Consider the following 288,358-nt stretch of genomic DNA (forward strand, 5'->3'; position numbering starts at 1 on the left):
GCTCTTACGTATACGTACGACATGTGTAGCATTTCAGCAGAAAGACATATTCTCCGACATCAAAGTGTCCAGAAATACAGAGAAACCACACTAGCAGCACTTTTTAACCATGGAATATTAGATTTGTGTAAATAAAGTCATTGCCCATTTGTTTGTCTGCTAATTGTCATATAATCACGCAAATGATACAGGCAATGAAAATAGCGCTGTTTAAAATATAGTATGTACTTATGCATGTCTTCCGCATGACTATGCTTTCATTATAAATACACTAACATTTCTAAGGTCCACTGTGCCATTAGTAGGTATGTACAAATATACAATACGTGTCTATCATTATCTCCGATAGATCCAAATTAATGTCCAATTGTTCTTGAAATAATTCAGGCAATTATTTCCTCTTAAACAATACAGTTATACAAAAACTTGTTCTGTAATCAAATGCTGACAGAAAAGTCTAACATTATGATGTACAAGAGCAACCTTTCCCGGGGCGCAACCACATTCTGTTAGCACATGAATTATATGACCAAGGTAAGTGCTTACGACTTTAGTAACTTGAACAATAAAATGGGCCCTATCGCTAAGGTGACTATATCTTAGACTAGCTGAAAAACGACGTACAATGTCCTATGTAAAACGTATAGCTGGTGAGACCAAATATCTCGTATATAAAATATTCCTCAGGCTACCTTGCCTGAATAATTCTTGTACAATTAATTCGTAAATGATTTTAATTAGGAGCGAGATAATTTCAGGGATCAGGAAAAATTATTCAATGTTTCAATCCTCAACCTTCAATACAACCTTAAACTTCTTTAGGCTGGATATACTATACTTGACTGGTCTTCGTGTCGAAAAGTTTATGAACAACAACCTACGAGTCCTATCGCATAGATGCTCAGCTTATATTTTCTTACTAAAAACTGCAACTTAAGCATAAAGCAAGGTCCACTTATAGCATTCAACTACCATATAGGTATAAATGGGCAGTAATGGAAAATGCAACAGTTATAATGACTATTATTATCATTATTATGTACAGAGCCATTGAATATATTATTGTATAAAAACAGGTGTTTATCAAATTATTCAGTTTCAGTTTGTATCTATTATTGCACAATCTTCTTTGACATGGACTTCCCTTATCTTTTACGTTTATTACCCCTCTTTTCTTTATCTTGTGCACCGTTATCGTATAGTCAAGTTTTACAGTATAACGTATATACTGAACATGTTGGCTTGCTATATTCTAAGTCGATGAGTCGTCTGTTATGACAAGAATAATTATTTTGTATCGCGAAACTAGGAATATGTCTATGAACGTTTAATCAAATAATATTTATCAAAGTTTTTATATTTGTCTCACCGAATTTCTGACATTAGCCATACCTGCTGTTTTTATATCTATTTTGTTCAAACCTCTTTTAAAATTACGATCTAACATGCATTAGAATGCTTATCAGTATGAAATTTGAGATGCCGAAACAAACATAACCGTTAACTTGAATGGTAGCCTAAAGACAAAAACTTTAATTAACGCATGTTTTGTATAATAATATAATGCATGTTTGTTTTTACACGACAATAAATAAAATGTTAATTTCCTACTGTCAGGATATGAGTTATATGACACAGGGAAATGAAACTGAAACTGAAACTGTTTTATTTGATTAAACGCCTATTTTAACGCAAAACATATTCAATGGCATTTTACATATACTAAAAATACGACAAAAATTAAGATATTTTAAATGACATATGACATAAATGAGCATAAATATCATTGTGAATAAACTATTTGGTAAGCATTAAAAAAAGATCAGACATCAGATAAGATTAATAAAATATTAGAATATTAAGATACAGTAAGACAGCTGTTTGTTATTAAGTAAGAACAAGAGCCATGTCAGACATGGCTAATCCCCCCACCGGGCATATCATAATTGAAGGATGTGGTCCGCATCAGGGGTTTTAAGATGTGGAAGAAAGAATAAGTCAGTAGTGAGGTGGTTTACTGCTAAATTTTATTAATTTTCATGAAGAGTATAGCTATGATGTTTTTCTATATGGCTACTGTAAAAAGAAGGAATGGAAAGCTAACAGGGAACAAGAGTGCCAGAATGTCACAATATATGCCCGTCAAAGCAAATTTCTTTACTCCAGCAGCTGTATTTGCAAATGGAATGTTAATTTTGTGGTTGTTTAGTAATCATTGTAAGTCTTTTGTTTTTTAAAGTCCACAAAAAAACTCCTTACTAGGTAGAGATACCTTACATATAATAAAATTAATAAAATACACCTAAAACTGGAGAGTAACATCTATGCTGTACCACAGAAAAGTGGTCTTGTTTTTTCCCTAGGGTCAATTATAAAAATGTTACAATATAAGTTATTTATAGTAACAACTAAGGGGAGTTAATCTTAAAAAAAAAAAAAAAAATTGCAAGTCCACAAAAAATCTTTATCAGGAAGAGACTGGTCAAAATACACCTCAAAATTGGATTTAGCATGTTTGTTGTACTACAGAAAAGTGGTCTCGATTTTTCCCTACGACTAGTAATGAAAAAGTTACAATAAAAGCTATTTAAAGTAACAACAAAGGGAAGTAATTCTAAAGAAGGGAACTGCGCATGACACTTCGTCTCATGATGGTGTATAATTGTGCCAAGTTACATCAAAATCCCTCCATGCATGAAGAAGAAATGCTTCGAACAAAGTCATTCTTGTATCTGACCTTTGGCCTCTAAGTGTGACCTTGACCTTAGGCCTAGTGACCTGGATCTTGCGCACGACACTCCGTCTCGTGGTGGTGAACATTTGTGCCAAGTTATATCAAAATCCCTCAATGCATGAAGAAGAAATGCTCCGGACAAGGTTTTTATTCTTGTATCCTTGGACCTCTAAGTGTGACCTTGACCTTAGACCTAGGGACCTGGTTCTTGCGTAGGACACTCCGCCTCGTGGTGGTAAACATTTGTGCCAAGATATATCAAAATCCCTCCATGCATGAAGAAGATATGCTCCGGACAAATTTTTTTAAGAAAATATGATAAAGGGGAATAACTCAAAAAATAGGCAAGGTAAGTTATTTGTTCTTGCCACACTGACTTCCTCCAATGTGTTCTTCAGTGTTGAGTTTTGAAGAAAAAAATCCCTCCAGTACTTTGGGGTTATGCTCCGGACAAATTGTTTTAAGAAAATATGATAAAGGGGAATAACTCAAAAAATAGGCAAGGTAGAGTTATTGTTCTTGCACACTGCACTTCCTCCCAATGTGTTCTATCAGTGTATGAAGTTTGAAGAAAATCCCTCCAGTACTTTTGGAGTTATGCTCCGGACAAAACTTTTTAAGAAAATAAGATAAAGCGGAATAACTCAAAATATAGGCAAGGTAGAGTTATTGTTCTTGCACACTGCACTTTCTCCCAATGTGTTCTATCAGTGTATGAAGTTTGAAGAAAATCCCTCAAGTACTTTTGGAGTTATGCTCCGGACAAAGATCGTTGCGGACGCACGGACGGACGGACGGACGGACGCACGGACGGAGAGCATTTCTAATATCCCCTTCACCTTTGGTGGGGGGATAAATAAGCGGGTTGTTGCGACATATCCAGAAGTCATTACAAACAACTGTATTTTGTTTTTGTTATAATATAGCTCATATTCGAATGTATTTACACAATAAAATCATCAAGTTCAGGTTACTTCAATCTCTTAAAAAATACAGTCACAGTCTCTAAAAGAGTGCAAAGTAATTTCCAAAATAATGAGTTTTCAACTTCTTTTTGAAAACATCTATTGTGACTGAGTTCCTTATTTCTAGAGGCAATTCATTCTAGAGTTTAGGTCCAACAGTACCAAAACTTCTGTCGCTGAACGTTATGCGCTTGTTGAAAACAACAACGAAACACCCAGTAACGGAATTTAAAGAACGCAAGTTCCTTGTCTGTGTTTGTTTTATGAGTTCAGAAAGATATTCTGGAGAGTTTCCAACTGAAGAATTATACATGTAGATGAGCATTTTGAATGTGATTCTGGCTTTGATTGGTAGCCAGTGAAGGTCACACAGCGCTTGCTTGGAACTGTCATATTTTCTTCGATTTAGGACAAGTTTTGCACACATGTTCTGAATTCGTTGCATTTTTTTTACTTCGCTTTAAGCAATACCATACAATGACATTACAATAATCTAAATGGGATATCACCAATGACAGGACAAGGGTTTCGGTAGCCTCTTTGGTAAAATATTCCGGATACATTTTATTCTGAAGAAGTTGAGCATTGCTGTTCTACACTTTCGTGCCTACGCCTTTAATATCTTAAACAATAAAATGGGTCCAATCGCTAGAAAATCAAGGAAGAATATCCGACAGGGAAAGCCACGTTCAAAAAACGCAGCCTCCCCAAAGACACACACGAACAACTCTAGCACACAACACACAAAAATACAGGAACACTGTGGGGTACCGCCTTGGAACGGTCAGTGGCAAAACCACCACTGGGGTGACTATGTCTTAAACTATTTGACAAACGAAATACAAAAACGTAGAGCTGGTGAGACAAAATATCTCATATATAGAATTTATCTCTGGCTATCTTGCCTAAATGATTCGTGTACCAATGATTCGTAAATGATTTCAATTATGAGCTAGATAATTTCAGGGATCAGGCTTATCACTAAATGTTTCAAACTAACAATCTTCAATTTATAATAACTCCTATAGGCTTGAGACTCTTTACTTGACTGGTCATTTTGTTGATGTTCCCTTCAGACAATGTCTTTGAATCAACAACATACGAGTCCTATCGCATAGATGCTCAGCCTCTGTCGTCTTAATTGAAGTTACAACTCTATATGATTGCCCTGACTCCTGGGTGCTCAGCGCCTATATGCTATCACAAGTAACATTCAACTACCATATACTTTTTAGGTATATCCTCGATGCCTTGGCTGTACGTCGCCAATAATGCTGAACCGTCTATAAGCTGGAACTCTCCTACTATCTCAGTAGATTGCAAAATTCAGGGTCTCCGCCTTAGCTTTCCGATGCTTAGCTTATATTTGCTATCGTCTATAGCATTCAACCACCCGTAGGGAAAAACTCCTATGCGCTGGCCCTTTAGATTGAAACCTTCTTGAAATTCCGCACCTCTTCATTAGTCTATGAACTTCAAACGTCTTTTTTTTTAATATTTTATCCGCCCTGACAGTGTAGTTGCAATAACTTCCTTATCAAGGTACTGGGATAAATTATTAATTGAATCCTAGATGTGTCTTCTTCTATCGCTGGATACCGAATGCCCTCTCTGTCATCCATCTACCTATTTATACCTCAGCAGACGTGATATTTATAGAGCTTGTTTCTAATTGGTCCAAATTTATACATAATATTTTACAACGAATACTTGCTCTGACAAATATCTGGTTTCATTTAACTGTTGTACATGACATAGTGTGTGATGCTGGGATCAAGTTATCAACATAATGAACCCAAATTAGCCCAAACTGACCCAAATCCTTTTATTAACAGCAATTCAACAATAATTATAGCAATGATAGCATTAAAAAGGAGTCAAGCACTATCTGTGCTTATGTGTTACGTTATCAATATATCAAATATACAAATTATTTTGACAAATAGTCCCCCTTCTCAAGAAAATACTTTTATGTTTTTCATAAACATGAAGAATAATTGTAAACAAATCTCTTTTGCTTTTTACTATTTCTTGATTTTTTTTCTTTTGTTAAAATCAGTCACATCGTATTCAGTTTCATATAATCAATTATTGTCTCATTTAATAATCATCACATCCATTTTCTGTACCTTTAACAGACTCCATTTTGAATTTGTACCACTGCAAAAACGATGCCTATCTCATAATTCTTGAGCTTTCTACTTTACATTTCTGTATGTAACTCAATGGGGTATGATAATCTGCAGGATGAATGCACTGCCGTACAAATTCTTTTGAACTTTCTCAACTCCAAAAAATATTGATAAACATTTTTTCAATTACTGAATAGTTCCTCTCTATCTTCGGGGCAATTTCTTACTGGCATAAGCTATAGGAAATTGTCCATGTTCAGACTTCTGGAGAAGTGCTGCTCCAACCCCAGTGTTTGAAACATCACACTGTAACATAAAAGGTCGTGAAAAGTCTGGTAACCGTAAAATAGGTGCTTGTGTAAGCAAAGTTTTCAAAGTATGAAAAGCTTTGACATGTTGTTCTTCCCATATTATAGTATTAGGTTTCCCTTTTTTTGATTAAGTCGGTCAGTGGTGCTGCAACTTCGGAGTACGAGATGCTATGAAACTTCTATGATAACCGGTTAGGCTAAGGAAACTCCGTACTTAGCTCTTAATCTTAGGTTCTTCTGCATTCTTTATGCGCTCTTATTTATCATCTTCCATCTCCAGCAGATCATTTCCGACCTTATGCCCAGTGAATGAAATATTATTATACCCTATGAGACACGTTGATGGTTTCAGTGTAAGCTTTGAATCTCTACTCCACCTAAAAATATCTCGTAACATTGAAACATGTGTGTCCCACGTTATGGTGTGACTTAAAATATCGTCCACGTATTTGTCAGCATATTTGCATCCTGTCAATACTTTTCGCATCATCCTAAATGTAGCACCAGAATGTATTATACCAAATAGCATTTTCCGGAACTGGAAACTTCCCTCAGGTGTGTGAAGGCTGTCAGGTGCCTAGACTGCTTCTCGACAGGAATCTGCCAGTAACCTTTGCTGAGGTCTAATTTTGTGAAAGATTTATCCCCATGAAGTTTTGACCGAATATCTTATAATATACAAAATCTGTTTGTATTATCTATCTTTTTTACCATAACGATAGGGAGTTGTATGCAGAGGTGGCAGGCTCGATAATATCAGCCTTTAACATGTGTTGAACCGCTTGGTTAAGCTCATTTCGTTTTACATATGGTATGGGGTATTATCTGAATTACAGTTTTGAGATGTTTAGTCCGACCTTATGCTCTGTGAGATTGGTAGTCTCAGAACTTTCTGTGAAAACGTCTTGATATTGTTTCACAAGAGATTTTATTTATTTGACTGATTTGGTTTCCAGATAACTAAGGATAGATTTTTACATCTTTATATATTTGTAACCTATCTACTCTAATAGGATCAAACACATGTTCGTCATCAACCACCCCACACTCTGTACTCTCATCGGCTTCGATCACTGCAATACTTCCGGCAAAAATATCTTGTCGTCTTTCTTCATACTTTTTGAGTAGATTGATATGGTAAAGCACTTTTTTGTCACCGACCTTTACTTTATAATCCATTTTATTGACCACATCAACTACTTCGTAAGGTCCTTTCCACTGAAGCATCAACTTATTATAGTAAGTTGGCAGAAGTAACAGCACTATGTCCCCGACCTTAGAATTTCTGTTTCTGGCACTCTTGTCGTAATGGTGTTTGTACATTTCTTGTGCTGCATTAGGACTTTCTCTAGCTACCTTACATGTTTTCTCCAGCTGATTCCGTAGGTTACATACATATTCATATGTGTTTCTTGTTTCTGGTGTTTCAGGTTCAGTCCAAATTTCTTTAAGTACTTGCGTAGGTCCTCTGTCCTGCCATAGAGTAGTTCAAAAGGTGAGAATCCGGTACTCGCCTGTGGAACGTCTCGATATGCAAACAATACGGCTGACAAATATCTATCCCTTTCTTTTGTTTTTTCTTGACACATCTTTTTCAACATACTCTTTAAAATAGCATTCATACGCTCACAAAAACCACTGCACTATGGGTTATACGGAGTTGTGAACATTTCTTCACCTTGGCACAAAAAGTCATGTAACTAACATATTTTGCGAAAATCACTTTTTGGCATTTTTAGGTTATAAATATGAATTTTCATTATCCGTAAAAGTTTTGAAGCTGTATTGAACAAGACGACACGAAACTGCATTTCAAATGTTTTGGCACAAAAACGCGGTTAGTGAACTTACTAGAGCTTCTGCACTTATTAACACAAATTAACTATAAACTAGAGCTGCCTTTGAGAAAAGCGAATGTATCCAACAACTGCCTAATCGTCTAAATAGCAAGCCAGTCTTTATATACTGCTTACTCACTGCAATTCAAGGACCAGAACACCAAAATGCCTGGACCGATTTGGCTCATTATCGAACTTGTCCGTCTTATGGTCAAACACATTTTGTTCCTATTTGGTGAAGATTGCGTGAGAAATGTTCGACTTAGAGAGCGGACAAGAGCAAAAAGGCCGATTTTTCGGTAATTTCAGGACCGTAACTCCAAAATGCCTACACCGATTTGGTTAGTTATCGAACTTGGCCAAGGTCTTCTGGTCAAACATATTTTGTTCAAGTTTGGTGAAGATCGGATGAGAAATGTTTGACTTAGAGTGCAGGCAAGAGTAATTCAAGGATCGTAACTCAAAAATGCCTGGACTGATTTGGCTAGTTATCGAAATAAGATGAGGTCTTATAGTCAAATATATTTTGTTCAAATTTGGTGAAGATTGGATGAGAAATATATGACTAAAAGAGCGAACAAGAGACAATGCCGATTTGTGGTAATTCAAGGGCCGTAACTACAATATGTCAGGACCGATCTGGCTAGTTATCGAACTTGATCGAGGTCTTATTGTCAAACATATTTCGTTCAATTTTGGTGAAGATCGGATGAGAAATGTTTGACTTAGAATGTGGACAAGCTTTGTGACAGACAAACACACACACACACAGACAGTGTGTGGTGGGAGACATGATTATTTGGTGCAAAAAGTATTGTAACTGCACTTACCATACTTTTTGCGTCAAAGTATTTTTGAAAAATAATATTATTAAATAATAAAAGTTTTATGGTAGAAGCTTACACCAGAATCTGTTTATTTGAATGCAAGTTTTTTTTAATTCTTCATTTCAATTATATAATAAATACTCATTGATAATGTCAATGATAACATCAAACCGACATTGCATATTTCTATCATACTTTTTATTCTATGTGTACAGATTTTTAACTGTAAAAGAGGCTTTCATCAAACACAACAGAATGAAAACTTAAAATCATATGTATCTGTACTTTTTCTGATTATTTAGATAAAATACTCAGATTTAGACTGATCTGAACAAAAACTTTTTTTCTAGGTGAAATATTTCAACAAATGTTGTTTCTTTCGCTTCTGCCTGGTGGCCTTTGTTGTTAAATAAGATTTCGTATATATATATTTACAAAATAGATATAAACTGTCAGTATATCGAGGATGTTTGTTTGTTTCAGTGTAAGATCGTAAAATATTTCACTGAATGAACACCATGTGCAATTTGATAACTTTCATGAGTGAACATGTAAATTATGACATTCACAAATGAAATATATATCTATTTTACAGGTAAAACAAACACATTTTCTTTTCTATGATTTTCAATGGTTTTAACCAACTTAACACATTCTAAACAATGATGTATGTTGTTTTGATGTGTCATGATATCATTCTATGTTGGAAAGCTGTCAAAAAGTTCTATGAAGTTTTCAAGTTTCCTTTACATTTTGTTACGGTTCATGTCTGGTCTATCAGAAGCCCCTTTTATATTTCCTATTACTAAGTTGCAGATCAAAGTTGTCAAAACCATGGTTTCAACTTCTCCTGTAAAATATGGTGTATCAACCTGTATCCTTGCTGAGGGAACTATCCTTGTACGTCTATCAATTGCAACCATAAGATACTTCTTATCTAACATTTGATTCTCTGATACGAAATCTTTCCTGACAGCCGCCAGTCACACCCTGTAACTCTTAAAACCTGAACTTCTTTATCACCTATATATCCTTTCTTCAATACTAAGTTCCTCTCACCTGTTGTTGAATCAATGGTACAGGTGCTTGCTATGACCGAAACGGATTGTCCATCTCCTAACTTAAGCCATCCATCTTCGATGTTGTCTTTTACCTTTTTATCATCTAATGCTACATCTATACATGAAGCTGACATTTTCCTGTCATCAGACTGTCTGTCATTACGCTCATGATCTTTCTTTCTCCAGTCTGTAGGTGTATCTTGCGTTCCATGCCTATCTTTTTGTCTCTCCTTGTAGGATCCCCTGCTGGCCAAAGTAGAACCGCTTTTATTTTCTTCTTATTTTGGACCAGTGCTATATGACCCTCTTTATTACATAAGTAATATACAGGCTTTTTAAAAGATGGTCTTTCCCTTTTTGAGGCTGATCATAAGGTCTTTCAGCATTTCAAACGTATTGTCAACTTCTGCCATCTCTGTCCATCGAAATACCTGTCCAGCCTTGCCATATACTGACAAGAGTGCCATGATGGCCCTATATCGCTCATCTGAGTTAAGTTGTTTGCTTGAACAAACTTCTTTGCTAAAGCTTCAGAAACAAGAAAGTAGTCATATTCATGATCACTGAAGGTCAGTTCAAGATTAGTGTGCAAAACATCATTTCATCCAAATTTCAAGGCTGTATCTTAAAAAAGAAGAAAGTAGGTCAGTAGGTCACATTCATAGTCACTGAAAGTCAGTTTTCAGATCGGTGTGCAAAACTATACATGTCATCCAAATTTCAAGGCTGTATCTTAAAAAACAAGAAATTGGGTTAGTATGTCAAGGTCACAGTCGGATGGCCCTTATTACTTGGGGTCATCAGATAATTATAATTAAACAGTCTAGGATATATGATCTGATAATTTTTGAAGTATTTTACCTATATAACTCATATATCAAGTGACCCCTGGGGCGGGGCTTCTTTTCACCCCAGGGGCATAATTCGAACAAACCTATTAGAGATCAACTAGGCAATGATTCATACAAAATATCAAAGGCATAGGCCTTAAACTTTTAGACTTTTCAGACTTTTTTCAGATTTTTTAAGTTTTTCCTATATATGTCTATGTAAAATTTGGGACCCCTAGAGCAGGGCCTCTTTCACCCCAGGGGCATAATTTGAACAATTTTCGTAGTAGCCCACTAGGCAATGCAACATACCAAATATCAAAAGCATAGACCTTGCAGTTTCAGGCAAGACAATTTTTAAAGTTTCTTCTTATGTATGTCTATGTAAAACTAGGGAACCCCGTGGCAGAGCCTCTTTTTACCCCAGGGGAATAATTTGAACAATCTTGTTATGACAATGCTACATCAAATATCAAAAGCCTAAGTCTTCTGGTTTCAGACAACAATATTTTTAAAGTTCTTTCCTATTTAAGTCTATATAAAACATGTGACCCCCGGGGCGGGGCCATATTTCATCCTAGGAGGATCATTTGAACAATCTTGGCACGGGCCCACTATATGATTCTACTTATTAAATATCAAAGCCCTAGGCCTTATGTTTTTGGGCAAGAAGATTTTCAATTTTTTCCCTATATAAGTCTATATAAACCATGTGACCCCCGTGCGGGGCCATATTTGACCCTAAGGGATAATTTGAACAATCTTTGTAGAGGCTCATTAGATGATGCTACATACTAAATATCAAAACACTAGGCCTTAAGGCTTTTTGACAAGAAGATTTCCAGTTTTTCCCTAAATAAGACTATATAAACCATGTGACCCATAGGGGGGGAGCATATTTGACCCTAGTGGATAATTTGAATAAACATGGTAGAGACCCACTAGATGATGCTACATAACAAATATCAAAGCTCTAGGCCTTATGGTTTTGGACAAGAAGATTTTTAAAGTTTTTCCTTTCGGTTGCCATGGCAATCAGAGTTATGTTCGCAATTCAATTCTTTAAACAATTTTAAGAAGATCACCCAAGGATCATCCCTGTGAAGTTTCATCAAAATTGGCCTGATGGGTTAGGAGGAGATATTGTTTAAAGGAAAGTGTGGACGGACACCGGACGGAGGGGAGCCGGACGGTGAGCGATCACAATAGCTCACTCTAAGCCTTTGGCTCAGGTGAGTTAAAAACAGTTTCACCACGCTCTGGCCTGCATTCCCTGAACTTCAGACTAAAACCTTTCTCTGTTAACTGATAACGTTTCAGCACGGCTTTCTTCTATGCAGGATAATCATTGGCTTGGTCTGGAGGCATGCTTGTATATACGTCCAGGCCTTTTTCTGTGAGTAATGAGCTAAGGCTCACAGCCCAAGTCTTCTTTCCATCCCTGGCTTTTTGCAAATCGTCCGTATCGTTCAAGATATGCATCCATATCATCTTTACTTTCCTCGAATTTCGGTAGCCTTGGTCGCAATGTTTTACTGCTCAAGTGCTCAGCCCTTTATCAACACCGAAGGCTCCAGCCTCAGCTTTTATTTTAAGGATGCCCTCTCTGTCATCCATCTACCTATTTATACTTCAGCAGACGTGCTATTTATAGAACTTGTTTCTGACTGGTCCAAATTTATACATACAATTTTACAACGAGTACTTGCTCTGACAATTATCTGGTTCCATTTAACTGTTGTATTTGACATAGTGTGTGATGCTGGGGTCCAGTTATCATCATAATGAACCCAAATTAGCCAAACAATGGCCCAAATTATTAACAGCAATTCAATGATACTTATAGCAATGATAGCATTTAAAAGGAGTCAAACACTATCTGTGCTTATGTGTTTTACTTTATCACTATATCAAATATACAAATTATTCTGACACACACTGTTTGTAAGGAAAAGATGTAACTTGCTAATTCCTTAGTAAATCCTTTTTCAATCAGTCATCTTCAACTAAAGAAAATATTTGTATTGTCTTTTGTATTATAGCATGGCAGACATTAGTTTCTGTCAAAAACCGTTGGCAATTTCATATTAATGCTAGAAAAGAACATTTAATTGCATTGTTCCAGTAAAAAACAAAACTAGTTTTTGATTTCAGTATCTTTACATTCAGGTACGATAGACATGTCTTAAATACTGTAATGTTCTATGGTTTTAATACAAAATTAAACACATAGTCAATAAATCTTTTTAACGGCTCTTCATTAGCCATATGTTGTGTAGAACTTTGGCTCTTTTCTAAACCATCGCTAGGCATGGAATATACTAGTATCGGATGTCTCTCTAACATGTATCTATATAATTGACATGTATAGTGTTACCGAATTTATTTTTACCTTTTTAAAGCCGCTGGGTAAATAACAAGTAAAACTACAAAAATCACGTTGGCTATAATTCATTTGTACATGTTTTTATAAATAGGTAAGATTACCTGAAGTGTATTCAATTTCTTAAGCAACACAATATCTTTGAATGTAATATACAAATAGTATTAGGTGATACATTTGGGACATACCAGTGGGACATACAGGTATGAGAACCAGATGTTGCAATAGCTGCAGACAAGGGTACATTCTTGGTACTGAAATAGGTAATGGTGGTAGCTGGGGTTTAAACCGGTTAACCCTACGACCAGATCGTTGGGATAAAATAACGTGGAGTAATTAATAGTGAAATGTAAAGAATGAGCACTATCAGAAATAACTGGCAGCGAGAAACCATCAATACAGAAGGGTATTAATATTTCCCGAAATAAAATATCACATGACATGTCGTATGACCTTCGCCTTGTCACGAAAACCTTGTATCCCAGGACATCTTAAAGTTACCTGCCATAACTTACCTATAAAAAGACAAGTAACAAGTTATTCGGCAGCAAGTTGTTCACAGCCTGACAGTTGTGAAAAATGACGATTGAAAAATATGATGAACTGCTTCAGGATGATCCTGAAGGCTGACGTATATTTCCACATGCTTTCTTCGCTACAAGCTGGTCTGCATTGTACGTGAACAAAAACCATCAACCTTTCACTCTAAGAAGAAACAACATAAAACCTTCATCAGCTTTTACAATATCCATGCGCTGCAGAATAACTCTTTTACCTGTCTCTCTTTATAAATATTATCTGGACGGGTTTATGCAACCTAAAGAATGGAGACCTAGCGTGGATTCTTTTACATCTGACTTGGCCACTAGGTGTAGGTCGCCATCTCTTTACATCGATACCTTTTCAGCGGGTATTAACACAAATTCTGTTTCTGCAGAGACATATTGCTGAGATTCAGCTTTATTTTATATCGTTGTTGTCATATATACTATTAACGTTATATCGTTGATGTCGTATATACTAGTATTGCTATATTGCTGGTTCCGAATATACTAGTATTGTGATGTCGTTGATGTCGTATATACTAGTACCGCTATATCGTTAATGGCGTATATATTAATATTGTTATATCGTTGATGTCGTATATGCTAGTATCGCTATATCGCTGATGCTGTATAAGCTAGTATCGTTATATCGCTGATGTCGTATATACTAGTGTCGTTATATCGCTGATGTTGTACATACTATAGTATCAGTATCGGTTTACCATTGATTTCGTATATACTAGTATGGTAGTATCGCTGATGTCATAAATACTAGTTTCGTTATATCGGTAATATCAGACCATAGACAGAGATATTCAACCTTATTCAAAGTGTTAACAGATGACAATAATAACAAAAATCAACTCCGACAAGAGGTTCGGAGCAAAATCAAAATTAGAGAAATCATGAAATTTTCAGTTTCACTTCTTATTTCAGCCACCTGGACATTTTATTAAGAGGTAAATATGAGTAGCTTTCATGCATAATCGTACACTTTCAACTTGCCATGACAAAATATAACAGAAAGGTCAAACCTGGAGAAAGATATGTCATAAAATTAAGATACTAGTCAAACTATATTTAAAAATTAGGATCTACTCATTTTAAGTGCTGCAGAATATCCTGTTGACAAGTGTAATAAATATTACAAGCAGAACGAGGAAGTTCCATAAACTTGAGTGTTGGTAAAGTAACAGGATAAACTCACATGTACTCGAAATGGAACTCTTGTAAGAGCTATTTCAAAATGAGATGGAATAAAGTATTAGTCTGGGAGCCAAGGCGAGTAACGCTAAAAAATACAATTTTTGTGCACCTCCTGCTATACAAATTATTTCTAGGTTATTATGTTGAGGGATGTCCAGTGTTTATGAAAAGTGACTTTGGCCAGCTGACCGCTCTCGCGAATCTTAGAAATCCAAGATGGCCGCCAAGCTGGTCGGCAGTTCATATTCTACGGGTACATTTTCAAAACTGAACTGAGAATTATTTAATAAAAATGTCCATTGTCCCTAAAGTATTAATTTAAAACTTATGTGTACGTGACTGTAAAAAAATATAGAAACACGGAGTTTACAATGTCAAGGTCAAGTTTAGGTTAAAGGTCATTTTGTAATAAAAAAAAAAATTAGGATCTACTCATTTTAAGTGCTGCAGAATATCCTGTTGACAAGGGTAATAAATATTACAAGCAGAACGAGGAAGTTCCATAAACTTGAGTGTTGGTAAAGTAACAGGATAAACTCACATGTACTCGAAATGGAACTCGTTGTAAGAGCTCTTTCAAAATGAAATGGAATAAAGTATTAGTCTGGGAGCCAAGGCGAGTAACGCTAAAAAATACAATTTTTGTGCACCTCCTGCTATACAAATTATTTCTAGGTTATTATGTTGGGGGATGTCCAGTGTTTATGAAAAGTGACTTTGGCCAGCTGACCGCTCTTGCGAATCTTAGAAATCCAAGATGGCCGCCAAGCTGGTCGGCAGTTCATGTTCTACGGGTACATTTTCAAAACTGAACTGAGAATTTTTAATAAAAATGACCATTGTCACTAAAGTATTAATTTAAAACTTAAGTGTACGTGACTTTAAAAAATATAGAAACACGGAGTTTACAATGTCAAGGTCAAGGTCAGGTTGAAGGTCATTTTTTAATAAAAAAAAATAGTTTTACACCGCCAATTTTCTTTTATTTTATTTACATTATTGTCAGAATGTAACTTTATCTCGTACTAATATCAAGAGAGATAAATATACTTGCAGCTGTTGAAATCAAAACATGTGGTACCATGGAGAAATAAAGGTGGCCCCAAACAGGCTCTGTATGTCAAACTGAAAAATAAAATGTGAAACGAGATTATTTAACCCATTGATTCCATGCCGAAAGTAGCAAGTCCAGCTGTTTTAAAAGCTCACGTAAGACTTTTATTTTATGTTTGTATTATAATAATAACTATAAACTGTTTACCCTCAACGCTTAGAACGCAAAGATGTGGCGTCGTCAAGCGTAGTGTTTGACGTTCCGCTAGATGACGCTGCATAACGCTTTCTTGACCTTAAACGGCTTTTCATTACTGTTTAATGGGCCTCATAAATCTTGAACCCTGATGTTATTCAAAAACAAATAAACACATAAATTAAAGCTGGCAGAGTAGTTGGTCCATCAAGTCCATCAAAGGACCACCGTTTCCTAATTTAATCGTATCTCCAATTGGTCTCGTGCCTAAGAAAGCCCCAGGGGAGTTCAGGATGATTCACCAACATTCCTACCATCTTGCCGAGTCAATAAATTATTATATAGATTCTAAATTATTCCCGTTTTAGTATACATGTTTCGATGAGCCGGTTGTGCTTGTACAAAAGCATTGGAGACATTGCATTTTGTTTAAAGTTGACATTAAGAGTGCAGTTCGTTTTATACCATCTGACTTTGAGTTACAATGACTTGACTTTCGTGAAAAGATTTATATTGACAAAGCTCATCCTTTTGGAGCATCAATTAGTTGCATCACTTGCCATTCTTAATAAATTGTCGTCAAAGTCAGATGGCAATATGTGTCATGTGAGACTCCTTACATTAAGAGGTTAAAAGCTATACATTCTTATTAGGCAGATCCAATCCCTCGTCAAGTCCAGCTTTTCTCTGGGATATCTTCAGCTTAGAGCCAGGCAGTAATTACAGTTTGGAGTAGCACACAACTCTTTTTCTCAACCTATCAAGTTTAAACGATTTAGACAAACCAATAAGTAAAACGGGATTTGGCGAGCTCCAACCACCCACATAATTCTTTTTATTGCCCATTGTTTTGGAAAAAAAGATCGTCACCGAGGAGCATTTCAACTTATATCTTGGGGTTGAACTATTATCACAAATTATTTGAATTTTAGGACATCTCAGGTATTTTCGTGATCAAGAAAAATTTCCAGAGCTTTCATAGGAAACGTTTTTCTCGGGACAAACGGACACTTATTAATGGCGTTATGTGCTGTTCGTCCGAGTGTCACCTCATATCATTACGAATTTTTCGTATTTCTGCCATTGTTTTACTTGCATTCTTTGGCTTATTCAGAATTAGCGAATAAGTCGCTCCTAAACAGGGTTTGGATGGCCAAATGAAATAAGTGATGTGTCCAACCCTTGAAAAGAATGTCATTTATTAGAACCTTTAAATCGCTTCAAAATAAATCAGCGGAGTAATACGGTTCACTTAAAAACCAAGAGATTATAAGATTCTTTCACTGGTTGTAGGTGCAGATGGGAATATCCGGTCTCGAGGGAAACTGTTTAGGCGGTAATGAGGCGCCCTGTCGTGTTACCGCCTAAACATTTACCCGAGAGCCGGATATTTCCATATGCACCTATAACCAGTGACAGAATCTTGTATACCGATTTCACGAAATTATAGTAAAAAATAAAATCAATCGAACGGATTTCAGTGCAAAGAAGCTTATGTATGATAAATCCCTGAAAGAATGTTCTGAAACTTGGGCCCATAGTTGCTATTTGGGGCAATTTTAATACCTATATAATTATGATATAAAAATGGCCAATATACCATAAGTGCTATTGCGGCAAATTATTAACACAATATATATATTTATGATATAAAACTGGCCAAAAAGTCGTAGCACATAATATATCTTGCAAGTGATAGGCATTGAAAATGAACTGATTTATTCTTGCACAAATTCTGCTATCGAGTCTATATATATATGTGTGTATACATTTCTAAAGATTCATCAATAATTTAATAGTCATACTGTTAAAATGAAATGTAACTTCAGGTTAAATTTAATGCAAAATCTTCATAACTGAAGTTGTAATATCACTTTAAATTTCATGCATAAAAGTACGTACATGCAATAAAAAGCCATACAACGGTGTACTTATACAGAAAAACGGCTTTAGTTCAAGGATTTGTATCATAAAAAATGTCAAAAAGACGAAACAAAGAAAATTAATATCATTAAAGCGATGTGCATAGGATATCATTCTAGCATTTTATTCAGACAAAGAAAAAATACTGCAAGTTTAAAGTGCTTTACTGCAGTACAGGTATAAATTTAATAAACAATTCTACATAGTATTTTACATACATTGTATTGATATTCATTAAGATACGTTTTACACATATGCGGAAAAAGCAGACTTATTTATTTCCGACAAAAATGTGGCAAAAATGTCAAAGAACATAAAGAGATGGGCATAGGAAATGAACTGCTGATCTGCTCATGAACACTTTTAGTATGCATTTCTTCATGTGCATTTCTAAAATATTGTTCTGCCTAATAATTAGGCATACTGTTAAACTAAATGGAAGTTGATGGCCTAATGTTTAACATAATCTCTGAAGCACAGGCTCGAACAAACCGAGTCTGCTGTTGTTTTGCTTAGTTGAATTCTGTGCTTCTAGAGGATCATTTTTACGCAATATGTTTCCACTTAAGTGGATCCCGGGATTGAGTGTTGGGGTGAGGGGGTGGGGGGAGGCTCAATGAGTGTTGCATATTTGAATACCTCTCATGAACAGACTCATTCAAACCGCGTCTGCTTATATTTTACTTGATTGCGTTCAAAGGATCTCCTTACATATATAACATATTATTCGTCTCCTAGACACAACCATCCTTTTTGAATGATATACTTAAACATTTTAAGTGTGATGCAAAATCACGGCTTATTATGAAAAAAAAATGACACCATAAAAGATCTTTATTTCTTAAATGATTAGTGGATTTCCGGTCCGGCAGATGTAAGGACAGAGGTTTTCATCATTTATTCATTATGTATCACATTAATACGTCGCTGATAGGAAACCATCTTCTTGCTATATCATTTGGTTTATGTTCATGCTTCAATGATATGAAAATTAAACGGAATTGGTCTTAAAGTTTTTCCGGACGGGTCGATATTTACCCCAACACCGTGCCAATTTCGTTGTGTTTCTAATCGATGTAGCTCATTGCAGAGTTGGAGCGGTCTTCTGCGCATGCCCGGAAGTGATTATCTAATGTCGCGTACGGCAAAAATTCGCAAATTATTGTATGTTCGCATGCATTTAATGTATAATTTGTATAATATACTGACTAGAGGTTAGGATAAGTATCACCATGGTTACAAAAAAACATTTAAAGTACTTTTAGTTCAAATTGCTTCAATCCGACATATACTGGAGTCTGTAATTTATACCGGCGCTCCAACTCTGCTTTGAGTCACAGCTGTTTCTAAACCCGCACCGTACCTATACTGTAAACTATAGGTTTTTTTCGCAGAAAGGCGGAAACATTTATCGTTCTATGACATCGTTCTATGACATCAAAATGTTTCAGAAACACCTTAAAATCTACTTATTAAGAAATCTGCAGTTTGATCATTTGATATATCTCTAAGTCATTTGCTCAAATACTGAAAGAGTATTTCGTACCAATCTGCGTTGTATAAATGCCTACCACACCCCCACCTCGTTGTAATTTGATTTAAGCGAAATCTAATATGGTGACCTATCAATTTTCTTTTTGTTTTAGATTAGGTAGACATGACCAAAGGTATGTGCAGAGTTTGATTAAATTCTATTATGTGAAACTCGATAAAATAGCAGAAGTACCAACTTAAAATTGACAAAAAATATGCAAAAATAGCCCTTGGGTCTGCTGAACAAGTATTCCTTTCTTTACAAAATCATTTTCTTTTGATTTCTCTAAGCATGTTTCAAATAGATATATTGTTTTCCGTTATAAAAATGCTTAGATATCAAATTTATGCTGATTATTGTACTTTACTGAAATATATTTTAGGATTATAGAAATTTTGAAAAATGTTAAAAATAGCACCATATCTAGGGGCAAATTAAATTGAAACAAAGCTGGTGACCTAGTATTTTTATTTCATTTTTCAATACATCATAATATGATCTTTTAATACAAAACATTTCATCAAAATCTATTATTGAGACAAAAATTACGAAACTGTAGCGAGCATCCTTAAACGCTCTTGATATGAAATATTTGTCACAGCCTCAAAAACTTTGGTGTAGTATCTAAGTGAAATTCTCGACTCGGGCTGTCATCCGAGTGCAAATTTAAATATTTATTCAAGACGAATTTCGACTGACCACTTGGCAGCAGCATCCACTCGACTTCACGCGTAGGGATGTACATATTAAACAACGTTTAAATTGATTCAGATCCACAAGACAATGCATGTGTTAACAGCTCTCAGTCCAGAGACCTCTTGACTTGCAAGTAGGGTTTGCTGGTTCGGTCCAACATCAATTCACCAAGTGTCATATCTGACTTATAACAGACATTTATATTTGGGTGATACATTTAATAACGTCGGTGTAAACTATTACTCTCAGAAAATTGCCATTTTCTGTTTGATCGAATGAAACAGAAGTGGCAACGTGCCTAGCTCTAAGTCACACCACAGTGGAATTTGGTGAATTTGTGCCAAGTATGTTTGAGCATCGGTTAGAAAAGATCAAATATGAGGGTATATTTCGCGGAAGCTCAGATCACCCTAAAACATAGCTATGCCAGTAGAATCATTGTCATGAACACGCAGGTTATGACGACCATATTCCAGGTCATCTTTTACCTGCTTTGCCGTCTAAGAAAATGATTTTCTCAAACAACATACTTTTGTTGTTCTGTTTCTTAACTTATTCCCCTCTTCTCAATTTTGAAGTTTCACAAATACAATAATTTGTTTGTATGTTTAGGACGTGTATCGTGTATAAAAGGGATATATTTAAATGTGATAGTGTGAAAATTTGTAATGTTGTTGTAACTTTCCTCCCCACTAGTAATTATTAAATCAGACGTGAGTGACAAGTGTCTCAGAGGTATTGCCTTTTTCACGGATAGTAATCAACTCACAATGGAATATAACTCACTAAGTACATATTCTATCATCTAACCATATGGTTTTAACATACTGTATAAGTAACTTACGTTTCAGCGCTAATGAAAATGTACACGGAGATAATATGCTATAAAAGTATAAAGAATGAAAATAGAATGATTGTTTTATTGTGTAATTTGAAACAATTTTGCAAATGTCAATGCAAATGTTCTTTCTACAAGATATACAGTGCTTGTATGAACCATTATCATACTTAAAGCGTTCAGGTTTGCACTATCTACGATTCTAAAAACTCATTAAGAAACATGATTTCAAATGTTGTTTTAATTAACCCGTTCTGAAATTGTAACTGACAAGAAATGAATTCCGAGAGATCCATTGATTAACCACAATACAATTATATATTGTTATAATTAGTAACAAAAATGAAAATTGCCGTGTAAAAGTGCCAAACACATTTAGAGAATGCGCCAAACAACATTTCGATGTACAAAATCGTAAACGCACTGTTGATAAAATGACAAAAACGTGCATTTTATGACTGAAAAAAATTGTAATAGTGTAATTTTGCCACATTCATCATTTATTTCAAGGCGTTCGCTACAGTGTCTGTATATGAGATGGACGTAATATTTACCAATAACAGAATTTCTTTAAACTTTGAAATTGAAGGACAGTCGTCTAGGAAAACAAAGACATGCAATCAAAGTCGTAGTCATAGGTCACCAGTGTTGAAAAAGAGTTATCTGTCCTTGAAAACAACGAATAAAGAAAAAAATATAAATGATATGTAAATCATAACATAACTCAGAGTTTTCTTGTAGTTTTTCATGAAATTCAAATCCATGGTATAGGTGAAGTTAGGTACGGACACACTGTATTTACTTCAAAAATAAAAAGTTCTACTCCAGCAAAATGCCGCACAAAGATGTGATTAAAATGATTTTTGAAAACATATGTAAAAACAACACATTTCTCAAAGATGTTCTTATTGCATGGCATACCATTAAGAAGGTTGAATTAAATGACATAAGTGGAAAACAGATAATCTGGAACAACTCTGACATAAGGAATGGGAATAAAACGTTGTATTACAAAGAATGGTATGAAAAAGGAATAAAATATTTAGAACACTTATTTGATTACAGGAAAAAAGATTTTTATTCTATTGAACAATTCAAGTATTTATACAGTCTAGAAGTAATGAATTCCTAAAATATTATCAAATTATCACCAGCATTAAGCCGGATCTAAAAGAATCACTTAAAAAAGAAAACATTATTTACAATACTACAGACAACCTGCTTAATAAAATTCAGGCAGCAAAAGCACCAAACAAATTACTATACACCAAACAATTAAATGTAAAACTTAAACCAGAAATAAAATCAGAAAAGAAATGGGGATCTACTGTTGAAAACAATAACATAAAATGGAATAAAATTTATGGACAAATTTTTAAAGCAACGATAGACACAAAAATTAGAAACTTCCAGTATAAATTTTTAATGCGAATAGTTCCAACAAATAAATACTTGTACAAAATGAAATTGTCTAGAACAAACTTATGTGATTTTTGTAACATGCAAGTGGAAAGTATAGAACATCTATTTTGGGAATGTAATCATGTTCAAATTTTGTGGAATAGACTAAGTAACTTTCTTGCAGAAAAGGGAATATCGTGCCTGTTCAATCTAGAATGTATAAGTTTTGGCACTGTGCAAACGGGGTTAAAAAGCAATACCATAAATTTCATGATTTTTTTTATGAAATATTTTATTTTTCAAATGAAAAATAGACAAAAGGTTCCCGTTTTCAATCAGTTTTTATCCTATTTAAATATCAGAATTTGTCTAGAAAAAAAAATAGCAATAATGCAAAACAAAATTGATTATCATTTAAAGAAATGGTCTTTCTTAAATCTTTAATATGCATCCTTACCACGTACATCACTGAGACACATGAAAAAAAAAACATTTTGAAATAATCTATTTCAAAGGTAATCAAGAGCGCACATGGGTATACTCTATACTTTTTTTTCTCTACTTTTATTTTATACAGTGTTAACTTTCTTCTCAAATTAAGCGTCTTATCATGCAAAGTGGATACATTTATTTATCTTTTTTTGACATACAAAACGATTTTATAAACAAAACTGAAGGGGAAATAATTGCAATTGTTTTATGTATCTCAAAGATATTATTTCTGTTTTATTATTATTTAGTAGGTCTGCAGAATTGTACAAAACAAGTGTAACGTGTTTGTATGATGTATGTCATAAAAGAGAAAAAATAAATTATAAAAAAAAAAATGATTTTTGTCAAAGAAAACTGTACATTTCTAAACGATTTGCATTGATAATTCAAATATTTTATTTGTAAAATATTCAAATGAACAAAACATACACTTCTTATACATATTGTCGATTGCAGTTTGCTGATTTTTATGCAAAGCGTATTTGAAAGACACTTTGAAAATCATTTGTACTGTATTTGTTTACGTCAAGTATCTCCTGTCAGTTCTTGTATTTACTGTCATAGAAAACAAATGTAAAACAATATAATATCGTAAATATGTCATATTTTGGATCAGAAAGTAAAGTAAGTTTAAGTAGCGTTGATTTTACTGAGCTTGCAATAAATAGAATAATCTGCAACACAGTTGTTTTATGTTTCAAATATGATATAGTGAAATATATTTCAGATTAACTCTTCATATACTTAATTTATATTAGACTTAAAGGCGCTCGCGATAGTTTTTCTGGACGGGTCAATATTTATCCCAACACCGTGCCAATCTGGTTGTTTTTAATCGATGTAGCTCATTGTGGTCTTCTGCGCATGCCCTGAAGTTTTATCTAATGTCGCGTACAGCAAAAATGCGTAAATTATTGCATGTTCGCACGCATTTAGTATATAATATTATGATATACTGACTAGAGGTTAGGGTTAGTATCACAATGGTTACAAAATATGTACATTTAAAGTACTTTTAGTTCAAATTGCTACAATCCCGCATTTATACAGCCGTTTCTAATCCCGTACCGTACCCATACCGTACATCCGTATTCGTAAACTATAGGTTTTGTTCAGAGAAAGGCGGAAACTTACATCGTTCTATGACGTCAACATACTTCAGACATCAGTTACTTCAGAAACACGTTTAAATCCGCTTGTTAAGCTCAAACACTGAAACAGTTTCCGTGGCATTTGTCGAGAAGCCATTAACCTGTACTCTTCAAACTTAGTGGGATGATTGGCTAAATGGAGTGGATAACAACTATTGCTTTTAAGATCAATATGTTAAAGGTAAAGGATGCGGCAGCCGAAATGATGAAATGATTTCTTCCTATAGAAATCCAGAAAAACTGATTTAATAAGAATACTTTTTAAATTCGGAAGTTGTCTTTTACATTTTATGATTTTCGTGTCGTTTAGTATTCTGTTCATAGTATCATCATTTTTTAAAATATCCAAGTTACTTTTTAATATCCCTGCTTTTAGGATTAAATGTAGAAATATATGGTACAATATTTCCACTTTTATTATTCTGAACGCTTAATAATGTACTTCTAGATATTTTGTATGGCTTTACTGCGTGCTGTGGGTTTCGTTTTGAGGAGGCTGCGTTTTGGGGGCGTGGCATTCCCTATTTGATATTTGTCTGTTTTTTTAATAATTCCTGTTTTCATAACTTGTAATGGGTATTTCCTTTCTACCAGAACCGCGGCCAATTCTTTCAAACGTGCTTTAAGTATATTTTTGTCTGAAACAATTGTACATATTCTCCTTGCCAAAGAAAATGGAATGTTTTTGTTTTTGTGTGCTTAGGATGGCATGATTTGAAATTTAGATACTGCTTAGAATCAGTTCTTTTGAAATATATATCAGTGATAATTGAAGTTCCATTCTTAATTATCATTATATCTAGAAATGGTAATTTAATTGTGCTCTGTTGCATTATGAATTTTATATCGTTATGTAATGAATTTAAAGTTTTTTTCAAAATAAAGTAAATCTAAAATTGATTTTTCCCAAAATACAAAACAGTCGTCTAAAAATCTTTTCTATTGTTCTTGAACATATTTAGCAAAATTTTCATCTTTTTCTTGTTTAATCGTTTTTATATATTTTTTATGTATATATATATATGAGCGAGACGTTGAAATCAGATGAAAGTAACCTTTTATCTGATTACACTTAAGAAAAGAACTCCGTGCATTGAGAATAGCCATAAGTTTGCTCTGCTATATACAAAGTGGGACATAGAGACAGAAAAATGCAGTGATTTTGTGCAAAACACTTCAAAGAAACGTCTAGAAAGCTCATTGGTATGAACATCTAGTGCCAGTAGAAATATTATTGAAAGCGCCATATTGATAAAATGGCAAAACATTCGTATTGCAAGAACAATACGAAAAAACGGTAGAAATGTATGTTTTCACAAATCAGTTGATGTACCAGCCTAGGCGTGTTGTCTATATAAAACAAACACAGAATAAAGTGTAATACAGTTAGAATGATAATGCACAAAACTGAGCAAAATTTAAAATATAGCAGCAATTTCTTTTACTTATTTTCGTTCGTGATTGTCAACGAAACTTTTTAGGCTGTACAGCAAATGGTTCATTTCAGACACCGTCTACAAACTGGCATCATCATCGACCTTTGCTGGGTAGTTACATGCCTCTTCACGTGAGAAAATATTAATAGTGCTCGAGATAAGGGGCAAGTGACATTATAATCCCTCCGACTCAGGGGTCCCAAATAGTAAATGCACTCAATTCAATGCACATTTATCATACCACTCGTCACACACCATGTTTACTCGCTCTGATTTTAAATCATTTCTACATGATAGCATTTGGAATTGTAAAATATTGTACCAGAGATCAGGATTACACATCATACATATAATTCTTTATTATATACTTATATAAAAAAAAAACGGCTTGTACTTCACAAGTAAATATGAACAGGTAAGATTGTACGTTGCCGGACTACTTTCATTAATATGCATGACCTGACATAGTTCTATAGATAACACACATAAAAACTTTTCAAAGTTCCATTTAAACATCCATAAACATTCGCGAAAAAAAAAGGTTTCGGTCAGTAACAAAACAACAAACAAACAAAATTATTATAACAGTAGATAGATCTTGGATTTTGTATTCGTCTCTCGTGGAGTTTGCAAGGTCGGATTTTGCGCACCTCGTGAGATCCGATCTGGCAAAAATCCACTCGAGCCAAATACAGTGGACACATTGGCCGAAAGGGCTAAGACATTTTCCTACGAAGGTGAAGGCCCCTGGTTCGAATCCTGGCTACTCCCATTGCGGTGTGTCCTTGGGCAAGGCACTTTATCACGATTGCCTCAGTCGACCCAGCTGTAAATGGGTACCAGTAAATTGCTGGGGGTGAGGTATAATTGGTTTTAAATGTTCTTAATATAGGGTCGCGAAAAAGCTCTATAGAGCTTATGTTAATTGTTTCACCAAGCGACATTAAATAAAACATATTTGTATTGCGATGACAAACATTCCGAAAAGTAAGAAAGACATCGGCCTAAAAACTGCTTTCTAATAAAAACAAAACAGAACAGAACGAAACAACACTTTGTTCAAAGGAATACAGACAACAAAAGTAAAAAAGTATTTTGCAAAATTATGATCATGTATTGACGTTGCTTTTACATAGACCTTGCAGATTTGTCACAAGTGTGGCAACTGTAGCTAATAAAATCAACAATGCCTCCTGGAATGTTGGGTCGATTTTGAATTAAATGCACATGATAATTCCTTTTTGGCATAAAAATTGTCACTAGAAATAATTATCATCATCCACCATTTCACGCTAAAGCACAGGTACGAGTTTTTAAATAGTTGCACAGACATATTTCATGGGTGACCTGATGCATTTTTGTTTGTGTGTTTAACGTCGCACCGACCGGACAGTGATGTGGCGACTTTCCAGTTTTGGTGGTGGAGGAAAACACCCAGATGCCCTTCCGTGCATATTTTTTCCCGAGCGAGCACCTGGGTAGAACCACCGATCTTCCATGAGCCATCTTCAATGATGGCTTCCACACATGAAAAATTCAACGCCCAGTGTGAGGCTTGAATCCACATCGGTCAGAGGCAAGTGATTCAAATTCAGCGACCCTAACCACTCGGCCACGGAAGCCCCAACCTGATACAACATTTGTTTAAATCCGTCGTGATTAAGCAAAAATAATTTAGCTGACATCGGCATATTAAGCTTTTCTCTAGGTAGCTTTGTAATAAAAACTCGAAAAATCTCTTCTGATTTAAAGTCATTTGATGTTTCTTGTTATGCTTGTTTAACATGTCAAACTCTGGCGAGCATTACAAAACCATCATGGCCCTCTTGATTTACTACATCTATGTAGTTTTTAAAATATATTTATTATGCTCATAACTATAAATACAACATAGACAGTTTTGATATTTGATGTGGTTACGTACTTGGAGACATTTACAAATAAAGACTAAGTAGAGTGTGAACACCAAGGACGATCGATTTTTCAAGGGAGCAATTTCAACATAATTTGGTTATACTATGTGCGGTAGGAAAAAGATGCCGGTAACTGTAATAAGGTCTGGCATATTATGACACCACTATGCAATTGAAGATATAAATTTGACTTTGTCTGTCCATCCATCCATAGTCGGCAGAGAAACTTTGCGTTAACATATCGCCAAAAGTATTGACTGACCGTCATGAACTTGTAAAGGAATGGTATTCAACATTTGGAGTTGAACGCCGGAAGGTTTAGCTCAGTTGAACACATAGTCCTCAAAATGAGCTGTAGTGGTACCACTTAGTCCGTCGTCTGTCTTAGTCCTCGTCCGTCGTTCACAATTTCACTGTTGACAGTCCAGAGGCTACAATTTCAGCCATATTGTATGAAACTTAGTCAGAATGTTTGTGTTAACAAAATCTCGGCAGAGTTTGAAACTGAGTCTAATGCCTATTAGATATATGTCATGGTGTCATCGTTTGCAAGTTACTTCTATCTTTTTGTAAGGACATGTAAACAAATCAGGAATATAGACTTCAATAAGAAACTTTTAGCATTATGTGTAGTCAATCATTTTGCGTCTAGTAACCATATCGACATACTGAAGGAGCATCGTAACTTTCAGGAAAGTCTGTTCACTAAACAAAATGAAGACGGAAATATGATTTTGGCATCAAAGCAGAAAAAGTAATAATTCCTGATGTAAGCTGAGAAACTGAACCAGCCTGCTGTCAGAAAAAAAGATATGATATGCCCGAAGATCAAAGTAGTGTTGCAAGTCTTTCGGGATCCTTTAGCTTATCGGCGACATATTGAATTACTACTGATGAAAAATCATTATTACTGTGGTGTTTCATGTTCATATTGCTGTTTTATGTGCTAACGATACAACTGTCGCAACTCCAAAATGTTTTTCATCATCGTTAATCTAAGTTTCACTTTGTGACATTGCAACTGACAAGAAATGAATTCCTTGAAAGTCAATGATTGACAGTTAAACAATTTTACACAAATAAATATGTTTAGAATAGTTTGCATTGTAGTGTTCAAATGACAAACACTTAAGAGTCGGCATTAAAACTACTTTGGCATAATCCGTGATATGCCGGTATATCTTCATTGTTTACGCAAACGTTTTGAAATGGAAAATAATTTAGGGCTTTAACATTATTTCAATAGGACAAATAGCTGTCTGGAAAAGGTCTTTATTCACCTTAAGCAAGTTCATATTTTACAATCAATATATCACTTTTTACATTACAACATTCCATTGCGCTTTCAAAGTTGATATATTCCTGTATAAAATATATTTGATTGACCAGTGTAAGATCGAAATATCTTTCACCAAGTGAACAATTTTCAGATGCAATATCTACAACGAATGAAAATTCGCCAACAAAACATTACAAATCATTTCATTTCATTTTGGCGCGCGCACCAACATGCCAAAACGAGATCTTTGTAAATGGCGCACTCGCGAACGCAACTATTTGACGTTTCATTCTGTCGTGTCGTATTTTTCATTACACAGTGTTGTTTATTTGGCGCGCGCGCCAAACAAAAAAAGTTTCCAAATGTTGGCGCGCGAGCCAAAATGACACAACGAATTGTATCATAAAAGCCGAGCGAACGCCAACGCGACATAACAAATGTCTTTAATCAGCCATCTTATTATATTGATGTAGGTTCTTGAAATATCTTCCAATTATTTATAATTCATGTTCTTTCGCGTTCAAGTGTAGCTCCGTTACAGTGAAAATTGTTTGGAACAAGTTACAAATATAATCTATCGTTATGTTTCAATAAGCTTCTGAAACACATGAAATTAATTGAAATGCTTAATTTGGCCGTACCTGGATACAATGTGTGTATTTCTTCGGCTTATATTCAATGTAATGGTAAATGCCACATACTAAGCGGAGAGGCTTTTCCGAATCAAATCTGATTAAAGTATTATTAATTGTACAGTGGAAAAGGACCGGAAAAATTCATAACTTCATACATAGTCAACAGTTTCTAGAAACAAGACTGCATCAAAAACGAGTAACGTTATAATATTAATGATATGTGCACCACCCTTAATTTAAATCTTTATTTTGATTTTGAACACATTTAATTTATTTCAATAATCAAGACACCGCATTCTGTCAATTAATTCAAAACCGCTGAAAAAACAACTATGCATCGCAGTTACCTTTCCCTCATAAAACAACATGCGACACTTTCCGAGAATGATATTCTCAGCATCTGACTGAGATGTTTCATTATTTCGGATAATTATTTTATGAAACAGCTGCTACATTATCAAATTTCAAAAAGGATTAACAAATATGTAACGCTGTATGTGTAATTACATCCTGTTAGAGATTATTTTCCCATCTTGATTATATTTTATGACATTTGAACATACTTTATACTAGTTTTGTCTGCGTTTGTCATTTAAAAATAGTTTAATCATACCTGAACCAAAGTTTATTATTACATAAACTTTCTATTATTACATAAACTTTGGGATGAAAAAGCGTCAAATATAGACTGCAGCCTTCTTCTTGGTGTCATATTATATTATATATTTTAGAGGAACTGCGCAGGTTTTATTTAATTCGAACAATTAGGCAATATTTAAACAATTAAATGCACGTTCAAGAATGGTACATCTAACAAACTATATGCAGATAATTCTGTATAAGACTATCATTACTTTAGAAATAATTCATATCTATAGAAAGTTTTGTAGACTTTTGCTTTTGTGCTTTCTTCGTCATCATCGAAAACAACATTTTGCAAAATGTATGCAGAGCAAACTAACTTTTATAATGTAATAACTAGATCATACATTTCAACTGTCCGATACACGTATTTTCGCTTTAAGTTATCTTTGAATTTAAAGATTACCTTACTCGCAGAAATAATTTCCGTATACCCGAAACACCGACAATTCTCCCGGTCTCAAACTCTATCTGCTAAAATAAACATTTACAAAGGAATCTTATTTATTTGTTATGGATTCTATATAATCAAAATAATTTGGGAAAGCTTTTGTTTCATCCATTCAAATGTGAAAAGGAGAAACATATTTCACTTAGAATATTAGATTTGGTCAAATTAGTTCAGTAAAGTGGATTCGTATTTGCAAGTACTTACAAAATATTTCTGGTTTGCTAATTTCCCTTTTGTTTAGTGTCTGCATGGTTAAGAGTCACACCGGCACAATTTAGGTCCTATGGTGACTTTTCTAGCTTGTTCATGGTGGATGAAAACCCCAGGGTCCCCTCCGTATCTATATTGCATAACATGCGATAGAACAGCCGACCTTTCGTTACCCCACCTGCATGAAGATTTCTACAAATTTCGACCCCACATCGAGTGAGGGGTAAGTGCTTTGAAGTGAATGACTTTAACCACTAGGCCATGGTGGCCCTGGTTTGTTTTCTTATTGCATCATTTCCACTTGCATATAGAAAACTGCAATGCATTAACTTATTTTACATTTTATTTTTACAAGACACTCAAATATTGCGTCAGTAAGTTTATTTGAAAGGCTTCATTAATACCATTCTAACATGACCAATAAACTAAGCTCTCACATCATCAACGTTTTTCATGTTTCTATGCAAGTTTTAATCGTTCCGAATGATGTGATATTAATGTTTATGCCATGCTGTCAGTAGACGACCGAATTACACTGATAGATTATGTTCTTATCAATTCACTAAAATGTTTTAACAAGAACAAGAAACAACTGCTGACTGCAGCAGACAACATGTTTAATTATGACATTACAGCAAAGTAGCATTCTGTCTACTAGTCTCGATGAATCAATAGTTATCACGCCCAGTCTCTTTACATTTTATTGCCTTGTTGTTAATGACAGTCATACTTTTTCACCTGTTAAGAAATTTTGAACAGTAAATACGGGCAATTAATTTAATTAACCCTTTATTTTAGCACAATTAACAATGATTCATTACATTAGGTATAGTCATAACACATACTTGATATACAGTAGGACACAGAGGAAGATTTAGTGCCAAAAGCTTCGAAGCATCTCCAAGAAACCATACTAGTAACAACATTTGATGCCAGTAGAAACATAATCGTAAATGGCATATTGGTAAATTGGCATAGCAAAGACAAGATAAACATATTCAGCAAACGTTTAGTAACAACATCCGCAGGTTATCAAATATTCAACGATAAATCTATTTTATATATCAATACGACACTAGTTATGTTACATAATTATCATGTACCACTTTGATTATTTTTACCTTTTCAAAAACTACATTATATCAGAACTTACCAATGCGGAAGAAGATTATACAATTTCTCTTTTTTTTTAAATTTAGTACACGGTGATCTGACACAAAGCTTTATACGTCAATATTAATATATAACGTTATATAATTAACAAACTAAGAAATGTATATGTTTCGAATTCTTGAACTTCGTTCAGTCGAAAGTATCAATTTTATCACGTTGGTCAGTTGACGAGGTAATTAAAATCTGAAAAAATGAGTGTGACAATCTTTTTATTATTACTATTATTACTGTTATTACAGTTATTGATTTTGAGCATCATTGTTATCAATATTGCAATTGCTGTTATTGTTGTTATTTATTTTAAAAGTATACTAGACCCAAATTTCATTTTAGAAAATATGAATAATTACTACAGATAGTGTAACACAAGATTATCAAGTTTAAATAAATTGGCAGTACTATATATTAGGCTTAAAATAGTACACACGTTATATCTGAACAGCTAATCACAGTATAATTGTCTACTACCACTAAGAAATAGAAGTTCTTTTTATAAATCGACTATAATTTCATGAGGTGTTATAGATTTAGTAATGTTAGATTTATTTGATAAGGATTTTATACATATTAAGTAAATATTCAAGGATAAAACATTTTTGTGAAGGTTAGTTGGGCACTGGATATCTTTATTAAGTAAAAACTTGTATACAGATTTGTTCCACATTAGTATTCAAGCTCTGCCAATTATTAACTAGAGCAAATACAGGAAATGGCAAGCCAGAAGTTCTGTCAGGGAGTACACAGCAAATACCTTTAATCACATGTTATATATGCCAGCAGCATTTAGACAAATGAGTACACATTGATTTTTCTCTCCTGAAAACTGGAATATGATGTACTGGATTTGCGATTAGAAAAGCAAATAGATTTACTAAATTCCTCAATAGAGACAAAAAGCTGGAAATTTTCCTTAAGAGATTATAAAGAGAACTGGGTAGGATAAAAATGTTTTGCTCACTTTTGCAATACCAACCTTGACTGACGTGCTTCTCTCCTACTAGTACAACATAGAATGAAATAAAATATTGTAAGAACGATAAAGCAATAAGATCGAAAACAATGTGTGTTGCTTGTCGAATCAATAAATTCGGCAATTCTGAATCACAACAATTATATGTTTTGTGGAAGATACGTTATCTTCAATAGCGGACAAAGGTGAGTGATATAAATATATTATCAGATAATTCTATTTTTTATAACGGAAAACATGCAACGTTGCAATTTACCCGTATCAATTACAATATTACGTATACGTAATAACCGTTTTACTGATGACTAAAATTCATTTTGAATAAATATCAAAATCACATAGTGATGTGCATGATGATTGGATGGACGTTGGCACCGTTATACAATTCAAAATAATGCTGTTGTTTTTACACAGTCACTTAAAGGTAGTAATGTGTAGCTTAGATTCAGCAATTGTTACATATATTAAAGATATATATATACAATATTTCTTATTCAAGCTGACCAGTTGATGTAACTTTAATACGCAATCCTCTTTGTCCGCTCGCACCAGCTGCTGTGATCTTCTTCCACCATCAAATGACCTATAATTATGACGATGTGACGTTAAATCCAGCTATATGAACGTGTGTTGGGGAAGAGGTGTGTGTGTGCGTGCGTGTGTGTGTGTGTTCGGGTTTAACGTCTTTCTCAACAATTTTTCAGTCATATGAATGACGGTGTCTACTTGTAGCAGTGAGCACAATGTCCAACTTTATAGTGCTGACTCACTTGAATATCACGCCGTAGACACGTGACATGATAACCCACCCAGTCACGTTATACTGACACCGGGCTGACCAGTCCTAGTACTATCCTCTAAATGCTGAGCGCCAAGCGTGTCAAAATAATGATGCCAAAAGTTTAAAACCAAGTCTATTGGTCCTTCAAAGGCGGTTAAATCAGACTTTGGTCAACTAATGAACGTGTTCAAAACCTGATTAAACTGTTCATGGGAGGTTGTGATATGTTCCACATCCTTGAGTTATTGTACGTGTAAATATTTCAAACATTCAGAAAGTATATTACAGGGTAGGTCAATGACTCAAGAAAGATTTCATATTGTGAATCAGTCCGTTGAAAAATCACGGCCTAAGCGATAGTTAGTACCACTAGTCATTTTCACAGTACCCATGTTTTATGGACTTCTAAGAGAAAAAAATGTCTAAAATGCTTGAACATGTCTCTTTTATGAAAGTGAAATAAGTGCACAATTTGACTAACCAATGGTATTCATAAAACTCATTAACCTTTCTATAAAATACCAATTATTTTATAGACGCAGCTGGTAAGGGAAATTTAAATGATTATTATAACCGAAATATTCCACTGTAAAATTATAATGTGTGTTGTTTATACCCAGATCTTGAGTTTTTTATCATTACAATCGCAAGATTTGTGAATCTAATAAGAAAATGATGTAAAATATGAAAAGGTTTTTATTCTATATACCATGGAGTCATCACGTTATGAACTATATCAAACTAGACTTAAATAGAAGCAGGCATGGCAAAATATTAAAGACTATTTTATGAAACACATATTGATAGTTAAATGAGTTCAGGGGCAATGTAGGCTCTTCTTTAAGGCATTTCCTAGTCAAAATATTATATTAAGAAAACAACTTTGTCCAGTCACTTTTAAGCTACATATTCTCAACTTGAAAGTCACGAAGAGTTATCTGCTAGTAGCATAACAAATGAGAAAGCTAAACAGGCGGGCTTGTAAATTTGTGTATCATTTAAACTGATATTGTGCATTGTGTATTAAAAAGAGCGAAAACATTATAGTAGTACAGTTAGACGAAAACAGTTCCATATTACAGATTTGCATGGTATTAAAATGGCTACGGAATGTCACATACTATAATGTTATAAAAAGTTCATATCATGAGAATTAGGACCGATTGTGACCAAGTTAAAAATTCTTAAAGTTTAAGTGTTGTATGGTGAGCATGCTAAAATACACATGGGACACGCGTTTCTATTTTATGTCAATATCAGTTTTAAGTTAGCAAACTAAAACCTTCTCAAACCTGTATTATAAGAGCGTTCTTAAACATAGAATAATTGTAGACACAACGCAAAACATCCTACTTATAGTTGTTGACATATATATTTCCCGTTTTTACTTCAAGAAATAATTCAAGAAAATGTATAATAAAGTGCAAAGGAGAAATAATTTTATGTATGCGTAGTATGTTTTACTCTCGGAGACATGTTTTCTTACTAAGGTTACAGTCATAAACTGTTTGTCTTGGGCCATTTCGATTTGCCCTTGTCCGTACGTTTGTCCGTCCGTCCGAACTTGTGTCATACATATCTCTAAAGGTATTTGAACCAGAATAATAAAATCACACATGATTGTCATTGAGCATGTGATGTTGTGCTTTTGGTGTTTTAATTCGGATTTCACACAGCCAGAGCAGAGTTATGACCCTTGCCTTAACCAAAATATGCATAAAAAGCGCCTAAACGTTTGTGTCACATATATCTAAAACGTAATGGACCTTAGTTTGTGAAACAATATAGGAATATTATTCAGCATGTGAAGTAATGCACGTGGCGTTTTGCTTGAGTTTTATTATTTATAGCTTTTTATTCTGAATCTGACCATGACATGCATCAAAATCAATATTTGAAGGATTTCTGTATTTAGGCCCTTTAAAGAATAAATTATCTTTGATAATACCAAAATTACCAGTGATGACATGGCCTGCATCTGAATAGAAATTTTTGAGTTTTTACAATCACAGTAAGTCTATGTACATCTAGGTCTGAAACAATTTTATTGTAATAGAATATAATATTTCTTACTGTTGTTTTATATTTATAACAGGCAATCGGAACTTCAGAGTTTCTGAAATATTTAGGCACAGAATCAATGACACGTTTATCCCGAAATACACTAGGTAAATCGATGAAATCAATACCTTTATTCATAAAACTTATCTTAAGGAAATGTCTGTCATGGTCAGATCGAATATCAATATGTGGACGGAGAATGTGTTGTGTGTAACTTTGAAAAAGATATGATACAGTGTTAACAGGAGTACTATTCAGCATGTGAAGTGGTGCACATGAGGTTTTGTTTGGGATTTATATCAGCCAGACCAGAGTTATGGCCCTGAATATAGTAAAAAGATATGCATAAAGGACATTCAAGTTTGTATAGCATGTACATGTATCTAGAAAAGTATTTGACTTAGAGTCATATAACATCAGAGGAATTTTATATAGCATGTGAGCATGTGGTGTTTTGTTTGGGTTCTAACTCAGCTAGACCAGAGTTATGATCCTTGACTTTGTGATAAAACACATAGAGTGCTTTAATGCTGTTGCTGCATACATATTAGAAAATATTTCACCTTGATTCGTGAAATCGTGTACAGTGACAGGAAGTAGTAACACAAGCGTCTAGTGTTAGATCTAAATCACCTATGCGGGCAAGCTCTTTGGTGACTGCATTGCTCCGCCTTTTTATGTCTTGTGTCAATACAACTTGTGCCAGTTGTCTTTCCTGCTTTGTTCGGAAATGAAAATACAGTTGTTGCAATTATATGTAGGCATTCTCTCTTGACGGGCAATGATGCGGTTAGGATCAGACTGACGTGATACTTCCCAAGCTTTGTCAAGGTTTTGCAGAAGTCCTGCATTCCGATGTAAGATTTTGTGTCACCATCTGTTGGAAACTAACGTTCAAAGAATCCCTCCAACAAAAGAGCAATGGCGATGTTGACCCTGAATGTAGCATTAAAAAAATAGGTGAGTTGTACATTCAGCACGTTCACCAGGGCAGTCGAATTCAACTATTTAATTTTTAAATGCAGTTCTCTCCATCAGTTTGTTCTCTTTGCCCACTGCAAAAATGTACTTTGTGGTTTTCAAAGTCATAGAAAAAGCTGTCTGGCTATGTTGTATGCTGACTCCGTGCGTGACCTGTTGAACATACAATCCAGCGATATGTCGATCTGGTGATGGTCTGTTCTCAATAAAGAGAAATAACAAAATAAAGTGTATATACGTTTAATGATACGGTCTATTTCAAAATTTATAATTGAATCACAAATATAAAACAGTCATCGGAACCATTATGCATGTTTTCTTAAAGTCTTTTCCTCGGTCATGTTATCCTCGTCCGGTTTCACAATAACTTTTTTGTCTGCGTATGGAGATTACTTTCAACAGGAAACCATTCGTCCATTGTGTGGACAAACATTCCGCCCGGGAAGACCCAATGGTGTATCCCTGATAGCCACAGCAAGGTTGGTATTGATGGCTTGCATTCTTTCATTCTGTAGGGGAGTTTGTCCAGTGTTCGGAGGTCAGCAAGAATCAGTATCATCAGTGTTAACCCTGTACAGATAATATACATGTACAATAATCTCGAGTTTTGTCGGGTTAGAGGTTTGTTAACATTCTCGATTACTCAGATTTTATCTTGCGGCGAAAACTAGTCCCAAATGTATCAATGTGCTAGCATCTTGTCTTTGTGAGTGTTCTATTCTTATTTACTGTAACACATTCAAAATTTAATCGTGACCTTTTACTTTTAGCCTGTTTGCGTTGCGGCAAGTGATTCTGCCTTTGCGGCGGACGTGCAGGCTGATCAGTTCGCTATTCAGTCAGTAAATTTTCAGTAAATATCCCTTCGAATAATAAATGATACTGTCCAAATTGAATGATGGACCAATCAATTTTAGAAATTAAGCTTGCTAAAGGTTAAAGGCGCACTCAAATGAGATTTGTTAGATGGCCACTAGGCTTCATATCGTGCATTTTGTTGTGTATTTATATGAGAGACAAACACTGCATTGTTTTACTTATAGTCTTTAATATATATAACGTATAAACTCAACGAGAAATAATCGTTAACTACTCATTATATTGGTAACATTTTTACAATACACCTGCTGTAGCACTTTAGCTACGCCCTAAAGGTATGGTTTTATGTGCCATTCATGTGTTACATGATATATAACACATGTTACAGTGGTATCTTATCCAGATCTGCAGTGTCACTGATTTTGTCGCTGTTGGTTAAAAGGCTAACGAGGGTAGGGTAGCATTAACCAGTGGTAGTTTCAGGTATAATATATATGCAATAATGAAAAATGCTAGAATTACAACTATAAGCAACCGTAAAATATAACTGCGGTAATAATGGTAGTGAGTACGAAGAAGAAGAATTTTATTTAAAGAGGAATTTACGTGTAATTTACCTTTGGTGCTTGGTACAATGTATGTTTGTTTAACGTATTATCGACAATTTTCCTGTTGCCATAAGCAACATCCTGAATTTTATAAATCTCAAAGCAATTTGTAACAAACTGTTTCAGAGTATGTTGATATAATTAGCAATTATATAATTATCTTGACCAAGCTTATTATATAATCTAGCTGGATTTCGCGTTGAATGTCATTTCTAAACACAGGACACTGGGGTAAGTTTTCAGTTTTTTCCGTCAATTCTTCTCGCTTTACTTATATTTATTCTACTGCGCTTTCAAAACAGTATATTTTCAGATTTTCATCATTGCTATTCAAAACGTCCAGAACGTATTTCATGTGGAACTTGTAATATGCAGTTCGATTACGTGAGTTCTGGCAAATTGTTATTTAACATAAGATATTCGCCATGTTTCCTGTCAACTGAATGCTAAAAAGGCCTTATATCATTAGTGTTAGAACTTATAATATTGTTTTATTGGCTTTTTATAGTCTTCCTTAAAATAAAGTCATTTTAGGGGCACCACTGTCTTAGCAGAAGAACGACAGTAAAACATGTACAGTCAAGTGCACGAGTAGCTTTTAGATTTTTTTAAAAATAATTGCTTTAAGTATGATATTCGCTTAAACCTCTATGTTAATCTTTTCTTTTCAAAAAGACTTAAAAATTGATCTGCAATGACATAGATTTCAAGAAAACGGAAAAGTAATAGACAAAGCCAAATCAAGAAATGTAAGACAAGTAAACATAACTTTGTAAGCCACAAAAAGGTTTATGTACACGGAGAAACATTTACCATTTCGAAGTCATCGTTAAATTAGTTTGCATTTTAATGTTTTCTCTAATATTTAATACTAACATGGAATATTAACATGGAATATCAATGTACATGTGTTTCTTACTTGGTTAGCTAAAATATATTTGCGGAACCGTTTATGACATTTGATGGAAATGACGCAATTGTTCATTTACATTTACAAATTATTCCAAATTTGTATAGCAGGCGGTCGACGTAATAAGGCTAAGCCTTTTTGAGTCGACTAAACGCTTTCAAGCGTTTGACGAGTCCTTGCTATCGCCCGATTTCTCATTCTTAAATGGCCTCACAACACAGCGAAGTGATGTAGTTCCATTAGATTGTCTCTAATTTCAAAGAGTTCATTGATCGAATGAAGTTCATTTATGTCAATCCTATTTGCTATGACCAATATACGATGTAATCTGTCTAATTTATGACTTGTAATTGTGCAATACTCGAATAAAGCCACGTATTTTCTTCCGCGGTAACTCATTAAGCATAAACACGCATAACGATTCTGCGGGATTTGGTAATACATTTGCGCATATGATTATGGTGACGAATTTTATGCCCTTTTGTCACAAAATAGCAAATATAATGTTCACAAATTCAAATAAAAACTGCATATTAACTTATCAGCCAAATTAGCCATTTGTTACCCTATCCGTTTCAAAAAATAATCTTTAAAATCATTGCGCAAATAACAAATTTATTGCGCTGTGCATTTTATGAATTGCGCAGGCTTACCAAGCTTGCGTTAGATCCAGCGAAAGACAAAATATAGTTCCAGAACATACTGCTAGTATTTTATTGCGTGGGTACCTCTGAAAGCATTGGAATGTCTCTTATCAAAGAGATTACCACATCGATGAAATTAAATTATGACAGCTTCATTTTAAATGACCCGAATAAGATATGTGCAGTACGTTTATTTTTCCGCGAGACTTCGCGGATGAATCCTAACTACATTCTGGACACTTGTCGGCGAACACGCGTGACCTGTTTATAACAACGCTTCTACGACTTTGCGTGGGTTGAATTTTGCAATCAGTAAACGGATAAATTATCGGAAGAAGAAGCTCTTACTGGTTTGTTTAATTACTACTGATATTAAAAATGATTTTATTTCTTATTTTTCGAGAAATAAACAAATCGGCGAAACATTAAATTGTATTTTCTTGTAGTTTTTGAAATCGAAAGTAGATCGTCTATGTTTGGCTGCTTTGACGAAACGAAACAACTTTTGTTTTATGAAAAGATTTAAATAAGAGGTAATTGCCAATTGCTGCTAAATATCTTCGTATCATCGCAATTTGTAAATATATTGCTGAAACTGGAGAAAAGTGTAATCGTATCCGGATATGATATTTTGGGTAAATATCGAGCTGTGTTATGAAATTTTAACATTCAAGTAACAGACGTGATAGATATTATTGTAACAGAAATGATTCTAGAATTTATTTTTATAACACCTACATATTATCTATATCAGACTCATATTCTAGTCCTGAGGCATGACCTGAAAGTAAAAAGACGAAGTGACAGTCATACTTTGGATATTGTAATGCTAGAAAAAATCTAGGTAATATTTAGACATTGAAACATAAGATTTTCAGTTAAAATCGCACCAAAGGCTGTATCAAGGGCCTACATATTCAAAAATTTCTTGTGGTGGTACCCCAAACCATACTTCCAGGAGGGGGTATCCTCCCACACCCTTCCCCCATATTGCCACGTTACAGTTTGATACATTTGCCCTTTTACCACCTGCCTCAATGCCCATTTCAAAATCTGACTGCAATTTAAAGCGGAAAGAAACACTCCTCCCCACACCCATACTGCAACCGACCACGTTAAAATGGCTCAAACATTTTTCTGCCCAGTCTGGGCCTGTCTGTCTACATGAATCAAAATGGATAATTGAAAGTGCATGGACTTAGGGATTACCGACATGACTTTTAAGGGGTTAACAGGTCTGAAATAGAATAAATGATAGTTTTAACTCAAAAAGAACTGCATTTATTAAAATCGGTTACACTATATATTGACACTCAACAACGTTTACATACATGTATCTCTAAACGCAAAAGTAAGTATACTTTAAATTGACATCACTTATAATATGATTGAACAATACCTAACATATGACAAGGCTATCGCCAGGCCAATTATAATATCTGTAAAATATCAGTTCTTTCGTCCATCCGTTACAAATTGTATGTGGCAATCCGCGCTGTAAAATTTTAATATATAAATTGTCATATTCAAATTTTATCATGTGCGAATATATACCAGCCGATAATTGCCTCTTTTGGTAATGCTGGAGGCATATGTTTACTGGAAAAATATATATAGTCATGGGCAGTATCTTAGTGTCAGCTGTCAAATTGTAGTTTGTACTTTCAACATTTTTATTTCTGCGAACCACTCTTCAATTTTAGAAAAATATATTGGGTTTAAATACTTGTATAATGTCAATCAAAGTTTTACTAGGCATCGACCGAATGTTTATTTCATTTATTGTAACAAAATCTCTCTTTAGTTGGGGAATAAACTAAAAACAAACTGAAACTGGTAGACTATACTGTCAGTACATCAATCATTAGCCGACTCAGGCCCTTCAGGCCTTTGATTAAAGTTGGTCGCTACGTTTTCTTCTTTGATCGTGTCAAACGACTCCATGATACGCAGTTACTGAAGCCCACTAGCACTGATATATTTGATATTTGTCTTCTGGCCTGTCTCGTCTGGACCTTGAAGACGTTTCCCAATTTACGTTGCTATCTGCAAAGACATTGAGTGCTTGCGTATACGCTGCATAAGGTTTTTGTTTGCATTTGTATACAAACTTCGCGTTTTGTCATTACTGCTCCATACTTGGCACGTGGCTATTCCTAGTCGACCTTTGTCGTTGTTGTAAAAAAATATACGAGCACTATTCATAGCTGTCTACACACTCATTAAGATATAAACATGAAGTGAATGTTTCAGTTATTCACTCTAAAACCCCCAAAATAATTTTATACGCATTGAAATAAAACTTCTGTTTTCCAGGGATAATGTCTCGTCACTTATTGCTGTTGACCTGTATGTTTGCTGGGAGATGTTATGCTGGTAACAGTACATCGGTTTTGTCACGTATACCGGATACAATACAGAGGTTGTGTCCTGGCATTAACATTTGTCCTGAGAACCAGACATATCCAGCACCAGAATACACATTTGTATCAGGATATGTGTCATGCTGTTCTGGTAAGTTAGCAAAGATACAGCTTAACAATTTATTCACAGGAACGTGTTGGTGCAATGTTGTTTAATTTTTAACGAATTATGTTTATGTTTCATACAACGATGTAAATTTAATAACATATAGTTAGGGCAATTATTTGGTTGGATCATGTTAACCGATACCCTTGTCATTTTTACTCTGAACCTGTCCTTTTCATGATATCTTCCTTTTTCGTTATCTGTATTGCCAGGTATCTGACCATGCCCTGTTGTCTTCCTTTCAAAGTCTCTGACCATTCCAAATGTCTTCCTTTCTCGGTTCTGTTCATTTTTTTGTATTCCTCTCTCGGTGTCTGACCACTCCAAGATGTCTGTCATTCTGGTATCCGAGCAGTTTATGTTGACTTCCTGTTTTAGTATCTGACTCCATGTTTTCTTCCTTTCTATGTTTTATCTAGGTACCAGTTCATATTGCCTTCCTTCCTCGCTTTCAGACCATTCCATGTTACTTTCTGTTCTGGGTATGTTGACGATTTAATTTTGCATTCATTTTTTTGGTATTTAACCATTCAGTGTCGCCTTCCTTTCTCTGTAACTGACTGTTTCATGTTACTTTACTTTCGCGAACCATTTCATGTAGTTTTCGTTTCTGGTTTAAAAGATCAATGCTGCATTCTTACAGTTGTGCTGGTTACCTGTTACGGGAAGAGTGGAACAAATCACTCTAAATCATGTTTTAAAATACATTCAGATTCTACCCCTTCTTTCATGAATGAGTATTTTACTCGAGTCAGTTCTATACATAGTCCTAACACTAGGTTTATAAAGGGTCATGCTTCAGTATTCCTAAAGTCAACGGATTTGGTGAAAAGCCATTCTCCTACAATGGTTGTTCTTTTTGAAATAAAAGCCACATGATGTTAAGAATGCTGAAAGCATGCAGCAATTCAAGGTTTTAGTTAAAAAAAGATCCCACTTTCACATAGCTTGTAGTTACATTTGTCATTTTTTATTTATACAGTGATTCCTTTACTGTGACACTAATTTTAAACTGCTGATAATTTGCTCAAGTTACCACCATTACTACAAAGTTGTTGTGTTCAATTTGGAAAGGACAACCATATAGATTATAATCAATCATATCTTGGTCAGTTTTGGTGATAAACAATAAAAATGGTATAAAAATGGAGCTGAGACATTGGCCTTTTATTACCAATATTTTTATGTTAATTAACTAATTTGCATATTCATGAAAATTAATGAGAATTTTACAAAATGACAAACTTTGTGAGAAATAACATTTTCTAATCTTTAAATTCATAATAATGATATCATTGATTTGTTTAAACTTTAAAATATTAATTCTAACATTTTTTCTTATCTTTTGTAAACCAAGAAATCATCTGAAACGTTCATTACACATTCAATGTTCCTTTTTGATTTTGAAACCTATCAGTTTAGTTATACTGCTATCAATTTCTTAATTACGAGGGGCGTTCAATAAGTAATGATACTCCGTGTGTAGTTCCGTTACCGGTGGCTATTTTTGAATGTGGTTTACAACATATTATAGAGCAATTTATTGGGAACAAAAGCCGTATGAATGATAAAAATCGGTAGATTCAAAGTAAAAATATAATCATTTGAGTGAGGTGTACTCAGGTATACTGAACCATAGCAAATCTAATTATAACTTAGGTTTGTTCTGGAAATCCAGGGTCTCAGAATAATCGAATAACTTGTAAAATCACAAAATTCTATCTTTTTGCTACGAGGTACAGCAATTTGTGATGAATTTGAGTTTGTTTTTAACTACTTATTGCGTTTTTCATTTTACAACACAACTAAAACATCTAAACTCGAGGTTGATTCCATCTGGAAGGAGTCTCGAGAGCGATTAATCTTAGTTGTAAGAATTTGTTTTGCATTCGAGAATTAAGAAATTAGTATCAACTTAAAATACAAGAATTTTTTTAATGATGAACATCACACCAGACAAAATTGGAGAGGCTTATTGTACTCAACTTATCATTTTTCGATTACAAATATACATACTCCATTTAATACTGTTATCAATCATTTTATTTTAGTTTTCAAATGTTTATGTAAAGATGATGATTTGTTTAACTGTTTAAACGTAAAATTGAACTACAGTTCTTGTTGTTGAATAGCAGAATCAAGGAATCGCATATTACAATCTCAATATTTCGGACTTAAAATGATCCAGTATACCTGAGTACACCTAGCGCAAATGATTATATTTCTACTTTGAATCTACCGATTTTTAACATGTTTCAAATAAATTGCTCTATATTGTGCTGAAAACCGCATTTAAAGATAACAACTGGTTACGGAACTACACACGGAGTATCATTATTTGTTTAACGCCCTTCGTATGTTGTTCTTTTATTTGATGGTTTCAGCATTGTCGTCAATGACTACGTTTTAAATCAAACATGTATTGTACTTATCCGTTTATATATTATTCCCTGCACACACCCATGGAACATTTGTTTTCCTAATGCATATTTATCATTATTTTGTGTGTTCATAAAATCATTTATGTTAGAAGTAAAGCATTTTGTTTCTTTCTGAAATACATGAATTATAGTGAGATAATATTCACTGTTGAAAAGCAGCAGTGAACAAAAACTAAAAAACAAGATGAAAAACCAGTAGTTTAAGTAATCTTTATTTTTAAATTAATGAATTTGCAAAAAGCTGTCAAAACGTGGTAGAAAACCAAGATATTAGAAAAACATGTCAAGTTGATGGATATAAAATGAAGAAAAAAGTAATTTTGTAACATTTAGAAATATCGTTACATATCCTAAATATCAACTAAAATTGACCCCCATGCGTGATCTAGACTTTGAGATAGGGATAGAGATTTTTGCAAACTATAAAAAATACTCTATGAATGTCCTGACAAATGCGGGTGACACATGCACTAACGTATGTATTTTGACAACCATTTCGAGCTCAACGTAAGCGGGCTAAACGGAAGCTACTGTGACATTGTTTTATTAATTGGTATGTTTTAGTACATGGTAAAATAAAGTTAAAACCTAATCACTTATAAATACTTTTTTCTCAATGAAACATAGATTTTATCTCTATTTATATAGAATGTTCGTGCAGTTCTGATTGCAACGAAAATGGAAACTGTTGCTTTCCGCACAAACCAAAAGATGACGGAAGACTGAAAGTTTCGCACACTTGTTTTTTCCCTGTAACACCTCAACCAACGGAAAAAGATAAACAACGTTACCAGTCTTACAGTATGATATCGTCGATTCCAGAAAAGGATCACGGAGAAAGCACAACCGTACCCAATACATCTTGTGGTGAAGAAAATGTAGCTCCTTGGGGCGGTCTGTATCCTGTTTATTCTGCAGAATACAAACTACTATACAAGAATATGGCATGTGCAGCAGCAAATGGTGTGACTGATGGAATGCTTTGGGATGCCGTACTTAACTGTGACGACTACTTTCACGGAATTAAATTAGACGTTAGCAACTTTATTCTGAGACTAGACTCCAACTATATTCCCGAAGAATGTGAAGTTAATTTCGTATACCGGGGCAACATTGAAGACATTAAATCTCTGAAATGCTATACAGATGTTATTACAACATGTCTCGACTCCCACTTTAAGATCCCTGATGAAGCTTATGCTTCAGAAGAGGGCATAATCGAGATGTGTACAAGCGGACTTGTGTCGCCATTCAAAGCTGGTATGAAAATATTTGCCAACGTGTTTTGCTATATATGTAACAATCATTATTTTCGGAAAGAGACGGAGTGTCCAGACAATGCCTATAATGCAGGAAGAGGACCTAAAAGCCGTGGTCTCTTCGCGCTCATTGATGGCAACTTTATGTCTAAAGGTTGGAAGGAAACCATCAGAGAGACAGGAGAATTTCCAGTAGCGTGCAGCATCAATGATGTATGTTTATCATTTAGTCACTCAATCAGTTTTTAAGTTGATAATAAATAAAAAGCACATAGTACAATATCCGTATGAAATCATGAGTCTGACTTTAAAACTCGCTCTAATCTTGCATTCACATCTTTCCTGTCAGTCAGAAGAACAGTAAATTTTAGCGGTAAAAAAGCGTTAAAAGATTACGGTAGATCTAACTTGAATCTTAAAACATTAAAAGTTGATACTGATGAATCCGGACCCAAGAGACCAAGTTTCGGGATTAAACTAACCCTTATCATGCTGGACATGATTGAGTCTGCCTTTGCGACCAGATATAGGCGTTTTACGCGAAATTTCGGGTGAAACTCAATGTCAGTTTTATGTATTTTGCGTTCATAAATCGCTTGCCCCTGATGTGACGTTGAAATAAACATGACATATTATATATCACTGGAGAGATAATTTTTATATAAACTTGAAAATAAAGGATTTTTGCCGTTTTTTAGTTGTATATTAAAACGATACTCGAAAAACCAGTCAAGTACGTCATTTTGCGCTCTGCTGAAAAAATGACGTTAGTGGCCATGTTTGAAGATTTACAGCAGCAAAATGGAGAATAACAGAAAAATGAAAAGAATACCAATCAATCGGAAATATCGTCAATTTTGATTCGGCAAAATTTCATAACGGTCCGTTGACTTTCGTTAGGTGGCGCATATTACCTTAAATCGCTATTGGTTACCCTGGTGTTTTACCGGATGTTTTGATTGCAATGCGCATGCGCTCTTTACGTGTGGCAAAACGACCGATGTACAATACGTAAACCTACATAAAATCATCATTATTTTACGAATTGTTTTGCCAAAATAAAGAACATTTTGGAACTAATTGTACAGAATGCCTTGGTTAAGGATAGATATGTTATCAATCATATCTTACCGAAGGAGCACCTTTATTCTTATTTTCGTCAGAAAAGAACACGCATTCCCAAGTCTAGATCCACTCACAAAACAAAAATAAATCTTGAAATTTGAGAATGTCCTATTTTCTTTCATTCATCAGCCAAAAGAGTTTTTTTCTTCAAACTTCTAATAGCTGTTGTATATATTTTTCTCCTACTTGAATTACGTCTACTATAAATTCTTAGGGGACGCGGCTCTTTGTCACTGCAGTTGCTGTTTTAAGAAATATACGGGAAATTATTACGTAATTATTATGCAACTGACATGATAAAACATGGGTCACCTTGGTGATCAAGACTATAACATTGGACTTGTTTGTAAATTCGAGGATATCACCTAATTATACCGTATCATAAAATTTACTAAAGCATACAAGATGTCTCTGATATGACTTACTTTCATGCCCTTCGGTCATAAATACCATATTAGTACGCAGTGGGATTAATATATCACTTGGTGGAGCTGTTTAGTAAATCAAAAATAAACATATCTTCCGATATCTAAAAATTCAAATAATATCTATAACAATATCATTTGGAACTTTGATGGACATTTCCTTTAAAAACAATGTTGATGTTGATATAAATTAGAATTGGAATTTATTTAAATACCTAAAATATCTGTAATGTTATATTCCTGATCATTTTCATATTCTTAATTTAATTGAAAATGTACTGTGTTAATAGTCATTAACCTTCAATTAACAGAATAATTATAATAAACAAGAAATCCGAAAAAAAGATAGACCATAGTCTTGCAACAGATAAAGAATTTGTGTGTAGAACACCCCACCCCGCTACCCGCCCCCTCTCTGTTAAGTTTTTGACCGGTGGGGATACCGCCCCCACCACTTTGATATTGTTAACTAAAAACTATAAATTTAAAGAATCAACTGAATTAAAAAAAAAAATTAAATATGACAATTATCTATTTGAATACAGTATGAATCGGTCCCCAATTGGGTATAATTGGATACAAAATCAAAGGAGGAATTGTGTCCGTCTGTGTTACATTTAGCATGGGTACCGTGGGGGACTTTATATGTGTGCGTGTGGGGGTGGGGGCTACATCAGTTTGAATAAATCTGTAACCCCATCGAAAATCATTAGTTTTTGAATTTTTAAAATCCTTACTTCAACTTCTCTTAATTAAACTTTTAATTCTTAAGTTCGACTTTTATTGATATTATCATGTAAGCTAATTGCGACAGGTTGTAAGTTCTGTCAGGTCATGTTAAGAAATGTCCATACAAACGTTAAGCGTTTTAAACTGATAGAAAACATCAATTTCCGATTTTTCTTTAACCTATACTTGTCGAGATGAAAGGTCAGTATCTCATTTTTCTTAAGGCTGTTGTGGATATGAAAAGATTTACATATATTTTCCTTTGTCCTGAATTGGCAATTTATTAAAATACAGACATATTGATCGAATAGATTGAAATGTGATATAACTTTAACGTAGTTTATATTGGCTGTTATGTCTTTTGCCGTACGTAGAGTGCGCATGCGCGAAATTTTACTTCCATTGCTAAAACTGAAACTGTTTTATTTGTTTAAACGCCTATTGTTACTTAAAACATATTCAATGGGGTTTTACAAACATATAAAAAAAAATAACGACTAAAAATTAAGACATTTTAAAGATGTATGAAATAAATGAGCATAAATATCATTGTGAATAAACTACTTAGTAAGTATTAAACAAAAGATCAGGCATCAGATAAGATTAATAAAATATTAGAATATTAAGATACAGTAAGATAGCTGTTTTGTTAGTAAGTAATTAAAAGTGACGTATCCATAAGTTATTACAAACGACTGTATTTTTGTATTTGTGATAGAATTATTCATATTCGAATGTATTGACACAGCAAAAATCATCCAGTTCATGTTACAACAATATCTTAAAAATCACAGTCACAATCTCTAAAAGAGTGCAAAGTAATTTCTAAAATAACGAGTTTTCAACTTCTTTTTGAAAACATTTAATGTGTCTGAGTTCCTTATTTCGGGAGGCAATTCGTTCCAGAGTTTAGGTCCAACAGTACTAAAACTTCTGTCGCTGAACTTTTTGCGCTTGTTGAAAGGAAAAACGAAACACCCAGTAACGGAATTTGAAGAACGCAAGTTCCTTGTCTGAGTTTGTTTTATGAGAATTTCCGACTGAACAATTATACATGTAGGTGAGCATCTTGAAAGTGATTCCGGCTTTGGTGGGTAACCAGTGAAGGTCATAGAGCGCTTGTTTGGAACTGTCATATTTTCTTCGATTCAGGACAAGTTTTCCACACATGTTCTGAATTTGTTGCATTTTGTTTACCTCGCTTTGAGCAATACCATACAAAATGGCATTGCAATAATCTAAATGGGATATCACAAATGACAGCACAAGAGTTTCGGCAGCCTCTTTGGTTAGATATTTCCGGATACATTTTATTCTGATGTAGTTGAGCATTGCTGTTCTACACTTTCGTTTTACATGCTCATTTAGATTCAAGTTTTCATCCAGGTATGCACCTAGATATCGAATAAAGCTCACTGATTTCAATTCATCACCTGCAATTCATATTTTGTCAGCTGCACACTTAGAGAGCTGTTGCCTACTACCAAACATGATGAACTCGGTTTAGGAAGTGTTCATTTTGAGCTTATTTTGAGCTCATTGCTAAGGATCTCGCCAAAAAAAAACAAAGAAAAATATCAAACAGGGAATGCCACGCACCAAAAACGTAGCCTCCTCAAAACGAAACCCCCAGCACGCAGACGCGTGCACCACACACACACACACACACACGCAAACTGCTTATCATAGAGTCCTCCCCCTCTTCCGTCAGACGCAATCAAAGAGGGAAGCGTAGTGTCCAACTGTAAACGGGTTGAACTCTAAACATGCGGTATGTCTCAAAACAGTTGGGTCGTAACCTCTTTTAATAAAACGTTTGATAATCTTTCCAAATACATTTGGAAAATTACCGTGACGCAAGATCTTACGAAGCCTGTATAATAAGTAATGGAGCCTCGCATTCTATTATTTTGTTCAACCCGATTAATCAGTTCAGTATGTTATAGCCTCTATACAGAATACATAGGGAACAAGATTATATAATATGCATGGAACAGGATTTAGTACATTTATATATTTACAATGTAGATCAGAACAAATGGGGAAATTTAAATGTAAAAAGAGATCTTTATATTGTTAGACGTATTTTTTTTTAATTTTAGAAGGAAAGTTGTAGACCAGTCCATTGTCCATCAGGTCAGCAACGTGCTCGATCCGGCGAGTGTACATATCCGCACAAACTTTGGTATAACCAAGACTACACAGTATGCATCAACCTCACAACGGACACGGCCATCAATGTAACAGATGTTTTTAAGATACAACCAGGTTCCAAGAACGAGTACTTGCCTCCACTCATATCGCCGTGGCCTAAGAACTGGTTTATTTTTGCAATATTTACTCATTACGACGTATGGAACAAAGATTACACATGTGCATCTTTCCAATTCATACTTAAGAGAAAATTATCAGCATCAGTACAGCCGCAACATCTCGTGCAAACTGTAAAGATTTTTGCCGCACGAGACTGGTCTCTGCAAAATCGAAATGCATCACTCGTTTTCAAGTCACACATTTCACATTTGTCATACTCGGCTATAGACTTTGTAGAACGTGATGCCGACAGTAAGTTCTTCTTCGGGAATAATTCTAAAACAATTGATAGAATATTATACCTAAGAGGTCGATTTGGACTGAACAAACTTCACATTACAAAACTTTACTTCTGTAACCAGGTCGAACTGAATCCACGTGAAGTTATTCTTAGTCCATACAAGAGTATGCTGTTTAACAAAATTACGAAAAGCCACCTATCGGACGGAGAATTTGCATTTGTATGGAGTAATGCGTACAAAGATGTGTGCGTACGAATATGTATTGAAGACTCGGAAATGTACGAAATGGTCAACCGCTCTGGTGTAGACTGCTTTCCTGAAATCTGTTGTGTTCGACTCATTGCTCTAGTCTTATATTTGTTTGTTGTGTAGTTAACGGATAGTAACATCATGTAAGGCAGGTACCACATTTGCAGATCGTAATGTATTTTCTTGCATAGACTAAAGTAAAGTTAATCTACAATTAAAATGATACTTGAGACTTGGATATTACCTGGTATCATGCGTTTAAAACGGCTTAGATAAAGTAGCCAGGTGTTCTCTAGTCGTTCCTTGACATATCCGCTGTATAACGCTTACTTGCGTAGCAGAGAAAGAGTAAATCTTGTATGACTTAGTGACGTTGTCAGTAAAGTTTTCGACTTGCAGGTGTCCGGGAAGCCCGATACTACACTTGCCTTAAAGCAGTTATTTTCATTTAATTACCTATATATTAAATCAATGATGTCAACAAAATAAGAAAATTGGATTCATTCTTGTGACTTTCGTCTAAGTATGAATAACAATGGACAGCTGAAGTGAGGTATTGCACGGAAGCGGGCAACCAATATCAATCCTTTCTATTCATACTGAATACTAGAAAGATATTAAATTGAAATCCAAAACCACTCATACAGAAAACGTAAAAGATGGTTACGCAAGAAAATCATAACTTTCATAACATTTTCGCGAATAAAATTTTTTCTACAAAATACATTTAATAAAACTTCTCACAGTTGTATCTAAACTTATAGAATATAATGTGGTGAAATAAAATGTATAGGTCCATGTGCTTATTTTTGCGATATTCGACTTGATTTAAGTGAACCACACACTGCACGCCAGTTTTAAGACGCTATTTTTAATTCTAACACAATCCCCAGCAATTGCTATATAAACCTATAGCAAAATCGTATATACATGAATCTACGTTCCATTTCGCCCTACGGTTGTAACAAGTCTGTGAGATTCTACCTCAGATACAAAAAGAACTGATTAACACTGTTTATGTCATACACTCTTTTTAAAACAAGAGTTGACGGAGGACAGCACCGCTCGACCATCTTGTCAATTGAATGAATATAAAAGCCGAAAAAGGGCCGTAATTCTGTAGAAATGCTAAAGAGATTGATAGACCCTGTACAGTATATGTCAGCTTATTACAGTGGACAAGTGGGTGAAGTTTAATTCCATTTCAATTAGTGGGTACTGAGCTACCAGCTTATCAAAAATTGCAAGACTGAAATAGGGGCACAGTTTTGTAAAAATGTAAATTATAGTTATAAACTGCAGTGCATGTCAGATAATCACTCACAATGAACAAGTGTGAAGTTTTAATCCATTCCCGTAAATGGTTACTGATATACCAGCTCGGGTCACATAAAACGTATTAAGATGATAATGTAAATTATCGCAATAATATTTCCAGGAAACTTATGAACATTGCGACAATCATTTCATAAAACTTTGCTTTATCATGATATTTTAAATATTGCGATAGCTACATGTACCAAGCTATCCCGCGACAGAAATATGCCACCATACTTAACAAAAATAGTAATGTTATGATTCAACCAAAATATTTTTCTTTATCGATCTGGATGGAACCATTCATTTGTCTTAAACCCTTTGTGACTTTAGTCAGCTCAACTATTTCAAGCGTTTAATGTACATTGAATTAAGAGTATTGTTATACACTACAATGTCCTACAAAAATATCTGACAGACCATGAAAACTAACGGCAAAATATGACAGTTAGAAGACGACTCATGATCTAAATAAGCTATTACTTCTACCTTCTAAGTTGGATATTGTTTAGAAAAGGTTTTCTATTGCAGTTTTCAACTAATTAATTGTAATTGACACGATAAAAGAACTGACGGTAAACTAACTTATTTTCCCTATCCAATTTACGAAAGAATTCCAATTGTTTCAACCACCTGACACTAATTAAGGCCATTCGCAACGTTGCAGTTAGACAAAACAGAACAAATATTATCAAAAATATATTGAGGATTTATCTACTGAATACGCATGTTGGTAATAAAATTGAAATACCTATTGTGTATAATATCTCAAATTCCTACCGATCTCAGTGATTTTTTTAAAAACAAATTATGAATGTGTTATAATTGTGTTTTTTAATACTTTGTGAACCAAATATTTAACGTTCAAGGGTCAATAATAGAGAGTTTGAGAATTCAACCTTCGCCTTCCCCTGCAACGTCTCTTGCGAAGTTAACGTATGAAGTTGAAGTTCGATTAAAATTCCTTGAGATTTCAAACATTAGAATGAACCTTACTTCTTTTAATCCGTCCATTCAATTTATCCTTAATTATGATCGTTTTTCTCGTGCATTTTGATACCAATTGTCCGAAAGGGCAGGAATTTTACAAGAGGTTTTAAAACTGAAAAAAAAAATGAAAATTAAATAAAAAAACATTTCAATAATTAATATAATCATCGCATGGATATTAAAGCGATTACAAAAAAAAACAACAAAAAAAACAGAAAACAGACAAACAAACAAAAAAATAAATAAATAAATAAAACGATAAAACAATGTGAACAATGTAAAAACTCGTTAGTGTTGCTCCAAACATTTAGGTTTTATATAAAATTATGTCAGTATAGTCAGTATACAATGCACAATTGTAAATCATACATGAGAGGAAAGTAATGATTATTACATACCTAAAATTACTTTCCATTGGGTTTCAATGGACCGCGATCGTGCAATATTTTTTCCATATCAGGACGTTGAACGCTTTCATATCGGACTAGTCCCAATCCATGTCAGATAATCACTCACAATGAACAAGTGTGAAGTTTTAATCCATTCCAGTAAATAGTTACTGATATACCAGCTCGGGTCACATAAAACATATTAAGATGATAATGTAAATTATCGCAATAATATTTCCAGGAAACTTATGAACATTGCGACAATCATTTCATAAAACTTTGCTTTATCATGATATTTTTTAATTTGCGATAGCTACATGTACCAAGCTATCTCACGCCATAAATATGCCACCCTACTTTACAAAAATAGTAATGTTATGATTCAATAAAAACGTTTTTCTTTGTCGATCTGAATGGAACCATTCATATGTCTTAAACCCTTTGTGACTTTAGTCAGCTCAACTGGCGGACTCGGAAGAAAACCTACATCATATATTAAATACTATACATGAATGGTGTAAACGTTGGCGCGTGCTCATAAACACTAACAAGTCGAAGAAGAAGAGGAAGAACCCAACGTACAGACTTCTCTTTTAAAACTGGAGACAATATTCTCAAAACAACTGATCGATATAAATACTTAGGGGTACTTTACCATGAGAAAAATGACTTCTCGAACAATAGCGACATACTAGCTAAAGGGGCCAGTAGAGCACTAGAGGGGGTATCATAGACAAAATACACAACCTGAAAGAATTTGGATTCAAATCGTTTGAAAAACTGTATCAGTCATGCGTTATTCCAGTCCTAGACTACTGTGCCTCTGTCTGGGGAAACAAACAATATCAAGCAATAGATAACGTCCAGCATCGTGCTATGAGATATTTCCTTGGCGTCCACAGATTTACACCTATTCTAGTTATGATAGGAGACACGGGATGGATCCCAAGTTACTACAGACGCTGGATTGCTATGCTAAGATTTTGGAACCGTCTTGTCACAATGGATGATACTAGGCTTACCGCTAAAGTGTTTAACATGGATTACACAAAATGTGCAAACATTTGGTCCAGTGATATTAAGAGCATTATGTTAAAATTAGATATAACTGATTCTTTTACGAATAAAACAGTAGTGGACCTGACATCGATACCCTCAAAAATAAACAGTTACTACGTAAATATTTGGAAGGTGGACATACAGACTGTATCAAAATTAAGGACTTACAGATTATTTAAAATTGATTTCAAGTGTGAAGACTATTTAAGTATGAAACTAAAAAAGAACGAACGGTCACTCGTGGCTCAATTTAGGTCGGGAATATTACCATTACGTGTTGAAACCGGAAGATTTGTCAGCGAGTCACCGGAAAATAGACGTTGTACATTATGTACATCTCAATCAGTGGAAAATGAAAAACACTTTTTACTAGACTGTAGCTTATACGAAGATATAAGAAAAGGGGTATTTGAACATGCGCTCAGGGACACTGTATATACAAACTTAGGAGAATCCGAAAAACTGTCATTTATTGTGAATAATCATGTTAGACTATTAGCCAAATATCTAGTACAAGCATTTGTAAAACGAAGAAACGCAAGTTATACAAACTCAAAACTTTTTTGATATCCTGTAAATATAATGTATATATGATTATGATTAATAATATGTTGCATCTAAACATGGTATAATGACATGATATATCAACATGGGTGACTTATAGGCCCAAGAGGCCGGGTGCCTTATTTATTGCATAAAATACTGTATTATTTATATTACAATGCACAAGTCACGTTAATAAACAATTTACTTACTTACTTACTATTTCAAGCATAAATATGTACATTGAAATAAGAGTAATGTTATACACTACAATGTCCTACAAAAAGTATGACAGTTAGAATACGACTCATGATCTAAATAAGTGATTGCTATTACTTCTACCTTCAAAGTTGGATATTGTTAAAAAAAGGTTTTCTATATTGCAGTTTACAGCTAATTAATTGTAATAGACACGATAAAAGAACTGACGGTAAACTAACTTATTTTCTCTATCCAATTTACGAAAGAATTCCAATTGTTTCAACCACCTGACACTAATTAAGGCCATTCGCAACGTTGCAGTTAGACAAAACAGAACACATATTTTCAAAAATATATTGAGGATTTATCTACTGAATACGCATGTTGGTAATAAAGTTTAAATAGCTATTGTGTATAATATCTCAAATTCCTACCGATCTCAGTGATTTTTAAAAAAAAAAGTTGTGAATGGGTCAGGCACCAGACCAATTGTGAAAATTAGCGTTGTTTTTTCAAAATTATGAATTCCCCACCCCCACCCCCCTTAATTGCGTTTTTTAAATACTTTGCAAACCAATATTTAATGATTAAATATGAATATATTGGAGTAAAAAAAAGATAAGTATCTAAAACTTGCATTCGTATATTTATTCCAAAACAAATGAGAACATCATTTGAATGTTTCATACCTAAACACACTATGAATTAATGTTTTGTAACCAAATGCAAGTTATGAATCAGCGTTCAAGGGTCAGTAATATAGGGTGACAAACGTAATAAATCTTGATCAATCAGACGCTTTTCCTCGCAAAAGTCAATAACAAACTTCTTTAAAGTTTTTCAATGCGTTTTTTTTTTTACATTTTTCTACTATTTTTAGAGATTTTCACACCAATTATGAATGGGTACGACGGACCTAATTTTAAAATAGTGAAAGACCGTTTGCAATTGTGAACAGGTCCGATATTCAGTACTACTTATATAAAGAAAAAAATCGTTGAATCTGTACATCATTGGAACATTGGATATGTATGTTAAAGCATGCCTCGAATAAACATTTGCTACTTTTGCACAACAGAACACAACATTTAAAAATCGATGGTTAGTCATTCGAGAAGGCACCAGTTGTTAGTGTTGTTATTCAATGATACGCCCTAGGGCTTCTCCATTCCCTTATTGTTATCACAGACCTTCTAGTGTGGTTACCTCTTCACAGACGACAGTATTCTCTATCGTCAGATCAGGTCTACTGCTACAAGCCGACCTTGACTCCCGGGCCAAACGGGAACAAAAATGGGGAATGTATTTTCACCCTCAAAGTGCATTATTCTGCGTATGACACCTCTACCAGAGAATTACAAACTGAAATATATCTGGTTCACTATGGAACAGAAAAAAACTGAGGGTGGACCTTCAGTCAGATCTTGCTGAGAAGTGACATGTAGACGGAGTGACGAAGATACCTAACAACACGCTTAGTTTTCTACGATGTAGCCTCTAAAATACCAGCAAAGAGAAGAAGACCAGATTCAACACCTGGGATGACTTCTGTACCATTTCGAATCCACACCACACATTTCCTTGTAATTAAGGTTAAATGCCACAGTTGCCTATATGTATATAGGGCAAAATTTTTCCTATTGGCAGAATGTCTTTAAACTTTGTGTACTGACTGAGAATCTAGTTTAAAACGGAAATATGTATCAAAAATCATAGGTACCCAAGTTTGATCTTGAATTATCTGCCCTTGAAAGTAGATTTTATTTCAGTACTTTCCGACTGTCAAGGGCAGATAATTCATGGCCAAGGCAGGGTTCATATGGTTTGTTTTATTTCATATTTCTGTTTTTGATTTGATTCTCTGTCAGTAAAAAAAGTTTAAGGAAGAAATTCTTTCTGTAAGAAAATTTTTGCCCCATGTCAATATAGAGACTGTTGCAAATGTCCTCAACTATAAACATGACAAAATGATACCACAAAAACCTAGTCTTTCCCATGGACCGAATGCATACTGACTGCAAATGAAGTCTGAAACAGAAATAAAAATTAAATAGCAATTCTCTTGCCTTGATCTTGAATTATCTGCCCTTGAAAATTGGACTTTTTAGTATTTTCAGATTTTCAAGGGCAGATAATTCAAATCAAGCTTGGGTATCTAAAAGTTTTAATACATATTTCCGTTTTAAACTGGATTCTGTCAGTACACAAAGTTTAAAGAACTTCTGCCCGTAGCAAAAGTTTTGCCCTATGTACACACAGGCAACTGTGGCATTTACCTTAACACGTGTTCAGTATACTAATATAATGCCTGTTTGCTTTTACACAACAATAAATAAAACGTTTCCTTTTTCCTGTAGCATACATCGATTGGCTGAATCGTAGATAAAAGAAGTAACTTGCTAATTCCTTAGTAGATTCTAATTCTGTTCCAGTAAAATGAAAAAAAAAAGTCTTTTATTCATGTTTCAATATCTCAGGATTCGGGTACGATAGACATGCCTTACATACTGTAATGTTCTATGGTTTTCATATAAAATTATACACATTGTCAATAAGTATCTTTAATAGTTTTTCATTAGCCATCTTTTCTGTAAAACGTTTACCATCTCTAGGTATGAAATCTATTATAGACTTTAGTATCGGATGTCTCTCCAACATGTATTTATATAATCGACCTACATAATATTATAGTTTTACCGAATGTACCGTTACCTTTTTAGAGCCACTAGGTAAATGATAGGTAAAACTACCAAAATTCACGTTGGTTATAATTTATTTGTACATGTTTTTGTAAATAGGAAAGATTACCTGATGGGTATTCAATTTCTTCAGCAACACATTATCTTTAAATGGAAATATACATTATTATTAGATGATACATTTGGGACATACCAGTGAGATGTTAAAATAGCTGCAGACAAGGGTACACTCTTGGAATGGTACATTTTTGTACTAGAATAGTTAAATGGTGGTAGCTGGGGTTTAAACCGGTAAAATCTATGACCAGATCGTCGAGATAAAATAGCGTGGAGTAATAAATAGCGAAATGGGAAGATCGAGCATATCAGGAATATGGTAGCTGTAACATTTTATGAGAAACCATCAACCACAAGGGCACCAGTATTTACCAAAATAAATGTCGCATGAAACGACGTATGAACTTTGCCTTGTCACTAAGTTCTAGGGCTCGATAGAGTCAGATAGGAAACCTTGTATCCGTGGGGACCTTAAAGTTACCCGCCATAACTTACCTATAAAGAGTCAAGTAACAAGTTGTTCGGTAGCAAGTTGTTCACAGCCTGAATATTGTGAAAGATGACGATTGAGAAATATGGTGAACTGCTTCATGGTAATCTTGGTCAGGATGACGTAAAATTCCTCGTGCTTTCTTCGCTACAAACTGGACCGCGTTGTACGTGCACTTGGCGTTGTATCATGAATAAAAACCAACAATCTTTTTCGCTAAAAAGAAACAACATAAAATCTTCATCATCTTTTACAATATCCAGGTTGTTGTACACCTTGCTGCCGATACTTTCTTTATATATCTTTTATAATTAAAAAGAGCCAAAAATGATATCACTAATTTTTCAGTGGGCTTTAACACAAATTTATGCAAAAGATACAAAGACATATTGCTGAGTATCAGCTTTTTTATATCGTTGTTGTCGTATATACTAGTATCGTTATATTGTTGACGTCGTATATACTAGTATCGTTATATCGTTGTTGTCGTATGTACTAGTATCGTTATATCGTTGATGTCGTATGTACTAGTATCGTTATATCGCTGTTGTCGTATGTACTAGTAACGTTATATCGTTGTTGTCGTATGTACTAGTATCGTCATATCGTTGATGTCGTATGAACTAGTAACGTTATATCGCTGTTGTCGTATGTACTAGTAACGTGATATCGTTGATGTCGTATATGCTAGTATCGTTATATCGGTTATTGTCGTATGGACTAGTAACGTTATATCGTTGATGTCGTATATACTAGTATCGTTATATCGTTGTTGTCGTATGTACTAGTATCGTTATATCGTTGTTGTCGTTTGTACTAGTAACGTTATATCGTTGTTGTCGTATGTCCTAGTATCGTTATATCGTTGTTGTCGTTTGTACTAGTAACGTTATATCGTTGTTGTCGTTTGGACTAGTAACGTTATATCGTTGATGTCGTATGTACTAGTATCGTTATATCGTTGATGTCGTATGTACTAGTAACGTCATATCGTTGATGTCGTATGTACTAGTAACGTTATATCGTTGATGTCGTATGTACTAGTATCGTTATATCGCTGATGTCGTATATACTAGTATCGTTATATCGCTGTTGTCGTATGTACTAGTATCGTTATATCGTTGATGTCGTATGTACTAGTAACGTTATATCGTTGTTGTCGTATGTACTAGTATCGTTATATCGTTGTTGTCGTATATACTAGTATCGTTATATCGCTGTTGTCGTATGTACTAGTAACGTTATATCGTTGTTGTCGTTTGTACTAGTAACGTTATATCGTTGTTGTCGTTTGTACTAGTATCGTTATATCGCTGTTGTCGTATGTACTAGTAACGCTATATCGCTGATGTCGTATATACTAGCATCGTTATATCGTTGATGTCGTATGTACTAGTATCGTTATATCGCTGTTGTCGTATGTACTAGTATCGTTATATCGTTGATGTCGTATGTACTAGTAACGTTAGATCGTTGTTGTCGTATATACTAGTAACGTTATATCGCTGTTGTCGTATGTACTAGTATCGTTATATCGTTGATGTCGTATGTACTAGTAACGTTAGATCGTTGTTGTCGTATATACTAGTAACGTTATATCGTTGTTGTCGTATGTACTAGTAACGTTATATCGCTGTTGTCGTATGTACTAGTATCGTTATATCGTTGATGTCGTATATACTAGTAACGTTAGATCGTTGTTGTCGTATATACTAGTAACGTTATATCGTTGTTGTCGTATGTACTAGTAACGTTATATCGCTGTTGTCGTATATACTAGTAACGTTATATCGTTGTTGTCGTATGTACTAGTAACGTTATATCGTTGTTGTCGTATATACTAGTAACGTTATATCGTTGTTGTCGTATGTACTAGTAACGTTATATCGTTGTTGTCGTATGTACTAGTAACGTTATATCGTTGTTGTCGTATGTACTAGTAACGTTATATCATTGTTGTCGTTTGGACTAGTAACGTTATATCGTTGTTGTCGTATGTACTAGTATCGTTATATCGTTGTTGTCGTATGTACTAGTATCGTTATATCGTTGTTGTCGTATGTACTAGTATCGTTATATCGTTGTTGTCGTATGTACTAGTATCGTTATATCGTTGTTGTCGTATGTACTAGTAACGTTATATCGTTGTTGTCGTATGTACTAGTAACGTTATATCGTTGATGTCGTATGTACTAGTATCGTTATATCGTTGTTGTCGTATATACTAGTATCGTTATATCATTGTGGTCGTATGTACTAGTAACGTTATATCGTTGTTGTCGTATGTACTAGTAACGTTATATCGTTGTTGTCGTATGTACTAGTAACGTTATATCATTGTTGTCGTTTGGACTAGTAACGTTAGATCGTTGTTGTCGTATGTACTAGTATCGTTATATCGTTGATGTCGTATGTACTAGTATCGTTATATCGTTGTTGTCGTATGTACTAGTAACGTTATATCATTGTTGTCGTTTGGACTAGTAACGTTATGTCGTTGTTGTCGTATGTACTAGTATCGTTATATCGTTGTTGTCGTATGTACTAGTATCGTTATATCGTTGTTGTCGTATGTACTAGTAACGTTATATCGTTGTTGTCGTATGTACTAGTAACGTTATATCGTTGATGTCGTATGTACTAGTATCGTTATATCGTTGATGTCGTATGTACTAGTATCGTTATATCCTTGTTGTCGTATATACTAGTATCGTTGTATCGTTGTTGTCGTATGTACTAGTATCGTTATATCGTTGTTGTCGTATGTACTAGTATCGTTATATCGTTGTTGTCGTATGTACTAGTAACGTTATATCGTTGTTGTCGTATGTACTAGTAACGTTATATCGTTGTTGTCGTATGTACTAGTAACGTTATATCTTTGTTGTCGTATGTACTAGTAACGTTATATCATTGTTGTCGTTTGGACTAGTAACGTTATATCGTTGTTGTCGTATGTACTAGTAACGTTATATCGTTGATGTCGTATGTACTAGTATCGTTATATCGTTGTTGTCGTATGTACTAGTAACGTTATATCGTTGTTGTCGTATGTACTAGTAACGTTATATCGTTGTTGTCGTATGTACTAGTAACGTTATATCGTTGTTGTCGTATGTACTAGTAACGTTATATCGTTGATGTCGTATATACTAGTAACGTTATATCGCTGTTGTCGTATGTACTAGTGACGTTATATCGCTGTTGTCGTATGTACTAGTAACGTTATATCGTTGATGTCGTATATACTAGTATCGTTATATCGTTGTTGTCGTTTGTACTAGTAACGTTATATCGTTGTTGTCGTATGTACTAGTAACGTTATATCGTTGTTGTCGTATATACTAGTAACGTCATATCGTTGTTGTCGTATATACTAGTAACGTTATATCGTTGTTGTCGTATGTACTAGTAACGTTATATCGTTGTTGTCGTATATACTAGTAACGTCATATCGTTGTTGTCGTATATACTAGTAACGTCATATCGTTGTTGTCGTATATACTAGTAACGTTATATCGTTGTTGTCGTATGTACTAGTATCGTTATATCGTTGTTGTCGTATATACTAGTAATGTCATATCGTTGTTGTCGTATATACTAGTATCGTTATATCGTTGTTGTCGTATATACTAGTAACGTTATATCATTGTTGTCGTATGTACTAGTAACGTTATATCGTTGTTGTCGTATATACTAATAACGTTATATCGTTGTTGTCGTATGTACTAGTATCGTTATATCGTTGATGTCGTATATACTAGTAACGTTATATCGTTGTTGTCGTATGTACTAGTATCGTTATATCGTTGATGTCGTATATACTAGTAACGTTATATCGCTGTTGTCGTATGTACTAGTATCGTTATATCGCTGATGTCGTATATACTAGTATCGTTATATCGCTGTTGTCGTATATACTAGTAACGTTATATCGTTTATGTCGTATGTACTAGTATCGTTATATCGCTGATGTCGTATGAACTAGTAACGTTATATCGTTGATGTCGTATGTACTAGTAACGTCATATCGCTGTTGTCGTATATACTAGTAACGTTATATCGTTGTTGTCGTATGTACTAGTATCGTTATATCGCTGTTGTCGTATGTACTAGTATCGTTATATCGCTGTTGTCGTATGTACTAGTAACGTTATATCGTTGATGTCGTATGTACTAGTAACGTTATATCGTTGTTGTCGTATGTACTAGTATCGTTATATCGCTGTTGTCGTATGTACTAGTATCGTTATATCGCTGTTGTCGTATGTACTAGTAACGTTATATCGTTGATGTCGTATGTACTAGTAACGTTATATCGTTGTTGTCGTATGTACTAGTATCGTTATATCGTTGTTGTCGTATATACTAGTAACGTTATATCGCTGATGTCGTATATACTAGTAACGTTATATCGCTGATGTCGTATATACTAGTATCGTTATATCGCTGTTGTCGTATGTACTAGTATCGTTATATCGCTGTTGTCGTATATACTAGTAACGTTATATCGCTGATGTCGTATATACTAGTATCGTTATATCGTTGATGTCGTATATACTAGTAACGTTATATCGTTGTTGTCGTATGTACTAGTAACGTTATATCGTTGATGTCGTATATACTAGTATTGTTATATCGTTGATGTCGTATATACTAGTATCGTTATATCGCTGATGTCGTATATACTAGTATCGTTATATCGTTGATGTCGTATATACTAGTATCGTTATATCGCTGATGTCGTGTATACTAGTATCGTTATATCGTTGATGTCGTATATACTAGTATCGTTATATCACTGATGTCGTATATTTCAGTCTCGTTATATCGTTGAGGTCGTATATTCCAGTATCGTTATATCGCTGATGTCGCATATACTAGTATCGTTATAACGCTGATATCGTATATACTAGTATCGTTGATGTCGTATATGCTAATATCATTATCGTATATACTTGTATCGCTATATAGCTGATGTCGTATATTCTTGTATCGTTATATCGCTGATGTCGTATATACTAGTATCTTTATATCACTGATGACGTATATACTAGTATAACTGTAAATACTAGTATCGTTATATCGTTGATGTCGTATGTACTTGTATTGTTATATCGCTGATGTCGTATAAACTAGTATCTTTATATCGTTTATGTCGTATATACAAGTATCGTTATATCGTTGATGTTTCTATATACTAATACCGTTATATCGGTGATGTCGTATATACTAGTATCGTTATATCGCTGATGTCGTATAAACTAGTATCGTGATATCGCTGATGTCATAATAACAAATATTAACTCAAAATTAGAGAAAAATATATGGTGTTGAAAATCATGAAATTTTCAGTTTGACTTCTTTTTTCAGCCACCTGGACATTTTATTAAGAGGCTGATATGAGTAAATTTCATGGATTATCATACACTTTCAACTTGCCGTAAATTATAACAGAAAGGTCAAACCTGTAGTAATAGATATATCATCAATTTAAAACACCAGTCAAACTACATTTGAAAATCAGGGTCTACTCATTTGAAGTGCTTCCATATGTATCCAGCTAATAAGGGTAACAAATATTACAAGCAAAATGAGGAAGATCGATCAAATTGAGTGTTGGTAAAGTAACAGGATAAACTCATATGTACTCGAAATGGAACTCGTTCTAAGTCCGTGCTCTTTCAAGATGAGATGGAATAAAGTATACAGTAAATAAAAAACAATAAAAAGAACAAGAGGAATTGTGAATATTTTATTTCACATTAAACCCTACTTCAGCTCCACTTGAGTTTATTGATACGATTCAAGAAAGGTTTTTCCCCTGGAGGTTATTAACAACGATCCTTTAAGCTCCAAGTAATGTTTTGGTAAGTGGGTCATGAATTGCCTGTATGTGAAAATGATACCATTTTTTCAACTTGAAGTTTTAATTTATCAAACATTATAAATAACATAACGTTTAATTGTATTGAAGTTTTGAAATTCTTTGTTGATATTCTTTTATATTTTATGGTGCAGCTACAGATAGGAAGTTCTTACTGACAGCAGCGAGAATTCCGTTGAGATTTGAATCACATGTCTGTCAGGTAGTATACTTAGATGAAAAATCAAGAAGTAGTGAGATTCTCTGGGGGCGACAATAGGTAGACGCCATATTTAGTTGCTTTGAATGAAAACTAAATTATACCTAAAACAATTCACAGTAGTTTACAAACTACATGATCACGGAATGAAATAGTGTCATGATAAAAAGCTCCAAAAACATTATGAGCACATAAGTTACAATAAAAAAGTGCTACCCTGATCCAAATAAGATATTGTATTCCGGTTTCAGTGCTTCGTTCTGATACATTACTCCATGGTGCAGTGGTTTCAGGCACATTGATACATAACTCTATGGTGCAGTGGTTTAAGGCACTTTGATACATTATTCCACGGTGCAGTGGTTTAAGGCATTTTGATACAATACTCCGTTGTGCAGTGGTTTAAATGATGCAATGGTTTAAGGCACTTCGATACATTACTCCATGGTGCAGTGGTTTAGGGCACATTGATGCATTACTCCATGGTGCAGTGGTTTAAATGGTGCAGTGGTTTAAGGCATTTTGATACATTATTCCATGGTGCAGTAGTTTAAGGCACATTGATACATTACTCCATGGTGCAGTGGTTTAAGGCACTTTGATACATAACTCCATGGTGCAGTGGTTTAAGGCACATTGATGCATTACTCCATGCATGGTGCAATGGTTTAAATGGTGCAGTGGTTTTAGGCACATTGATACATTACTCTATCGTGCAGTGGTTTCCGTTTTGCAGTGGTTTAAGGCATTTTGATACATTATTCCATGGTGCAGTGGTTTATGGCACTTTGATACATTACTCCGTTGTGCAGTGGTTTAAATGATGCAATGGTTTAAGGCACATAGACACATTACTCCATGGTGCAGTGGTTTAAGGCACATCGATACATTACTCCATGGTGCAGTGGGTGGTTTAAGACACATAGATACATTACTCCATGGTGCAGTGGTGGTTTAATTAAGCCATTTTGATACATTATTCCATGGTGCAGTGGTTTAAGGCACATTGATACATTACTCTATGGTGCAGTGGTATAAATGGTGCCGTGGTTTAAGGCACTTGATACATTACTCCATGGTCAGTGGTTTCAGGCACATTGATACATTACTCCGTGGTGCAGTGGTTTTCAAAGGCACTTGATACATTACTCCATGGTGCAGTGGTTTCAGGCACATTGATACGTTACTCTATGGTACAGTGGTTTAAATGGTGCAGTGGTTTCAGGCACTTTGATACATTACTCCATGGTGCAGTGGTTTAATGCAATTTGATACATTATTCCATGGTGCAGTGGTTTAAGGCACTTTGATACATAACTCCGTTGTGCAGTGGTTTAAATGATGCAATGGTGTAAGGCACATAGATACGTTACTCCATGGTGCAGTGTTTTAAGGCACTTTGATACATTACTCCATGGTGCAGTGGTTTAAGGCACTTTGATACATTACTCCATGGTGCAGTGGTTTAAGGCAATTTGATACATTACTCCGTTGTGCAGTGGTTTAAATGATGCAATGGTTTAAGGCGCATAGATACATTACTCCATGGTGCAGTGTTTTAAGGCACATAGATACATTACTCCATTGTGCAGTGGTTTCAGGCACATTGATACGTTACTCCATGATACAGTGGTTTAAATGGTGCAGTGGTTTCAGGCACTTTGATACATTATTCCATGGTGCAGTGGTTTAAGGCACATTGTTTCATTACTCTATGGTGCAGTGGTATAAATGGTGCCGTGGTTTAAGGCACTTGATACATTACTCCATGGTCAGTGGTTTCAGGCACATTGATACATTGATACATTACTCCGTGGTGCAGTGGTTTTCAAAGGCACTTGATACATTACTCCATGGTGCAGTGGTTTCAGGCACATTGATACGTTACTCTATGGTACAGTGGTTTAAATGGTGCAGTGGTTTCAGGCACTTTGATACATTACTCCATGGTGCAGTGGTTTAATGCAATTTGATACATTATTCCATGGTGCAGTGGTTTAAGGCACTTTGATACATAACTCCGTTGTGCAGTGGTTTAAATGATGCAATGGTGTAAGGCACATAGATACGTTACTCCATGGTGCAGTGTTTTAAGGCACTTTGATACATTACTCCATGGTGCAGTGGTTTAAGGCATTTTGATACATTACTCCATGGTACAGTGGTTTAAGGCAATTTGATACATTACTCCGTTGTGCAGTGGTTTAAATGATGCAATGGTTTAAGGCGCATAGATACATTACTCCATGGTGCAGTGTTTAAAGGCACATAGATACATTACTCCATTGTGCAGTGGTTTCAGGCACATTGATACGTTACTCCATGATACAGTGGTTTAAATGGTGCAGTGGTTTCAGGCACTTTGATACATTATTCCATGGTGCAGTGGTTTAAGGCACCTTGTTTCATTACTCCGTGGTGCAGTGGTTTAAGGCACTTTGATACATTACTCCATGGCGCAGTGGTTTCAGGCACATTGATACATTATTCCATGGTGCAGTGGTTTAAATGGTGCAATGGTTTAAGGCATTTTGATACATTATTCAATGGATCAGTGGTTTAAGGCACTTTGATACATTACTCCGTGGTGCAGTGGTTTAAGACACTAAGATACATTACTCCATTGTGCAATGGTTTCAGGCACATTGATACGTTACTCCATGATACAGTGGTTAAAATGGTGCAGTGGTTTCAGGCACTTTGATACATAACTCCATGGTGCAGTGGTTTAAGACATCTTGATACATTACTCCATTGTGCAGTGGTTTCCGTGGTGCAGTGGTTTAAGGCACTTCGATACATTACTCCATGGTGCAGTGGTTAAAGGCACTTTGATACATAACTCCATGGTGCAATGGTTTAAAGCACTTTGATACATTACTCCATGGTGCAGTGGTTTAAGGCACTTTCTTGAATGAAGGGCATCGTTTCAAACCTCAGCGTTGGTGATTTTTGTGACTTTCAGTACCGTTTGATCAAAGTCACCGTATCTAAATCTTGGGGTACTCTAAAACCATTGGTCTATTTGCATGAAATTGGTACTTTTTGGTTAAAATATTGCCTAGGCCTTTCTGTTTTTGAAATATGTAAGAAATATATAGCCTCGACACTTTATAAACTTAGGAACCATCATTCGGCCAAGAACGAGTTTTGCTTATGATTCTTAGAAAATTAGTATTTTTTGATATTTTTTGTGTGATTCAAATTTTCTATAACAATACAAAGCCATAGCTTTGAAACTTTGTGCAAATATATTAGGTGAGTAAAGCAGTTAAAAAGTCATACACCTCCCATGAATGTATTATACTTTAAAAACATTGGTGAAATAGTCTGCAGTTTAAAAACAACTTGTTTTGGTCAAATATGGACTGAGCAAAGTCTAGCAAAGTGTATTCCAGAACGACAGAAGAAACATATGGTTGCTGAGATTTTAGTTTAAGTAGGGGGATAATTCAAGTAACAAAAGGGAGAAAATTCTATCAAATATGAAACTTAGTTCGTACTATAGAAATTATGGAAAGGACGAGTAGAGCCTCATTCAGTTTTGATGTGTTGTTACCGAGGTGCTAACTCACTGAAATTCACTTACATTTTCGTAATATTAAATTAAAAGGGGTATAATTTCAGCAAACTGATAACAAGAGCGATCGAGCCTATAGGGAAGGGACATGCGAAGTTTCATGCAGTTGTGGTCTATAGTAACCGAGAAACTATTTTCAAACTCGCGAAGTGACAAAACGGAACATAATTTCATCCAAGTGATAGTAAGATTTACGTAAACTATGTAAATCACTTTGTATTAACATACCGTGGTGCCGGGTTTGAAATCTTGGATTGACTGCACTTTCCTCAATTATGTGTATAATTTGACCTAGCGACCTGTTAAAGACCGAAGATGATCCACCTTGGAACTTAAACTTAAACATGGGCCGGTGGTCTAGTGGTAACACACTTGACTGTCAATCCAGAGGTCCGGGGTTCGAATCTCGGTCCAGGCACCCGAAATTTCTGGGATGCTCTTGAGTGTCTCCCACCTAACTTAGAGGCATGTACTGGTTCTTCCCAGGAAAGACGGCTTCGCGTGTATCGGTGCTATACCCCGGGCACATTAAAGAGCCAGACTGTCTATTCGCAAAGAGCTAGGCTAAGTTAGCTGGACAGGCCTGTATCTAAAAAGGATTTCTCTCCATCTGTTCTGGGTGCTTTATCTCACTCTGTCCCTCTGGTCAGATTGCTCTGTGTCTGTACTAGTAGAGGATGAATTTCGCACCCTGTGTGGCTGCGTTTGTGCTATGTAAAGCGCCTTTGAATGTGTTTATCATGAAAAGGGCGCTATATAAATCTGGTATAATTATAATAATAATAACTAGCCTTTATAACGAAAACAATTCTGACCAAGTTTAATAAAGATTATGTAGAAAATTGACCTAGCGTTTTCAAGGTTTTTTGTGCTTTTACCTACTGGCCTACTTTTTTCTATCCCAGATGACATAGTTTCAATCTTGGCCCAGATTTCATGAAGACAAACACTCTGACTAGACTTCAAAATAATAGGTAAAAATATGGCCTCTGGCCTAAGCGAGAACATTTGTACCAGTATCAAAATCCCTCGATGGATGACAAATATGGGACGGACTGACGGACCGACGATGCACAAATCCACTGTCTCCAAAACTGGTTTACAGCTTGCTTGACAAGCGTTGGTTATAACTGAAATGATCTTTTAATATATGGTTTAGGACAAAACAATTATATCAACTTTGAAATCCATTGAGAATTTTCAAAGATAAATAGAGAACGGCAATGTGAAGAATATTCGACTTTAATCAAAATTCTGGAAGCCGATATCGGCGATGGAGTTGGTAAAAACTTCGTATATTCAAGTGAAAATCAGGACAAGGAACAGAAACATTTTTCGCCAACACTGACAATATAAATCAGAATCTTTGAGATCTACTCAAAAGTCCACAGACATCCTATTTCTCAATTACCCTAGTCTGACAAGCAATTTCTTCAGTATATAATGTAAAAGAACACAAATATGTAAACACGATCATAAACGTTTAATCTCTGGATTCAAACACAATTAAAAGAGAACTGATGCATACAATGCAGTATAAAAATAGAATGTGTAAAATGTGTTTATATAAGAGAATTTGCAAGATGCAAACTGGCATGAACTGTGACCGATTGTCTGTATAAATTGCTATTTGTAAACGACAGCATTACTGTAAAATGTCTTGATTAAGTTTCTATTTAGATGACAATTATTCCGTGTAGTCTGAATTGTACAAACACTTTGCTTATCTACAAACATTGCTGGATATTAAAAATTACATTATACAATTATAAATATATAATTTAAAAATATCACAAAACATAGATAAGTGAACCCTGAGATTATCACCAGAATTATAAAAAAGTACATTCAAATGTGTCAGTACTACATAATCAAATGGCAATGCTGGTTATACAATTAACGACTTTTAAACGACAAGCGGAACATCTAAAATACTTATTTCATTATTATTAGTTTATTTAACATTGCTCTGTACAATACGGAGATATATTTGGACGAGAATCCAGCTGAAAAAAACATATTGGACGAGCCGCTAGGTGAGTCCAATATGCTTTTCCCAGCTGGGTATGAGTCCAAATATATCCCGTATTGTACAGTTCAATGTTAAATAACCTTTTTATTCTAGATCTATTTTATTTTAGTTTAAATTAAAAATGATTCACTGAATATTGTATTTCTGCCTTCCTCATTTCAATACGCATAATCTAACTCTGCACACAAGGCGCCTACTTCACCCGATTTACATTCGGAACATTTTCACGCGTTTCGGGCTTTATCGTTTAACATGGGACTTTTTGATCCGTCCAAATACAGAAAAAATACAGGTTTTTTGTACGCAGTTGCGTCCAATAAGGTAATATATTGTACGGCCACGTGTTGCAAATGAACGTTCACGATTGGATAGATAAAATAGATATAGAATAATAACATATATTCATCACAATACAAACTGTTAGATGTAGAAATATAAAATGAGCTGTCGAAGGACAGCAACGCTCGACTGTTCAACAGCCTTGTTAATTGAATGAATATAAAAATCGAAGGAGCATAATTTTGTTAAATTGCAAACAGGGTTATGGGACCTGTGTACTTCATATCAGTTCATGACAGTGGATAAAAGTGTGAAGTTTCAATCCCATCCCATTAGTGGGTACTGAGATATCAGCTTACGTATAACGACACAACTGTCAAATAGACTAGTAAATCAATTTAAATCTTTTGCAGTTTATTGTAATCAAGTTCTTGAAACTTAAGATCTGAACAGACAATTACATTGATTTTACTTCCTTTTCATAAACATAAAATGATACTAATTAAAGTTACTTTGTTCGAAGTAAGTAACCGTTGCAAATTACAGAATCACAACATGCAATACAGAATCATTGTACGAATACGCATTTGTTCTTGGGCCTTTTTAAACTACACGCAACATGTATTAAAATCATAGGTACCAAGGCTTGATCTTGAATTATCTGCCCTTGAAAATCTGAAAATACTAAAAGATCCAATTTTCAAGGGCAGATAATTCAACATCATGGAAAGAGAACTGTGCCTTTTAATTTTTATTTTTGTTTCAGACTTCAGTTGCAGTCAGTATACAAGGTTTAAAGAAATTTGGTCCATGAGAAAGACCAGGACTTTGTGGTATCATTTTGTCATGTTCACAGTTAAGAACATTTGCAACAGTCTTTAACTGACATGGGGCAAAAATTTTCATACAGAAAGAATTTCTTCTTTAATTCTTTTTTACTGACAGAGAATCAAATCAAAGACAGAAATATGAAATAAAACAAACCATAGGAACTCGGCCTTGGTCATGAATTATCTGCCCTTGAAAGTCGGAAAATACTGAAAAAAATCTACTTTCAAGGGCAGATAATTCAAGATCAAGTCTGGGTACCTATGATTTTGATACATATTTCCGTAATAAACCTGATTCTCAGTCAGTACACAAAGTTTAAAGAAATTCTGCAAGTAGCATTTTTTTGCCCTATATACATATAGGCAACTGTGGCATTTACCCTTAACTGGGTGGTGTTTGATACTGTCGCTTTACAGCCACCGTTCGTTAAGAATTAAAATCAATGCAATCAGTAGAACTATAATGTAAGAAAAATTTGGAAATTTTGAAAAGAAGAGGTCGTTCATGGTTGTAATTAGCTTTAAAATTTAATTACATTTAATTTTTGAAAATGCTCGCTGTGAAATTTGTAAGACGTGTACAGCACGAGTTACACGAGCATAGGTGAAGAACGTTGCGTTCAAGTCTGCCAAAAAGAATCCATCGTCTTGATTACATAAAAAATAATCAGTGAATATCAAATATTTAAGTATTTGAGCACAAGCTTAAAGAATGAAATAATTGCGATATATGATTTTTTAAAGCCCTTGCGAGTATAAATATGCACATTTTGACTTGAAAGTCCAAAATCACATTTCCGTAGTGTATCCCATATATTAAAAAATGCCATTAATACAAAAATTCCACAACAGTACGACACAAGCTTTTCGGCAATAGGATATGTGCCTATCATGAAAGTTCATTCAGTTCAGCATACTGAACGTCCGTTCCACCCGTTAGCTGAAATCAAGCAAAAAAACGTGCTTAAAACACAACAGAAGTCCAGTGGACAGTCAGTGATGAACAACCTGGCTCACAATTGGAGATATGATAAAACACTTGAATATTTCCAAAATCATGGCACTAATCTAGTAGGTCATCATTGTCATTTGTTCCTACATTCACCAGCTTGTCTGTGATTGGATCTATGACAGCCCCTGCAGTCAGCTGCCGTAACACTAGGCGTTTATACACACCGTTTCTCTCTAACAATTCCTCATGTGTACCCTGTTCTGCTATTTCACCTTTGTCTATGACAACAACCTGAAATGTAAAACTCGTTTTCAAAGGATTATAGATCAGATATCTCATTAAATACTACAATGTTGTCAAAGCTTTACAGATATTTAAAATTGAACGAGTTGCATGTCATGACAATTTAAGCTCAACTAAATTAAAAATTATTCAATACCATACCATGAATAGTATAATCCAAAACAAAATTTATTGATATTTCAACAGCATACATACTTTAGAAGCATTTCTAACTGTAGACAGTCTGTGAGCTATAATAACAACTGTTCGACCCTTCATTGCCCTATCTATAGCTTCTTGTACTAGATGCTCAGACTCTGCGTCTAGTGCACTGGTCGCCTGCAATTTATAAATATTTGTCTCTCTTTGTCTTATATTGTCTATCGTTTTACACATATAATTAATATCTTCAGTTTTGTTAACGAGGATTTAGTTATCAGCTGTAAATCAAAAAGAGTTGCACACTTTGAATCTAAATACTTCACCAAGCTTAAAGTCATAAGCATGGAATAAATATTTTAACATTCTAGAATAGTTCCAGGACATTTTTTGTATGGTTTAACGTCACACCGACACAACTATAGGTCATATGCGAATTTTCTTGCTTTCTGATGGTGGAGGAAGACACCAGGTGCCCCTCCGGACATTATTTCGTCGCGGGCGGGCACCTAGGTAGGACCATCGACCTTCCGTAAGCCTGCTTGGTGGCTTTCTCACATTCTACGCCCCAAAAGGGGATTGATTCCACATTGGTGAGAGAAAAGTGATTTGAAGCACGAGTTACACTGATTGCATGGACCTTAACCACTCGATAACGGAGGCCCAAGTTCCATAAAATTGATCGGAAGTCAAAATTAAAACACCGCTACTATCTAGTTTATTACTTTATACTGTTCTTCAATTATATTCTATATACCTCATCAAGTAGAAGTATTTTTGGATCCATGATTAATGCTCTGGCAATTGCCACTCTTTGTTTCTGACCTCCTGAAAGGCGTATACCGCGCTCACCAACCAGAGTATCATACCCATCTTCAAATGTTGTAATAAACTCATGAGCATTCGCTTCCTTGGCCACAGCCATCACCTGCATAGTTAGTTAAAACTTAAGTATAGCAATCTTAATTGTAAGAGATCAAATATAGCACTTTTCAAACACTTGTATATATTGTACATGAAACAGACTTATGAGCGCACGAATACCAAAGAAAGAAAAGAAAATCAGTAGTACACGTGTGATCTAGATATTACATGTCAAAGTCGTAAGTTCACTAATAAGCATGAACTTTTGAACAAGATATACTTTTATTAAAATTTGTACTTTCTATCATCTGAGCTACTGCGTTACACTGTTAAAAAAAATCTGAAAAGTAGATCCATTGGAAGCACCGAGAACAAGGCAATCAGTGAAAATTGCAGACTCGGTTTGACTGAGTCTGTTCATGAGCAGTAATTGAAAATGCAACACTGCCCACGCCCCCTAGCACCGGCTTATGCAGTATTCAGTCTTCAAATCTGAATGAGTTGAAATCAACAAGCTCACCTCATCAAGAGATGCCTGCTTGCCGTAAGCAATATTCTCTTTTATAGAGCAGGCAAACAAAGTCGGCTCCTGGCTCACCATCGATATCTTCTGCCGAATCCACTCTGGATCAAGTTCACGTAGATCAACACCACCTACAAAAAACACAACGTGCAAAATTGCTTTAAAGTGACTTACAAGTCTTTAATCAAAGTTAATGCTGGAGGACGAGTGATTTCAGTTTAAACTGTAACCGAGACTGTACATATCGCCCTGGAACAGAACTCAACAACCCAACACTCCGTAATCTGATAGATCTGCGCATCCCTGTTGGGATAAGAGTTTTTAGTTGTAGTTAAATACTTTTTTTATATTCTCATCTACTTTTCCTTCCCAAGATGGTCCATCACTGACTTCATGTCATTTCAACCAAATAGTTCGCCCGCTCGCGTAGCTCAGTAGGGACAGCGCCCATCTAGGGATCGCGGGGTCGAGAGTTCGATTGTTGCATGTTCTCTGTGACGATCTGATAAGATATTTTGTCTGAAATCATTCGTCCTCCACCTCTGATTTATGTGGGGAAGTTGGCATATATTTGCGAAGAACAGGTTTGTACTGGTACAGAATCCATGAACACTGTTCAGGTAAACTGCCCTCCGTTACATATCTGCAATACGGTATATAACCCCAAACACATAAACATACTAAATATTTCCACAGATAGCAATAACTAACATTACGACGAAATAATGGATCATTAGTAATGAAATGACATCAACCGAATCATGCCTTAGAAGGCTAAAATTACATCATGGTGAAATGACGTAAACCAAATTGTACCTAGGATGGGCCATAACTGGTATAGAGATAAAATGAGTGAAGTCAAGTTACTCCTTGGATTGGCCAAACTCTGTATACATGTTGTTAAACTCAAACAATTCACAACGACTAGTACGTTAACAAGATTGTACAGTAAATATTATATACCTATGAACAGAATTGAAATCAGTATTTTTCTGAATGTTGCTTAAAACGTATAAAGCATACGATAAATATAATAGATACGCCATACCTAATGATATACATCCCACATCTGGATCATAGAACCGCTCTATAAGATTAACGAGTGTCGATTTACCTCCCCCAGAGGGGCCTACCAGAGCCACCATCTGTCCTGGTTCTACTGTTAGTGTTAAATCCTGAAACAGATCATGGCATCTTACAACGGTATGACCTGTATTCCTGACGTATTACAATGTCAGTCTGACAATTATTTCAGCCTAATTTGTTTTGTGGGGCAGATATTGAATCTAAGAATTACCCCACAATACATAAAAAAAGTTCGGAACAGGTGTTCCTGTGATGCTGCACTGATCTTGAGAATTAAACATTGCTATATAAAACCATAGGTATTCTGTTGTTCTCAAAGGCTTCCGTTTCGCGTTATGTGTATAACTTTCAAGTGGATACATTTAGCATCATTCGTATAAACGTCTGAAAATACTATAAGACCACGAACTCCTGCAAACCTATACACAACTGGGTCAATTACTCCATTCTACTACAACCGTCAGTCATGTTACTATAATCTCTTTTTATTGTTTCTGTTTCCATTTTAGTTTTTTATGCTGCTTTTTCGGTCTTTATAATAACATCTGTAGTACTGACACACTTGCTGCTTTGTTATAGATAATCTAGTTACCCTGCATGTTTGAGAGTATTCGAGGAGTGGAGTTTTGTTCCCAGTACTACTGGTCACACAAATACCTGAGCAAAGAAGGACAAAGAATTGTTTGGAATAGCCACATTCCAAGAACCCAACCTCACCCAAAGCCTGCCTTTCTAAAGTGTTTATATGTATGCGTAAAACAAGAATACACATACAAAGTAAAACAATGTAATAACAATAAAAAGAAATTATGCCACTTAGTGAAAACAGAAGAACAATGAACCTTTATTGAAAAGTTTTAAAACGGTCAATTACTTACTTTTATAACTTTCGTTTCCGGTCTGGACGGATAGATGAATTCTACTGACTTAAATTCTATACCTGCAAATACCAAAAACAGTTTCCTTCATTTATTCTAACAATACTGTAACACATTAAAACTGGATGTGTGCCCATAGAGCACTAGTGTGTGCCCAAAAGACACAGGTGACACGATTTACTGTCACTGTACAGTCATATGTTAAATGTTGACAATGCTAGACTAAGTTAACATTTAGATGTCCTTGGGTCAGGGGTGCTAGTCATCTGAAGCCGAGAGTATGGATACTATAAAACATAAGATAAAAACAACTGAAGGAAACTGATTTTGGAGGACGGTTTGCGGTTGGTTGTGTAATAGGGTTAAAATCCCGAACAGAATTCCTGGTGCACAACTTCACAAGTCATGCTGAAATACATTCCAATGAAGTTTCGTTATTCCATGTCAAACTCTATTTCAACTAGAAAATGCTTTTGTAAAAAAGCGCATGTCTCCCCCAATGCAAAGTCCTATAGGCAAGAAGTCAATAGAGGTCAGGAGCGAAAGTCAAAGAGACACTGATGGTTGGCTGCAATAGGGATTATCTACTTGGCATGTCCAGTCATCCCGCTAAATTTCAACACTCTTGGCCTAGTGGTTCTCAAGTCACCGTTCAGGCTCCTGTGACCTTGACCTTTGATCAAGTGACCTCAAAATAAAAATGGGTCATCTACTCTGCATGTCCAATCATCCTATTAAGTTTCAACATTGTAGGTCAAGTGGTTCTGAAGTTATTTCCAAAAAATGATTTTACATGAACAGGCCACTGTGACCTTGACCTTTAATAGACTGACCCCAAAATCAATAGGGGTCATCTACTCTGCATGTTCAATCATCCTATGAAGTTTCAACGTTCTGGGTCAAGTGGTTCTCAAGTTATTGATCGAACTGGTTATCAATGTTCAGGCCCCTGTGACCTTGACCTTTAACGGAGTGACCACAAAAACAATAGGGGTCATTTACTCTGCATGAACAATCATCCTATGAAGTTTCAACATTCTGGGTCGAGAGGTTTTCAAGTTATTGATTGGAAATGGTTTTCCATGTTCAGGCCCCTGTGGCCTTGACCTTTAACAGAGTGACCCTAAAATCGTTAGGGGTCATCTACTCTGCATGACCAATCATCCTATGAAGTTTCATCATTCTGGGTCAAGTGGTTCTCAAGTTACTGACCGGAAATGGTTTTCCATGTTCAGGCCCCTGTGACCTTGACCTTTCACAGAGTGACCCCAAAATCGTTAGGGGTCATCTACTCTGCATGACCAATCATCCTATTAAGTTTCAACATTCTGGGTCAAGTGGTTCTCTAGTTATGACCGGAAATGGTTTTCATGTCAGGCCCCTGTGACCTTGACCTTTATGGAGTGACTCCAAAATCATAGGGGTCATCTACTTTATGACCAATCATCCTATTAAGTTTCATCATTCTGGGTCAAGTGGTTCTCTAGCTATTGATCGGAAATGGTTTTCATGTTCAGGCCCCTGTGACCTTGACCTTTGACGGAGTGACCCAAAATCAATAGGGGTCATCTACTCTTTATGACCAATCATCCTATGAAGTTCAACATTCGGGTCAAGTGGTTCTCTAGCTATTGATCGGAAATGGTTTTCAATGTTCAGGCCCCCGTGACCTTGACCTTTGACGGAGTGACCCCAAAATCAATAGGGGTCATCTACTCTTCATGGCCAATCATCCTATGAAGTTTCAACATTCTGGGTCAAGTGGTTTTCTAGTTATTGATCGGAAATGGTTTTCAATGTTCAGGACCCTGTGACCTTGACCTTTGACGGAGTGACCCCAAAAACAATAGGGGTCGTCTACTCCAGCAGCCCTACAACCCTATGAAGTTTGAAGGTTCTAGGTCAAATGGTTCTCCAGTTATTGCTCGGAAATGAAGTGTGACGTACGGACGGACGGACGGACGGACGGACGGACGGACAGGGCAAAAACAATATGTCTCCTGGGGGAGACATAAATATACGGAACAAAAAACGTTCATGTACTTCATGGTAATTTTGACTAAGTCAAGGGCCTTAACACTGATCTTGCAGAGTAAAATCCCAAGAAAAAACTAAACAATATTCTTATATTGTTTCACGACTGTTGACATATGCACCACAAACTTTTACATACTTTGTGTGCATCAAGGATCAAAATTCATGTCCGACAGAGTAAAATCCCAAACGGAAAACTTGGTGCACAACTTCACATGCGACAAACAATCCTCTTATGCTTTTTTTACTCTATGTCAAATACTTTTTGAGATACGTGCGATACAAACTTTTATGCCCTTTATGCATATTTTCGACTAAATCAATGGCCTGATTAGACTGAGTGAGATCCAAAATAAACCAAAGGTGCACAACTTCACATGCAAAATAAGAATCTTATAAGGCTAAGTGATTCTATGTAATACATGTTTTGAGATATGCACGTCACAAATTCGGATGTACGGATGGACGGACAGACAAGGGCAAATTTTAGTGTCAACCATACAAAAAATGGGGCTGTGGGCACAGAAGTGTAGGTTTGAAAACTACGTTGTTTAAATTAACAGCTAAATTGTAACCACCCAATAAGCTAGACATAAAGCCAACAGTCACATCACTAACCTATTGAAAACTACCTCTTGTTCCCTTCTCTCATAGTTACATAAATATTTATCAGGTCAATTATCTATGGCCTACTATTTCTTCTTGAAAACTTAAACCTTCCTTGCCATTACACAAAAGTGCATGGGGTACAAACGATTTAACCAAGGACTTGGGCTGTTTCAACATCTTTTTTTAAAGTTTCTTCTGTAAGCTGTCATTTAAATGTACAGCGATCTACAACACTCTTTCCTTTTTCCTTAGAACAATGTTCATTCATAACAATTAACTTACGCCCATTGAGATCGGGTATTCTCCTTCCATTTTCATTTGATACTTTTGGCTTCCTGTCCATAAGATCGAAAATTCTCACAGAAGCTCCTACAGCCTGCAAAGCGTATTATGATCATTTTAACATACATTTTGTGTTGGTAAAGGCTGTGATCCGGTAAAAGCTTTAACAGAAAATGAACAAGAAAAAATAAATTGCATATAGGTCAAGAACAGAAAACCTGAGGGCTTAGGGTGCATCTGAAGTTAATTAGTAAAGGCAGCTCTTTCCATTTAGATAACAGTACAAAATCGTAGGGAACCTTACAGAGTATTATCTCAGGTAAGGACATACATGAACTCCTGTAAATCAACTATTTATGCCAATCATTTATCATATATCTCCATTGCTGTCTTTTTTATAGACTTTCCCTCTAACTGCGACATCTGATAACCCAGCTTGCTTATGACAGGCCACCAAAACTTTTGAAGCTTCGCTCTAGTAAAAGACATCGTGTGCGGCTGTTACAATAAATAACATAGTCTTTCTGACATTATATAAATACCTCCTTGGTATATCTATTTATATTAGTGTTTTATCCAATCCAATGAGATTCTCGAAAACAAATGTTTTCAATCGATGTTTCTAAACAATTCTTTTGGGGATGGGTTATAGTCACACAGGCAGAAATTTAGTTCATATAACGAATTCTCCTGCTTTGATTGTGTTGGATGACCACAGCTGCCCCCGGATTTTATTTCATCACGGGCATGCACCTAAATAGAACTACTTCAATCCATAAGCCAGCTGGACGGCTTCCTCATATGAAGTAGGCCTGGGATTCAGTTTAAAATGAGAAGTCTGAAAATCCCTGAATATCTTTTTCCAGTGGGGTATATAAGGAAATTCTGGCAATCAAAAGCCTGAAATCAGGATCGACCATGAAAAAACCCACGCCTGATGAAGAACACTAAACTCCAAGCGAGATGTTTAGAACCCATATCGATGAGGGGCAAGTCATTCGAAGTCAGCGACCTTAACAACTCATCCACAGAGGCTCCATAAAAGAAATAATATTCCGTCACTATATAAGAATGAAAATTTGCTTTGACCACAGTTAGAACCGATGCTGATGTCAGACCTACACTTGTGTTATCAATACCTTAATGCTTTATGCAAGATATCACTCAACTTGTTTCAATGTTTACATATCATTTACTTCTAGACTGGGTTACAAATATCTGAAATATAAATATCCATTCATGTTGAGTTTGAGTTTGACAGGAAACCACTAAATGTTCATTAACACGATAACTAAAAAAAACTTGAAATAACAAGCAGCTTTCTGATAGGCATTATGTGCCAATAACTGCATAAAACATACGATGCACTTCTTTGAAGTGTTTCTATATGTATCTTTATATAATGGTAAAACCTGATAATGATTACTTCAACACAACACATGTTGGTGGTAAACGCTGAAAGCCAAACTGCAATACTCTGGTGGGAATAAAAGTTGTATTGCAGTTTGTGGGCTGACCTTAAAACGCTTCAGATACAATTCTTGCAAAACCTATCTTCAACACAATATCAGTGCCCTCCCTATTGAGCTAAGCGGGCTGTTATTTTTACCAGAATGTAAGATAATGACAACTCAAATAGGGCAATTAAACTTTCTGAATAGACATCTATAGATATATAAAAAGATCTTCTGGTAGCATAGAATATAACAATATTTTTAACAGATTTCCATTTTTTTAAAGAGTAACAGACCGAGTAAACCTCTCTGAAATGTAACTCTCCATTTTTAATAAACTAAACTCTAAAACTTCACTCCAGGTTTGACGTCTGTCTGACCTTCCGTGCATGATTACACAACAGTTTTAGACATGTGTTTGTTTGTTTGGGTTTAAAGTCGCACCGACACAATTTAGGTCATATGGCGACTTTCTAGCTTTGATGGTGGAGGAAGACCCCACGTGCCCCTCCGTGCATTATTTCATCACGAGCGGGCTCCTGGGTAGAAGCACCGACCTTCCGTACGCCAGCTGGATGGTTTCCTCACATGAAAAATTCAACGTCCCTGGTGAGGCTCAAACCCACAACGATAAGGGGCAAGTGATTCGAAGTCAGCGACCTTAACCACTCGGCCGCGGAGGCCCCTTTAGACATGTGAGTTTCAGTTCAGAATCAGGTCAAACTGAATGTAAAACACACTGTAAAAATAAACTGGCCAAACATATACAACATTTATCATTTTAGAGAAAATTAATCCATGAAATAAAGTCATTTTCTTTTATCTAGAGGTCTCATTGAACAGACCTTAGAGTAGTTCATACAAGAATGAATACATTTACGAAGGGTCATTTTCTTTTTTCTAGAGGTCTCATGGAACAAACGTTAGAGTAGTTCATACAAGAATGAATACATTTACGAAGGGATCCACTAAGGGAATCACAAAACATGTTTGGGGAAGACCCATCATGCAGCTGTTGAAAGATTTTCTATTTCTAGCTCTAGTAGCATTTAAGTTGGTAAAGCAGAACCATTTCAACTTAACTGAAAGAGGACCATCCAAGTATGCTACAAACCAAGTTTAGTTACAATCTATCAAGGGGATTAAGAAGTTGATTAAACGATTTTCTGTTTTAAGCTATGGTGACCTTTAAAAGGGGACATGTGGAACCAACTGATCAAAACTAAGAAAAGAACATCCTAAGATGCTACAGACGAAGTTTGTGAATAATCCATCAAGGGATGATTCATGAGAGGTTGTTTAAATGAGTTTCGTTTCTAAGCTCTGATGCCCACATTAAGGGATCAAGTGGAACCTTTGGACAAATCTGAGAAGACCATCCAAGGATGATTCAGCACAAGTTCAGTGATGATCTATCAAGTGCCTCAAAAGAATTTTCTATTTTCCGCTCTTGCTGTCTCTAAAAGAAGCCAAGCATATCTCTTTGCATACACTTGAGAAAGGCCAATATATGGATGATAAAGACGAAAGCCCTGCTATGGATTGTGACAGCTGTTGTAAATTTTAATGACTCGATCAAACCGAGTCTGCTACTCACTGGTTTCTAAACAATCATTCTGTAGATTTTATAATATATATATCTGTAAATCTGATTGTTAGTATGAAGATGGAATTTACAATGCAAACAACAGAATCCAAATGTATCATTCAGTGCTATGTGTGTGTGTTCGTGTTTAACGTCTTTTTCAACAATTCTTCAGTCATATAAATGACGGCATTCAGTGCTATGCATCTTGTGAAACTAAAATATGGAAAGAAATAAAAAAAAATAATTGTATCATTTAAATGAAACAACATAAATAAATCTTTAAATTAGAGAGCTATTATCATTAAAAGAATACATTTTGAGATAATTCTACTAGAAATCGATTACTTCTTCTCCTAAAATAAGATTACGTTTCATCTTTATATCTAATTTCATTGTTCAATAATAATTTGAAGACCTTAGAATTGATTCCACTTGCATGAAATTAATGTGGTTTTAAGTCTGTGAGATGTATTCAGTGCACTATGATTTAATTGGCTAAACGTCAAGAAACAAATGTTTTTGATTAGCTAAATCTAGCTTCTGGATGAATATAACAAGACAAAAATGATTGATGGTGAGAAAATGATAACAGTTCAAAACATTCAAGGGTTTTATCTTGGTGCATCTGTGAATCTTTCAACAAACTTTCTGTCATGCAGTGCGCGTTCTACAAAAACGCTTTCACACTTCTCTGGAATTCAATTACACATTGCATATCACCGTGTCCAATCGTTACTTTCAGAAAACGTATCAAAACCTTACGAGTTAGGGCCTAATGGCAGGTTTTTGACGATTTTGGGTTAGAAATTTACAGTTTTCTGATATTAGAAATGTTTACCAATGATAGCAATTATGGCAAAAGATGTGTTCTTATCAGGTCAGAACACTCATTGCTTTGTATTCAATGCAATAAAACAAAATAAAGGCAGACTCGATTTGACTGAACCAGTTTTTGAGATTTGATGAAATGTGCAATACCCCTCCCGCCCTCTAGCACCTGTTTAAACGGAATTCTATTACAGTAAAACTGAACGAACTCAATTATCCAAAAGGACAAGAAAAAATTACAACACTGAAGGCAGGCTTTTCAATAACTAAGGATTTGCAATGAAAAACAGCATGTAAACAAAGCTGTGTGCCAAGAGAAAACAAATATTGTCAGTACCCTTTCAGGTGAAGTACAACAAAACCACTTCTAAAATACCACAGATCGATTTCTGTTACATGTTTTAAATGAACTTGCATATATTGAGTTACAGTAAACATTTCCGTCTTTATTGAATACAATAATGGCCACGTCTGATTTTCTTCTTTTTCTATTTTATGCAGTTTTGCGAATGCGATTAAATGTCTCATAACTAAGTTAAAGTCCTTTGGGATCATGGAGTCCATTCACCATAATTATGTGTAATAGAGTTCCGCTTACGCCGGTGCAGGCGGCATGAGAGGTGTTGCACAATTCCATTACTTCTCATGAAAAGACTCAATCAAACGGAGTCTGCTATTATTCTTCTTGGATGCATTCTTTGCTTCCAAAGGATCTTTTTACAGATTTTATTAACTATCACAACAGCAATCTTTAAGTGCCGTGTGGCGGCTGTAAAAATTGTCCCCATACTTGGATTCAGTGTCGTTATATTTTCTGGTCCTTTGGGATCATAGAGTCCATTCAACATATGTGAAATAGAGTTCCGTTTAAGCCGGTGCTAGATGGCGTGAGAGGTGTTGCACAATTCCATTACCTCTCATGAACAGACTCAATCAAACCGAGTCTGTTATTATTCTTCTTGGTTGCATTCTTTGCTTCCAACTAATCGTTTTACAGATTTTATTACATAGGGAAATTTTTTGAAAATCTTCTTGTCAAAAATCACAGGGCCTAGGGCTTTGATATTTGGTATGTAACATCATCTAGCGATCCTCTATCAAGACTGTTCAACTTATGCCCCTGGGGTGAAGAGAGGCCCCGAACCGGGGGTCCCATGTTTTACATAGTCTTGTATAGGAAATAACTTTAAAAATCTTCTTGTCTGAAATTTTAAGGCCTAAGCCTTTCATACTTGGTATGTAGCATTGCCTAGTGGTTCTCTAACAAGAATGTTCAAATTATGCCCATGGGGTGAAAAGAGGCCCTGCCCCGGAGATCACTTGATATAGGAAAAAAATTTCTGATCATATTTCCTGGACTGTTTGATTATAATTACCTGATTACCCCAAGTAATTAGGTGTCGGTCAGTTGACAGTGACCTTGACCTACTGACCTACTTTTTTTTTCTAAGATACAGCCTTGAAATTTGGATGACATATACAGTTTTGCGATCTTAAAACTGACTTTCATCGACCATAAATGTGACCTGCTTACCTACTTTCTTAATATTTTAGCATCAGTTTGACATTTCAAACATGTAGCTCATGTTACTCAGGTGAGCGATCCAGGTTCACTATGACCCTCTTGTTTATTTTAGGGTCATCTAATTGTATATTTCGTGGCTTAATTAATTTATATCCGATTGTAAATCATCTAGTTATGATATCTTATGAGAAAATGATCAATAAACAGAGCTCGACATTGTATAAGAAACATGAACTGTGTGGTGTTAAAAATGTATTTCGGTTTTATTAAACTTTGAGTGAAGTGAATATTCTGGTCTACCAATACTTTTTCTAAGCGCGATCATACATAATATTGAGGTACTCAGTGAATCGTAGAAATGGTAAAAGGACGAAATTGTTAGTTTTAAAGTCACACTAAATCAGCTATAGGTCATATGGATATATCCAGCTATTTATGCTGGCGGAAGACCACGGGTGCCCTGCCTGCATTTATTCAGGTACTGGTGAGCATCTGGGTAGCGCCACTGACTTACTGTAAGCCAACAGGATACATCCACACATGAACGAATTCTGACCACAAGGAAGGGGTTTCTATGGTATAAGTATTTTTTAAAGTGTGTTTTTGTTTTTAAAACTTCAGGAAAATGATAAAAATGCAGATAAAGTTGAACAAAGTGCAATAACCCTTAACTGCTCTTTAATTGCCCACCTGTTATTCTAAGATTAACTTTATTACCAAAACACTTTCCATGGAGTTCATGTGGGGGAAAAGTAGACTGATGTGAGTCATTTCAAGCTTTTTCCGTATGCAAATGTCTGTGGTGGTAAATACTCTGCAAATCTGATTTCAAACAAATACTTCAAACACGGCATATCAAGCGAATGATTAAATAGGTATGACCATAAGTATAACACGAGTGGCATTTAAATGATTATTTCCTTTCTCAAGCAGCAACAAAAAATCTTAATACCAACAACTGTTCGTCATTTCATGTTTACCGCCTCGGTAGGCTAGTGGTAGAGCGTCCGCTTCGAGTGCGGGAGGTCGTGGGTTCGATCCCCGGCCGCGTCATATCAAAGACGTTAAAAATGGTACTAGTAGCTTCCTCGCTTGACGCTCAGCATTAAGAGGATAGTGCTAGGACTTGTCAGCCCGGTGTCAGTATAATGTGACTGGGTTGGGTATCATGCCACATGTTTACGACGTGATATTCCAGTGAGTTGGGCATTGTGCTCACTGCTACAAGTAGACACCGTCGTTTATATGACTGAAAAATTGTTGAAAAAGACGTTAAACTGAACATACACACTCTTTTCATGTTAGTTTAATGTTTCTAACATGATTTAACTAAATTAAACTAGAGCTATCACTAAAGGTGATGAATGTACCCCCCGCATGCACTGACACAGTACATTGCAATTTGACACACACAAGACTGCATAATTATGTGGACTGTATGTATATAGACTGTATGTATACAGTATAGTAACAAAAAACAAAGTCCCATAACTATGCAGAATATCTATCTAAAAGAATGTAACATGCCCCATGCACAACTAGGGTTGGTACTGATCACTTGTGTGAAGTTTCATTAAATTGTGTGCAAGGGTTTGGTAGATTAGGCACGCACAAGATTGCATATGAAGACTGTATGTACATAGTATGTTAACAAGAAACAAAGTCCCATAACTCTGCAATTTTTGTCGCTGAAAGAACCTAACATGCCCCATGCACAACTACTGTTGTTACTGATCACTTGTGTGAAGTTTCATTAAATTGTGTCAAGGGGATGAGGAGAGATGGTGGCATAAGATTGTGTTTATGTCTATAGTTAGTAACAAAAAAACAAAGTCCATAACTTGCAATGTTTTTTTGAAAGAACTAATGCCTGCACAACTACTGTTGTTATGATCACTTGTGTGAAGTTTCATTAATTGTGTCAAGGATGATGAGAGATGGTGCGCACAAGATGTGTCTATGATATATTATAGTAACAAAAAAACAAAGTCTAACTCTGCAAAATTTTTTTCTGAAAGAACCTAACATGCCCCATGCACAACTACTGTTGGTACTGATCACTTGTGTGAAGTTTCATTAAATTGTGTCCAGGGAATGAGGAGAGATGGTGCGCACAAGATTGTGTCTATGTATATAGTATAGTAACAAAAAAACAAAGTCCCATAACTCTACAAATTTTTTTTCTAAAAGAACCTAACATGCCCCATGCACAACTACTGTTGGTACTGACCACTTGTGTGAAGTTTCATTAAATTTATTTATTCAGGTACTGGTGAGCATCTGGGTAGCGCCACTGACCTACTGTAAGCCAACAGGATACATCCACACATGAACGAATTCTGACCACAAGGAAGGGGTTTCTATGGTATAAGTATTTTTTAAAGTGTGTTTTTGTTTTTAAAACTTTAGGAAAATGATAAAAATGCAGATAAAGTTGAACAAAGTGCAATAACCCTTAACTGCTCTTTAATTGCCCACCTGTTATTCTAAGATTAACTTTATTACCAAAACACTTTCCATGGAGTTCATGTGGGGGAAAAGTAGACTGATGTGAGTCATTTCAAGTTTTTCCGTATGCAAATGTCTGTGGTGGTAAATACACTGCAAATCTGATTTCAAACAAATATTTCAAACACGGCATATCAAGCGAATGATTAAATAGGTGTGACCATAAGTATAACACGAGTGGAATTTAAATGATTATTTCCTTTCTCAAGCAGCAACAAAAAATCTTAATACCAACAACTGTTCGTCATTTCATGTTTACCGCCTCGGTAGGCTAGTGGTAGAGCGTCCGTTTCGAGTGCGGGAGGTCGTGGGTTCGATCCCCGGCCGCGTCATATCAAAGACGTTAAAAATGGTACTAGTAGCTTCCTCGCTTGACGCTCAGCATTAAGAGGATAGTGCTAGGACTTGTCAGCCCGGTGTCAGTATAATGTGACTGGGTTGGGTATCATGCCACATGTTTACGACGTGATATTCCAGTGAGTTGGGCATTGTGCTCACTGCTACAAGTAGACACCGTCGTTTATATGACTGAAAAATTGTTGAAAAAGACGTTAAACTGAACATACACACTCTTTTCATGTTAGTTTAATGTTTCTAACATGATTTAACTAAATTAAACTAGAGCTATCACTAAAGGTGATGAATGTACCCCCCGCATGCACTGACACAGTACATTGCAATTTGACACACACACAAGACTGCATAATTATGTGGACTGTATGTATATAGACTGTATGTATACAGTATAGTAACAAAAAACAAAGTCCCATAACTATGCAGAATATTTATCTAAAAGAATGTAACATGCCCCATGCACACGGTTAGGTACTGATCACTTGTGTGAGCTTTCATAAATTGTGTGCAAGGTTGGTAGATTAGGCACGCACAAGATGCATATTATGACTGTATGTACATAGTATAGTTAACAAGAAACAAAGTCCCATAACTCTGCAATTTTTGTCGTGAAAGAACCTAACATGCCCCATGCACAACTACTGTTGTTACTGATCAGTTGTGTGAAGTTTCATTAAATTGTGTCAAGGGTTGGAGATATGGACGCACAAAGATTGTGTCTGTATGTCATAGTATGTAACAAAAAACAAAGTCCCATAACTCTGCAATTTTTTTCCTGAAAGAACCTAACATGCCCCATGCACAACTACTGTTGTTACTGATCACTTGTGTGAAGTTTCATTAAATTGTGTCAAGGGGATGAGGAGAGATGGTGCGCACAAGATTGTGTCTATGTCTATAGTATAGTAACAAAAACACAAAGTCCCATAACTCTGCAAATGTTTTTTCTGAAAGAACCTAACATGCCCCATGCACAACTACTGTTGGTGCTGATCACTTGTGTGAAGTTTCATTAAATTGTGTCCTGGGAATGAGGAGAGATGGTGCGCACAAGATTGTGTCTATGTATATAGTATAGTAACAAAAAATCAAAGTCCCATAACTCTGCAAAATTTTTTTCTAAAAGAACCTAACATGCCCCATGCACAACTACTGTTGGTACTGATCACTTGTGTGAAGTTTCATTAAATTCTGTCAAGGGGATAAGGAGAGATAGTGCGCACAAGATTGCGTCTACGGACAGACAGACAGACGGACAGACAACCTGAAACCAGTATACCCACCCCCCTTACAACTTTGTTGTCGGGGGGTACAACAATGAAGTCAAATATACATACAAGGTAAATTCAGTGTAAATAAAGGTGACTTGGTGGACGTTGAAACTGAAAATCATGATGATATTCTCGTTTCCTAAATTTAATTTTAGGATAACTGATTATTAATCATCACAGATAAAATTTGAATATAACAAATGTATATGTATCTTAATTCAATGTGTTTTGTTTCATTTATTGTATTTTTATAACAGAACATGATTAGTAAATTTTTAATGTACGTACATTTATAATTATTTAATATTTTTTAAATCTCCTTTATTCAAGGGATATGCAGGGACGTCGTTTTCATAAAATAGAACCTAGCTCTGGATTAAACAACATGGAACAGTAGTATATTCTAATGCTATTAAACTATCATTTTACAAACACGTAAAAAAAATTTTATTACTAATAGGATATTTGGTTAATATATATGAAAAGAAAGACAGAATTGTACACGTTTATATAAGCATTGTTTGTTAACTATCCTAACCTATTCTTACCGGTACATTAGCAACATCATTACTAAGAAAATTTACATCCTACTAGAAATAAATGTAAACAAGTTGTTGATATTTCTATCAATAAAAGATGAAAATAGAATAATCCAGGTTCCAATTTAGTGACTCAACACCAACCTTCTTAGATTCAGATGAACCAATCAGATGCTGGAGTGATAGCATTTGAGCTTGGAGTTCAATTTTGGCTGATATTTACATAGGTATCTCAGACTACAAATGAATGATCATGAGTGCTAAAAAAATATGAAGCTTGAAACAAGATCACAGTGATTTGCTTTGATAATGAAGAAACAGTGGCAGACTGCAAAAGCAACAAAAATCCTACCTTCATAAAGTCGCCATATAGAGAGGACATCATAGCAAAGGCCAAGGCAATTTGTAAGGAATACAACAAAAACGCTGAAAATAGAATTATTAATTTCGGTACAAAATTCTTCCTCATACATTTCAAAATGAAAGTGTGTGATGTTAATGCTTCGAAAGAATAAGTTAAACCACAGTTTTTCTCATTTTAATAAACTTCAAACTTTGAAATATTTTGATAATTACTAAATAAAAACAGAAATTCATCCAATAATCAAACAGAAACTGTAACTAACCCAGGAAATGAGCTGTAAATAAGGAACAAATTTGCCTTTCATGTGTACCTGTAAAAATACCAGGAGAGATTCCTTTGCTTGGGTCATTAACATGCTCATGTACAAGTCTGCCGCCATACCACAAGACGAGGGTGATTGCACCATATACTAAAATTCCTATACCACCTTCAAATATACCTGAAACATACAATATCTCATGATTCAGGTCATTAGTAAACGTTTATTTTTTATTCAAAACAGGAGATGTCTTAATGTCAGCCCAAGCAACCATTTCAACACAAAACAACATCCTTCTATATATAACACTTGCAGTAACTTACATACAAAACCTTTACTAAACTTTTTAATTAAAAAAAGAGGCATAATTTTGTTAAATTGTATATAAAATTATACGGAACCTTCTCTGTGAGGTCTTTTCTTGATGTCTGCTAAGAGTTTGAGATCATTTGGTACAATTGTTTCACAAGCTCAGATGGCCAATTTTTCACTTAAGTTTCAAAGTCAAAAAAGGGCATCAATTTATAAAATGTAAGGTACAGTTATGAAACCTGGCCATGAGCCAAATGTATGATGCTGAAGACTTCCTTGGAGTTTGAAAGTATTTTATACAGAAGTTGTTGAAATTGTTTCTTATGAGTAAATCTTTTATGAAGCAGATACTGACACCAATACAACTGATTTCTATACGACCACTATCTGAAATTTTTTGAAAAGGTGATCTACAAATGAAGTATAAAATCACATACCACCTAATGCAGCAAGTTTGGCACCAATAGCGTAACTTTTATCAATATCTTTTCCATATAAACCACAAGACTTCTTCTCTGCAGAAAATGTACGGACTGTACGTATACTGGATAGACTTTCTTCTGCTTGTGTCCCGGCATCTCCTAAACGATCCTGGAACATTTGGTACTGTTTCTTCATAAACATGCCTGGAACCAGCAAAATACTGAGATCTAACATATATACATGTAACACAATCTTCAATGAATTGATTTTATTACCTTTAAATGTCATTGCAAAAATCCACATATTAACAGGGAAAAAAACTTTAAGAACACCGCACACTACAAAAGTAATTTCTGCTATGCTCAAGCTATTTATATTGCTTGATTTCTTTACTGATTCATGATAGGTCGTGAGCACAACTCCACTACTTGCACCATAAATGGTTATAATGTCTATGGTTATAATATGATTATCACATTTATGAACATAAAATGTATTCATTTCTTGCTTTTTCCTTTTTTCTGATGGTAATTTTTATCTCAAATATTTGTCCAACATAGGTTTAAATATTTGACAAGTACAAAAATTTACTGAATACATTCTGTTTGTTATCTACCTTTATGACTCTGACTGTATAGTTCATGTGCAATATTGTAAGTAATAGTGTTTTTTCTAACCATTTAATTATGCAGCTACTCTCTATCGTAATTGGAAAGATGCCAATATCCCACCTTTTGTATCTCATTTAACAAAAAGTATGTGCCAGTAGCCTATCATTCAAACAGCCTATATTATGCAGTCAAAACAGACACAGTTATATATCATACTTTACTAAACATGACATGGTTATAACCATTATTTATGCCACGGTATAGAACGTGAATATTAAAACAGGGAGAAAATGTGTAGGTGGACAGGGAGTTCAGTCGGTAGAGCATCGGGACTGTATTCCGAGGGCCAAGAATTGAGTCCCGGTCTGGCTGCACATTTTTCTCACCCTGTGACATGTAAATGCCATATTCAACACTGACCATACTGAACAGCTCCTATAGCCACAACAGGTACAACAGAGAGCAGGACACCTGTCAGAGCTGGATTCAAGGTGAACATCAAAATTAGTGATCCAATTATCTGCAGCGTGTTACGAGCCAACATTGAAATATTCACAGTGACAGCATTCTGTACAACTTGGGTATCAGAAGAAAGCCTGTTGCATAACTCACCAGTCCTGAGAAAAGGAAAAATAAATGTTTAATTGGGTTTTACAGTCACAACATAACAATGTATATACAGATTTCAATCCTGGGCAAAAATCCCAGAATGTCCAAATTATTATTATTCTGGGCACTGTTGCACACTTTGGTAGAACAAAACAATTTCCACTGTCCACATGGAGGTACACGCAATGCTCCAAAACAAAGGCAGAAGCAGGAGATTCAGTCAATGAATTTATCCGCCTGGCTGAAGAGATTGCCAAATGCCTTAAAGTTTGTAAAAACACTGGTTTCATGATTGTAAACACACATTCCTTAGATTAATTCATAGTACTGTTCATGTATACACTGGAATAAAGCTTTTATTATAATAATAAGTTAATTGGAAAATCACTTAAAAGAAAAAGCTACAGTACTGTAGTGAACACTGTCCTTACAATATTTATTGTGCCCTATAAAATTTACCTGTTTGTGTCAAAGAAGGCAATATCCTGTTTGATAATTGACCCAAAAAGGTCTTTCCTGAGTCTGGCCACAACTCTGTGTCCGGACAATGTATACAACCATGATCTACCCATTGCAAAAAATGCACCACCAATATAAATGACAAACAGGGTCAGAATTGTCTTGTTTAGTTCACCTGTAAAACATGTATTTCAGTAAAAATTTATGATAATTACAAATCAGGGTATGTCAGCATAATAGAAAAGTTTTTCAAAAGTACTGAGTGATTCTGAACATTATGTTTAACAGTCAAAAATGTTTAGTCATATCCTCTAGCTTGTTAAGCAAATACACAGGTTTATCTGTATTATCAAATTGAAGTCTTGGACAATTTGTTAATTCAATCACATTTCATGTCAAAAATTGCACCTGCATCTTCTAGGTAAAAAAACAACACTTCTCTTAAAGTTAAACAACTTAAAAACCCTGATAAACTGAATGGTATTTCGTTCACAGTTCTAGTTATACAGCACATTTTACATAAAATATATATTTCTGATGTTGAGAAATAACAATTTATTTATTTATTTGGGTTTTACGGCGCACCAACACAGTATAGATTATATTGCGCCAAACAGGACTACAAATTTTGGTTTCACATCTCATTTACATCGAAATAAAAACATGAGGCATGGAATCAAAATTTGCATACCTGCTGGAATCACAGTGTTAAGACCCTATTAGTCGCCTCTTACGATCATGCAAGAGTAAGGCAGCGGTTCCAATTCTTTTCATACATAGATCGTCCCAGAACCACATGGGGCGGGAAATAACAAAAGAGTAAAAGAGTGAAAAAATGGTTCTTTATTTGCATGTTCCATTACTTTTGAACACCGTGAGAATTAAGGTTGAGGTCTGGTGCACCATTAACAAATTATTAGAAACTGCACAATGGCAGTGCCTTAATGTGTCTGTTTTGTCTGCATTGTGTATAATGTTGTCTACACGTTTGACTTTGCCTATGTATTTCTGTGGCCATGTCTATCATACAGTATTGAGGGTTTTTATTGTGAGGCTGGATTCTTGGAATCAGGTTTTTCTTATTGGATCTTTGTGTTCGATTCTGCTGGGTTTAGTGTCCTACAAACACAATTTAGGTCATATTACTACTTTACCAGCTTTCAACGGTGGAGGATGGCTTTTCTTATTGGAACTTTGACCTTGTTTTAACCTGTTTGATATTGTTGGGATTAGAGTCACACCAACACTATTTAGGTTTTATGATGACTTTTCCAGTTTTCGATGGTGGGGGAAGACCTTAGGTGCCCCTTCAAGCTTTACTTCAGGCATAGCAAGCATCTGGGTAGAACCAATGACCTTCCACTAGCCAGCTGGATGACTTCCTCACGTGAAAGAAAGCTTTACCCCAAGCAATTTTTCAAACCAACAGCAAAGTGGAGCAAGTGAGACTTTAACCACTCAGACAAAGAGGATCCGTGCACTCATTTTTAAATATTTGTAAAACTCCAAATTTTGCTCAGCAGCTTGACTACTTCCAGATCACTTCTGAAACATGCAAACTAAGATACTTTGCAAAAAAATCATATCCATCAAACTTCATATCAAATTTCATTTAAACAGTACACAATTTGTACCAAGGTCTTTAGAACACTTCACTATCACAAAGAGTACCTTTAAGCTCCAGTTATTTTGAAAGTCCGAGTATTCATAAATAATTGAACTCACTCATGCTTTTCTGTGCAGCATCAACCACTTTACCAAAATATAATGGTGCTATCATCTGAGTGCCGCTTGATACAAACAGACAAAATGTCGCTGTTGTCAACAATGGTATTTCCTAGAAATTGGTAAAATTCTGAAGTTTTTAAAGACTCACTTTCAAACATAAAATCAATGTGACATACTAGAAAGCAATCATATTGCAAACAGAAGGTCTTAATTAATAACAATGAGCATTTTCAAAAGGCAAAAATATCAAAATTAAGAATAAGGTCATTTTCTACAAAAAAAGGGAGATGTCAGTGTTAAGAAGTTTTTCAAGAAAGTAAGCAAATTATCACAACTGCTGTTAACTCATTAATATTCACAAGAAACTTTTTTTCTTAAATTCCATTGTCAATCCATGAAACTAGACCCTGACAAACAAGCATCATTTCCATTAACTATATCAACAAAATATTAAATCAACAAAGTCATGTCCTCGTGAAACAGCTGACTTTGCTGAAACCACACAATTTCATGCCACCAAAATTAAATGAATTTACAGTATTTCTTAATCTGGATCCGAAAGTCACAGAAACACACAAATGTCATTTCCAGTAAGTAAACAAACATCAAACTGTTTTACAATAAAATCATATTGATTGTTGATTGACCATAAGTGAAGTAAGGTCCATATATAAAATCAGCTACAATCACAATAAGTATATTGGTATGATAGATTATTACAGCATGAAAAGCTTAGACTAAAGCTGGATAACAGTGAAATATAAATCTACAAAACATTTCTTCTTTACTATAACCTAATAATCTTCCCTTTTTATTCTAAAAATATGTATACATGTATAAAAATCTCCTTAGACTATGTATATATACAACATCTAATACTCAATACACAATATCTAGCAGTTCTCTAGAAAAAATTGTCAAAATTTTCATGCGTTTATTCCTATATTAGGCAATTTTAATTCTACGATTAATATTCACAAGAAAACTGCACAAATAAAATGGAAAATCAATGCTTCACAAATATTTCAGACTAGACAGTCCAGTTCTTAAATTTTGAAGTAGTCTCCTGAAATTTAGTAAAAGGTATTTATAACACTTATTTAGATAATACATGTATGTATAGCCAGAGGTTAGGAACCAAGACCTGATTTTATATCATTTGTCATATAAGTAAATCCATTGACAAAGAAAATGTGCAGAATGTTCAGAGTAGCTAAAGAAATATAAGTACTTACAGGTTTTGCAAGGGACAGCACTCTTCCTATGCTCACTTTTTTCTTCACTGGATTACCATCCTTGTCAATTTCTTGACCATCTTCATCGTAAATGTGCCAAATTCTGATAGACTGTAAACATAAAATAATTGACAGTAAGAGTTCTATCCTGATTTTCATAAATTAAGTGTAAATTATATAAAAATCGAAATTAAATGCTGTTACTGAAGCAAGACCCTCTTAGCATTCTAAACATGCATGACCAGGTAACACACTGCCATAGATGCCAAAGAAATACTAACGTAATAAAAATTCCAGATGAAATAATGACACATGAAATAATGATCCACTGTAAATTCAAGATGAAATAATGACATACTAAATATTCAAGATAAAATAGTAACATGCTGTAAATTCAAGGAAATGATAACATACTGTAAATTCAAAATGAACCAATAGCATATTGAATGTAAATTTCATATGAAATAATGACATACCGTAAATTCAAAATAAGATAATGACATATGAAATAATGATACACTGTAAGTTCAAATTAAAACGAGAGCTGTCTCCATAGGATGACACATGTCCCCGATGGCACTCTGAATGAATAGTTATGGCCGATGTTAGAGTTTAGGACCTTTTACCTATGGACCTGGGTCTTGCGCGCGACACGTCGTCTTACTGTGCCACACATTCATGCGTAGTTATTTTAAAATCCATGCATGAATGACGAAGATATGGACCGGACACGCCCATCAATGCACTATCATGAAATATGACCTTTAACGTCTAAGTGTGACCTTGACCTTTGAGCTACAGACCTGGGTCTTGCGCGCGACACGTCGTCTTACTGTGCCACACATTCATGCCCAATAATTTTAAAATCCATGCATGAATGACAAAGATATGGACCGGACACGCCCGTCAATGCACTATCATGAAATATGACCTTTAACCTCTAAGTGTGACCTTGACCTTTGAGCTACAGACCTGGGTCTTGCGCGCGACACGTCGTCTTACTGTGCCACACATTTATCCGTAGTTACTTGAAAATCCATTCATGGATAACAAAGATATGGACCGGACACGCCCATCAATGCACTATCATGAAAAATGACATTTAACGTCTAAGTGTGACATTGACCTTTGAGCTACGGACCTGGGTCTTGCGCGCGACATGTCGACTTACTGTGGTACACATTCATGCCAAGTTATTTGAAAATACATCCATCGATGACAAAGATATGGACCGGACACGCCCATCAATGTACTATCATGAAAAATGACCTTTAACGTCTGTGACCTTGACCTTTGAGCTACGGACCTGGGTCTTGTGCGCGACACGTCGTCTTACTGTGGTAAACATTCATGCCAAGTTATTTGAAAATCCATCCATGGATGACAAAGATATCGACCGGACACGAAAATTGCGGACAGACCGACAGACTGACAGACCGACAGACGGTTCAAAAACTATATGCCTCCCTTCGGGGGCATAATAATAAGATATACTGTAAATTCAGGATTAATGTGAACTGACATACTGTAAATTCAAGGAAATAATGACATACAGTAGCTTCAAGATGAAATAATGACATACTGTGAATCAATGATGAAATAACTACACAATTATTGTAAATTCAAGATAAAATAATGGCACACTGTAAATTCATGATGCATAACTAACCTCAAGGTTCTTCATTGCCTTCACGCTGTAGCAGAAAACTCCAAACTCAATCAGAGAGAAAGTCACGGCGCTGATCAGAAGAGCATTGTATGTGGCGTGCATGTGTGTATATGACTTCTCATGTAAAATGTCATAGAGAACTAATCCTCCTTTGGTAGTTGTGAACGCCAGAGATCCCAAACTCAGGAAAAAGTTCAAAATATGGAGAAGCTTTGAAGCTACATGTAAACTACCTTTATAGGGATGATCAATTAGTTTCAAGGTCACTGACTCTAGAACTGTCACTGCCGGGGCATGGACAATCACCTTGAGAAACCCTAATATTGCAAGGTCAAACACAGAATGCTTTAGTTTGTATGCCACAATACTGTCCATGAAGTAGTCTGAATCTCCCCCTAAAGATAAATATATACTATATTTAATATATAATACAATATACTTTATTTAAATTATTATATCAAGAAATATATAAGTTCTGAAGTGGAAGTGCTAGACTTTATGAGCACAATATTATTCCGTGAAAGAACAACAGCATATCCTTCGATGCAATACTAATAATTTTATGTGAAAGTTTCAGTTTTTATCGAGCTTAAGAATATCTTTGTTACTATTGATATAATGATAAATGTAGATGCAATTGTGTAATTGATGTTCTTAAGCCCAATTAAAAGTGGAACTATCACTGTTAATGAACTTTTCAAAGCAACAAGTTACAACACATAAACAAATAAACATGATGGCCCTATATCACTCACCTGAGTTGAGTTGCTTGCTTGAAACAAATTTCTTTGCTTAAACTTCACTAACAACAAGAGGGCCATGATGGCCCTATATCGCTCACCTGTTATCATTGCACTTAAGGACAAGTCTTCAAGGTCAAAAGATCATAATAGAAATCAATCAAAAGAATTATGAGAAAATATAGTTTGAATTTTCTTTAAGTAACTTTAAAAACAAGATTTGAAAACTTTTGTAGAGGTCCACTAGGCAATGCTACATGTCAAATATCTAAGCTCTTCTGGTTTATTTTTAGAAAATTTGAAGATTTTCTATGTACAATCAAGTAACCCCATGGGGCAGGGTCAATTTGACCCCAGGGGTCATGATTTGAATAAACTTTGTAAAAGTCTAATAGGCAATGCTACATGTCAAATATCTAAGATCTAGGCCTTCTGGTTTATTTTTAGAATTTTTTTTTAAGATTTTCCTATGTAAAATCAGGTGACCCCTAGGGCGGAGTCAATTTTGACCCCGGGGGACAAGGTTTGAACAAATTTTGTAGAGGTCCACTAGGCAATGCTACATGTCAAATATCTAGTCTCTAGGCCTTCTAGTTTATTTTTAGAAAATTTTTGAAGATTTTCCTATGTAAAATCAAGTGACCCCTGGGGCTGGGTCAATTTTGACCCAGGGGGTCATGATATGAACAAATTTTGTAGAGGTCCACTAGGTAATGCTACATGTGAAATATCTAAGCTCTAGGCCTTCTGGTTTATTTTTAGAAAACTTTTGAAGATTTTCCTATGTAAAGTCAAGTGACCCCTAGGGCGGGGTCAATTTTGACCCCCGGGTCATAATTTGAACAACTTTAGTAGAGGTCCAATAGGCAATGCTACATGTCAAATATCTAAGCTCTAGGGCTTCTGGTTTTTGAGAAGAAGATTTTTTAAATATTTTCCTATGTAAAATCAAGTGACCCCTGGGGCGGGGTCAATTTTGACCCCGGGGGCCATGATTTGAACAAATTTTGTAGAGGTCCACTAGGCAATGCTACATGTGAAATATCTAAGCTCTAGGCCTTCTGGTTTATTTTTAGAAATTTTTTGAAGATTTTCCTATGTAAAATCAAGTGACCCCTGGGGCGGGATCAATTTTGACCCCGGGGTCATGATTTGAACAATTTTAGTAGAGGTCCACTAGGCAATGCTACATGTCAAATATCTAAGCTCTAAGGCTTCTGGTTTTTGAGAAGAAGATTTTTTAAGATTTTCTTATGTAAAATCAAGTGACCCCTGGGGCGGGGTCAATTTTGACCCCGGGGTCATGATTTGAACAAACTTGGTAGAGGTCCACTAGGCAATGCTTCACACCAAATATCTAAGCTCTAGGGCTTCTGGTTTTTGAGAAGAAGATTTTTAAAGTTTTTCCTTTCGGTTGCCATGGCAACCAGTGTTCTGCATGGAATTCAATTCTTTGAACAATTTTGAAAGGGGGCCATCCAAGGAACATCCCTGTGAAGTTTCATCGAAATTGGCCTGTTGGTTTAGGAGGAGATGTTGTTTAAAGGAAAGTGTGGACGGACGTACAACGGACGGACGTACAACGGACGGACGGACGGACGGACGCCGGACGGTGAGCGATCACAATACCTCACCCTGAGCACTTTGTGCTCAGGTGAGCTAAAAACTAGTGAGTAGGTCATGGTAAAGATTCTTCAAGATAACTACTGAAATCTGTTTAAAAATAAAACTGGTGGTCCGAATTTCTTTGCTGTAGCTAGGTTCAAAAACAATAAAGTAGGTCAGTAGTTCAGAAGATGAGTGTTGAAATCAGTATCAAAAGTTATAAACGTTGTCCAAATGTCTAAGCTGTACCTTCAAAAACAAGAAAGTAGGTCAGTAGGTCATGACTAAGACAATTTGAAATGAATATTGAAATCTGTATCAAACATTATGCTTGTGGTCCAAATTTCTTTGCCATCGCTTCAAAAACAAATACATGTAAGTCTATGTAAAACAAGGACCATCCGGGCGTGGCCTATATTGACCCCCGGGGTCATGATTTGAACAATCTTGATAGAGAACCACTACAGAATAATACATACGATATATCTAAGCTCTGGGTCTTATGGTTAAAGACAAGAATCTTTTTTAAAGGTTTTTCCCTGTACAAGTCTATTTAAACCATGTGCTCCCCAGGGTGGGGCCATAATTGACCCTAGGGGGATAATTTGAATAAACTTGGCAGAGGACCATTAGATAATGCTACATACCAAATATCAAAGCCCTAGGCCCTGTGGTTTTGGACAAGAAGATTTTCAAAGTTTTTTCTAATATAAGTCAATATAAACCATGTGACCCCCTAGGGTTGGGTCATATTTGACCCTAGGGGGATAATTTAAACAAACTTGGTACAGGACCACTAGATGATGCTACATACCAAATCAAAGCACTAGGCCCTGTGATTTTGGACAAGAAGATTTTCAAAGTTATTCCCTATATAAGCCTATATAAACCAAGTGACCCCCGGGGCGGAGCCATATTTGACCCCAGGGGGATAATTTGAACAAACTTGGTAGAGTACCACTAGATGATGCTACATACTAAATATCAAAGCCCTAGGTCCTGTGATTTTGGTCAAGAAAAGTTTCGAAGTTTTTCCCTATATAAGTCAATATAAACCATGTGACCCCCGGGGCAGGGCCATATTTGACCCTAGGGGGATAATTTGAACAATCTTGATAGAGGACCACTAGATGATGCTACATACTAAATATAGAAGCACTAGGCCCTGTGGTTTTGGACAAGAAGATTTTCAAAGTTTTTCCTATATAAGTATATGTAAACCATGTGACCCCAAGGGCAGGGCCATATTTGACCCTAGGGGCATAATTTGAAAAATCTTGGTAGAGGATCATTAGACGATGCTACATATCAAATATCAAAGCCTTGTAGTTTTGGACAAGAAGATTTTTTTAAAGCTTTTCCTTTTGGTTGCCAAGGCAATTCAATTACGGAATTCAATTCTTTGAACAATGTTTACAGAAGACCATCCAAGGATCATCTCTGTGAAGTTTCATCAAAACTGGCCTGATGGTTTAGGAGGAGATGTTGTTTAAAGGAAAGTGTGGACGGACGGATGGATGCCGGACAGACAAACGGCCGGACAGTGAGTGATCACAATATTCTCACCCTGAGCCTTTGGCTCAGGTGAGCTAAAAAGCAACTTCACAGGCATCGGACATGACATTTCCATGTCAGTAAGGACAATGATTATATTTTAGGTCCTACTGAAAGTACTCAGAGATCAAACATTAGAGTACATCTAATTTTTTACTTTATTTGTAAATAAATCAAACTCTGATCTTTAGAATAAAAAACGTATAACTTCAAATAAACAGAGTAAATTTAGTACCTAAGAAAGTGAGCAAAAAGTATATTAAACATTATACAAGTATGAGCTTATAAGTTTGAATTTATATAATTCTCAAAAATATTTCTTAGTAACAACAAATTCGCATAACACTGCATGTTGAACTTGCCTGCTCTTAAGAGATAATGAGATAATATGAAAGGTAGATAATCAGTTGTTATTACAAATATCTAATTTGCTTTAAAGTAAAATTGATAGTCTAAGATAAGATTATGAATCAATATTTATCTTAAAGTGCAATTTCATTGTCAATGAGGACTTTAAAGTCCAATACAGAGTTCTGATTCTGTATTACAGAAGCAACATGAAAAGCAATGAGGAAGTGACACCTTTCGTGCACAGAAGTGTTTAAGATCTACACGTTACCTGTAAGCCAGAGTGTGATAGTGACACCTTTCGTGCACAGGAGTGTTTAAGATCTACAAGTTACCTGTAAGCCAGAGTGTGATAGTGACACCTTTCGTGCATATGAGTGTTTAAGATCTCCAAGTTACCTGTAAGCCAGAGTGTGATTGATACGATTCCATCCACAATGACTAGAAGTACCGCAGTATGAATCTAAACTGAATGTGTAATCGTTCCTAACAGTCAGTTCTCTCTCCACTGTGTACCATCTGATCATTTGATATTGTGATTCACCAATACAATAACATAATGATAAAACAATAATACATAATAGGTCTATAATAACACAATGGTAACCAATTAGTACATAATGGTGTATCAATAATATTGAACACAATGGCATACTAATCACAGCACAATGGTACTAAATGTATAATAATACAATGGTATAACTATATTAACATAATGATAAGCCTATGATAACATACTGCTACACCTATATTTAGAGATAGACCCTAAAAATCTCAACAATAGAAATACATTAAATAAAGTATTGAAATTGATTTCTAAGTCCTTAAAATAACCAAAAATGATTTTATAAAATGTGCAATTTATGCTAGTTTTGTTAATATCATTAACCAGAGTTTATATTTAATTTAAAGTGTACCCAAAGAATAGAACTCTTGTTAGCCATACCTACAAGCAGAGATATCTATTAGTTTACTTCCCTTTCAATTAAACAATTGAGTGGAAAATGAAAACGGTTTAATACCAGCAAGTATTTTATAGTGCAGATAATACATTTTTGCTTGTATCAAAATGTCACAATAGAAGCACTTTTGTAATACAGAACAGGTAGGATGAGTAAAGGTGCAATTATATTGATCTCTATTTCCTATGCCTACTATATTAACATAATGATAAGCCTTTGATATTTTACATATTGCTACACCAATATTAATATAATGACAAGCCTGTGATAACATACTGCTACACCTATATTATCATAATGATAAGCCTGTGATAACATACTGCTACACCTATATTATCATAATGACAAGTCTGCGATAACATACTGCTACACCTACACCTACATTAACATAACAACAAGCCTGTGATAACATACTGCTACACCTATATTAACATAACGACAAGCCTGTGATAACATACTGCTACACCTACATTAACATAACGACAAGCCTGTGATAACATACTGCTACACCTACATTAACATAACGACAAGCCTGTGATAACATACTGCTACACCTACATTAACATAACGACAAGCCTGTGATAACATACTGCTACACCTACATTAACATAACGACAAGCCTGTGATAACATACTGCTACACCTATATAAACATAAGGACAAGCCTATTATAACATACTGCTACAGCTATTTAAACATAATGACAAGCCTATGATAACATACTGCTACACCTATATTATCAAAAGGACAAGCCTATGATAACATACTGCTACACCTATATTAATATAATGACAAGCCTCTGATAACATACTGCTACACCTATATTAACATAATGACAAGCCTCTGATAACATACTGCTACACCTTTATAAACACAATGATTGCTACACCTATATAAATATAATGATAAACCTATGAGAACATACTGCTACACCTATATTATCATAATGATATGCCTGTGATAACATACGACTACACCTATATTAACATAATGACAAGCCTCTGATAACATACTGCTACACCTACATTAACATAACGACAAGCCTGTGATAACATACTGCTACACCTACATAAACATAATGACAAGTCTATGATAACATACTGCTACAGCTACATAAACATAATGACAAGCCTATGATAACATACTGCTACACCTATATTATCATAATGGCAAGCCTATGATAACATACTGCTACACCTATATTAATATAATGACAAGCCTCTGATAACATACTGCTACACCTATATTAACATAACGACAAGCCTGTGATAACATACTGCTACACCTATATTAACATAACGACAAGCCTGTGATAACATACTGCTACACCTACAAAAACATAACGACAAGCCTATGATAACAGACTGCTACAGCTACATAAACATAATGACAAGCCTATGATAACATACTGCTACAGCTATATTATCATAATGACAAGCCTATGATAACATACTGCTACACCTATATTAATATAATGACAAGCCTCTGATAACATACTGCTACAACTATATTATCATAATGACAAGCCTATGATAACATACTGCTACACCTACATTAACATAATGGCAAGCCTATGATAACATACTGCTACACCTATATTAATTTAATGACAATCCTCTAATAACATACTACTACACCTATATTATCATAATGACAAGTCTGTGATAACATACTGCTACACCTACATTAACATAAACACAATGATTGCTACACCTATATAAATATAATGATAAACCTATGAGAACATACTGCTACACCTATATTATCATAATGATATGCCTGTGATAACATACGACTACACCTATATTAACATAATGACATGCCTCTGATAACATACTGCTACACCTACATTAACATAACGACAAGCCTGTTATAACATACTGCTACACCTACATAAACATAATGACAAGTCTATGATAACATACTGCTACAGCTACATAACATAATGACAAGCCTATGATAACATACTGCTACACCTATATATCATAATGGCAAGCCTATGATAACATATGCTACACCTATATTAATATAATGACAACCTCTGATAACATACTGCTACACCTATATTAACATAACGACAAGCCTGTGATAACATACTGCTACACCTATATAACACAACGACAAGCCTTGATAACATACTGCTACACCTACAAAAACATAACGAAAGCCTATGATAACAGACTGCTACAGCTACATAAACATAATGAAAGCCTATGATAACATACTGCTACAGCATATTATCATAATACAACTATGATAACATACTGCTACACCTATATTAATATAATGACAAGCCTTGATAACATACTGCTACAACTATATTATCATAATGACAAGCCTATGATAACATACTGCTACACCTACATTAACATAATGGCAAGCCTATGATAACATACTGCTACACCTATATTAATTTAATGACAATCCTCTAATAACATACTACTACACCTATATTATCATAATGACAAGTCTGTGATAACATACTGCTACACCTACATTAACATAATGACAAGCCTATGATAACATACTGCTACACCTACATTAATATAATGACAAGCCTCTGATAACATACTGCTACACCTATATTATCATAATGACAAGCCTGTGATAACATACTGCTACACCTACATTATCATAACGACAAGCCTGTGATAACATACTGCTACACCTACATTATCATAACGACAAGCCTGTGATAACATACTGCTACACCTACATTATCATAACGTCAAGCCTCTGATAACATACTGCTACACCTATATTAACATAATGACAAGCCTGTGATAACATACTGCTACACCTATATAAACATAATGATTGCTACACCTATATAAATATAATGATAAACCTATGATAACATACTGCTACACCTATATTATCATAATGATATGCCTGTGATAACATACGGCTACACCTATATAAACACAATGACAAGCCTATGATAACATACTGCTACACCTATATAAACATAATGATAAGCCTGTGATAACATACTGCTACACCTAAATAAACATAATGATAAGCCTGTGATAACATACTGCTACACCTATATTATAAATTATTAACATACTGCTACACCTATATTAATATAAAGACAAGCCTATGATAACATACTGCTACACCTATACAAACATAATGATAAGCCTGTGATAACATACTGCTACACCTATATAAACATAATGATAAGCCTGTGATAACATACTGCTACACCTATATTATAAATTATTAACATACTGCTACACCTATATTATCATAATGATAAGCCTGTGATAACATATTGCTACACCTATATTATCATAATGATTGCTACACCTATATAAACATAATGATAAGCCTATGATAACACTCACAGAACTATAAAGGTTCTAGACACTCATATACATCGTCTACAAAGTGAAGAGGGATTTTTTGTTCAGTTTTGTAAAAAATGACAAAAATATAAAGGTGTTTCCCTTGAAGTTTTACACAAAGCATGTAAGTATCTTCTTATTAGCATTATTTCAATACCACTTTTAAACAAGTACATGATCTTCCATTCAGGAGACAACTTTAATCATTTTGTATCTACACTACATGTCTTGCAAAATGAATGTATATATTAGTTTTACCTTCTACAAACTTTATTTCAAGCGTTGCAGTGATGAAATTGATACCGTGGTCTTTACTGGGACAAATCCATAGACGATCAGATTAAAAAATCAAGTATGCGCTGTTTTAAAAGAGTTTAACAAATTTCTTGTTCAATCTGAAACAGACAAAATATATCTGGCAAGCTAAATAATGTTTTAAAAAAACAGTTGACAAAGCGGCATCTCAAGAGCATATTTTAGAACAAAAATTTGTTTCATGTAATCAGAATTTTTTTCATAGCTACATCAAATAAATTATTCAATAAATACTGTAGTTTTATAAGGTTTGCATTAAATCTGATGGAAATTTATCAATATTAGGTGAATTTAGGTCAAGCCATGCTCCAGCCAAGTTGATTTAACGCTTAGCCTTACCTTTTGAGAAAAAAAATAAACAACACCAAATCATAGAATGAAAGAGTTGTTTCACATGAAAATTGAACAGCATGTAAAACATGTATATTACTCTACTAAAAAAGTGTCAGTATACTGAAATAAACACTGAATTCCAGAAAAGGACTGCGTAAAGGGGCCACACTTCTGGCCAGTTAAATGCCTTTAAAAACTCACCATTTTCAAAGAACTATAATTACAATTATTATTTTTCATTATGTTCATTTTGATGCATTTGCAATAATGTACCAGTGTTGAAATTTCGCATAACTAGGTGGAAGCAGTTTTCAGCAACTGTTTTTTTTTTTTATTCCTTTACAAATGGCATTCATTTTCAAAGGGGGGCGGGGGGGGGGCAACTTTTCAGTATCTGTCGTATGGAACAGTACGGGAGAACATATAATGGTCAGGTAAAATATTGGTAAAGATATTGTTTGTTTATCAATTATTTCTGTGTTTTAAAGATATACTCCTATACCTTAAAGGTCCATTACTAAGGGAAAGTGAGTTGGCAATTTTTTTCATAGCCAGTGCATAGACTTCTGCAAGACACTAAATAATGAAGATTGGCAGGTCAAAATTTACAGAAGGTCTTTGGAACTCAAAGAAATGTACGTGTATTATGTTGAAATTTCAATGAATCGAAAGAATGACCCCCCAGGTCTTTTTAACTTTCTTCATACTTCATAGAAAAATAATTGTACATATACTGCGATTTATTTCGAATTTCTACATACCAACTTTCATTTTCCAATGAAATGAAATAGTTTCTGTGCTTTTTAAAAGAAACTAAAATGTTCACTTTCCTTAGTATTAGACCTTTAAGTAGAATTATTCGTATATACAATTCATTCTCTTCTAGATATTTCCCTTACATCTTTTCAAGTTTATTTTTAACTTCTCAGTAGGTATGTTTCACATTCTAACCCTTATCATGCTGGACACGATTGATTCTGCCTTTGCGACCAGTGTAGATCATGACCAGCCTGCACATGATCAAGATCTGCACTGTTCACCATTCAGTCAGTATCTTTTCGGTAAGCACCCCTTTTAATAGTTAATGGTACTGTCCAAATTGAAAGATGGATAAGACTTAGTTCATTACAAAAATTTATCAGGGTAAGGGTTAAACATAGCTTTTTTTCAGTTTTGTTTAAAATTTCTTATATTTGATCAGATTTGCATATGTGGATAAATAAGTTCACTGACAATTTTAAAATTATATATCACTTTCCAAGTTGGGGAGTTATCTTTCCTATTCAGAAAGACTTTAAATTCAAAAATATAAATGTTAAATAATAATTTTGGCAAGACATTAAAACTCAGAATGGTAGAAATTTAGATAAATTGTGTTGTTTAAACAGCATATGTCCTTTACTGATACATTCTTATCAAGTTATGCATGGGCTTTTTTCAGGAAACAAGTTGAAATGTGATGATTTTGCTTCCCAAACAGGAAAAAGTTATACAATATTAAGTAATAAAAAATGTCCTGTTTGGGAATTACGTTAATGAGGGATTATTTGATTTCCCTAACTGGACATTCCCTTTTCTGATAAACCTGTAGCCAGCTGTTAATAACATACAATGATCAACAAAAGTAATAAAACATCCACATTTGAAATTATTAAATTCAACAAAGACTATGTTCCTTAAGTTCTTTGTTTTGATTAAGCCAGTAGTCCTCAGATTCCTCACAAAGACATGAACTTTACAATTACAGTGATGACCAGGTTAAATATATACTACATACGAGTTGATTTTATCACTCTAACCAGTAAACCCTGGGTATAAATATATGTAAGTAATCAAAAAAGCTGAAGAGTTTCATTGAGACTAGCTCATATAAAATTCACAAAACACAAAACCTGTTAGAGATATAAATACCTCCCTTTTTTATGAATTTAAAAGCCTAAAGTGCACAAAAAAAAGATGTTATATCACTAGCAGCAGTATCTATTGTCTGTCATATTCTGAACACTAGCCTCCATGTACCATCTCTCGACCCAGTTTTACACTATTTTGTGGTAATTATATAGGTTAAAAAGTAGTCAGATATAAGATATTGACATTGATTGGTAGACTGACCTTTTTCAAAGCTGTGTATTCTATTTTGGGATGTTCACTTCTACTACATGAGGTAGTACAGGTATGTACATGTAGGTAGGTTTGATCGATAATCACATTCTACAGAGAACCAATTCTCGACTTTTCACCAGTACTGCCTTTACGGTGTCATGAACAAAATCAGACAAATATTTCAGCAATAAAATTTAATGCATTTATTTAAATAGTCCATAAGTTTATATATAGTCTCATCAAAATGAGAAAATTTGTACACATGTATGTGTTAGATCTGACAGACGGGAACACATCAAAACATAAATAATTAGATTTTCTTGTAAAATTTATGAGGTCAGTGTACTTTGTCAGTTAGATAAGGATATGAATAAAATATTCTATAAAACACTTACCAATACTTTGCTCAAAACTGGCAAAAAAACAATGAAAATGCCAATAGATTAGTAAAGTACCTTTGCAAAGAGCGGTAATTCGATGATATATTGAAATCAATCGAGAGATGGTAGCGTTCGATAATTGGTACAAGGAGGCTATTTGAAATTTAAAATCCAAATTATACCAAAGAAACACTGTTTAGCAGTTTAGTCTGTTGCAAAATAACAAATTCATTTGAAATGTAACTCTAATAATATATAGAATAAAATATACAGAATAAGATACCTTTTGTGTCAGTTAACTCTACAAACACGTGTGTAAAACTGAAAATAAATGTGACGAACAGTTGCATGCTTCAGTAAAAAATAACTATGATACACCTAGCTTATCTGCTGAATGTGTCACTTTATGTACCAGGCACTTTATTTACCAGCACTTTATGTACCACTTTGGACACCTTATGTACCACATATATGATATATAGTAGATGATCATTTTTGTTTTGATTTGATGAAAATGTTTTATTTTATGTTACTTGAAATGTTTTTTTACTAAATTAAATGTTAATTGTCATAATTAATAAGGTAATTTATATGCACATAGGAATGTTAACAACATTCTATGGACTTAAGCTGATTAAATCAAAGTTGTTTTCACAGGTAATTATCACATATTGACAGTGCTACACAATGAGATACAATTACTATATAATATATAGGTGGTACACTAAGTGTCAAAGTGGTACATAAAGTGTCTGGTACATAAAGTGACTGGTACATAAGGTGTCGCACCCCTATCTGCTAGAGGTCAGAGTGTATACCTGTTGCATAACCATTTAATTATGGGAAACAATCTGTTGAAACGGTATAGTTTCAATACTGAACAGACACAACACCAGAAAAAAGCCCATACCTGAACATTTTAATGTTTTCAACCAAAATAATGGACTTCTGTGACTTTACTGTACCGGATAGTTAGCATTTTCCACTCTATTTACACCGGTTGTGTGCTACATTTTGACATTTGTAATGTACACTTCCATCTATTTATTTCATGACAAATGTTTACCTTTTGAATGTAAGAAAAATATGGAGAATTCCTTTTTACATCGTAGTTTAATTTGTGAAATAAAATACCAAGTTAAAAGTGGTAATGACTTCTTTTAAATTCTGAAAAAAATAAAGCGCGTGCATTAAAGATTACCTTCACCTTTGACGTTTCGCGGGAAAAATGAAAACAGCTGATTAAGGTAATTTCTTAGTAAAAACAAAATAATTGTGCTTTTTAGTTCACCTGTCACGAAGTGACAAGGTATGGTATTGTGACCGCTTGATGTCCGTCGTGCGTAGTGCGTCGTCCGTCAACAATTTCTAAAAAAATCTTGAAAACCACTGGGCAGAATTACACCAAACTTCACAGGAATGATTCTTGGGCGGCCCCCTTTCAAAATTTCAATGACATTTTTTAAAATAGCTATTTCATGCTTAAAATATACTGACAGTGCTTAGTTTTGCAGTATGATTTGAAAAATCATAATATCAAACTTACTTTGTTGTCTAATTCTGTTTTTGAAGGATAGTATTCATGTCAACAAATGAACTGAAAATATAAATAAACAAGAGAGGTCAACCATGTTATGTTGAGGGATCAGTTGTTAATTAGGACTTGTAAGATTAGCTTCCCTTTGTATTTAATATTTAGTTAAATTACACCTAATTGAACTGATTCTTATTTATAAAGTGTTTCTAAATAAATAACTTTCAAGAAATATACAGATTGTTTTTGTAAGGACTATGGCTTTTATTAAAAGTTATCCATTCTTCCAGAATAGAAACAACTTATTAGTCTTTGAGACAATTAATATCTGTACAGTAAAGAATATATTAGCATTTTGTGATGAATGAACATGAATGTTAACATGATCAGTGATTCAAAAGAGGTCTGTCTGCTCCTGAAAAATGAAACGAAGTGATTGTTAGAAACATGCAATTTAATAATTACTTTCATGACATGTTTACTGTAATTTTTAACATGTTTTAGTGTGGGATTTTCATGTTAAGCCTTTTTCCTTTTTATCATTTAACTCCACCTTTCCATTAGTATATGTGATCTTCCATATCAGTAGGGGAAACTTCCCGTTCGGGAAATCATTTATGGGTTTTTCCCTACTTCCTGAACGGGAAACTTGTTACTTTTTATAGTAACATGCTTCCCGTTCGGGAAGCAATATCGCAAGTTTTAGACCCATTTCATTTAAAATTGCCGGTGCACAAGAATATATACAAGATCTGCAAATTGAATATGCCACATTAAACTTGAATGATATATCTAAATTTCTACCGTTCACAATTTTTTTAAATGTCTTATTGAATTTTTTATTTGACAGTGAAATTGACCATTTTCTTCAGAAATTGCTTAAAATCAGAGTTTCCTGAATTGGAAACCTAACTTCCTGATCGGGAAACCTAGCCTTTAAGTTACTTCACAATCAGGAAACTGAAAGCAGACATTAAGAAAATGTATTCTTTTATTGTTATAAAAAGCAATTATTTCAAATTTCAAGTTTTCAGGGAGTTGTGATCCTGTAATTTGATGTGTCTGGTGCCCCAGGATTTTAACAGACTCATATGAGTTTAGGTTCAAAGGCAGTGGATCAATTATTTGAATATTTACTTTAGATACATTCCAAGATCTTGTGTTGTGTGACTCCATCATAGTTTCTGACGTAAATGTATTTCTTTCTCCTTTTAGTTCGTCTGTTTTTGTTTTTTTTAAACTCTATTAGGTATTGTCGTCACTTGATGGTTGGCGTTGGTGTCTGTGTTTGTTAAAAATTTTGTTTAGGTCCACTTTTTCTCAAACATTGTAAGGGTTACAGCTTTAAAACTTTGCACATTATGGGACTATGTATGCCTAGAACCACAACTCTGATATGCATTTTGATAAAATAATTGCCCTTTACTGTACTTGGAAAATTTTAGTTTTTTGGTTAAATTTTTTGTTTAGGTCAAAAACTATAAGAGCTACAGTTTTGAAACTTTGCACACTTGTTTATCATCGATCATTAGGGAATATATAGTCCAAGAACCATAACTCTAATCTGCATTTTGTCAGAATTACGGTCATTTTTGTAGTTTTAGAAAATCCCAACTATATCTTTTTAAGATCTCTTGTATGTGTTACTACATAATACACATGTTATTTCTTTACTTTTCTGTTGTTCAGTTTTTATCATTTTCAATACTATCAGAGAAATTGAATTCAACAAAATGCGGATCTCTGCTCTTCAAAAATAATCTTCTTTGCTGAAAACAATGTATAAATATTCATAATGTGGGTCATAAATTGAATTATAATACTGGCCTGTTTTGTTCTTTACACCTTCTTGTTTTTATAAGTTTTCACTACATACTGATGTTCTGAGTTCAAATCTACTGCACAAAATGATGTTGCATTAACTTTGATATCAGTTTTAATTAACCATGTTTTTCCAACTATTTGATCATTGTCAAAGGCTCCTATACGGTAAGACAGAAGAAGTTTCAGTTGCTAAGTTCCCTGTGATGTCAGCCACTTCATTAACGTAAGATAGCAACCAAGGGCCGTATTCATAAAGCATATTAAGTATAAGTTTTGACTTAAGTTTAAGATTTTACTTAAGTTTGGGTGATTTCAACTTAAGTCTAAGTAAAAACTTAAGTTCTAGTCATAAAACAGCTAAAACTTAAGATACGTAAGAAATAACTTAAGTCAGAAAATACAAAAGCGTTGTGAGTACGATTAAAGTGTTGTTTTCAGATAAAAGCACTTTAAACATAATTGTGCATGTTGTATCTGTCTGAAATTAATGTTGTTGTTTTTTAGCTCATCTGATTTTTTGAAAAAAAATGATGAGTTATTGTCATCACTTGAGCGGTTGTCGGCGTCGGCGTCGGCGTCTGCGTCGGCGTTGCCTGGTTAAGTTTTATGTTTAGGTCAGCTTTTCTCCTAAACTATCAAAGCTATTGCTTTGAAACTTGGAATACTTGTTCACCATCATAAGCTGACCCTGTATAGCAAGAAACATAACTCCATCTTGATTTTTGCAAGATTTATGGCCCCTTTTGTACTTAGAAAATATCAGATTTCTTGGTTAAGTTTTATGTTTAGGTCAACTTTTCTCCTAAACTATCAAAGCTATTGCTTTGAAACTTGGAATACTTGTTCACCATCATAAGCAGACCCTGTACATCAAGAAACATAACTCCATCTTGCTTTTTGCAAGAATTATTGCCCCTTTTGGACTTAGAAAATCAGTTTTCTTGCTTAAGTTTTATGTTTAGGTCAGCTTTTCTCCTAAACTGTCAAAGCTATTGCTTTAAAACTTGCAACACTTGTTCACCATCATAAGTTGACCCTGTACAGCAAGAGACATAACTCCATCCTGCTTTTTGCAAGATTTATGGCCCTTTTTGGACTTAGAAAATATCAGATTTCTTGGTTAAGTTTTATGTTTAGGTCAACTTTTTCTCTTAAACTATCAAAGCTATTGCTTTGAAACTTGCAACACTTGTTCACCATCATAAGCTGACCCTGTACAGCAAGCAACATAACTCCATCCTGCTTTTTGCAATAATTATTGCCCCTTTTGGACTTAGAAAATCATTTTCTTGGTTGAGTATTATGTTTAAGTCAACTTTTCTCATAAACTATCAAAGCTATTGCTTTAAAACTTGCAACAGTTTTTCACCATCATAAGTGGACACTGAACATCAAGAAACATAACTCTATCCTGCTTTTTGCAAGAATGATGGCCCTTTTTAGACTTAGAAAATCATGGGTAGGACAATATTTCTATTACACAAAAAAAAATCAGATGAGCGTCAGCACCCGCAAGGCGGTGCTCTTGTTTAATGTTTTCGTCCACAATAAAAAATACAAGAATTACTTATCAAGTTGTTTTATGAATAACAAATATACTTAAGTAAAATAAATTTCTAACCTAAGTAATACTTAAGTAAACAATCGATTTCTTGTACTTATACTTATAAGATGCTTTATGAATACGGCCCCAGATGAATAACATGAGCTGTCCATAAGACAGCATGCTCAACTTTTGTCAGTGCTTGACTCTGAATTAGAGTTTTGCAAGTACAAATTTTAACAGTCAAAATTCAAATCAGAGTTATGAGGATTGTTTCTCTTAGTGATGACTTTGATAGTAAAAAACTATTTTAATTTTCAAGTCAAAATCTTTGATAGTAACAGAGATATTTGACTTTATCAACAACTTTTACCCAAAAAATGATCTAAGTTAAAAAGAGGCATAACTCTATCAAAATTCAAATCAGTGTAATGGGGATTGTTTCTCCTGGTGTAGACTTTAATAGCCAAAAAACTGTTTTAATCTTTGATAGTAACAGAGATATCTGACTTTATCAAAAACTTTTACACAACAAAATCAAAGTTAAAAAGGTGCCTAACTCTGGCAAATTTCAAGTTATGGGGATTGTTTCTGGTGTAGACTTTGACAGTAAATACCTATTGTAAGTTTCAAGTCAAAAACTTTGATAGTTACAGAGATATTTGACTTTATCAAAAACTTTAAAGTTAAAAAGGAGAATAACTATATCATAAGTCAAATCAGAGTTATGTGGATTGGTGTAGACTTTGATAGTAAATAACTTTTTGAAGACTGAAGTCATATTTTTTTACTTCTCTTTTTAGGTTTAAAACAGTCTAAAAGAGCATTTGTCACCTTTGCATTTGGGTGTGCAGAAAAGGAAGACATATTAAGAGATTGTAATTCTGTATCAGCTATTAATAGAGACATAGAGTCCTTGATTAACTTGGATTTTGATAAATATAAAAGTGAAAGAAACAAAGTAGTTACATCTTTTCTTGAAGGTATCACATCTGACACAGTAAAAACACAAAATACTGTAAGAGCATGTGCTGCATTTGAACAGATTTACAGTTTCAGGTAGATGCATCTTATGGCCCCAGTTTTGTTACAATATCAAACAGCACAAGGTTAATTGTCTGTCAGTATTGGTTCTAATCTTTAGCTCGATTTTTAAAAGAAAAATGTAGAGTTGGCGATGGCGTCACCCTTGATTAAATTTTTTTTAAAAGTCAAATATCTCTGTTCCTATCAAAACTAGTATTCCAAAACAATATAATACTCTGAAACCAAACCATGAGCTTATAGGGACTTGTCACTGCTATATTTCTATGTCATTATAAGTAAACCTCTTTCATATTTTATCGTTACGTTTTGCAATACAAGTATTGTTATATTATCATGTATAATAAGTAAGCTAAATAACAGACTTTAATTTAATAATATTTTTGGTTCTAGCATATGACAGTATAATAAAATGCCATACTGTTTCCATGTCAGTTGCCTTGAAGCTACTTTTTCGAATTTCTTAAGTTTGTTCAAAAATTTTCAATTTGAAAAATACATTTTGTATCACCTTGACAATTGATTTATTTTTTGTAAAATATTCATGTGAAGAATACAAACAATCTGGAAAAGCATTATGTATCCCTCGTGAACAAAATCAGAATTTTACATTGAAAAACATCTAGCTTTTGGTATTTCTAAATATCACTTTGTATCAAACTAGATACTGTGAATTTATTACTGAAAGATTTGGCATCAATAAAGGTAAAAAATGTACCTGTACACATAATGTGTTCAATAATATCGGTCTGTGTTGCTTGATCTATTTTCTTTGCATTCTGTATAATAGTTTTAAAGTTTTCAATGTAGGAGACACAGCCTTTGCAATATGACACTAGTTTTGTGATTTTCTATTTTATGTAGTTTATCAAAGAGCTATAAAAATAATTATTTTTAATGTATTTTATACTTCTCTGAGTTTATCAAGTTTATCAAGTTTTTTCAGATCTCCCTTTGAAATGTTTCTTCTGGTTCTAATGACTTCGTCTGTCTCAATATTTCTTTTAGTATGATAAAAAGATGTACCACGAAAATAAGAAGAATTTCCTGATCGGGAAATTTGGTTTCCAAATCGGGAAACTCTGCTTTTAATGCACAACTTTTAACTGTAGCGAGCGTCCTTAAAATAACAATGAAATTTTTAAAAAAAGGCCGACAACAAAGTTACATTTAGTATTCCAAACTTTTAGATAAAACTGCAGAAAATCATCTAGGTTTAACACGCATTTAAATGGTGAATAACAAAACAATATCATAAACAAATATTTTCAGTCAACAGTTTACAGTTTCGACTTGCTATTTCATTAAAATATGTCCTAATTTTATTGTTCTAAATACTCTGAATCAACAAGGCAAATATCATGTAAAAAACGACATCTTCTCTCTGGGTAAGGCAAGCCTAGATTTAGCTATTTTCACAGGGCGAAAAGTAACATTAATGTAGATATTTTCCATTTAAAAACAGATGCAAGCAATAATTTCATGGCAGAACTTTTGTTTTTAACAAAAAATTCAACAAATGCTTTCCCAGATTTTCACTGAGAGGACAAGTTAAACTGTAAGGCGTAAGTGTGTGAGAAATAGCAGAATAACCTACGGCACACGCTTCGATTGGACGACAGCATAAGATAAGATAAATGCTGTATTCCAGTCCCTGTATCAGTTGTTCCAGGTGACGTCGACCTTTAAAGTGAAATTAGTAGCAATTTAAACTGTAGTTAATCCAATTCTCTTTTAGTCTGATAATGACCTGATAAGCATAATGGGATCATGTTAAAAGTTTTATAGCTTTAAAACTTTTGCGTAAACCTTTATCAGCCTTGCGTAAAAAATTTTACTGCATAACTGGAAAGATAAAAGTTCAAGGATTCAGGAAGTAATTGCATTAGTCTCATTCAAAATGAGGAATTGGCACAGGAGGGCTTTGTAACATTTTATGATAACTGAAACAAGTTATGAAAGTATAAGCAATAACTCAAATGGGTTATAAACTGCGATAACTTGAAACAGTTACTCCCCTGACTGATTATGTACCATTGTATTTTAAACCCGCCCGCTTAGTTCAGTAGGGAGAGCGTTGGTCTACGGATCGCGGGGTCGCAAGTTCGATCCCCGGGCGGGGCATGTTCTCCGTGACGATTTGATAAAAGACATTGTGTCTGAAATCATTCGTCCTCCACCTCTGATAATTCATGTTCGGAAGTTGGCAGTTACTTGCGGAGAACAGGTTTGTACTCAGTTTGGTACAGCATCCAGGAACACTGGTTAGGTTAACTGCCCGCCGTTACATGACTGAAATACTGTTGAAAAATGGCATTAAACTCAAAAACAAACAAACGAAACCCATTGTATTAGCTCGACTATTCAAAGAATAGTCTAGCTATTCTACTCACCCTGGCGTCGGCGTCGGCGTCACACCTTGGTTAAGTTTTTGCATGCAAGTACATACAGCCATCAATTACAGGCATATAGCTTTGAAACTTATTTTTTCTTTTTCTAGGTCAATTACCAACCTCTCTGGGTCAAGTCCCATAACTCTGACATGTATTTTGAGCAAATTATGCCCCCTTTTGGACTTAGAAGTTATCTCCAAAACTAATGCAGATATTGATTTGAAACTTCAAATGTGTCTTCGGGGTTATAAAACTAGTTGATAGCAGCAAGTCCCATAACTCTGACCTTCATTTTGGCCAAATTATGCCCCCTTTTGGACTTAGAAAATTCTGGTTAAAGTTTTGCATGCAAGTACATACAGCTATTTCTAAAAGGCATATAGATTTGAAACTTATTTTTTCTTTTTCTAGATCAATTACCAACCTCACTGGATCAAGTCCCATAACTCTGACATGTATTTTGAGCAAATTATGCCCCCTTTTAGACTTAGAAAATCCTGGTTAAAGTTTTACATGCAAGTTACTATCTCCAAAACTAATGCAGATATTGAATTGAAGCTTCACACGTGCCTTCGGGGTTATAAAACTAGTTGATAGCATCAAGTCCCATAACTCTGACTTCATTTTTGCCAAATTATGCCCCCTCTGACTTAGCAATTCTGGTTAAAGTTTTGCGTGCAAGTACATATAGCTATTACTAAAAGGCATATAGATTTGAAACTTATTTTTTCTTTTTCTAGATCAATTACTACCCTCACTGGATCAAGTCCCATAACTCTTACATGTATTTTGAGCAAAATTATTCCCCTTTTTGGACTTAGAAAATCCTGGTTAAAGTTTTGCGTGCAAGTACTACAGCAATTACTAAAAGGCATATATATTTGAAACTTATTTTTTCTTTTTCTAGATCAATTACCAACCTCACTGGGTCAAGTCCCATAACTTTGGCATGTATTTTGGGCAAATTATGCCCCCTTTTGGACTTTGAAAATTCTGGTTAAAGTTTTACATGCGAGTTTCTATCTCCAAAACTAATGCAGATATTGAATTGAAGCTTCACATGTGCCTTCGGGGTTATAAAACTAGTTGATAGCAGCAAGTCCCATAACTGATATGCATTTTGGTCAAATTTTACCCCCTTTTGAACTTAAAACTCTTTTGATATTTAACCTTTTTGGGTAATATTTTCCTGCTTCTGGGACAATATTTCGAATAGTCGAGCTTGGCTGTCTTACGGACAGCTCTTGTTTTATTGTATTTCTCCCTAATAATGCTTATTTATATATCTATTATATTAAAACATATTACATATATTGACAGGTGTCCCCTGAATCTCAATGCAAGAATCATTACTCAATTTTCTTTGAAGGTGGGTATATAAGAAAACGTGTATTGTGAATTTTTCTTGCATAAATTAAGATTTTATTGAAACAATTAGCCGTTTTGTAATCAATTTCATCCTTTAAAAACAGTGGCCTTACACAATCTTAGTATATATATCTGTATCTTTTAAACCTATCAATAATTCTGTGCTTCGTGTTTTAGTTGAATCTGCAGCATATTTCATGAAACAATATTTGAGTTAAAATTTATTGTACCCCCTGACAACAAAGTTGTAAGGAGGGTATACTGGTTTCAGGTTGTCTGTCTGTCTGTCCGTCTGTCCGTAGACGCAATCTTGTACGCACCATCTCTCCTTATCCCCTTGACAGAATTTAATGAAACTTCACACAACAGTAGTTGTGCATGGGGCATGTTAGGTTCTTTTAGAAAAAAAAATTGCAGAGTTATGGGACTTTGTTTTTTTTTTTTACTATACTATATACATAGACACAATCTTGTGCGCACCATCTCTCCTCAGCCCCTTGACACAATTTAATGAAACTTCACACAAGTGATCAGTAACAACAGTAGTTGTGCATGGGGCATGTTAGGTTCTTTCAGAAATTTTTTTTGCAGAGTTATGGGACTTTGTTTTTTGTTACTATACTATATACATAGACACAATCTTGTGCGCACCATCTCTCCTCATCCCCTTGCCACAATTTAATGAAACTACACACAAGTGATCAGTAACAAAAGTAGTTGTGCATGGGGCATGTTAGGTTCTTTCAGCGACAAAAATTGCAGAGTTATGGGACTTGTTTCTTGTTAACATACTATGTACATACAGTCTGCATATGCAATCTTGTGCGTGCCTAATCTACCAAACCCTTGCACACAATTTAATGAAACTTCACACAAGTGATCAGTACCAACTCTAGTTGTGCATGGTGCATGTTACATTCTTTTAGATAAATATTCTGCATAGTTACGGGACTTTGTTTTTTGTTACTATACTGTATACATACAGTCTATATACATACAGTCCACATAATTATGCAATATTGTGTGCGTCAAATTGCAATGTACTGTGTCAATGCATGAGGGGGGTACATTCATCACCTTAAGTGATAGCTCTAGTTAAATCAAATAACTGCAGCTTTCTACCTTCTCTGACACTGTGTATCCCATCATTTATCTAAATGTGTGACGTACGAAATACCCTACAGTTTCAGAAACGAGTTTTGCCCATTTTCGCGCAAAGCGGTTGTACTTTTGCATTTTTTTGGAAGTATTTTGTTTGAAATAGCCGAGCTACTACTTGTTGGATTATATATTTGGAACAGATAATATTAATGGTTCAACATCTTCTATCAGCTTCTGTTTTACTTCTGCTTTCAACTGAACAGATCCGTCAATAATTTCCTGCCGACCGATTTGAAATTCGTTTTTATTAATGCCAAAATTGATTACTTGCAATATAAAATTTGTTTGTATGCACAAGTAATTTTGAACCCAGTGCATTTCCGCTGAAAATAAAATGTTGTTTGCAAAAAAACAAATGTGCACAAAAACGAAAGTACAATTTGACAGCAGCCGATGGTTTGACATACAGGACTATATTTATCGATTTTGCCTCAAACAGTTAATTATTGGTTGGTTATTTTTACAGGTAATAAGATGTGTACATGACAGTTTGTATTTTGACATTTTTAGCCGGGTGGTGGCCGACGTGACAAAAACAATCCTTAATTAAAAATCTGTCCATCTTTTTTTTTTTACGATCAGTCGCTTTTTTTCGCGAAAAACAACAATTATCCCATTGGCAATCAGTTTTGAAAACATGCAATCTGACTGACGTACTTGATCTTCTAAACGAAGATCTGAGAAAGACCCATTCACATACGTCTTCTGTATATTTTGGATTTCCAGTATTGCTATATTTATTTTAACCAATGAAACGACTTGTTAAAATGTCAAAGAGTAAGAAAAATGTGCAGTTATTCCAGGGCTCGAACTCGTGACCCCTCGATTACTAAGCAAGTGGCCTACCGACTGAGCTAACCGGCTATCTGACACATTCCGACATAAGAATTGTAAATATCAAAAGTCAAGGCTACAGGCAGATTTGCTAAATTTTATAAATTAAGCTCTGATTGGCTAGCGGAAGGGTCGTCAGAACGAGGCTATGAATAGGTCGTTCTCAGATGTACTTTAGTCAGATTGGAAAACATGCTGCATATATATAATTGACCAGTTAACCTCGCACCTGTTTAATGTAGTACACGGCAGATAAATACACAAAGACATAAGCGCCCTGGATTACCTGACACAACTGTGTGTTTATTCAGTAACAGGTAGCAGTAAACTGGCGATTGAAACATTAATTGCTTATCAAACAACCGCAGTTTCGGCGCGTGATCAGTGGAATGAAACGGTGCTTCAAGGCGTGCATTTAGAGTGGCGCGGATACACATTGAATGGTGCTAAATACGGGCAGGAGGGCGCAAGAAAAAAGGGCTGGGTGCTCCGCCCTTCTAAATCTCTCCAGATACAACACTATTAGGGCAAAGGACTCCCTAAACTCCCAAGCTGAGTGTTCCGTCTGGCCTCTTATCTCTTATTTTTTTCTAATTAAAAAATATAACATAAACAACAACAAAATCGCACATTAAAACACGCTTATCGTGGACGACAAAATCAATACACCATGACGTAACATCAATTTTTCCCAATAACTACGATTTGCCGAAGAAAAAATTGATTAGCTGACGAACCACCGGTAACGAACCAAAGCAGTTTAATTCTTGATGATTGGCAGCCTCGTAAAGACTGTCGGCATTTCTTTAGAATTAGGTGACACTGTCTGTACATGTAAACAGCCGACAATAAAAAAAATGCATGCATTTGGCTCGGATTAAGTTGGTAAGTTGTTTGCTCCAAACTCGGAAGGCAACAGAATTAATTGTCAAAATTATATAGACAATTTCAGCCCAAAAAATTGTTTGCAAATTTGTGAGTAAATAGACAGGGATCTACAAATTGGTGAGTAAATAGACAGGGATTGACTTTATCGGTGGTCCGATGACCAGTAGACACTGTATTTCGGGCAGACCAGTGAATCATGAAAGCTAGTTGGTCCTCTGGACCACTAGAAATTCAGAAGTTTTTAATCTAAAATCTTCACAATTTGCTTATATAAAGTTTATAATAAACATAATCTGAAAATAATTGCATCAATAGTAGAGTCGGTTTTCCAAAAATACCACGATGCAGGGCTTTCATTTTGATACACAACGTTCTCAGATTGACCATGGCATGATGACGACCTAAATGATTATCTGGGGAAGCTATATCTTGTAACCTGAGCAAGTAACTCTGTTCATTTCAATTTCTGTGTAATTGGTGTATACTGTTTTGCATGGTCAGTCCATAGACCAATTGGTTTCCGGATGATAACTCAAGAACACTTGGGCCTATGATCATGAAAGGGAGGTTGGTCATGACCAGCATATGACCATTATTGATTTTGAGGTCAGTTGCTCAAAGGTCAAGGTCACAGTGACCCAGAACAGTTAAACGGTTTCCAGATAATAACTCAAGAACGCTTTGACCTATGATCATGAAAGTTGATATGGAGGTTGGTCATGTCCAGTAGATGACCCCTATTGATTTTGAGGTCAGTTGCTTAAGGGCCAAAGACACAATGCCCGGAACAGTTAAATGGTTTCTGGATGAAAATTCGAGAATGCTTGTGCCTAGGATCATGAATGTTGATAGAGAGGTTGGCCATGACAGCAGATGACCCCTATTGAAGGGCACAGTGACCCAGAACAGTTAAACAGTTTCCAGATGATAACTGAAGAACGCTTGGACCTAGGATCATGTAAGTTGATAGGGAGGATGGTCACGACCAGCAGATGACACCTATTGATTTTGAGGTCAGTAGGTCAGAGGTCAAGGACACAGTGACCTGGAACAACTTATAGTTTCCAGACTATAACTTGACAATGTTTGGGCCTAGGATCACGAAACTTTATAGGGATGTTGATTATGACCTGCAGATAACCCCTATTGATTTTGAGGGCAGTAGGTCAAAGGTCAAGGTCACAGTGACCCAGAACAGTTAAAAGGTTTCTGGATGATAATTCGAGAACAGTTGGGCCTGAGGATCATGAAAGTTGATAGGGAGGTTGGTCATGACCAGCAGATGACCCCTATTGATTTTGAGGTCAGTAAGTCAAATGACCCAGAACAGTAGAACTTTTTTGTCAAAAGAATGCTTTGGCCAAAGATCACATTTGATACAGAGTTTACTTATGATTGGTAAATGACCCATAATTATTGATTTGAGGTCAGTATGTTAATTTGTTAAACATCCAGTGCACAGTGACTAAATAATTTCTGTTCCTTGTGCAATTACTGAATGCATCAAGGGGGCATTTCGTGTTCTGTGAGCTCTTGTTTTATATTATACAATTATATAACATTAAAACATAAAAAATTGCCAACCATAGTAAAGATATAATCATATTATAAACAAAAATCTATAAATCTCATAGAACTGTTCAGGATTGTTTTCTCCAAAAAAAACATTGTAACAAATTGACGTTACACTTGAAAATTTGTGTGTAAATTATTGTTCAGACCAATACTGGTTCGAGTCGTAAATTCGGCCAGGTTGTAAATATTCGGCCACCCACTTTAAAGCTTTTTGTCGAGCCAGATCGCAGCTTGAGAACGCATGTGTTATCACAAGCACTCGCGTTAGCAACAAAGTCGGCTAAAACAACAAGTTGAGGTGAGTAGAAAAAAAGTTGTCCTTCCCTAAACTTGTGTAATCTAAATAGCAAATATTTTGTGTCGCGTGACGTCATTGCACGCGCTCGTTTATGCTGAGGCCCGGCAAAGGTTAATTCAAATCTAAACTTTATAACACAAAAAGAACATGCACTAACTAGCATAAAACGCGTTAAAACCAAGAAAATGAATATATTGTCCCTCAACGTCATTGAATTTCCATGTCTACATTGTTTTTTCTCGTTGACGTCATTTCCTTTTGAATTATCCGTTTTGGGGCCGTAATACGTTTATGCTTTGCCACGGAACGTGCATATATAAAAAGGTGTTATAATAGTGCGTGAGCGAGAGATTTTCTTTACTCTTCTGTTGAAACACCCTCGAAAAGTGACAAGAACAGCAGTTTTATGCTAGAATGTGTGATAAACATTGACGTAAAAATTAAACTACGTCATGCTGGTGTGAGAAGGATGACAGGTGCTTTTTATACGTCCACAGACTGTCAGGAGCATATCGTCTTCATGCATGGAGGGATTTTGATGAAACTTGGCACAGTTGTTCACCATCATGACACAGAGTGTCATGCGCATAAACCAGGTACCTAGGTCTAAGGTCAAGGTCACACTTTGAGGTCAAAGGTCAAATTCAAGAATGACTTTGTCCGGAGCATATCTTCTTCATGCATGGAGGGATTTTGATGAAACTTGGCACAGTTGTTCACCATCATGAGACGGAGTGTCATGCGCAAGAACCAGGTCCCTAGGTATAAGGTCAAGGTTGCACTTAGAGATCAATGGTCAAATTAAAGATTGACTTTGTCCGGAGCATATCTTCTTCATGCATGGAGAGATTTTGATTTAACTTGGCACAATTGATCACCATCATGAGACGGAGTGTCATGCGCAAGAACCAGGTCCCTAGGTCTAAGGTCAAGGTCACACTTAAGGGGGCAAAGGATACAAGAATGAAAACTTTGTCCGGAGCATTTCTTCTTCATGCATGGAGGGATTTTGATATAATTTGGCACAAATGTTCACCACCACGAGATGGAGTGTCTTGCTTGAGAACCAGGTCCCTAGGTCTAAGGTCAAGGTCACACTTAGAGGCCAAAGGTCAGATACAAGAATGACTGTCCGAAGCATTTCTTCTTCATGCATGGAGGGATTTTGATGTAACTTGGCACAATTGTACACCATCATGAGACGAAGTGTCATATGCAGGTCCCTTCTTTAGAATTACTTCTCTTTGTTGTTACTATAAATAGCTTGTATTGTAACTTTTTCATTACTAGTCGTAGGGAAAAATCGAGACCACTTTTCTGGTGTACAACATGCATGTTACATCCAATTCTGAGGTGTATTTTGACCTATCTCTACCTGGTAAGGATTTTTGTGTGGACTTAAAATTTTTTGGGGGGGATTTTTTTTTGTTTTTTTTGTTTTTGTTACTATAAATAACTTGTATCGTAACTTTTATAATTGACCATAGGGAAAAACCAAGACCACTTTTCTGTGGTACAACATAGACGCTACTTCCAAATTTTAGGTGTATTTTAAGGTATCTCTACCTGGTAAGGAGTTTTTTTGTGGATTTAGAAAAACAAAAGAATTACAATAATTACTACCACAAAATTAAAATTCCATTTGCAAATACAGGTGCTAGTGTAAAGAAATTTGCTGTGACAGGCATATATTGTGACATTCTGGCACTCTTGTTAAATCTCAGTTTGCAAATATTTCCCAAGAGGTATGCTACTGAAAATTGATTGCTGTTTGTTGAAAAAAGAACAATTTTGGCTGTAGCATCGATTTATTTCCAAGAAAATGTTGAAAATACAACCAGCTTTATGTTTAAAAAATGGCCGAATATTTACAACCTCTAGAAGGTAAAATGTGGATGCTAAACCTGTCAGCTATTTTAAGTGCAATCGTATTGTTTACCATACTGTAAACGGCCGTTAATGATAACAACCAATGTTGCTTGTATCAAAGCACATACTGTAGAAATTTTGTACAAATCAATTGTAAAACGAAAGAAATATTTATGAAAAACCGCAAAAAGTGGCCGAATTTACGACTCGAACCAGTATAAAAACATGAAATGAAAAGACCATTAATTTCTTTTACATATAAGATCAAATTGTTACCACTCCTAAGTCTGAAGCACACAAATAAAAAATAGTTCTCAGATTTTAATACACTAAAACAAATATCCTGTAGTAAATCTCACCTCTGTAGATCTGGTAAATGATAATAGTATCTGATTGGTTTTTCCGAGAATCAGCCATGTTTATCCTGGTTAACACTGGATGATGTTATCAGGTGGGAACGTTTTTCCTTTTCCAGTTGATTTCATTTTCCTTGACTGAAATTTTATAGACAGAAAGATATCCCCTCTGATCATGGTAGTACAATTTTAGTGTGTATAGGTATGTTTTTGTTTGTAAAGATTTCTTTTTTTTCTGTCACCTGGCATTTTCACCCTGGTGTTAATATATTTGCATCCATAGTGCCATCTGTTTACAGTGTTTAGTATGATGTTTTCAATGAAATTAATGTGCTGGATATAATGGTGGGAACTTTGAAAAATAAATCATGAGTACTGGTAGTGAGCAACCCCTCAGTATAGAATAATTATTAATTAGTAAACTTGGAACAACCTGACTTTCTGAATCTCAACTTAATGTGGAAATTTCTTAGTCAGAACTTAAATGGCCTTGTACATACACATATAATTTTCTGTGAAAAAAAATATAATTTTGTATTCTTTTGGCATGATATAATTTCCCTGGCATACCCAAACCAAATACTAAGCATAAAGAGTGGTCAGCCTGAAGGCTCATCAAAGATGTTTTTATGTAGTTGTATTAGCACTATTAAAATTATGTTTACTATTACAAGCAGACAATTGGTCATTATAGGGCTGAAAAATTATTAAAAAGTCCCAATACACGACAAATCTTGCACATTTATGTCATGTTATTTTACAGGTAAGAACAGCACTGGCATTATGGAAGTGATTGTGTGGGTCAGTGTTGGAACATGTGTCTCACTGGTCACCATTTTACTTGGATGCTTGTAAGTATAATTATTGTCATGATTATTGGGATCGAATGATATGCAGATCCAGGAATCTAAATCTAGATAGAATGTTCTCAGACATGAAAGCTAGGAAATTCAATACCGTTTCAATGCTCTACTGATTGAACTGAAAGAAGGGTATTGGATATTAGATTTTTTGTCGAGCCCGCTTGTTCGATGTATGTGTGTGCATCCGTCAGTCCGGATTTGTTTGTCCAGACCATAACTTTTGACATACATCGAGCAGTCTTGTTTATATTTGGCATGAATGTTAACCTCAGTGAGACAGAGTGTCATGCGCAAACCCAGGTTCCTGTCTCAAAGGTCAAGGTCACAGTTGGAGGTCAAAGGTCATGTCAGATCTTGTCTGGCCCATAACTTTGACATGCATTGAGGAATCATGTTTAACTCAATGAGACAGAGTATTATGTGCAAACTGCAGGTTCTTATCCTAAAGGTCAAGGTCACAGGGGTTGAAGGGTGGGCTCAACATGTTGCCCATGGGCATCTAGTTTAGGGTTGTTAGATAAAATTATTTTGGCTAGGAGCAGTCAGTGTACTGCAAATATAACTGAAGTTCAAAATAAATCACAATTGATATTACATGCTCAATGTTTCAAGTTAAAAATGCTCTTAATAAACAGTCAACAGTAAGAATAAATTAAATTACTGGTTATATCATGTTCTTGATTTAACCTTTACCCTGCTAAATTTCTAAAATGGACTCATCCATCATTCAGTTTGGGCAGTACCACTTACTATTCAAAGGAATGTCCACTGAAAATTTACCAATAATTACTGAATAGTGGACTGTGCAGACCATGATCGGCCTGCACTGATGTGCAAGCTGGTCTTGGTCTGCACTGGTGGCAAAGGCAAAATCACTTGTCACCAGCAGGCTAAAGGTTAAACTGTTCTTTTCAGGAGATGCAAACGTAAACTTTCAGATGAAGAAATTCAGCAGAAATATTTCAAAAAGTTCAGCAAACGTCACATAGTATGGGATACATTCCTGTCCAGCAGAGTAGACTATGTTAGATCTGTGGCAGAGGTAAAGGAAATTGGCTTTTAATATTTTTCTGTAATTATTATAAATAGATTCATTTTGTTGCATTCAGATGCAGTTAAAACATTGTATAAAATTGTAAATTACAAATAATATAAGGTTCTTTTATGCCGCTGTAAAGTTCTGCATTGAATAAATTGTGAAAGGATTTTATTTTATGGGCATGTAATTCATCCTTTTGACCAAAATGAATATGTAATTTCGGTGGATATGAGTCCATGGATTTCAACTTCTGAACATCAAATGAGTAGCAGTTTGGGGTTTTATTTCATGGATTGACTCACCCATGAAATCCTTGAAAATGAGATGTCCACAAAAATTAATGATTTAACAGTAAACAGACAAGCTTAATCACATTTACCAAAAATTGTCTATAAGATTTCAATAATTTTGCTTATCTCCTTTATAAAATTCCCTCCAAAAAAAGAGGAGGTGTATTATTTTTCTCATTCTTGGTTTGTCTGTCAGCTGCTGAGTTGGGCAAGGTCACAGTGACCTTGAGACTGAAACTGATTTTCAAATAAATGTAGAATTCTTTAGCCAAGAGCTGTCAAACTTCAAATGGTGATTAATTGTGGCTAATAGATAACACATGTTGCAGGGACAGAGGCGAAGGTCATAGTGACTTGATACTAAAATGGATTCTTACCAGTAACTGGAGAACTATAGTTTTGTTTTCAGTAGCTTGTAGGGCATACTGGTGTAGAAAGCAAGAACTCTGGTCAGATTTAACTGACTGTTGCATAACTGAAATACTGTTTAAAAATTACATTGAATTTCACGTCTTACCACAAGATGACCACTTGTTTCTGACATAATTTGAAAAACGCTTCTTCTTTCAGGGAAAACCCACCTCTGGTGTAAATAGTAGAAATGATTACACCTATGAGGAAATGTCTACACCTCCTGTACCCCACCCACCAGTTATCCAGGGTAAGATGTTTCTGTGTTTCCTAAGGATATAGCTGTTAATTGAAAAAACTCATAAAAAAGTCTGGGAGAAAATCAAAACCTCATGACAGAGTTGAGTTTCTTTTCTTCATAATGTATGTTATTTAGGTAAATTATGTAAACATCAGAAACATTTGAATGCATTTCTAGTTGTTCATTTCTGGCCAAATAATGTGAAGTTTTACAAGATTTATGTGTTTGTCTCAATGTCTGCATCCTCGTTGAATATCGGATGCATTTTCTTTTCAGATGCAAAATTTTTATTTGCTTACAAAAAACTTCAGGATAGTTTCCTACATTTTTAGCTTTACTGTATGAAGTATATGGAGAAGTACCAGTATACTACTAGCCTTAGCATCTGCAATCACAGCTTGGTTAATTTGTTCATGAACTTTCACTTTACCTCTGTTATTATATAATGGTTTTGCTTTAAACTTATTTCTTCCTCATTATCATCCACATCATGTCACACAAGGACCATAACTTTCACATATAAATATTTCTTGAATTATATCCCTTTTTTTACTGGTTAAAATTTTGATGCCGTAGGGAAAAACCGAGACCACTTTTCTATGGTACAACATGGATGGTACCTCCAATTTTTAGGTGTATTTTGAAATTTTTGACAGCTGTACCTGGTAAGGATTTTTTTGAATGTCTTCCCTTTGTTGTTCCTGTCCATTGGGCTTCAGCATTCAATTTTCTTTGAATTTTGCCCCATCCTTTGATGTAACGCTTCGGGCGTATGTTGCCCCGCTTGGCGGAGCTCTTGTTAAAAAGGTATGTGGTAAATCTGGTGATCTAAATGTATTGCGGGAAAATACTGAATTTGTACTAAGATCGGACTGACAGTGGGACTAAAATGCTGGTTCTTGCACTTTTTTCACTGCATGAAGTAGGCTTCCAGCATTTTTCGGACTTCGTTTACAGTTGTCAAATTGTGTTATTTTGATAAAATGTAACTAATGAAGTTTAGCGATGGTTGAGAGCTGTTAACAGTTAATTATTTACACAATCGTGGATATTGTTAGTGTTTTGTACACACCTTTCATTGAAGTCAATCATGTTTATAAGGTGGTGATATAATATTAAACATAAGTTAATTTTCATTAACTTTCAGGCAACCTGTGACGTTATGTTTCTTGCTTTCAAAAATCTGTTTTGAAGTGTGAGATCTAGTGGAATTGACACATTGCTCATAACAGTATTCATAGATACGTAGAAAAATTAGTACTGGAAAATAAGGAAAAGGTCCTGAAAAGTCCCTAAAAGTCCAGAAGTTTTTGTTTGATTAGTCTATATGAACCTTCACTTAGAAATTCCGATTTATATTTTGATGCACTTTCACTGTATCTGTGTTATTATGTCTCCCCAAGGAGACATATTGTTTTTGCCCTGTCCGTCCGTCCGTACGTCACACTTCATTTCCGAGCAATAACTGGAGAACCATTTGACCTAGAACCTTCAAACTTCATAGGGTTGTAGGGCTGCTGGAGTAGACGACCCCTATTGATTTTGGGGTCACTCCGTCAAAGGTCAAGGTCACAGGGGCCAGAACATTGAAAACCATTTCCGATCAATAACTAGAGAACCACTTGACCCAGAATGTTGAAACTTCATAGGATAATTGGTCATGAAGAGTAGATGACCCCTATTGATTTTGGGGTCACTCAATCAAAGGTCAAGATCACAGGGGCCTGAACATTGAAAACCATTTCCGATCAATAACTAGAGAACCACTTGACCCAGAATGTTGAAACTTCATAGGATGATTGGTCATAAAGAGTAGATGACCCCTATTGATTTTGGGGTCACTTCATCAAAGGTCAAGGTCACAGGGGCCTGAACATGGAAAACCATTTCCGATTAATAACTAGAGAACCACTTGACCGAGAATGTTGAAACTTCATAGGATGATTGTACATGCAAAGTAGATGACCCCTATCGATTTTGGGGTCACTCCATTAAAGGTCACGGTCACAGGGGCCTGAACATTGAAAACCATTTCCGGTCAGTAACTTGAGAACCACTTGACCCAGAATGTTGAAACAAAGGTCAAGGTCACAGGGGCCTGAACATTGAAAACCATTTCCGATCAATAACTAGAGAACCACTTGACCCAGAATGTTGAAACTTCATAGGTAATTGGTCATGAAGAGTAGATGACCCCTATTGATTTTGGGGTCACTGAATCAAAGGTCAAGGTCACAGGGGCCAGAACATTGAAAACCATTTCCGATCAATAACTAGAGAACCACTTGACCCAGAATGTTGAAACTTCATAGGATGATTGGTCATAAAGAGTAGATGACTCCTATTGATTTTGGGGTCACTCCATCAAAGGTCAAGGTCACAGGGGCCTGAACATGGAAAACCATTTCCGATTAATAACTAGAGAACCACTTGACCCAGAATGTTGAAACTTCATAGGATGATTGTACATGCAAAGTAGATGACCCCTATCTATTTTGGGGTCACTCCATTAAAGGTCAAGGTCACAGGGGCCTGAACATTGAAAACCATTTCCGGTCAGTAACTTGAGAACCACTTGACCCAGAATGTTGAAACTTGATAGGATGATTGGTCATGCAGAGTAGATGACCCCTGACTATTTTGGGGTCACTCTGTGAAAGGTCAAGGTCACGGGGGCCTGAACATTGAAAACCATTTCCGGTCAGTAACTTGAGAACCACTTGTCCCAGAATGACGAAACTTCATAGGATGATTGGTCATGCAGAGTAGAGGAACCCTAACGATTTTAGGGTCACTATGTTAAAGGTCAAGGCCACAGGGGCCTGAACATGGAAAACCATTTCCAATCAATAACTTGAGAACCTCTCGACCCAGAATGTTGAAACTTCATAGGATGATTGTTCATGCAGAGTAAATGACCCCTATTGTTTTTGGGGTCACTCCATTAAAGGTCAGGGTCACAGGGGCCAGAACATTGATAACCAGTTCCGATCAATAACTTGAGAACCACTTGACCCAGAATGTTGAAACTTCATAGGATGATTGAACATGCAGAATAGATGACCCCTATTGATTTTGGGGTCAGTCTATTAAAGGACAAGGTCACAGTGGCCTGTTCATGTAAAATCATTTTTTGGAAATAACTTGAGAACCACTTGACCTACAATGTTGAAACTTAATAGGATGATTGGACATATAGAGTAGATGACCCCTATTTGTTTTGGGGTCACTTGATCAAAGGTCAAGGTCACAGGAGCCTGAACAGTGACTTGAGAACCACTAGGCCAAGAGTGTTGAAATTTAGCGGGATGACTGGACATGCCAAGTAGATGATCCCTATTGCTGCCAACCATCAGTGTCTCTTTGACTTTCGCTCCTGACCCCTATTGACTTCTTGCCTATAGGACTTTGCATTGGGGGAGACATGCGCTTTTTTACAAAAGCATTTTCTAGTTTCTAGATGGATTTGACTTGAACTTAAACTGTTGTCCAACTTCAAGAATATTAATCACTCCAGTGATATCTCAAGTTTCCTCAGGCTTACCCTATTCCATTATCAGGCATTGAAATAGTTGAGTGCACTGCCTTTGACAGCTCTTGTTTATATGTACACTTACTTTTCTCTGAAATCGCTTGTATTTTTCAGTGCAGGAACCATCACCTCTACCCAGCAGTGACTACAGTTTCTTTGATGATTCATTTCAAACAGTGATAGAGGTAAATGCTTACCTATAAGTTTATTCTTTTCCCATTTTAAAGTGGTGATGTTTTTGCTCACCTGTCCGACAGTGACAGGGTGAGCTTTTGTGATCGCCCGTCTATCCATCGTCCGGCCACAATTTCTTGTGTACATGATAGAAACCACATTTTGCACCCGATTTTAATCAAACTTGCACATAAATTGTATTGGCATAATATCTCAATTCCTTTTGAAAACAGGCCAGATCCCATCATGGGTTCCAGAGTTATGGCCCCTTAAAGGGCCAAAATTTGCTATTTTGGCTTGTGAACACGGTAAAGACCACATTTTGCTATAGATTTTAATAAAACGTGCACACAACTTTTATTGACATGATATCTCGATTCCTTTTTAAAACTGGCCAGATCTCATCATTCCAGAGTTATGGCCCCTTAAAGGGCCAAAATTTTCTATTTTGGCTTTTGCAGCCATATAGAGACCTCATTTATGGTTTGATTTGATACAAACTTGCAAAATATCTTTAACAACAATAGATCTTTGATTCCGTGATGAGTCCATCAGATCCAGTCATAGGTTCTGGAGTAACGACCCCTGAGTGACCCCTGAAATAGCCAAAATTTGTTAATTTTTTACCTTGTGGACACAATAGTAGTGACATTTTACATTTAATTTTAACCACACTTACACACAACTGAACTCACAATAAGGTCTTGGTTCCTTTCGAAAACAGCTAGATTCCATCATGGATTCTAGAGTAACTGTCCCTGAAAGGGGCAAAATTTTCTTTTCTGGCCATTTCAGCCATATAGAGGTTTCATTTATGCCTCAATTTGATACAAACTTGCACAGCATGTTTATCTTGATGGTCTCTAGGCCAAGTTTGAAACTGGGTTATGTTGGGTCGAAAACTAGGGTCACCAGGTCAAATCAAAGGAAAAATTTGTGATCACCCTAGAGGCCACATTTTAGACCCTATCTTCATGAAACTTGGTAATGTTTATCTTGATGATTCCTTAGCCAAGTCCAAAACTGGGTCATCAAGGGTCAAAAACTAGGTCACCCAGTCAATTCAAAGTAAAAGCTTGTTAACACTCTTGAGGCCACATTTATGACCCTATTTATGAAACTTAGTCAGAATGGTTATCTCGATGATTTTTAGGCCAAGTTCGAAACTGGGTTATGTGGGGTCAAAAACTAGGTCACCCTCTCAAATCGAAGGAAAAGCTTGTTTAACACTAGAGTCCGTATTTATGATCCTATCTTCATGAAACTTGGTCAGAATGTTGATCTTGATGATTCCTAGGTCAAGTTTGAAACTGGGTCAAAAACTAGGTCACCACTCAAATCAAAGGAAAAGCTTGTTAACACTGTAGAGGCCACATTTATGACCCTATCTTCTTGAAACTTGGTCAGAATGTTTATCTTGATGATTCCAAGGCCAAGTTTAACAGGTGAGCGATATAGGGTCATCCTGACCTTCTTTGCCTGAGTGAGATGGAGCACCATTATTTTGACATGCATTTTGCAGTCATATATTTACATGGCAGAAATATTTGCCTTAATGAGACAGTACCCTGCAGAAATCTCAGGTCCCTGTCTCATTGGTCATACTTAGGCCATACAGGTCAAAGGTCATTTTAGAGCTTGTCCAGGTCATATCTTTAACATGCATTAGTAGTCTTATTTTTATTTGACAGAAATATTTGCCTCGTTGCGACTGAGTGTCACACACAAAGCTAAGGCTCCTGTCTTGAAGGTCAAGGTCACAAGTAGGGTTCAAAGGTCATTTTAGAGCTTTTGTGGACCATAACTTTGCAGGGTACTCGTTTGGCCATTTTTGGGGCCGAATATGGGTACCATTCCCCTCCTAAAATAATACAGTAAAATTCCTACTTACGACCACGCCGAAATTACGACTGCACCGCTAATACGACCGATTTTGCAAAGAACGGAATATTTCCTTCTTAAAACCAATGGTCGTTTGTCCGAAAATGCGACCAGACCACTAATCCACTAATGCGACCACCAATTTCAGAACTGTTTGATTTTTTCACACTTAATTAATCACCGCAATTACGACCACTCAAATTTTTCTGTATGTTACCGCGAATTGCCGCAGGAATCAACACGTGCGACGTGTACATTGTGTATTTATCCGTTAATTGCTAATAAGTCTTTTAAACGTTATCAAAACAACGTATCAAACTGTTTGATTGTCTGAAATTGTTATTTAAAAATGTTTGGTGTTTTACATCGCCATTTTGACATAAGAAATTGTTGAAATAATTAATTTGTTTGTAATTAGACGAATGCACGCTGATCGAATTGAACGGATTAAAACGGATTTAATTAGATCTAAACGCTGTTTGTTATCATTAATGTAAATACATTTGGGATTTCAGCGGAGAATGAAGTTTGAAATTGTTTGATATTGTTGTAATTGTCTTTAATTGAACAAAATTCAAATCATTATCAGTTAAGTGCGTCCTTAATTAATACACAGTTTGATCCGTAATTCTTTGATTAACACAGTGATCAAGTATTTAAGGCTAAAGAAATTAAAGAAAATAAAGCTACATATAAATTGAACACTGTGTTTGCCATTATTGCGTCTTGATTGTATTCCAATGTGTTATTATCTGCCAGACCTTCCCCGTATAGCCTTCTCCACTTATCAGACCAGACCGCTAATAAGACCGGTTTTACAAAGAACCATGGGTGGTCTTAATAGCGGAATTCTACTGTATGTTTTTTTCCCTTTCTCAGATGAAAATTCCCCTGATGATAGGTTGTTTGACACAAATAGTTATGAACTCTTTCTTTTAATATTATATAGTGCCTCTAAGGAAGATTACTGTTGCAATATAGTCACATCAGTTAGGAATGATTCAAAACAGTATTAATAAGTGTGAAAAGTAGTTACATATACATGGCTTACACTTTCCCTTTTCATCTTAAAATGTTGAAAAATTCCCCTTCCTGAGGGTATGGGTATCTGTCCCCAAAAGTTGTCTAGTGCCCTGCTTTGACATGCATGAAGCAGTCCAAGACTGGTGTTCCACCAGAAGTGACTAATGGTTTGTCCATTTGTTCATCTGTTGGGCAAAGTGGGATCCTGCAATGACTTTAAAGTACAAGATATTATTTCATGATACTTGCTACATGGAAAGATGGCAATATGGAGAACAGGCACATCTTTATATTTTGTTCAGTGTTGTTATGGTAAATTTGTGGTTGCTATAGCAGCAAACTGTCAAAAAATATAGCTAAAAGGTTGATTCTGCTATAATATAAATAGTACAAGAGATTTTTACATGAAACTTTTATACATGGATAGATGGTAGTTTAGAAAATATGCTTGTTTTTTTTATTCTGTTAATACCATGGCAACAAAATTTGTGGTTGCTATGGCAGAAAATATTCAAAAAAATATGGCAAAAAAAGATGATTCTTCATTACTTACAAAGTACAAAAGATTTTTTCATGAATTTTACCAAGTAGGTAGAAGACAATGTAGAGAATGTATGCACATTATTTATTTTTCCTGTTCATCTATCTTCATCAGTCTGTCACAAAAGATTGATTCTGTCGTAACTTCAAAAGTACATGTTTTTATGAAACTTTAGACATAAATAGGAAGCAATGCATAGAATATACAGACCCATTATCTGTATCTTCATCTATGTCTATCCATCCACCAGTCACAAAAGATATATCCTTTGTCAACTGTAAATACTTTGCAAGAAAATATGCATGGTCTTCAATAAGTTTTATTATAAACAATGTGGGTCCTGTAGCAGCAAATATGACAGATGTCCTGTCTGTTAGGAAACTTTATTGCTTGGCAATTGTCTGGTTTCATTTGGCATAAATGTTTGCCTCAATGAGACATATCAAGAGCAAACTCAATGGTCAGTGTCACACTGGGTGTGGGGTGGGGGGAGCAGGATATAATATCTTATCAAGGTCTTAACTTTTGACATTCATATTTATGTTTGGTAGAAAAAAAAACCCTTCATTGAATGAAGAATACTTCCACATACCACAGGTAAGGTCAAGGTCACACTAAGAGGCCAAAAGTCATAAAAGATCTTGTCAATACTGTGACTTATATTGAGCTTTTTTTGTTTGTCTGAAATCTTGTCAGCAAATAATGCCCTTCAGTTATTAATATTCTAGCTGATAAATGATAACCGCTAATGACCAGTTGATTTCCGTATTTGTCTGATAGCATTGTGTTAGTTAAAAAGAAACCAGGTATTATACTGTGAAATCATTAATATTCGTGGGGGACTTATTTTTGTGGTTGAGTCAATCCACGAAATTTAATTCCAACGGACAGGTAAAATGCCCATTCATTTTATGTTGAAAAGTTGAAATCCACGAATTCATATCCCCACGAAATTGCCGTTTTGACAAAAACCACGAACCATGATTTTACAGTATTATCAAAACCTGCTTTGTTGTTTAGCAGTGCAATCATTAAATATATCCGGTGTCAACTTCTTCAAATTTTTTCTTTTGCTGGGTGACAGTTATTCAAAACTGTTGCTATTAAAAGAAAACATTCTTGAAAAATAGTTTGTCTCTTCAAAAAGAAATGGGCACTTTAATGAGAGATGGCAAGACGTGATTTCCAGGCATTCTTTCATTGCCAAATACATGTAATAGAAAAACCACTGCATAATGAAAAAAGTGCTACTGTAATTGGATCAGTCAGAGAATAGTTAATTGATAGGCATTTAAGTGCATATTTATCTAGGACTATAAAGAATTTACAATGGTTGCAAAATATATTGAATGACCCTTGTATTAGTATAGTTTAGTATACTTAGTATAGTTTTCTTTATTTTTACTTCAACATCTTTTTCTCTGAAACTTATGAAAACTCTCGTGTGAAACTACTATTCAGAAGAACACAAATCTTACCCTGGGCTTCTGTCAGGTTTCTTCAAACAGTAAAGCTTCAGTGTATTAAGGGGACAGCAAAGCTGAAAATAGAAAAACCTCTCATACACTGCTTGAATGGATGATTGCCAAATTTGGTCAAAAGGTCATATTCTGGCATGCAACTTAGAGCCGTCATGGCCCGCTTGTATTAAAGTTGAGATTATATTCGTTTTTCTCTTCATTCTTTAGGCATCAAGCAGTAATATGTCAAGTATGAATACTGGTTTGAACAAACTTCTAGCTGCACCGAAGGACCAGCATGCCTCCTACATCAGTCTACAGAACAGCAATTCAATGGTCTGCCTTACATCCGGTAGAGTGGTAGATCAGATAGTTTCCCAAGATGAAGGTAAATTATTTTCATTTTATTCTGTCACATTACTTAATATATTCTTGTTCTGAAAAAGAGAATCTTAGCAGAGAGCAATCAACAGTGAAGACTTAAAATAAGGAACAGCCGCATCATACCAAAGACGTGAAAAAGGGTACCAGTTCCCTTGCATGGCGCTCCGCAAAAAAAGGGAAATTGGCTTATCTTCTCTCATACCTTCGTGGCGATGGATTCCATCAGGAATGAGGTGTTGAGAATGATTAATATAAGTTGTAGAACTTCACAATCGACCTAAAATAAATTAGTATAAACTAAGGAACAGTAACGTTAAAACTGAAAAATAAAGTGTACAAGAGTACAAAATTATTTGGTATTAGACAAGAATATCATATACACAATTTAGTGATGATAGCAAATGAAAATTTTACCATATTTTTCAGGGGAGGTAAATGCAGCTTTTTCTGATTGTTCCGATAGCTCTGCTGGTAACTCAGGATCAACTTATTCTCTCAGTGACCCGTATGTAATTCCCAGTGTTGGACCAAAGATCCAAATAATTCAACCTAGTGTGAAAAGAAAGTTTAGTGAACATGTCCCTGTGATTAACTTTGAAGCAGGTGCATCAGATGAGCTACAGCTGCAGGTGGGAACTTTACAAAGAAAGTCTCCAAAGGAAATTAGCAAAATCAGTGTTGAAAGTTGCTCTGGGGAGAATATCCAAACTACTGTTGGTGAAGAAATTGATACATGTGATAAAAGATTTAATGGTAAGAGTTTTAATGAGAAAGAACCGCAGATTAGTGAGAAATCAGAAGAGTTAAAACAAAAGAATTTGCTGAAGTTGGCAATAGAGGGTCCTGTTTACGATGAAAGAAGGCTGTCTTCATCCGAAAGTACCAAATATGAGACATTACGGAGTTCAAAAACTGAACAGTACATTTATAAATCCTTAAATAAAACTGCCCTGGTATTACCAGGTAGGCCACGAATGTGTTCTCCAGTTGTGACTCCTGCAAGATCAAAGCAACAAGAACGTGCAAGACTACCGTCCCCAGTAATGTCAAAGTCTAGAAAAACATCATCGATAAGTTCAAGACACTCTGATTACACATATGATAGTGCAAGTTCAAGAATGATCTCTGATCAAACATATCACAACACAGACACAAGAACAAGGTCTGATCACACTTATGATAGTATTACTTGTGAACTCGCCAGTGAAATTAACAGGAGAGATTCGCTGGCAAGTGTTGAAAATGAAGATGACAACAGATACAGTAGTTACACACCTCATGATAAGATTTTAAAAATACCAGCACAGAGAGGCAGTTACACAGATGAACAAAATATTGCGAGTCCTGAGCATACGTATGAAAGTATCAGTTCACCAATGCCTATTGTTGACAAAACTGAAGCAGCCTGTGAAAACTCGGCAGTAATCATTGGTCGAAGGGTGTCCAATCCGTTTGATTCAAATAAGTTCTCAAAGAGAATGATAAACAAGAAAAAATTAAAAAATTTAAAAGACAATGCAAACCAGCCTGGTAAAATGGTGCATAGAGACAGTGAAGAGAGATACAGTCCATTCCCAGTCACTACAAAGCTTGCTTTTAAATCCGCTTTTAAACAAGTGTCCTCTCCAAGGTTCTCTATGATGAAGACAGTTACAGGTAATGGAACCAGTCAATTAGTGAACCAACCTGAAATATGTCTCGATAATCTAAATATTAAAACGCCTGAAATTAAAGTTGACAACTGTCCACAATTCTTTGACAATACTGCTTTCATTTCTCCAAATGTGCTCACCACCAATACAGTAACTAAAGGTGACTGTCAGAACAACACATTAGATTTTATCTTGCCAAAGTATACATATGACACTTTTGATAACCGTATTCATTCAAAAGTGAGTAGTACAAACTTAAAATCAAGCCTTACAGAAAAACATTTGTATCACAAGAAAAGTTTACCATCATTGTCAGATCATTTAGAAGATGAAATCATAAAGCATTGTAATGCAAACATGTATACCAGGTCGACACCATGTGACCTCGATGTACAGAATTGTAATTTCTTCTGATATATGGCTGACTCTTCAATCTAGAAGTCTGCATTGCTCATGGGCAGTGGATAACCCTGATTGATTATGTACAATATCTTGAAAACAGGAAGTTTTCAAAGATAGGGTATTTTTAGCTCGCTTGGGGGTGCTCAGGGTGAGCTATTGTGATTGTCCTGTGTCTGTGGTCAACAGTTTGACTGTTAACGCTCTAGAGGTCACAATCTTAATGAAACTTGGTTGGAGTGTTGCCCTCAATAAAATCTCTGATGAGTTTATTATTGGTCATCTGGTGAAAGGAAACCTTGTTAACACTTTAGATCAAACATTTTCTATTTGTCTTCATGAAATTTTTTATGAATGTTTATCTGTATGAATCTAGGTCAAATTTGAAACTAGTTAACTGGAGGTCAAATACTAGGTCACTAGGTCATATTATAGAAAAATCTTGTTAGCACTCTAGAAGCCAAATGTTCTATATCATCTCCATAAAAAATGTGTTAGAATGTTTTTCTCTATAATAAAAATAGGTCAAGATCAAAACTGTGTTACCTGAGGTATTAAACTAGGTCAGTAGGTCAAATCATAGAAAAGCCTTCATAACACCATAGATATCACATTTTCTACTTTTTCACCATAAAACTTGTCAGAATGTTTGTCTCTATGAAGTCTAGTTAAAGTTCATAATTGGTTAACATAAGCCACTAGGCTGAATCATTGAAACCTTGTTAACACATATTTGATCTTTGTAAAAAATGTCTGAAAATGTCTCTATGAAATATAGGTCAAGTTCAAAACTGGATTACCCAAGAACTTGGTTACTATGTCAAATCATAGACAAACATTTATACTAACACTAAATGCCACACTTTCTACTTGATGTCATAAATTTTGTTAGAATATCTCTAAATGGGTTACTGTCAATATAAATTTCATAGAAAAACATTAACACACTAGAAGCCACATTTTCTACTTAATCATCATAGAACTGTCAGAATGTTTGTCTCTTTGACAGCTAGGTAAAATCTAAAGCTTGGTTACCCAAGATCATTAACTAGATCACTAGATCTGATCAGAACAACATTTTTAATACACTAGATCTCACATTTTCCATTTGATCATTATAAATCTTTTTCCGATTGGCTTTCAGTAGGACATCTTGGGTCATCTTGAGTCAAAAGCAGTCACTGTGTTAAATCATGAAAAAGACCTTGTTTACACTCTAGAGTTCATTTTTTTCTGCTTGATAATCATAAATCTTGTTGAAATCTAGGTTAAATTTGGAACAAGATTATGTAGGTCAAAAACTAGTCACTAGGTCATATCATAGAAAGACTTTGAAAACTCTCAAGAGGACACATTTTCATCTTAATTGGACCTGGTCAGAATGTTTGTCGGTTTAAAGTCAGGATAAATTTGTGACTAGGTCACTTAGGTCAAAAACTTGGTCAGAGAAAGTTCATGATGAACCTGGTGTACATAAACCATGGTCAAAGTGGTTGTCTCTATTGAAATCTAGGCCATATTAGATACTACGTTATCTGGGATGGAAACCAGGTCAGATGGACAGTACAGGACCTTAATGGCCCTCATGCATGTTTGCCATTTTTATACTCCCACAAAATGGGAGTTTTAGTGGGGGATGTATAGGAGGGAGCTTGTCGGTCGGTCTGTTGGTTTTCATGGTTTCCAGACAATAACTCATGAAAGGCTTGACAGATTTAAATAATTTTTGGTACACAGGTGTAACATTATAAAATACAGGTCAAGTTTGACTTTGAGGTCAGTATGTCAAAGGTCAAGGTCACAATGACCTGGAACAGTTAAACAGTTTACGGACAATAACTTGAGAACACTTGGGCCAAGGATCATAAATTTTGGTTAACAGGTGTAACATAAAATACAGCTTAAGTTTGACTTTGAGGTCAGTAGGTCAAGGTCACAATGACCCAGAACAGTTAAACGGTTTCCAGATGATAACTTGAGAATGCTTGGACCTAGGATCATAAATTTTGGTACACAGGTGTAACATCATAAAATACAGGTCAAGTTTGACTTTTAGGTCAAGGGTCAAGGTCACAATGACCCGGAACAGTTAAACGGTTTCTGGATAATTTGAGAATGCTTGGGCATAGGATCACGAAAGTTGATAGGAAGGATGGTCATGGCCAGCAGATGACACCTATTGATTTTGAGGTCAAAGGTCAAGGTCACAGTGACACAGAACAGTTAGCCGTTTCCAGACGATAACTTGAGAATGCTTGGACCTAGTATCACGAAACTGAAAAGGGAGGTTGATCATGACCAGCAGATGACCCCTATTGATTGAGGTTCGACTTTGACATTGGCTTACTTCTGTGATGTGGCCGTATTGTGGGAGTATGATTCGTCACTCCTGTGACAGCTCTAGTTTATAATGGTGCAGTTGCTAGAAGGAATACTTGCTATTTTGAGAAATGAAATGTAAGGAAAGGATTAGTTGTATTTTCAGAGCAAATCTAGAAATTCTCAAGTTTTAACACACTTTTTTTAACGCCATGCACTGAAAGGATGTTAAAATATGTCACATCGCTGTAGGTTTTAGATACAAGGTTACTTTATACTGCCAAGATTAAATGTTGTGAAAGTTGATGATATTTTCTGGCTTGAAAATTATGATAAGTAGTTAAAAACGTAGCTTAGTGTTATATCTTTTGTACATTTGTTATATTTTATAAATTTTATCTTTGTAAATTATTTAAAGTTATAATAAAAATAATTTTCTTTATTGTTTTGTGGTGTTTTGTATTGCTATTGAAACACAAATATTCAATGCCGAAGATGGGCATATTAAAATCGCATGGTCCGTCTGTAAATTCTTGTCTGGGCCTCTCTGCCATCCATAAAGGAATTTTGAAATAACTTGGCATAAATGTTCGCCATAATGAAACGACGTGTAATATGCAAGACCCAGACCCTAAGCTCCAAGGTTAAGGTCACACTTAGAAGCAAAGGTTAACAGGGTCTGTTTCGTGTCAAGTCCATAACTCTGCCATCCATGAAGGGATTTTGAAATAACTTAATAAATGTTTACCATAATAAGACGATGTGTCGTGCGCAAGACCCAGACCCCTAGCTCCAAGGTCAAGGTCACACTTAAAAACTGAAACTGAAACTTGAGAATTTTCTTAAACGCCTATTTCAACAAACAAAGCATCTTCAATGGCGTTGTACACTCGTGCATTAAAAACAGTCAAAACAATTCATCAATATTAACACAAAGTCTTGATTTGCTTCAATGTAATTGCTGTAGTATGAATTTTAGAACAATGAATAGTAGTCTTTGAAGAAGTGAAATTTCAACTGCTTTTTGAAGATTTTAACTGATTCACTTTGTCTGAGATTTAATGCCAGTTCGTTCCAAAGTTTTGGTCCAACCGTACTGAAGCTTCTGTCACTGAATGTTTTTTCTTGTTATAAGGGACAACGTAGCATCCTACTGATGATTCTGACGAACGTAGTGTACGTTTTGAAATTTTACTAGACAAAATTTGTATTAGATATTGAGGAGCATTACCAACAAAGCAGTTGTACATATAAGTAAGGATCTTAAAATTGATTCTTGCCTTCACAGGTAGCCAGTGCAAGTCATATAATGCCTGTTTTGAACTATCACGCATCTTACGGTTGAGAACAAGTTTGGCGCACGTATTCTGAATACGTTGTAATTTACCTACTTCACAATTAGCAACAACATAAAGAATAACATTACAGTAATCCAAGTGAGAAATTACTAATGAAAAAACCAATATTTCAGTGGCTTCTTTGGTTAGGTATTTACGGATACTTTTGATCTTGAAATAATTCAACATTGCAGTTTTACATTTCCTTTTTATATGCTCCTTGAAATTAAGTGTGTCATCTAGAAAAGCGCCTAAGTATCTAATACAGCTCTGCACTTCGATTTTATCACTGCATATTTCAATGTCTGTGGTGGAACACTTATTCAACTGTTGGCGACTACCAAACATTATAAATTCTGTTTTAGATGTGTTCATTTTTAGTTTGTTACTGTTCATCCAATCATTAATAACAGTAGCACAATTTTGAAGGTCTTGAATTGCAGTCTTTTCTGCGATGATTGTTGGCTGAAAACGAACGTTCGCAGTATGGTCATCTGCAAATCCAAACACGGAAAGGTTAACAGGTGTCCGGTTCATTACTCTGCCATCTATCAAAGGATTTTGAAATTACATTGCACAAGTGTTCCCCATAACGAGACAATGTGTCGTGCGCAAGATCCAGACCCCTAGCTCCAAGGTCAGTCATAAATAGAGGTTAAAGGTTAACATGTTGTTTCTTGTCTGGGTAACTCTGCCATCGATGAAGGTATTTTAAAATTACTTGGCATAAATGTTCCCTATAATGAGATGATATGTTGTGCGCAAGACTTATACCCCTAGTTCCGAGATCAAGGTCACGATTATAAGTCAAAGGTTAACATGGTCTTTTTCTTGTCTGGTCCATAACTCAGCCATTTATCAAGGGATTTGAAACTAATTTGACACAAATGTTAACAATATTGAGAAGGTGTGTCACGCTTATGACCCGGGTCTTTCCGGTCAAGGTCACAAGATGATTCATACCTAAACTATTCTGGCATATTTTCTGCAGACAAGTGTAGCATTCTTGGGCAAGCTTCGTGGGCATTTGCCACCAATAGTGACAGCTCTTGTTAGTCCTAAGCCTGGGTTCGGATGTTATGATTGCATTCATCCTGTACTGTGTTTGTTTCGATGCTCCAAAACTCTGCCATCCGTCAAGGGATTTTAGTATTACTTTGATCAAATGTTTCTCATAGCAAGATGATATTTGAGACAATGTGTCATCCAGAATTTCAAGACCCTGATGGTGTCCCTGCAACAACTGCCATCCGTGAAGGAATTCTAATATTACTTTGAGCAAATGTTCTCATTGTCAAAGTCAAATTTAGAAGCTCATTTTTCTAGTCCAGTCGAATTTTCTCGTGCATACTTGTACATTAACATTCGCGGTAACGTTGATATGTGATATGAGTCGAAGTAAGAAAATATTTTGAATGAATTACTTCCCTTCAATATGATGAAGTACTTCATTATATTTATGTCTCCCACCACACAGTGGTGTGGGAGACATTGATTAACGTCTGTCTGTCCAAGCTTGTCCACACTCGAAGACTCAACTTTTCTCATTCGATCTTCACCAAACTTGACAAAAATGTGTTTGCCAATAAGTCCTCGGCCAAGTTCGATAACTAGCCAAATCGGCCCAGGCACTTTGGATTTATGGCCCTTGAACATAATTACCGAAACACTGATGTAGACCGGTTACTCCAACTCCAACCAATACAAATAGGCTGCAAACAGTATATAAAGACAGACTTACTATTCAGATGATTAGGCAGTTGTGGGAGACATGCGCTTTTCTCAAAAGCACCTCTAGTTGCCAATTTAAGAATGAAATGACAGTAAAAAATAGTCATTCACAAATAGATATTTAAAAGCAATTACAACAACACTGTAAATTTTCAAACGTGTAAATTCAAACACTAACACATGCATTATCCTTATTCTACTTCCAAAAGAGGACTCTGTACCACATAGCAGTACTCGTCTCGTGTGTTTATCTTGAAAACAATTCTTTTCATGAGACTCGTTTTGAGACTAACTGTTTCAGCCAAATTTTTATCAAAAGATGAAATGGACTAAGAATGAAATATTACAATTCTAGATTTTATCTCTACGTGCATGCATTACAAATATCTGTTTTGAATATTGCTACAAATTTTGAAAAACTGTCCTGAAAAGAAATATGGTTGTTTCGTAAAGCTTTTACTAGTATTTGGATTGACAAAAGTTACCAAGAAAACGATGTAATATCTGCCAAGAAAAGTTTGATGTATAATGTATATTAAAGAATAAAACCCAGATAACATAATACTAGCCTAGTCTAGTTAAATTTCTATTAACTAGTGAACCTTGGTATCTCTTAATTCCTACTGTAGGAGCGTTATCTCCGAGATTGCTCGAATTCCACTTTTCCACAAAGCAACAAAACTTTAAATCCAAGATAAATTTCAACACCCTCCCCACACTTCAAGAAGATCAAATGGTTAGGATTATTCTCCTTGACTAAATGTCACATCTTTGCAAGTCTCTAAATGTACATTGTCAACAGAACACCATATACAGAGATATACCCATTGTTTCCATCTCCCGTCTGCCTACTTTAAACATGTCTCTAGAGAAACAAAACAACATATACCCATTGTCTCCATCTCCCGTCTGCCTACTTTAAACATGTCTCTAGAGATCAGAAAAACATATACCCATTGTCTCCATCTCCCGTCTGCCTACTTTAAACATGTCTCTAGAGAAACAGAACAACATATACCCATTGTCTCCATCTCCCATCTGCCTACTTTAAACATGTCTCTAGATGTACAGTAGAACAGAACAATATATACAGCGATTTCCCATTGTCTCCGTCTCCATCGACTTGAAACATGTCTCTAGAGTACAGTAGAAACAGAACAATATATCATCATATACCCATTGTCTCCGTCTCCCATCTGCCACTTTAAACATGTCTCTAGATGTACAGTAGAAACAGAACAATATATACAGCCATATACCCATTGTCTCCGTCTCCCATCTGCCGACTTTAAACATGTCTCTAGATGTACAGTAGAAACAGAACAATATATACAGCCATATACCCATTGTCTCCGTCTTCCATCTGCCGACTTTAAACATGTCTCTAGATGTACAGTAGAAACAGAACAATATATACAGCGATATACCCATTGTCTCCTCTCCATCTGCCACTTTAAACATGTCTCTAGAGAAACAGAACAACATATACCCATTGTCTCCATCTCCCATCTGCCTACTTTAAACATGTCTCTAGATGTACAGTAGAAACAGAACAATATATACAGCGATATACCCATTGTCTCCGTCTCCCATCTGCCGACTTGAAACATGTCTCTAGATGTACAGTAGAAACAGAACAATATATACATCGATATACCCATTGTCTCCGTCTCCCATCTGCCGACTTGAAACATGTCTCTAGATGTACAGTAGAAACAGAACAATATATACAGCGATATACCCATTGTCTCCGTCTTCCATCTGCCGACTTTAAACATGTCTCTAGATGTACAGTAGAAACAGAACAATATATACAGCGATATACCCATTGTCTCCGTCTCCCATCTGCCGACTTGAAACATGTCTCTAGATGTACAGTAGAAACAGAACAATATATACAGCGATATACCCATTGTCTCCGTCTCCCATCTGCCGACTTTAAACATGTCTCTAGATGTACAGTAGAAACAGAACAATATATACAGCGATATACCCATTGTCTCCGTCTCCCATCTGCCGACTTGAAACATGTCTCTAGATGTACAGTAGAAACAGAACAATATATACAGCGATATACCCATTGTCTCCGTCTCCCATCTGCCGACTTGAAACATGTCTCTAGATGTACAGTAGAAACAGAACAATATATACAGCGATATACCTATTGTCTCCATTTCCCATCTGCCGACTTTGAACATGTCTCTAGAGAAACAGAACAACATATACCCATTGTCTCCATCTCCCATCTGCCGACTTTAAACATGTCTCTAGATGTACAGTAGAAACAGAACAACATATACAGCGGTATACATATTGTCTCCAGCCCACACCTGCCTACATCAAACATGTCTCTAGATGATTTTTTTTAATATTGGATCCACTATACGTTGACGTCTTTTGCGACATATCGAAAGTGTTGAATGATAATGATCGCATGTTGACTCGTAATTTTCCTACTTAATGCGTATGTAAAGCATTTAGTAAGAGCAGATAATTGGTTGTAAAGCAAACGTTCAAAACATCTTCATTATATTTCTGTAAACATTTTAAAAATAAAAAGGTCTTGTTAGAAAAGTCCACAAGTATATCTTAGTATCCCTCATCAATCATCGATCGCCCGCTTCCCCTACAGTAACACACTTACCAACATTTCTCTCCGCCCCTGTAAAACATTTTTGTTTGTTTGTTCTTTTTTCCCAACCACCCCATGTACTTGTGCAGACAGTTTCTTATGTTTCTTATCTTTAAGCCTCCCTCCCCATTCCCAATGTAATGTTTTTTAATTGTTCAATCGGCCAAGCTCCATCTTACTTGACTGAATTATTATCGGAACAAGCACCAAAACGTAGTTTAAGGTCTTCAGACTCTGTTACAGGTTGTTACGATGTACCATTTAACAAACGTAAAACATTTGGCGATAGAAGTTTTCAAACTGTAGGGCCGAAACTATGGAACAAACTACCAGTAGAAGTGAGAAATTCTGATTCGGTAGACACTTTTAAGAAAAAGCTCAAAACACTGTTTTTTGAAAGCTTTGAATCATGGTTCTGATTATTTCTCTGTTGGTGGACTGAATATGGTAGAGACGCTGAGTATACTCTACTATGTAGTGTGATCGACGTATGTTTTATACGCAATGTTGTAATTTGCACGGTACAGTAATTTTGTCAAATATGTCGTGTTTCATTGTTTGATAATCATACCATTATGTATATAATTTATCATAATTTATCATAAATTTTCTTCTTCTTTTAATTTAATGTACAACGCCAGTGAATATACTATGTGTAAAATTAGGCGTTTAATCAAATAAAGCAGTTTCAGTTTCAGTTTTTCAATGTAATTATTGACAGCTCTTGTTCTTATTTATGCCAAGTTAGGCGGATCGAGCTCCCTTTCATTGATTTACAAAAAAAAATGTGACAACAACATATAAAATATATGTAAATATAAAAGATTTGAGTGACAATGTTGTGACAAACAGCCCTTTCTGAACTGCTGGTTAACACTCCATATACTTAAACATATCTTGATCATATATCAATGGTGCGTTTTTTAATCGTTTACGATTATAATTAACACACCGCTACTAAATCATAGCTCCATCACCCGAAACCGGCGATTAGGAAAATGGTACCGCTTTCACTGGTTTCAAGTTGTAAGGATTTACATTCTGTATCATATTTTTATTGATATAACTAATTTCAAAATCAGAGAATATAGGCCGTGTAAGACCATATTAACTACAGGTTGCCTGTAATTATGTTAAAACATGTAAATTGTGGTGGTGAGAGCTTTTCTTCTGATTCGGACGTTTGCACATTTTGATAACTATATGTTTGTATAAGCAACTGATATCTCAATTTACGCATATCTTTTAAAAAAAAATTCCAGTCAGCCTGTAGTAAGAATGATTCTTACACGGCACTACATTTCTCGAGTTTCAAAATAAGCTCTATCAATAAAAATATAAAGTAAAATGTAATCTGTAATTACCTGTTCACAATTTGAAAACGGTGACAGCTGCACCACGGAAATTCCTTTAAAACGGGGTTGAATTGCGTGAATTAATTCCCATTTATTCTGAAACATTTAAATTACATTTCTATTTTGTTGAAATTACACATTAACTCTTACAGCAACTTGATTTTTCTTTAAGATAGAAGGGATTTTTATTTATGATATTACTAAAACTTATTATTGTTTATAAATCTGTTATTATGCTATTTTTTTTGACTCGTCTGATTGTTATTGAAAGTTTACATAAATATTTTAGAACGTATTCAGTCTAGGTCAGCAACTCTGACCCTACGTCTAGTATGTTTGTTAGCCACAAATCGGGTTTTCAACAGTCATATTCCGTCATACCCTAAGGGAGGTTCCCAAGTGGATCCCTGTTATTACATACTAAAGGTACAGACGGTCACATTTTATAATAACCCTGATGTGGGATTTAGTGCAAATTGGGTTACAGACGGCCATGTCACATCCCGTGTTGATCCCTAGTGGATCCCCATCTATTGATTTACACAGTATTCAATTGACTACATGGATTTACTTGTTGTCATGTTTTATTTTATGATGATATTCTCGTTTTATAACTTGACTGTGAACCATTGTTAAGGGCTTTGTAAATAAATTTGAAAACTGTTATTTGGTTTTGTCTTTAGCTGATCTAACTTGAGAATAAACCTGATATATACCCCCTGTTCGAAGATCTCATATTCTCATGGTTTCTCATATTCTCGTTTTTGCCTTAAAGTTGTCAGATGATATAATGTTTGTTATTTTCTAGACAGGTATGAAACAAAACTGAAAAACAGAAAATCCCAAGTGATTTGAATGCAAATTGATGAAAATATTGGCATTTTACTTAATTTAAAAAAAAACAAACTTTTTTCTGGTAGAGTACGCACAGTTGCCATAAATTATTCATTATGCAATTAATTGTCATATTTCTTGATGCAGTTTCTACAGAATATATCTCTTTATTGTACCATAGTTATTTAGATATCTTACATTCTACAAGTTCTTTGTGCTCAAGAATCAAATCTAAATCCGCGGGAATACGAATTACGATTCTGAAGTTGGTGGGGGTAATTATTCAAATACTGTATCAAAACAGTTAAAATGGGATAATTTCTCTAACATCTCATGGCTCCATCTGAAAGACAAATGAATTTTCTACAAAATTACACCAAAATACCGTTTATGAAATGGCTAATATGTTATTGGGAATAAAACAATCCTTCCCTAATTAGACCCTGAGAAAACAGCATACCCAGTGTACAAAGCCTAGGGGTAGTAACCACCCTGTTGAAATATCTATCTCTTTGGAGCTATAGCATGACTGGAAAGGTTCATGCTGCGCGAATCTTAAATGAACTTGAGGGTTCTGCTCTAACTGCATCATATGGGATCAGTATAGGTTGACATTATTTAGAGTCTGGGCAGATAGAACGGTTACACCAAAGAAGTATAAAATACATTTTTACAGCTCTTTGGTTATACTTTACTACCACATTTTCTTGGTGGGACTAGCGTTTAGTGGCCGTGTAACAGATACGGAAATAAGAGGACTTTCTAGAAATCGGTATCATCTGGTTTCAGTCCCGCTATGGAATGATGAGGCTTAGATAATATTTAGATAAGGTAAGCGGCCGTTGCACGCGTTTGTTGTTCAGTTTGCTCGCCGTGACTTGAAGTCTTTCTCATGAATTGTAAGTAAAACGACACCGATGAAAAAATGGCGAGCGAGTGGCTTTTTCCGACTGACGAACAAAATGAAGATTCTAGCGACAAAACAAGAAGCGAGGAACTTTTTGTCTTTGGTTATCACTGCAAATTATTCAGAGATGATGAACAGGCGAAAATGGTGGACAGTGGAACTTACATGATCCCGTGGATGGGGGACGAAAAACTGAAGATAGACAGGTCGGTGTTCTCTTCAACCTGGCGTGGATTACTCTCGATTGTTAACGCAAAAGGTTTAAAACTCGCGATTGTCGATTGTTTTAATACAAATTTTAGTTTACACAGGTGACTGAGGATGAATACTGCTCACCTTGGGGAAAATATCTAGACAGGGAGACCTTGTTTCAAGGACAGAGTGGAAATTACTTCCCTTGATGCACTGCTATGGATAATCTCCCATCATGCACACAAATGTAGAACAGCTGATTTGTATATCAGTTGTGTAGAATTCTTTTCAGGTGTATTTGTGCATTTTGGATCCAGACGGTAATTGTATCAAATGTTTGTATTAATGTAATGACCTAAAATTAATGTGACTATATTAAAATAAATGGAATTGTTTTGTTGCTGCAAGTTTAAAGCTTATTTTTACCTTGTTTCATGGCTTAAGAAATTTGTCATATTTGTAAAGCTTTTATCTTTCCAGATTTATTACAGGTATCATCAGCATTCAGAAATCTAGACTATAGAGTTGGAAGTTGGGAAAAGAATGTTTTTGCTGTCTTAGTGTCTAATGGATTATTGATACATATTTCATTAAGGCAGTGTCCAGGATTACATATCCTTAATCCTAGACCCGTGTTAAGGATTTTGTAAGTTCCGTATTTCGAGACAAACCATATGGTTTTAACAGATTATAGATGTAAATCCAAAGATAAAGTGCTTACATTACAGTATTTTTTTCAGTCTGATTGGAAGGGTAGAGGGTCCCATTTGGACGCGAATTTTGCATTGTTTTCAGAAAAAATAAATTATTGTACAAAATAAATAAATACTGCTTGATATGGTTATAAATTTCCAAACTTATTATATATGTTCATAAATGTTATTGCAATGCTTCTTTATCAAAAGAAAAACTTACATGATATTTTGAAGCAAAAACAAGGTAGTTATTGATATTAGTAACGATAAGCAAAAGACTGACTTTCATATTAATACAATTATACATCTTTTATTTGATGTCAAAACACTAATAAACCATTAGAAAACTTTTTCAAAATGGGGAAATAAAAGTTTTTTCGGAGGGGAGATTAGAATGGCTGGAAATAAAACACAGTTTGTTAAATTCCAAATATTTATATGTTTGGATTGAAATACCTGTTTTTTGTTAAATTGCAATGAAACTTGAAATATGATTTTTTTTAATGTGATTTAGCATTTTAAAGATTGATATGAAAGCCAAGTTTTATAAAGAAATATGGAACTTACGTAATGCTAGACTTGGGGTTCAGGATTACAGATCCATAACTCCAGGCACTGCCTTTCATTAAATACCAAGTTTTAGTCATGTTCTACATACGTTCATTTGACATAGTGGTGTTACTTACCGGTATCTTAAAATGAAGGTTTTATTCTTTAAAAGAAAAACTGTCACAGCAAGGAGAACTTTAGAAATATTTTAGTGATAAATGTAACATTGATTGAGATTTGTCCAGTTTTTAAGTGCAACATTCTTGTCTGCAGGTATGATGGGCGTGGTCACCTTTATGACCTACGACCTTATGATGCAGACAGCTTGAAAGGATTGCCTGCCCCAGTTCTGACTGAAGATGAGCTGCATATTGAGAAACTATGTGATGAGGAGCGCTATCTGGAGCTGCATACAGACTTGGCAGAGAAAACCATGTATGAAGGTGAGATAAAAAAAAGTAATCAGTTTCAGCGTACAGATTAAAGCTGTGTGTACATGTGTAGTATTATTAGTATATTCGAGATGGTACCTAAACATTCAAATTGCTTTAGATATTATATTCAGTTTCATGATGTTTTAACTTTCATGAACTTCATTTTTCATATGAAATGCAATGTTTAATGAGACAGAATTCTAACTCCAACATTGAAAAATTAGGGTTGAGTCCTGTGGGACTGTTTTAAATTTTGCTCACTTCATTTAAAAATAACTTTTGGGCTGAAGTCAAAACCTACCTACATTTCTTCAACAGTATGTAATCTAAAGAGTAAAGGCAAAATAGAGAACATTTACTGCATGTAACTAAGTATTTTTAATGATGTCTGACTCTGCCCCCTTCTGTTTCAGAGGCAAATTCGCTTTGAACAGCAAGAAATCACTAGTCTTGTCAAATCACTAGTCTTTTGTACAATAAATCAATGTCTTGAAAAAAAGTAAAAACTTATTAGAAAAGAAGGAACAGAAGGAAAAAATAAGGTCCCAGTGGGGCTTGAACCTATGCACCCAGAAAAATTTAATACCTTAATAAATTTGTTTTCCAAGAGTAATCAATAGCACAAAATGTAAGAGAAAAATCAGAGCAAAATAAAAAGGAATAATTCTGTCTGATGGTAACACCAAAAATTATGCTGAAGTGTTTTTTATAGCTGAACTATTTGACCCTTCGGTTGCGTCAATGTAAAAAAAGTATTGCATGTAACTGCATGTCTTTAGCTTCATGAAATGACTTTATGGGACAAGTAAGTTAACATTATTTTTTTGTCAAAATTATTCCCCCTTTTAACAAAGATATTTTGTGATAGTTTTGCACATAAGCATGCTTCTCAGGAATTACTTGACCAAATGTATTCAGATTCTCAACACTTCTTTGACATCATAGCAAGTTTCATACCTCTGGTTAACATTTTGGCCAAGTTGTGCCCCCATAAAAAGGCTTTTCAACTTAAGAAATTTTGCAAAAACTTTTTTATGTAAGCAAGTATAAGGTGGATATGCTTCAGATAGTGGAATCACTGTCGTTAGACAGCTCTTGTTATACACTGAACACAGTTGTTACCATATATGGTTCAGTGTTCCATAGATATATTCAAGGTCAAATAGTTATGATCAGGTGAGCAACTTAGGGCTTTACTGGCCATCTTGTATTCTGTATATATCTGTGTTAATTGTGCAACCTCTTTGGAAGCTGTAGTGGTAGTGATCAGATGTTCTGTTGCTAGGCAATATATTGCTGTGTCAGTAGGAGTTCATCTAGTTTCAGCTATGATAAGTTATTCAAAAATGGAATCAGTTTATAGCAGCATATATTTGTGAACTTTTCAGAGGAAGAATGGAAGAGGTACTACGAGTCACTGTCTGAGGGGTACAAAGCTGTTGGCTTCAGTTATGATGCATATGGACAACCACAGGCCTATACAGAGCCAGGTAACAATGCTAAATTTTAAAACAATGTAAAATTCACAAATGTTTGACAATATAATTCAAAACCTCTATCTGAAGAAGCAATATAGCTAGCTTATGGAAAGTCAGTGGGTTTACCCAAGTGCCTGCCAATGCTTTTGAAATAATGCCCATTGGGCTCGGGAGATCTGCCTCTGCTACCAGAATCTGGGAAGTGGGCATTTGACCTAAATTACATTACGAGCAAAAAACAAATGCTGATGCAGTTCACAGTCATGTTTTACTAGCCAATAGAAGTTTATATAGATAACATTTACTTAATTTTCCTCAACAAACACAGTAATTAGTTTGATCTTTCTGTGTCTCACCAATAAAGGTCCATAAATTAATACACAACAATTATTTTTGCTCACTCACTGGGATGCTGTAGTAACACCATGAAAGAATCTTTGTCATAGTTTATGTATATGTCTTAATGCAGGAATTGTTTTGGTTTAAAGTTACATTTTTAGCTCGACTGTACGAAGTATATGGAGAGCTATCCTACTCAACTCGGCGTCCTTCCGCGTCCCCACCTTGGTTGAAGTTCTTTACACTTTCTCTTTTTTCTCCTTATCTCTGTAATTACTTGATGGATTTGTTTCAAACATAAAATATTTATTCCTCATCATCACCCACATCATATGGCAGGGCGTTCGGTAGGTTCTGAAACTCAAGAGTCATTGACTCTTCAGCCTAAATTTTCAAGGGTCAAAATCAGATTTTCACGAGTCAGGATCAGTTTTTCAGGGGTCAAGCTATACTGTTATTAATGAAACTCCTAAACAAGTACATTAGTAATTACAGATTTTCTTAAGCAATTCATATTTTAGTTGTCTTATTTTACACATTGCCTAAAGTGGGTGGGGTTTGGTGCCTTTGCATGATTTTATTCTCCACAAATTCTTCAAAATAACAGCTGCTTTTGCAAAAGTGATCATATTTTTCTTAAATGCAGACTTTTTATTGGCTTTTTATTTAGACTGTACTAGAAAAATCTTGTAAGAAATGATAAAAATGTCTGTAAAAGGCGGTTGCAAAAACAAGTGACAAATTTGGAAAACGTAAGTAAACATTTAAAATTCTTGATAAAACGCCCATTTTAAATTTAATTTTTTTCACCATACCACTTATAATTTCGGCTTTTAATTAAGTATGATAATGTAATTTGTTTTGGCCCAAACAAAGGCTCGGCAATGCTAATAAATTTGCTATAGACCGTAACAGCCGACCGGCTCATGTAATCGTATCAAGCACACAAAATAATTAACAAGTGGTACAAACATGATAATCTAAGGCTGCATTGTTTATCAATTAACTTTTACACATGGATCAATAGACACCTGCGATAATGACATGGCATTATTGCACTAAATACACACTGCGAGAAGACCATGTGTCAGTCGGCACATGGCTTGACTGACATCTGTCAGTGGCTAATTAACATAACGAGGCTCCGCCTACTGCCATACTTCCACTTGTGCTGGCGAACAATAATGAAATTCAGTGGGATTTTGATTGACCAGGGGCAGAACTTTCTGACTTGAGACGCATCAAAGTAAATTTGGGTCAACCGAACTCCCTGTATGGCACAAGGGCCATAACTCTCACACAGGGGTCACACTGGGAATTTTTTTCTCTGAGCCACTGCTTTGTCCGAAGATAAAATTATGAGGCCAACAACGGCGAAGCGCATAGCATTGACGTTCTTGTAGGACTACATTATATGTACCAAAGTACTACTCAAGAAATTAATGTAGTTAATTATAACATATTTCTTAGTAACCCTTTAAAAAGCTATTTAGAAATCAATTTGTGTTAATTTCTAAAATAATCATTTTTATAAACATCTGCAATGTAATAAAAAAATTCTGAAAATCACATTTAAAATAAAGATGTCAAAAAAAGAAAGAAAAATTGTTTAAAAAAACAGTGTCTTATTTTGCACATTGCCTATAAGTGGGTGGGGTTCGATGCCTTCGCATGTTTTATTCTCGAAAAATACTTCAAAATAAGAGCTCCTTTTGCAACAGTTGTCATATTTTCTTAAATGTAGACTTTTTATTGGCTTTTTATTAAGATTGCACTAAAATATCTCGTCAGAAATGACAGTAATATCCGAAAATCACAGTCGCGAAAACGGGTGACAAATTCGGAAAACGTAAGTTGGAATTAAATATTTGATAAAATACCTATGTTTTATTGCTTTTCTATCATCATAACTATTCAATATTTACAATTTCTGCTTGTCTAAAGCATTTTTATTTGTTTTTGCCCAAACTAACCCTCGGCAATCATAGAAAATTTGTCTAACGGCCGACTGCTCATAAAATCGTATCAAGTGCACAAAATGATGATTATAATTATTCAGTTTGTTATTCAATAATCTAATTATCGCCAATTAACTGCCTGATCAAATAAAAAAATTCAAATTGGCTCCCTCCCTTTCAATAACGGATGTTGTGTCTACACAGATTATCGATTTTTCACACCTTTTGGTTCGTAAAACTGGCAATATTCGTAGTTTTGCAGACAGATATAGCTTCGGGCCATTTTCGCCAATCAGAAAATTTCGGAGCCACATTTAATTTTTTGTCGCAAATGGCTCAAGTGGCGATCGACAGCGTGACCCCTGCTCACACCAATATTTCATGAATTATCACCCCCCCCCCCCCCCCCCCCCCCCCCCCCCCTTTTTTTTACTTAGAATTTCAGGTTAAAGTCCTGATGCACTTTCACTCTATCTTAATTATTACTAAATTAATTTGATTCAAACTGAAAGTAGTTGTTCCACATCATCTCCCACATCATACGATACAAGGTCCATAACTCTGGTACCAATATATAATGAATTATCCCCTTACTCTTACTTAGAATTTCAGGTTTAAGTTTTGATGCACCACTCTATCTCAGTTATTACCATGGTTCGCACAGGCCATGAAAAGTCCTTGAATTTGATGCCAACTCCTTGAAAACTACTTGAATTTTGTAACAGTCAGAAACTACTTCAAAACTACTTGAATTTAGGAAAAAACGTACAAAAGATGGCAAATAGTCTGTAAATTCGTCGGGTGCCAAGTGAAAACGGACAAACATTAAAACGGACCAGAATAAACTAAAAAACGACGGAAAAAAAACAACCGTTACCGCCATTAGGGCCTGCCACGGAGTCGGTGATGGTATGGTACTGTACTTTACGGGTTTTATGCTCTTTCAAGTAATTTTCACACTGTGTAATTTATCAGATGCGTTGAAGGTAAATCTTGTGTTACATTGTTTAATTTTGTCCTAAATTGGATTTAAATTGGTTATTTCATGTCTCAGCAACAGTGACATTGCGCCCATTTTAGTCCTTGAAAATGGAGGAAAACTACTTGAAAACTCCTTGAAAACTACTTGAATTTTTTTTGGGAAGGTCTGTATGAACCATAAAATTTACTAAATGGATTTCTTCTTCTTCTTCCAGTTAGGTACATAACCGCTTTCGATTTGATTCAAACTTAAAATAGTTGTTCCACCTTATCACCCACATCATATGACACAAGGTGCATAACTCTGGCACCAATTTTTCATGAATTATGCCCCCTTTTACAGTCGAACTTCGATGGCTCGAACTCGGATCTTTCGAACATCCAGGATCGCTCAAACTCTTCGCCCGGTCCCGAATTTATTCCCTCTTTATTCTATATAGTTCTACCTCGGATCGCTCAAACTTCGAAAATTCGAACTCTCGAACTCATTTGGTGGTCCACTCGGCTTAATTACAGTGATAATTACACCTATTCAGTCGAACAGACAATTTGTTGCCGGAATGGCTTGTGTTTACAAAGTTGTTCACACCTCTGCCTGACATTTGCAAAGCTTCCCCCTTAACCGGCGCGTGCGTAATTTTCACAGGCTTATGTAATTAGTGTCGGTATACGACAAACAAATAAAGTGACTTTCGTTCACTGCTATGCTTCAATTGGCTTTGATTTATACGAATAGAATTATTTAAAATAATTGAGCAATGACTGTCTTTATTCTTTCTGCATAAGAATGGGAGATCCGATGTCAACTTTCATACTGCTTCAGGATGGCTGAACAACTTAGTAAAGACCCCGGAAACGGGTGAATATCTAAGTCGGCTACTGGAAAGCAATATGTTTGATAATATTTGTACTGGACTATGATTCATAAAGGTTTACTATTCATTTGATGTTGTCTTCACCAAATTCTTATTATCATATCAGTGTTTTATCTGTTGTATTTTTTTGTATCTATGTGTTTGAAGATAAATAATTATATCATATTTCAGCGTTCGTTTTTTATTTATCATCGTATCATACACATATTTAGGTACAATATGACAATATATTACGATGTAAGGTTTGTAACACATCATGCCCTCGAATTCCTTAATTCAAAATGGCTGCCATTTGGATGGCTCGAACAACGGAAAACTCGAACTTATTTCCACGGAACCCTCGTGTTCGAGCCATCGAAGTTCGACTGTACTTAGAATTTAAGGTTAATTTTGATGTATTGTAATTACTAAATGGATTTGATTACTTGAAGTAGTTGTTCCACATCATCACCTGCATCATATGAAACAAGGTGTATAACTCTTGCACCAATATTTTGTGACTTATGCCCCCTTCTTGCTTAGAATTATACTTATTTAGTGTTTTGATACTCTTTATCTTTATCTCTTTTATAACTTAATATTTTTGACACAGACTAAAGCTATCATGCAATATCTTCATCCACCGTTGGAGTCATTAAACACTCCAGTGACAGCTCCAGCTTCCTCAGATGTGCCCAGTTTCACTATCCAGCATCAAAATAGTCGAGCACGCTGTCTCCTATGACAGCTCTTGTTTATCAGTGTGTTAACATGCTTAAGTTGCAGAAAAAAATCTAGTTCTATTTCCAACTTATTATTGTAGTTCCAGAGGAGTCGAAACCTAATCCTGAAGAAGCTGTTTTTGTTCCTGCAAAAGAACTACAGGTACCAGCTGGTGTAGCTATAGTAAGTAGTGATTGAGAATTTATTTAGCCTGTTTTACAGTTTATTGTCGCACTTCAAGCTGCTGTACAAAGTTGGGATGAAAATATTTTAATATATTTGCATTAACACAAAGCTTGGAATGGAGACCGGGATGGATAATACTCTGCCAGCCTTAGATCGGAAGACTGATTTCATTATAGTAGGTTACACCCAGGATCACAGAGGTGATAGGTCAAGGCTAGGGTTGGATATCGTTAAGGACGAAGCGGTCCGATACCGATACCGATACCAACGAAACGATACGGTATTTTTAACGATACCGATACCGATACCAAGCTTTGAAGTACATCACATAAGTAATGATTTGGTTAGTATTAAATACACCCTTTTAAGTAGTTATACAGGAAAATTTGCTTTGATATATAAACATTTTAAGTCTGTTAATTTGGTGTTGTCCTAGAACTATGAGAGAGTAAAAAAAATAAACATATCTTACAAACTAGTTTTCCAAAATAAAAAGAAACAGAGTAGATACGTCGCTCACTGTGCAATTTAAATCTAGGACTCACTGGCTGTGGTAATGCTTGCTCAGCACTGACGAGAACTGTTAAATTCAACACTTACTAAAATAACCCTCAAAACGCTTGAAACAACCAACAATAACGTATTTATATTAGTTCGCGAAAACCGATGACTTGTTTACGTAGGTTATAGCTTAGTTTCGTAACTTTTTATTCAAATCATTTTTGTTTTCATTTGTTTTGATAGAATATGACAAACAGCAAAAAATGTCGTATATTTTGCAATTAAGTATGATTTACTTAGTTTAAAACGGTAGGAAAAGATGTTTTTATAATAATATTTAGCATACGAAATTATTCGCAAGGCCAGCTCTCCATGTTACTCGGAGCGGTGTCACAGTAAACAATATCGATCGCGTTATTGCTGTGTTTCTAATACTATTTGCTTATTTTCTGCTTTCTTTTGCCGCGGATTTGGTAATTATTTTGTTTATTTACTTTTATGGAAATACCGAAATCGGAACCGGTTCTTTACGAAACGGTATATACCGGTACTTTTCGAAGTGATTATTCGGTACGGTACCGATACCGGGAACCGGTATCCAACCCTAGTCAAGGCTACTCACTTTAGTCATATGATATTAATTAAAAATGCATATGGCTTGGCTGCTATGACTATATACATCAAACTTATATTGGAGTTAATATAGAATGAAGGGGAAATGGATGTCCAGTATATTGATATACTCGAGGCGGATAATATATGCAGATTCTTTGGTAACATGGGGAATGGGACTGCATCAAGTCTTTAATGGAAACATTAGCTTGGTATTTGGAGAACGGGAAATAAAAATCATGATGTCTATTTACTGCATGATTTGAAAGAATTTCCCCAGAAATCGTTCATGCTATCGGAAGAACAAAAAATATCGGAAGAACAAAAAACTTAGAGAAAATTTCTTGCTTTTCAGCCATCAACAGTTAAGGAGAATGCTATAATAGAGAAGACAGCAAAGTTTATAGCAGAACATGGAGTACAGATGGAGATTGTGATGAAGACGAAGCAATCGAACAACCCGCAGTTCCAGTTTATGCACTTTGAGAACATTCTCCATCCATACTATAAACATCTTGTTAAGATGATCAAAACAAAGAAATACATTCCAAAATCTCCAGCAAAGGAGGAACGTGATGCTCATAATGATAGTAAGTTCTGTCCATTTTTCTGTTAGCCTAAATTTCCATATATTTAAATGCCATTACTTCCTAATTTAAAAAAAAAAAAGTGAAAATATTTATTTTATATATCACCCAGTTGTGATAAAAAGATAAATTGAAAGACCTGTCATTGTTTATGTAAAATATAACCAAAATAGCAAAGATAAATGAAAAAATCCTTTAGATATTAAATAAAAAATGAATGTAATATAAAAATTGACTTTCATTATTATATTCCTAGGCTTAGGTAACTAAAAACATACCAGTGTTTAGGAGTTTCCTTTTTAGCTATATTTACTTTTTAAGGCAATTTGTCGATGAAATAAATCAAGAAAAAATAGAAAAATAGGGTTATTATAATTGTAGCTTGATCTTGGCTACTGTATTCGGCTTGAGTGGATTTTGCCAGATTGAACCTTATGAGGCGGGCAAGCGTGATCCGTCCTTGCAAAATCCATGGGAGACGAATACAAAATCCCAGATCGAGCTACAGCTGTAATGACCCTTTTATTATATACCTCCATCTTTTTGTTTGGTGTTTTGTTATCGAACAAAATCTTTATTGTTTGTCGATGTTAAAATAGAAATGAGTGAAGTTTTGAAGTTTTTGTGTGCACTATTTAGAGAACTGTGTCAGGTCATAAATATTAAATGAAAATAGTCAGGCAACATACAATACAAAAGGTACAATACAGATTTTTTTCTGCCTGTTCATATTTACTTGTGAAATGCAAGCAGTATTCTCGACAGAATGTATATAGGTATATAATAAAGAAAAATATTGACTACCTACCTATCCTGTTTTCTTGTCAAGTAACCATAAACAGTTATTTTTCTGTTTAGCCTCAAGAAATGTTTACTTATCTTGAAAGTAACTCTCAAGTATTTCTTCTTGTTATATTTTCTCAATTTTAAAGTCCTATTGATTTATCAATATTGGTATTTGTCAGTTGATATATTGATACAGAACACTAAATTATTTTCAGTCAGTAACAAAGTGTTTCCTGTTTCAAAACATACACTTACAATTGATTGTTGCCATATAACAAGTTGCAAATTGATGTAAGAAAAGAAAAGTCCAAGTCTTAAAACTGTTCCAAAAATCAGTATGAATTACAAAATTGTATTTGATTCAAAGTATTGTTTAGTATGGTTACTTTCTTCTGGGACTTCTCCTATTGAATATTGTAATTTATAGAGGATATTTGTTTGTTTTGAGTGAATATGGAATATATCTCACTGAGAAGTGAGAAAATGTGAACATTTTCTCACTTCGAGGTGAGATATATTCAATATTCACGAAAAACAAACAAATTTTATGCTCAATTACGTTGAGATATGCCTTTTGCAACAATTTTAGTCTCAGCGCGGGAAACAGACATGACGTGAGACGTGTTGTGCCGTTAGAAAGACGCACACAGCATAAAGTTCCATTTTGTTTTATTTTTTTTGCTGCATAACATTATGAAATTCTCAATAAGTAAAATAATTTGAATTGAGAAATATACTATAAAGAACAAAGTGCGACTACAATTTTCATCCTGTTTTAAGCAAATAATTTAAAATTCATACACAATGTATGAGGGAGCGGAGCTATATCTATCACAGTGTGAAAATATAGATTTCATATTTTCACAGTGTGAGTGATGAGATATAAAAATATTTAACTGATAGAATACAGTATTTCATAAGTTAGCATAAAATAAAATGGTATATATTTTGTTATTGACTAGGTGGTGAGGGAGATGATGGCGGCCATGGTTACCTCCATCCAACATTAATGACAACAAACAGAGCTTCACCTGTACCTCAGGAGGTAAGAAGAGAGAAAGTGCAGGTTTTCTTGTGAAAGATTATATAATTATCTCATGCTGCATGATGCAGTTAGAGGGTTTCTTCTCAAAAACTGCAGAAGTGAACAAAATTCTTTTCACTTTGATTTGCATTTGTTAGTCTGACCGCTAGAATTTCTGTTGTGTATATCTCAACAAGTGTTTGACCTTTGCACATCAAAAATCATGTGATTGTTATTTCGCATTTGAAGTTGTACACCTGGGGATTTGTTTGGGAATGGCCCTTGACTTAGTAAAAAATATGTATGAAAGGCCTAAAAGTTTGTCCTTATGCAAAAAAAGCATTTGACCTAGAGACATGAAATCTTACTGGAATATTATTCAGCATGGCAAGTTACATAACTTTAGTTTTTTTGTCAACATTATGCCCCTTTTCATACATCCATTTTGGAAAAACGAACATATGTTAATATCGTATGTCCATCTGTCTGCCCGTCATATTCTGTGTCCAGGGCATAACTCAATATCCATTCAAGGTATTGACATATAGGTAGATGGAAATGAGATGATATGCAGAACGCATGAACCAGGTTGGTAGTTGAAAGGTCAAGGTCTCAAATGGAGCTCAGAGGTCTTAATTTATCCTTCATATTTAATGTAGGCGCATGACATAATAACCATTCAAGATGTTGACTTTAATCTAGGCATATAGGTAGGTGGCAATGAGACAATGTGCAGAGTGCATGAACCAGGTCTGTTGGTTATAAGTCAAGGTCACAGCAAGGTAAGATCGGTCGTATTTTGTGTCTGGAGCATTACTTATAACCATTCAAGATAGTGACTTCAAACTTGGCATTTAAGTTGGCGGCAATCGGATAATTTGCTGAACACATAGACAAGGTTGAGGAGGTCAAAGGTCATGGTCATAAGTCAAGTTAAAATCTGTCCTTTGTACTTCATGTCTATAGCACAACTTCAATAAACTTGGAATATAGGTCTTCCTCCGACCCCTCCCCTCAACCCCCCCCACACACACACACCATACCGCCATTCTTGTGGGAGCAGTTTCTCTTTCCAAAATATCTGAAGGCTTCCTCTTCCCGTTATTCAAGAGTGGGTACTGTCTTTTAAATGATGATTATAACTTTCAGTTTTTATCTTGACATCCTTTTACAACAGCTATAATATTTATATATTGATGTATCTTCTGGAAATATTTTAACAATGGTCTTAATATCTATGCACAAAATATTTCGATTTTTGGCAGTTCTGTGCAAATTAGGCACGCCGGAAAAAAGATTTAATCAAAACAAACAAATTTAATCATTATCTCACCTTTTTGGATGTTAAGACAACTAAACTACCAGATGGCTATGCTTACAGCAGTACTGTAGCACAAATACATGTCACTGTATTACAGTATAACAGATTACGTTTTGGCTTGTTACTGGTGTTAGACAAGATCACTCTGTATAAAAGGTCTTTGTATTGGGAATTCCATTTAACCTTTAGCCTGCTGGCTGCAAGTGATACTGCCTTTGTGACCATTGCAGACCAAGATCAGGTCTGCACTGCTCGCTATTCAGTCAGTAAATTTTCATTGAACACCCCTTCAAATAATAAATGGTATTGCCCAAATTGAATGATGGTCGGTCCATTTTAGAAATTTAGCAGGCTGAAGGTTAAGCAAATGGCAACTGTTCTAAGCAAGGTCACGCTATATACAGATTACATAGTACTACCTAAGGTCTGCATGATTATTTCTAGAAAGTGAGAATGTTGCTAAATATGTTACCCCATTCTGTTAGCAGATTATTATATATCAAAATGTTTTTGTAGGAGAATGTGGACATTATCTAGAGATGGAATAAAGAATTGTCAGGCCTGGGATTTTTCAGACTTAAGACTGCCAGAATTTCCCTATGTAACTCTGTTGAAAGTGGAGATTTCAGGCCTGAGAATATAGATTTTCAGGCTTTTGGTATTTTACTGAATCCCAGGCCTGATTGTCTGACAATCAGTTTTGCCTCTCCAGTGATAAAAGTAAAATTGTTTGTTATTCTTATGCTATTTTCTGTTTATTGTAGACCACTCTTGCTTTCAATTCCAAAATTGTAGAATGTTGCAATGAAACAAAGTGAATAAAACAAAAGTGATTTTTTCCAGGTGTACAAGCCTATACAGATGCCAAAGGTATCTATACACGAGACATCCTATGGTCAGCTGCTACAGTCATTTTCAAAGGTCAACAAGGAAGTGGAAGACAAAAAAAGGTAACAGTCACCGTCAGTGGTTATTATCTCAACATGTTTGAATGAAGTGATGTCGTTAAGGAAATGTGAATTATGAGAATATTTCTTTAATCCATAAAATTCATTTGCGATTGTTATTTTACTTGGAAAAATGAGTTATACTTCAACACATTACAATAAAAAAAGTAAAAAAACAGGAGACATGAAATATTACAAAATCCCATCTGACATGTCATGACTGGAGTATATGTCTTACAGTAAAGATAATGAAATGATACATTAAACTAAGAAATACAGTTAAACTCTTGCTTAAAGAAACCCAGAGGCCGCTAACTCTTCAGATCGCTAGATTTATTTCCAAGTAGAGCACCTCTGTGGTTGACTTTTTTAGGTCGATGACTTTTAATCACTTGCCCCTCACCGCTGTTTGAAACATCACTTAGGGTGCAAAATTTTTTCATTAAGGAAGCCATCCTGCTGGCTTATGGAAAATTCGGTGATTCTACTGAGGTTCCCATTTGTGCCTGAAATAATACCCAGGCATAGGCACCTTGGGTATAGGCACCTGGGATCTTCAGCCGCCTTGAAAGGCTTGAAAACCACCATAGGACCTATATTTGTATTGGTGTGACAAAACAAAAAACATTTTGAATTCAAACTTTTAACAGTATATAGAAGCTTGTGAATAGAAACCAGTTGGAAAGAAAAGCCACTTATTGGCACTTTCAGGTGGAGGTCTAACTATCTTTGTATTGAGGTTTGACTGTACACTCAACAGCTGTGTACTACTGTAGTTATTGATTATGCAGGGAAATTGGTGTATATATTTGTTGATCAATTACATTCCAGCTGTACAGGCAATAAAGTCATGTTGCACTGTAGACAAGAAGACATTATTTACTCTTGAGAAATTATTGTGTTCTTTTGAGGCTAATGATATTTTCACAGTTGAATGAACTAGGATACACACTACAAGGATGCTAAGTATCTTCCTATTTAACTATGATTGTGTTGTTACACAAATCATACTATGTCATGGAAAGAAGTGTAATTCTGTTTCATTTAAATGTGTATTTTCATAATGGGCCTGTAATAAACCTGAAGTTTGTCATATCAAAAAGAGAGCACAGACCACTGACTGATATGACAGATACGGGATCTGTTACAAGGCTGTTGTGAAAAATTCATGTTTATTGACAATTTTATGACCTAGTCTCTTTATAGTGCTTAAATGCAATACATGTGATAAGTTATTCTCACATGCCTGAAAAAGTAAGTACTCTGCATCTGCATTCTTCTTGACATTTCTGGAGTTCCCATAAAAATTACATGTTGTCTGTATTCAGCTGGGCATATAATTAACATTCGAATGATTGCCATGCTGCTGAATCAGTACACACCTGTCAAATAATGGACATGCTGTTATAACCTGTGGGCTCAAAAAGTGACATCCCTAAAACTATTGAAATATTTCAATTTTTACCCAGAGAAAGAGAAGATAGAATGAAAAAGGAAGTAAAGTCTGAGCCCAAGGAGTCTTCTTCACTACCGGCTTGTGTTGCACAGCCAGTATATGGATCATCTATGCCACCACCACCAGGGATTGAACCTGTTCAGCTGCCCAAAGCAAGTGGGGACCAGAAAAACTCAGTACAGATAAAAGAGGAACCAGACAATCATTCTGATAGGTCAGTCTCTTTTCTATTCTTTAATCTATTTTTATATATTTACAAAGTAAAAGTAATATTTTTGTGTCTTTCTTTTCTAAACTGACAATGTCTTGAATACTTATTTCATATCACTTTGAAAAAGGAGTTCTGGACTAGGCTATGTTTAGAAATGCCGAAATATTTTAGTCCTGTACATTCACCTCAAATGCAGGTGTTTTCGCACTGTAAAAAACTGCATGTACATTATAACTATCACCATGTAGTTTAAGGTATTGATTAAAGTGCAAGTTTATTTCAAGGACTGAACTGAAAACTGTCATAACCTGTTCTTTATTTAATACGAGTAGTTTCATAAAATTTCATAGGGTATGAATCATGTACTGTAAAATTACAAATTTTTGTTAGAGATTTATTTTCACGATATTCACTTTTTCATATATATGACACTCGTTAAAATGATGACACCCGTTTAAATGGTGTTATGATAAGTACAGTAACATAATTTGGCAATATACTAGTATAGCAAATATTGTTCAATGTACTCCTATTCCAACTTGAAAAATAGTGAAATTCTAGTCGCCTAAAATTCTGTTTTTACAGTACTCCAAGTCATAACATTAAAAATAAGGTTGGGGAAACTTGTATATAATAAATCATCTTTTGTTTGTGAAATTTCAGTGCTTCGCAAAGAACAAGCTCTCCTCCTCCACAAATAGTTCCACCTCCTCCAGATGTTCAGCCTATCATTGACAGGATGGCCATGTATGTAGCAAAGAATGGAGAAGAGTTTTCTATCGTTGTGAAGTCGAAAAAGGACCAGAGGTTTCAGTTTCTCGAGACATGGCACACACATTATCCTTATTATGATTTTAAAAGACATCTGTTTCAAGAGGTAAGATTCAGTGTGTGATATTCACTTCCGTTTCCTGCCTGTGCCAATGACCCAACAGCTGCAAGAGAAAAGAAAAGTTCTACCCAAAAATAAGTCTGTAGTGTGATACACTAGGTTGCTACTTTTGATAGCTTTTGACGTTTGAGGCATATTAATTTGTTGGGTTTAGTTGTGGATTTAATCACATTGATAAGCAGGGCTCCGGAAATTTTGAGAACTAAATCGGTCCGAAACGAAAATCCTGACATCGGCGCTACCCCACCCACCGCATTACCAATATACCATATTTGTAAAACGTGATAATAAGCATGTCATGCATTAAAACTGAGTTACCATACAATGCGAGTTACCATACAATGAAGACAGTCAGTGTTATGTGTGATCGTTACTTTGTTTAAATTTCATGTTTTTCCGAGAAAATACTTGCAAGGATAAAATTACCGAGGCATACACCGTGTACCTAACTAGTCTAAAAGCCAATGCACACGACTTCGGTACCGTATACACGGCAGATACTTTGTGGTTTCCTTATTCTTTGACGGAATTTTATAAAATACAATGCGTCAAATTGAATTACACGACACATATTCTCTGCTATACATCCTCAGTATTTTAAGAATACTCTGCCGCGGATCGAATGTGCACGTTATGTGAACGCTGAGATCGAATTCCCCGCATGTGTAGTACCATTTTGCAAAGAAGTATAAAATAATTTTATAGCTCTTTGCATTTTGTCACGCGGGTTGGCCACGGATATTTCATTTCACTGGCGTTGTACTTCAATAAGCAACTACATTTTATTAAGTTATATGTTCTCTTCTTATATAAACAAAATTTCGTTTTGAAACGTTTTTTTAAAAGACCGATTTGATAAACAGCGCCACTCCGGTTTTCTTTATCATTCGTGTTTGTCAGTCCATTTTTTTTCTTTCTTTTTTTGTACAGTCGGGTTGCAAAGACGATTTTCTGCACTTGTTTCAACTGGAGCCCCAACAAATGTATCATGTAATTTTTACAAATCAAGTAATTATAAAATTTATTTATATCGGTTTCCCGTGTGATGTCTCATTAAATGCAGTGACCATTTGTTTTTTACCCGTGATCAAACATAGCCTTTGAAATAAACCATCCGTCCGATTCTAAATAAAAGATGTGAATCCCCGTCGAAAGGATTTGGATCCAGTCAGAAACATTTGGAAACCAGTCAAAAATGTTTAATACATTCCAGTCGGCTGTCTGCAAACATTAAAGGATGTGCCGCGCGAGCACTGATTGCGTCACGTGCTAATTACGGACCGATTATCAAGGTGACAATCAGACCGTTTGACACGTTTATTGATTATCTGAGGGTGCGACCAACAATTTCCTGCTTGGTAGGTGATTGTGTATTGAGATTTCAGACCGAAATTTATACGTTTCTCCATTTTTACGGGACCAATTTTCTTCGTTTTTTCACTTCACGAATCGGTCTGAAAAGTCAAAAATCGGTCCAAAACCAACAAACTGGCAAATTTCCGAAGCCCTGTTGATAAGGTCTAAGGGTAGGTCCAAACTTAAGATATGTAGGTCATAGTTTTGAAACCTGGTCCAGGCAAGTATTGTGACAATTTGAAAGAAGATGATATATCAGAAGTCAAGTGTCCTCCACCTCATGTATGTGAGGGGAAGTTTTCATTTACCTCATCTCTGTCTGGGAAGTTGTTAGTTATTTGCAGAGAACATAATTATACAAATTGAAAGAAAATGGAACACAATCTACTTGTCTTGTAAAAATCATTTTTCTTGCAATGAAAACTCGTAAGTGAAAACTCATGATTAAAAATCAATTTCCATCATTGTATTTAAAACAGTTAACGTGGCCATTTACACTACAAATTGTCTTACTTAATTTTCAGGAGATAGAAAAAGAAAGAAAGATGAAGGAGGCAGAAGAGAGGAAGAAGGAACAAGAAAAAGCAGAGATTTTAGCTAAAGGTGTAAAGTTTAAACTGAAGAAAGCAAATAAAGAACAAGATTCTACAACCATTGAAAAGAAACCAGTGTTTGAGTATGATGAATCTGATGATGGTAAGATTTATTTTATTTAGATATTTTGTATACATATTCAGTTATAACATGAAAGGGTTTCAGCTAAGAAAGCAAAAAGTTAATTAGGGTGTTTCTTTCCACAGATGATTCAGACAGTACCCGTGAGACAAGGAGGTCCAAGTCAAACAATGCCTCGGGTACAAGTACGCCAGTAGGGGGCTCAGAAGGGGCTACAGATACCAGAAGTACTGAACAGTTAGAACGCAAACTTGGTATTACATGTTGGATCATATTTTATTGTTGTTGTTGAAAGAGAAGGGGAATATATTGCTTTGCCAAAGACAGTCCAACTTTATAGAATGATTGTCTTTGGTCAGAAGATAATCCCATTGTTTAGTCTTTATAAATTTGTTTAAGCTTGATCCTGATGAAAACTTCAAGCTGATTTGAACAATTCTCGAGTCTACTTCCTGGAAAGAGAATGTGTGGTTGTGGCCTCAGTGGAGTTTGTACCAATAACCTTCGGACTGAGGAGCCGGCTCCTTAAGCAGTCATTCCTTATAGGTTTAGGTCACTTACTAAGACTGAAAATCAGCAATTTGAACATTGTTTGTAACTTCAATTCTAAAATTTCAACATATTTGCCTCTTGGCACAATTACAACCTGTTATATTGACTGATCATTTTAATAGGTGCTCAGATTTATATCTGATAATTTGTATATTGAACTTTCCTAGCTGGGTGCAAGGATATTTTAGCCAGGCAGTGTGCAGGCTGAAAGGTCCAGGCAGTAAACTGATATATGTTAAAAAATGCCATTTAATTTAACAAATCCCACTAAAAGATAGGCAAAAGTTATCAGCATAAATTCAATAGGAACACAAGCTTCTTCAGAATGGTTAAATATAACTGTATTAAAATTTTTTAAGCAGAAAAAAGTAAGCTGCTTCATATTATCAAGGTTATATATTCTGATCAAACTTTTACAGAAGAACACTATGAAGGGAGACAACCTGGCTTTAAGGATCACTAGTTTCACTTCAATATTAAACATGATAAATTACAACGTAGCACAAAAAAGATTACTTTTATCTTGCCTTTTATTGCTATTCAATTAAATTTTAAATTTGATGAATTTACAGAAGTGTTATATTTCAGCTGAACAGCGATTGAAGGACAGGTTAGCAGCATCGGCAAGGGAAAAATTGTCGCAGGTTGACAAAGAGAAACAAATCAAGGCCGAGCGTAAGAAGAAGGCGGCCATGTTTATTAATCTACTAAAATCTCAAAGTGATACTGCAGTAGAGGAGGATAAAAAGATACGTAAGTATGGAACATCAATGGGATTTGCTTCCAGATCTGCATCTCACAATATCAGCTTGTTTAGAAAGAGCAACATCTGTACAGTTAATAACAGTCCAACATTATTTATTAGATTGATGTTTTATACATTTATCTTAATTCCTACTGTTACTGTGAAATCATTCATATTTGTTTGGGGACTAATTTTCTTGCAAAATGAAAAAAGAACAAGCATAATCGGAAGAGTAGATATGGCAAAAATCCAAGAATGTCAAAGAAATAACAGCAGTAGATATGTCCATTTAAAGATGCTGATAGTTTGGCACAAACTATTCATTTGCAAAAATCTAAGTGCTTGAAATCTTGACTTCCATTTTGAAGTGAATCCTGCTTGAAGGCTACATTGGTTAAACCTAAGTTGAGTTCAACCTAAGTGAAGAAAGAATTTAAAGTAGACTTAAAAATAACAGAGAAAAGATCCATAATCCCTTTTAATGTTTGTAATTTCGTTAATAAAACTGATGCTTTTTCTGAGTCGCTTTTTATGCCCCCGAAGGGAGGCATATAGTTTTTGAACGGTCTGTCTGCAATTTTCGTGTCCAGTCCATATCTTTGTCATCCATGGATGGATTTTCAAATAACTTGGCCTGAATGTGTACCACAGTAAGGCGACGTGTCGCGCGCAAGACCCAGGTTCGTAGCTCAAAGGTCAAGGTCACACTTAGACGTTAAAGGTCATTTTTCATGATAGTGCATTGATGGGCGTGTCCGGTCCATATCTTTGTCATCCATGGATGGATTTTCAAGTAACTGCGCATAAATGTGTGGCACAGTAAGACGACGTGTCGCGCGCAAGACCCAGGTCTGTAGCTCAAAGGTCAAGGTCACACTTAGACGTTAAAGGTCATATTTCATGATAGTGCATTGATGGGCGGTTCTGGTCCATATCTTTGTCATTCATGCATGGATTTTAAAATTATTGGGCATGAATGTGAACCACAGTAAGAAGACATGTCGCGCGCAAGACCCAGGTCGGTAGCTCAAAAGTCAAGGTCACACTTAGACGTTAAAGGTCATATTTCATGATAGTGCAATGATTGGCATGTCCGGTCTATATCTTTGTCATTCATGCATGGATTTTAAAATAACTACGCATGAATATATGGCACAGTAAGACGACGTGTCGCGCGCAAGACCCAGGTCCGTAGGTCAAAGGTCCTAAACTCTAACATCGGCCATAACTATTCATTCAAAGTGCCATCGGGGGCATATGTCATCCTATGGAGACAGCTCTTGTACTGAGTCAGTATTGATGATGTTATTGTTATCTACATAAACACATGGTGTATGTTTAACTTTATATCCTATTTAGTGCCAGCCCAAGCCACACCAGCCAGCAGTGGAAGAAACACTCCAGTTAAGGTGGAGGATGAAAAATCAACACATCACAAATCCAAACATAAGTCTAGGAGTAAAAGATCTAGGTCAAGGTCACGGGATAGAAGTTCAAGGTCACGGAGATCAAGATCTAGATCTAGGTCAAAGAAGAAGAAAAGGAAGAGGTCACCAACTCCACCAAGTGCTTATAACGTAACTAGAAGGTAAATCTTTGTTGAAAATTTCTTAATTAGTCAAGTAACACTGATGCAAACTATTATTATTTTTGTTATAATGGAGTTGTTTCTTAAAAGTGATTATTTACTAAGAGAATAAACAAGGTAGTTTGGAAATTTGATTTTAAAGAGAGATACTCTTCAGCATTGTCGCTAAAGAGGCAAGCACCCAGATGTACTCAGCAAGGTTACAAGGTCTTGAAAATCATGTATTATTCATGTTTATATTTTATGATATCGTAGTAAAGTGCAACAAAATTTCTCAGACTTCGCGTCAGATTTTTAAGGAGGTGGATAAACATTTATTTTAAAGAAGTTACACCACAATAAAAATTCAAGAAACAGTGCTACAGTATTTTCGTACAGTGCAGCAACCAACCTGTGAAAATCATTTACAGTGAAAACATTATTTACATGTAGAAGTCATATTTCTATGAAAATTACCAAAAATAACATTTTGGTGGAATAATTATCATTAAACGTTTTCCACAGAAAGTAGCCTGTGAAAATTGTTGTATTTTCAGATCCCCTTTAAGATTTCCCCCACCTCCACCACCCCCACCAAGGTATATGGACATAAGAAGCCGCTACTCTAGGTCTCCATCTAAAGGTGGAAGTTCAAGACGGCGGTCAAGGTCGAAAGACAGAAGCTCAAGACAAAGGTCACACTCGAGGTCGCCTTCAAGATCAAAGTCGAAGAAGAAGAAACGGTCAAGATCACCAAAGTCAAAGAAAGATCATTCTAGTCACAGAAAAAGTTCCAAAAAAAAGAAGAAGAGATCAAGATCTAGGTTTGTAAATTGTTTCTTAATTACTTCAGATTTGTTTTACATTGTTTATAAAAATGATCTTAAGGTTTCTCTGTGTCTGTTAGTTGTGTGTATGTGTGTGTTTGTCTTGTATGTACATGTATGTGCTGCTATGGTTTACAGTATAGGGAGATAGTGAGACTGCATTTTAGGAATGTGGCTTTCCCTGTTGAATTTTCATCTGCTTTTTTCCACTGTCCCCCAACACCGGCACCCTTTTATCTTTTTATCTACCCTTTTATCTTTTATCTACCCTTTTTTTTTACACCCACTCCCCACTCCTACCCTCTGTGCTTCCGGGAAATCTGCTCTTACCTTTATCTTTTACATAAAAAATATCAGTGTTTCCCCTCTAGTGACCTTTACAGGCTGAGTACTTACTGTCTATGTGAGTTGACATTAATAAATCTGAAGTGATAGAGGTTTTTACCACTGTCATAAAAATAATTATGTATCCCACACCACTGTGTGGTGGAAGACATTGATTTACTCCTGTCTGTCTGTGTGTCCATCTGTCATAAATTATGTCCACACTGTAAGTTGAACATTTCTCATCCGATCTCACCAAACTTGAACAAAATGTGTTTGCCAATAAGTCCTTATCCAAGTTCAATAACTAGCCAAATCGGCCGAGGCACTTCAGAATTATGGCCCTTGAATTACCAAAAGGCCGCTTACTCAAACACTTCCTCCAAAACTATCAAAGGCATATTTTTGGTGAGTAAACAATATATAAAGACTGACTTACTGTTCAGATAATTAGGCAGTTTTGGGAGACTTGTGCTTTTTTCAAAAGCAGCTCTAGTTTTACTTTCATATTTATGATAAAATATTTCTGTTAGGGTAAATTTTTAATAGGTATTGGGTAAAAATAATAAATCAGGCCTTATCTAAGTACCTTTCCTGATTCCTTAAATTGTATACAACGTCATGGGTCTTCAAATGAAATGGTGAAATCACAGTCACATTCCATAGCTGATAGAATTTGTACCTATGACTGTTACGCTGTACTTGTCTGTTTATGTAATAAAATAAAAAAACAACAAGGCAAATAGATAAATTACTTCACTAGATGACTCAGTGAGAGGATGAATCCAACCAATATATTGTTCCGAGTTTGATATAAGAGAGACATTTAAGATTTTAAGATTAAAACTACATTTATGCTAATTTACTATGTATTGTTTCTCTTCATGCAGATCACGAGAGAAGAAAGTTATTGGACCAGCAGAAAATCCTATTCCTGAGGAAACAGAAGTTGAAGTTATCGTTCCTGATCAAATAGATCCAAGAGTGAGCTCCCCTGCTGGTTTAGAGGAGGACTCTATGGAGGCCCTGGAGGAAGGTGAGACAAGGGACAGTACTCCGGAACCAGGACAAATCAGTGATACAGATACAACATGCAAGGAATCCCCTCCACAGTATGTGTATGATATTAGGAGGTTAATTTTAATGTTAGAAGTATTTGTAATTAATTTCATAATGAGGAGAACCTGCAGATGAATGGCGATATTTTTTTAAGAAAAGTGGTTATCGATTTCACATGTGCTGGACAATTTTTTCCCCTATATTGTCTATTTGCCCTGCTCATGTGATTGATTAGTGATCTAGAATGGCAATTAAGTTCCATATATACATGTATATGTACATGTATATCTAGATAAAACAAGTTTTCACCAATGAACTAAAGCAATATTTAATACTTTTTATGCCCCCGAAGGGAGGCATATAGTTTTTGAACCGTCTGTCGGTCTGTCAGTCTGTCGGTCTGTCAGTCTGTCAGTCTGTCAGTCTGTCCGCAATTTTCGTGTCCGGTCCATATCTTTGTCATCGATGGATGGATTTTCAAATAATTTGGCATGAATGTGTTCCACAGTAAGACGACGTGTCGCGCGCAAGACCCAGGTCCGTAGCTCAAAGGTCAAGGTCACACTTAGACATTAAAGGAGAGTGCATTGATGGGCGTGTCCGGTCCATATCTTTGTCATCGATGGATGGATTTTCAAATAACTTGGCATGAATGTGTACCACAGTAAGACGACGTGTCGCGCGCAAGACCCAGGTCCGTAGCTCAAAGGTCAAGGTAACACTTAGACATTAAAGGATAGTGCATTGATGGGCGTGTCCGGTCCATATCTTTGTCAACCATGGATGGATTTTCAAATAACTTGGCATGAATGTGTACCACAGTAAGATGACGTGTCGCGCGCAAGACCCAGGTCCGTAGCTCAAAGGTCAAGGTCACACTTAGACGTTAAAGGTCATTTTTCATGATAGTGCATTGATGGGCGTGTCCGGTCCATATCTTTGTCATTCATGCATGGATTTTAAAATAACTACGCATGAATGTGTGGCACAGTAAGACGACGTGTCGCGCGCAAGACCCAGCTCCATAGGTCAAAGGTCCTAAACTCTAACATCGGCCATAACTACTCATTCAAAGTGCCATCGGGGGCATATGTCATCCTATGGAGACAGCTCTTGTTTTCTACAGTTCTGCTTATGAGAGAATGAAGGACACTCTGCATGTCTTTGATTAAATTAAACCCTTCCTTATTTCTCAGTTATTGTGGTTTATATTTTGTCCCTCTCACTTAAAACATTGAGATGAGATGATTTAGTTTGCAACAGTATATTTCAGATTTGTAATGATGAACTTTCTACTTGTAATAAGTTGCATGATTGCTGGTACTATGAAATAATTTGTAACTGTAGGGAAATAATTTCCATGGATCTGAGGATTGCATTTAAACCAAGTGAGCAACATAATTCCCATTAATTTTTTGGTTCAGATGTTGAAATCTACAATTTCATATTCTCCCGATATAGTCATATTAGCCAAAAAGATGAATTTCTTGCCAATGAATTTAAATTATTTCACAGTACTTGGAACTTTTACAGGTCTTACCTTTCTAATTTTCTACACAGGTAATATTTTGATTTTTACAGGTCACCGCCAAGGCCTCCTGACATAGATCCAGAAGCAACCCCAAGGCCATCTGAACATTCCCCTTGTAAACGCAAGCGTAGCAGATCTGTCTCTTCTAGCAGTAGTCGATCAACAACTCCTCCAAGTAAATTAAGATCAAGGTCAAGGTCACTTTCTCCAGAAACCAGGTCACGATCAAGATCTCTCACTAGATCAAAATCTAGGTCAAGGTCGAGATCAAGTTCTAGGAGCGAACCATCCCCAGTTAAATGTCACATGACCCCCCTGAGTAATAGTAGTATATCAAGGGAGGCTACTCCAGTACCAGGGGAAACGTCTGCAGTATCAGGGGAGAATATTGCCTCATCAGGGGAGACTACTGCCTCAGTAGGGGAGGTAAATGGAGAAGCAGAGATGGAACCGACACAATCGCAGAAAAATGTATCTTCTGTAAGTACAATTATGCATTAGTCTTTGAACTTGAAAATAGAATCAGGTTGAGGAATCAAATTTTAATGATCATATATTTGCAGCAGTGGCAATACCAGGGCTCCGGAAATTTGTCGGTTTTGGACCGACTTTTGACTTTTCAGACCGATTCGTTAAGTGAAAAAATGAAGAAAAAAATCGGTCCTGTAAAAATGGAGAAAAAGTATAAATTTCGGTCTGAAATCTCAATACAGGATCACCTGCCAAGCAGGAAATTGTTGGTTGCACCCTTAGGTAATCAATTAACGTGTCAAACGGTCTGACTGTCACCTTGGTAATCGGTCCGTAATTAGCATGTGACACAACAGTGCTCGCGCGGCACATCCTTATATGTTTGCAGGCAGCCATCTGCAATGTATTAAATATTTTTGACTGGTTTCCAAATGCTTCTGACTGGATCCAAATGCTTTTGGTGGGGACCCACTTCTTTTATTTAGGTCATTAGCTGACAGATTGTATTATTTCAAAAGGCTATATTTGAAGATGGGTAAAAAGAAACAAATGGTCATTGCATTTAATGAGACATCACACGGGAAACAGATACATATAATTTTTATTATTACTTGATTTATAAAAATTACATGATTCATTTGGCAGTCCAGTTGAAACAAGTACAGAAAATCGTCTTTGCAACCCGACTATACAAATAAAAATGGACTGGCAAACCCGAATGATAAAGAAAACCGGAGTGGCGGACCGGCCAGTTTATCAAATCGGTCTTAAAAAAAAACATTTCAAAATGAAATTTTGTTTACATCAGAAGAGAACATATCACTTTATAAAACATAAAACATAGTTGCTTATTGAAGTACAACGCCATTGAAATGAAATATCCGCGGCCAACCCACGTAACCTTTTGGTACCATACACATGGGAAATTTGATCTTAGCGTACGCATAGCTTACACATTTGGTCCGTAGCAGAGTATTCTAAAAATACTGAGGATGTTTGGCAGAGACTTGTGTCGAGTAAATCACTTTGATGCATTGTGTTTTATAAAATTTTGTCAAACAATGAGGAAACATTACAAAGTATCTGCCGTGTATACGGTACCGAAGTCAGGTATGTTGGCTTTTAGACTAGTAAGGTACACGGTGCCAAGAAAACAATGCCTCGGCAATTTTATCCTTGCAAGATTTTTCTTGGAAAAACATTGAAATTTAAACAAAGTAACGATCACATAAAACACTGAATGACTATTTTCATTGTATAGTAACTCGCGGTGACAGGTAAATCATTTTTAATGCATGATGTACTTATTTCTTTACTCTATCACGTTTTACAAAATGGCATAACAGTATTGGTTATACGGTGGGTTTGGTAGCGCTGATGTTGTGATTTTCATTTCGGACCGATAGAGTTCTCAAAATTTTTGGAGCCCTGGGCAATATTATAGAATCTCGACAGTGAATAACAAAGCATCAAAAGAACAAATATTTTGTGATACATGGAGCCAGTTTTCTTTTCTTAGTAGTCATAATTTCATATGTTCAGCTTCTGAGAATGTGGACATTTTAGGTTGTGTACAAACATATGGTGTTTCAAATGTGTAATTCATGATTCGCGTAGAGAAGTCAAATTAACATGGTAGAACATCTTATTTTCAAATACTTCTGAGATACTTCATTGGGAATAAACTAAACCCAAAATTTTCTCCATGTTGAAATAGGTCGTTGTAAAGAATAGCTCAAGACTCAACATATTTAAAAAAAAATTAGAACATTATTGTTTTAGCAGTGTATATATATATAATATGGGCCATTCCATTAAATGCCATGACAACAGAAACAACATTTATATGAAAATATGGTAGAATTTGATTTGTCTTAGATGACACAATTACAATATATTAGTTTCTAGTTTCTGGAGCAACATAAGAAAAACAGCCATTTTTCAGTATTTTACACTACTAATTATACAATAGTTATATCATGTCACTAATACAGGTTTTCTCATGGAATGGCCCAATTATATATAAGAAATACTCTGAGAGATATTCAGCGAGAGATAAGCAGTAATCAGTATTTATCCATTTATAAGCACTTGGGTAGCCTAAATAAATCACACAAGTAGAAAGCTATTTTAATACTGATACAGTTATGTTAATATATAAATGTTACTGATTTAATGACTGGCTTTTAAAAGTTCCAGTTAAACCAATTGTCATTCTGTTTCATTTTCAGTACATGCTGAATCGTGTTCGAGCTATTATAAAGGCGAGCAGGGAGGCTGTAAGGAAAGAAGATGATATGTTTGTAGAGGACACTTGACCAATAGAACTATTTAATGTTTAAAAAGTTACTGGATATATGCTGTTGGCAACTGTTAGCTGGAGATTGTTGAAGGATAAATTATTTTTGTTGTTGTAGTAATGATACCATCACACAAGTGCTAGATTCATGTTTACTTGTGTACTTGACATCGTGAAGAAACTGGCAGATTTCTATTGTAGTGTCAATAAAAATAAAGAAGCGAGTTTTCCATATGAGTACATGTTCATGTAGGAAATAGCTATATATAGCAATAGTGGTCTACATAACACCTGATAAAAGCTATATATAGCAATAATTGTCTACATAACACCTGATAAAAGCTATATATAGCAATAGTGGTCTACATTACACCTGATAAAAGCTATATATAGCAATAATTGTCTACATAACACCTGATAAATGAATGAAGACGCTTGCTAAATGGTTTTGAACATTCGAAAAGTTTTCTTTATAAACTGCATATAAAACCAGTTAAAATTTTCAATGTTTTAATACTGTAAATTCTAACATGACCAGCAAATAACCTACATTCATGTAGAGCAAAATCTATCTCTGGTTATTCCGCAATAACCCACGCGCTTGCAATGATGTCATACGATCCAGGTGCGTAGCACGATCATAAAAAGTAGTTACCATTTTTTCTAACACTATTAATACTAGTATGTCGTGTTAGAATTGAAATAACAAGTCCCCAAGTGTGATTAATCGTAGAATAACCAGAGTTTTTCATTCTTATGCGAAACAATATATCACTCAGGCCTATGGCCTTCGTTATATATTCCTACGCATAAGAACTCAAAAACACAGGTTATTCTATGATAAACCACACTTTGGACCTTATTTCTTAAGTAATTTCCGTGTCTGGTTATATTTTGTGATTTGATGATACTACAGACATGTTCACATCATTATGAATTACTGCTTCTCAATTATGCTTCCTGAGATGCTGCTTCTTAATGTTCACTAGTACTGGTATCTTCTTACAAGAATGTAGGTGAAAACAGGAGCAAATGTTACCTAATCTACAGTAAGAAAAACCTTCACAGTACCTGCCAGTACCAGTATTTCTGTACTCGTTTTTACGATGATTACTTCTCAACATAATTATCATCCGCTTTGATCAAATAAAAAAAGACGATTACAGACAATAAAATTGTTCTTCCCCAACCTATTTTATATTTGGCATATACAAAAGTATAGTAAAGCTTGTCAGTTATATGACTTGTAAAATGATGTGAATTATAATAAAGTGCTATTACACAACTCCCTGTTCTTGTTTTATTCTGTGTAAAATAAGCTATTCAAAAACATTGAAAATTTGCATAATATACTCTGGTTTATTGAATTGTCAGATAAAATTCCAGTCTGTAGGTCCAAGCATACTTCAGATATGGATGAAACCCATTTTAAAGGTAAGGGTCAATGTGATACTGACTTAACCATAAGCTTATGAATTCCCCTCTTAGTTCCCAGCACTACCCAGTTATTGACTGAAACCATGTAAAAGCTGGATCACTGAAACTAGACTTTTGACCCACAGACCACAAAATTTAAAAGGTTAATCTACCTTTCTGTAATCCAAATGTATTCATGTTTATGAGATGGCTTGATTTCTTTAAGCCATGTATCTGAACAATTATTTGTTTCTGCTGAGGTTTCAAGTCCAGGGACAAAAAGTTGAGTCATCCGGGGACTGTAGCTCAAATGGTGGTGGAGGACCCAAGATGCCAACCTACATATTTCAGGCATTGGATGTATGGTGACAGAGGACCAAAGTTGCCAGTCGAGATATTTTAGGCATACCTGTAGACAAGATTTTTCTATGGTTTGTCCCAGTGACTTAGTGTAAGACCTCAGGCAACTTAGTTTAAAACTTTACCTATACTTCATGGAGACAAATGTAAATTTTTTTTATAAAGTTCAAGTTTAAGAGACTATGATTTGACCTCATGACCTACTTTTTGATCTTGGGTAAACTTGTTTCGAAACTGACCTAGATGTCATAGAGACCAATTTTCTGACAACGTTTCATGAAAATAAAGTTAAAATGTGGCCTCTTAGATTGTCAACAAGGGTTTTCTATGATTTGGCCCAGTTGGAATTTGTCAAATATTTTAAGGAGAGAAATTAAATGTTAAAATATCTATAGAGTTTCAATCCAGTATCTGCATTAAATTGTGAAATAGTAACTTGCATGCACAACTTTAACCAGAAGTTTCAAGTTCAAACAAGAGGGCCATGATGGCCCTATATCACTCACCTGTTATCATTGCACTTGAGGACAAGAAGGTCCTCAGAAAAAATATCCAAGTCCAAAGGACAGGAACAACAAAGGAAAGAAATTTAACCAAAAAGAAAAACAAAATTCTTACAAGTTACAGATATGTCAAAATACACCTAAAAATTGGAGGTACCATCCTTGTTGTACCACAGAAAAGTGGTCTCAGTTTTTCCCTACGGCTAATAATAAAAAAGTTACTAAAAATAGGCTATTTATAGTAACGTTAAAGGGAAGTAATTCAAAAGAAAATTATTGTAAGATAACAAAAGAAGGATCTGCCAAATAAATCTGTTAACATAAATGAAATTTCAGATCAGTATCTTCATTAGTTAAGGAGATATACCCATTTTAATTTCAAAAATAAAGGGAGGTAATTTGACATAAAATCAGTCCATAGTTATATACCCTGATTGCCTCGGTCCAACTAATGACAATAATGAAATTTCAAATAAGTCCTGTAAGTACTTGCTGATATAAATCCATTTTGACTACAATCAGGGGAGGTAATCAGATATAAAATAACTCTGGAAACTACGAATGGATCTGATTTGTCATGGAATCCAAGATTTATTGTTGTTGAAGATATTTTGGAAGTTTGTATCAAATAAAACCATAAATGAAGTCTCTTTATGGCTGAAAAAGCCAAAATAGCCAATTTTGGACATTTAAGGGGCCATAACTCTGGAACCCATGATGGAATCTGTCCAGTTTAAGAAAGGAACCAAGATCTTGTGGTGATACAAGTTGTGTGCAAGTTTGGTTAAAATCAAATCATAAATGAAGTTGCTATTGTGCAGACAAGGTCAAAATAGCTAATTTTGGCCCTTTCAGGGCCCATAACTCTGGAACCCATTAGGTGATCTGGCCGGTTCAATAAAGGAACTGAGATCTTATGGCAACACAAGTTTTGTGCAAGTTTGATTAAATTCAAATCATAAATGAAGCTGCTATTGTGCAGACAAGGGCAAAATAGCTAATTCTGGTCCTTTCAGGGGCCATAACTCTGGAACCCATAATGGAATCTGGCCAGTTCAAGAAAGGAACCAAGATCTTATGGTGATACAAGTTGTGTGCCAGTTTGGTAAAAATCAAATCATAAATAAAGCTGCTATTGTGCAGACAAGGTCAAAATAGCTGATTTTGGCCCTTTCAGGGGCCATAACTCTTGAACCCATAATGGGATCTGGCCAGTTCAAGAAAGGAACCGAGATCTTATGGTGATACAAGTTGTGTGTAAGTTTGGTTAAAATAAAATCATAAATGAAACCACTATCGTGCAGACAAGAAATTGTTGACGGACGAACGCACGCACGCACACACGACAGACAAAGGGTGATCACAAAAGCTCACCTTGTAACTATGTGACAAGTGAGCTGAAAAGGACATAATTTGACCAAAATGCATGTCGGAGTTCTGAGACTTGATGCAATCAACTAATTTTATAACTCTGAAGGCACATGTGAAGTTTCAATTTAATATCTGCATTTGTTTTGCAGATAGTAACTTGCATGCAAAACATTTACCAGAATTTTTCTAAGTCCAAAAGGGGGCATAGTTTGCCCAAAATACATGTCAGAGTTATGGGACTTGACCTACTGAGGTTGGTAATTGATCTAGAAAAATAGAAAGTAAGTTTCAAATCTATATGCCTTTAAATAATAGCTGTATGTACATTTGTACTTTCATGCAAAACTTTAACCAGGATTTTCTAAGTCCAAAGAGGGCATAATTTGCTCAAAATACATGTCAGAGTAACGGGCTTGACCCAGTGAGGTTGGTAATTGATCTAGAAAAAGAAAAAAGTTTCAAAGCTATATGCCTTTAAATGATATCATAGCCATATGTACTTGCATGCAAAACTTTAACCAAGGTATGATGCCGACGCCAGGGTGAGTGGAATAGCTAGACTATTCTTGACTTCGAATAGTTGAGCTAAACATTTAACAAAGAAATTCAAATTTTCTAAATATAAAAAGAGTCATGATTCTTTGCCTACTTAGTCACCTTATGACGATAAACAAGAGTGCAAAATTTCAAAGCTATAGTTGTTACAGTTATTGAGAAAAGATGGATAAAAACTTTAAACAATGCTGACGATCAAGTGATGACAATAGCTTGTAGATTCTTTTAAAAAATCAGACAAGCTATGAATTATTTCGGAAGAAATCCAACTAAAATCAAGGCAAAAATGCAGGTTTATTGAGATTCCAATTTAATTAATATAAAATGCGTAGTATCAAACATCTGATCTATTCTCAATCTGTAACCGTGAGAACACAACATGACCTATCCCAGATATGAGACAGTTTGACCCAAACTCTAGTATCAACTGTACCAACTGATAATTTATATTTCCTGGTATGTCATTCTTTGGTGGTTGAGTATAGCAATGGTCTGACATTACATTTAACTCTGACTTGCCATGTAAAATATGGTTTTCATTGTGAAATCCAAGCCAGTTTGTTACGAAGGTTTTCATAAATGATGGAAATAAGGTGTCAGTTATTGTTTCTGCGGATGGCAGTGTATCAATACAAGTAATATTGTCTCTTTTAAATGTTTCAACTTTTTCCTTTATCAATTCCTCCAGTTTGTGATATTCCTGGCCTAGCCAGTCACTGATCTGATACAGCAGGATGAACTTTTCTCGAGATATTCCAAATGTGTTCTTGAAAACATTGGGCATTCCATCGTCAACCCCAACTAACACCAAAAACTCCTCCATTATTTTAAATAAAATGCATCCAAAGTTTTCAAATGCATCGGTTTTCTCTAATTTTGCAAAATAGTTCAAGTACTCAAGCACCAGCATTATCTGCCGCACAACCGGGTTAGAGACTTCTTCTATAAATGTTGTCTGAATGAACTGTATCAGTTTTTCTCTAAATTTTCTTGTACCTAGGTATTCATAACTTTGTCTGTCATTATCTGTGTATGAAGGATTGCACTCCATGTTGTTTGCAGTCGGATCTGAGCATGCTGCAGCATCTGTCTCATCAACAGCACAACTGTTTTCACACGAAACGGTTTCTTCCATCGCATACTCTGGACAACATTCACAAGAACTGACACAGTTACAAACACTTTCTGTACTGACGATATTTCCCCTGTAGTCGACATATACTTTAGCATGTATGCTTTTTTCATTTGAGAGAACAATACATTTACTGGTGCAAGCCCTACCCACAGGCTTTCTAGCTTCAATTTCTTGCTGTATGTTTTGCGGACAGCTAACATCAGAGAGTATACAATCCTCCGGTACAACCTTAAGACGTTTGTTGAATCTAAGAATGCCATCTGCTGGTAGAAGAGGGTCATCATAACGCTTCAACCACACTTCCTGTATTGTAAGAATTCATAAATTTTCTGTGTTTTCTTGAAATAAGATCATATTTATTGATGATTTAAATCTGAAACTTAGGTGTAGACTAAACTTATGAAATCATAAGCCTAACTTAAGACTTTAGATGTGTTAATTTTACTTTCTGTCATCAATTTATATATGTTTTATAGATATTAATGAAACTTGACTTCAGTATCGTATATACTTCAAGAAAAGCTAGTCAAGATTCAGCACACATATATACTTGTCACATAATCAAGACATATAAACCACTTGAATTTTTATATATTTTATGTCTCGAGTGTAAATTTCAGACTCAGAATGTTTTTGGTATTTTCTTTAAACACACTCCTAGATTATCTGTACAATTTTACTAAGTAGATTAAAGCAAACAGAAAGAAAAAATTTATTGAACAAAATCTTTCTATCTAAGGTTTTATCTGTTGATAAGTGAAGTCATGAAATATGTGACTAAACTAAAGCTGATTCCTAACCAAACGATATAGTCAGTGCATTAATAATGAAATTTAAAAGAGAACTGAAGTACAATTATGATATTCCATACAGTCAAGTTCAGGCAATATCCTAATGCTTAACCCGACATACATAGGTCCAGCATAATACATAGTCATAATGCATAAATTCCATCAAAGAAATAACTGAAACATTGGAAATTTTCAAGAGTGATTCATTTTTGCTCTTTTTGCTATATCCATTGACAGACAGGTAACACTTTAGATCAGACACATGTCTCTCTCGTCTGCCCCTGTAAAGTGTTAGCCAAAATCTTTATGCATTCTAAAATGAACTAAGCATTGAAAATGATTAGTAGTTACTGCAAATGTAATTAAACATGTTTTATAACGTAAATTTGGGTGACGGGCTTCATTAATTTGGATCTTTTCAGTATTTTTAAATTTAGACTGAATAATATTCATAATAATGGTTGCCTCTTAATTATCTTAATACAGAAATACTGTTCAACTATAATCTATCATTATAATTATTTGACGAATTACTTATAATGACCATATTTTTCTCATCAAGTGATGTTTCTACTAAGTCAGAAGTGGGCTTCTACTTGTTGTTAGGGTGGTGTGGGGATGGGGAGGTAGGGGCGATTGGGGAGGGAAATAGCACAGTATTTGGGAAAACGGGAATGAAAATCATTTAGTATTTAGTCAGTTTTAAAGAAAACAGCATGATTTATAAAGAACTGCTGGTTGTAATAATAAATAACCTACAAAATATACTGTCGAAGCCTTGCAATCACTCTATACAGACCTGAAGTTCTAACAGGCAGTCTCTCTGGAAGGCCATATTTCCTAGATCAAAGGCAACATGGAACAGTCCCTGTACACTGAAGAACCATATAACACCACTATTGTTGATCCCTTCTATCTTAAAACCTAAATTTGAAAACATAAAACCTTTAATGGAATGCATTTGAATCATATTAACCTTAGTAGGAGGTACTAAATTAAACTGCTTTTTAAAAACTTACAAAATTCTAAAATGCATGCTGATGTATACAGTACTAAAATTAAATTTCATTGCATGTATGTTTTGTTATGGCTAATTTTTCACTATGTACCGGTATATCAAGTTGTATCTATACTATGTACCGGTATATCAAGTTGTATCTGTACTATGTACTGGTATATCAAGTTGTATCTATACTATGTACCGGCATATCAAGTTGTATCTGTACTATGTACCGGCATATCAAGTTGTATCTATACTATGTAGCGGCATATCAAGTTGTATCTATACTATGTAGCGGCATATCAAGTTGTATCTATACTATGTAGCGGCATATCAAGTTGTATCTATACTATGTAGCATATCAAGTTGTATCTATACTATGTAGCAGCATATCAAGTTGTATCTATACTATGTAGCGGCATATCAAGTTGTATCTATACTATGTACCGGTATATCAGGTATATCAAGTTGTATCTATACTATGTACCGGTATATCAAGTTGTATCTGTACTATGTACCGGTATATCAAGTTGTATCTATACTATGTACCGGTATATCAAGTTGTATCTATACTATGTAGCGGTATATCAAGTTGTATCTATACTATGTAGCGATATATCAAGTTGTATCTATACTATGTACCGGCATATCAAGTTGTATCTATAGTTGTATCTGTACTATGTACCGGTATATCAAGTTGTATCTATACTATGTAGCGGTATATCAAGTTGTATCTGTACTATGTAGCGGTATATCAAGTTGTATCTATACTATGTACCGGTATATCAAGTTGTATCTAGACTATGTAGCGGTATATCAAGTTGTATCTATACTATGTAGCGGTATATCAAGTTGTATCTATACTATGTAGCGGTATATCAAGTTGTATCTATACTATGTACTGGTATATCAAGTTGTATCTAGACTATGTAGCGGTATATCAAGTTGTATCTATACTATGTAGCGGTATATCAAGTTGTAGCGGTATATCAAGTTGTATCTGTACTATGTAGCGGTATATCAAGTTGTATCTGTACTATGTAGCGGTATATCAAGTTGTATCTATACTATGTAGCGGTATATCAAGTTGTATCTATACTATGTAGCGGTATATCAAGTTGTATCTATACTATGTAGCGGTATATCAAGTTGTATCTATGCTATGTAGCGGTATATCAAGTTGTATCTATACTATGTACCGGTATATCAAGTTGTATCTATACTATGTATCGGTATATCAAGTTGTATCTATATTGACTTGCATATTCATTAAATTAAATGTTATTCTTTGATTTTACAAATTTCACATGACTTAATCCGCTTGGATCCATGCTCAATAAATGTATCATTAGTTGTTCTTTTTTATAAATGCATGCTAAACCAATTATTGTTCATTGAGGACAAATTGTCATGTATGTTGTGGTTACATCCAATTTATACAAGGCAGTCTGAAAGACAGCTAAATCCCCCACCACTGCTATGGATAGTGAAAGGGTAAACCTTTGATTTTAGCTGTGACATTGACCTTGAACTGACATGGCTGACTAATGAATTCTGCACAACGTCTTGATGAGGTGATCATTTGACCCAAGTTTCATGAAAATCCTTCAAGGGGTTTAGGAGATACAGAGCTGAAACCTTTGACCTTCAGTTGTGACCTTGACCTTGAGTTGACATGGCTGACTCATGAGTTCTTGATGAGGTGATCAGTTGACCCAAGTTTGATGAAAATCATTCAAGGGGTTTAGGAGATCTACAGAGTGGATACCAAATGGAAAGCTCAAACCTTCGACCCTTAGCTGTGACCTTGACCTTGAGCTGGCATGGTTGACTTATAATTTCTGCATATCATTCTGATGAGGTAATCATTTGACCCAAGTTTTATAAAATTCCCTCAAGGGGTTTAAGAGATATAGAGCGGACACAAAATGGAAGGCTCAAACCTTTGACCTAGAGTTGTGACCTTGACCTTGAGCCGGCATGGCTGACTCATGAGTTCTGCATATCGTCTTGATGAGGTGATCATTTGACCCAAGTTTTATAAAATTCCTTCAAGGGGTTAAGGAGATATAGAGCGGACACAAAATGGCAGGCTCAAACCTTTGACCTTGAGTTGTGACCTTGACCTTGAACCGACAAGGCTGACTCATGGGTTCTGCACATCGTCTTGATGAGGTGATCATTTGACCCAAGTTTCATGAAAATCCTTCAAGGGGTTTAGGAGATATGGACCGGACACGATTTTGTTACAGACGGAAGGGCGGACGCAGAAAAGCATATTACCTTAAAAAGGCACCTTTGCAAAAACAACAACCAAAATTCAAACCCACAGAATTATTTAACATTAAGTACAACATACCTGTAAGTTTCATCTTTACTGCAAAACCCAGTTTTGAAAACCTTGTGATCACTCTTGTAAAGTTCTTCCTTGACATTTTTGAACCACACATTACATCTGAGGCAAGGAACAGAAGCCGTCCTGGACACTGAAAACATAAAACACTTGATAAAAAAGATGGAGTAGTTAAGTATGAAATAGCTAATAATATTTATGGAAGCCTTTTGTGTGATACATACACGATTAAACAGGTCTAAGACAAGTCACAGATTTGCTATATAGCTAAATCTGACTATATAAAGCCAGAAATAGCTAAAACAACAATAACAATTGTACAATATGCCAGTATCAAATATAAAACAGTCATTATCACATCCAAATGGTTTATAAGACAAGAACTGAGATCTATGCAGTCTCAATTCCAATACATGTTGCAGGTTTCTTTGATTAAACATTACTAAATTAGTCGTAAGTAACGGTGATTTTCACAAGTGTCACATTCTTCAACTATTTATTGCAAACAACTACTGCATTTATTGTCAATGAGACAACGAGGGCCTTGGTCTTGTGTTGTTGTCTTTCATCTTTTAAACCATTGGTCTGCAATAATGACCATTTTGCATATAGATTTTTTACATACTTTGCGTTTATAGCAGCTAGTTTAGCTATATAGCTAATTTGGGACATTTATGGACCTGTTAAAATATTCAAACAAGAAGCATTTTGTGCCTTTGACCTGAGAGATCCAGGTCATAAGCACAACACATCTTCCCAATATGGTTAACATTTGTGTCAAATTATTTTCAAATCCCTTGATAAATGGCAGAGTTATAGACCGGACAAGAAACAGACCATGTTAACCTTTGCCTTCTAAGTGTGAACTTAGCCTTGGAGCTAGAGGTCTGGGTCTTGCGAATGATACATCCTCTCATGGTAAACATTTATGCCAAGTTATTTCAAAATCATTTCATAGATGGCAGAATTATGGACTAGACACGAAACAGACCCTGTTAACCTTTGACCTCTAAATGTGACTTTGACCTTGGAGCTAGGGGTCTGGGTCTTGCACATGACAACTTGTCTCATTTAATGGTGAACATTTATGTCAAGTTATTCCAAAGTCCCTTTATGAATGGCAGAGTTACAGGCCGGGCACACGGACAAACTGTGCAATTTTAATATGCCCACCTTTGAAGGCATAAAAATAATAGAAATAAACCAATAAAATTGTTGTAAGACCGTTACAAAGACATATATTTGAAGGTATATAGGTATATTCTATGTTCAAATGATGATTTTGAAGTGTGTTTATTACAAGAAATAAATAAATATATTACAGATTATACTTTAATCTTAACAGAGACATGTATCAGCACACAAACTTTGTGACAAAGACACGAAAATACATAAATAAAAATTTTACTGTCAAATTATTTCTTTATTTATAGTTCAAAAATAATTATGAGTGTTGATTACTGGTACAAATAATAAAGAAATGTTTCAAATATACACTTCTTAAAAGAAAAAGATTGGAATAAACTCTGACGAAGTCCAACAGAGACATGCAAATTTAAGACTGTCAAAAAAGCACAAAAGACACACAAAGACAGTCACACAGACATGCAAAGACAGACACCAAGACATACAAAGACAGACACAAAGACATACAGTCACAAAGAAATGCAGACTTTCACAAAGACATGCACAGACTGTGAGACACAAAGCCATGCAAAGACAGTCACAAAAACAGGCAAAGACAGTCACAAAGGCACTCAAAGACAGACATAACGACATGCAAAGACAGTCACAAAGACATGGAAAGACAGTCACAAAGCATCAAGATAGACAAAGACAGGAAAGACAGTCACAAAGCATGAAAGACAGTCACAAAGACATGGAAAGACAGTCACAAAGGCACTCAAAGACAGACATAACGACATGCAAAGACAGTCACAAAGACATGGAAAGACAGTCACAAAGGCACTCAAAGACAGACATAACGATATGCAAAGACAGTCACAAAGACATGGAAAGACAGTCACAAAGACATGAAAAGACAGTCACAAAGACATGCAACGACAGTCACAAAGGCACTCAAAGACAGTCACAAAGACATGCAAAGACAGTCACAAAGACATGCAAAGACAGTCACAAAGGCACTCAAAGACAGACATAACGACATGCAAAGACAGTCACAAAGACATGGAAAGACAGTCACAAAGACATGCAAAGACAGTCACAAAGACATGAAAAGACAGTCACAAAGACATGCAAAGACAGTCACAAAGATATGAAAAGACAGTCACAAAGACATGAAAAGACAGTCACAAAGACATGCAAAGACAGTCACAAAGACATGCAAAGACAGACACAATGACAGTCACAGACAGACACAAAGACATGCAAAGACAGTCACAAAGACATTCAAAGACAGTCACAAAGACATGCAAAGACAGTCACAAAGACAGTCACAAAGACATGCAAAGACAGTCACAAAGACATGCAAAGACAGTCACAGAGACATGCAAAGACAGTCACAGAGACATGGAAAGACAGTCACAATGACATGGAAAGACAGTCACAAAGACAGTCACAAAGACATGCAAAGACAGTCACAAAGACATGAAAAGACAGTCACAAAGACATGCAAAGACAGTCACAAAGACATGCAAAGACAGACACAAAGACATGCACAGACAGTCACAAAGACATGCAAAGACAGTCACAAAGACATGCAAAGACAGACACAAAGACAAATCACAAAGAAATGCAAAGACAGTCACAGAGACATGCAAAGACAGTCACAAAGACATGAAAGACAGTCACAAAGACATGGAAAGACAGTCACAAAGACATGGAAAGACAGTCACAAAGACATGGAAAGACAGTCACAAAGACAGTCACAGAGACATGCAAAGACAGTCACAAAGACATGCAAAGACAGTCACAAAGACATGCAAAGACAGTCACAAAGACATGCAAAGACAGTCACAAAGACATGCAAAGACAGACACAAAGACATGCACAGACAGACACAAAGGCATGGAAAGACAGTCACAAAGACATGGAAAGACAGACACAAAGACATGAAACGACAGTCACAAAGACATGCAAAGACAGACACAAAGACAGTCACAAAGACATGCAAAGACAGTCACAAAGACAGACACAAAGACATGCACAGACAGACACAAAGGCATGGAAAGACAGTCACAAAGACATGGAAAGACAGACACAAAGACATGAAACGACAGTCACAAAGACATGCAAAGACAGACACAAAGACAGTCACAAAGACATGCAAAGACAGTCACAAAGACAGACACAAAGACATGCACAGACAGACACAAAGACAGTCTCAAAGACATGCAAAGACAGTCACAAAGACATGCAAAGATAGAAACAAAGACATGCACAGACAGACACAAAGACAGTCACAAAGACATGCAAAAATAGACACAAAGACAGTCAAAAAGACACAGTTACAACGAAACAAAAGCTGTCACTATTAGTGACAAATACCCCCGAAGCATACCCAAGAATGCTAGTTGTCTGAGCAAAATATGCCAGAATAGTTTAGGCATGAGTAATTTTGTGCCCTTGACCTTGACCTGAGAGACCCGAGTCATAAGCTTGACACACTTCAATATGGTTAACATCTGTGTGAAACTATTTCAAATCCCTTGATAAATGGCAGAGAAATGGACCAGACAAGAAACAGACCATGCTAGCTTTTGACTTCTAAGTGTGACCTTGACATTGAGCAAGGGGTCTGGGTCTTGCGCATGACACATCACCTCATTATAGGGAACATTTATGCCAAATAATTTTAAAATCCCTTAATCAATGGCAGAGTTATGGACCTGACAAGAAACTGACCATGTTAACCTTTAACCTCTAAGTGTGACCTTGACCTTCGAGCTAGGGATCTGGATCTTAAGCAAGACATGTCGTCTCATTAGTGTGACCTTGACATTGAGCAAGGGGTCTGGGTCTTGCGCATGACACATCACCTCATTATAGGGAACATTTATGCCAAATAATTTTAAAATCCATTGATGAATGGCAGAGTACTGAACCAGACACGAAACAGACCCTGTTAACCTTTGACCTCTAAGTGTGTCGTTGACCTTGGGGCTAGGGGTCTTGCACAAGACAGACCGTCTCATTATGGTAAACATTTAGCCCAAGTTATTTCAAAATCTCTTCATGGATGGCAGAGTTCTGGACCGAACATGAAACAGATCCTGTTAACATTCGACCTCTGTGACCTTGACCTTGCAGCTAGGGGTCTAGGCCTTGCACATGACATATCGTCTCATTATGATGAACATTTAAGCAAAGTTACTTCAAAATCACTTCATGGATGGCAGAGTTACAGCCCGGACAAGAATTTAAACAGACACATACACACGGATGGACAATGCGATTATAATATGCCCACCTTGGTAGGCATAAAAATAAACATGTCTAAAACCACCGTTTAAATGTAGAAATAACATTCTACCTTCAAATATATATTTTTGTGTCCATCTGATATTCGGACGAATATAACTCAATTTACTGTCAAATTTTGTGTGACATTTATGTCAATTAGTGATCAATTAGCTCATGCGCATGTGAAATTTGAACAGGGTTTTGATTGTGTATACTGGACTTCCAACCCACTTTGGTGGCATTTACTGACAGTGATTATTGGGTACTTTATCTTTAAAAACGGGAGAAGATTTCAAAAATTTGTTTTAACAGCGATTTCTGGTCATGCTGGTAGGCAACGTTATTTATTTACTCAAGCTGACCCTTTTTTTGTTGGGGCAGGAATGGGCTATTTCAAACAAGAGATCACAGAGCGATCTTGGCGCCCACCAATGTGCCATTTTTGAGTGTTCCAAATTTCAAGACTTATTGACCAGCTCAAGGTCAAATTTCATTTCCATACACAACACTGTGCATATGGTCCATGCATGTGGTCCAAATTTGAAAGTTGTTGCTTGAGAAATGTGAAAGTAGGTCACTAGATCAATTTCAAGGACAAAGTTCTTTGTACACAAAAGTATGCATGTGCATCAAGTTTGAAGGCTGTAGTTTGAAAAATTTGAAAAAAGGTCACTAGGTCAATCTTAAGGTCAAAGTTTATTTCGGTACACAAAACTATGCAAGTGGTCCAAATTTGAAGGCTGTAGCTTGAGAAATGTGCAAGTAGGTCACTAGGTCAAAATCAAGGTCAAATTTCATTTCGGAACACAAAACTATGCAGGGGGTCCAAATTTGAAGCCTGTACCTTCAAAAATGTGAAAGTAGGTCACTAGGTCAATGTCAAGGTCAAAGTTTGTTTCGGTACACAATCCTATGCATATGATCTAAATTTAAAGCCTGTAGCTACAGAAATGTGAAAGTAGGTCACTAGGTCAATCTTAAGGTCAAAGTTCATTTCGGTACACAAAACTATGCAAGTGGTCCAAATTTGAAGGCTGTAGCTTGAGAAATGTGAAAGTAGGTCACTAGGTCAAAATCAAGGTCAAATTTTATTTCGGAACACAGAACTATGCATGTGGTCCAAATTTGAAGCCTGTATCTTCAAAAATGAGAAAGTAGGTCACTAGGTCAATGTCAAGGTCAAAGTTTGTTTAGGTATACAAAACAATGCATGTGGTCCAAATTTGAAGGCTGTAGCTTGAGAAATGTGAATGTAGGTCACTAGGTCAAAATCAAGGCCAAATTTCATTTCGGAACACGAAACTATGCATGTGGTCCAAATTTGAAGCCTGTACCTTCAAAAATGTGAAAGTAGGTCACTAGGTCAATGTCAAGGTCAAAGCTTTTTTCGGTGCACAAAACTATGCATGTGGTCCAAATTTGAAGGCTGTAGCTACAGAAATGTGAAAGTAGGTCACTAGGTCAAAATCAAGGTCAACTCATGTCTTCATCTTGCCACTCAAAACCATACATGTGGTCCAAATTTGAATGTTGTAGGTTATTGACAAGAAGATTTTAAAAGCTTTTCCCTATATAAGTCTATGTGAACCATGTGACCACCAGGGCGGGGCCATACTTGACCCCAGGGAAATAATCTGAACAATCTTGGTAGAGGACCACTAGATGATGCTTCATACCAAATATCAAAGCCCTAGGCCCTGTTGTTTTGAACAAGAAGATTTTTAAAGTTTTTCCCTATATAAATCTATGTAAATTATAAAAATAAACAAAGGGCCATAACTCACTAAACAAGAGGGCCATGATGGCCCTATATCGCTCACCTGTTGTCATTGCACTTGAGGACAAGAAGGTCCTCAGAAAAAATATCTAAGTCCAAAGGACAGGAACAACAAAGGGAAGAAATTAAACCAAAAAGAAAAAAAGAATTCTTACAAGGTACAGATAATATGTCAAAATACACCTAAAAATTGGAGGTACCATCCATGTTTTACCACAGAAAAGTGGTCTCGGTTTTTCCCTACGGCCAATAAAAAAAAGTTACTAAAACAAGCTATTTACAGTAACGTAAAAGGGAAGTAATTAAAAACAAGAGCTGTCTGATGACAGCGCGCTCGACTATTCGAAGAATTGATTGAAGAATGGGGTCAAAATATTTCCAAGGATATTCAGACAAAAGAAATAAATAGATTAGACAAACAATGTTCCTATATTACTTTGATTTCGATAAGTCTTGCACTAAATGGCAAGATATGAGGCAATTTCAAAGTAAAAAAAAAGGGCCATATTAAATTCAGTCAAAATAGTTATGTACTCTTGCCTACAGATGGAAATCATAATGATAAACAAGTGTTCAAAGTTTAAAAGCCATATGTCAAATAGTTTTGACAAAACATGGACTTGTATGAAAACAGAACCAATTTCAAAGTCCAAAAAGGGCCATAATTCAGCCAAAATAGATGACAGAGTTATTTTCTCTTTCCTACAGATAGAGACTATTATACTAAACAAGTGATAAAAGTTTCAAAGCCATATGTCAAACACTTTACAAAAAATATGAACTGGTACGAAAAACTTAACCAAGATTTCTAAGTCAAAAAGGGCCATAATTCAGCCAAAATCCTTGATGGAGTTATGTACTCTTGCCTATAACTGGACATGGTGATGGTAAATAGGTGTTGAAAGTTTCAAAGCTTTATCTCAAAAGACTTTGTCAAAATATGAATTGGTACGAAATATTAACCAAGCTTTCTAAGTCGAAAGGGGCCATAATTCGGTCAAAATCCCTGACGGAGTTATGTACTCTTGCCTATAACTGGCCATGGTGATGGTTAACAAGTGTTGAAAGTTTCAAAGCTTTATCTTAAAAGACTTTGTCAAAATATGAACTGGTACGAAAAACTTAACCATGATTTCAAAGTCAAAAGGGGCCATAATTCAGCCAAAATCCTTGATGGAGTTATGTGCTCTTGCCTATAACTGGCCATGATGATGGTAAACAAGTGTTGAAAGTTTCAAAGCTTTATCTCAAAAGACTTTGTCAAAATGTGGACTGGTACGAAAAACTTAACCAAGGTGTGACGCCGACGCCGACACCGACGCCGTGGTGAGTAGGATAGCTCTACTTATTCTTCGAACAGTCGAGCTAAAAATGATTGTAAGTTAACAAAAGAAGGATCTGCCAAATAAATCTGTTGACATAAATGAAATTTCAGATCAGTATCTTCATTAGTTACGGAGATATACCCATTTTAATTTGAAATAAAGGGAGGTAATTTGACATAAAATCAGTCCATAGTTATCTACCCTGATTGTCTCAGTCCAACTAATGACAATAATGAAATTTCAAATAAGTCCTATAAGTACTTACTGATATAAATCCATTCTGATTACAATCAGGGGAGGTAATCAGATATAAAATAACTCTGGAACCTACAAATGGATCTGATTTGTCATGGAATCCAAGATTTATTGTTGTTGAAGATATTTTGGAAGTTTGTATCAAATAAAACCATAAATGAAGTCTCTATATGGCTGCAAAAGCCAAAATAGCCAATTTTGGACCTTTAAGGGGCCATAACTCTAGAACCCATGAAGGAATCTGGCCAGTTTAAAGAAGGAACCAAGATCTTGTGGTGATACAAGTTTTGTGCAAGTTTGGTTAAAATCAAATCATAAATGAAGCTGCTATTGTGCAGACAAGGTCAAAATAGCTAACTTTGGCCCTTTCAGGGGCCATAACTCTGGAATCCATTATGGGATCTGGCAGTAGCCGGTTCAAGAAAGGAACCGAGATCTTATGGTGACACAAGTTTTGTGCAAGTGTGATTAAATTCAAATCATAAATGAAGCTGCTATTGTTCAGACAAGGTCAAAATAGCTTATTTTGGCCCTTTCTGGGGCCATAACTCTGGAATCCATTAAGGGATCTGGCTGGTTCAAGAAAGGAACCGAGATCTTATGGTGACACAAGTTTTGTGCAAGTTTGACTAAATTCAAATCATAAATGAAGCTGCTATTGTGCAGACAAGGTCAAAATAGCTAATTCTGGCCCTTTCAGGGGCCATCACTCTGGAACCCATAATGGAATCTGGCCAGTTCAAGAAAAGAACCAAGAACATATGGTGATACAAGTTGTGTGCAAGTTTGGTTAAAATAAAATCATAAATGAAGCTGCTATTGTACAGACAAGGTCAAAATAGCCAATTCTGGCCCTTTCAGGGGCCATAACTCTGGAACCCATAATGGAATCTGACCAGTTCAAGAAAGGAACCGAGATCTTATGGTGATACAAGTTGTGTGCAAGTTTGGTTAAGATAAAATCATAAATGAAACCACTATCATGCAGACAAGAAATTGTTGACGCACGGACGCACGACGGACCAAGGGTGATCACAAAAGCTCACCTTGTCACTATGTGACAGGTGAGCTAAAAATTGTTGAACCAGTCGGATTTTCAGGGGGACACAACTAGAGTACCAATACATCATTCTGATAAAGTTTGGTCAAAATCCCCCTGGTAGTTTCTGAGGAGATGCGATAACGAGAAAATTGTTAACAGACGGAAGGACGGACGGAAGGACGACAGATGCAGAGTGATTTGAATAGCCAACCATCTGATGATGGTGGGCTAAAAATAAACTCCTGGCCGGGAGTAAAGTACCGTAACTTCTTCTTCTCCCACTATCAATGCAGGACCAACTCACTGACACTGTCGCAATGTGGTGACTATATGTACACAAGTGAGGGAGGGTCCCAAGTGCCAAATTAAAAGCAGGATAAAAACGATTACTGTAGTGGTGATGTTACATGGCAGCCGCGATCCCGTCCTTGAAGGCTTCCAATGTGGGTACTGCGACGAGGCTCTGTGGGAGCTGGTTCCATAGGACAATGGTGGTAGGGAAGACTCCTTCAGTACTGCTGTACTGTATCTCATTGAGTGGCCTCTCATTGACACTCCCTGTGGTTGAAACATGCAACTTCATCTTGGTGTGGCGATGAGGTTGCGGACTATCTTGTAAAACATCACTGCTTTGGCCTCTTTCCTTCGCTGCTGGAGACTCTCCCAGCCAAGAGTGTTGAGCATTGTGTTGACGCTGCTTCTACATGAGTAATTCCCTAGTTAGAACGAATCTGGCAGCTCTGCATTGCACTGCTTCAACTTTGGTGATGCTGGCCTGTGTGGGGGGCTCCTATACAGTACGTGGCAGCATATTCAACCTGGGATCGAATGTATGTTTTGTAGCAGGTCTCTTTTGTGGACTTAATACAAGATGAGAGGTTGCGACTGAGAAAGGCTGTGGTGCTCTTGGCCTTTTTGGTGATCATGTTGATGTGCGCATTCCAAGATAGAGTGTCAGTTAGAACAGCCCCAAGGTATTTTGACTGTTTGGTTTGCTGTAGCTGTTTGCCATGGATGGTGTAATCGTCATTGATGTCCTTCCGCTTGTTTGAGATTTGGAATACTTCACTCTTGTCAGGGTTAAATTCCATTAACCATTTCTTTTTTCATTCCTGTAGTTTGTTGAGGTCTTCTTGTAAGACTTGTGCATCCTCAGTCAGTGGTCTTGATGCACAGGAGTCTGAAATTCTATCAATAAGACCATAGAAGTCTATCTTTACAAAAAATACCCCCTATATATATAAAATAAACACGTGTATATATAGGGGGTATTTTTTTTTGTAAAGATCGACTTCTATGGTCTTATTGATAGAATTTCAGACTCCTGTGCTTGATGATACGAATGCGGGTCAGGACGGCCCAAATCCAAAACGGCCCATAGCAAGACGGCCCAGTCCAGGACGGCCCAGATATATTAAATATAATATACCGTTATGACAAATAAAAGATGCTATTTTGTAAGATCATAGTTGATTTAGAATAAAATTATATTAAGGGACAAATATTTTTTCTGATTTAATAATCGTTATTCACTTCTTAATTGCTAGAATAAAATAATCTATTTTTGCTTTTTAAGTGTCTAATGATCGTATCTATATAACGATATAAAATAAATTTAAATAAGACATAAAAGTTAAAATAAAAGATATGGCTTATTTTCGTACTTCCTATCCATATTTATTTATCTTTTATGGGCATTTAATTGCTTTAATTGCTTTAAAAATTAATTAATGTTCATTTTATAGATGTTTTTTTCGTGTCCTGCCCTGTTGTCCAATTATATGTATAATAAAATTTGTTGTCATTTTTGCTATGTAAATAAATAAAACATAAAAAGAATTATTTGAAATTCTTGGTTATTCTTGGAAAACTGGTCCTTCATGGTATGGGCCGTCTTGGTTTTGGGCCGTTTTGGTGTAGGACCGTCATGGATTTGGACCGTTTTGACCCGTCACCGATGATACCCGTGTTAAACCTAACCCTAACACAATTTGTAGACTACCCTCCCCACTCCCCACCGGGTCCCTCCAAATAAGCCCCTCCCTCCCATTTTTCTGTTAAATATCCCTCCCCCTGACCCAATAAAAAAAACTGCTTCCACACGGGGGATATTTTCTGGACTACGGAATGGCAAATAATTTATACTTCAAAACTGCAGTAAACAAATGTTATTCACTTAAATACTCAACATAAACTCAACTAACATGCTTGACAGTCTGTGGGAAATGCACGCCATTGTTTCTTTCATTAACTCCAATAAATCTGATCTCATTACCACCAAGCGTTATAGTGGAAAGGCATTTGAACCGAGCTGGAGTCGACCTAGACTTCGCCGACGCCATTTTCTTGGTTGTTCCTAATCCCCGTACCGTATCCGTACCGTACATCCATCTTCGGGAACACTCGGTTTTGTACGGAGAATGGCGGAAATGTACGGAAGCTGAAGTCTATTTTTAGAAATATATTGCGCGGTTGTTATCATTTATGTACATATCAAAGATGTATAAAATACATTTATTTTTATGGCTCTTTGTGTATATTATTATACCTCACATAAATGTCCAATGCAAATTTCCCATTAGTTTAACTTGAATAATATATCATATTCCCCAGTGTTTTTATATTACATGCGCAAAATTGTTATTTTCAATTTCTGCGCAGGTGATATGATCCATAATTTCATATCACATGCGCAACAGCGTTATTTTGTTTTTCTGCGCATGCGATATTATTTTTTCATATCACCCGTTGAGAGATTGATAGTTTGCATTTATTTCAAAGAGTGAGTCGATAAATTTTCAGACAAGGTGCATGTATTATCATACTTTAGGATTAAATTACCCATTTCTGCTGCTCTTGCACGGCCGAATTTACTTTTTTATGTTACGTGCAAAGTATTTCGAAAACAATTTTTCATCAAATATTGAATCGAAACAACCACAATAAGTTTGGAAATGATCTTACAAAGAGAAGGAGTGCTCACACTTAAATATTTCGTTTAGAAAAAAGTCATCGACTTTTTTCGAACGCTACTGATTGACGCGATGCTAAAATATTAGAATAAACATAGGGGTCAGCTATATGTAAACGTCTCGATTAAATCTATAAAAAAAATTCTAATTACACGGCAAAATCGCCATAAATTATAAGTGCTAACAAGTAAAGACTTTTAGTTCTGTCTTCATTACTTGGTTAGTAATTACTTTTTAATGTTAAGTAAATTACTATGTTGATTTTCCAGTAAATGCTTTGACCCTCATAATCTTTCGGTATAATAAAATAAATATTGCATTCCTGAGAGGGTGATATGAAAAATGTTCACCCCTCGAAATATGAATATAGACCTCGGCTGGCGCCTCGGTCAATATTCATATATCTCGTGGTGAACATTTTTCATATCACCCTCTCAGGAATGCAATATTTATATACTGCCATACCGCAGTAGATACCTCTCTATCGTGTTGTCACAGAGCTCATGAAGGAATCTAATTTTTTATGCAAAAGTGAAATAAAAATTAAATGTCGATGCTGAGTTTCGAACCCACACGGCAAAAGATCTGTTGAACATGGACAGTATGCTTTACCACTGAGCTAATTCGTAATTGGTACTATTCTAGAAATATTTAGATTGTAACATGTTAGAAAAATGTTGAATTCCCTATGTTCCATTTTAATCTATTTATAGTCATGTTTGTAAATATCAAGTTAACGGTTGGGGCATAGTACTAAACAGATGACATTATATTTATAGGTTATTAGCTTTGTATCGGGAAATATGCACGAGTTCTTCAGCGGAAATATTGCGCGACTTTAGGAGCGCAATATTCTTCCGCTGAAGAACGAGTGGATATTTCCCGATGCAAAGATAATAACCTTTTTATTACATACACATCTACACGTATAAATATAATTTGTTCAATAGTCTGAATAGGATTGACAATATTGAACTAAACAGAAAAATAGTAAAACAACAAACACTGAATTACGTCACGCACCCGATATGAAATTCAGGCGTCAGTGTATGGAAAAATATTAACGTTTCCGGTACCATTGTAACTTAACGGGGAATAGAAACGAGTATGTAATAAAAATATCATATGGCAGCGTGTGTGACATTGATATTGTCAACCCGAGGGCAGAATGTCACCGGCTATAGCAAGAAAAATATTCATATTTCAAATGTGTGGAGCTAGAAATTTTACTGAGAGTATTTATTGTAACAAGAGATTATCTATACAACTGATTTCTTCATTGTTTTCAATTACGAAATTCGCTTTGAAACAGGATTAAATATCAGTCAGAAGCACAGAAAGGCGACAATAAGACGACACTGCCTTGATTTTTAGAAAAAAGATATGTAAAAAGATACTTGCAAATAAAGATCTTTATATTTGATAAATGAAAAGGAAGTACACAAGCACTATCTTTAAAAAAAAAAGAAAGAAAAAAAGAAAAAAAAAATATCGCTGATCTAGATCACTAATGTATTTCATTACGTTTCCTGCACACTGGACTGGTGTTTCCGGCGATTTACCCATGCCAGCAAAACCCATCAGGCACCTCCATGCCAGATGACTCTCGTGCTGTTAATGACAACTAGCGATTCATGCATTGATTATATTTTGTTTACGTAAAATACAAAACAAAAATCAGGTACCTTAATAGTTTCTCTCCGTTCCTTCTTACGCATATCTACACCATTGAAGTTCAGTAAATTCTAAAGTTAGGAGGATGCTCTTTCATTAAAAAAAAATTAAGACTAGGTAGTGATAACGCGGGTTGCCGACAACAGATTCAACCGATCCTGCTAATTTTTCAACGTTAAGCAATCAAAAGATTACTAGGATACAAGATCTACCTTAAAATCGTCACCATTGCATTTATACTACCGCTTCGAGTACGGGAGATCGTGGGTTCGATCCCCGGCCGCATTATACCATAGACGGAAAAAATGGTATAAGTAGCTTCATCGCTTGGCGCTCAGCATTAAGAGGATAGTGCTAGGACTGGTCAGCCCGGTGTCAGTATAATGTGACCGGGTGGGATATCATGTCACGTGTCTAAGTCGTGTTATTCCTGTGAGGTTGGTATTTTGCTCACTGCTACAAGTAGACACCGTCGTATTTATAACTGAAAATTTGTTGAAAAAGACGTTAAATCCGAACACACACACACACACACACACGCACGCACGCGCGCGCGCGCGGATTTATACTAAAAAGTTGTGACTAAATACAGAGTTTGTGCGCCTGTGGTATATTACAAACTCCGGTATATACCGGATTAACTAAATTTGAACGAAAATATCTTAAATGTATATATTTTGTAACCATGGTGATACTAACCCTAACCTTTAGTCAGTATATTATGCATACAATACACTAAATGCGTGCGGACATGCAAGAAAATCAGTAATTTTGCGTGCGCTGCAACTGAAAATAATTCCGGGCATGCGCAGAAACGGCTGCACCAACTCTGCAATGAGAAACATTTATACTAAAAACATTTCTTATACGCACTTTTGGCGGCGAATTGTGCGCGTTATATGCCACTTACTCGAGAAGCATATTATCATGTTATTTTCATGATCATGACAGAAATGTTTTATGTTCTAAAGCAATAAAGCAATTTTTCAGTAGAGTTTCACGGGATATCGGCAATTTCAGATTTTAACATGTTTAGTTTTGTTTGTCCCCACAAGGAAGTTTGAGATAAAATTGAAAGAAATGCTTGACTGAAGCGGACACGCATCTTATAAAACGCACCAGCCAGTATCCTCTTACAAACACTGTATTTTGGTAAACACTGTATTCGATCTAAAACATTAGGCAAGCATTAATCCTCAGGAATTTGACGGTAAACAACGGTAACTCATTTACCAGAACATGAATGAAAATGAATGAATTAGTTTGCGTGTAAGTCTATTGAGACTACTGTATGCACTATTGTGACTGAAAACAATTATACACATTTGACTTGCTTTAAACTGACATCTAGAACAATTTCTGATACGATTAAACATTTTCAACAAAAAGCTGAAATAATTACTTAATCAATGGGGAAATGTGAATGCAAGTAAAACCTATAAGTTATCTTCGATGTTTGTTATATTCTCTCAACTGTATTAAGTCAATACGACCTAAAGTAAACAAACGTCGCCAACGGTCAGCAAACCCCAATGACGTTTGCATTTTCGGACGCCGCCATCTTGGTGTGGACGTCATGTCACGTTGCACAACGCAAATCAAAGAGGAAAATATCCTCTTTTTTCATTTATAACTTCTTTTTACATTCTTTTAAAAATGGGAAACATGCCTAATGTTATTGACACTTTGGTATTTATGAGGCTATTCTGATAATTTTACAAGCAATTTACACAAATTATCGGACGTTCGAATTGGTTGACACAGACTTTAGGGTTGAAATATTCGGCATTTTTTTCCGACTTTACGGATTGAAAAACAATATGTCAGACACACATATAAAAATTTACGTACCGCTTAAATAGTCATATGAATAACACAGATAGGCTATATATATTATAATGCCATTAATTCGTACTGGCCTTGTTATTAGTCCAAGGGTTGTCGTATTGGCCCAAGGCCTTAGACCGAGGGCCAATACGACTGCCAGAGGAAAAATAACTAGGCCAATACGAAATATTTTAATTAATGCTAGTTTTATTATTCAAGTTTTGAACATTGACGGTAACACGATAAGAACTTTTGAGTTACCTTACGGCAGTTATTCATGTTGGAATATAAATAGTGTATAAACATTATCTTTTTAGCAAGTAAAACAAATGGATTGTAAGTAGGTATATATGAATAATTTTGAGAGATATATGCCTCTACATAATCAGTAATAACCGCAACTTACCGTATTTATTTTCTCTACAGTAGTGAGTATCTTAACCAACCAATCACGTATCATACACCCCATGCCTCGTTTAATTCTTGTCCAAAATTGTTTGCAGTCGGGTTCACAATCACTTGCCAGCATATGAATCGCTATTATTATTGCACAAATAATCGACACTATCTATATGTCTGTTTAAGATAAGTCTCATTCTTTCAATTAATCTGAGTTTCGCACATTTTCTCAGTATGTGTTTACTTGAAAATTGTCAGAACTTCTGACAGGAATTTGTTTATACGCAATAACAATATTCTTTTCTTTATTATGTCAGGTTACATGTGCAACAATGTAATAATCAAATCAGAAAAAAAGCATACAAATGGGTAACAATCAGAAAGTACATAGCAATAACTTCTTTTTTATATAAAATTTATAGTAAACGCCGTAGTAGGTAGGGTAGGGGACAGCCGAAAGTATAGTTATGGTCAACAAAAACGTACTGTCAGAATAATTTGTATATTTAATATAGTGATAACGTAACACATAAGCACAGATAGTGCTCGACTCCCTTTTCATGCTGTCATTGCTATAATTTTGTTGAATTGCTGTAATTAATAAAATTTGCGTCATTTGCGGCTGATTTGGGTTCATTATGTGAATGACTGGGTCCCAGCTTCACACATTATATCATATACAAAAGTTAAAGGGAACCAGATATTTGATAGAGCAAGTACTCGTTGTAAAACGTTATGTTTAAATTTGGACCAATCAGAAACAAGTTCTAAAAATAGCACGTCTGCTGAGGTATAAATAGGTAGATAGATGACAGAGAGCTCCCGCCGCGCGCACATCGCGGAGAAGGCATGCTGCTCCACCGGAAGTCATCATAATTATATTGAGGTTTGCTGTTGGAGTCACAACGAAGGGCGGGAGCAGTGGTCCTAAGAAGGGTGGTTTATCTTCCTCAGTTTCGAGTTGTCTACGAACGCAGAACATGGTACTCCGAGAGGATTACGACAGATCAGCATGAAAAGACGCCCGTCGACACTCTACGATGAAGACGATGGCGCAGATATTCTCGCTCATATGTGTCTCCCGGCAGCGAGTATAAATAAACTTAAATGAAGAAGAAGAGAGTTAATTCAGTATCCAGCGGTGGAAGAAGACACATCGAGGATTCAACTAATGATTTATCCCAATACCTTGATAAGGAGACTATTGCATTTACCCTGTCAGGGCGGATAAATTATTAAAAAGAAGACTTTGGAAGTTCTTAGACTAAAGAAGAGTAGCAGAATTTCGATAAGGTTTTGAGCTATAGGGCCAGCGCATAGGAGTTAACCTTAAAGGTAATTGAATGCTATAGACGATAGCATATATAGGCTGAGCATCGGGAAGCTGAGACAGAGACCCAGAGTTTGGTAATCTACTGAGATAGTAGGAGAGTTCCAGCTTATAGAAGGTTCAGCATTATTGGCGAAGTACAGCCAAGGCATCGGGGATATACCTATATGGTAGTTAAATGCTACATATGATAGCATATCGGCGCTGAGCATCCAGGATTCAGGGCATTCATATAGAATTGAGAGGACAGAGGCCAAGCATCTATGCGATATGACTCGTATGTTGCTGATTCAAAGACATTGTCTGACGGGAACTTCAACAAAAAGACCAGTCAAGTATAGAGTCTCCAGCCTATAGAAGTTTGAGTTAAATGGAAATTGTTAGTTTGAAACATTTATTGATTTGCCTGATCCCTGAAATTGTCTAGCTCATAATAAGAAATCATTTACGAATCACTGGTACACGAATCATTTAGGCAAGGTAGCCAGAGCAAAATTCTATATATGAGATATTTGGTCTCACCAGCTCTACGTTTTAACAAAGGACATTCTACATCGTTTGTCAGCTAGTCTAAGACATAGTCACCTTAGCGATTGGACCCAAACCATTGTTCAAGATACTAAATGCGTAGGCACTTCCCTGGGTCATATAACCAGTATCCTGACACGTACATTTAAGCGCCTTTGAACGTGAAATTGATCATGAAAAGGGCGCTATATAAATCTGGTATAATAATAATAATACATCGGCATCGCACATCCGCAGAGACTTACTTGGTTATAACATGAACATGTTAGATGATATTTTTGTCAAAAAATGTGAAAGTTTTGTGTAAAGCAAAATGGCGTTATTTGAAAATCTAACGGAAGTAACCTCAATATTGGCCCTCTCTTTTGAACCAATCAGAAAGATTGAATTCCGTATTGGCCTTGTTTTCTCGTATTGGCCCTGTTTCTCTTATATTGGCTCATTTATGTTTTGTATTAGCTCTATCTGTTTCATATGCTGTGCGCAATTGATCTAATACAGAGCGTAATATTGTAAAGTTGAACAATAAAATTGTCACTATCAATTGAGGTGGTAAAATATTACAGGCTATTTTCGCGTATATTATTTCTCTTAGATAAATCTACTATATGCAGTCACATTATTGAAATGGATATTCATTAGTAGTATTAGAAATACCGCAGCGAGCCCGATTTTGACCCCCCTGACCCCTTTTGACCCTATTCTAAAAAAAAAATCCAATGCCCGGACAATTATAACACAAAAAATAAACAAACTTTCATAGTTACTTTATTGAAAACCAATTATGTAAAAAGTATGATTTAATAGAATTATTATTAACAACTTCCACCAATAATATTTGTAGCAAAATCCTGGCCAAGTGCAAGGCAATGTCTGTGTTCAAGTAAAACGATCAGTCAAGTCCTCAACTTGGATAAACTATTAAAAAATAGATCATCAATACATCCCGAAACCTATCATTCCACCACCTAAATATAAAATGTGATATTGGGCTTTTAATCGGTTTATCTGGTTCACCTATGGGCCTGGCCCCCGTTAATAAAATATTAATATCTATTATATAAATTCCAGTTTTTTCAACTATAAACACACCTTCAAAGTCACATTAGTACATCTATTTTATATTCTTGGTTTGTGTTTATAAAATCTTTATAATCTACGATAATTCCAGGTCTTAATTGAAATATATTTAAATAGCCCAGACCGCCCAGATCTTTATATGTTGAATATATCCAGGCACCATGACGGTTAAATACTTTTTCATTTTTACATAATCATAAAAATTTTTATTATAGTATTCAAAGAGGAAACACTTCATGTTTTACTTTTTCTAGTTTTTCTTCTATTTTCTGTTTTTCTTTTTAAGTTTAAGAATTATTTCAGCTAAATCATCAACTCGTTTTGTTTGTAGCAACTTCAGAAGCAGATAAATTGTCAACAACACCTTTTGTTCTAGCTAATTGTGTGTTTCTTGTTTTAAGAAAACATGTTTTACTTTTGTAATTTCTTGGGTATTAGTGGTAATTTCTTCGACATTAGCGGTTATTGCTTTAGTATTAGCAGTAATTACTTGGGTATTAGCAGTGATTGATTCTCCTTGTTTAGCTGATATTTCAACTACAGAGTCCAAATCATTTATTATTTTTTTAATTTTATCATTAATTTTATCATTAATTATCTTAATTGCTTCTTCTTGTTTAACTGATTTTTCAACTACAGAGTCCAAATCATTTGTTATTTTTTTAATTTTATCATTAAATTCATTAATATCTTCTTGTAATTTTTTTGTAATATAACTTAATTCTGCATATTTTAAATTGTGACGGTTGTCAACAATACTAATCCAATTTCGAATTTGTTTTTTAAAGTCATCTATTTTAGAATTAATTTCTTTTTTAAGGTTATCTAATGCTGTATCATGATCATCACCTCTTGTGAAGCTGCCTTTTCCAATTCAGCTTTATATTCTGCAAATTTATTTGAAAATGTATCGAGTAAATCTTGATTCCCTTTTGCATTTCAGTATTTAGTTTATTTATTTCTGTTCTGATTTCTAACTGATACATATTTTGTAACTTTTTCTCAGCTTCAATAATCTTGTCTTTTAGTTCTTCATGTTTAATCATACTATCTTTTAATTCTTGAACTTGAGTGAATAAAATGTTTAAATTAACTCGAAATACTTCTTTTATGTTGTCATCTGTCAAATCAGATTTCTCTTCAAGTTCTTTAATAGAATCAGTCATAGCTTTCATTTCTTCTTCAATTTTACCTTGTAATTGATTAATTAATAATGAATTCTTTTTAAAATCTTTTGTTAATTCTTCAATATTCTTTACTTCTACTTCTAGTGTTTGTTTTATACTTTTGATGTCTTCAAGTTTATAGTCATCTATTACACTTTGAATTTTTTTATACACAAACCGTCTTGGAACTGCATCGTTGGGTTTATCTGGATTTCCTAGGTTGATTATTTCATTACCTCCCATATCTAATGCTCTGTTCATTGTGTTATCAAGTTCCTTATTCTGTGAAGATACGATTCCGTTTCCTTTTTAAGCTTTTTGAATTGTTTTTTAGTAGTATAATCACTTAAATCAATATCAAATTAACTTTACTTATACTGTCAGGTTGATTAATTTGTTTTACATCATTAAAAACTCCCATTATATAATTATTATATATTACCAGTAAAGTTTTTTCTTAAAAACTTCCTTGGTTTGTCAATATATAAGAAATCATATTTTTGATTTGTTGCATTAGCAAAAGTATCACGATCTATATTTTGTTCATCACAAATCCTATTATTTTCCATTTTACCTGGACTTTCAAATAAAATATAATGTGAACAGTTAATCCGAATATCCTTTGGTGTTTTATAGTAAGACTGACTTAAATAAATAAGTTAAAATAACACAACAGTTTTTGTGGCGTCCTTGAATAAAGTATTTTGTTATTTCATTTTGAACTTTTTTATCTTCACATACAAAATCATCAAATATTACTACTTTTTGTTTTTCTGATTCAAGATTCTCACAAGGTTCAATTTGGTCGGGATCAGCTGAATATTCAAGTATTTCATTTGGATCTACTTTAATCTTTTTTGCAATTTCATTTAAGTTGTTAATTAAATCTTGATATTTAGATTGTTCTAAGTTTTTAGCATATAAGTATAATTTATCATAATATATAAGAGGTTTTCGAAGTATATGCATTAATGTATTTGTTTTTCCAGATCCTGACGATCCACATATTTACATTCTAAAACATGAATCTGGCATAAAAGGATAAAATTGTTTAAAGTTATTGAATTTATCATTTTTTGTATCATAATTTGGAATTTCCATTTATATAATATTACATTATTTTACAATATCTTACATTATCTTACATTATTTTACATTATTTTACATTATCTTACATTATTATATAAATGCAATCAAAACTTAATGAAATGATAATAAGAAAAAAATTAGTTGGGCAAAAGATGAGAGCTCTTAGAGAAGAAATAATGAGAGAAAAAATAAGAAAAGCTACAAATCGGGATATGTATACTGAAATTTATAAGCCAATTACTGAAAAAATAGAAAGTCAAAAAGAACAATTATCAAGTCAGTTAAAAGCATTACCTGGAATTAAGGAGCAATTAGCGTTACTTCCAAAAAGTTTTGTTGATAAAATAAAAGAAGCAGAACAACAACAAAAATTGGCAGAGATAACGGAAGAACAACCACCTCCGGGACTACAACAACCATTACAACCGTTACCGCCGGAAGATACTATGGGTTTGGAAGAGCTATTCCGAGAACAAATGCGATTAATACCGCCGAAAGATCATATGGGTTTGGATGATGAAGATGATGTGTTTGAAGACATTGATGATACAACTGAAGAATCAGAAGAAGAATCAGGAGCAAGACCAAAAGAATTTACAGTTGATTTTAATAAAGAAATTGATTTAAAACTTTTAGATACAGAAAAATATAACACACCACAAGAAGTGTTTAATTTTTTTCACAGCAAATCTGAAAATCCTGATGAAAAAATGACTAGGAAAGAAGTAGAGGATATCATAAAAAATGTATCGGATGAAATAAAAAAATTGGGTAATGAATCTGGTGCAATATCCAGAATGAAAAATCCCACAGATCTTGATTTAAAGCAACAGAAAGCAATTATAGCTAAGTCGGATAATTATAAAAAATATAGATACGTAATCATTGATATTCTTGATCAAGGAAAAAAGTATATGGGAAAAGGAATAAGATATCATAACCCATATAAAGTTTTACAATGGACAATACGGTAATTTAATTATTAACTTAAATAAACTTTATGGTCAAAATAAGTTATTGCTAAGGATAGAATAACTGGAAAAGAAGTAATTAACCACTAAAGTAGATGATGATTTAATTGATTTAATTAATAAAAGTATAACAATAAGAAAAAGCATTCAATCATTCAATAAAAATATTCAAAGATTAACAGAAAAGTCAGGATTACCTATCAATAAAGAATCTATGAAATTTAAAAAAGTAATTAGGGGACAAGGTTATGACGTTTGTCATGTAATCCAAAAGAATTGGTTAATGACTTGGAGTTAATTTGTGGTTCAATTAATGCTGGAAATAATATGAAGAACTAAAAAATGAAGGTATTAGAATAATTGATGAAATATTAAAAATGAATTCTCTTTTACCAGAACAACATGAAATGTTATATAAAAATTATTTTTCTTGAATTTAGATTTTAATTAAAAAGATATGTTTGATAATTATATAAATGGAACAAAAAATAGTATTAAGTTCTGAAACAGTTAAAGATAATAAAAATACTCCGAGTGATTTTACAATCAGATTTAGTCGTTCTTTAATTTTAGGTAAAAATAAAACTTATGTTGTTGGTTTGGATAGTATTAACACTATGACCTACTCTTGGCATAATATTAGTGATGAATATGACAATAAAAGAATTCGTTATCATAATGGTAAAGAATGGAAAAATATTCATATTTACAAATGGTTCTTACAGTTACACCAGATTTTAATAATTATATTAGGGAACATTAATAAGTAATGATGATTTTGAATTTGATAAATCAGAAATTGCACCAATAAGTTTGGAATTTGATTTAAGTGTTTTATAGATTTTGTTTTCAATTACAGATAATTTTAAGTTGGATTTGGAAATATCAAATTTTCATACATTGCTTGGATTTGAGAAAAAAAATTAGACAAAACTGAATGGGGAACTACAACACCAAATATAACTAACTCTGTGGATACAATTTACATTCATTGTGATCTTATTGATAATTCACTTGTTGATGGTAATTTCAGTGATATTATCTATGCTTTAAGTACTGCAGATTTAACAAGAGCTTATCCATTTACAAAAGAACCACAAAGAGTTGGATATTCTGAAATTAATAAATATATTATAAATTCAATTAGAATATATATTACAGATGTATTTGGTAGAATAATTAATTTTAATGAGGTTGAAACAAGTTTTACATTAATATTAAAAGAAATTAATTAAAACTAAAGTTTTAAAACTTTTATTAAAATTTAGTTTTATATAATGTACAAAAAAGTTTATGACAAAAATAAAGGAATATTTATTTATGTTGATGTTCACACAGGAAAAGAAATCATACATGGGACAGGTATCTTTGACACTTTAACGAAATTAATTCAATCTTCAATTGGCACAGCTGGAAAAAAAGCTTTGGAAACAGCAGGAAAAGCTGCACTTGAAAGTGGAACAAAAAAGGTTGGCACAGAAGTTGGAAATTTAGCTGCAGCGAAAATTGTTGAAAAATTTAAAAAGAAACCTGCTCCGGCAGTTGGTAATTTAATTGCTAAGGAATTACAAGAAAAGAATAATAAAAATAATAATAAAAATAATAATGATAATGAGGAGGATATTCATATGAGAATAAATAGAATATTGTCAGGATCTGGGACTTTAGCTCGTGCTGGAACTTCAGCTCAACAAAAACGTATTAACAGATTAATTTATAAAAAATAAAGTTTTAACTTTAATAAAAAATAAAATAATATATAATATATACATGTTTAGAACAAAACAATATTGTGAAAGATATGAATTAACTCCTATTCAATTAGATACAGCCTTAATATCAGTCTTGGGAAATAATGTTAAACAACAAAAAAACGGATATCACTTTACAATTAATGATAGAAGTTCATATTTTGATTGGTTTAATGCTTATTTTGAAGAAGTTTTAAAGTAATAAGCTTGCTGATGGTAATAATTATGATGTTGGAGATCAATTGCTCTAATTAATAATGCAGCTTCATTAATTGATCAGTTAGTGGTTAAAGAAAATGGAAAAATTGTTTATGATTGTAATAATTTATACAAAATAATAAATGTAAAAAATTTAGTTGAACTATCTGAAGATTATGCAAAATCAACTGGAACAAATGAATTTATCTATTTAGATATAAATGATACTGCTGAGAGCAGGAAGGATCAAGATAAATATAATTCGGGGTTTGCATCAAGAAAAACATTAATCGAAGGTGGTAAAGAGGTAAATGCTAAAATTCCATTAAATAATCATTCATTTTTTCAGGGTTTAGAAACTAATATTTTACCTCCAAGTCAAATTCAAATAACACTGCAGCTGACAGATGATGATGAATTAATTTTTAGAGCTAATGCTGCTGATGCTGGTAGAGTAATTGTAACAAAATTAATTCTATGGGTTCCGCGTTTGATTTTTAATGAATTTGGGTTTGAACTAATTGCTACTGAAAGATTTAAAAAAGCAAGATGGTCATACCTTAGGGAAATGATAACACAATCAACTGATACACGACAGACGGACATAACTTTTAGAATAACAGCTGGTGTACAAAACCACAACATGTATTTGTTTATTTACAACGACCTGATAAAAGTAATGCACAAAGACGGAATCCACATTTATTAGATACATTTAAAGTTGATGCAGACAGATGATAATACTTGTATTTTGAGCTCTTGTCGTCTTGAAGTTGGTAATGGTGTTTTTTATCCAGAAACAGAATACACAAGTATATCAAGAATATATGATGATGTAATTAATTATTATTATAAACAAAATAATAAGACTACTGGAAGTCTGCTAAATAGATCAAATTTTCAAGTTTGTTTGGGATTTGTTCATTTTAACTTGGAATATAAAAAGGAAGCAATAACAGAAGATCCTAAACAATTACATTAACAGCTAAATTAAATGTTCGGCCGGCAGCACATGTCCGTGTTTATGCAATTGTATTGTATGAGGAAACAGTTGAAATAAATACTATTGGAAATGAACTTGTTATTGTTTAAATAAAATAAATTTTAAATATTATAATGTCATCAAATTATATTGAATATAAAATTAACCTTACAGATGGACAAAAGAAAAATTTAGCTCGAGCCTACAAACAACAAAATTCCACATTACTTTTAGATTATAAAACATGAACATTACGTGGAAACTTCCCTTTACTATTAACAAAAACACAAATTAATCAAATTAAAAAAGCTGTTGCAAATAATAAGGGATTAGAATTACAATTTCAAAAAAAACAAATGTCCAGTCAAGGTCAAAATGGTGGATTTTTAGGAGCTTTGGCTGGCTTGTTAGGAAAAAACAATTCTTCCAATGGCAGCAAAAATAGCTCCAAAAATATTAGCCCCTCTAGGCATTGAGCCCTTTCTGGACTGGCCAGTACTGGTGTTAGCAAAATACTTGGAAATGGTATGATTTCAGTAGCTAATGATAAGAGAAATATGATATCACCATATCTTACACCTAATCAAAGAAAAGCAATTAGTAGGATCTGGAGTGATTAAATTAACACAAAACAAAAACAAGACGGTGGCTTTTTAGGTATGTGGCTGCTAGTCTAGGAATACCTTTGATTTACATCTTTGTTAAGTGGTAAGGGATTACAGATGATTCACAACGAAGACCTTTACAGACGAATTCCTATAGTAAAAAAAAAATAAAATTATAAACAAACCAATATCTAACTTTGAAATTGAACAATGGGTAAAACAATTAAAAATTAAAAACTTTAGGGGTGTATTTAGTAGAAATAATTTACTAAAATTAAAAGAAAAGGACGAGTGTGGAATTATAAATTTGGATGACTCTGTTGGTCCTGGAACACATTGGGTTTGTTACTTAAATAATATGTATTTTGATCCATTTGGACTTCCTCCACCAAAAGAAGTAATTAAGTATATACCAAATGTAAAATACAACAATGTTCAATATCAAGACAAAACAAGTATGCTTTGCGGATATTATTGTTTATTTTTCATTAAAATGTTACAAGATAAAGTACCATTGTATGATTTATTGTATAAAATACTAAAAATTCATAATCAAAGAGTAAATGAACAAACTATTATAAATTATTTTAATAAAAAAGGACATTTATTTTACTGAAATTTAACTGGAATAATTAATATAATGGGAATATTCAATAATATAAATGAAAAAGTAAATAAAATAGAAAAACAAATAGAAAGGCAATTAATAAGAAAACCTCCATTGTTTTTAACAAGTTATACCCAAGATACCGATGGTGGATTATTTCAATGGAAAACTGTAAATGCTAGTCTTGGTTTAGTTCAAAAAGGTAATAATGTAAGAATTAATTTTAATTGCATTTTAATTATTCTTGTTGATGCAATTAAATTAGATAAAGGAGATGCTATATTACAAATAAAAAATAAAGAAAATGTAATTCTTGCAAGTACGATGTAAAAAATATTGAAAATATGAATCTTTTTCTATTAATTATTGCATATTGAATTTAAAATGGATGGATGTTATTTCTATTAATTTTTAAACGTTATAATTATTCAGTTTACAATTTATGGTTCTATAATTTAATAAAAATTTAATAAAACTTTAATTAATTGAAGAATAAGCTAATGTATTCATTAACATTATAAGAAATATCTTTTATCATCATACATGATTATGATGTTTTATTTATAACATAACTTGAAATGTTTGTGTTTATCAGAACGAATAAACTTTAAAGGATGTGATTTTTTTGGGTTGAAGTAAACAAAGTATCTTTGTATTTTTTATGAACTATTGTTTTCTCTTAACAATAAGTTTTTTAATTCTTACATTTTTTTAATTATTAACTTCATTTTCTAATAATATGAATACATTTTATTCTTAATCCAACAAATTCAAAACAATTACTTCACCGCAGCTTTCATCTTGTTGATTAATTTTCCATTTACTTTTTTATTTTTATCAAAATAAAATTTTGAATTACTATGTTAATCACTATTTAAAATAATCTTTGTCTTATAAAAATGTCTTTATAGGCATCTTTGGTTTTTATTTATATATTAATGAATCAGTCGTCAGTAAACAATAATTTACAATTTTCTCGTATTTCTTAATATAATTATAATGAAAATCATACATTATATATTTTGATTTAAATTCTAGAAATGCACATTCCAAATACAAGGTCTGTTTAATAACAAACTTTCTTTTATTCTATGAATACCAAAAAGGTTAGAGTTAAACATCGTTGAACTAACAATGAAGGTTTGGCTATGTATTTTAATAAAATATTTTCAATCATGAGTTAATTTAATATTAACCCTCTTGCGTAAATTCCTCCATCGTCTTACCGAATACAGAATTGTTCATTAACTTAAAAAAGTCCTTTTCAATGAATTTTTTGCTTTAGATCTTTTTTGAGTATTAAAATCAATATACTTTTTTAACCCAAAGGACTTTCGTCAAAAGTTAATATTTTATGTATTTTGTTACTTTTAACCCTAATTGGTATATAGTTCAAGATTTTTATAATGAACTACATAATTTTGTTTTTTCATTAAAGTTGGAACTAATTTTTTTACATTACTTTTTCCTATTTCAAATTCCTGTTTTAATATATTTTACTATAATCAGAAAGCCATTGATCTGGTATTTTAATTTTTTCAGGAGCTAAGGATAATCATTGGGGTTTTATGTAATTCTTTTGGATATTCAAGATCACATTCAACTATAAGTTAGTTTTACCTTTTGCAATTAATTCTTGAATTGTTTTTCGGATATAATTTAAAGTTTCCAAAGGGTAAAGGTTGACACATGGCCCAACCGTAAGGTTATTGGCGTCGAGGTACATAATGTATTTAGATTCTAATTTAGGATCATAATCTTTCATAATTTATTGTTTGCTTTACTGTATCTGTTTTGAAATATAACTTATTCCTCCTCTCAGTCCCTTTTCAATAAAAGATACATATCAATATCAGTTATTAAATCTAACTTAATTCCAGTCATTTTTAACCATTGCATCCCAAGCTAAACCAGGACTACTAAAATAATGGCAAGGATCTAATTTGTAGTACTCTAAACATAATTTTCTAAAATTTTCGAATACATCAGCTAAAAGTAATACGTCAGTTTTTAATATAGATCATGATATTCTCCCATTGTTTTAATTTTAAATTTTTTCCAGATATTTTTAGCATGTTCATATTCGTTGTCAGATATAGTGTTTTCATTTAAATTGAATAAAACTCTTCTTTAGAAGGTAATTCTGTTTCTTTGAATTTTTTAAATGAATCCATGTAATCATATGGATAAACACCTTTTGTTTTTAATAATTCTATGTAATCAAATCTTGAGATAAATATTTAAATTCTGGAATATTTTTTACTAAGTTATCCAATGATTGAGACATAAACTGGAATGAATCAATAAAGACCAATCAGAAATCATAAATGCCATATATCTTTCCATATTGTTAGGAATAACATTAATTTCTTTTTTAAATTTCCCTATTTGTTGCATAATAAAAATGACCGTCATAACCTCTTAAATTATGAAAATAACAGGAATTTTATGTGTTAGTTTTAAAATTAATATTACATTCTGAGTGAGCACTTCCTCTGAATTTTCCTGTTATATGACAGTGATCACGTACTGGCACTTCACCTTCTATATATTCTTTTCACAGATATGACAAAACTTTGTTTTTAAATTCGCTTTCCATCTTTTTAGACATTCTTAGTTCTTTGTTAAAATTATCTCTAAATATTTCTTTACAATATTCCTCTTCCTCAAACATTTTTCAATAAACTTACAAACTGCTTAGACCTCTATAAATCTGGGTTGGTTTAGTATATTTATCGTCATATCAACAAACAACTTTATAGCCGTAACCACAATCTATATGATTTTGATATGGTTCAGTAAATGAAGATTCAGTTGAGGTAAAGCATTTAAAAAACTTTTTTTAGTTATTGATTCCAAATCAGCATAAATTACAAAAGGTACTGCTAAACCTTTATGATAATTTTTAAATTGTACTTTACTTTCCCTCTTTTGGCATTTTTACACCTTGGATACCATTAATAGCTAAACAATTTGGTATGTGTTCATTTATATTCTTCTTGAGTAAAATTCTGTAAACATGATTTACAAAAATGTTTTTTATGTTGATCTTTGGTTTTATTAACATTAATCTATTAAAGTCTTTTATCCAAACATAATGTTGGACTGGGGTCTCTGGTGATTTACAGTCACCGTTTATTTTATCATTAGTAATTAGCAACATGTCACAGTGTCTTCGTATTGATATTTTGATATGTACAATGGATAAATACTATTTTCTTCATATCCAAATATATTAAATGATATTTCATTTAAAACTTCTATTTTAGGTATTTGATTTAATGTAAAGGAAATTTATTCCAGTATAATCAAGATCGTTTATATGTTTTTTATATTTTGAAATATTTTGAGGATTTTTTTCAACAGGAAATTTGTAAGCTAATGACACCATCTAAAACATTCGTTTATCATCATTCTTTATATTTATTAATCTTTCATTGAATTTTGTAATGGTTTTGGTAATTCTAAATAACTTGAAGCAGCCAATGGACTATACTTATATCTATTTATATAATGAGCATCAACTGACTCTATTCTCCCGCCACTTCCTCTGAAATCCAATTACCAATTCTATTTATTATTTCATCAAAAGCTTGATGTAAAGTTTTTTTTATTTCATTTGTGTTAATAATTTCTAAAGCCTTTGATTGAAAATAAGCTGATTTATATATTGTATCAGTTTTTATCCATTTTTGCAAAAGTTATTTTTAAAACAACGTTTATTTTTATGCCTTTTAAAGTTTAAGTTCAGATTTAAGTATTTCATAAGAGTCGTTTATAGTTAAATATAATTGATTCTTTGGATCTTGTCTATATGTATTTTAATTTCAAATTTCTTATAATATTGTTTTGAAGATCTCTCATTTCCATCTATATTTTATATTTAGAAAAAAAAATCACTAAGGAAAAAAGGATTAAAAAATAATTAAAAAAATAATTAAAAAAATAATAAAATAAATAAAGTTTTAAATTTCTTTAAGATGAATTAAAATATTTAAATTTATATCTTTTTCCGCTGGTTTTTGATATTCCACTTTTAACTTGGTTTTTTTCCTTTGCAGCACATTGTTATTAACCCTGAATTAATATTAAGGTCTTTGGATGCTGCATAAGTGCTTTTATATGTTTTTTTTCTTCATTAGTGTCACAATCGGTTGCAATAACTTTTTTAGGATTGTTTCGAATATTATTTGGTCTGGGACAATCACATAATCTTTCAGCATTTTCTTCTTCAGTTAATAGACAACCGCAGTTCCATTCAAATAAATTATTTTTTAAAGATAAGGATCTATAACATTTTGTAATTTATCAATGACAGATTTTTATATTCATCGCTAACTATTTGATTAAGTTTTGATTTAATAACATTTCTTCTTTTAAAGAACTTTTTTATATGAATTTTTGTCTGGATTCATTATTTTCTCCTAAAGTGCTAGATAATTTTGGTATAATCATTCTATCTACCTTTCTATTAACCATCTATATATATACTTATAGAAAAAATCTCTAAAAAACGCACCTAATGAAATTATATTGATTTGAGAAATTTGTTTATATTATCTATATCTTTTGAATAAGATTTTAAAGTCATTTTTTCTAAATTGTTATCAACTGTTAAAATTTTAATACCTTCTGAAACATTCTGTTTAAACCATTCTTCGTGTAATTTGTGTAGTTTTTCTAAATAATCTAAACCAACTTTGTTTTCTTCCGTTCTGTTTCTTTTTGAAGTCTTTTAAAAACTATTTCTGGGTCGGTTTTAACATAAACAAATCCATCAATTGGGTTTTTTCCATATGGTTTTATAATATGATCAGTTAAGAAAGATGTATACTGCCCACTCGGGGTCATTTATAACACCATTGTCGTGATGTTGTTTTGTAAAAACGTTACTGTTAGTTAAATAACAACGTTCAAGACAGAAACACCATCAAACTGTTTAGCAGAAGATAACATTTTTATATGACTGTTTAAAGTTGTTAGCTGAAAAGAAAATAAATATTTGGAAAGTTCTTGAGCAGCAAGTTCAAAAAGGTTATATGAATTATAATCAGAGTCCATAACATTTTGCCATTCGTGAATTGGTTCTGGAATTATATTAAAATTAGGATTATATTCTTTAATAATATCTAAAAACGTACTTTTTCCTGATGCAATATTACCTTCAACTGATATAATTTTTCTCATTTGGTTTAAACAATATTTTATTCATATATATTTACAACATGAAACGTTACATAGTTACAGCATGAAGGATTGAGTAGAAAGCCAAGCTTATTTGAAACTCTCTCCTTGCGTATTTTGGTATTTTATTTCGGTAACATGTTAACTTCACAATAAACAGTATTGTATGTAGACCGGTTAGACATAAAATGAAGGAAAATAAATATACGTGTATTCATTTAGTATTTAAAGCAAATGTAAAGACAAAAACATATCTATGAGATCGTACAGGAAAGAAAGGACAGAAAGCAAGAAGCAAGAAAAGATAGGTTGTAGAGGTCACTTAGAGCACTTGGTTATGTTTGACGGACTTGTATCATACTCATAAAGGGTCTGAATTAAGAATTAGATATTTGGAGTCGTGTTATGTTTTAAATCTGTTTGTTTGCTGTATATATTTTTGTACGTGTAGAAAGATAGAATTATTTGTGTGTGTTTGTGATTGATGATTACCATATAGCAAAGTTGTAGTGTTATGTTGGAAATTAGTTGGACGCTGTTTGAATAATTCCGCGCGCGCTCCTCTGTGTAAATAGGACAGTTGAAGAAATAGTGGTATGTATTTTCAGCCTCGCCACATGTACATAGTGGGCTATTAACGATGTTCTTGGAAAAGAGGTCTTCATTTAGAGAACTACAATGTGTTCTGAGTCTACAATGGAGAATTTGGTATTTGCGGTCTCCAACATAGTAATGGTCGGGGCTTTATGTCCTCCAGAAAAGAGTCTCCTTTTAAAGATGGCTAGTGTGGGAGAGTTTCGCAGATCTAGTGGTAATTGATTCCATTCGGTTATGGTTGATGGTAGGAAAGAGTTAGCATATAGTTGTGTATGACACTGAAAGTTTCTGATATTGTTTGCATTTCTTAGATTGTATACAGATGTTTGGCCAACGGCATCTGGAACCAAGGAGGAGAGATAATGGGGAGTCAGAAGATTAGTCATTTTATAGAATAGGATCAGTTTATGTTTGTGTTCTCCTGATTTTAAGGGGCTCAAATCCAGTATCATTGTACAGGTTCTCAAAGAACTATTTGGTTGCTCCAGTAATGATTCTGCAGGCTTCCAGTTGAATTTTCTCAAGTTCAAGTTCTTCCTGGTGGGTAATATTACTCCATACCACATCAAATACTCAAGAAGAGGTCGTATAAAGACGATAGATAGTTTCGAGGGATTTGCGATCAAGAATAAACTTTAAGGTTCTCATGATACCGATACGTTTCCACGCCTTTTCCTTGATACTATCTATGTGTTCGTGCCATGTTCCGTCTTAGAGAGGACAACTCCAAGATGTTGTGGGATTCAACCTCATTGATCTGGACATCATGCATGGTTAAAGGAGGATGTAAGGGTTTATTAACTTTACGAGAGATAAGAAGAGACTCTGTTTTCTTGGATTAAAGTCTACTAGCCAGTCATTCGACCATTTAGTTATTTTTAAAAGATCAGAGTTCAAAGATTCAGCAGCAGATATTGGATTATCTACAATGATATATAGACTTGTATCGTCAGCAAAGAGTTTGATGGTAGAGTGTATGTCATGAACAATATCATTGATGAAAACAATGAAGAGAAGAGTCCCAGAATAGAGCCCTGTGGTACACCAGCAGAGATTACAACTGTATCAGAAGAGCCACCAGGAAGAACTACTTTTTGTTTTCTTTGTGATAAGTAGTCACGAAACCAGTCTAAAGACGTCCAGAGATACCTGTAGATTCGAGTTTGAAAAGAAGACCTTTGTGCCAGAACGCGATCAAAGGCTTTAGAGATGTCACAGAAGACTGCACGGACTTCTTTTCCTTCATCTAGTGCTTGACAGAATGTATTGTATATCGAGACAAGTTGGTTTGTTGTTGAGTCGTTGGGGACAAATCCAGATTGGAGAGAAGAAATAAGTTATTTTCTAAGAAAAATTGAAAACATGTTTGTGGATGATTTTTTTCTAATACTTTACTGATGGTGCTAAGTAGAGATAATTGGTCTATAATTTGATACTAATTGCGGGTCATTCTTTTAAAGATAGCACAGACGTGTGCAAGTTTCCATTGTGATGGTAATTTCCAGTATGAAGTGACATATTAAAGAGTTTACAAAATGGATTTGCTAATTGCTGTGATAATTCCTTTAGGATTCTATTATTTACATTGTCTGGTCCTGCTGCTTTTCCTGTTGAAAGTGACTTGAGTGTTACAGTTATTTCATCTTCTGTGATATTGATAGAGTTTATTATTGTGTGATTCGGATTTAATTGTATGTGTGGCAGTGTTTTGTATTGTCGTTAAGTAATGTTTGCGATTGGAAAAAGTTATTAAGTAGGTTTGCCTTGTCAGTGTCTGATGTGATAAGATTACCATTATCATTTAAGATTTGAAATGCTGGGTTAGTTAAAGGTGATATGAATTTCTTTAATATCTTCCAATAATCTGTTGGTTTAAGATTTTCATTTTTTAATTTATCTGACAGTTTTTGAGAATGATGTGTTTTTGCATTTCTGAGGAGCTGATTGTTTTATTTCTTATTTGTCTGTATTTGGTCCAGTGATGTTCGCTCTGTGTACGTTTTGCCTTGTCATATGCTCTTTTTCTTTTCTGATGAGTTTTCTTATTTCATTGTGCATCCATGGAGGGTCGGCTGGTCTAATTGTAGTTATTTTATTAGGAATATGTTTTTTTGATATGGAAATGATATGTTGAGTGATATTATTTGCATATGTATCAATATCATCATCTGCTAGGGAGTCCCAGTTGGTAGAATGCTGCCTCTTGTCTTAAATTGTCGTAGTCACCTTGGTCAAATTTCCATACCATTCTTTTGTAAGTCTTTAGATGAGGCTTAGAGTAGTTGAGACAACAATATATCGGACAGTGAATCTGATATTTTGATCAAGGAATGGATCTCCAACACCTGACGTGTACACATCACATGAGGATGAAACAAGAAAAAGGTCTATGAGAGAGTTGATGATTCAGTGAAATGTGTGGGTTCATTTATTAATTGTGTCATGTTATATTGTGTGGCTATATCATTAATTTTTCTTTGTGTTCCAGGCTTAAGCATATCTAAGTTGAAGTCACCTGAAATTATAATGTTACTTATGTTCGTGTCAAAAGCAAACCAATTGAGTTTCTATACTAGACAGAACAAGAGGAGTGGAGTTGGAGGACGATAGAATGTTCCATAAAGAAATTTCTTGTGACCAGTTCTAAGTTCTATCCAAATACATTCAATTCCACCGGCTCCAGGTCATATCTTCGAATAGCTGGTATATGACTTTTTAACATAAACAAGGACCCCTCCAGTGGTTATCTCCTGATCTGTCTTTTCTGAATGGAGCAGTAAAATTTTCAAAGTTAATGGAACCCGACTCAGTATTACTCCTAGCCATGTTTCGGTAAAAGAAATGACGTCAAAATGTTGAGTTCTCCTTGCAAAATATCCTTTTTATTGAAAAAGCTTGAACATTATAGTGTACAGTGAGAGAGAATTTCGAAAGTCTCTAAGACTTCAGAAACAGATAGAACAGATGAAGTGTGCTACATGAATCAGGACCTGGATTCTTATGAATATCACCAGCACATAATAGTATCATGGACATCCAGGTTATCAGCTCAAAATTCGTAAAGTGGCGCAGTCCCTTTATATTCATCTGAAAAAAGGCAAAGAGTCCAATCCTCACCCTATACATGGTTAGTTCTATAGCCATTAGGTAATACCAGGACTAATGCTTCATAGGGTGAGGTTAACCAGTATCTAAAGTGACTAAGACAAAAGGGTAGTAGAACAAGGATAGAGAGAAAGTAGAGAACAGATCAAAGATATAGAGAAGTACGAGTGCGCAACTGAACATAATAAACATAGATATATATACCTCACACAATTTTGATTTTTAACAAAATATATTGTTATTACTGCTAGAACTTATTCGACTGTTCTGTATTTTATTCACGTGGTCATTGATGTGTTTTGATTGACAAGGGTTACACGGAATGAAACAAGTGCTTTTCATTGGCCGATACTGCCAGGCAATTACATAAAGTGTGTATGTTTCATTGATTGGTCATCGGATTATCTAATTAGTAATGGATTAAATGTTTTACAACCTGTTATTACTATAATTGTCCAAATTGTGGTATATGGAATATAATAATAAATTTAATACAGTTTCAAGTTTTCAACATTACTTACAATTTTGAATGAATATATTTATATGTGTGTATATTAATTCTCGTGGTCATTGATGTGTTTGATTGACAGAGGTTACACGGGGTGAAACGAGTGCTTCATTTTCATTGGCCGATACGGCCAGACAAGTACATGAAGCGTGTATATTTCATTGAATGGTCATTGGATTATGTAATTAGTAATGAATGAAATGTTTTACTACATTGTACTTGTTATTACTATAATTTTCTAAATGAAGGCATATGGAATAGATGATGAATTTGACACAATTTAAACATTGGTTACAATTATAAATGAATATATTTATCCTGTGTGTAAGTGTACAATATTGTGTAAATTTCAAAGATGTGTGCTCATCGTCAGAATTTGTTTGTGTAAAGTGGTTATTTTCAAAATGGATTTACTATGGATTTAGTTGCAGTTGCGTTGGATATAGCGTGCCGTACATCTCTGTGAGTAACTTGTATATTAAATACTTGGTATTACTATCTTGTAACGTTAGAAAGTATTGAGTACAAATGTATATAATAATATATGTATGACAGGGATGACACAGTGAAGTTTTGTCTAAAGCAGTTAAGTCTTGTTTTTTAGTTTCAAAAAAACTTAGCTCTCTACTACATACTGGTACTTACTAAACATTTATGATACAAATTACATAATACAGTGTATGATATAAAATAATGCTATATCAAATGTAATATTATAGCACAAATTATAATCACTCCATACAGTACATAATACATTCTCACACAGAGTACTTAAAATCACAAAAAATACAAATGTTTCATTTATTACAAATCTATCAAATATATGACTATTTAATTTACACATTATTCTAATGCAGAACCTTATTCTAGATTTCATATCAGTATTCCTAATCATCATCATATTATTATTGATATTATTGTTGTTATTTTTATCATAGTATCATTATTAATAAAAGCAAATCATCATAGAATAGACAATTGTATTATTATAATTTGACCTACATCTCATATAATCATTACACTTATTTCTTAACTGTCACAGTAGTAGTAATCAATATCATCATCATTATCATCATCATCATCATCATCATCACACACTCATACAAATATTTCTTTTATCACAAATCTATCAAATAATATGACTATTTAATTTACACATTTTCTCATGCAGTTCTTATTCTAGCTATCATGTCAGTATTCATCAGCATCATCAGCAGCATCATCATCTTATTATTTATTTTTTTTATTATTATTATTTTATAAAATTTATTCTCACAAGACCTACATTTCATGTAGGCATTACACTATTTTCTAGCTATCACAACAGTAATCATCAATATCATCATCATTATCATCATCATCACCACACATCACACAACATTTCTTCTATTAAATCTATCAAATATATAACTATTTGGTTTACATATTGTTCTAATGCAGTTTTTATTCTAACTATCATATCAGTGTTCATCATCATCATCATCATCATCATCATCATTATATTCTTATTTATAAAATTTTATTCATCACAATAGACAATTATATTCTTATTATTTGACCTACATCTCCTGTAATCATTACACTTTTCTCTTAGCTATCACGCAATAGTCATCAATATCATCACCATTATCACATCATCATCATCATCATCATCACCACACATCATACAAATTTTCTTTTATCACAAATATATCAAATATATGACTATTTAATTTGCACATTATTCTCATGCAGTTCTCATTCTAGCTATCATATCAGTATTCATCATCATCATCATCAGCATCATCTATTATAATATATATTTTTTTAATTATTATTATTTATAAAATTTTATTCATCACCAGACCTAAATTTCGTGTAAGCATTACACTATTTTCTTTGCTACACAACAGTAATCTCAATATCATTATCATTATCATCATCATCATCACACATCATACAAATATTTTCTTTATTAAAGATCTATCAAATATATGACTATTTGGTTTACATATTATTCTAATGCAGTTTTTATTCTAGCTATCATATCAGTATTCATCATCATCATCATCATCATCATCATCATTATATTCTTATTTATGAAATTTTATTCATCACAAATAGACAATTGTATTCTTATTATTTGACCTACATCTCATGTAATCATTCAACATACACCATTTTCTTAGCTATCACAAAATAGTCATCAATGTCATCATCATTATAATCATCATCATCACACATCATACAAATTTTTCATTTATCACAAAACTATTATATATATGACTATTTCATTTTACACATTATTTTCATGCAGTTTTTATTTTAGCTATCATATCAGTTTTCATCATCAGCATCAGCATCAACATCATCATCATCATCTTATTTATACATTTTATCATCACAAGGTAGTCAATTGTATTTTCATTATTTGTCCTGCATCTCATATAATTATTACAATAGTTATAAGTCATCAACATCATCATCATCATCACCATCATCATCATCATATACAATGCAGATAATTCATTCATCACAAAACAAACACATATATGGCTATTTTATTTGTACAGTATTCTTATGTAGTCTTTAGTCAAGCCATCTTAATGGTTTTCAACATCATAATCATCATCATCATCACCATCACATATCATACAAGAAGTTTATTCATCACAATCAAACTAATGTCTATTTAATTTACACATTATGTAGTCTTTAGTCAAGCCATCTTAATGGTTTTCAACATCATAATCATCATCATCATCACCATCACATATCATACAAGAAGTTTATTCATCACAATCAAACTAATGTCTATTTAATTTACATATTATTTTCATGTAGTCTTAATTCTAACTGCCATAATAGTATACATCATCATCATCATCAACATCAACATCTTCTCCTAATATTATGTCAATCCTGTATACCATCAAAACAATATTCATCATTATCTTCAACATCATACTCATCACAATCATCCTCTTACTCACCATCATCATCATCATCATCATCATCACCATCACATCAGCCATCAAATAATAATTATAAACACAATCACCATCATCATCCTCATTACCAAACTAGCATATCAAACATGACATCTCCTTTCTAGTTTACATACAAAACTAATCATAGGTTTCAAAACTAATTTAGATATATACTCAGATATATATATAAACAGTTTCCACATATACATGTAATACACTTTTAAATCTTAAACACAGTTCTTCACTGGCCAGTTATATGTAACTGACTTATTCTATTTAATATTGTTCTAGTTCTGGTGGCTTAGTTTGATATTTCTTCAGATCTAGTCTACTATTTATTTTGACAACTTCATCTGTGAATGTTTGAATGTATATTGATCCATTAAAGGTCCATGATCCTTTGACATTGGTGTTGTCATCCTTTTTCATCTGCCTTGCTTCATAGGCAAGGTCACTTCTGTGTCTTGTTTTCTCATTTATATAAAATACTTATAGAAAAAATCTTTAATTAAAGTTAATACAGCTCTTCTTCTTTTTTACTTTTATATCCGTTAAGTTTAAATTCCTTCATATGCATTTCAAGAGGTGTTGAATAATTTTTTTCTTTCTGCATTTCTAATAGTATTGTAAAAATATCCTGAATAACATTATTTGGATCTTCTTTATTTACTTTTCCAATCCGTGCTTTTGTTATAAGTTGTTTTATTTTGTGATGATGTGTTTTTAAAAAAAATTTCTTGTCGTCAAGTTTTAGTCTGTTAGTAAATATGGTAATTACTGATGGAACAGCGCCAGCAACTGCTACAAATATAGGAATAGTTGGAACAAGTGCTAATGCAGCTGAACAACCAAAGACACCTGCTGTAATATATAATCCGGTACTTACTCTCCCACAAAATTTATAACTTTTTCTATAAGCAGCAGCTAGTTTAGTTAAGTGAATAATTAATTGATCTATTGTTTCTATTCCATTATTATTAGAAATTAGATTTTTATTGCTCATTTATATAATATATTTTCTAAATTAAATTTGTTCAAGATCGCTAAACGGAACCCAACTATTAAATTTTTCATTGTAACCTTTCCATTTTACTAAAGCTTGTTTTTTCTTATAGTCTCGTCTAATAACTTTTTCTATTCTAAAAACTTCTTGTGTAGTAGGTAAAAGTTCTTGTTCATAAAATGAACCTTGAATTATTTCATCATTTAAATCTTTAATAGAGTATGTTCTGGGATTTGTATTATTAATTTTATAAATTATAAATATTTCCTCTGTCCAATTTGGTGTATATCCTTTTTCAAAATGTCTTTTAAGTTTGCTTAAACGAGCTCGATCACCAATTTTAAATTTTGCTTTGCTCTTTGATATCTTTAAATCACCATATAAATTAAAGTAAACAGTACCTTTATTTAAGTTTTTACTGGCTTCGGTTGGTGTCATTTTTATACTAGAATGTTTAGTTTTGTTATATTTATCAACCATATCCTGCAAATTATCTAAATAAGTATAAGTATTATTTGCTGTAAAATATTTCCACATTATTCTTTTTAAACTTCTATTAAATCTTTCAATAACTACAGCCTTTCCTTCATTAAATGTATGGTACATATTAATTTTATTTTTATTCAAAAATGATTCAAACTTTTTATTATAAAATTCTTTTCCTACATCTACCCATAAATTTTGTGGAATCCTTGCAGTCTTCGGGGACTTTTGTCCCTGAATTCTATCTTCAGAAATTATTTTTTCAAATGCTTCAGTAACAGATTCTCCAGTTTTATTCTTTAATGGAATAACCCAAGCATATTTACTAAATATATCAATAACGGTTAACAAGTACTTTACTCCTTTATTATATTTTGAAAAAGCTTGCATGTCAACTAAATCAGCTGACCAAGTATCATAAATATCATTAACTATCACTCTTCGTTTCCTAAATTTCCTTTTAATTGGTTTGTGTAATTCTTCTGCTAATTCATCGCTCCATGTGATTCCGGGGGTATACTCTACCCCCTTTTCCCGTTTTTTGATTTTTGTCCCAGCCCAAGTTTGTATTTTGTTTTAATTATAGGTTTCACAACTAAATGTTTTGCAATCTTTTCTCCAAATGTTTTTGATTTAGTTTTATTTAAATTGGAAAGCATTTGCTTATCACATGTACCCTTTTTTACACCACTGTCATAACAAAAATCATGGTCCATACATACTGCATCCAGTTCATTGACAGGGGGTCCATTATCTAGGGGATTTCCTGGCCCACAATAATTATATCCTGGAAGTGTTAAACCTTTCTTAGGTAATAAAGGTAACATTGCTTTGTGAATATCTAAATTACCTGCTTTGATAGTACTTTTAACAAACTTTGATTTCATTTTTCCACAAGATGAACAAGTAGCCCTTATCATTTTTCTCCCGTTTTTTGTTGTAACATAATGAGGATTTATATTATCAGTAAATCTTCTTTCTTTCAAACAATATATTTTATTTTGTAAACTCATCTATATCAAATATATTTAAAATTATTTAAAGACTAATAATGTAGTTATTAATTCAAAATAAGATCAAATAAGTTACATTTTATCAATAAAAATAATCTGCCAAAGTTTTGCCAAAAGTTTGCCAAGTTGGCAGACATTGTCACATTGCTGCCACTTGGCAGAAAAATGGCAGACTTTTGATTGGTTGAATTTGTGTTTGCCAACGTTCTGCCAAAAGTTTGTCAAGTTGGCAGCGACTGCCACATTGCTGCCACTTGGCAGGATTTTGGCAAATATTTGGTGGAAGTGTTTAAAATTATCTTTAATCATATTTTACTATAGGTTTTCATAAAGTACTATGAAAAGTTGTTTATTTTTTGGTTTTAAATTGTCCGGCATTGGATTTTTTAGAATAGGGTCAAGGGGTCAGGGGGGTCAAAATCGGGCTCGCTGCGGTATTTCTAATACTACTTTCATTAACTTCCGCCCTTGGGTAGCAGAATTACCATATCCTAAAATGTTTGTTTATAAACAAAAACAATTCAAATCAGTATAAATAAAAAGTGAAAAAAATAGTCCAATATCGGGAGCAGCACAAAAGTTATCCGAATAAATTTGTTTTACACACTTGTAAAAAAGTTCTGTTAGCCAATCAAATTGAAGGAAACGGTCCAAAAAAGAAACAAAGACAATATAACTACCTTTACGACTCTTTTGAAATGTTCAAATCTTCTTAAATCAACTTTTGCTACATTACTATGGACTAATATGCCTTTTGTTTGAACATGTGTTTAATACACCTGCATTTCTACTATTTAATGGTTTCTCTTTGTTCTCCTTTAGACACCCTTAGCAAAAATCAACATACAGTAAAAACCAAAACATGTCCAAAGTGTGTGTAATTGTAAGCCGATGTATCATCATTTGTAGCGACATAATTGATAAAAAATCAACTTGAGTTACCCGTTATCATTATAATCTTTGTATTCGAGAAACAAAAAAAAAAACGGATTGATATTCAAAGGAGTACATAGTCTACAACCGCTTAACTATTCCATAATTATTGAAATATACATTGTAAGTGGTTTTAAAAAGAGTGCAGTCACACTATGTCAACATGAATGGCTTTATATATAAGTTTATTACAAAAGAAAAGAATTACAAATGTTTAGGGTCACAAAATACAAACTATGCGTTGTGATAGGTTGGTATTACTGCATTGTCTATGAGAAAGGTAGTTATTGATCCATTCTAAGTACCTATTTGTAAGCGATTCGCAAGATTATGTATCTGTCACATTATAGATTTGTCCTTTCGGCCTAAATAAAATAGAGAAACATTGCCAAAGATTTCATGCAAGAAATATTTATCATAGTTACCAGAAAAAGGCATATCGGTAACAAATCACCCTTTGATAAAAAAAAACGTTATGAAACACGATAGTGATCTAGAGCAGCCTATTTAAGCTTATTATGGCATTTTAACGATTGCCACGATTTCTTTTAATCAGGCAGTCACTTTCACATTCTGCTTTGTTTTAATCAAGGAAGTGTCGCATTTTTTTTCTGTTTCAATTGAAAAGCAATGAAGCAGCCAACTGTATAGATAACCCCTTGTTATAATTCGATATATATAATCTAAATTATTTTAGTATTTTAAGTATTCTATAGCACAGAAAATCAGGTGTTATTAGGGTAGCAAGGCGTTTTCGTCTTAATAAAATAATGTGCATTTTTTTTAAATAGATCATCTTGAATTCTGAATGCTAAAGGATTACTCTGCTGGAAGATAAAACTTAATACTTTTCGACTATTTTCACAATTGATTATGAAAGATGGTGTTGAATAAATGGCGGCATTAGCCTTGAGAAGTCAATATAGTTCATTATAATACAGACTTGACGTTATACAAATCGCGACTAAAATGTGTGAAAACCCTAGCCTTTCTCAGGAAAAAAAATATATTGTATATAATTATGAAGTGACTGTAGGATGACAGATGTAAGAATGAAGCGGACACCTCCTGTCGAAACATTAATTTACCATTTATTATACTCTATCTATCGATGTGTCCGAATGTTTCAACAACAAAATACTGAAGTAATAACTAGTTATGTCTGACAATCCCGACGAAGCAGCTTACTATCTCCGTTTCATTTCCATGTACATTGACCTTGGAACAGAAACAGTTTTGAAAGTGATGTTATATTTCACCCCAGACAAAGATGTTCAAGCGTATTTGCAATCCAAATCTAAAAAGTTACATTCTTTAAAAAGAAAAAAAGTTCTGAGTGATATTGAGTATTCTCTTGTAAGTGGTAACCGTGTACATCAGTTTGATATATCACTTCTTATAACTTTACTGACAAATTTGTACCGAAAGAAGCTGGCACGTAGTAATTGGACATCGCTACCAGATGCAGAGGACCACTCAATTGGGGCCGATTTAATTCGGTTACGGCGGATACGAAATTCAATAATTGGCCATCAAACACGTGCAAAGATGCATAAACCTAAATTTGAGCACTTGTGGAATGGAGTAAAGACAATACTAGTAAGGCTTATTCATGAAGTGGAACCAAGATCTGAAAGCAGACTGAAAAAACAATTTGCAGAATATCGCGATAGAGAATTAGATGCTGGAAATGAACAAGGGCAAAAATACCTTGCCACATTGAGAGAATGGTGGGATAGTTGTGAGGAAATACGAAACATACAAGAGAAGGTAACTTGTGAAACATTAAATGGAGTGGTACATATCAAGTATATCAGTTTAATGTAAGAGTATAATATCTACAATGAAAAAACGAACAATTTTTGCCGGAATAGAAAAGTTGATTCTACATTTCTATTTCACACGATCATGTTTTTATTTTGTGTTGTTCTTTTGTTTTGCGTGTGCTAGGAAATAAATAATTATTTTTTTAAATATCAAAACTTCCAAGTAGACCCCCAAATAGAATGCCGAAATTTTTTTTTTGCGAGTTCTAAATTTGATGAAATTCAAAGCTGCAAACCCATACTTAAACTCATTTGATCAAAAATAGAACTTAATATAATATGGCCTCTATAAATGAAAAGTAAGCAGGCTGATTTTAGGTCTATTTGAAGCATATCTGCACAAATACAAAAATGTAATAAATATTTTTGTTAAATATTTATTTGATAGAGGTTTTCTGTGCTTTGCATATCTCTCATTTAACTGCAATAACATGTGTCTGGAATGCACTTCACAGAGATAATGTCCTGTATAGCTTGAACATGGTTGAAAAATTTAGTCTAGGTACTTGAAGCTAGTTGCCAAAGATTTTATTTCATATATCATTGTCCATACACTAAAATTAGTGTACTGGTACTGATGATAAACCAGAACAGAAAATGAGGTTTTTTACCTGTAACATTTTTATTTCTGCCAATTGTAATGAATGGTCGGTATCAAATAAAGCTTAACCTTTGTTGAAACCTTTACATAATTCAAATTTACATTTAGTAAGCAAACTTATACAAAGTGAGGTCCTGAATGGGGTATGTAAAATGGGGACTGTATGAATGTTGACTGATGATAAATTCGAACACTTTGACATTTACAAAATTTTCCTCATAGAATTATATTGAAACTTTCCCCCAAAAAGCTGCAACAGTCATTCCTGATCAAGTAATGAAAAGTTACCAAATGCCAGGCCTTCATGTTTCGACATTGAGCATGGGCAAAAACATCCTCTTCCCCAGTAATTTTGGACAAATAATGTTTCTACAAATAAATGTAAGTCATTTATTTATACAGAATATTTACCAATTTTGTTTTTGTTTTCACCAGTTGGTGTTGTTAGTGGAAACTATTGAATGGTGTGTTCAATTTTATAATTAATCGAATGCAACCGAATAATTCCAAGGTGGTCGACCTTATCATCTGTCCGAGTTATCATCAGTACCAGTATATATAACGTATTTAACTTTAAGGTAATATACAACTTTCTTTTTTCTAATATAAACGCAGGTTGAAGAGTTACTGAAGAGAACTCAAGGTAAGTGTAAATTTAGTGCATACCAATATGTCAGCATTTGAAATCTCATATATGTAAATTGTGCCGTTATAACAGAACCAAATAATGATAGAAAGTCTCATCTGTCTAATCAAATGACATCAGCCATTACTCAGCTGAGGAGGAATTAGAACAACTAAAAGAATTTAATAATCATATGTTATCAACTTAGATGAGGCATGCCTTTAGGATTTGTTTCGCATAATTTATGCTTCATTTAAAAAAACGGAGGTATGTCGTCTTTGTTACCAAATTTTGCTGAGTGTTTGCCCCACTCATTATTACGCCCTGCTAAACTGGGTATAATTGCTTTGGTACTGAACAACTGATGCCGAAGACTTATGAATACTTTGAAAGCATTCACTAGAACGGTTCCATAGAATCTTGCTAGCGTGTAAAGTGAAAAAAGGTGCAAATGCTGCCTAAAAGTTACCTAGTAAATATGTGTTCAAGTAGCTTCTGAGAAACATGCCTACATGCATTATTTTTAACAATATAATCAGGTATAAGGGGCAATACTTTTGACAAAATCCATGCTCCTATACATTCAATGTTCCTGTACTATCCAACCGTTTCAGGGACGTAGACACTTCCATGCGCGTCCATCCGTAAATTAAATTTTAGATGAAACAAAAAGGAAATCAAGAAAATTTGAGATAAAAAAAAATAACAAAAAGCCAGGAGTGAAAAGCAATGTTAAAAAGCATGCTCACTGTTGTTTTTATAACGGGCTGATATATGTTCGAAACCGAGCTTGTGTCAGACGTTAAACGTGAATGCTTTGCTCTTTTCCCCCTCCTGTAAAACTAACACAGAAGAAGACATTTAAGCTGAAATGTACATGTTTTTATTTTTCATATTACGTAAGCTTAAAGATTATGCTTATTACCTCAAGCATAATACAAGGTTGTTGTAATGTGCTAATTACTTTCGAGCAGAGAAAACAAGAATAAATGCCTTTTTAAGTTTTCAGTTTCACAGAATTACCACTGACTTAAATCGAATGACGGCGTACGAGGAAAGCTAGAAGAACATGCATTATGCTCCTAAAGCCCGCCTAAGTGCTGATAAGAAGCTTGCATTAAATTGGCACACTCCTTAGTGTTAAAAACAATCAATAATGATGTTCGAACGAAGCGAGCAAGCAATTCTTAGCCCCTAAGCTTTTAATTGCATACAGAAAACGTAAGAACGAACACTAACATATTTTACGTGGGGGCTGGGAATGGTGGGCGAGGGCTGCGGACCGGGTTAACAAAATGCCAGAAATTAAAGAAAAGTCAAAAGCTCTTGAAATATTGATTACGGTATCATTTTAAGTTCATACTCCAGAATGAGAATTTTGACTAATCTGGGGCTTGAATTAAATAATTCCATATTTGATTACGGGTTCATATTCTAAAACAGGAATGTGTGTTTGTTCAGTAAATCATTATGATTTTAGAATTTTCTTATTTCAATTAAACCAGTTTTGTAGTTTTTAAGAATATCCCGGCTTTCTTATTGCAAAGAAACCATTTTAAGTGTACCATGTACATTAAACCAAAATAAAACTTTAAAAAAAAATGACAGCCAATAGCATATTCACTTTTAAAAGCAGGTGACACGCTGAATTAAACAATGAGCAGTTTTATGAACTTTAAAATTGCAATGTTAGTATGGTATATAACCTCACTTCCTGAATATGTTTGAATTTTAAACAAATTTCCATCGTTAATCTCTTCCAGACTTTAGTCAGTTCTTTACAACAAAACAGAAGAGCTACTGCCGTTACGTTAAACTATTGTATGAAGGCGGACGTTTGGTATTGCAGGGCATTCTAGACAAAAACGTATCGGAAAGTGAGGAAGGATTTGAAACAATTTTGTTAAATAATCAAGATAAGCTCAGGGCAGATTTCAAAGATGAAGCTCTATACAGAGAGGTATTCCCAGAGATTGATGATCAAACTGTTAACACGGACGTAAAAATGTGGGACATTTTGACTCTTGCGAAAATACTGATTAGCGTTTTCAATGTTGATGACAAGAATATCAGAACGATCATTGAAGCTAGAAACCGATGTTCTAACATGACAATGATGGACCCTGACAATGTTTCACTGAGCTTTGAATGTGAATCACTTATTTGTTGTCTCAATAAACTTTCTACAAAGTCAGACAAATGCATAGAGGAAGAGTGTGATAGAATCATTGAAACGACAAAAGAAGAATCGATTGACGATTTTACAAACTGTCATGAAAAGTGCTTTGAACAACTGAAGATTTTTGAAAATGCGTACAAAGGTATACGTCTGTTTTTATGATAATTTAAGAAATGTTTTGAAAAAATATATAGTAACTTGAGTAGATTGAAACTATAGTTTCACAGATATAAGTCACCAGATTTTTTTCAATTGAAATAGTCAAAAAGGTTTTAACAATGAACGTGTATGCTGAAGTTCTGTTTTCTGTTTTAATGCAGCAACCGTTGCGAAACTGAAGGAGACTGTGAAAGAAATGGACGATATAGGGGTACCGTTTATGAAGGACCATGGTACGACAGCCAAGTTTCTGACTTTTCCTTATTCAAGGTTGAATTGTATAAGTTAATATTGACTTACATTTTATTTGTAAGTGAGGATTCTGGTCGGCAGTTATGAAATTTACGCTCTCATTTACTATATTTGAAAAACACATATAGATTATTACACTAAATCTGTACAGCGATTCATTTTTCCATTACACCTTGTAGATAGCATGCTAAATTTGATACGCCTTAAACATGATGCACTAACTTATGGTCATCAAGTACACAAAATAATTATATTAGCATAATAAAGTTATTTAGAATGTTTATATTTTCCAAGCTCGAAATGAGAAATGTAGCATAAAATAAGATACTTATTCATTAAAGTCCTAGAACTACAAATGATGACACTCGGCAGCAGCATCGAAAAGAGAACAACTGCAGAAGAAATACTAGAAACTGTCTGGCAGACAGCTCTTGAAATGTCCGATAGTCCGGCAGAATTTGGAGCTGTAAGGGGAGCTGTGGACAGAATATTGGAAAATATAAAGTCGATCCCAGGTTCAAGGATTGAAAAGATAGAGAGGCACTGCATACTTTTGCAAATAAGATGTTATTCGTGGAGAGGTATACTCAGCACAATAGAGTATTTTGATGGCAATGATTTCTGCAGTCACCTCACAGATGTTTCCATAGAGCTAAGCCTATTTTGTGACACACCGTTGGCTTTACAAGGGCATTTTACAATGGAATGCCTGTTTGACGTGTTGGAGAAGAAGCAGCCTTCAGGTGAGAGTAGAAAAGGATAATTCACATAATATAATAAAGAAATAATGTTATGATGAATAACTTTGTCTATCTATAAAGGCCGATATATCTCCAATTTACCATTCGCACCTATAGTGGTATATGTCTGCCACGAGATAGGTTGGTAAAAAAACTTTTTCTGAAAAAATATCTCAATAGCCGAAAGGTTTCCGCCCGGAAACATTGCTGCGATGATAATCATTTTTATCGCAATACTCTTTCGTAAGTTCCCTAGTAACCATTTATTAGCTACATAGCTATATCGATACTTTCCAAAGTTCTATTGATACAGATTTAGAACTTTGTCTGAAAGTTTATCTCAATAGTATGGTAGAACGTTTCGCCCACGGGATTGCTAGGTAGCTATCGCAATACTTAAAAATTATCACGATGGAGATAAGATTAACAAAATATTTAGAAAATGTTTTGTTGCTGAAAAGATTTTTTTTCTAGAAAGTTTACAGTATTATCGTGATAGCTACTTAGCTATCTTGTTGCAAAATATGACCACTATACAACAGCCTAAGGTTTCCTACAAATAAAATGCAAATCTCGAATGCAATAATATTTTCCGGAAACGTCCATTTTGCTGGAAGATCAAGACTAATATTATAATAGCTCCCAAGCACCCCTTGGCAGTCTCGAACATTAACGCAAAATTTTGCGCTCAAACATTTTTAGGCAAAAAGAAGAAACTATTATTGCTTGCTGAAATATTTTCAGAAAATAGGGACCTATCTCGAAACAGACATATACAACCATACGCATAAAGTCTGCTATATTTTCGCTTTTTTTTACTTCAGAAGTATTTTGTCATACATTGATTAATAAATATATTTAATTATTCAAGTTAGTTCAGTATATGTTATAAAATAAATATACACATCATATTCTGAAACAACATATAAGATTTACTTTCTTCATCATTTTATTTTCTGACTTTGTAACTGTAAGGTAAAAACATTGCATTTATATATTTATTGTGTCTTACAAATTTGTTTTATATGCTTGAATTTCAGGTTATATTCAAGGCAGACAGCATTCATATTTAAGTGTACCAATTAGGTGTTCGTCTGCAGAAGGCATGCGCAAAGTTTTGACAGGTTTGGGAGACGAAAGTACGAACAATAGTGTCAATATGTTAGCAGATGCACTTTCATATCACTGCGGCGAGAGGATATCTTTGAAAATAGACACTGACCTTAAAGAATTTACTAACACTGGGGTTTTTATTCAAACGGGTATAAAGCATATTTGTTCTTTATTAACGTAAGAAATTGTAAAACAGAAAATTGTACAAGCGAGGTGAAAGTGAAGAAAAAAACGTATATTAATGGTAAGCGATGCTAAACTCAAAAGATCTTCTGAGGGAAACTGCATATTTGTTTCAGACATTTCTTTAAATAATATTTTGAGTTATAGTATTCAAACATAACAGGTCGATTGTCATTGATAGGAGACACTACTATTTTAGGTCGATAGGCCACATGTTTAAGTAATAATGACTTTAAAAATACAAAAATAATGTTTCGATCGAAAACAAAACTGCGTAAACATACCCGCAACAAAATAAATATACTGATTGCCTGTGGTCAGTTATTCCTGTTTTTAAGAGTTAAGGAGGTTAAAGGTTAAGAGCACAGTAACTGTGGTTGACAACGGTTTCGATCAATAACTGGAAAACGCATTTGTCCTTGGCTACCAAACATCACAGGGTATTTACATGTCGTGAGAAAATACACTTTGAGTTTTAAGATGAAGGTACTGAGACTAAAACTATGATACTTAACTATGTTTACTCATTTAAGAATATATGGAGTGCAAACGAATATATATAGTGCAACAACTATTATGAGTGAAGCGGTGGTTAGTGGTTAAAGGTGTTGGCCTAACAAACCCGAAGGGTCAAAAGTTCGTGCCCTACTGGGGTCGCTACCACACCTTATATGACATTTCTTTATCTATATATTTTTTCTAGGCAAGGCATATAATACATTTTCATACTATACATTTTTTTATTTTGTAGGGGAAGATGCCAGTTTCCACGTGATAAATTCAAGTCAAACGAACGAGAAGAGATGCGAAGAAATGAAATACAGTGCAAGTCGAGGTAAACCTTTATTACAGTTTCATGGAAGGTCGAGTTAATACAACATAATTTGTAATTTAACGACATAAAATGGTCTCATACTGCAAATGGTCTCTTAATTAACGTGTATTGCCAAGTTAGTTTGGCTGTATTTACGTGTTTGATATACTTGAATTATAATTAAGATGAGTATTTTAGCTTTTGTAACAGAAAAAGCTTTTGTTACTGATCTATTTTAGAAACAATATATTGTTGATAACTTGACACCTTTCACTGAATTTAAAGTGCTAAGCGCCACTAATAGATTGTAACTAGTTTTGATTAATTTACATGCTTTTCATATAGGTTTCAAGTGTATTAATATTTTTCAAATCTAAAGTGTGTAAATAAAAACATTTGAATTTTCACTCCGAATAGGTGTAGGCTGATAGTATTCTCCTCATGTTGATAATGTCTACTTTTCCACTCGGGAGCAATATGTTATATACTCACATCAAAGCTTTGTCATCATTCAACTCAATAATAGGCTTAGGATGTTTTCTGTAGAGATTATTTACATGTATTGACAATGTTTCCTAAAACCAGATGCTTCTAGTAAGGAATAAACATCTGTCACGTATGTCTCATTATGTTGTATTCGAAATAATTAAACAAAAACAAATTGATCAGTTTGAACCTATTTATCGAGTAATTAAAAAATAAACACAACTTTAATATATGATTTGAAAATTAAATTGCCATTTCACATTTGTATTTTTCATTTAGATTTGTAATCTTCAGGTGTAGTAATCTTGGATTTGGTCTGGAATCGTCTTTTCTTCCCTCTTTCTCTCTAAAATTCGTTTACTTTTATACTGATTGAACAACATAATATCTTATGAAACAGTATATGTATTCTGAACTTATTACATACTCGTTTCTATTCCCCGTTAAGTTACATTGGTAAAGGAAACGTCAATATTTTCCCATACACTGACGCCGGAATTTCATAGCGGGTGCCTGACGTAATTCAGTGTGTGTTGTTGCATTTTTGTTCTATTTAGTTCAATATTGTCAATCCTATTCAGGCTATTGAACATATTTATGATATTAACATAATATTTATACGTGTAGATGCGTATGTAATAAAAAGGTTATTATCTTTGCATCGGGAAATATGCATTAAGAATATTGCGCTCCTAAAGTCGCACAATATTTCCGCTGAAGAACTCGTGCATTTTTCCCGATACAAAGCTTATAACCTATAAATACTTGTCTTTTACTGTATCTGTATAATAAGAGACTTCACGTTTTGAACGTAAGTACAAATGTACTTCGAAAATTTCGAATTTGGTGTAGCTGCACAAGCATGACAAAAAATCTTGCCAAAAACAGAAATAGCTTAAGAGTCAACATTTTGATACAGTGTGACGCGTGTATTATTATTCTTCAAACATTGTTCAGAATATAATCACTGACCTTTATGCGTCTACTTTTATCGGTGTAAATCAAAATTCTTTAGAAGTTTTAAATCTACGAAGACAGGTTGTATATAATTACATTTCTCAAAACAGATTTTGAAAGACAACTGTAACATATACCTATATCTCACCCCCAACTAGTAAAAATTTCTTTTATTTCTTTCGTAAATGATATAGTTTTCAATTAAGGTGCTATTTTTAGCCATAATAAATCACTCTACTTTCAAAATATAATTATGTAAATGTCTGCATTTTCAGTAGTTTAACGGTAACCTTATGATCCCATCACAGTACAATCAGTGACCTCTCCAACTGGTTTTCAATATCTATTTGTGCTTGAAAGAAAAGCAGTAATTTAATATAAAAGTATTTTTCCGACGTGTATTAAAGTTATTAGTTAAAGTCCTCAAACAGATAACCTAACACATTCAATAGGTAAGTGTTTAAACTTTTGCTGCTGTCAATTGCCATTTACCTCAACGTTGTACAATATATTATTTAAAACAGTTAATTGTTATAGAAAATCGAAAAAAAAATATATGCAATAATAATAATAAAATCTACAATATTGATATAAGTGTTAGAATCCTTGCAAAGTGCACCAAAAAGATTCGTTTTCTTGGTTTTCCTTTTTTTTATATTTCTTTCATTATGAAGCATTGACTGGAGGGGATAAAGAATAACTATATAATTACAAATTTCAATTTGATTAGGACTATAGGTTGAATTGTTTGTATAAGAGTTTTATGTATAATAAACTTAGTCTATATTCCAGGTACTCGGAAAGATCAACCGACTATTACAAAGCCACTAAAAAATAATCCGAGCATTCCAAACAGAGATATGGTAAGTAAATAATATAGCCTACTCTATGTACAATCAATTAATTTAAGAAACCATACATTGATATATTCAGTAAAACACTATTTCCTTCATTGTTTTATAGACTGAAATCGTCTAAAATGATTCACTTATTATTTTTACCAAGTATTTTTCAAAACAAATAAACTAATACCTTCTTTTTACTGGATATACTGTAAATTTTCTATTTTAAAATCTTGCCTTTATAATAAAGACTTACAGAAAGAACAAAATTATTCATTCTACAGGTAAGTGTATATCGAAAAACTTGAGTCAGTTGAATCTTTCGTAATGTTAAACATAAATTCTGCTTTTTTCAAATTTAGAATAGCGGACTTGATGAAAAGGACACCCTTACCATACATAAACTAAGGGAAGAGTTAAAAAAGAGTAAGAAAAAAGTGCATAGACTTCAAACGGAAATAAGGCTGCTGAAAAATCAGCTTGAAGAATCACAAGAAAAATCGACAGTGTCTGAAGAAAGAGCTCAAGAACTTTCAAAAGTAATATTAGAGAAGGATAAAGAAATAGAAGATCTTAATGTCGCTGTTGAGAATCTAGAGAAAAATCTAAATGAATCTACATGTACTTCTCAGAAATCCTTAGAACAGTTACATGAAATCCAGAATAAGCTTGAGGCCCACACTAAAGCCGTGCGAAGTCTAGAGCAGAGCTTTAAAGATGACATTAAAAATTTGCAACATCAAGTAGAGAAAATGGACAAGAGACAGGAAGAAAGTCAAAAAACAATAAACTTCATAGCAAGCACTTTAAATGAACTTATTAAGAAAGAGAATCCGCAGCAGCAACAGCAACAACAACATGGAGAAGGATGTGGAACTACTTTGCCTGACATAGTTAACTCATTGCAACCAGGCCGCATCGATACTTCTGCAAAAGGAAAAAAGCATCTAGAAAGACCTATGTGGAAACCACACGTTGGAAAAGCCAACAAATAATTGTTGATAAGATGCATCTCACTTCGTATTTCACGGCATCTGAAACCATTGTATATTGTGATTAATTGTCATTAATGGACTAATATTGTAAACTAGCACTTCAAATCTTATTTTCAATGTTCACCTTATAAGAGGGACAGCAAAATTAATGCGAAACGGACGCGCTGTAACTAATAAAGTTGATCACTGGCCACATACTGTATGATTATATAAAGTCAGTAAAATGGCCTGTCTGTCGCTTCTGATTTAACAGGGATAAGGACGTGACTATTTTAATGTATATCTATGCTACTGCTTTCTATTACAAGTACCAACTTTGCTGCAAGATGCAGCAAAAGGAAACTGCGCCAAACAAAGCACTGTGCGTAGTACTGATAAAACAGGAGATGACTTAACGATACTTGTGTCTTTGCTGTAAACCTTAAGCAAGCAGACAATCTGGAGGGGTTTCATGAAGAGAAAAAAAACATTGCCTTTGTAGTGTGTCCAGGATTTTTAATGTTGTATCTAGTGACTTACTTATTGTCTGATCATGACACATATGAGAAATTGACTTTTAAGTTTTAGTATATGGAAAAAAAGGTTCTGTATACACTAGGTTGCTCTATAATTCAGACTTATGTAGATGTTCATCCGAAATGAATGAGTTTCAAAAATTTACTCTGATGATTTTGATAAATGTCTAATCAGGAATGTGGGCCCTACAAGATACGTTCAAGTCAAATAATGAGCAAGGTCTAAGTTTACGATGACTGAAATACAACAAACATCATTTTATCTCACCTAGGGGCGTGAAACGCGCAGTTTAAAAGAAAAAAAGACCATTTAGATTGCCAACTGGCATACCTTAGCATTGAACTTTAATATCTTACCAAAGCAAAATCAAGGACGTGAATAAAGTCCTTTGGAAAATTAGCTATATTTTTATGAAAACTATTTAGAATACATGTCAAGATTTGCTATTTGATACGAGTGTTTGTGAAAGTTACTATTTCAGTCTTTAAAGGTTAAATCATAAAAGTATTAAAAAGTTGATAACAATTAGTTAGTTTGTTGCTGGGGAAAATATTTCATGATGGACCTGTAAATTCTTTACTTGTGGGTAAAACAGGTCTCATAAGCGTAAATACGACTAGCTTCTACTGATTATAACACATAACGTACGATTTGTTGTGAATTAACTGTTGTTGTACTTTTTGTAGTTCAACCGCCACCCTTGTTTAAGAGCAACATTTAAAAAACACGTTTTTTTCATCCTCAAGTAATAAGTAAGTAGACTCGCCCAGTTTAATCAGTCTAGACGCATAATCTAACTCTATACGCCTACTGCACCCGATTTACATTCGGAACATTTTCACGCGTTTCGGGCTTTATCGTATGTTTAACATGGGATTTTTGAACCGTCCAAAGATGTTGGAAATGTTTGTCTCATTTTTTTTTAATAAAAATGTTACTGCTTTCATTGTCTACCACTTTTTTTCCACCCTTGCCTGAAAAAACAGTAATGAGTTTATACACTGTTCAGACAATTGTGCTCTGTTGAAATTTAACCAAACACAAGTTTACCTGCATAAACAGAAAGCATGATATGTCACCATGCGCGGATCCAGAGGGGGGGGGGTTGGGGCCTGCTACATACGACCCCGACATCCCGACATAATTCATATTATTTATCTAAAAGAAACTAAGAATTTTACCTTCAAGAAAGCTTGATTTTATCATTTTCCCAAATTTAACAGGTTAGTCCATAAAACTGTCCCAGAATGCAAAAAACGAATTGCTAAATTTCAAAATTTGTGGGCGGGGGGGGGGGGTCAGGGGATCGGACCCCCTCTGAGAAAATTGGCTGTGTCCGTGCATGGTCACTATACCTGTCCAGTACTGGACATTATGGTAAACGATTCTTTCCTGCACAAATGACAATTTCGCAACTTCTGTCCGGTTTGTACAAATTTCTGGCCGCGATAAACCATTTGACTTGTGGTAGACTTAGGTGGCTATTGGCCTAGTACCACATGCAAACCATACAATTTTGACCTCTAGGCATGACGAAAAGAATGCATAATTACTACAAGGATCACATACCAAAACCACCCAACTCTCCGCCCCTGTCTAAGTTTTACTATGTATTGAGCATATAGGACGGTTATAAAACGAATCTTGTAACATTTCAACGTGTTTAAGATATGAAGATTTGCAACAGTGAAAGTCGATACAGCTTTTTCAATTAGCACCTACTTATGAATCACTGGTATCAATCGGCGATTCTGTAACCATTCTGTCAAATGACACTGGTCCTGACATCTGACGTTCGGTTTCCGACGAAAAATCAATCCCTGCTTTGCACTGCGCATAGCGTACGCGGGTACCAAACTTGGATTTTTATCATAGAAACTAGGAAGTGATAATCCGGTATAATATAGTCCTAAGAAACGTATTAATTTTTGTATCCGGATTATGATATGCACGGTACAAAGCAGGGGTTCAAGTGGCAAGCAAGTGTTACCGTTGTAAGATTCACTGTTGAAAATCTTCTTGTATTAAGAGAATTGATGGTAAAAATGCACTTTTTTAAACACGCTGAAATAATACAAAATCGTTTTATGATCGTCACATATGTTCAGTACATGTTAAAATGCTAAAAATATTCGCTAAACGTAGGCGAAGGAGAGTGGTGTGGGTGGTGGTGGTCCTGGCCCCCAAGTGTCTGTGACAAGGATTAGCTATGTGAATAGAAAAAAACAACATGTAATGGTCAAATAAAAAAATGCCCTGAGAAAAGTGTGACATTTTCTGTGGTGAAATTTGTCAACAAACAGACGATTTCTTTGATAAATTCAAAACCAACAGAGTTTCACAAGGTAGAATATCTTGAAGATGTTACTGCCGGAAAGAGAACAATTTCTTGTACTCATATATATGTGTCAATGTATGGGAAATATATTTAGAAATATGAGAACAAAACAACAAATAAGTCAACTTCAGGACTGTTAGATGCATGATTGTGTTATCTTGTGTAGCATTTAACATAGATAAGTTACTTTTCCATTGTACTGATATAGGATGGATAGGATAAGGATTGACAGTCAGTGTTCACTCAACAATTTCATGATATAAACAGACTATTTCCCTGGTGTAAAGAAGGCTTAGAGTAAGTCTCTAAGTATAGGTGTGGATAAGGAATCATCTCCTTTGCATTTATAAATACTCGGGTTAAATATATCAAAATGAACTTATTTATATATATTATTTATTTGTACATTATTAAGAGATCCAGTTATTGAAAACAAGCTTTCATTTTTAAAGTGAGCCTTTTTAATAACATGAACCCGACAAACAGTTGTTTTCTAAATGACGTCAGCAGAATCAGTGTACTACTCCATATGGTCAGATGACATCTAAATGAAGAAATAAGTCAAATAATTAAAATTATTATAAAAGAATAAAAATGAATATATTTAAATGTATTTGTGTGTTTTTTTGCGCAAAATAAGGCTAATTGTAGCACAGGCAGTAAAAGTCACCATGCAGTTTAACTGCAACTTGCATGCAGCAGTATAATGTGAGGATGATGTCAGAACATTTTGTACATTTCTTCAGATAGGGATTGACTCCTTCTTCGTTGTATCATTGCTAAACTTATAGTTGTTTTTGGACATTTATGGACGATTTAGGTTAATTACAGTGATAGCTGGATTCCAGCAACACACATTATGATACATACAATAGTAAAAGGGAAGTAACTATTTGTCAGAGCAAATACTCGTTGTAAAATGTTCAAATTCAAACCAATCAGAAGAAAAAAGTTCTATAAATAACTCCAATCAAAGCGCACTTCTGCTAAGGTATAAATAGGTAGATGGATGACAGAGAATTCATTCTGTATCCAGCGATTGATGTAGACACATCGATGAATAAACTGACAATTTATCCCAGTACTTTGACGAGGAAGTAATTGCAACTACATTGTCAGTACGGATAAATTATTGAAAAGACGTTTGAAGTCCACAGACTAAAGAAGAGTTGCAGATTTTCAACTAGATTTTGAGCTATAGGGCCAGTGCATAATTTTACCTTAAGGGTAGTTGAGTGCTTTAGACGATAGCAAATATAGGCTGAGCATCGGAAAGCTGAGGCAGAGACAGAGACAAAGGTTTTAGTATGTACCGAGACAGTGGGAGAGTTCAAGCTTATGTACAAGGTTCAGCGTTATAGGCAAAGTACATCCGAGACATCGGAGTTATATCTGTATGACAGTTAAATGCTATACGTAATAAGATATGGGCGCTGAGCAACTGGGAGTCAGGGCAAACATATTGATTGAGTTGCAGCTTCAATTAAAGGACATATGCTTAGCATCTTTACGTTAGGATTCGTATGTTGTTGATTTAAAGACACTTCTTGACGGGAACTTCAACAACAAGAGGGCCATAATGGCCCTATATCGCTCACCTGTTATCATTGCACTAAAGGACAAGAAGGTAGAAAAATCATAATCAAGATCAATCAAAAGAATCATGAGAAAATATAGTTGAAATTTTCATGAAGGTACAGATATGTCAAAATACACCTAAAAATTGGAAGTATCCATCCATGTTGTACCACAGAAAAGTGGTCTCGGCTTTTCCCTACGGCCAATAATGAAAAAGTTACTAAATAAGCTATTTATAGTAAAATAAAAGGGAAGTAATTAAAAAAAAATATTGTAAGTGATCAAAAGAAGGATCTGCCAAATAAAAGCAAGAGCACTGCAATGCAACGCAAATGCAGTGCAATTTACACACAAAACAAAGTCATATGACCTTTGACCCCTAAGCGTGACCTTGACCTTAAAGTGAGCCATCCGAAACATGCGCTCTGCACATTGTTTCAATGAGGTGAACATTTGTGTCAGGTTTCTTTGAAATCCTTTGAGGGGTTCAAGAGGTACAGAGAGGAATGGAAATTGCTATCCAACAGACAGACAGACAGACGGACACCCAGGCGATAACATTATACGTCCCTTAGGGCATATAAAAAGGAATCGAGATCTTATGGTGATACAATTTGTGTGCAAGTGTGGTTAAAATCAAATCATAAATGAAGCTGCTATTGTGCAGACAAGGTCAAAATAGCTAATTCTGGCCCTTTCAGGGGCCATAACTCTGGAACCTATTACGGGATCTGGCCGGTTCAAGAAAGGAACCAAGATCTTATGGTGACACAAGTTTTATGCAAGTTTGATTAAATTCAAATCATAAATGAAGCTGCTATTGTGCTGACAAGGTCAAAACAGCTAATGTTGACCCTTTCAGGGGCCATAACTCTGGAACCCATAAAGGGATCTGGCCAGTTCAAGAAAGGAACCAAGATCTTATTAAGGTGATACAAGTTGTGTGCAAGTTTGGTAAAAATAAAATCATAAATAAAGCTGCTATTGTGCAGACAAGGTCAAAATAGCTAATTCTGGCCCTTTCAGGGGCCATAACTCTGGAACCCATAATGGGATCTGGCCAGTTCAAAAAAGGAACCAAGATCTTATGGTGATACAATTTGTATGCAAGTTTGGTAAAAATCAAATCATAAATAAAGCTGCTATTGTGCAGACAAGGTCAAAATAGCTAATTTTGGCCCTTTCAGGGGCCATAACTCTGGAACCCATAAAGGGATCTGGCCAGTTCAAGAAAGAAACTAAGATCTTATGGTGATACAAGTTGTGTTTAAGTTTGGTAAAAATCAAATCATAAATAAAGCTGCTATTTTGCAGACAAGGTCAAAATAGCTAATTTTGGCCCTTTCAGAGGCCATAACTCTGGAACCCATATTGGGATCTGGCCAGTTCAAGAAAAGAACCGAGATCTTATGGTGATACAAGTTGTGTGCAAGTTTGGTTAAAATAAAATCATAAATGAAACCACTATCGTGCAGACACGAAATATTATTATATTTATATGTTATATATAAGAATATGAAATTTTGGGAATACCCTCAATGGTAATGCATTTCGTTTTTCTGTATATATTCGGCATGTATACTACTTCAAACAAATCATTATTTCTAGTGTTTAAAAAGCAGAAAGTTGTAAAAAGTAAAATGAAAGCCATTAATATTTATACATAGGTATTTAAAATCATAACAAGTTGCTTGTCTAAGACACAGTTTGCAACGTTTGACAGCTATGGTAAGTACGTAAATTTACAATGTCAAATGATTCCCTGTCCAGATAAAACGCATGCTTAAACAAAACACATCTACATACTTCTGGTACCTCACTGATTCAGGTAACTACAAGACAACAAAACATAAAGCAGCTGACCATATAAATTATACGTTATGCATTATTACACACTTAAAACCACTACTTTTAATATTGCACACAAACGTATACTGTTCAAGCCAATAAGGGAGATAATCAAAATTCTAACACGACCAGCAAAAGACCTACATACATGTAGAGCAAAATCTATCTCTGCAATAAACCTATCCGCTTGCAATGACGTCATCCGATCCATATGTGTAACACGGTCTTAAAAAGTAGTTACCATTTTTTTCTAACACTGTTGATAAATGTACTGGTATGTCATGTTAGAATCGAAATAATAAGTTCCCAAGTGTGATTTATCGTAGAATATCCCGAGTTTTTCGTTCATATGTAAACAATATATCACTTGGGCCTATGACCTTAGTAATATATTCTTAGGCATAAGAACTAAAAACACAATTATTATTCTACGATAAACCACGATTGGGATATTTCTTAAACAATGCTTTAATACATTTAACAATATTTCCTACTGTGCTAGCTGGAGTTCAAAACAAAAATGAGGCAACCACATTAATTACGAAAGAAAGATAGGTATGTACTTTACTTAAATACATATACTTAATCTTTAAATTCTATAAACTACCTGTAATTTTTGTTATGTTTTGATTCAACATAATGGAATATTTTGAAGGAGAGACAAAGGAGGAGTGTTAGACCTTTAAATAGATTGACGTCATACTGGCTTGATATATGAGATTATGCGATAAAGTATGGAGACCATGTGCACAGACATGACATAAAGTGAAATATTATTTATTTTACAGTCATCCCTTATGAGTGGGCCTTCCACACTTAGTGTATGAAAACCCTACATTACTTCCAGTTTTGCTTTTTTTATAAGGGTTGGTATTAGGTAGGTAGGCAATCGATACCCTTCATTTAATCAACTGAAGGCTGAGCACTGATCTTTCTTCAAAACTGTACGACATGCCTAACGGAACTCAAACCTTTAGCCACCCGATTGCAGGGCAGGTGTCTCATTCATAAGACCGACGTCAATAGAGGGGGATCGTTTGTGCAAGCAATTAATACGCTCAGTGGAAAAGGTCCCAGAGCTATGAACTTGTTATTTAACGTTACAAAGAATTTACATACACCGATTCACATAATGTTTAACTTGTTTGATTCATATGTATCTGGCAATTTCGATCTATAATTGAGAAGTATGGGGTTTCCTTAAGGCAGAAAATATAGAACGTGTACATAAGAAATTTTGTAAATGGTTACTAAATGTAAAAATGACTACTAACACTTTATCCTTGTATGCTGAATATGGTAGATTTCCTTTATATCTTGAAAGGCATGTTCGTATTATTAAGTATTGGTTAAAGCTGAATAAATCTAAAAGTGAAAAATGCATTCTCTATCATATAGTAAAGAATCAAAGATATAGTATATAACACAATCAAAATGTCAGTAACTGGACATCCAAAGTGCGAAAATTGTTGCAAGACCCGGGTTTGAAGAAATTTGGTTATTTCCGGAATCTGTAATTATCTATAATGCCAACGTACCGACTGTTGTTTATACCGTTGATGTACATTTGTCACGATTGTTATACATGTATTGGGCGATGTAAATGAACACTCTCACACGTTTTGACAAGTTTTGACTGTATTGACATGTATTACCATTTCTTTGTGTTTGCATGTTTGTAAAATTGTATTATTTATGACGATGGGCTGTTAGGCTTAAGTCTTAATAAACTGTATGTTATGTTCTGTTCTGTCAATATGTGTTTATGTATCGCCGAAAACTTCAATACTGCTGGCTGCATTATAGGGTGATTGTATGGTCGGCTGAATCCTTCCAAAATATGTAATTCTCTTAGTAGATGGTTGCAATATATATTGCGAAACATCAGTATTTTTGTTATAATTTATTCAAGACATAAGTAACAGAACCATGTTTTATATAATTAAAACTACAAAACTAATTTTGGCCCATGTATAGGACCAAACAGTAGGTTGATATACATTTTTAATGCAAACGTAAACGTTTAAATAATAATAAATCATAGCGTAGAAATTTATACGTCTAGCGGAATAGTTTAGTGTGTACGTAGTGTATGTAGTCGTATAGCTTTAATTCTACTCTCCTTATAATCGATGTGATATTTATGTGTAACACCAGAACTTTTACGTTATTTTTATCCTGAAATTTCCTCTATATATATAGTCGATCAGTTACGGTAGCTCTGTCGAATTAACATGACGTCAATATCGCGTTCAAACGAAAGTAGACATGATTTTTCCCTATTAGAATATTGATTTTGCATCATTCTATGTAAACTTGTCTCATTTTGGCTTCTTTAGCTTTTGTTTTTTATTTTCGCATTATTATTTAAGGCATTCTTAACAGCAGGTAAGGTAAGGAAAGGTTTATCTAACGTCGGTTATGGACAAAAATTTCGACAGAAGCTAGAAGCTTGTATCCGACTTAAAATGCTTAAGAAATAATAAGTTCCCAAGTGTGGTTTATCGTAGAATAATCCGTGTTTTGAGTTCTTATTCGTAAGAATATACCAGGAAGGCCGAATTTTGATTCTAACACGGCATACTAGTATCAACAGTGTTAGTAAAATGGTAACTAGTTTTTACGACCGTGCTACGCACCTGGATTGGATGACGTCTTTGCACGCGAGTGGTTTATTGCAGAATAACCCGAGATAGATTTTGCTCTATGTGTATGTATGTTATTCGCTGGCCGTGTTAGAATAACTATAACATACAAACAAACAAAATGTAAATAACAGCATCATTAAAACATAATTAAAATTAATTTTTTAAGATTAAACATTTTGTATAAAAAGATAATAGGTAAGGGTAGATTTCTTCGAAGCACAGAGCATCAAAATCACCGCCCCAGAGCCACGCATTTACATAGTAGGCCCACAACAAAAGAAGCTGTAATGGAAAAATATTTCAAACATCCAACAAGTACATATTAATTTATGCTAAATATTGATGGAGGGGAAGGAAATGGTAAGGGGCGAAATGGGGTGGTGGGGAAAATTGAACAAGGACGAATATACAAGGGAATGCCATGTTCTTTAAAAACTACGGTGCCCCTAAAGTGACATGTTACACACTTTTTTCCACTTAGGTAATGTGAGACTTTTTTTATTTCGTTTAAACGAAATCATTTCGTTTTAACGAAATAACTATTTAAACGAAATCATTTCGTTTGAACGAAATAACTATTTCGTTTAACAATTTAAACGAAATCGTTTCGTTTAAACGAAATAACTAATTCGTTTAAACGAAATGATTTCGTTTTAACGAAATGATTTCGTTTTAACGAACGAAATGTTATTTCGTTTAAACGAAATAGTTATTTCATTAAAACGAAATAGTTATTTCATTAGAACGAAATAGTTATTCCGTTTAAACGAAATAAAAAAAAGTCTCACATTACCTAGGTGGAAAAAAGTGTGTAACATGTCACTTTATGGGCACCGTAAAAAACAGTGTATATTGCTGAACCCTATACATTATATGTCGTCACAAAAAATACACAGTGATCCAACTTCTTGAAACGAACTTTTATTTTGTATTCCAAGACAGAATGAGTGTGCAAAAACAAGGGAGATAACTCTTTCATGTAAGGACGACCGAAAACTCTTTTGTACATACATAGGCTTATTCTCTAACTTTTATGTCTGCTTCGTTTTTTTTCGTGTCAATAAATTTCTAAATCGAAACGCGCTTTTGTTGTTCGTCTGTTGAAAGGTTTAAATTGGAAGCACGTAACGGCTTACTAATATCGCTGGTCGTTATTGACACTTCTATGGTACTGTTGAATACGCCGGGTTAACAAGAACATGATAAGGAGTGAATTTCTAAATATGCAGGTATTTAATAACGTATATGTGTTTTTACCAAAAATAAAACCATAGGCTTAGTGCGAACAGGTGTTTGATCTGTGAAACATGTATGTATGTTTTCGACTGTAAAAATGAACTGATGGAACACTTTGGTATTGGTCAGTATATATATTATTTGTGAGTAGTCAATGTAAACAGAACAGCTTTAGATTTGTTTTTATTCTTGATATAAAGCTAAAAGTTAAAGTACGTAACTTGATTTTGACAATCATTTACCAACAGAAAAGGGCATGAATATTGTCGTTGCTTCTCAACAAAGCATTTTAGTTACAATACTCTTCCCTTTAACGTACATTCATATATGTTTATTCATAACGAAAACATCCAAAGAAATCTCTGTTCAGACAGGGAAATAACATGTTTAGAAATTAGAGGCCTGAGAGTTTAAGTTCAATATTCACACGTGTGTGAAATGCCTATACGAGTAAAAATAATCTTTGATCGTCTTATAGTAGTCTATAATTTAAGGGAGATCAATTGAGGCATATTTATAATAAACGTCATTTAACCTTGAAACTTAAACATTTTATAAAGACACATGAGCAAATATGTTCCTGTTATAAGATACTAAGAAATGTCAATAATCTAAGTTAAGTGTCATTTATGAATCACAACATGAAATGAATATACTTAGTAATGAGCTAATTAGCAGAACAAAATAGAAAGTACATTCTTTTAAGAAAATACTCTTCTTGTTTTGTAATGCACACAGATTAAATATTTATCAGTTATCATCATTTTATAAAGGTATTCAAGCCCTTTGTAATTTGTTTTTACGTTTTTCAGTTTACCATTTTTATCAAAAAATTTGTGAACAGGTGATTTCTATAATTGTGTTTATGTTTTCTAATTGGATACTAGGATAGAAATTTTGTATTATGGACTAACTATGACACTTTTTACCTCAGACTGTAAGTTTGAATATTTTCAGTAGAGATGTTCTGGATTTAGTCTATGAATCTATGTAATAATTTATTTAAAAATCATATAGACTGAAAAGGACTTTTGTTATTGAGAATTTTATTTACACCTAAATTCTGTTTTAAATAAAATGTTCTAAATTGAACACTCTAAACGCGCATTGAATGTACTCAGTTACTTATTTTGAATCATAGTCGTTTGACAGGATTTCACACATAATTTATCAGCATATAATAAATCGGGTATAAAATACAGACAACATGATGAAGTTATAAGCCCCTTAAATTGCGTTTTATTGAATTGCAGTAATATTTCCAAAATGACCATTTAGAGAACTTGACATTTCCTTTTTAACGTTAACAATTATCGGGAATGTCTTTTTTTTAGATTTCAAGAAGCAATTTAAAACTTTGAAATTCCATCCAAACCAGCTTGAAATAGATGCTGATTTATTACAAGTACTATTGTACATACAATAGAGCCTATTTGTCACGTGTGGCATAGCCAAGGAAGTAAATGTAAGGTATGGTACTCACAATACATTTGAAAAAATATTGCATGTTCTTGCAACATTTTACCCATTTCTTAGTCTGTTATCTGTAAAAGATATGTTTGGTATTTTTATTTTAAAACTAACATATATTTCACTATAATTTGTGGTCCTGAAAATGAGCTGTGGATTACCAAAACAGACGAAGTCCTTTCTCTACGAAATGATAAATTAGTTGATCAAGATGGATAGATGGATAGTACATAAAGTATATGTAAGTAAGGCGCGTCAGATGCTTCAGACCCCCCCCCCCCCCCCCCCCAAAAAAAAAAATAGCTCATTGATTTGATCTTATAACTGTCTAGCTAGCCATATACTTCAGACTTCTAAGACAAATTAATTGGTATATATATTTTAACAACGCCGAAAATGATAAAAGCATATAGATCCACTCCTTTTTCGGTATTATGAAACTAAACGCACAGTGATTACGAAACGCTCTTGTCACTTGCATGCAAAGTCAAGCCTCGGCCACAGCCACTAATATTTGTACTAAAACGTCTCATCAAGAAAATTTTTATTTTTCATTTAAACATGAATTCCAGTATTTTTTCTTATGTTATAGTTAGCTATTCGAACTAACAAAGTAAATGTAAGGTTCAGTTAAATAGTTTATAAACACAGTTATTTAAATCAATTAGCAAAAATAAAATGTCTTAAATTGGAAAGAGATATGCCAATATGTGTGTGAAAATATGTAGTTTAAATCTGCGACGTTCCAGTGCTGTTAAGTTTTTATCTCTTTCTTAGACATAACATATTACGAAATGTGATTTTTATTTACATACCATTTACCACACGTACCACCCGCTCATAGCAATAGCCTTGAACGTAAAAAAAGATAACAGTGGGGTGATGGAAATTTATTTTTGTTCCTCGTTGACATACCTATTTTGAATCAATAAACAATCAAACATTCCGACCGAACCATTTATTTCCAAGTACCCGCAAAATTCATCAAGATATTGTCCCTTTTCCGATGGGAAATGAAATGGCAATTCAACATATTTTTCAAATATATAAATTCAAAAGGATTTAAAGTCATTTAACGACTGACTATTGTGTCATTTAAATACCATGCATGCAAAACGTCATGCAGACTTGTTTTGAAAGCTCCTACCCTCGGGTTTTTGCTTAATATTGATGTATATTGTCATTAATTACCAATTACAGTCAAGCCTGTGTTAAAGACCACCTCTGAACAGAGACCACCTGGCTCTAAAGACCACTTGTTTTATTTCCCATTTTAACATTTACAATATATTTTAACCTGTGAATAAAGACCACCTCCCAATAAAGACCACATTTTGACTCTCCCTAGGGTGGTCTTTATAGACAGGTTTGACTGTATATATGACTTTAAATACATTTAACCGTGTTTTGTGTCGTTCTTCAATTGTTTTGAGGACTATATTCATTACAATGTGATTCCCAACAATATAGTAGGGTTATTGTAACAGTATATTAATCTACAATTGTGTTCGTCACGAGACACTTGCATTGCAGATCAATGAACTGCTACAATAACCATAATATATACTCATTATTGAATGCATGGAACAGCAGATGGTTGTGACATGTATCGCGTTCTTTGCTCTCTCACAAATTAATTTATGAATGTTTGCTTGTGGGTCAGCTTATTTATAGTCACTACCGGTGGCCCATACTGGCTATTCTTTAAAAGACTGCTAGTAAGCTGCAAATTAGCAATCAATTTCAATTTAGTGTAAACACAGATGACGCCTAAATGCCTGGACATTTCATAGTCCTTTAGTGTGACAGGTGTAAAGCATCCAACCACTGTTAATTGTTTTTGTTAGAGGAGTAGGGGATCGAACACGCGATCCCAGGAATCTTGGTCGGACAAGTCAGTCAAGATCCATTAAAACTGGTACTATATTCAGTATATTTTACACGTGTAGATATTTTTGAATTGACCATAAATTTTGTGAAATCGCAATTAACATTATTACTAGACTGAAAACACTATCTACGGTAATATAATGTATTAAATTACTGTTTTGAATGCTGTGACGATTTACAGGACGTCGAAGTTCTGTTCTAGTAATTTTGAAAAAGTAATTCTAGTAAGCAGTTACCATAGATATGTACGTATGTAAGGACATGAACACCGCCTATAAATGTAAGTTACTTTCCATATGCTTTCGCTGAAAATATCTTGTTGCGAACATATCAATATAAAGCCAAGAAAGAAGCATGTGCGTTTCATTTTAGGCATTGAACAAGTGCTAGTAATTTTTTTATATTTCTTCTTTCTAATATAGCTCAAAGACTAAAATAATATTTACCACCTAGGCAGTTTTACTGGAGCCAGATATTTTAATCCGTAACAGATTGGTATACGTCCAACCAGTAAAATATTCTTGCAATATTGAGAACACGGTTACACCTCTGCCGACTTCCAAAGGCGAAAGAGAAAAAATTCTTGGGATATGAATTGGCTTCCACCTTCACATGTAAAACCTGTTATTGCAATGAATATATTTCAAACAGAAAATAGAATGAACAAAAAATATCTTTAAAAAAGATGGTCACCCTTATTTATGTGATACGCAGACCGTATTCAGCTCTCTCTGTAAATTGATATCTGTTGGTATTTGAACAGGTTTTTATTATATTTATTAAACACACTTATCATTTTTTAGATGTATCAATATTCTTACTAAATATACTGAGCAAAACGTAGCCAGCGTCATTAAGGATAAACGCTTTGTCTGACATTTCACTCAGCGTTGCACCATCAGCAGAGTGAAACAAATAGACGCTCTCGTCAAATCAGGTAGAGTGTTGCATAAATTTTTCATTTTGATAAATCATCTATAATGTGTTATCTAGTACTCTGATTTGCAAACTTAAGTCACGTGGTATAGGTCGTTCGCCAAAAATGGAAACAACAACTATCAAGCATATTTTCTCCTAGTTTCTGCCAGTCTTGTGTTGGACATTTCTGTTGTCCGGAAACACTCAATGGGCCTGTAGAATGTCGGTTGATAGTCTTTAATGTGTCCCCCACCACCCACTTGGAAAGACATAATATTTTTTGCCCTGTACGTCAAGCCGTCCGTCCGTCACAAACACACTTCATTTCCAATCAATAACTTGAGAACCATTTGACGTAGAACCTTCAAACTTCAAAGAGTGAAAGGGTTTACAGAACAGATGACTCCTTTTGTTTTTGGGGGTTCACTCCATCAAGGTCAAGCTCACAGGGGCCTGAAGATGGAAAAGCGTTTCCAATCAATTACTTGAGAACCACTTACCCCAGAATGTTGAAACTTCACAGGATGATTGGACACGCAGAGTAGATTATCCAAATTGATCCTGGGGTCACTCGGTCGAAGGCCAAGGTCACAGGTTCAGAATCCGGCCCACTTCATTTCCGGTCAATAACTAGAGAACTATTTGACAAAGAACATTAAGGCTTAGAGTTACGAGTTACGCTTTGAGAAACAAAAGTCAAACAACACCAAATCATGGAAAGAAAGAGTTGTTTGACATGAAAATTGAACAGCATGTAAAACATGTATATTACTTTACGAACCAAGTATACCAGTCAAACGCCTTTGAAAACTCACCATTTTATAAGAACTGTTACACATGTTCGTTTTGATGCATTTGCAATAGCGTGCGAGCGGTGAAAGTACGCATAACAAGGTGGAACACAGTTTTCAGCAATTGTTTATCTTTATTTCTTTGAAAATGGCATTTATTTTCAAAGGGAGACAACTTTTTCCGGATATTTTAAGTACAAATGGCATTTATTTTCAAAAGGAGACAACTTTTCCCTAATATTTTAAGTATCCGTCGAGAAAAAGTTGTCTCCCTTTGAAAATGAATGCCATTTGTAAAGAAATAAAGATAAACAATTGCTGAAAACTGTGTTCCACCTTGTTATGCGTACTTTCACCGCTCGCACGCTATTTCAAATGCACCAAAACGAATATGTGTAACATTTCTTTGAAAATGGTGAGTTTTTAAAGGCGTTTGACTGTCCGGAAGTGGGGCCCCTTTAGGCAGTCCTTTTCCGGAATTCAATGTTTATATCAGCATACTGACACTTGGTTCGTAAAGTAATATACATGTTTTACATGCTGTTCAATGTTCGTGTTAAACAACCCTTTCTTTCTATGATTTGGTGTTGTTTGATTTTTGTTTCTCAAAGCGTCATTCTAAGCCTTAAAAATTGATGGGATGATTTGACATGCCAAGTACATGAGCCGTATTGCATTTCAGTTACTAAGCCAACAGTCAGTGTCTCATTGACTTTCGCTTCTGTCCCCTATTGACTTCTTGCCTATTACTACTACGCTTTGGGAGAGACATGTGCTTTCCTACAAAAGCATCTTCTAGTTTGATTAGACTTAAAAGATTTCTGTATACTTTTTTTATTTTGACTAAAGTGTTAACAGTATTTCCAGAGAAAGTTAAAGAATATTTTCCTGTGTTTTTTAAATGCTGGGCATCAACATTTTTTCAAAACGTTAATCGCAGGATGTATTCAAATCTTTTGCAAGACATATCTTTTTGGAGCGTGTTGTTGCAAAAATTGAGATTGGAAATGTACATTAGCTAGCAGGTATTACCGGTGCATCAACCGGTACAGATATCCATTACCAAAAAAAAAAAAAAAAAAAAAAACATAAATAAATAAATTACATTGAAAATGATATTTAACAAATATTAAACCAGTTTCGTGAACATACATAATTTGTTGAATCATGATCGAATTTGAAATCTTAATGTTTCTAATGTAGAACATAAAAACATTTGGAAAAAAAAACAAAAAAAAAAAAAAACAAGACGATTTTTCCCAATTAGACTAGTTATGAAAAGGTAAGCACTTGTTTGTGAATAGTAATATTCAGTTGACATTTGACACTGTTTTCAACGGGGTATGTCATATAACAATATAACTTCCGGGCAAAATATGTACATGGCATAGACGAATTTACAACGCCGTTGTTGGCCTGTTGTTTAACCAGATGTTTTGATTTAAATGCGAAAAATGTTCTTTATTAAGATTGCTCAACAATAAGTTAAGCACATAAAATCATCATTATGTTACGAACTGTTTTGCCACAATTAAAATGATTTTGATCACAGAATGCCTCGATTAAAGATAGATATGTTATTATTTATATATTACTTGAGAAACCACCTTTTTCTTATTTTCGTCCGTCCAAAAGAATTCTTAAGTGGGGATTTTGTACACAAAAAGGGACGAATCTTTAATCCAGTCGAAAAATTTAGTTTATACTTCAGCTACCCTTGATTAAAGTTTTCATTTTTTAATTCAGCTTTCAATGACATCATAATTATAAGCTAATTCCGACATGTTGTAACTTCTGTCAGATCATGTCATGAAATGGGCATAAAACAAGGTTTGAATTGATGGATAATACCATTTTTAATTCTTTCTTCAACCTCAATTTGTCCAAATGAAATTCAATATGGCTGCATGATAGTTTATTGCCTGTTCATTATGAAACTCTCATTATCAGTTATAATGTGCTTAGTTACAGATTCTCATTTTGAGCACTTTATCACCTATATTTCTTTGTCCTGCACTGGTAATTTATAATAATACTGACTCATGGTGACTAAATTGATTGTAATGTGATATAACGATAACGTAGTTTACATTCTGCGACCTACGTAAAGTGCACATGCACGGAATTTAACTTCCAATACTAAGGGACGGGCCAAATGTAACTTTATCTATAGGTCCAAACTTTTCTTTTTCAGTTTGTATAAAACAGCATATTACCACTAGACCATTTGACCATAAACATATATCGTTAAAGATGGTAACACACATTTGAGAACTTAATTCTTCAATAAAATAGTAACAAGTCAGTAATTTTTGTAAACTAGTGCTTGTGCTTGGTAACCAAAATAATTTATTTCGTTCTGATTTTATCTGTGTAACAAAATTAGAGATTAAAGTTTCTTAACGGCTAAAGTCGTATGTCATCTTTATCTGTCAATTGTAAATCTTATCATTTTAGTGACTTAACTAGATAACATTAAGTCAAACTTAATGGCGAATATGTGAAAGAGTATAACGGAAACTTATTACATTTACATGCATACGTTTTGTACCTTTTTCTAGATGGCCGCGATACCCTCTGTTCTGGTAGAACTGTTCCTTTTGGCATCAGTTTCAATAGATGAGGGAAGGGCTTATCAGTTCAATATGAGCCTTCCAGACAGCGCAGAACCTGAAGTCGATGCTTGCATTGAAAGATCTAGGGTAAGAGTTTCTATTAAAAAGAATTCCATTTTAGAAAACGATATCAGATGAATCTGATTTTGATTGTATGTATTAAACAAAAGTGGGCAATTGTATTTGTATTGTACAAACTCTCTTATTGGCAATTTTAGTTATTAAAAAGTTTTAAAAGTTTGCTTCAATGGAATATGCTTGTTTTTGTATGATAAAGAAATGTATCAAAGAAAAAATGTTTTCAAAGATAAAACTTTCGATAATAGCCGGCTCTTTCCAGCGCTTTATGTTTGTTTTGCATGTAATAAGTGTAACATAAAATTCCTTTTTTTTCAATTTTATCTCGATCTCGTGGCAACTATTGAAATTTCTTGCATATCAACACCAATGTGTGCCATGGTGTCATTTCATTTACTTTTTGTTTAATCAAAACTGTACAGTGGCACAAAATATTCCTACATTTCTACAATATACAGCCGAATGAACTGTTATAAGACATGATAATCAAGACAGGAGTGAATTAATTAACTCGAACAAGTATTCGTTTGGTTTCTTAATTTAATCATTTTTCAGTAAAAATCAGTTTTTACATTCTTATGCAGATATTCCGATTTACAATACACTACTATTTTGTGTATTTGCGACTTCTTAAAAATGGTAAAAGTTCGTAAACTGTATAAAATGATTGCATTATTCGATTTTATTGAAACTATAGAACGTCATAAAACATATCTGTCTAAATTTGTAAAAAACTTGAAAAATGTGAATCAACATTAATGAAAATTATTGTCAAAAAATCAAGGGAGAATTAGAAAAGTCAATTCTTATATTACTACACAGCAACATCCAAATTATTAATACTTAGTGTTTCCATGGTACATCACACTTCTAATCAAATCAGAAGACAGCCTCAATGTAACACAGTAACGCTTATTGCAAATGAAGAATGACTTTAAGTTGCATAAGCCGCTTTATGTATGACTCGTATGTCAGATTTCTGAGAAACTTTAGAAAGAAAAATCCTTGAAACCACGTCTTTTTCTACTCTTGATGGATTTTCATTTATTTCGTAAGAAGTATTCTTGCATGGAATTTTATCCGGTGTGTTCAAATGGTTCCACTTCTGTTCAGCGCCCACTGGGACCGCTTGATCTAACACAAAAGTAGAAAATGTTCTTGGTCAGAAGCGTCTACTAATCGACTTCTCTTTTGTTTGTTGAAATGCTCCATTTAATTTATAGGGACCGCACGAATTTAAACTATTATCCATTTCAGAATACAGTGGTCATTCCTTGGCAGGGTGAACTTGCATGTGTGCATGATTATTTTACACAGCTTGGACCTAACAATTTAACAGACAAAGATTGGGATATCTTTAGAAGAACATCGAAAAATGGGTATTGTGTTTTCAAGTTTACATGAATTTACAAGTTGCCGTAGTCCAAGTTAACGGTCCAAAACATGAAAAGTATAAAAATATTATCAATCAGATTTTAGCAATTCTAACATATCCGTTCGTCAAACATATGTCGTAGATTACACATTCATTTCATAATCTTAGTTACTGGGTAAAGTATTTCTGACTTGAAGAGTGTAAATACATTTTTACTAATGCGTCTTGTTATGTACTGGAAACATAAGTCTATAAATGGATTGAAAATTAACATTATTCTGGTATATACTACATAATAATTTCAGCTAAACTTTTTACAAACAAATATAAAATAATTTTAATCACCTATACCTTCTATGGAATATTTACAAATTCTGTTCCCTATCACTCTAATTCTAACGTCCTGTAACAGTTTCTGCTTCTAGTAGAAGCATAAACAGATATGTACACCCAAGAATTTTACAAATCAAAGTACAGTTCATTGGATTTTTGTTTTGTTTTAATAATGATACAATTTAAGTTTCTGCTATTTCTAATACAGGAAAACAAGTCTTTAAGATATTTCTCTTTCAGACATTCAACAAACCGGGCCACAAACAAATGTTTATTTTTTTCTGACTGTGAAAGCAAAGCGATGTCTGTATAACATAATATCTTTAACACCACTAACCTCGCAACCTAAAATCATCTTGTTTATTTATATCCTCCCAAGACAAATAAAAGTTCCGGTTACCAATAGCTCAGACACAAACAAAATCTGTGTCAAAATATATTTTTGCCAAAACACCACAGTAACGCGTTAAGTATTGAAACAACTTTATATTTTCCTGTAGTATATGTACATACTGTTTCAAGAAAATGTAATGAAAAATAACCTATCGACATACAATTTTAACAATAGAATTTGTTACGTATTTTTTTCATTCAGGTGCAAGAAATACTCATCACAAACTAGATTATGTATTTTGTTGCTTTTGTAGAGCAACAACAGTATCAGAATATGTCATACATAGCTTGGTCAAAGTTTGGCGTAACCGTATTCCGTTAACCTCCCTTTCATTAAAAATCATGTAAAATGCATCCATAAACAGGGAAACATGGATCTGATTCGTTAAACAATCCTTCTCAAGCATATAGGGGTTAGAAAATAATCTACATATAAAGCAGTTTTGCATTTAACTGTGACCTTTTACATTTTCATACAATGCTTATATAAGCCCGAACAATTTGCCCTTTAAACAATATTCTCTAAGAACAACACACCTTTTGTGGCTTATTTACAGTGTCAACGGCCTTTTGCAGAGTAATCAAAAGCAGCGTGCAGCTTGCCAATAGTTTTAGATATAGCATTGTCAGTTACTGTATTTAAAATACGCAGTCAACGGTCGAACATTAGGTTAGAAACTAGCCTGAGCTCCTGTTATTTTACTGCTATATTCCGAAGCATTTCTTTTCTCTTAGATTTTAACTTTGAATAATCCTTATCGTACAGAAAGTGAACTTTTTCACTAGATCGCCTTTTTCTTATTGTAAAGTTATTACACGCTGTCAATATCTTTTTACACTGTTACTAACTGCATTTTGGTAATTCTACCATAAAGTAAGACTCTTATACTCCTTATTTCATATGATATCGTATACATTTTAATATGTGCGAAGATGGAACATTATTGAAGTGCACTTAAGCACTTTATTACACAACTATTATGGACTCCATGATCCCAAAGGACCAGGAAATATAACAACATTGATTGCAAATACGGGGAGACATTTTAAAGCCGCCACTGGGTACTTAGTTGTGACGGTTAATAAAATCTTTAAGTCTGTTCATGAGAGGTAATGAAATGTGCAAAGGGAGCACTGGTCTAGTGGATAAGGTGTCGGCCGCTCAACAAGGGGTCGTGGGATCAAGCCCCACTGGGGTCACGACCATGACTTCTCATATGACACCAGTACTAGTTTTCCCAGGAAGGGGACTCGAGAGTGGTTACAATAAGCTTGAAGCTTTCATCACAATCAAGCTTAAACAAATCAGTATAAACTAAATTTGCAAGACCTCTCACGCTCCCTAGCACCGGCTTAAGCGGAACTCTATCAAACAACTATTGAATGGACTCCATCATCCTAAAAAAACAAAATATATAGCAGGAAATACAGAAAATCCTGCATTTATTGAAGGCCCAGCTATGGTTCTTCTTAAAAGTCCGTAACTTCCTAAATTAAAAACAAATCCTTTCTTTTAATCATACCACGTCAACAAATGTTCTATAACTTGTGTTAAGATTTTGCTTTCTGTTCATTAAGGATGTTTCGTTGTGAGGCTTGTGTCAATCTTTAAAGCCTATATGCAAAATTGTAAAGATACACAAGCCGAAGTCGGCTCTCTTCTTATACATGTCAATTTCTGTAGCAGGTTTAAATTCGCACGGTTGTACTTACCGGATATGTGAATACAATATGTTTACTTTAGTACTCAGTGAGATGTTTTGCCTATTTTAACAGTACATCAATCACGAGGACCTGCGTGACTGAATTGTTAAGGATTACTTGACCCTTACTGACTCACTGGGGTTGTAGAATTCTTTCATATCGACGGTTCTAACCAGGTGCCCGCATGTACGATAAAATGCCTACCACTAAAAGCTTGAAAGCCGCCATAAATCTGTAATTGTGACGGTGTTACCTTACACAACAATATCAGAGATAATCAGTCACAATAACTTTTCAGTGTTTTCATAAACTGCCGACTTTCTTAATGAATACATTTTAGCACTTAACACCGAATATTTTTACTTTTTATGTTGTCAGAAGAGTTTGATTTCCAGTATCAAGGAATCATTTGGTATTTTCGTAATTACCTCTGACACAGTAAGTACCACGATACCATTGAAACTTATTTCATCTGAACATGGCCAGGCTTCAACACGAATCCTTGCTCTGTAGGTACATCCTAGTGATGATTATGCATCTAATTTAAGATTTGGACATCATCCACCACCAACTGGCGTCAGTATTCGGCGAGAAATTCGAACATTATCAAAGGAAGAATGGCATAATGTAACAGATGTCTTCAGACAGCTTTTTGAGGTAAGATGTAGACATTCTTTACCAACGTTGAATAACTATACTTTAGATATGGTGTTTGTCGGTAAAGGTAAATTTTATTTACCGTCGCTTTGTGAAACAATGAACATGAGCTCTCTAGAGCTTTTGAGCGGCCCTATTTTAAGAACAGTTAAAACCAATTTTACCTTACCCCCAGCAATTTGCTGGTACCCACTTACAGCTGGGTCAACTTAGGCAATCGTGATAAAGTGCCTTGCCCAGGGACACACCGCAATGGGAGTAGCAAGGAATCGAATCCGAGCCTTCACCTCGACAGAAAAGCGTCTTAGCCCTCTCGACAAGTGCGTCCACTAATAGTAAAAACATTGAAACGAAATTATGATGCAGCCGAATTTTCTTCTTATGACGTCAAACAAATTGACATAATGACCAATTTTGCTGGTTGGGGGGACATAAATTTTGTCAAGTTTTAATTTAGCGATACGTAACATTTAATCACTTTGAAAGCTAATCGGAGTGTTCATTTATTACACATACGGTAATCCTGTTGTAAAAGATCATACTACAACACAAGCATGTACACTGGGTTTTGAAGTTGGTATCTTAAATGTCCTCGTTTTAGGCAGGTACACTCCAGGCATTTGGGCGCTTACACGGACAAGCAAAATTGAGGGCTCACAAAGGTGCCGCATTTCTACCTTGGCACAGAGTTTTCGTTACGCAGTAAGTATTGGTCAAACATAACTATACATACTTTGCTTTGTTGATGAATGTCTTAAAACGATCATTTCTTTCTGTTTATGTTACAAATATACTTGCATGAACTTAGCCAGAGCAGCCAGAGTAGCGAGAGTAGCCAGGGTTAGGGTTAGGGTTGGTTTCTGGCTACTCTGGTTATTCTGGCTAAATTTACTTGTTTAACATAGTATATACATTCTGTACTTATCAACATACAAATTATCAACGTTTTGAAACTGCAAATCATGCATCGTAGTGTGAGTTTGAATTTATATACGATACAAACTACACTAAACAATACGAAATGCACAATTTATATCGCTTATATTCAGAATTTTCAAACTTTCATCCGGCAACATTATCTCAAATTAAACTGAGTATGTCAATGTGATTTCGAATATTTGTTTATTCTCAAATCCAGTACATTTCTAATTTTTATAATACTATAACAATTGTTTGTTGATAAAGAAAGATATTTAGCATGTTTTGAGACGTTGTTACAGAATGCATGCTTCCGAATGTGTATGCTAATCAATAAGGTGTAATTATTGTGAAGAAAAATGAAATTCTAACTTCGAACATTTCTCTCTCGTTTTATTATATACCAGCACTTTCTTAACGTGATTAAAGCCGATAGTCTAACCATAGCCATATTGTTGTACTAAATAGAAATTTGATAAGTTTAAGAATCACAATGACCTTATTTCTATACATTTTAAGTTTCGAGCAAGAAATGCGGAGTATAAACCCTAGTGTTTCCTTACCATATTGGGATTATACAATTGATCACGACATTCCGCAACCTTTTGAGTCCGTCCTATGGACACCTTGTTATTTTGGAGAGAATAACGACACTGTACAGTCGGGCCCGTTCAGTTTTTTCTACGGGGCACATGGAGCTGTAATTTCAAGAGATCTGGCGAAAACTATCAACGACACCAGGCTCATTAGCAAAAGAGATATAGAACTGTTAAAAGACTTCTGCGATTTTAATGTAGGTTTTTACGTTTCTATTATTTTGTTTAAAACCAATGTCTATGATGAGCATATATTGAGCAATAGTTTGACGTTTAACGTGGTAGAATAAAATTATTATCATTTAGTTGTGCATAAAACTGTTTTTGTTTCATGTATATAAGACTGAACCTGCATTCATAATGTTTCTGTGTATATTTGTAGTGGCTTACTGTAAAACCATTGTAACTGAGTGTTTAATGAATTGTGCTTTCAGCTAAAGTTTCTGTAACCTTATTGCATTCATGTTTCATCAATTGTACATCTTTCTTTAAAGCGGCTTATAGGTCCATTGAGTCTGTCGATCACCTGAACAATATTATACAAAATTATTCATTTATGTGGTAAGGAAATTTATAAACAAAGATCACCATTATAGAGATTATCTCATCTTATACTACCTGTATAGGTTGTTCAGAACTAATTTCAGGATATAACCACCAGTGCTGTCGAGTCTAAAGACAGTCATGTTTTAGAACACAATTTAGAAAGTCTTCACGATAGTGTCCATGATTATATAGGAGGAGACATGGGTGTTGTAGAAAACTCTGCATACGATCCAGTATTCTGGTTTCATCATGCCTTTATCGATTATATATGGGAATCATTCAGAGAACATCAAATTGAAAAGTAATTGAAATTTTGTACTAAATCATTATAAAATTAAAAAGAATACTAGTAGAAAAGAGAAGACAAAAAAAGACACACTAACGTTCCTTAACTATTTGCAGCATAAACAGCATGAACTAGTAACATACTAAAATGTTTACTCTGTGACACCAGGAAACGACTTTTGAGCATATGACACAATTGCTTAAAGGTCCATTACTAAGGGAAAGTGAGCTGGCAATTTTTTTCATAGCCAGTGCATAGACTTCTGCAAGACACTAAATAATGAAGATTGGCAGGTCAAAATTTACAGAAGGTCTTTGGAACTCAAAGAAATGTATGTGTATTATGTTGAAATTTCAATGAATCGACAGAATGACCCCCAGGTCTTTTTAACTTTCTTCATACTTGATAGAAAAGTAATTGTACATATACTGCGATTTATTTCGAATTTCTACATACCAACTTTCATTTTCCAATAAAATGAAATAGTTTCTGTGCTTTTTAAAAGAAAGATGCAGTTACATTGATATAGAGTCCAATTATAGATCACTGAATGACATAGGAAGACGTTTTGTAAAACTGCAAGGTCCTGAGGATGCCATGTTTGGTTACGGACACCTGAAGAACATTGATGGACTTTGGTTGAATTGGACAAAACAGTTTTATATTTATGAACCGCAACCCTCATGTGGCAGCACTTGCAGCGGGAAATATTTATATTGTGAAGATGGAAACCGATGTTTAACCAGCACAAAAGAGAAATGTATAGGTACAGAGTCAAATCCAGTTCGGGTTTTGCGTGAAGTCAAGGACGTTGACTCGCTAATACCGAAACTCCCTTGTGAAGCAGGAACAGAACTAAAAGGCCTTATAGGAGACGGCAGAACAAGGGATACATCTAAAGCTGAATGTGAGCGCATTTTAAAGAAACAGGAAAACGGTAAGAACAGAATAGTTATTTACAAATTTAACTATTGTATATTGTAAGGTCTGCTCTTTGCTGACGACGCTGACGTAGCTTCTCAATAAAACGGAGTGCTACAAATGCTAATGAATAGATTCCAGAAGATCTTTTTTTACTCTTTATCGGTCAAAATAAAAGCCAAACTTTTCAGTCAAAGCAAAACAAATTCCCAGAATCACAATCAACAAAGAGGAACTGGAAGTACTCTCCTACTCCATTATCGAGGCTCTACCAACTCCAATACTCATTCAAACGAACAAAAGAATCGACAAAACATCCACAACCATCTCACAGCTCACCAAAATAGTCTGGAAAATCAAAGATCTGACAACAGCGAAACAATTGAAGCTCTGCAAAGCCTTTGTATTGAGTACCCTACCTTTAGGCATTCAGTCCTGGACAACGCATTCAGCAATAAAACTCATGGTGTTTCATCTTCGTTGTCTGCACAGAGAACTAGGTATCACTTGGAAAGACAAGGTGACATACACTTGATGGCCTCAAAAGAGAGGGACTTCCTTGTATAACGCTGGCTCGGTCACGTTCACAGAATGGATGGTGGACGCATACCAAAGTATCTGCTATATAAGGGGAACATGCCACCAGAGCAAGGTGTAAGTGGCGGTCACGCCTTCGGTTCAGTGACATCTAAAAGAGAGACCTAAAAGCATGCGGCATAGACACAGAGTGCTGGGGGTCAATAGCAGGCAATAAGAAGAGCTCTCTGGATCTCTCTGGACACAACAGATGATTAAGGGATTGAAGGCAGCAGAGGAAGTCATCCGAGAGACGCGAGTGATAAAAAAGGGTTCAGATGCAAAGTCAACCAGCAATGGGATGTCTTCAAACACCAGCAACACGGAGCATCAGCACATGTATGTCAGGGATGTAACAGGGCATTATGTATAGCCCTTTACAGTCATGCCAGAAGATGGTCATTCACTTCGAAACAGGGCACAACCATACCCGAGGTCGACTGATGGATGCCAATGCACATGTTTTGTATTTACGTCCTCCGTATAATCATTCTTCTCATCTAAACAAACGTATGTCGTTAACACTGGAGGGACTCAAAATAGATATAAAACGCAGATGGAACATCTGGAGTTTTCGTTTCTTGGGCTGCATGTTTCATCATCTAATATTGTAGAAAAATCTCATCAGATAGTTTTGATTTATTCATTGTTGAAAATACAATTTGATAACTAAACCTGTTTTAGTGTGATATTTACAATACTTGAATCGCATATTCTTAATTGTGAAATAAGTTGAATTTAGAAGTAAAGTCTAACATGTTTATAAGATAACCGGCTGTTTTAAACTGAGTACTGATAGAATGAACTGAGTAACAGGTGTGTATAGTATGTCAGAAAGGTAACATTAATCAGAATACATTCTATGTGATAACTTTTGTTATTCTTGTTTCATATTTCAAAGTAGAGGACGTTGATCATGTCGTCATCAATGAATATAGAAGCAGCAACGATGGTGGGAAAAACTTTGGATTTGTCGTGCTTGGAGCAGTTTTGATGTTGCCGGTAGTTATTGGCACATACTGTTACCTCAGACGTAAACATCATTTTTAAAGGAGAACCATAACTGTAAATGCAACTGCATTATTGTACAATTAATATAGCATTTTGCAAAATTGAAATATGTGCTTCAAACGTATTTGTCTAACAACATTATATCTTTCATTGTATTGCAAACAGTTATACTATACTAATCTAAACAAGTTGATTTCTTTTATTAAAGTCTGTAAATCAACCAAATATAGTTATTTGAATTGTCTATACTATGTATATTTATCATATCTCTGCAAATTTCTCACTAATTTGACTTGAATAATATATCATATTCCCCTGTGATTAAATATCTTATGCACAAAATCGTTATTTGGCTCTGCGCATGGGATGTTATTTTTAATACCTCCCGTTGGGTGATATGATACTTTCGAATTGAGTTAAAGATTGCAACGATCAAAGTTACCGGATTTTTTTTCTAGTGTTCAATCGTGTTGAAAATTTCGAAAACCTTTTTTTATTGAAGTTTGAATCGAAATATATCATTCTCGGATGGGAAATGATCTAACTAAGAAAATGAGTGCTTACACATATATATGTATCGCTCAGAAATAAGAAAGTTTTTATTTGTTTCTATTGTTGCTTTTGACATTGACACATGGCTGAAATACGTGGATAAATACAAAAATGATAAACAAGGTGTGTATCGATATGTGAACGTCTCGACTGAACCAAACAAATTTCTTGAAAATTAGAGTTGTGTCCATAGGACACAGGCGGCCCCACTTTTGTCACTGTCACATACTGTTAGGTGATATAGTTTTATGAAATATTCAACACAAACATTTAAGCACTTTGTGTATTTATCACTAAGTGAACGACCATAACTATGGCTTAGCCGAGTGTAATCCCAAAGAAAACACCATGTGCGTATGCTAAGGCAGGTACATTTAGATATGAATGGGACACAAACTTTTATTTTTTGACTAAGTCAAGGGCCATCACTCTGTCGGTCTTGTGCACAAACGGTAAATAATAAACTCAGGTGGAATGCACAATTTAACCGTTGCTGGGAGTCCTATCGAATCAGTGTTGTAAATCTATATATATTCCGAAAACCCTAAGCCGGTGCTAGGGGGCGTGAGAGGTGTTGCTAATTTCATTACCTCTCATGAACAGACTCAATCAAATCGAGTCTGCTATTATTCTTCTTGATTACATTCTTTACTTCCAAGTAATCTTTTTACAGATTTTATATTTTTAACCCCAACCTTTGCTATAATCAGAAGTGGGAGGAGCCTAATTTCAAATGGTGGCTGTTTTTTCGACAGTTTTCTTTAGTGGAAGATTTTTCAGGAATGTATCAAAATAAGTTTTATTTATTTTTAAAAAAGATATGTAGTTTTGGGGACCTGTTTTCTGCTCAGAAAAATGCATTCCATCTATAAATAACCCATTGAATTAATTAGATACAGCAGTCACAAAATTGATAGATCAAGGTATTTTTTGAACAAATTGAATATAAAACGAACTTTGACCAAAGTCATGTGATGTAAACAAATACATGCTGTATATAAGCTACCTGCACTTATGGTTATTTTGTTCCTAGCCGAGTTACTTGTACAATTAAAGCCCTGAGAGGACTGTAGGGAAGTGTAGCCGACCAGGTGAGAAGCCAGGCAAAAAAAAGATTCCATCATTTTGCAATATTTCACTAAATGCTTTTTTTCACTAAATGCAGTTTTTAAAATTCATTGAACCCAAAAGGTAGCCCACATTCAGACCAAAGTCAGTAAAGGTTACCCAAATCATAATCTTTGATTTGACTCTAGATCTAATGGGGAATCTATGTCTGTATGTATGAAGTCTGATCATCAGTAAAAATCAGACTAAGGCTTAAAATGTCGCTTTGATCTTGACACCAAAATTAATAGGGGTTGTTTATTTCTTTGGCAAGGTTCTAAGAAAATCAAACGGGCTAGACTGAAAGCAGGTTCGATAGACAATCATGACAGGATCTTCCTCAGTGAGATGTCAATGCATAAAACCAAGAGAACAAACAGAAGATGTTGAAATATTTATTATCTAAACTGTGTAACAAATCTTTTAAAATCTTACAAAGCCGTGTAGCAAACTTTAAAAAAAAAAAAAAAAAAGAACGAAGTGAGATTAAAAATTCAGTATGTTGAAGATGGTTTGCTTTGGACAATTTAATCAAAACGACACTGGCAAATACGAGAAGAACGTGTGTCTAATATTGTGTGCACACTGGAAAATAATTGGGCAAGTCTAGCAGCATATCAACAAAATACCACAAGAGGGTTCGCAAGACTAGCATCATATCAGTAATATATAAAAAAGGGCCCTAATGGCATTTTTGATTAGAGTGACTACCTTTTTTGCAAATACTTCATAAAAAGTCTATGTCCGTGATTTTCACGTTATAAAGATTGGTGCTACCGAGGACTTATATTTTTAGCGGATTAAATAGTTTAGTTTTCCGTGTGTCATTCGCCTTTGTCACATGACAAATATTTACCGCTTAATTAAAGTTGTTCAACGTGTAGACAAAAATCAATATATTTATAAAATTTACAAGTGTATCTGATTAAAACTACATTTTTTATTTAAAAATTAGTTAGTGTTCACATTAAATTTTATTGCATATCCATAATAAATTGCATCGATCTGTTTACAATCATATCTTTCTATTCATTGGAAGTATTGAATTACTTTTATGGCGCATGTATGGAGAAAGGTAGCACTGAACCGGAACCAGGTGTTCTTGGTCTTGGTCACATGATAAATATTAACGTCGTAAAGTAGTACAATGCGTAGACAAAGTTCTTTACAAGAACTTGTAATCCCTGCCATATTTTTCATTTACAAATTATGTGTTCCCCAAAATAGTTTACATTATAATAAATGTGTTTACTTTTATTATGGTTACTTTTGAAAACATGTACATCTACATATCTTTAGGTAACATAATACAAAGTTACATATATTTAAAAAAAACAGTGACTTATATCATAGAAATAAATATTCCTCATAGAATTGTTATAAATGGACAACATACTGTTTGAAATTAAAACAATGATGAACCTAGGACTCAAGTTAGTGGAATTATGAACTCAATTATCAGAATGTCTAAATCAAAGAAGTATAACAAGTTAAAGCATAGCAAAAGTTCCTTCTAGGGCAAATCTATATAAATATATAATGACCATCTTGTAAAATTTTGGTTGCAATGTCTGTTTTAAATATTGTTCATCAGTGTGTGGTACCCCAGGATTGGACGCAAAGAAAAAACCATTCTTCCTTCTTGACATATATTCGTTTTTGAGTCGGCTAAAGGCTGAAAGCCTTTTGACGAGTCCTTGCTATCCAACGATTCTCTAAATGGACCAAATAACACAGTAAAGGGATGTAGTTCCATTAGATTTCTCAAACTTCAAACAGTTCACTGCATGAATGAAGTTAAGTTGTGTCAATTCCCTTTGCTATGCCCAATATACGATGTAATCTGTCATATTTATGACTTGTAATTGTGCAATTCTCGAATGTAACTCATTAAGCATAAATGTGCATTTTAAGAATTGCGCAGGCTTACAAAGCTTGGGTAACATCCAGCGAAAGACAAAAAATAGTTCCAGCAGGGCTCCAGATAAGATGCGTATTAGCGTAAATTACGTATAGAAATAATGCAAATACGCATGTCTAATAATTTCTAAGCGTATAAAAACGTATATAAAATTACAGAAACGCACACAATGCTTTTTTAAAAACAAAATCTGAATCGTCTGGATGCGTTAGGTAACATAGCCGATCAGCCTTAATTCTCCCACATTGAACGTAAACACGCATCGTATGATTTCTATAAACTTTGCGTGGGTTGAATTTTGCAGTCAGTAAACGGATAAATTATCGGAAGAAGAAGCTCTTACTGGTTTGTTTAGTTACTACTGATATTAAAAATGATTTTAATTCTTATTTTCCGAGAAATAAACAAATCGGCGAAACATTAAATTGTATTTTCTTGTAGTTTTTGAAATCGAAAGTAGATCGTCTATGTTTGGCGAAACGAAACAACTTTTTTATGAAAAGATTTAAATAAGAGGTAATTTAACCGTAAACTTCAATGTCAGATACTGCCAATTGCTGCTAAATGTCTTCGTATCATCACAATTTGTAAAATATATTGTTCAAACTGGAGAAAAGTGTAATCGTATCCGGATATAATATTTTGGGTAAATATCGAGCTGTGTTATGAAATTTTAAGAAAAAAACTAAAAACAAACTGAAACTGGTAGACTATACTGTCAGTACATCAATCATTAGCCGACTCAGGCCATTCAGGTCTTTGATTTTCTGTTTAACATAATAATGTAGTGATTTGATGCGCTAACAGTCTACGTACTCGAACACAGCAAACTTGGTGGTAATTGATCATGTAATTCATGGCTATAATTTAGTAGTATCTGTCCTAAATCTCGAGAGTGTGACATCCGGGATCGATGCGTGATTTTTTTGCGCACAATGAGAGGGTCGCAATGGGGTTTGTTTTCACATATTCGAAGGTAACGACGTATGTTAACCTTTTTGACAAATGACATGCTTGGCCTGTTTCAACAACTACACTTTTCCATCCTCGGGTTTAGTAATGTGTGATCCGCAGAACGCGTTCAGCCAGAAAGTCGCCTCAGTTAGAAAAGAATAATTTTAACGTCAGAGGTTATTTCTAAGGTCACGGAGTTTGATTGGCCAGCTTGTTATGACAACAGCTTTCGAGGTCAGTTGCTCAGTCAAGTGTGACTTACCGAATCTAAGTGTTCCTTCTCAAGAGAAGAGAAGGAACAATAAAATCATAATACAGAATTTTAGTTCCTTTTGTCATCTTGTGTAAAATATGATCAATTTATTGGTATATCTAGTTCCATTTATGGCCGACGTATGGCTGACCTTGAAGGTTGGGGTACAAGCAGGCATAATCTCTCCTGATGTCCATACAGCAGCATCTGTTTTGTCCTGTTTAATGCCCTTTGCTTCTTTTGAATATACTGAGGGAAGTATCAGGCCATTGCATTGGACAGCATATTTCCACTCACTACATATATGAAAATAAAACAATGTATCAAACTGCTGCCTTGAAACTTTCATAGTAAGTTATCTCGTTTTTCAGGAATTTTGTCTAAAATCTTACACAAAAAGTTTGCCGCGAAAGTTCACGATATCAACATATCTGGAACAGATGACTCCATTACTTGTGTGTATAGTTTCTATTTGTATGTATTTTGTATCTTGTAACGCAGCTGTTGCTAGTGATTGTGAAAGATATCCTATGAATGTTTTAGCATCGAAACGTTGTATTAAGTATTGGCTCAGGGTAATAAATATGCCAGATTATAGATATGTTAAGAAATGCTATCATATGTTATTTTATTACGATAATATTGGTTACCAAAATTGTGTAACAAAAGTAAGATTAAGTCGCTATATGACCTATCATGTGTCGGTGCGACGTTAAATCCAACCAAAAAAAATTATACAGAAATGGATTTGGGTATATTTTTCGCAAAATCAGAATTGTCAGAACCCTGAATTATTTTTGTCAGCATGTGCAGCGATTAAAAGATCAATATTTACCAGAATGGTCAGAAAAATGTAGAAATAATGCTTAGTTGATTTCTTATAGGCATTTTAAAACAACCTTTCTGTATGAGCCTTATCTTGATATATTAGATATTAAGAAATATAGACATGATTTCAGGGCTTTGAGAATATCTTCACATCCACTTATCATTGAGCATGGTCGTTACTTTGGTATTGCCAGAGACAGGAGATTTTGTTTTCATTGCAAAAATGTTGCTGAAAAAGAAAAATATTAGTATGTCCTTTGTATAAAACACTTAGAGAAAAATACATGCCGAAAAAATTCTATGAAAATTGGCATGTTCATAAATTTAATATTTTGTTGGCTTCCAAAAATGAAAATATTATTAAAATTGTTGCAGTTTATATATATATATATAGTGCTTTAAAGTTACGTTTGTCTGAGATAGAGACAGTTTGAATTGTATGTTGTACGTTTTACATATACCATAACTGTTGTGTCTATATTTTGTATACGTTTTATATTATAAAAAGACATGTCTTTCATTATAGTCAAGATATTGGTCTTGCCTTGACAAGGCTGATATTTGCGCATAGTAACAAAAGTACAGATATTAATTTATTCTGTCCATGTCTTTTCTTTATTTCGTTTCGGTAAGATACATGGACAGGCATGTATAAACTATTTTTTTTAAAAGTTAGAAATTACAAACCAAATCAAATCAAATGCTTTTTTTCTGACATTAATAATACAAATAGTTTTAAACCATATAATACAAAAAGTTTTAAAACATTTACTTGATTATCCCGTTTAAGAGTTGTTGTATGTAAATGTTTATATATATGTGTATATGATTGATGGTGTATGTGCCGGAGGCCGGCCTAAATCACAATAAAGATTTGATTGATTTGTACTAAAATAATGCTATATGCTCAGAACTATATAATTGAATTATAGTAACGCTATGTACTTTAATGGGACAGAATATTTAATTTTTGAAATAATAAAGTCAACATAACAAAGATAATCCTGCAACCCTAAAAAAGTTGATTCTTGTATCTATGGAACTTGACCCAAATTAGTGTATTATTTACTGACCATTGCATTTATCTGTTTCATCAAGATCAGGGATTCATTTTATGACCCAGCATGAATAAAATCTGGAAAGTAGATCCCTCGGAAGCACCGAGAACAAGGCAAAAAATGAAAATTGCAGACTCGGTTTGATTGAGTCTGTTCATGAGAAGTAATGGAAAATGCAACACTGCCCACGCCCCCTAGCACCGGCTTAAGCAGTATTCAATCTTCAAATCTAAATAAAGCCTTCTTTATCAATTACCTATATCCACATGAAGGATTGCATTAGATATGCATTTGTGAAGCTGTATTAAGTCTAATAAAGCTAATTCGCATTCGTGAAAAATCCCATTAGGTAAATTATTATTCATTAACGCAATTGACATTTATTAAAGTAAATTTTGTCATAAAATATAGGAAATAAAATCAAGCGTTCGTAGTCTTTTAGAGTAAGTAATATATACAGATGTCCAAAAGAGGCTTCTGTACCAGTTACGAGAGATGATGAAGAATTTTGAAAAAAAAAAGAGAATAAAAACAGAACTTTTTAGGGCTGATAGGCCATCACAAACTATGAAATAACATTTTACGTACATAAATTATTTTAACATCAAACACATCTTATTTGCTGTTTCTATTAATTAAAAAAGGGTATATGTAAGGTTATGTCGTGTTGGGCGACCTGTGGTGTTCTTTTTTCTATTTTAGTATGGTAATAAAGTTTTTACCATTCACCATTGATTACCATAATGTGATGATGTAAGAAAATACATATTAATTAACTGATACCAATTTACACATTGCTCTGCAGATTTCTGCATTTTTCTTTGTATTTGCTTTCAATCGTTGATAAATATGATAAATGTTTACTTTAAATGTTAACTAAATAAGTATAAAAATTATATGTGAAAAACTTGAGAGACTTGATGTTCTCTATGCTGGTGACCACAAGTAATAATATCTGATACTTTTTGGAACCTTATCACCTTATCGTCTGCAACACGTACGCCTCACCTACAAACTGTGTATGTAGCATCTACTGGCGAATCCCCTCCAGGCACTTTATGTCAATTTTGTACTTAGTCAAGTACCATAACTCTGGTCTAGTTGTGTCAAAAACAGAACAACATGTGCGCAATACCAAAACCATTAAGTTTTATGACTCCAAGTCAAATACTTTTTGAGATACATGCGACACAAACTTGTATGCCGTTTTATGCATATTTTGACAATCAAGGGTTATCGCTCTGGTTTGACTGACAGAAGTCCGGAAAAAAATGCGATACAATCTTTGACCATTTTCATGCATATATTTGAATAAGGCAAGGGTCATAAATCTGGTCTGATTGTGTAAGATCCAAATTGAAATATAAGGTGCACAACCATCCATTCTGAATAACAATCCTGTGAGGTTAGATGACTCTAGGTCTAATACTAATTTTTGAGATATACACAATACAAAGTCGAAAGGAGGGATTTACGAACGGACGGATAGACGAACAATAAATGTTTCATTCCTGAAAGGGTGATATAATATGATACACCTGAAGATATACGAATATTTATTAATAACGACCTCAGGAATGCATTATTTATATCATACACAACAAAATATTAAAGGGTCACATAAACAAGTGTGCAGTGTATAACTGGAGTTGTAAAACCGGATGTTTGAGCAATTTTTGTCACACGAATTTTAATCAAATCAGTATTTTCACGTGAAATATGCCTCGTAGACGCCATTAAATCCATGAGTAGCGACAACATGCGTTGGGATAACTGCTTACTTGGCAGACACAACGTAATTTCGCCACGCAATTTGGACGGTTTGCCTTGTACTGCCCATTGCTATTACAATAATGAAAAGTCGAGCCATTATTGAAACACTTCTTGTAGATACAGCAAATGAACTATCATCAGTCTGACTAAAGTACATCTCCAATTACACTACTATTAGGATCTGAAGACGTGCTATTGATAGCCTCGTTCTGACTACCCTTCAGCTAGCCAATCAGAGCCCTGGGTTTTCCATATTTACAATTCTTATGACGACAACATCGCGACTACGCCCTCGTGTTTTGAGGGAAATCATATGTCACGGTATGGACTTGGTCACGTAAGGTGTCAGACAGCCGGTTTGCTCAGTCGGTAGAGCACTCGCCCTGTAAGAGGGGTCCCGGGTTCGAGCCCCGGACTGACTGCACATTCTTCTCTCTCTTTGACATTCGACGCTATTTTGATGGTCCGCCTAAACGCTTGTTGAAACGAGTCGTCTGACTGGTTCAAATAAAAATAGAGATTTCGGAAATCCAAATATACAGAAAGATGAATGTGAATGGGTCATCCTCAGATCTTCGTTTAGAAGACCAAGGACTTTAGTCAGATTGGAACTATCATCAACAAAGAATCGTGTTAAACTTAGGGGGGATTCAGACATATGATTGACATATTACAAATAAAAGGGGACCTAGTGGAGCCTTGAGAGAGCCTTCATCTTGGAATGTTTGATTACGATTACATAAATTGTTTGTCAACCTATTTATGACGATGTTTGAAAAATCGTATTGGCATACCTTTTAAATTAAACCCTTTGCCATACTTTATCGAATGCGTTGGAAATATCACAAATGTCTTTGATAGAGCGAGCTGTAATGGTGCGCAGATAATTGTATACATATTGTATATATTTAAGTATTATTCGTCCTTTTACCTTGCATGGTTGACATTATAGTAATTATTTTAATTAATGGCATAACGTGGTTTTCAGGAACTTGGATAAACACCTTCTGAGAGTAAACAATTAGAAAGATTTGCTTACGTCAGTTAAATATAAGTTACATTAAAGTAAACTGGATATTTTCTTCATCATGCGGCAACATTATGTCATCGGGACCTGAAGCGTTTTTAATCATTAAAATAGATAACACGTCAATAACTTCTTGATGTGTAATTTCGAATTGTTCGAGTGCGCATAAATTTGTTTTAAATATAAATTCCGGAAGTGTCGTTCAGAAATCGCCTACCCCAAAGACTGAAACAAAGAGGTTATTAAGATAGCTTGCCTTTTTCTTAGTCGGACAAAGAATATAATTTTCATTAATTTCAATGGTGGTATATTGCCCGACAATATTTAGAATTTTTCTTAGTTCTTGCTTGAAAATTTTCCAATACTGCTACGAGTTCGATGAATTATAATCACCTGAAGCAAATTCTATTTTATTGTAAAACAATCTTGCATGCGTTTCTACATAGTTTTAACCTTGTTTTTAAATCTTTTACAAATGGTCCACTCCAATTATTTCCGCGAGTTAATTGCTTTTGCTTTTTGCATGTCACGTCTATGCGATGCAAGTCTTATATCAAAATTATACTAGGATTGTCATTTGGTCTAATGTTTTATTTAGTATGGCGTTATCTTGAAGTCTGAAAATAAAATCTCAAAACGCTTCATCTACAGGGCTGTCATTTGAAGTCTGTTGCTTGTACCAGGTTATTCATTTTATTGTAATCGGCGCGTTTGTATTTCATATACATCTTTAAATAAATTGTCACTAATAGTTACTTGTGTCTCGAATATATATCCATGAATCGAAACATGAAAGCTGATTGTTTGTGGCTATAGGATCAATTAAGGTTCTGTTCTTCTTAGAGATTTTAGTGGGCTCAGTTATTGTTTTACGTAAATTGTTTACAAAAGAATATCATGAAAATTATTATTTATCAAATTCCTTTGGTCTTAGTTGATATATCCTAGTAATGGTAAATTTTAGATATTTTTGCCTTTTCGAATACATAAATTCATTTTGTCCCAAATGTCAACACGAGTAGGAAGGGATCAGTAGACAGAACATATCAAAATAAGTATCTTTTTTTTTTTTGGTCGACATTAATTCTCCTACAATGAACGTACTCACGCATTGAATGTACAATACTAGCTTAAACCTGACACTAACCGCAAGTCAAAAAATAGAACACTAAATGATGTGTGCGTAACTTCTATCCATAACGATTCTGTAGAATCGTTTCTAAATCACAGTTTTGTGGTCGCAAATTAGCTAACGCTTGAAATAATAGTCCAGCGAATCCCGTCTTGAATATTTAATCGAAATATGTGTTTCAGTGAAACATAGAATGTCGCAGTCTAAAAGGTTTTCTTTTATATAAGAATTTATACCGTATACACCTAATGTTTTTGTGCAAAAAACAAATACATTTTTTCTGTTTCGTTAGTTGGTCCCGGATTAAGTTATGTCTCCAGATCAAATAAGTATAGTCAGTAAGTATGCAAAGTATATTATGTTAGAGATTTTTAAAGACTAAAAAATACAATGAAAGTCTAGCGTTGTGTGTTCATTTAATAACCATAGTGTATCCCATACATAAGGTATCAGAAATTGTAAAATCAACACCATTACAGTTTTAATTGAAATCATGTATGTACACAAACATAAACGCTTATATCTAAATATCAAAATATACATCAAAATTATTGTTAAGGATATATATTGTAAGAATAGCATGATCGTGAAAACTGTCTCTGATTATCAAAGCTCATCGCCCACTACCCGCCATGTTGTGAAGTCTTTACCTATGTAGATATGGCATTAAGTCAAATATGACCAGGGGCTATCAAATCTTAAACCGGCGAAAATGAGGCAGGCGATGACAACATCAAAATAACAAACTGTACCAAAATGATGATATATATATATATATATATATATACTTACAAATGTGTGCAGACATTTACAATTATAATTATACATACGTAAATCATAAAATGCACTCAAACAAATAGAAGTCAATCAGTCAGACAGACAATCCAGTAATTATGTATAAATTTCATTTTTATAGCCTCACCTTTTAAATATATATAAATACATTAGGCAAAGAATACCAATACATTCTCTTGCAACAAAAAAGTCAGTACATATATTAGGCACTGTAACTGAAAATACAAACTTCAAGTAGGAGCTATCTATATTATATGTATATGAAGTTAACTGCATGAGAATACAAGGACTGAAAAAAATTATTAAAATATCATTTCCTGAAAAAGAGTTATCTGAGCTGAAAAAAATGATCCCGGATGAAATATTTTGAAAAAAAATGGAGACAACTCCGCAAAGACTTTATGATAGGCTTAGGTGACAATTGACCTAGTACCTCATCCAAACTACCCACTTTTTACCTCTAACCATGAAAAAAACATGCATATTTGCCACATGGATTAGCAACCTGAATACAAAACTATGTAAAGATCAAATAATTGATTGCCCTGGGGACATTTTTTGTGGTGAAATTTGTCAACAAACAGACGATTTTTTTTTAAAAGTCAAAACCCACAGAATTTCACAAGGTGAAATATGTTGAAAAGGCTACTGCTGGAAAGAGAACAATCTCAACTACCCATACATATGCGTCAAAGTATGGGAAAAATATCTAGAAATATGAGAAAATCGAAGAAATCAATTTCAAGACTGTTAGATGCATAACTGTGTAACGGCTACGGCCTTCGTGATATATTCTTACGCATAAGAACTCAAAACACGGGTTATTCTACGATAAACCACACTTGGGAACTTATTATTTCTTAAATGAGCAATTATATGTAGTAGTAATAACCTTTTTTTCATATGATAGGGTCGGGTAATTATATGTTACTACGGATATAATTCAGTCATCATGTGTAGAATTTATTTATTCATTTATTTATTTAATACAGTGACGTTTTCTAAAAAAGTTCATGTATATACATACTCTGTATTAAGCAGAAATTAAGCTTAAAAAATAACTGACAAAATGTTAGCTACATGTCCTTGCACAGAACTAATATTTATGCAAATTACAATGGATCTTTCTACGGGTCTATTTATCTATTAATTATGAAGCTCCAATTCAAAGCTATCGAATTACATGTAGTAAAAATACAGAAATAAAGGCTGTGATATCACACGGTGTATTCTAAATTACAAAATGCAATGTCTGGCTTACAAAAGAATTATATATGGTTAGGAATATATACATTTATGGGATATATGATGGTCGGCGCATTTACCATGTATGTTTTGAATTAGCACTATGCATAGTAAACAATAGGATATATTATCGACTTATAAGTTTATACAGAAACAAAAACACGTGTTATATTTTGACATTTCTGACATTTTTCAGCAGAATACTCGCTAAGAAAGTGATGGAAGCGGAATAGTTGCAATAATTGCATTCTTTATGGACTCGATTGAAATCATGTCCTTAACATGATACCTGTGCTCATCGCCGTGAACTATCATTACTGCTATATTAGTGAGTTTATTTTCACATTTTATGATACGTGCTTCAAAGGCAATTTGTTCTCGATGACGTGTGGGAGAATTCTGTACAAATAAACATTCCCCCAATTGGCTTTTGAGTTTTCAAATTTGACTAGCATACGCTTGTTTACTTCCATCCTATGTTAGCCTAATTCGTGGTATTTATCAATGTCTGACATGTGTTTCAGAATTGGGGCAAAAAAGCGTCAATGTCAATGTCTGGCAAACACGTCTTGTAATTCTTTGTGATGATCTTGTGTATGAAGAAAATTTTATGATGAGTATCCAGATAAAAGAAGATTATGAAGCTCTTGTTTCTGTCTGATTCTATTTATGTTTTGGGATTCCTTCATCAAGGTTGCGTTCACAGAATAATGGGTGGTTTATAAAATTTTAGATTCACGCGTACACAAATATTTCAAATTATATCTGGATTGTTGGTTATTTATTAGTTAAATCACATTTGATTTTCATTAGCAAAATGCTCCAACAAGATATTTTTTTCACGTAAGATACCAGAAGCACATGTCTGTCAGATTAATTTGTCCTATTCAATAGTGTAAAAATCTTGTGCTGTATTGATCGAGTCGCTTGTATAATCAGCGTGCATAACATTTTATTGGTCTTTGTAGATAAATGTATATAATTAAAGGAAAATTACATGACTTATATCAGTGATTGTACCACACGCCCTATCGTGTTCGTGGAACAACTACTTTACACAATCAACTCAAGCGATAAAATTCGTCAGAACAGCATAGATATGTAATATTTCCTACATAGATACACATTTTTTTTGTTCACTTTATTTGTATTGTTTTAATAGATTCATTACTAATACAGTTTTGGAAATATAAAATTTTAAAACGTAAAAAGTTCTTTACTAACGAAGATTGCTGGGTTTGTTTGAGAAATTTGAATATCTAAAGAAAAACAGTTTAAATTCTATTCTAATGATATATAATATTTTTCTTGCCTTTCAGAGTTGTCTTCAACTTTTTGATTATTTACACTGTGCATACAAAATGTAATTTATATTAATGTACATAACGATCTTTTAAAACTTGATCTTGGTCAAAATCATCTATCGTTTACTTTGATTGTGGAAGTACTGCTTCCACGGAGCATTGGGGATAGACCTAGCGGGCTGTCCAAATACTCTGACATCTGGGAAATAGCCAGACCTTCCTTCCAAAGTTGGTTTATGCTGTTCCGTTGTTTCTGACCCTGTGTTTATTTCAAAATTTCTATTAGTACTGTGTTCCGATCTTCGTACAAAACTATCCATCCTTTCCACCTTTACTGCTGTATTTCCACTGAAAAGCGGCTGAGATCGTCTTTCTAAATGTAGAGTCTGCCTCCCAGTCGATTCCCTGTTGCATTCCATATCGTCCTTCAAATCTTTTATCATATTAAGCATCAGTTCTTGTTTCTTGTCGTTTTCTTTCATCGTATTCAGCAATTCTTTATTTGTCTTGTCTTTCTCTTTTATCACATCAAGCATCTCTTTATGTGTGTTGTCTTTTTCATTCAGCTTCCTAATCATTTCGTCTTGACTCTTCTTTATGGTAACAATTTCTTTACTCATTGTTTCAATTTTCTTTTCAGCAGTTTTGCTGATCCGCTCATCTTTGTCAGCCATTGCTTTTTCAAGGTTAGCTAATTGGTGTTTTAGTTTTTCTATTTCAATTTTTGATTCAGACACTTCTCGTTTTTGTCTCTCATATTCTTCTTTGTCTGGAGTATCTTCTGACATCTTGATTTGTTCTCTTAGGTCTTTCTCCCTCTCTACAAACACTTTTATCTGTGATTTTAAAGATTGCAGTTCTGTATTCTTTTTACTGGCAATATTTTTCCACTTTCTCGTTTCTTCTTGAAGTGCACGTTTTTCTCTGATCAACAACATCTTTTCAGTATTGTAGTCTTTAATTTGTTCGCAGTAATCTTTACATTTTTCCTTGAACTCAGGTAATGCTTCTTTCAAATGTCTTATGTCGTCGGAAAGGTCTTTAAGTTTCATACCTGTTAATTGAAGATCACTTCTACCATCTTCTTTAAATTCTATCATTTTAGGTGCAGAGACATGGCAATATTCATAATCCTGAAATAAAAATAAACTAGCATTTTGAAATTTTGTTTAACTGTCTTTATTCATATAACTGTATTACGAACTAGAGGTTGCTTTTCACGAACAACGTATGTTTCCCACCACTTACCGTGCAGAAATTAAAAAATGCCTCAAAGTAAGGGCAACAGCATGACAAAACGACAACACGACAAAATTTTGAATGGTTGTCACTAGGCGCCCCTCCAGCACTAGGACGGCGTTAACACGACCTTAACGTTTGCTGTTTTATCGCCCTGCTTTTGCCGTGTCTTCGTTCTTTTTTGTCCTCGAGATGTCGTGATGACCTAGACGCCAACACAAAAACATGACAAAACGTATTTATCGTGCTGTCATGTTGTCGTTCTGACAAAATATCTCTAAATACGAATCTTCTTTCATATCCTAAATTTTATTTAATGATATTCTAAATTCAGTATCGGATATCACAGGGTATATTTAATGATATTAACAAATTATTTAATGAAAACTCAATATGATATATAACAGAAAAAGTGGACACTCTACAGGGTGCTAAACACGACAAAAACAAAATAATGCATTTAATGATATCCTAACATCAAACTAAAATATCTATAATTCATGAAATGATATCTTAAAATCGATTTAGTGACATCACAAAATCGATTTATTTCATGAAATCATTAATTTTATTTAATGATATCTTAAATTCATTTTGTAATATCCAACAGTCATTTATGAATATCATAGAATAGAGTTAAGCATATCATTAAATGGGATTGAGGATATCATAAAATTAAACTGACTTAAATATATCTAATAATCGAATTATAGATATTTGTTAATCATTGTTGAATATCTTTAAATGCATTTAATGATATCCAAAAATAATGATATCATAAAATGACTTTGTGATATCCATTAATCAATTAAGGATATCGCAAAATGAATTAATTCAGGACATCACAAAACAGTGAATAAATAGTAAAACGGAACCAAATACACAACTAACCAAAATATAATATATATACATATGTTGACAAAAAGTGAGATGTCAAAAGTTATAATATTGATGTTACAAACCCCGTCGTCTTCTACTGGATAACTTGCCATCTCAAATTGACCCTTTTGTAAAACTCTTCTGAAAATAAAAATGTTAATGTAAACATTACCATAGAGCCATTGTTGGGGAGAGTGGTGAGTGATTTACCGAAAATTGACCGCTAATATATTATATTATACCTTTTACTTAGAGTAGTAAACCTTCACATTTCAACACTCCTCTTCCTGTAAAAGTATAAATGTAAAGGTTTAAAAAAGTCAATACGTATTCTAATATTCTTGTCTGTTGAAACACGCTTACGCTAGAATGACGTCACGTTAACGTGCTGTGACGTCAAAGTTTTTGTTGCGACCAAGAAAGAGCGCTACTATACTTTATCTACTGTTTTAGATTAAAGGCATATCAGAATTGAAATAATTCATAGTAAAACCGTGTTTAACACTATTTATACACTCGGGCGGTAATACGTCGTACAAATAATTTCACTCGGGCTGCGCTCATCGTGCATAAATAGTGTTAAAGCACTCTTTTCCTATAAATTATTTTTAAATTAAACTAAAAGAAACTATTTAACTGTATAATCATTTGAATGAGAATACTTTTGTCCCATTGCGGCAGAAAAAATACCAAATGCTGACAGCTAAAAAGGTTATATTCCTACGATTTTTAGATCAACATCTCAAAATGCATAAAACGGTTAGCTATTACTCAATGTATGTCTTTATTATTAGAGTTCTCAATTGTCTATTGATATTAACTTGTGTCAGACTACTTAAAAATGCTTTGTAAAGAGACAAAGGAAAACATCAAACATCTGGCATAAGATACAATTAACATTTATCTACAAGACCTTGTGTGCGATTAAACGTACAATGAATTTGTAGCAATGCCAACTAATGTTATACATTCCAAAGGTTTATCAAGATGTTAGTAATTCAGTTAATTGTTAAACTGCATTGGTTTTTGAGGTCATATCTACTGACAAACAGGGATAAAGATTACTATAGATAGATTAATTTAAAACTATGAATACCCAGAAATTCGTTGTAAGGGACAAAAATTTTATCATCGGATGATTTTGAATTTCTTAAGGATGGCTTTGTTATATATAACTAAAAACTGCTATGTAACTAGGACAGACGATTTATTTTGCTTTTATCGTAATCATTACTGTTTTTTTTCAGTGATTAAGGAGTAGTGTAGAATATAAAGTTACCGATATTGTCGGTTGAGAAGGCTGCAGAAGGTTCAGTAGTGTTACATATAAAGTTACCGATATTGTCGGATGAGAAGGCTGCAGAAGGTTCAGTAGTGTTACATATAAAGTTACCGATATTGTCGGTTGAGAATGCTGCAGAGGGTTCAGTAGTTTTACATATAGTTACCGATATTGTCGGTTGAGAAGGCTGCAGAGGGTTCAGTAGTGTTACATATAGTTACCGATATTGTCGGATGAGAAGGCTGCAGAGGGTTCAGTAGTGTTACATATAGTTACCGATATTGTCGGATGAGAAGGCTGCAGAGGGTTCAGTAGTGTTACATATAGTTACCGATATTGTCGGTTGAGAAGGCTGCAGAAGGTTCAGTAGTGTTACGTATAGTTACCGATATTGTCGGCTGAGAAGGCTGCGGAGGGTTCAGTAGTGTTACATATAAAGATACAAATATTGTCGGCTGAGAAGGCTGCAGAAGGTTCAGTAGTGTTACATATAAAGATACAAATATTGTCGGTTGAGAAGGCTGCAGAAGGTTCAGTAGTGTTACATATAAAGATACAAATATTGTCGGCTGAGAAGGCTGCAGAGGGTTCAGTAGTGTTACATATAAAGTTACCGATATTGTCGGATGAGAAGGCTGCAGAAGGTTCAGTAGTGTTACATATAAAGTTACCAATATTGTCGGCTGAGAAGGCTGCAGAAGGTTCAGTAGTGTTACATATAAAGATACAAATATTGTCGGCTGAGAAGGCTGCAGAAGGTTCAGTAGTGTTACATATAAAGATACAAATATTGTCGGTTGAGAAGGCTGCAGAAGGTTCAGTAGTATTACATATAAAGATACAAATATTGTCGGCTGAGAAGGCTGCAGAGGGTTCAGTAGTGTTACATATAAAGATACAAATATTGTCGGCTGAGAAGGCTGCAGAGGGTTCAGTAGTGTTACATATAAAGATACAGATATTGTCGGCAGAGAATGCTGCAGAGGGTTCAGTCAAACGCTTCTCAGTAGTAATATTCTTTCTCAAAACAGATTTAAGGCTATAGGTGCGATTCACAATAATCTTAACATGCTGGACTTCATTTATCCGAGGAGTAATGTATTGGACGTCATGCGGCAGTTTGACGTCATAATTGCGTCACATTGCTCTCTTACCGGTCCGCGCGTAAATCGTTGTTTATCGTAGAATATGCAGAGCTTGATTTCCTTCTTTTTTTAACTGGAAATCAAATCGAGCCATGTTAGAATAAAGTACATTGCTTGAAAACATAAATGATTACCATCATTCCATTTTAAATAGCACAGTTATTGCACGTTTGGTAGAAAAACATGTCTAAAACGAGTAATTTTATGTCCTTCAAATCTAATTACAAAAACTTACCTGAGCAACTTGTTTTTCATGAAAGTTTCGTTCACATTTATAGTTTATCTATGTCTCATCCAGTAGACATGTTACAATTTTCACAATGCACATAAAAATAATTATGTATATATACATAACGAATTATCTAACATGTTATTGGGCATTCAATAAATGAATTATAAGAGACATAAAATCAGTTTACATTCATAGACGAATTACATAACATAAAAGTCAGATTTCCTTCGCTAACCTTTATTTTAAAAACTGCCATAAAATAAATTCTATCAAGACGCTGAGATTTGAAAACCTTGGTTATAATAATGTCTTAAAAAGCAAATATCATCTATGATCAGATCAAGGGTGAACTGGTTAGCGATGATAATCTGAACTAAGATAAAACTTTCATTTATATATTTCTGTAAAAGTGGTTGTTTACATCTTTATACACTAAAACTTAAAAAGGGTATAAATACACCAGCTGACACAGCAAGTATATTAACCTTAGTGTCGTAAATGTGTTCCTTAGAGTTATATATCATGCTATTAAGGAATACCATTTACATACAATACAATTAAACAATTTATCTGTACGGATTTATTAAAATCTGTAATTTTTCCTTATTTAGATGTATTTATCGTTTGCTGTTGGATCCTTCCAAGCTAAACAGAACAGAATTGATTCAAGTATTGTTTAACTAATTTTTACACCAATGTCTGCAGATACATGACATTTTGTTGGTAAAGTAAATTTCGCAAGTAAATGCTCGAATACCTAATATGTTTCAAGATTCAAGATTTTTATGGGCTTAAACATTTTACAATATATTACATATACGCTATACTACAATCGATCGCGGTTATATACACAAAGTATGAGAAAAGTATATTACTACATATGTGTGAGAGACATTTTACATGGAATGTAGAATTTTTAATTTTCGTT

General features: G+C 34.4%; 8 protein-coding genes across 11 annotated transcripts in view; 5 read left to right on the plus strand and 3 right to left on the minus strand.

The window, feature by feature from the left end:
- The first annotated feature begins 41,950 nt into the window (after nucleotides 1–41,950).
- On the plus strand, nucleotides 41,951–51,721 carry LOC123534797 (uncharacterized). Its single transcript, XM_045317222.2, has 3 exons — nucleotides 41,951–42,143; nucleotides 45,248–46,071; nucleotides 50,240–51,721. The coding sequence occupies exons 1-3, from the start codon at nucleotides 41,951–41,953 to the stop codon at nucleotides 51,062–51,064; spliced, it is 1,842 nt and encodes a 613-aa protein (XP_045173157.2). The 3' UTR covers nucleotides 51,065–51,721.
- Nucleotides 51,722–69,814: 18,093 nt separating this feature from the next.
- LOC123533999 (uncharacterized) lies at nucleotides 69,815–101,594 on the minus strand. Its single transcript, XM_053520338.1, has 16 exons — nucleotides 101,545–101,594; nucleotides 96,899–97,293; nucleotides 95,230–95,340; nucleotides 93,992–94,103; nucleotides 92,267–92,441; nucleotides 91,619–91,815; nucleotides 90,602–90,790; nucleotides 89,904–90,032; nucleotides 89,582–89,655; nucleotides 79,163–79,256; nucleotides 76,238–76,299; nucleotides 75,322–75,448; nucleotides 74,271–74,404; nucleotides 73,644–73,814; nucleotides 72,944–73,066; nucleotides 69,815–72,736 (listed from the first exon to the last, which is right to left on the minus strand). The coding sequence occupies exons 2-16, from the start codon at nucleotides 97,271–97,273 to the stop codon at nucleotides 72,557–72,559; spliced, it is 2,253 nt and encodes a 750-aa protein (XP_053376313.1). The 5' UTR covers nucleotides 97,274–97,293; nucleotides 101,545–101,594; the 3' UTR covers nucleotides 69,815–72,556.
- An 8,146-nt stretch (nucleotides 101,595–109,740) lies between these two features.
- Nucleotides 109,741–141,926, plus strand: LOC123535023 (uncharacterized). Its single transcript, XM_053520339.1, has 7 exons — nucleotides 109,741–109,834; nucleotides 126,038–126,125; nucleotides 127,053–127,179; nucleotides 128,037–128,127; nucleotides 131,765–131,835; nucleotides 136,958–137,117; nucleotides 137,540–141,926. Exons 2-7 carry the CDS (start codon nucleotides 126,058–126,060, stop codon nucleotides 139,177–139,179), a joined length of 2,157 nt encoding a protein of 718 aa, XP_053376314.1. The 5' UTR covers nucleotides 109,741–109,834; nucleotides 126,038–126,057; the 3' UTR covers nucleotides 139,180–141,926.
- An 8,355-nt stretch (nucleotides 141,927–150,281) lies between these two features.
- LOC123535354 (splicing factor, suppressor of white-apricot homolog) lies at nucleotides 150,282–179,696 on the plus strand. 3 transcript variants are annotated; one of them, XM_045317978.2, is made up of 17 exons: nucleotides 150,282–150,485; nucleotides 151,989–152,158; nucleotides 153,538–153,639; nucleotides 158,583–158,665; nucleotides 160,137–160,371; nucleotides 162,117–162,199; nucleotides 164,343–164,449; nucleotides 165,916–166,116; nucleotides 166,777–166,990; nucleotides 168,886–169,057; nucleotides 169,162–169,290; nucleotides 170,177–170,341; nucleotides 171,693–171,921; nucleotides 172,458–172,724; nucleotides 173,942–174,163; nucleotides 175,692–176,121; nucleotides 178,344–179,696. In XM_045317978.2, the coding sequence occupies exons 1-17, from the start codon at nucleotides 150,298–150,300 to the stop codon at nucleotides 178,428–178,430; spliced, it is 3,084 nt and encodes a 1,027-aa protein (XP_045173913.2). In that variant the 5' UTR covers nucleotides 150,282–150,297; the 3' UTR covers nucleotides 178,431–179,696. The 3 variants fall into 3 exon arrangements, with proteins under 3 accessions (XP_045173913.2, XP_053376315.1, XP_053376316.1); XM_053520341.1 differs by having other exon boundaries at nucleotides 150,342–150,538; XM_053520340.1 differs by lacking the exon at nucleotides 169,162–169,290.
- Nucleotides 179,697–182,891: 3,195 nt separating this feature from the next.
- On the minus strand, nucleotides 182,892–199,078 carry LOC123534483 (uncharacterized). 2 transcript variants are annotated; one of them, XM_045316761.2, is made up of 4 exons: nucleotides 198,921–199,078; nucleotides 187,902–188,028; nucleotides 185,342–185,466; nucleotides 182,892–184,054 (listed from the first exon to the last, which is right to left on the minus strand). In XM_045316761.2, the coding sequence occupies exons 1-4, from the start codon at nucleotides 199,056–199,058 to the stop codon at nucleotides 182,951–182,953; spliced, it is 1,494 nt and encodes a 497-aa protein (XP_045172696.2). In that variant the 5' UTR covers nucleotides 199,059–199,078; the 3' UTR covers nucleotides 182,892–182,950. The 2 variants fall into 2 exon arrangements, with proteins under 2 accessions (XP_045172696.2, XP_045172697.2); XM_045316762.2 differs by lacking the exon at nucleotides 198,921–199,078 and adding an exon at nucleotides 196,978–197,895.
- Nucleotides 199,079–230,379: 31,301 nt separating this feature from the next.
- LOC123534885 (uncharacterized) lies at nucleotides 230,380–242,922 on the plus strand. Its single transcript, XM_045317344.2, has 9 exons — nucleotides 230,380–231,460; nucleotides 232,733–232,760; nucleotides 234,506–235,063; nucleotides 235,242–235,313; nucleotides 235,674–236,075; nucleotides 237,113–237,334; nucleotides 238,120–238,203; nucleotides 240,418–240,488; nucleotides 240,830–242,922. The coding sequence occupies exons 1-9, from the start codon at nucleotides 230,849–230,851 to the stop codon at nucleotides 241,460–241,462; spliced, it is 2,682 nt and encodes an 893-aa protein (XP_045173279.2). The 5' UTR covers nucleotides 230,380–230,848; the 3' UTR covers nucleotides 241,463–242,922.
- Nucleotides 242,923–260,650: 17,728 nt separating this feature from the next.
- LOC123535461 (putative tyrosinase-like protein tyr-3) lies at nucleotides 260,651–268,929 on the plus strand. The gene is made up of 7 exons (XM_045318147.2): nucleotides 260,651–260,767; nucleotides 263,742–263,850; nucleotides 264,452–264,552; nucleotides 265,288–265,561; nucleotides 266,012–266,211; nucleotides 266,739–267,133; nucleotides 268,595–268,929. The coding sequence occupies exons 4-7, from the start codon at nucleotides 265,301–265,303 to the stop codon at nucleotides 268,741–268,743; spliced, it is 1,005 nt and encodes a 334-aa protein (XP_045174082.2). The 5' UTR covers nucleotides 260,651–260,767; nucleotides 263,742–263,850; nucleotides 264,452–264,552; nucleotides 265,288–265,300; the 3' UTR covers nucleotides 268,744–268,929.
- A 12,943-nt stretch (nucleotides 268,930–281,872) lies between these two features.
- The window catches only part of LOC123534219 (GRIP and coiled-coil domain-containing protein 2-like), a 7,037-nt gene continuing 551 nt past the window's right edge, over nucleotides 281,873–288,358 (minus strand). The window contains exons 2-3 of the mRNA XM_045316358.2: nucleotides 284,855–284,912; nucleotides 281,873–283,786 (exon numbers count right to left, since the gene is read on the minus strand). Of these exons, the coding sequence (XP_045172293.2) occupies nucleotides 282,770–283,786; nucleotides 284,855–284,912 (1,075 nt within the window). The 3' untranslated portion in view covers nucleotides 281,873–282,769. The remainder of the gene's footprint in view (nucleotides 283,787–284,854; nucleotides 284,913–288,358) is intronic.

The sequence above is a fragment of the Mercenaria mercenaria genome, chromosome 12, assembly GCF_021730395.1.
Source record: "Mercenaria mercenaria strain notata chromosome 12, MADL_Memer_1, whole genome shotgun sequence".
NCBI classification, from domain to species: domain Eukaryota; kingdom Metazoa; phylum Mollusca; class Bivalvia; order Venerida; family Veneridae; genus Mercenaria; species Mercenaria mercenaria.

Excerpts from the sequence above, each read along its gene's own strand:
- LOC123534483 (XM_045316761.2), bottom strand. The coding sequence starts at position 199,058 with ATGGCGTCGGCGAAGTCTAGGTCGACTCCAGCTCGGTTCAAATGCCTT. Across the intron at positions 185,467-187,901 it reads AGTAAAGATGAAACTTACAG|GTTTTAAGATAGAAGGGATC; the intron begins GTATGTTGTACT and ends TTTCAAATTTAG. Across the intron at positions 184,055-185,341 it reads ACTGCCTGTTAGAACTTCAG|GAAGTGTGGTTGAAGCGTTA; the intron begins GTCTGTATAGAG and ends CTTACAATACAG.
- LOC123534797 (XM_045317222.2), top strand. The coding sequence starts at position 41,951 with ATGTCTCGTCACTTATTGCTGTTGACCTGTATGTTTGCTGGGAGATGT. Across the intron at positions 42,144-45,247 it reads ATATGTGTCATGCTGTTCTG|AATGTTCGTGCAGTTCTGAT; the intron begins GTAAGTTAGCAA and ends CTATTTATATAG. Across the intron at positions 46,072-50,239 it reads TAGCGTGCAGCATCAATGAT|AAGGAAAGTTGTAGACCAGT; the intron begins GTATGTTTATCA and ends TTTTAATTTTAG.
- LOC123535461 (XM_045318147.2), top strand. The coding sequence starts at position 265,301 with ATGCGGAGTATAAACCCTAGTGTTTCCTTACCATATTGGGATTATACA. Across the intron at positions 265,562-266,011 it reads AAGACTTCTGCGATTTTAAT|GATATAACCACCAGTGCTGT; the intron begins GTAGGTTTTTAC and ends AACTAATTTCAG. Across the intron at positions 266,212-266,738 it reads AGAGAACATCAAATTGAAAA|ATCACTGAATGACATAGGAA; the intron begins GTAATTGAAATT and ends GTCCAATTATAG.
- LOC123535023 (XM_053520339.1), top strand. The coding sequence starts at position 126,058 with ATGGAAGTGATTGTGTGGGTCAGTGTTGGAACATGTGTCTCACTGGTC. Across the intron at positions 126,126-127,052 it reads ACCATTTTACTTGGATGCTT|GAGATGCAAACGTAAACTTT; the intron begins GTAAGTATAATT and ends TGTTCTTTTCAG. Across the intron at positions 128,128-131,764 it reads CCACCCACCAGTTATCCAGG|TGCAGGAACCATCACCTCTA; the intron begins GTAAGATGTTTC and ends TGTATTTTTCAG.
- LOC123533999 (XM_053520338.1), bottom strand. The coding sequence starts at position 97,273 with ATGGACAGTATTGTGGCATACAAACTAAAGCATTCTGTGTTTGACCTT. Across the intron at positions 92,442-93,991 it reads TGCTGCACAGAAAAGCATGA|GTGAACTAAACAAGACAATT; the intron begins GTGAGTTCAATT and ends CATGTTTTACAG. Across the intron at positions 74,405-75,321 it reads TGTGGGATGTATATCATTAG|GTGGTGTTGATCTACGTGAA; the intron begins GTATGGCGTATC and ends TGTTTTTTGTAG.
- LOC123535354 (XM_045317978.2), top strand. The coding sequence starts at position 150,298 with ATGGCGAGCGAGTGGCTTTTTCCGACTGACGAACAAAATGAAGATTCT. Across the intron at positions 160,372-162,116 it reads ACGTGATGCTCATAATGATA|GTGGTGAGGGAGATGATGGC; the intron begins GTAAGTTCTGTC and ends GTTATTGACTAG. Across the intron at positions 162,200-164,342 it reads CTTCACCTGTACCTCAGGAG|GTGTACAAGCCTATACAGAT; the intron begins GTAAGAAGAGAG and ends GATTTTTTCCAG.
- LOC123534885 (XM_045317344.2), top strand. The coding sequence starts at position 230,849 with ATGTCTGACAATCCCGACGAAGCAGCTTACTATCTCCGTTTCATTTCC. Across the intron at positions 231,461-232,732 it reads TACGAAACATACAAGAGAAG|GTTGAAGAGTTACTGAAGAG; the intron begins GTAACTTGTGAA and ends ATATAAACGCAG. Across the intron at positions 237,335-238,119 it reads TGGGGTTTTTATTCAAACGG|GGGAAGATGCCAGTTTCCAC; the intron begins GTATAAAGCATA and ends TTTATTTTGTAG.